The sequence below is a fragment of the Ammospiza caudacuta genome, chromosome 3 (assembly GCF_027887145.1).
Source record: "Ammospiza caudacuta isolate bAmmCau1 chromosome 3, bAmmCau1.pri, whole genome shotgun sequence".
NCBI classification, from domain to species: Eukaryota; Metazoa; Chordata; class Aves; order Passeriformes; family Passerellidae; genus Ammospiza; species Ammospiza caudacuta.
The window spans coordinates 854,701-1,098,493 of NC_080595.1; the positions used below are offsets into that span (position 1 = coordinate 854,701).

Consider the following 243,793-nt stretch of genomic DNA (forward strand, 5'->3'; position numbering starts at 1 on the left):
ATTTCCCTGTCAGCCAGTGACTCTGCAGGCCCTTTTCCCCAAGTCCCGACTCTGGCCCTGTCACTTGACATGTTCCCTTAATGCATTTTTTGCAGTCACTTTCCTGGCTCATCTTTTGATTTCCCAGTTGTATCAGCAGCTTTGTTGGAGTCATTCCCTAACGAAGTGGGGAATGAATGAATTAATGACTCTCCCTGCCTCTGGAAACAGCAGTGAATGCAGCCAGAGTCAGCATGCAGAGATGTCCTTCTCTGGTAATTATTATCTTCTAATTGGTGGTGAGTTTTTGATGCTGAGCCCTGAAGAAGGACCTGCAATCTCAGATGTAAATATGCTAAATTTAAACACAGACACATGTATTTAACTATAAACAGAGGGTTGGGGTCTGATGGGTCCCTGGCACCATTTCAGCAGGCAGGAGGGGAGCCTGGGGGCTCTGTGAGCCACTGATTGCTGAGATGGTGGCCAAGTTCTCCACTCTGCATGGCCTCAGCATCTCCCCTCAGTGGTGAATGAGATGTATCAGGCAGTGCTTGGGGAGGGTGGAGGATGGAGGACGCTGCCTGCTTCTGTCCCAGGCTCCTTGTCAGGATGGTGCTTTCCCAGCCAGAGCCTGGAGAGCTCTGTGAGATCACTCAGTGCAGGCTGGGAGGGGTGATGCCCTGCTGTTCCACAGAAGTGTTTCTTCTGGGAGACAAGTGGCTTTGTAACCTAATTGTCTGCAACTGTGGGAGCTGCATCAGCTCATCCACACAGTCACATGGCAGCTTCTCCTGGTGCTTCCAGAGCAAAATTCCTGGGAGTCATCCTAGCTGCTCACTTAGCTGGCAAAACATTTCCCTTGTTGGTTTTCTGCTGAGAGGCTGGAAGGGTCCTTTTGGACCATTTCAGAGGGAACCTCTCATCCTGGAGAGGGCCTGGAGAGGATGGCTGGGCCCAGAAAAATGCAGTGATTCACGTGTGTGCATCCTGGCTCAGAAGGAAGGGGTAGGAGCCGCCTCCTGCAGCAGCACCACTCTTGGAAGGTGGCACTGGTGGCATCTGAGATGCTGTAACTCAAAACCTTCTGCAGTCAAAAACCATTGCTGTTGTTGGTATTGAAAAGGTGGGAAACAATAAAAACCTACAGTAGCGTTCTTCTTGCTGGATTTGCACTGAAATAAAAACATGTGGGCTCTTTCATTCAGTTCACTGTAGCTCTTGTTTGCTTCTCTGTGTCTGGTGTGAAAACTTTGCTATCAGCTTCAGAGAGAAGGCATGAAGGGAAGGGCAGACCCAGCATCTCCAAACTGCTGTCTGAGGTGGCGGAACACAAACTCTGCATGGCTCGGCTGCTTGGCTCTGAAGTAAAATCAGTGTTGAGGAATTCCTCAGATGCAATTATTGATCACTGGGGATTATCCAGGGGGAGGAGGACAGAGCTTTATAAACATTCCATGTTCTGTGTAAAGAGCTTATGGTAACCTTTCTGAAGAAGGCGACAAACAGTGAGCTCTGGAAACCCTTCAAGGGATCAGTTCTCATTTTTAATGTGGAAACAGAGTATGGCCTGACAGCAGCTCAGTAGGTAATAGGATAAGAATTGACTTTCAGACCAGCTTTCCAGCACAATGCATAGTGGAACAAAAAAAAAAAAAAAAGACAAGGAAATATGTAAGGAATAAAAATTTAAGGTAGACTCTCCACATCTGTGATGTATTGTAGACTGTGGAAATATTTTCCCTTCAGTTACAGCAATGCAGAGTAAAGCCAGATAGAAGGGTCGGGAGCCTGCAGTGATAACAACAGGCATGATTTCCATCCTGCAGGCACTCACTGTGGATACATTTATCTATAGATCTGTTTGTTTGCATTTTAAAGGGCTTTTGACATACCAAATAAAACTGACTTTGCACCATTTCTTGGCAACACAGGTCAGATCCTGTGTTTCATCCTAAAGATATTCTTATGAGAGGCTTGCCATTAATGATGAATGAATAACGAAGCATCTGTTGCTGTTGATCATTCATTGGAAAGCAACCTTTTCTACAAATGTTTTGGTAATAGAGCAGTTCCTCAGAGCCAGCACAGCCTGTACTGTTTGAGAAGTAAAATAGGAAATGCAGTGAATGATTTTGTAGGAAGATGAAGTGAATGCAAACATAGCAGTGAGGAGCTGTGGCAGGAGGTGAAATCCAGAGCCCCAGTGTCATTGCCTTGCTCCAGTGGTGTATGGTGCTGTCACAGGCATTGTCCTCTCCTGTCCCATCTCACCTGTCCCTGTGACACCTCTGAGGGCTGTAAAATCATCTCTGTTCATGGATGCATCCAGCTCTGGATCCAGCCAGCTCAAGGTCAGCTGGTTTCTAAACCTAGGAACCATTTAGCCTCCTTTTTTTCCAAGCAAAAGCTGTCTTCTTCTATTGATAGATACAGAATTTCATATCCTTGCTGTCCTTCTCCTACAGTTACCCCAGCCTAGGAATGTCCATTTTTACTGATGCTTAGGATTACAGTTTCACTGTCCTTGTTCTGATATTTCCTGCAGGTTTGTGTCAGCCCTCTGCTCACTCTTCTCTGCTCATATATCATCCCTTTCATTCTTGACAGTATTTCCTTCCCTGAGTATTTTTTTCTAATTGAAAACATACAAATAGAGTACCTGCATCCTTTAATATAGAACAGTGTAGAACTGTCTTAAAATAGTGCTAATATCAGCTCAGAAAAAAATAATTTACAGCTGAAGTTCCAGCAGTAACTTGAGACTCAGGGTGCCTTGTTTAATGGGTGCCTTATTTAATCCCCTCTCCCTGTGGATGTCCAGCATTTCTACAAAGTTAATACCATTAATTATCTCAAGCTGAGCACCCAGAGGACTGTTTGCTTCTGCAAATCTGAATATTTTCACTTGCTAGGGATAGAAGTCGTTTGAGTTACCTCCAGGGGTTTGGGGGCTGAGGGGGGGTTTCCTCTTTAATCTGCCCGGAGCTGTTGCAGACTAATTCCCTGCACAAACCCTGTCTCCACGTTGCTATTTATGTGTGCATGTGTATGAGATAATAGAGAGTGACTGACTACAATATATGCATTTAAGCTACTCAGCTGAAAATTACTGAGCATTAAAATCCCCTGGGAATCACAGGACTGCTAAATTAGGAGAGCACATGTCAGTCAGTGTGTGGAAATGAGTCTCCTACAAGAGTAGCTTTCAGTAAGAAGAATGAGCATTGTTCCTTGGAGTGCATCAATCCCAGTTTGGCCACTCTGTACCAGCTTTTACTATTTCTCTGCAAGCATACATGGGCTTTTGTTATTATTTTTCCCTGGCTTTTGTTCCACTGTGCGTTTCTATTAGCTGTGTCTCATGGGCCCGCTATCAAGGGACACACTGCTGTGCTGTGCCAAATGAAGGCATTTCCAGCCATAAACAAGGTATTGTGGATTGAAAAGAGCCATGGGCAGTGACAGGTCCTGGACTCTTTGTAATTGTTTAAATGTGCTTTGTTGTACTGAGCAGTGACATAGAAACTCTGAGAAACTGGCTGGTTTGACCTGAGGCAGAAATGAGCAGAATGCTGCAGGGTAAATGAGGGGCTTGGGCAAAGAGGCATTTCTGTTGGTCTGGCCCATCAGTACATCTCTTTCCATGTTTGAGGCATGTATTTTAATAGTGCTTAAACAACTTAGAGGTCTGTCCCATCTCCAAAAAATACCAGACACCCTGAAAATCCATGATAGAAAGTTGAATCCTATTGATCACCAAGCTTTTAATTCTGAAACTCACAGGGCATGCACTGAAAATGATACTTCTGTACTTTCATTGGACTGAAAGAATAGTCTGGAAAAACGAAGTGGTCACGGTGGTTAATTTCTGTCAGTACATTATTTGTGTGCAGAACAGCTTAGCAGAATGGTAAAAGACTCCAAATGGGAGCTGACTTGGTTTGTTCAGGATTTGTAGGTCCTTTTTGTTGCTGCCAGAGGGGCAGTGTGTAAAATCATCATTAGCAGAATGTGTGGGAACACTTTCCAAGGTGTTACTGTATTGTTCCCGAACTGAGATGCTCAGATCATAATGAGGAGCAGAGGGATGAGCAGGGATCACGGGAGATGGGGTCCCTCATTAGGCAGGTGAACCAACCCAGCATTCACCTGCACCTTGTCCATTCCTGTGGCAAAACAGAAAAACCTTGTGTCTGAGGCAGTAATGAGCTCTGCCTCTCGCAGCAACTTCATAAATAAACACCAGACATGACCACAGGCCCACCTGCCTCTGCCTTGAGGCGCTCCCTGCTCCTGGGGTCAATCCCATTTGTTTCCATCCTGTCCATCCAATGACACTCTGGGAGATAGGAAAGTATTTAGGAATATTAAATGTGGAAAGTCAAACAGGATTTCTCCTTTTGTCACAGTAGTGAGTCAAACCTGACCTGAAACCAGTGTGGTTTTTAAGAGTCTTTCCATGAACTTTATTGTCTTCTTATTCAGTTCACTCTGCTTTTCCAGGTGTAGCTTCTGGTTTTATCTCCTGAAAAATAGGGTAGTGCTCTCTGTATTTTCAGTTAAAAACAGAGATAAATTCTTCTTAAAAACCTAAGCCTCCAGTCAGGGGCATGCTTCTTTTCTTTTTGCAAAAGAAGTGTGTGCTCTGATTGCAGCCAGCAGCAGAGGGTCCATACCAAGAAGCTCAGAACCATCCTTAGACAGAAAGGAAACACAAAGCTATTGTTCCTTATTAAAGAAAAAAAAAACCAAACAAATTTCCTCATTTTTAACAGTTTTGTTAAATATAGTAAATATATGAAGTGTACATTAGGTGTGTAGATGCACAGATATGTGCTGGTCTCCTTGCACTTGCCTGAGGAGCAGGAGCTCACAGCAGCGTGAGCAAAGGAGAGGCAGCATCGTTTCCACCTCTCCCTCCGTCCCAGACGTCTCTCAGGGGCTGTGCTGCCTTCAGCCCATCCCACACCCACACATCTCTCTCCTGGAGATGGAGTCTCAGCCCAGCTCACACTGTCTGCAGCCCTGGCTCTGCAGGCTGCCTGGGCGCGGTAATTGAATTTGTGCCTCGCAATTCATGCTCCCTCATTTAGGATCAAGTATGGGGAAAGGTTACAATTAATCTGAGTGGGGAACAGAGCCACCAGAGCTAATGATGTGTTACTGCTCTGGAGGGGAATAATTGGGGTCCTTGTGGCACAGAAAACTATTATTAGTAAGTAAAAAGTATCAAAAGAAAGCAACCTGCACCCATCTCCCCATGCACAATTTTGCAATCTGTGTCTCTGTCAGGTTTCCTAAAAATGAAGCGTTTTATTAATGCTCCTGCCTGTGAGCAGGTTTTTTGGCTGTGCCTTTGCACAGGACCTTTTCACAGCCCTGGCTGCTCCCCCCTTGGGGCTCACAGAGGATGCTCAGCATGCACAAAGGCAATATTTGTATGTTAATAGCATGGCCATCCACGAGGGAAAAGGGCTCTGCTGCTGCTTGCTCAGCTGAGGAACCGCAGGGAATCCCTGCAGAAAATGCAGGCTCCCAGGCTTAATGCAGTGTGCACTGGCTAATTGAAAATGAGCTAATTGCTGCTTGTGAAGGCAAACATGAGGCTGGGCTGGGCAGGCAGGAGCACAGAGCCCCTCCTGAGGGGGACTGTGCTGCAGAGCAGTGAGGTGTGTGTAGGAAACCCCTGCAGGCTGCCAGGGTGCCCCAGGGTCACAGGGAGCACTCAGGGCTCCTGGGGTCCGTGGGACACGGAGCTTACACAGCTACAGTGCAGAGTCATTGAAACTTCCATTGCAAAGTGAAAATTCCCATCTCACTTCATTATTCCGGGTACTGACTTGTGTTTTTATGTGTGGCAGAACATCACAGACCTTTGCTCAGGGTTAGCTGGGGACATGGGGGATGGCAAGGGCCGTTGTCGCTGCTTAAGGGATACCCTTGGAACACTGGCAGTTTTCAAGATTACAAGACATGAAAGGTATTTCCAACTTCTGTAGTTTTTTTTAAAAGAGCAGCTACTTGGAGGGGGAGCAAAATTTGGCTCTGACTTTTTTATTGGGAACAGAAAATGGGGCAGAGCTAAACAGAGTTCTCTCTTACTTTGTAGCTGACTGAGTTACTCTTAGGATATGATAAAAGATACAGAATACCATTAACATTAGGATGAAGTAATTCTTTTTTTAATTTTATTCCTGCTGCCTTGGATCTAACTTGCTGCAAATGCAAACATTTGTTCTTTGAGGGCAGTAACATAGATCTGGACTTTCGGCTTTTCAGCTCATCAGTCTTGGAGTGTGCTGTGGTCTCACATACAGGAGAGGGACAGCTCCTGGAAACCCCAGGATGGGGCAAAATTCTGAATGTGAGCAAACCTGTGAGCTCTGTGTGAGCTGGCAGGGTTCAGCCTTTTGTGGGAAATCCTGTGCTGAGCCCAGCCCACCCTGGCAGAGCCTGGATGGGCACCCAGGGCAGCACTGCCCCCCTCCTGCTCCACTGTGGGCTCCTGGCTGGGAACAGCCTTCAGCTGGGCCTGGGGGGCAGCACAGTGAGTGCAGGAGCTGACACGGGATTTATTTATCATTTGGGGGTCCACATCTCACACCTTGCACGGGCATCATCTCGGGAAATGCCCTCAGTGGGGCTCTGGTCTGTAGCTGAGGTGTGGAGCAGCCTGGGAGCCCCTGGCTCTGTGGTGTCAGTGAATTACGGCTGTGCACAGAGAGCAGGGCAGTGAGAGGAGCCAGTCTGGCTGTGCTGATGGCCATGGAGTTGGGTTTGTTGGGCACCACAGAAACAGCACTAAGGGCAGTGGCAGCGATGGCTCCTGAGCCCCCTCTGAGCCCCCGGTGCCCGCAGCAGCCCCTGGAGCTGTGGCACAGCTGCTCAGCAGGGCTGGCACTGCTCCTTCCTGGGCACAGACACAGTAATGCAAGTGCTGCAGTTATGGAAGGCTTTGGGTAACAATGCCCAGAGCACAGCTCACACGTGTCTCCTGCTGTCCCTGCCCTTCCCCATCCCCTGGTGGTGTACCTGGGACCAGCCCTGCTGTGGGTGACCCAGGAGAGGTTCTGAGTGCTCATCAGGTGCTTCAGTAGTCATATTTTGGGCAGTCACAAAGAAGCCTCATTGTGACCACCCAGTACTGCGTTTTCCTCTGGTGAGTGTTCTGTCCCTGTTTTCCCATCATGGCTGTTGTTCAGGAGCTCTGCCATCCCTAACTCTTGTCCCACGGCTGGTCTGTGGGCTGAGGAGCCCTGGGCATGGCAGCCTGGAGCAGAACAGGCTCAGCAGACTGGTTAGGTGTCCTGCTGTCCTGCTCCTGAGCTCACTGTCTGCTGCACTGAAGGGCTGCCTCCTGCAGGCCCCACAGGTACAAACACAGAGTCCATGTGCTGCACCAGTTCAGCACTGGGGTGAGAGGGGACAGACACAGACTCCATGTGCTGCATCACTTCAGCACCAGGGTGAGTGAGAGGGGACAGACACAGACTCCATGTGCTGCATCACTTCAGCACTGGGGTGAGTGAGAGGGACAAACACAGAGTCCATGTGCTGCATCACTTCAGCACTGGGGTGAGTGAGAGGGACAAACACAGAATCCATGTGCTGCAGCAGTTCAGCACTGGGGTGAGTGAGAGGGGGCAAACACAGAATCCATGTGCTGCAGCAGTTCAGCACCAGGGTGAGTGAGAGGGGACAGACACAGACTCCATGTGCTGCACCAGTTCAGCACCAGGGTGAGTGAGAGGGACAGACACAGAATCCATATGCTGCAGCAGTTCAGCACTGGGGTGAGTGAGAGGGGGCAAACACAGAATCCATGTGCTGCATCACTTCAGCACCGGGGTGAGTGAGAGGGGGCAAACACAGAATCCATGTGCTGCATCACTTCAGCACCACAGTGAGTGCAGGATTCCTGCAGAGCTGTCCCAGGGAAGCACTGCAGGGGTGGCTCCTGCTTCCCCCAAAGCCAAGCCCAGTGCCACCAGCAGTGCCCCCCCAGTGTCACCTCGTGCCAGGTGCCACTGGAGCAGCCAGGCTGTCCCTTGGCAAGGAGAGCACAGACATGCTGCCTGTGCTCATGCCACCAAAATAGCACACATGGCAGGTACGGTGCCTCTCATTTCCTCTCCTCTGTGGGGTGGGCACGGGAGGAGCTGCACAGAGAGCTGGCACTTGCTGAGGGCCCTGGCACAGGCAGGGCCCCGTTGGAAGCTGTCAGGAGGAATTAAGTGCAGGGTGAGTGCTCTGCGTGGGGGTGGCTCAGGGGCAGCTCTCAGAGCTGTCCTGCTCCCTCCCTCCTCCCTGGGCCTCTCAGCAAGGCTGCCCTCCTCTCTGGGGGTGTTTTCCCAAGTAATCCCATTAGGAAATTAGGGGTTCTTAGTAACTGTGAGAGGATTGCTGGTTTGTGTGAATGGGAGGGTGCCTGAATGAATGTCATACATTTTGTGCTCTTGATATGAATTTCAGAAGTTTTCTGCCACACACACATTATCCAGCATCCTGGAAAGCTCTGTCATTCCTCTTCAAAGCACTTGGGTTATTCCTAAAATGGCTTTAGATGTCTTGGAGAGCATGGAGTCACTTACCAGGGATGTTTAGAACAGGCAGCACCATTTCCATTCCTTAGGAGCAATGAGGGGAAATGAGGCTCCCTCGTGACTGCTGTGTGTGTTATATTCTTTGAGGGGACTGTGCTGAGGGAGGCTGGCTGGGCTTTGCAGTGAAGTGGAGGTGACTGCTGGCTGATGTCCTGGTGAGTGAAAGTGCTGTTCATTTTCAAAAGCAGTGTGCACTGTGCCACTGATGGGCTTTTGGTTACCCAGTGGTGTTTGGAGCTCAGGAGGACTTGAAGCAGCTGCCTTGGGATGCAAGTCCTGTGGGAAACGCTGGCATTGATCAGAGGAAAGAACACATGTCGAGAGCTGATGGTGTAAAATGTTCCTCCAATAGTGTCATGGATCCCTGTCCCTGGGGCACGTGGGATCGATGCAGGGCCATGGACCTGCACTGCTGGGGCACTGCCTGGCTGGGGCTGCTGCTGGCTGAGCTGGAAAGGGCTCACATGGGCAGTCTCTGGGCAGAGAGCACCACCCTGGCTTTGGAAGTGTGGCTGTGAGTGCCACACGGTACCCACGTGCACCAAAGGGAAGCAAAACAATTGCGATGCTGGGAAAGCAAAAAAGGCACATCTCAAAGTGATTGTATTACAATGTCATCACTTTGATATGTGTCTTTTTGGAGGTTCTGGGAGAGGAAGGTGAGGAAGATACCCAAGTGGACAGAGCTGGAGAGAGACTGTCACAAGAGAGGAGACTTTGGGGAGTTCAGAGTAGGGCAGAAAGCCAGAGAGAAGTGTGTGGGAGATCAGACCTGTGAAGAGAGGCCAAGTCTGCTCTGTCTAAAAGAAATATGCTCAAAGGAGACAATCACCTACAAATACACAGGGAGACTCAGAATGCAGCCAGCAATCAATTTTCGAATAATGGACTTGATCTTTAGATAAACTAGTAAAAGGCAGTGGAATAAATGTCTGATTTATCACTGCATCCTTCCTTAGCTGCAGCAGCAACACGACCGTATTTTCTTCTCCTTGCTTCCCCTCTCCACGTCCTGAACAAAGTCAGGGAAGCACCTTTAGAGCTGTGATAGAAGGGCAGCCTCCTCACCCTGCTGCTGCTTCACACAGATGCTGCTCGAGTGCTGGGCCAGCCCTGCTGGAAATGCCCAGAGAGCAGGGTGGAGGAGAAAGCAGGCAGAGAGCTTTTCCAGCACAGGACACGTGTCACTGACAGGCCACAGGGCCCCTGTGTGTTCCCTGGGAGCAGGAATTTATCCCTGCCTTGCACTCAGATTTCTGGAGCCCTCCAGACAGTCAGCCCTGGACTTGCCTCAGTAGCACTGTGAGGCTGCTCTGCATTTCAGGGTGGGACCCACCAGCCCAAGGGTTGCTGCAGCTGGGCAGGGTATGGGCTATCTCCTGTGCCAGGGGGGTGGGCAAGTGCCTTATCCCTGTCAGGGCTGCAGAGCTGTGCCTGCATTTGCTCCCCCTCGTGTCAGGGCACAGCTCACCCCTTACCCAGGGCTGTCCCTGGAGCAGGGCCGTCCCTGCTGCTGGCGCTGCTCCCAGCCTGGAGCTCCCATGGGCTGCAACCTGCAGCACCACAGAGAGAGGAGCACAAAGGGGCACCTGGGGCTTGCTTTCCTGGGAATTCCCTTGTTTCATGAGGCATTCTGAACAGGTTCATTTGTTAAAATCTTCTCCCAGAAAGAGGTCAGGGGAGCGCTTGCCTCACACAGATCTGAGCGTGTGCAGGGAAGTTCATGGGGTAGCTGGCTAATGGCGTCTACTGAAATTCCCTGTGAAGCGGAGACAGTGGCTGAGGGATACAGCAGAGTGTAAACATGTGGCCTTTTCCTTTCTGCAGATCTTTCCACCATGTTTGGGAAAAAGAAGAAGAGGCTGGAAATCTCCGGCCCCTCCAACTTCGAGCACCGGGTGCACACCGGCTTCGACCACCGCGAGCAGAAGTTCACGGGGCTGCCCCAGCAGTGGCACAGCCTGCTGGCAGACACAGCCAACAGGCCCAAGCCCATGGTGGATCCCTCATGCATCACCCCCATCCAGCTGGCTCCTATGAAGGTACTGCAGCCCTCAGCCTGTCTGTCACTGCCCTGGAGTGACTTCCCCAAGGAAGCAGGGCCAGCACGAGTGGGCTCAGCATGGCACTGTCCAGGGGGCCGGCATGGCTGGGAGCGAGCTGCACATGCAAACATCTAGCAGCAAAAAGCAATTGTGTGTGTATAAAATTGGTGGGAGTGTCTCTGAAGAGCCTGAGTCACAGGCCTGGCAGGGCTGAGCCTTGGCACTGCCGGGCTGCAGAGGAAACTGCCCCAGGTCCCAGGGGAGGCCCCAATGCTGCTCCTCTGCAGCACACAGCTCCTTGGTAATTAATTCAGCAACAGGGCTTCAGGCAAAGGCAGGCTGGAGCCAGGGAGAGAGGGAAATGTACACCAGAGGAGGGAAATTAAATGGCCTGTTCAGCTGGGCAAGGAGCTCGGGGAGGGACTGACTGCACCCACCAGTGGGGTGGGACATGCTGGGGATGGGACAGTGACACAGCCTGGGTCATGGCCTGCGGCTCAGGCTGCACACCTGGGAGGAACACTTGGCTTAGAGGGTACAGCAGCACTGGGCAGGGAGCCAGCAGGATTCCAGGCTCAGGATTCTGACTAATTGGCCCTGATTGTGCAGTGTCTCTGGGACTGCTCATCCTGACATGCAGGTGAATCACACCTGTGAGATGCTGATCCCAGACCCTGCCAGCCATGCACCTTTCCCTGCCATGCAGCTGCAGAATCAATTTAGGATTTCATTTTCATGAGGATTTTCCTGCAGCAAGGGAAAATCAGATAATCCTGAGAGCATGGACCCTGTAGTTACATTTCCTAAGTGCTCTTTGCTAAATTTGCATTCACTGCCTGCTCAGGAAGGGCACTCATCACCTGCTGATCAGGGCTGCTGGCTGCTGCTGCAGGACAATGGGGAAAAAAATCAAGCTCTTCTCTCTTTTTCTTTGCTGTAATAAAATATCTTGCTGATAATGGTGGCCCAGAATAATGAGGAAAAAGGTAGGTAATCTTCTTCCTGCTGCTGTAGGAGAGCAACTTTGTTCCACAGCTCTTCTTAACACCAGAAATATCTCTGGATGTTTGGAATGAATACATGAAGATGTTTTAAAATGGGGGGGAGAAAAAAGAAGTTTATTATCTTCCAGAAATACCCTCTCTTTCCTACAGTTCTGGAGCTATAAATCCCTAAGCTTAAAAAGTATAAAATTGCATTACTTTTCTCAGCACTATAAAGATCATATGACTCTGGGCCTTGGCCTGCAAAGGTGGTTCATGTCCCACTGAAATAACATATGTGAGGGACCAAGCCCCAGATGGGAAATTGCCACGTTTGGAAGTACAGAAAATCACTGTTGGTTCTTTCCAAGAAACTGTAAATTCTTGCTCTTCTGCCTGTGTGTCGGGGCTCTGCATATGAGTAATTGAAATGGGCCTCCATAACAGAGCTACAAAGTTTTAATAGCAGCTAAGAGGCATTGAATATCACCTGAACATTGGCTTTTAACTCTATTGCAAGATACCAGCTTAATGTATATTTGTTAAGAGTTAGCATGCTTTGTTTTGATACAGCTTAACTTAGAAGCTGAGTTGCAATCACTTTAAGAGTATTTAATGTTGCTAAACTGGTTCAGCATAAGCATTTAATTTAGAGAAATTTTTAATGTGTGCACTTGCACCAGTACATATAGTGTTTTAAGGGTATTTGGCACTCCTAACTTCACTGAGAGCTGTAGGTTTAAAATGCACTTGCAGTTCATGAAGATAGGAAGCAAAGGTTCTGAGATGTCAGTGCTGTTTAGAGCTGCTCTCTGTTCCACACAGCAGCTGACAGCTCAGTTGGTGCAGTGACGTGGGGCAGAGAAGATGCACAGCTGTGCCCTGAGCCACAGAGCTGAGTCAGGCTGGGCCATTTGACCAGAGTTAGCTCATGCTGTGGTTTCAGTCCTGCAGCAGCTCTGGAACCCTGCTGCCAGTGCTCCTGAGTTCCTTTGCCGTGCAATTCCTTCGGTACTGACAGTGTGTGTGCTGTGAGGCAGGAGTGTTCCTCGCAGTGGTGCTGCTGGGTGGCTGAGGAGTGGCACAGATCAGAGCCAGACTTGCACAGCCCAGTCCTGCTTCTGGGACAGAGCTGGTGCTGGCTTCCTTGGGGCTTCACCAGAGCTGAGGCGCAGCAAGGGAAAGGCTTTCCCTGCAGCTCTCTCAGTTAGGGCTGTTTGCTTGTCTGCCAGCCTGCAGAGCAGATCTGAGCGTGCACAGAGTCTGCCTTGCGGTGAAACCAGCACATGATAAATACTGTCCCTGCTGCATCTCTCCCAGACATCCTGGGGCATGTCAGCCCTGGGGGATGTCACCCCTGCCTCTGTCTGAAAGGCTCCTGGAGCTCTGGCACACGTGTGGCAGCTGCTTCTCGTGGAATGTCAGCCTTTGAATGCCATCCTGAGCTGCCTGTACAGAGTCATTCATTTCAAAACCAACCAGAGACAATAATGGGATTCCCCTTCTCAGTGTGGCTGACCCAGATACCAGCAGAGCATTGTGTATTTCAGGTGCAAGCACAAGTATAGCACAGCAGAAAACTTCATGACAAGTGGAACAGCAGTGATCTTGATAGGTTTGTGGGGTAGAGACAAGGAGGGGGTGAAAAAAGGCTCATTTTCCACTGAAAACATCCCTGCATGAAAAATGTGAGCGGTCTGTGTCTGCCTGTACTTCAGACAGGCTTCTCAAAGGCTGCCATGCTGTTGCCAGGGCTCTTGGTCCCCTTGCCTCAGTGCTCTGTAGTTACTCCATGTGTACTGGAGCTCCTGCTTTGCTGTTTGTTCTCAGCACACAACATGCTTGCCTTATCTTTGCCTTTGTGCTGCACAGAAGCTCCAGTCTGGTACCACCCTTTGATTTTTGGGAACTTCAGAATCAATAACCAAGCAAATGCATCTTCACTCCATCCAAAATACCAGGAAAACAGACATCAGAACCTTTATTCTAGGGATTTCTGCCAGGAGAGCTCCTCGTTGCCGGTGTAAAGATGCTCCATTAACACTCTTCAATGCCTGCTGCTGTCAGTGGGAGCAGGGAGGCACTGAAGACTTGTTAAAATCCCTTCCCATGTTTGCTGGTGCAGGGAACAGCTGAGCATCCTCACTTCTGTCAAGTTACTACAGGGAAAAATGCCATTTGTTCCTGAAGAAGTACCATACTGGGGTTATCCTTTAGTTCTCTGTGCTGCTCCCTGTGTCAGGCCTCCAGTGCTGTTTTTGTGGGTGCCTTGGGTAGTTTCATCCATGCTCACCTTCAGCAAGACCAGGGTTCCCAACCTGAGAGTGACAGTGCTGAGTTTGTCCTTGAGAAAGGAGGGAGGCAGCTGTCAGTGTTTGGCTGGCTAAACATGTAAGGACTTCCAGAAAACTGGATTCTGCCTGCTGGGGCCTCCTCATGACCTTCTCCTTCCTCTGCAGTGAATCTGCAGTGGGGGACTGACCTCAGGGCTGCCAGCTTCTCTCCCAGCCTTCCATCCTCATATCTCACAGCTCTGCTCTGTAGGATTTGTCTTGAAACTTTAGCTTTTCTCACTTTTGCCTCAATCCTTGACCCCAATCCTGGTGAGTCAGCTTTAATTTTTTAAACTTTTCAAAGTTTCTACTGGTGCATTTCAACCTGTCTCCAGCAAAGAGAAAGAAAAATAAGAAAATGAGTAATTGGTTGTGGCCCTTCCAATAGCTTTGACATGAAAATCAAAGCTTTTGTTCACTCTGCATGAAGACAGAAGGAAAAAAGGCAATTACTTCTCTTCCCCGTCCTGTTTGGCCTCTCACATTTTCCCAACACTGACATTCAAGCCTCGTTTAAGGTGCCATTTTTGTCCTACATTTACATGTCCTTGCTTAGATGGAGGATACTGTGCACAGTGGTGCTGAGTGGCCAAGGACCTCAGAGAGGAGATGAGTGAGGGTCCTTGTGTGGGCTTGAGCAGCCAGAAACGTCCAGATTTCATTGGAAACCCCCGTGTGGAACTGCACAGGGGAAATGCCTGGCCAGGAGCAGGGGGATTTAGGAATACAGAGCTGTTCAGGGGCATAGGAGCAGATGGGCAAAGCAGCGTTGTCTGACCTCTCTTCTCAGCCTCCCAAATTCTGATTTCTCCCTGACAGCTCGTGCCAGGACAGGACCTGGAGGGCTGCTGACATCTCGTGGGCCTTCCCTGTAAGCACAGCCTGCAAGTCCCTGGGCTCTTAATGCAGGTTCTGCATGGCAGCTCAGTGCTGCCTCAGCTGTGGACGGCTGAGGGGCTGTTCCCAGCAGGGCAAGGAACATGTGCTGCGTGCAGGGAACGTGTTCTTAGAGCAAGGAACATCTTCTGCCATGGAGCAGGGCACACAGCACCTCTGCTGCAGGAGCATGCTGTGCCATGGAGCAGGGCTGAGCAGGGCACACAGCACCTCTGGGTGCAGGAGCATGCTGTGCCATGGAGCAGGGCTGAGCAGGGCACACAGCACCTCTGCTGCAGGAGCATGCTGTGCCATGGAGCAGGGCACACAGCACCTCTGGGTGCAGGAGCATGCTGTGCCATGGAGCAGGGCACACAGCACCTCTGCTGCAGGAGCATGCTGTGCCATGGAGCAGGGCACACAGCACCTCTGCTGCAGGAGCATGCTGTGCCATGGAGCAGGGCTGAGCAGGGCACACAGCACCTCTGCTGCAGGAGCATGCTGTGCCATGGAGCAGGGCACACAGCACCTCTGCTGCAGGAGCATGCTGTGCCATGGAGCAGGGCTGAGCAGGGCACACAGCACCTCTGCTGCAGGAGCATGCTGTGCCATGGAGCAGGGCACACAGCACCTCTGCTGCAGGAGCATGCTGTGCCATGGAGCAGGGCACACAGCACCTCTGCTGCAGGAGCATGCTGTGCCATGGAGCAGGGCTGAGCAGGGCACACAGCACCTCTGCTGCAGGAGCATGCTGTGCCATGGAGCAGGGCGCACAGCACCTCTGGGTGCAGGAGCATGCTGTGCCATGGAGCAGGGCACACAGCATCTCTGGGTGCAGGAGCATGCTGTGCCATGGAGCAGGGCACACAGCACCTCTGCTGCAGGAGCATGCTGTGCCATGGAGCAGGGCTGAGCAGCTGGGCAGGGGCAGCAGCCAGGGGGGACTGTGGGATCTCAGCCTTTGGAAAGGAGAGGGCAACATTTAGTGGTCAAAGCCCTTCAGCCTGGTCAGATTTTAATGCCAGCCCTGCTCTGGAGACAGGAGGCCCTTCCAGCCACAGCTCTTCTCTGTTATCTCTATCTGCAAGTGGTTGTTGTCAGATTTGCAATTGGCCTGTAAGACAGCCCCAGTTCCCATTCATTTTGGTCACTGACCGGGAGTGCATTTGCTGCTGTGTGCTCCTGGAAGGAAATGCTGCCACACGTTTAAATGGAAGCTTTTCTGCCAAAGGGATCATGCCTCACCTGTGAGAGCCATTTGTTTTACTGCGTCTGTGAGTGACAGTGCTGCTGCAGTTATCCCTGTTCCCCCCAGATACAATGCACATGTGCCATCTAGTGTCCGTGGCTGACTCACTGTGACAAGAGCCCAGCTGACAGCTTTGTGTAATCTTGCAGGAATTTAATCACTGCACAAATAGAAATGAGCCACAGGTATGAATCAGTGCAAGCACACAGCTCAGAAGTTCTTAAGAATTTTATCACTGGATTAATATGTTCTGTGTGTTCTACATTGTACAGAGGAAACTTTTGGGTTTATTGCTGATTGTCTGATTTCAGAAAATTATATGTTTTATGTAGGTCCTTTAGAATAACACTTCTGCTGCCTGTGGAGTTGATTTCAACAATAGAGTCAGTATTTAAAAGTCATCTGGAAAATGCCCTCAATAGCAGGCTTTAAATTGGGCAGGAGGCTGGACTGAGTGATTGTTGTAGCTCCCTTCCAGCTGAAACAGTCTATCCCATCCCATCCCAAAGGGAACACCTCTCCCTGGGATGCTTTAACTGATCCATTCTCAGTTCTTCCTTACAGTTTTGAGTTTCTGGTACTCTGAACAGCAGAGTTCCTGATCAGCAGCTCTTTCATTTTCTCACAGTTGTCTTCCTTGCTGTTGAAACATTTCATCCAGCCTGGTTTGGACATTGTTTTTCCAGAGCCTCATTTGGAGAATCAAAACCAGCATCATTATCATTTCAGACTGACCCAAAACACAGGATATTCCTCAGTGTTTCAGTTCAGCTGATGTGCCAGAAAGTGAATTATTCACATCCCTTTTTTGGCCAAGATGTCCTTGATGGCAGCCCCCACGTTCAGGCAGGTACATTTGTCTGGACTGTGCACACCAGCACCAGGGTGTACAAGCAGGACCTGGCCATCCTAGAGAATCACTGAGGCTGCCAGTAAAAATCCTCTCCTGGAGCACAGAGTAAATGCTGTAAGTGTGATACTAGTGTTGGAGGAATCTTGCAAGGGGAGCTTTAGTCCTGTTAGTGAAGCCCACGTGGGTGAGCAGAACTTTGCAGTTCACAGAGACTGAAAGTGAACTTGGAGCTCACAGTCTGCAGCTGCTGAAGCACAGCGGCCTCCAGAGCTCAAACCCATGGTAACCTACAGGTCTGCACAGGAAGGGCCAGACCCTGGTGCCAGCATTTCAGAAACTGAGTCTGGTCTCCTCTGGGAGTACCAGGCTGGGAATACTCTCCAGGTAGCACTTTGTAACCTGAAACAAGCCAGGAATGAGATCCTGACCAAGGACACTCATAATCAGGTTCTGTTTTTAACCTGGAAGCTGGTCCCTGAAGACAAATCTATGGCACACTGTTCCAGTAACTGCTGGCTGGCTTGGCTGTCCTGGAAAATGAGCCACACTGCCAGCCTGGTGTGAGCCCTTGGAGTCCAGAACAGAAACCAGACAGGTCACAGTCCCACTGAACCATGCTCCATGGAATAGAAATCTTCATTGTCCCTCCAATCCAAACCTTTCTGTGATTCCATAATTATAACCAAACAGCCACATTTATTCAATCCCAGCAGAGTTTGGTTCAACAGAGTCACAGGGTCAGAGGGGAAGAAATGTTGCCAAACAGCTGACACCTGTGGAGCCAGAGCTGCAGGTATAAATGTGCTCCTTTCTGTCTCCTGCTCTGACATGATTAGATCTGGGTTTTGGTGGCTCTCTAGGAATTTGAAAGTGCTTTGCTGAGCGTTCTTTCTTGTCTTCCCCTTCATGCAGGATCCAATTACACCAGACAAGTGCTGTGTATTACCAGGGAACAACACTGACTTACCTGCAGAGACTTTTAAATGCTTTTTCTGTTGTCTGTGGGATGAGCCATGTGTGTGTGCACCAGGAAAGAAAGGGCATTTCAGATACAGATCTTTGGAGAGAGAAAAATGAATGAAAGGGAAGTATTTAGGGTGAGCATTTCTGCTTTGTAATTGCTGAGATCCCGCAGGCATTAGTAGTTAGCTATCAGGATCACACAGTTAAAAGGACAGCATAAGATTGTGAATTTTACTGAATTTCACAGTTTTGTAGTCTGAGCAGAGCAGTAATTGGTATCTGTGTCCTACTTTGTAGTTAATGATTCTCACAGAGCATAGTGCATGTGAAGATCCTTATTGCTAAGGCTTACCCTTCCCTGAGAACAGCCTTTTCCAGGAGCATGGGATGGACAGGTGTAGAAATGTGCTTGAAACACAGGGGTTTGCATGAACCAGCCTGGGAAAGGCTCTGGAGCACGAGGGCAGGTCTGGCTGCCATGGCACAGCCCATGGGGGAAGCAGCCCCATTTCACCCTTCTGCTTCTCCCTGCCTTGGGGAGCTGCAGGGCAGGGCAGGGGCAGCTCTGTGCCAGGGGCAGGGGGATCAGCTCTGTGCCAGGCAGATCTGTCACTGAGCCTGGCAGGGCAGGGCAGGGCAGCTCTGTGCCAGGGGCAGGGGGATCAGCTCCGTGCCAGGCAGATCTGTCACTGAGCCTGGCAGGGCAGGGCAGGGGCAGCTCCATGCCAGGGGCAGGAGCAGCTCTGTGCCAGGCAGATCTGTCACTGAGCCTGGCAGGGCAGGGCAGGGCAGGGGCAGCTCCGTGCCAGGGGCAGGGGGATCAGCTCTGTGCCAGGCAGATCTGTCACTGAGCCGGGCAGGGCAGGGGCAGTTCTGTGCCAGGGGCAGGGGGATCAGCTCTGTGCCAGGCAGATCTGTCACTGAGCCTGGCAGGGCAGGGCAGGGCAGGGGCAGCTCTGTGCCAGGGGCAGGGGGATCAGCTCTGTGCCAGGCAGATCTGTCACTGAGCCTGGCAGGGCAGGGCAGGGCAGGGGCAGCTCTGTGCCAGGGGCAGGAGCAGCTCTGTGCCAGGCAGATCTGTCACTGAGCCTGGCAGGGCAGGGCAGGGGCAGCTCCGTGCCAGGGGCAGGGGGATCAGCTCTGTGCCAGGCAGATCTGTCACTGAGCCTGGCAGGGCAGGGCAGGGGCAGCTCTGTGCCAGGGGCAGGGGGATCAGCTCTGTGCCAGGCAGATCTGTCACTGAGCCTGGCAGGGCAGGGCAGGGCAGGGCAGGGGCAGCTCTGTGCCAGGGGCAGGGGGATCAGCTCTGTGCCAGGCAGATCTGTCACTGATCTGGCAGCTCCGATCCGTGCCCAGCCCTGCGTGCACTTGGGGGCGACACAGCCCAGCAAATGCAACACATCGGGATCAGCCTGAAGGGCTGGAGCAGTTCCTTGTGCACCTGAGATCCTGGTGCTGGGCTGGTCCCACCTCTGCTGCTCTGAATCTCCTGCCTCACCTCGTTCTCACCAAGGTGTTTGATTTGCACTTCTCCTTTAAACAGGGAATCGTTCAAATGTCAGCTGAGGAAGCTCCTCATGTCTTCTGTCTCACCTGCCTTGTAAATTTGACCTAAGCATCAGATTTCTGCACAGGAGCACTTTTTGCTTCATGACCATGTTTGCAGATGAAAACCACTCCTTGGGAGTCAGTCCTGCTTCCCTAGGACATTCCTGTGGCTGCATTTCCCATTTGATAGTGTCCTTGAAAAGGAAAAGTAATATATTTCTTTGGAAGAATGAATGCTGCAATTTTCAATGCAGATGAAATTGGTTTGTGTCTTTATTTTGCCAATACAAATTCCTGGATTCCCTGAAATCAAGGAATGAGCTTTCAGCAGAGGATGAAGGAGTCCAAAGTAGTCAGAGACATCAGTCACATTAAAAGGTGTTCCTAGCATGTGTGTGGGCAGGAATGCACAATTTTAGTGTGCTAGGAAGAACCTGGAAACTTTCTGGCTGTTTAAGGCCGTGGGACTGAGGCATGTTTTGGCACATGGCTGGTACAGGATGGTTTCACCTTGGCAGTGCCCTCCCTGCCCCCTGGGCAGAGCTCTGCACACACCAGCCTGCCCTTCCTCAGGTGCTGACCCCAAATTCACAGGGCTGGCATTGCAGGGACTGATGGAGCCCTGAGCAGGGCCCGTGGGCAGTGAGCCCCATCCAGCTGCAGGGCTGGGGCACCTTGCACTCACCAGCCTCTGCCTGATGGTTTATGGGGTGGGACAGTCACTGACAGCCTCTGCTATGACTGGCAGGAGCGTTTCTTGTGGCCCTGCATGCCCAGAAACAGAACTGTGGACTTTGTCTTCAAGCACCTGCTGTATGTGAAACCTCCTTTGCTGTGGCAATACAGTTCTAATTGTTTGTTCTAAATTAACAGACTGTCAGAACCCTCATTTTAATTAAAAGTAGGAGATGACCCTGACCGCAGTGGAGTGACCCAAGAGCCTCTGCCCTCCTGAGCAAGTGCCCCTCTGTCAGAGCTACCAGATGAAGGCAATTACTTCCTGAGTGTAAAATGTTATCACACTGGAATTGACTTAAATATTTCAGAGAGCTCAATCAGACTGCAGCCAGAAAAATCTTTCACTGAGGGAGAAAAGCGGGGGGATCATTAATTGGGTTAATGCTCCATCAACCTTGCGTTTGTTAATGGGCATGTTGAGGGCAGAGGGGAGCCTCACCCAGGGAAACTCCATCCTGGCTGCACGGAGGGTTTGTGAATCCAGGCTGTGCCTCTGCTCAGCTCCTCTCTGGGGCTGCTGGGGCAGAGCAGGCTGCAGTGCCCTGTGCAGTGCCCTGTGCAGTGCCCTGTGCAGTGCCCTGTGCCATGGGGCACATGTGGGGTTTCACACCACCCACCCTCCAGCAGGGCTGCTCTCCCCATGGGAACCCCATCACCCCCGCTAGGGTTGGTGATGCTGGTGATGTGGCTGCAGAGAGCTCCATCCTCTGGGATAGCCCCAGGCCCCTGCAGGCTCCCCTTGCTGTCCCAGCTCCCCGCAGTGTCCCTGGGGATGCTTGCACCCAGCTCAGATGGGCAGCAGAGTCAGTTCATTCCTGCTTTGGGATGCATTTTGGCATGTGTCCTGTGACAGGGATGATGCCAGGGCTGAAGGAGGCACCAGGACTGCCAGCAGCCCTTGCTTCATCTCCTGTGTCCTGTGCCCTCTGTGCACTGCTGTGCTGGAACCATTGCCACCAGCCTCATGGAAATGCAGCAGTGCACAGAGGGCAGTTACAATTCCTGTGACTAGTGTGTTTGAGTTATTTAATTTTGTGGGACAGTCTTCTTTTCCTTTCCATCTCTGGATCAAAGAAAGCTTTGAAGGGTCCTAAGTGCTATGAAACAGAAATTGTTTGGTTTGAGATTTCTCCACTCCTCTCCCTGAAGTTGTTGAACCCATCAGTAACACTGATCAGTATTACAGACACCTTCTGTATCACTGAATCAGTAATACAGACACTTTCTCTTTCAAATTAAAACTTTTAAGTCACATTTCACTCATTTGCTGTGTGTCTGAGAGATTTGTGTGTGTATATGACATATAAAATTGCACAGATCAGATACATTTCACGTAAACCCAGAATAATTACTTTAAACATTTAAAATTCTCTAATAGCATTTCAAATTGCATATAACAAGCATTTTTGTGTATTTAATAAAAAAATAAGGAAAAATTACTAGAATGTAGATACTTCAGTGGTATTTTAAACTAAACCTTGTGTTAAAGTTGCTGTATTTTAAGATGTCAAAGGAATTACCAGGGAATGTGATTCTAATGAAACGTTGCTCTTGTTGTTATGGAAACCAACTTTTAAACTGCTGTGCAGGGTGGAAATTACACAGTGCTGTTTTGGTGAGCCCTTTTTTATAGCTTTCCATTATTTTGCTTTTGAAGAATTTAACCAGCTGGCAGTGGTGTTGTTCAGCATGTCAGGCTGCTCTCAGGCTGTGCCTTGGTTTGCAGGCTGGGATTCGGAGCCAGCTCAGGTGATGGCCCATCCCAGACCTGGCACATCCTGCACACCCATGGCTCTGTGTGGGGCATTCTGCCCTCCTAAGGCTGGCTTGGCTGGGTTTTACCTGGGTTTGCATTTCTCTGGCTCCTGTTTGAGAGCCGTCCCAAGCAGGGATTTATGGATCTCCTGGAAAGGGATCAGAGCAGTTCAGGAGGAGGGATCATGGCTCACCTGCTGGCACACTCCATGGCAGGGGCAGGTGACACCATCTCATGCTCCTGGTTTGGGCAGGTGACCTGTGGGGTGAACTGCATGGTTGGTCCAGGGAGCAGAGACCCAAAATCCTGGCCCAATCCCACTGCAGTCTGCAGAGAGCCTTCCCCAAGGAGGGAGCTGAGGGATACCAAAATGATTCATGTTTTTTAATACTGTGTTTGTGGGGAAATGAGAATTTATAGCATTGAGAAGGAATTCATAACAGAAATGATATAAACTCCAAGGCCTCCAGGTGTACAGCAGGCTCCAAATGACAGCTTCAGGAAGGGATGCTCTGACATAGCTTCCTGTGTGGTGTGTATTCCTTGAGACTAACCAAGAGCTGCTTCTGTAGGCAGCTGTAGGTCAGAACTGGGGCAGCTCCCACGGGACAGGACGCTGCTGGAGGGTGCAGTGATGAACTGCCTCCTTTCCCACCCTGTATCTGATGGGTTCCTGCCCAGAAGGCTTCTTAGCAGGCTAATCCGTGTGCCACAAGTGCCCTGAACTCCCCACTGAGGGGAAGGAGGGAATGGAGGTGTACAACTCTGTTTCAGTCCTTCTGATGCAGCTTGCCCATTTGGGTGTAATTAAGGATTCACTGGGATGTGGAAAGGTTGGGAGGATAATTCTGACACTGTCCCTTGGGAAAGCAGCTCAGAGGTTGGAATTTGTCCCCCAGTGAATATTGCATGGAGGAAAGCCTGAAGTGCCTCTGACACCTTGGCTGCAGCTGTGAAACTGTGTTACTCACAGGGAAAGCTGGAGTTTGCCTTCTTACTGATGACAGGGATCAGTTTTTCTCTCCACATGCTGCTCATATTTGTTTACACTGGGAATAAATGTGGTGTCATGAACAGCTTCAAATACTTTGAGATGTCTTGCAACACAAGAAAATAAATTGCCAATACTTCCATCACTTAGAATTATTCTGACCATCTGTGCTTTATGCACCTTTTCTTAAGAACCAAAAAAAAAATTTTCAGCATGGGCTGTGCTTTTAGTTTATGTGTAAAGCAGATAAAGAGAGAAGATAGCTAGAGGCAAAATCAGAGTTTAGATTGGCTGTTCATAAGGGCGACCTTCCCTTAAAATTCCCTTTTTTTCACCCTGCACATCACAGAGATTTAGAGCCCTCATTGACTGCAGAAAACACAGCTCCAGGAGGACAAAGGATGATATATTCTCAACGAGTGTGTAAAGTATAGTAGTTCTAAAGACAATAAATGCAAGGTCGCATTAGGGCACAACAGTTAATTACCCACTTCATTACTGTCAAGGTTAATACAGTATTTGAGCACAGGAGCTGTTTCTCATCTGCTGCTGGAAGCAAGGCAGGACAGCCTCAGCGGCAGGCAGATCCATTACAGCTTATCAGGGCAGCACAGGCGCTGCAGAGCCCCATGAAGGATGGCTGCTGTCACCAGGGAGCCGTGGGACACACGGGGAGCTGGGCCCAGCCCCACACACGGGCACTGCACCCACAGGGACACAGGAGGAGCTGGGCCCGGCCCCACACACGGGCACTGCACCCACAGGGACACAGGAGGAGCTGGGCCCGGCCCCACACACGGGCACTGCACCCACAGAGACACACGGGGAGCTGGGCCCGGCCCCACACATGGGCACTGCACCCACAGGGACACACGGGGAGCTGGGCCCGGCCCCACACACGGGCACTGCACCCACAGGGGAGCTGGGCCCGGCCCCACACACGGGCACTGCACCCACAGGGACACACGGGGAGCTGGGCCCGGCCCCACACATGGGCACTGCACCCACAGGGACACACGGGGAGCTGGGCCTGGCCCCACACACGGGCACTGCACCCACAGGGACACAGGAGGAGCTGGGCCCGGCCCCACACACGGGCACTGCACCCACAGGGACACACGGGGAGCTGGGCCCGGCCCCACACACGGGCACTGCACCCACAGGGGAGCTGGGCCCAGCCCCAAACATGGGCACTGCACCCACAGGGGAGCTGGGCCTGGCCCCACACACGGGCACTGCACCCACAGGGACACACGGGGAGCTGGGCCTGGCCCCACACACGGGCACTGCACCCACAGGGGAGCTGGGCCTGGCCCCACACACGGGCACTGCACCCACAGGGACACAGGAGGAGCTGGGCCCGGCCCCACACACGGGCACTGCACCCACAGGGACACAGGAGGAGCTGGGCCTGGCCCCACACATGGGCACTGCACCCACAGGGGAGCTGGGCCCGGCCCCACACACGGGCACTGCACCCACAGGGGAGCTGGGCCTGGCCCCACACACGGGCACTGCACCCACAGGGACACAGGAGGAGCTGGGCCCGGCCCCACACACGGGCACTGCACCCACAGGGACACAGGAGGAGCTGGGCCCGGCCCCACACACGGGCACTGCACCCACAGAGACACACGGGGAGCTGGGCCCGGCCCCACACATGGGCACTGCACCCACAGGGACACACGGGGAGCTGGGCCCGGCCCCACACACGGGCACTGCACCCACAGGGGAGCTGGGCCCGGCCCCACACACGGGCACTGCACCCACAGGGACACACGGGGAGCTGGGCCCGGCCCCACACATGGGCACTGCACCCACAGGGACACACGGGGAGCTGGGCCTGGCCCCACACACGGGCACTGCACCCACAGGGACACAGGAGGAGCTGGGCCCGGCCCCACACACGGGCACTGCACCCACAGGGACACACGGGGAGCTGGGCCCGGCCCCACACACGGGCACTGCACCCACAGGGGAGCTGGGCCCAGCCCCAAACATGGGCACTGCACCCACAGGGGAGCTGGGCCTGGCCCCACACACGGGCACTGCACCCACAGGGACACACGGGGAGCTGGGCCTGGCCCCACACACGGGCACTGCACCCACAGGGGAGCTGGGCCTGGCCCCACACACGGGCACTGCACCCACAGGGACACAGGAGGAGCTGGGCCCGGCCCCACACACGGGCACTGCACCCACAGGGACACAGGAGGAGCTGGGCCTGGCCCCACACATGGGCACTGCACCCACAGGGGAGCTGGGCCCGGCCCCACACACGGGCACTGCACCCACAGGGGAGCTGGGCCTGGCCCCACACACGGGCACTGCACCCACAGGGACACAGGAGGAGCTGGGCCCGGCCCCACACACGGGCACTGCACCCACAGGGACACAGGAGGAGCTGGGCCTGGCCCCACACATGGGCACTGCACCCACAGGGGAGCTGGGCCCGGCCCCACACACGGGCACTGCACCCACAGGGGAGCTGGGCCTGGCCCCACACACGGGCACTGCACCCACAGGGGAGCTGGGCCTGGCCCCACACACGGGCACTGCACCCACAGGGACACAGGAGGAGCTGGGCCTGGCCCCACACATGGGCACTGCACCCACAGGGGAGCTGGGCCCGGCCCCACACACGGGCACTGCACCCACAGGGACACACGGGGAGCTGGGCCCGGCCCCACACACGGGCACTGCACCCACAGGGGAGCTGGGCCCGGCCCCACACACGGGCACTGCACCCACAGGGGAGCTGGGCCCGGCCCCACACACGGGCACTGCACCCACAGGGACACACGGGGAGCTGGGCCCAGGCCAGGGCACTGCACCCCATAGGGGATCAGACCTGCAGCACTTCAGAATTGTGTATAAACATTTAAGTTCTATTCAGATAGAATACCTCTATCACAATCAGATAGAATGTCAAGCAAACCTCTTGACAATACAGAGCATTTCACACAGTTTTGATGAAACACTTCCCAAATTTCCTTCTCCATGAACACTACAGTACAGTTCTTTTGATAAGAATGGTGCTGGATATTTCCTTGGAGATCAAGCTGGTGTAGGCTGTCTGATTGAGCCTGGGAGCATTTCACCAAGTCTGGCCTTCCATATAAGGGAAATGCAAAATTTAAAAACGAGCCAAAGCAAGTAGAAATATTATTGTTGTTGCTGTTAGAAATAATTAGGTATCATAATTGATAATAATTGTTATTCATAGTAACAAAGCACTGACTATTCAGAAAGTGTGCCTCTGGAACGGGTAAGTTTTATCCTCCCTTTGTGCTGGCCATTATTTTCTCATGCAAAATAATCTGAAGCCAATAGGAATTGCAGCCATCACATTTGCAAGTCACTGTTAGCCAGTGATCATCCTTAAAATGCTGGGACAAAAGAGATGGGGTTTAGTTCTTAATCCCCTTCACTTCACCAGTCAGGAGGAGACAGCACTGAGCTCCCAGAGCTGTCCAGGACAGCTTCACCAGGCTGAGGCTTCAGTGGCAAATGCTTTTTTTTTTCTTTTGAAACCAGAATTTCCTGTAAGATCATTTTACTATTAGTGCTATTTTTAAATCCCCACAGTGGAAAAGGTTCCTCCCACGCGTGCACCTGTCTGCAGAAAATCCCCAAACTGCAGGGATTTGTCAACAGTGAATTCCCTAACAAACACTCAGCTGCGTTTTCTGAACCTTCCTTGTGAGGGTGTCTGACAATGCAGACAGAGCAGAGCGTGCCTGGAGGGGCAGGGGCCAGCTCCCCTTCCCTTGGCACACCCAGGGGAGCTCTGCTTTGTGCAGGTTCCCTGGAGGTGGGAAATGGGCACTTCCCTCCTCGGCAGGCCTTGCACAGCCGGGTGTTTCAATCTTGTTTTCAATTATAAGCATTTCATTGTCGAATGTTGCTGCTTTATTATGTGATAATTAAATAGGAATGATCGTGCAGCCATCCTGCCTAAGAGGCTGGAGCAGAATTAAAGCAATCCCTCTCATCCTGCTGAATGGCTTTGGAGGTGAAAGGAGTGATCTATTTGCTGTCTCTTATTTTTGCTGTCCTATTGTTTCAGTACCACTGGCTTCAAAATAGCAAACTAGGCAAGTAATTATGGACATAAATCAGAGCAGGAGGCTGCGTGAGGTCAGCACTGCTTTGCTTTTCACCTGCCTTTTCTCAGCTGCCTCTTGCTGGGAGACAAAGCAGTACATTCCTGTTAATTTTGTGCTCTTACTAGTGATTGAATGCTTTTTTAGACAAAGTTTGAATCCTTGAGTGCTGTCAGGCAGGAGTTGAGCAGTCTCACCATGCTTGGAACAAGTGCAGAGTGACCAGGCTGGCTCTGGAATGCTGTGGTTGGTGTCCAGTGTCCCACATTCAGCATGTGCCCTGCCTGCTTGGTTCCTGATACACCACAGTCCATGTGCAGCACTTCCAGAGAGGGGAATCTCCTTGGGGTGACCACGGTGACTCTGTTGAAAAGCTCAGTGAGTTAAGTAAGATGCAGCCAGAGATACTTAGCCAAAGTAAATCAACAAAGCAAACGTGTTTTCAGTGGAGCCTGGCTGATTTATGGCCCTGGGCACCAATCTGTACATCTTATTCCTGTTGGGTGTTTGTAAACGTGCAGTGGTGCTCAATGGCAGTGCCAGGTGAGAAATGGATGCAGGCACATGTCACAGCCCTCAGGTGGAACTGGCTAAAAAATGAAATATTTCCTGAAGGACAGCTGTAACCACACACTGCTCACCTCCCATCCTAGCAGGAGCAGCAGTGCTTTGGGCATAAAGGAGTGGGATGGGATCTGTGGGAGGCAAACTGTGACAGCACTTGGCACCCCTGACATGGGTGTCCCAGAGCCATGGTTGTGCACCGTGGCCTGCTGGATGCTATGTGTTACAAGGAGATGGAGTTAAGTGGTTTTCCCTCTTTCCCAAGTGTATTTTACACTAAGTTAACTAAGAGGCAGTCCTCAGTAGGATTCTGCTACTCAGGAACATACTGTTTTGTAAAAAAAGAAAAAACCAGGAAAATTCAGTGCCTGATTAACTATATGCTACTTTTCATTCCAGCAGTTTGCTAAAATAGCACATGGAAGTGACCACTGAATGATTCTCATTTAGCTTATTCATGCCCTGAAAATCCGACTCAGCCCACCAGTGTGGCTTGATGCAGACAACTGAATAAGAACAAATGGGAAATAAGTAGTGAGTTTGGATGTCTCTATTGTTGGCTGCTGAACACCCACCTCTGAAATTGGGCTTTTTGAGAGTGTCTTGGGGTTGCATGCCAAATCCCAGCTTGTGATCTGCACTGTATTTAAACATTTCTTCATGTCCTACTGTAATTATTTATTGAGGGTTTTTTTTAAGCAATGAGATATGTGACGAAGAACATAAGACCTTGCTGTGGGTAGTCCTGGGTGAATACAGACTTCTTTCCTTTTTGGTGGGTTTTTTTTTGGTGAAATACTGAACAAAACCCAGTGTTTAACCGAAGCCATTTTGTATTGGCAGACCATTGTTCGGGGGAACAAGCCTCGAAAGGACACTTCCATCAACGGGCTGCTGGAGGAGTTTGACAACATCTCGGTGACCCGCTCCAACTCGCTGCGGAAGGAGAGCCCTCCCCGGCACCACCAGGGCAGTGCCAACCACGCGCCCCGGCCCCGGGAGGAGAATGGCTTCATCATGTGCTCGCAGTACTCGAGCGAGTCGGACAGCACGGCCGAGGGCGCCGGGGAGCGGCTGCGGGACCGGGCCCTGTGCGGGGACGAGTGGGACCGCTACTGCCAGGGCAGCCTGGCCGCCAGGCACAACGGGCACCTGCTCAAGGTCACGGCCCGCGACTTCTACTACTCAGAGGTGGCCCCCCTGCAGCCAGAGCTGTCCCGGTTCCTCCCGGATTACCAGGCTCACCTGGAGAGCAAGCCCAAGGCGCTGGAATACGGCGGCCTGAGGCTGGAGTACCAGCGCGTGCCCAGCGGCTCCTCCCTGGACTACCGAGATTCCTTCCCCTACGCCCCGTCCCGAGCCTCGCTGCAGAGCGAGGGCCCCCGGGACAGGCTGGACTACGGGGACCCTGACTGGGGACACGGCCTCGCCAAGGAGGACATGGACAAGAGGCCCAAGTCCTCGTACGTGGACCCCGCGAGCCCCCAGCCGGCCATGAGGCAGAGGTCCAGGTCGGGCTCGGGCCTGCAGGAGCCGGCAATGCCCTACGCGGGCAGCGCCTTCAAAGCTCACCAGCAGGGACATCCCTACAGCTCGTACACCTACCCCCGGCTGTCCGAGAGCGCAGCAGGAGTGCCCAAGGTAACCCAGGGGCTGCACAGGGCCAGGGCAGCAGTGAGGGCGAGGAGCCGTGCGTGGGCACACCGTGCCAGTCGGGGCTGGGAACGGCCCCCAGCGCTCTGGGGCTGCTCCTTGGCAGCCGTGCAAACCTACCCACTGCACTTGGGTGTATGGAAATGGATGGCAGGGACAGTGGGTTTGAGGTACTTATTGAAAGGCAGCTTTGGAGTGCCCGTCTTCTGGGGATTTTATTTGAAATTCCCAGTAAGTGCAAGCTCTTCAGCGGTTTTTTGTAGCTTCAGGAGTTCCTGCACCTGAGCAGATCTATAGCAGGAGGTAAGATGCTGGTCTGGTTTGTGTATCAGATACTTCTGTGTTTGAATTGTTACTGTGCAAGGCTGAAACCTCCATGTTTCAGTATTTGTACTGTATTTATGCCATCTTTGTATTACAAGGTTTATGAGCTCTTCACTGCTCATGAGAGTAGGGGCTTACTCCCTTCTGCATTGTTTTTAAGCATTGAAATGAAATCAAAGCAGCTGATCTCACCCAAGACATTTTAGGTGCAGTTTAAAAAAGGGTTGATGTGCAAGAAAGCGTTTCAGCCATGTTATCTAGAGGCAGCTTCCCTCCACAGATCTGTCCCTGCTCTGCCACATGAGGAGTGTTACCTGCACAGGCCCTCCAGCCCTGCTTGCAGCAGGGTGCTGTGACCACTTGTTCAGTTCAGAGTGCTTTTCTCACACCACTAGTCACATAACCATGGTGACCTTCTTAGCATCTAATGCTGTGCAAGAGGTGCCTTTTCAGTGTAGTTTGCTCTGAACGTCTCTGAGTTCCCCTAGCAACGGGCACTGTGGTGATCATTTTGCCAAGCCTGGGGTTGCTGTGACTTTTCCCGTGCTGAGGAGGGTGACTGTCAGTGGTGAGGTGTGTTCTTCTCTCTGATGATAGCTCTCCAGTGCATTTGCTTGTGGCTGTGCCCTGCTGCAGTGCCAGGTCTGCAGATCCCTGATGTCTCTGGCTTGGAGCTGTGCCAGCCTTGTGCCTGCTCAGGTCTGGCTGCTTTGCCATTACCGTGGTGCAGTGCCCGTGGGAAGGGGTGAGCAATGCACTTTCTGTCCCTCTTTGCACTGGAGCACAGAGCCAGGCTTTGGAGCTTGGATAAACCCTGGGGGGAGCAGAAAAGTCACCAGGTCTCTTTAGGTGCCTTTCCAAAGCTCAGGGTGTGGTGGGAGGAGTGTGTGTGGTAGTCACACCAGTGAGACATTCAGTGTGGATTCTGGAAGCTGGGAGGAAAATCTGGGCTGGGTTAGCTGCCATTTCCTTTATTGAGAGCAGTCATTTTGTCCGAGTTTAGAAAAGAGGAGGGCAAATCCAGTAATGCAGAGACCCTGTAGCAGCTGCTTCTGCCAGTTTTACACCAATCAATAGGGCAGAAGACACAGGTGTTTATTATAGGATTCCAGCACTTGGAACAATATCCCATTAAAATGCAGTAACAACTTTTATTTAAAAAAATATATGCCTCTGTGCAAGATTCATTGTGAGCTGTTCCTCTCCTCAGAGCATCAAAAGCACCCCTACAACCATGGTGTATTGAAACTTGATGATTCACTGGTAAATGCAGCAGTTCAATTCCCAAACCTGTCCACAGCTCCTGCAGGTGAATAGGAGTTTCTTGTCTTGGATGATTGCTGAAGAATCTTCTTTTCAAGGAGGCATTAGTAAATAATGGTTCATCAAATGGGCTTACTAAATGACAGTCAGATTTCAAATCAGATATTTTGCAAATGAGATTGGGTTTAAAGTATAATTAAAAGGGATGATAAAGTAAGTGAAAAAGTCTGCAGGCACAAATGTGGCATCAAAGTGCCTTTAACAAAGTTGTTCATTTTGGCTGTAAATGTGAAGAGCAGATTTACTTCAGCATTATTTGCAGGTCAGAGATGTCAGACCAGTCAATGTGTGCCTGTTTCATCATCAGGGATTTCAGAGTTGTTACATCAGAGGATTTGCCCTGCCCTGGGCTTGGCCACTGCTGTGCAGGGCAGCCATGGAAGTGTAGGAAGCCAGAGGCTCAGATTTGCCTCTCTGAGCCACCCCTGTGTCACCACGAGCTCTCCTGTCCTGCAGGCTGACTCCAGGACACCTGCATGGAGCTGCAGAGTCTGCTGTGCCACCCTCCCCACACAGAGCTGCTGTCCCACCTCAGTATTGGCTCACGATATCGAGTTCATAGTTGGCTGCTGTTTGGCCACTCTGTGCTGCATGGGGATTTTTACCCTCCTCTTCATCACAGGCACCTCTCAACTTCTGCCACCAAGCCCCATTACTTCCAAGCTCCTTTCCCTGTCATTTTGCAGGGGCAGCTCTCTGGGAGCCTCTCCTGTCCCTCTTTCCAGGGCCCATGGTGTGTGCTACCCCTTTGCTGCTGTAGTGCAGCAGAGGTGTCTCACCACGGTCCCCCTCTGTAGCACGGGCACATTTCCAGCCTGGCAAAGGCAGGGCCAAGCCTTCACTGCCAGAAATCCTCTCCTTTCTCCCGTGTTCCCATCCCAGCCAGCAGCTGTGTGTGAGTGCTGCCTGCCGCCTCTGTGTGTGGAACAGAGTCCTGGGGCTCTCCCCAGTGAAGCAGCAGAGCCAGACCTTTGCCTTTGTGGTCTCAGTGTGGGTTACAGACCATCGCTTCTGCACCTTCCACCTGGCAGACTGTGCCATGATGAATGTCGTGCCAGAGCTTTGGCTGCTTCTTTGACCTCATCTGGAAGGAGTGCAGGACTGCTTTCTTCTTTCCTTTGTAGCATTTAAAGGATCTCCATTCAGTAGGGGCTGCATTCAGCTGCAGAAATGGAGTTATTGGTGGAGTAAAAGTGCGTTCATTTTGCTGTGGCGTGGGGCACTGCATCAGGACAGCCTTGGAGGAGAGCTTCAGTGATATACTCATTGTAGCTCCTGACTTCTTGTAGCATTTCTTGGGATTCAAGAAGTGGGTTTACATTGTGCAGCAATGCTAACCTCAGAAAGGCTCTGAGAGCTCTCAGCAAGCACACTGAACCCCTGAATGTTCATTCTAAAATTTTACTGCAGAACATTCTTTGACTAGTGTGTTAAGCCTGGGGCATACTCAGAAATACCAGACATGGGTGAAGCCTCAAATAATTCATTAGTGTGGATTTATCCAGCTTGAATTTCTAGACCAGGTTTTCCCCATCTCAGTGGTTATAAAGAAAATGGTGTATTTACAGCCAAAGCAATAAATTATTTGTCTCTGCATACACAGATATATAGGACAGGGTTAGATTGAGTTCCCCTCCCTCCACCAAACCATCTGAGCACTTCTCCACGTTAATTAGTTTGGCAGATGTAATGTCCTTCATGAAATTCATGTGTCTGACTCCCTTCTGTTTGATGGCTGTCCCTGCCTGCTGGAGTAAGGGAAATGATGGCTGTAAATGATGGCTGTAATGGTGTGGGTTTCTGCCTCAGCACCCCAGCACGCTGGGAGGGGACTGCACAGCCCTGCTGCTGCTGCTGCTGCTGCTGCTGCTGGGTGCTCCTGATGGAGGGTGGGGGGGCTCAGCCCTGCAGGAGGGACACTCCAGCTCTTCCCAGGGAAGCCTCTGACAGCCCCTCTGGAGAGGCATTCCTCCTCTCCCTGCTAAAGCTGTGCTGGCCAGCCTCTGACAGCCCCTCTGCAGGGACATTCCCCCCCTTTCCCCACTGAAGCTGTGCTGGGCAGCCCCTGAGCAGCCTCTGACAGCCCCTCTGCAGGGACATTCCCCGTTTCCCCAGAGCCCTGGTGGAGTGAAGGAAGGCCCAGCAGCCCTAGTGGCTCACAGGGAGGTGGGAAAGGCCAGCAGAGAATTGCTCTGGAGGCACCTCCAGCCCCAGGCTCCTCCTCACGGTGCAGAGCCCACGCTGATAAATTGATGCTGCGGCAGATTTCTTTTCTTCTTTTTTTTTTTGCCTTTTTTTTTTTTTTTTGCAGTCTTAGCATAAAATGGTCAAATGATGTTCCACCGCAGAATTCAATTTCACAGTTCAGTTGGGTCCTTGATTACACTGCCAAATTCAGATTAATGTGCATTTAACTAACATGGATCAGGGACTCCTGGCCGGCAGCCAGCAGTAATAGTAGCAACCGTGAGCTGTGTAGAGTTTGCTGCTCTGTCCATCCCTGTTCACTGCCACTGAAATTGATTGATTAAATGAACTCATTGCCATAATTATTTGTAATTGTGCTACATGATGAGCCTGTGTCAAACCGCCCCCCTGCCCTGAGATGCTCCACACATCGGCAGGAGTCACACATTGTAAATGTGAAGATGTTCTTTTACAGAGGAAAAAAATATCATTTTTGGGTGGGTCTTTTTTGTTCTACATCTTTTGGGGGTGTTTTAGTTTGGATGGAAGCAAGCAAACCATTATGTTTGTAAATGTGGAGTATTCGTTAGCCTTCAATGTAAGAAGCTTAGAGAAGCTTGAAAAATACAAAAAATAGAAAGGAACCTACAAATGAACCAGGCTTCCCATTGGGATAATTTCCTTTGCGATTTTCTCTGATTTCAGATGAAAATTAGCAGTTTTGTGACACTGCAGTTTAGTAGTGTGTCGCTGTGGAAAATTATTTAAGAAATGGTGAATTGAATTAGGCTCCTCATCAAACTCACATAAGCAGTCCCTCAGACAACAGCTGGCAGCATGGCAAGACAGGAGATGACAGGGATTTTAGGGTGCCACCACCTCCACAGGAAGGGGTTGGGTTATCCCTGAATTGCTGCAGAAAAACATAAGGCTAAGAGCTGAGAATCAAAATGCAGGTTCTGGTAAGACACAGATTGGAATTTGCTGGAGGGCGAGTTTTATGGATGTGACAGGGATGGAATCTTGGAGGAAATGGCCCAGAGAGCCTGCAGGGCACTGCAGATGCAGAGCAGACACACTTTTTTTAGCATAGATCCCTTCCAATGCAGGCCATTCTGTGATTCAGCAAAGGCTCTGGAGTGCCCAAACAGGTACCTGGACAGAGGAACGGACCTGGGATGCAGAGGAGATGTCCTGAGTGTGCTGAGGGCACTGCAGCCCCGTGGTGTGGAAACCCCTGCCTGGCCTGGGGCAGCAGTGCTGTGCTGAGCAGAGGGGGTGCAATGAGGGAGCTCTGCTGGGCCCTCCAGGGGGCTGAGATGGATGGAGAGGCAGGGCAGGGCAGGGCAGGGCAGGCAGGGAGGAAGGAGGGAGCTGTTCCCAGCCTCACTGTGTGCGTGTGTGTGCCTTGCAGGTGGACTATGAGCGGGCGCAGCTGGTGGTCAGCCCCCCGCTCTGTGGCTCGGACACGTACCCCCGGGGCCCAGCCAAGCTACCTCAGAGCCAGGGCAAGGGCAGCTACCCCGGCGGCAGCAGCTACCAGTACCCCGTGCCGTACCACAAGGCTCCCCGCGTGCCGCAGCCCGGCTCCCCGTTCGTGTCCCCGGGCTCGTACCCCAGCTCGCCCGGCGCGTACCCCCCGCCCAGCTGGGGCTCGTGCTCGGAGCAGGCGCCCTCCAGGGTGTCCCACGAGCAGTTCCGCGCCGCCCTGCAGCTGGTGGTGAGCCCCGGGGACCCCCGCGAGTACCTGGACAGCTTCCTCAAGATCGGCGAGGGCTCCACGGGCATCGTGTGCATCGCCACCGAGCGCCACTCGGGCAAGCAGGTGGCCGTCAAGAAGATGGACCTCAGGAAGCAGCAGAGGAGGGAGCTGCTCTTCAATGAGGTATGGGGGCTCGGGGGGTGCCTCGGGGTCTTTGGGTTCAACAGGAGATGTGGGCCACGTGCCACCATCAGGAGCCACATTCATACCTTTGCAGAGGAGGGGAGGAGTGCTTGTATAAATATTGTGTAGCCATTCCAGTTTCAGCTCAGCCACTTCTCCTCCAGGCTTGAAACCTCTGGTGCTGTCCCAGGAAACAGCTGAGAGATGTATCAGCTGGTGCATGCGGTGTGTCAGCTGCTCAGACGTGGCCCTGCTGCCTTTTCTGTCTGTCTCCTGGCACAGCTGATTATTCCAGGAGGGAGGATCCAAGCTAACCAGGCTATTCCAGAGTGTGTGCGCTGTATTTCTGGCATACACGTGCTTTTTGTTTCCTCCCTCCTTCCTCTCCTCACCATCAGCACTCCCTGTGCTCAGTTGATGGTACTAAGCTAAGAGCTGTGAGTCCTTTTCCATGGAATTATCTGAGTTAATTCCCACATCTCCTCTCCTGAGTGCTTGCAGCCAGCTCAGAGCCCACAGGTCTTTTACCTGTGTATGTTATTTTAAATTTCAGAGCACTGGTTTTCATTTGCCATTTTTTCACCCAGTTTGTTTGGGGCTTGACAGTACCTTCTGCAACCGACAGAGTTTCTCCTTTTTTTAACTTCTTACTCCCTTAAAGCATCTGGTGGGGTGTGTTCACTGCTCCCTTTTTGAGATCACTTGTAAATATCTGATCAATACCAAAACCACTCCCAAGGAAGCCTCCTGTGAGAATGAACCTTTTAATTCTATGTTTTGTTTCCTATACACTGTGTATCTTCCCTCAGCACAACAGATTGGATTCTTTAAAACCTTTGAAAACATCACATTTTTTAATTACAATATTAAACAGCAAACTTCAACCAGTTCTTTACACAGTGCAGGACTGTGCTGGTTATTTGGGCTTGGCTTTGCCTCTCTGGAGGCTGGGCTGGCTCTAACTGAGCATCTCTAGAGCAGTGACAGCTTGAAGCAGGTCCTGCATGCTGTGCAGCACCAAGCTGCTTCCCTGCCACGCTCCAGTCACTCGTGTCATCTGGAAATCTCCTGCAGCAGGGATGGAGTCCCTCTGTCTGTCTGTGATGGAGTCCCTGTGTCTGTCTGTGATGGAGTGCCTGTGTCTGTCTGTGATGGAGTCCCTCTGTCTGTCTGTGATGGAGTGCCTGTGTCTGTCTGTGATGGAGTCCCTCTGTCTGTCTGTGATGGAGTCCCTCTGTCTGTCTGTGATGGAGTCCCTCTGTTTGTCTGTGATGGAGTCCCTGTGTCTGTCTGTGATGGAGTCCCTGTGTCTGTCTGTGATGGAGTCCCTCTGTCTGTCTGTTTTAGAGTCCCTGTGTCTGTGATGGAGTCCCTCTGTCTGTTTTAGAGTCCTTGTGTCTGTGATGGAGTCCCTCTGTCTGTGATGGAGTCCCTGTGTCTGTCTGTGATGGAGTCCATCTGTCTGTCTGTTTTGGAGTCCCTGTGTCTGTCTGTGATGGAGCCTTGCCTGACTGTGCTCTCTCTCTCATGCTTACCACTCTGACCCCCTCAGTCCCCTGAGGTCATGGGCACTGTCCTGGCTGGGCTGCCCTCACTGTGTGTTGAACAAAGCCTTTTACCAAAGTTCTCTGATTTTTCTTAAGCTGCCAGTGAAGTTTTTTGTTGTTTGATCTCTTGAGAATTTCTTGTTGGTATTTCTCCCATGTCTCTAACTCAGAGTACACAAAAAGCAGTAGTAAGCCTTTTAAAAGTCTCTTTGAGTGAGTTTTCTGGGCCCTTACTCCAGCAATCTGTTGAAAATCTGTGCAAAGTACCATTTACTACGTGATAAAAAGGACTTTGATGTGTTGAGGGATTGATCAGGTCAAAAAAAGAATCTGTTGTACTGAAAGCAATTGGCAATAAAAAACCAATTAAATAAACAGGTCTGTTCCTGCAGGCTGAAATAAAACAATTACCTACTGTTTATACTCTAACAGCCAGAGATTCTTTTTCCCCCTGATGCACTTACAAGGACTGATATTTTTATGTAAATATTCTGATGTTGTTTATGTGCTGGCGTGAGGATGAGGAGGATGTGATTCATCGCAGATCCTTCCCTCAGCACCGGTGACAAAGAAGGTCACACCAAGTGCCACTGGAGGCCGTGGCACTGGCAGCTGTCCCTTTGTGCCCCTGCAGGTGGTGATCATGAGGGATTACCACCACGAGAACGTGGTGGACATGTACAACAGTTACCTGGTGGGGGACGAGCTCTGGGTGGTGATGGAGTTCCTGGAGGGCGGCGCCCTGACCGACATCGTCACTCACACCAGGTGGGCTGGGCACACAGAGCAGCCTGCACAGAACACACGCAGACACTTAGAGAGCACACATCCATGTATTTATGTGTACCTGAACTGAGCCCATTGGTACACGCTCGCTGTGCCACCATCAGTGAGCAGACGTGCAGCTGAACTCCTGCGAGCAGCAGCATTTGCTGAACCAAAGGGAAGGAAACGCCTGGCAGGGCCTGGTGGGGATGGGGATCTGCTAACACTTTGGGAAGAGGTTTAGCACCAACACAGCTCTTATCCATTACTTCCTAGAATGGAAAAAAAAAAAGTTATTTTCCCTTCTCCCTGTTTGGTGATCTGTATTTTTGGGTTTGCTGTCATAACCACCTCTGCTCTAAGGGTGATTTCTCCTCACAAAGGTTATCTGCAAACCAAGCCCAAAACATAAGGGGAAAAGTATTTTTATGTCAGAATATTTTGTGCTTATGGTGGAGCACATTCCCATATTTCAGTTAATATCCCACCTTTAAAGTAGGAAATTGGCCAGCACAAGAGCTGCAGTGTATGGAACTGCTCTGCCTCTGCTGAAGGCAGACATTAGATTTTACAGCCCTCTTTACATCTGCTCTTTGCTCATCTGCTTCTGATGAGATGGATAAAATGAGACAGGGAAGAGGGATTCTTTATTTAATTTCTTCTTGAATGAAAGAAAATTAGAATTTCCACACCAAACCGGTGGGAGAATATTTAGGGGAGCAAGAACAAAAGCAAGGAATTATAAATGAGAAAATTTGTGTTCTCTCCCAGTTAAATGGTGCTCTTAGGTCTTACCAAGAGTTATAACACAGGTGTTTTGAGTGTTACCTTAGCTTATGTGCTGAAATAAATCACAGTATAGCAAGTATTTGCCAAACTGTTAAAAGCTCTATCTTAAATGTTTCTGACAGAAGTTTGACAGCAAACAGATGCTCCCAGGACACCACTTCTTAAGACCTGTCATCTATTTTTAACTCAAAACAGTCTTTTCTTAATGTGACGGGTGTTTTTTTTTTTTTTACATTGCATGACCTTCCCTCAAAGATCCTGCTAAAATACTTCAAATGGCACAAATTAAAGCAGAAATCTCCACAGGTGTTCTTCTGCTCGTGTAAAAGAGATGCTGGGGACATCGGGGATGGGGCAGTGGCACAGGGTGCCCAGCCCATCCCAGGCATTGCACTGTAGCTGAGAGAATGACCCCACAATGGGTTTTTCAGCTGTGCACAGAAATGAGGACTCTTGTTTGTTTTTCTGCTGAAATATCCAGAATATTTTTATAGGAAGGCATGAAAGTGCTCTCAAAGAGGTACAACCCAGGGTCTGATGTTTTGCCTACACAATTAAGGGTGGTTTTCCTCATATTTATTTATTCCACACCTGTTCCCATCCCAGTAGCGAAGGCTGCTTGGCAAGCAGCGAGCTTACTGTAAATAAAGCATTTCTGTGATTTCCCAGAGGGAAATTTCTGTGCTTTCCCAGAGGCCCCAGCACGCGCACACTCGGCTTTTGGCACCAACGCAGAGCTCGCTGCAGGGCCGCTCCCCCGCCTCAGCTCCCAGAATGAGGAGCAGGAGCGGCCCCAGAGGCGCTGCAGGCAGATCTGTGGTGGAGCCGGTGCCTCCCCTCCCCAGGCTGAGCTCTGCGTGTGTGCCACCCTTGCAGGATGAACGAGGAGCAGATCGCCACGGTGTGCGTGTCCGTGCTGCGCGCCCTGTCCTACCTGCACCACCAGGGCGTCATCCACCGCGACATCAAGAGCGACTCCATCCTGCTCACCAGCGACGGCAGGGTGAGCCCGGCCTGAGGGACAGCTTGGGGCACACGGGGTGGGAGTGACACAGGGAACCTGGGCACGGCGGGGGACACACAGGGAACCTGCTAGAGCCTGTGAATAGCTCGTGGGAGAAGCTGCATCCAAGGAACACGGACCTGGCCTCACTGGTGATTGGCATCTGTGCTGCAGGCAGAGCCCTTGGGGAGGAACTGGAGCCTCAGAGGCAGTGGCAGAGGAAGCTGGGCAGTAAGGGTGATGGTCAGTGATGGGAGACCTCTGTTTGGACTGCACCACTCCTACCCTGATGCCTTCCAAAAACACTTCCTTTGTACCACACTTAGTTATCATTTACTCAGCAGTTTCTGTACCTGTGCTCTGCTTCCCCAGGCTGGCTGGGAGGCTAGCATCAGTCTATGCAAATAGTAAATAATCTGCATTACTGCTGAAACCCTCCCCAGATGGTAAGAGTAGCTTTCACACTTCCAAGATGCCTGATAAAAGCTGTCCCACACTTCCATGTGTGTTACTTGCTGTGCCTTTGTGTTGTTAATGAGCGGGGGGGGAAGGGCACAGAATGCTGCACAAGGCTTGCTCACTAAACAAAATGTGGTTTACACACAGAAAAAATTAGGGTTGCTCCCCTGGCCTTACACACCTGTCTAAGCAAGACCTGAGGGTTGGACTGAGCCCAAGAGCTTTGGTTTGGCCGCAGATCCAGATTTCCCCTTCCCCAGGTAAAGCTCTTGGCTTCCAGGCCTGCTCTGAGTCCGTAGCCAAAGGCTGGCCTGTCCAATTTGATGCCCACTCACCAAGGGAGAGGGATTTTCTTCCTGCAGCAGCCACAGGCTGCTCCTCTTAATCCTGTCAAGGAAAGCCAATCCCACGTGTGTAGGAGCTGTTCAGTTGTGATTTCAGTTCATGTTGCTGGAATAACATCTGATCTGTGCTCAGGATCTGCATACAGTGCCTCATTATACTCATTACTCCAGTCCTCATTATCTGCATTGCAGATTTCTTCATGGCTGTGTTGTGCAATTATCTTTTTTTAGAAAATCCTCGTCTTTTATGTACTCCAATGAGCAATAGATATGCAAAACCTCTTGTGCTCCTACAAAAGAAGATTGGGCTCTGCTTCCAAAATATGCATTATTTCTTCCAATCTTCATCCTGTAAACTGAGAAATACATTTAGCGTGGAGCACTTGGCTATTATTGGCTTTGTTTTAGAAATACCAACAATCATTTTGTAATTCCGTTAAAAATAATATCCGTAACTTTAAAAAAAGTAATGTCTGTGCTGAATCCAAAAGCGAGTGCTGACAATAAGCCTACACAGTGCAGGGATTTATGCAGCTTCCCACTCCAGCTGTCCTGGGGCTGTTTGGGCTCCCTCTGTATCCCCAGACACGGAGTACTTGGTGGGATACACAGCCTGGGGACCTGGGGCGTGGGTCACCATTGGACTGGGCAGGGATGGAGAGTAGGAAAATGTCCAGGAATATCCCTTGGAAAGCTTCCAGGCCTCCAAGTAAGTCCTTGGAGAGGTAAAAAAAAAGATTTTAGCCTTAAGGATCAAGCTGTTTCTGGAAGGGGTGATGCCACCAACCCTCAGAGCAGCTTGTTGTGGAACTTTCACCTTGGCATTGTACAGCGACAGAGAGGGGGAGGTGATAATTTTCCATAATTTTTGTTGTTAAAAAAAAACAGTCATAAAAGTGTGAGCCAGGCACATGATGCAGCAGGAGCTGCTCTCGGGAGTGCTCGTGTATCCCATAATTTCTATTTCAGGTCACTGCCACAGCTGCTCAAGGACAGCAGTGATTCCTGAGCTGCCAGCAAAGGGACCAGGTTCACTCTAGGGCCAGGAGTGCTGTAGCCTCCCTGCCTCCTCCAGCTCTGCTCCCCTGCTGCCCAGAGAGGGAGCTCCCTCAGTGACAGCCCAGTGGGAGGTCCTGGGCCTGGCAGACCCTTGGAAGGGTTTTATTTTCTATGGGTGATTAAAAGGAGTGGGGGGAGTGGCACTTGTTCCCCACATTTTCTGGCAAACCCAGAGATTGTACAAACTGGTGTGAGCCACAGGAGGGGTGGGTGTCACTTGGAATATGTGTTTTACTGGATATCACATATATATAACTACAAGCATGGGGGTCCTGTTTGGAATATTGTGTTTTCCTTTTATTTTTAAGTGTTATAAGCCATGTATCACCTCCCCATCCTTTGCTGGTGGAGAGGCAATGGGCTGTGACAGATGACATCAGGAATGAGCACCGGTGGCACCCTCCTCCATCTCCCCTTCGCTTTAATGTGCCGTGTGTTCCCGAGGCTGGGCTCCCGTGCCAGCCCCTCCTCCAGAGCCGGGCTGCTGCCCTGCCCAGGAAAGCACTGCAGCTCCACCCCTGTCCCTGTGCTGCAGCTGTGCCTCGGAGGCCTTTGTCCTCTTACTCAGGAGGGGCTTTTTCTTCTTCTTTCCACAGATAAAATTGTCTGACTTCGGCTTCTGTGCCCAAGTGTCAAAGGAGGTCCCCAGGAGGAAGTCCCTGGTTGGGACACCCTATTGGATGGCACCAGAGGTGATATCCCGCCTGCCCTACGGCACTGAGGTGAGCACAGGACACTGCAGAGGGGCTGTGCCAGCTCCCTGTGGCACTGAGGTGGGCACAGGACACTGCAGAGGGGCTGTGCCAGCTCCCTGTGGCACTGAGGTGGGCACAGGACACTGCAGAGGGCATTCCCAGCTCCCTGTGGCACTGAGGTGGGCACAGGACACTGCAGAGGGGCTGTGCCAGCTCCCTGTGGCACTGAGGTGGGCACAGGACACTGCAGAGGGCATTCCCAGCTCCCTGTGGCACTGAGGTGGGCACAGGACACTGCAGAGGGGCTGTGCCAGCTCCCTGTGGCACTGAGGTGGGCACAGGACACTGCAGAGGGCATTCCCAGCTCCCTGTGGCACTGAGGTGGGCACAGGACACTGCAGAGGGGGTGCCCAGGAGGGGCTGTCCCAGGTGAGCACAGCAGGCACTGCAGGAGGGATAGCCCAGCGCCTGGAGCTGTGTCAGAGCTGTGCAGGTCAGGAACATCTGCACAGCTGTGCTAAATAGCAGTGATTCAGTTTGGCCCAGAGCGCAGCACCGTGCCTGGTTTGGAAGTGTTTCCCCAGGATGCAGTTATTTAATAACAGCTCCATTTAGCACTCCCAGCAGTGCAATGCTTTACACATTTTGCCCTGGGGTGCTGCAGGGAAGGGAGCTGCCCTCACTTGCACACTGTGGAAGGCCCTGTGCTGCTGTTAGACAGCGAGCCTGCAGGCTGGAGCTGCACTCACGGGCGTGCACTGCTGCCTGTGCCAAAGCAGCGGGCTCCTCACACACCCCCTGCCCGGCCCGGTGCCACCAGTGTGTGCCAGGGCCCCTCTGCTCTCATCCTGCCCTTGCCCCCTCCGGAGGAGAGCCCGGGAAGCGCCCGGGGCCAGCTGGGAGGGCTGCACTGCCACCCTCTGTGGTAGGACTGCTCTCCATCCATGGGCTCCTTCCCTGCCGTCACTGCTGCCATCGGCTGGGGCAGGAGGGTGGGAAAAGCCCCTCTGTGGGCGCTGTGTCAGGCACTGCCTGATGTTCTGGGAGAGGCAAGGCACACGTTTCACTGGGAGCCTTCAGAGGAGCCCAGCAAGGAGGGAGCTCTGCAGTGCCACAGCCCGTGCATGGGCAGCTGTGAGTCACAGAGGGGACCGGTGACAGTGACACAGCCACCCTGCGGGGACAGGGCTGCCTCTGTGCCTCTGCCTGGGGACACAGCTGCTGCAGAGCTAGGCCATGGGATGGTCACACACAGCCTCGCTGCACGTACCTGCACTGAACACATCTACAAATACTGCTGTACCCAGGGAAGGGAGTGAGCTGAGCAGGAGCTGCTCCATCCTCACGCTGCTTTGGCACGGCACAGCAAGAGCACCCTGCAGGCACTGCTCTCCACCCAGGATCTGTGCTGCTGGAGAAGACATTCCAGAGATAACAGCATCAACTATTATTAGCCCATTAATAGCTTAGGGGGATTACAAAGTGGCTGAACTTAGGGCTACATTAAGTTTCCCCACCAGAAGGGAAAGGGGAAAAAAAAGGATTTAAGCTAGAGGATAGTGTTGGCAAAAGAGCAAAAGCAGAATGAACTGGCCCTGGCAATATTTGGGTTGGCAAATGACAGGAATTACAGTCATCAGAGGATTCTGGAGCAGCTCTGCAGCAGGCCAGGACTAAGAATAAAAAAACAGGTGTTTTTGAGCTAGAGCTGAATCACTTTCCAAAGGTGTTACATAATGTGCTACCTGTGCTGGCTGTAAACAAGGCTGGCTGTAGTGAGTGCTTGCATTTGCCTCGGGCTCTGGAATGGAGTTCCCATAGTCCTTAAGCTCCAGGGGAACAGAGTAAGTGATTCCAGAGCAGTGAAGTGTACCCTGCTCTCCAGCAGCTGCAGGGCAGCCTGGGGGGTGCAGGTCAGTGCAGCTGGAATGCAGGGCAGCAGGACACAGCCTCTCCAAGGGTGCAGCTTCCAGTGGGCAGCACCCGAGGCAGCTGCAGAGCCCGGTTTGTGAGCCCCTGCCGGTCTGGGCTGTCAGGCCCTCACTGCTAGAAGGAAAGCCGTGGCTGGCTGGTAAAAACGAAACATGGATGGTGCTGGTGCTGGCTGGGCAGGCAGCAGGAGCCAGTGCAGTGCCAGCAGTGCCCCTGAGCCCCGGGCTGTTGCAGGTGGACATCTGGTCCCTGGGCATCATGGTGATGGAGATGATCGACGGGGAGCCGCCGTACTTCAACGAGCCGCCGCTGCAGGCCATGCGCCGCATCCGGGACAACCTCCCGCCCCGCGTCAAGGACACGCACAAGGTCAGCCTTCCCCGGCCCTGGCAGGGCCCTGCGGGCACACCCTGCCCGCCCAAACCCTCACTGTCACCTCCAAGGGCCACTGGAGCAGTGGTGCCACACAGGGCTCCTGGGGGCGGGGGGGGCAAGAGAGGCCGAAGCCGTCGGTCACGGCCTTGTTTGTGCCTGGCCCTGGCGCTGCTTTTGCAGCCAGAGATGGCAAAGGGAGCTGGGCACAGCCCCAACTCCCTGTGCTTCCCAGCCTGCCCGAGGACCAGAGCAGCCCAGCTCACTGCCCTGCTGCAGATGGGTTGGTACACCCATGTGAGGCACCAAAGCCTTTGGGCCCCTCCCAGTTAGGGGGTATCTCCATCAGCCCTCAGCCTAGCTTAATGCTGTTCTGTACCCCAGGGACACCCAAACACTCCAAACACCGGCACTGACCCACAGCCCTTCTGCTGAGCACAGCGTCCCGTTTGTCCCCAGGAAAGCAGCGTGCCCAGAGCAGCACAGCTGCAGGGGGCGTTTGGCACCCCAATGCCCGTGTGTGTTTCAGGTCTCGGCGGTGCTGCGGGGCTTCCTGGACTCCATGCTGGTGCGGGAGCCCTCGCAGCGAGCCACGGCGCAGGAGCTGCTCCGACACCCCTTCCTGAAGCTGGCCGGGCCCCCCTCGTGCATCGTGCCCCTCATGAGGCAGCACAGGCACCGCTGAAGGGCTGCTGGGGAGGGGCAGCGCGGAGCCCGGCTCGTGGCCTGCGGGATCGCAGGCAGGGAGGAGGAGGAGCAGCAGAGCCTTGAGGAGGAAGGCAGCCCTGAGAAACGCTGCCGTGTGTACAGAGAGCCCCGGGGCAGGCAGCGCTCCCTGCTCCGCCGTGCCAGGGACAGGAGCAGGCCGGGCACCACGGCTGCCAGGCCGGGCGCACCCAATGCCAGCCTGGGCGAGGCGGCACGGAGCCAAACAGCTGAGCTTCACCGCGGGCTGAGGCACTTCTGGCTCAGAAGAACACTTTTCTGACAAACAAAGCACTTTTTATCTCGGCCAGAGCAGCGCAATGTATTTTGCAAGAAGTTTGTAATTTTCTGTACAGTACGTTTTGATAACTTGCAGTACTTTGTCATGTACCTGTTGTGTTAGTTAAGTAATAAGTGTAACTTAGAGAATTTGAGAAGATGAAGTTTCCTACTTTTTTAAACCCTTTTGAAAACAGGAGAAAAAAAAAAAAAAAAAGAAACCACAGCCACCTTTATGAAGTTGTAAGGTTTTGCAGAGTTCCCACGGGGTGAGCAGGGGCTGATCCTGCCCTGACGGCCGGTGGGAGCGCCTGGCTTGGGGCACCGGGTGACAGAGGCAGCCCAGGCCAGCCCTGCCCCTGGCTGGGGAGCAATGCCCCTGCCCAGCCTTGGCCCAGGGGCCTCCCGGGCTGGCCTGAGCCCTCTCTTGCCGTGCCACCACACCTGCTCTGCCACCACGGCGGCCTCCGTGACTGCTGGCACGCGCTGGCAGGGGACAGGGAGAGCAGCGGCTCCTCCTGCCAGCCCAGAGGGAGCCCCAGAGCTCAGGCAGAGCCCTGGGATCGGTTGGGATGGGATGAGCTGCCAGCGTTTGCCAGAGAGGAGGAGTCGTGCTGCTGTCTTGACCTTTCTGAATGTTGATGCAACAGTTGACTACTGCGGTACAATTTTGTGTTATTTGTTGGATGACTTTGCATGTTAACTGTAGGCCTAAATAGATTTGCCTTTAAAATTTTTAGAAGTGCTTCATAATTATTTCGATGAGAAACTAATTTTATTTATTAACGATGAGTTGTTTTTAATTCTGTATAATACAAAAGCCATGTTTTTCAAGTTTGTTTTTTTCTTACTGACCTCATTTTATGGTATCTTTAAGAACCACAAAGCCAACTTTGTGAAAACACAGTTTCTTTCTTTTGATGAAATTTCATAGTTAATAAATTAATTGTTATTTATTGTAGTAAATTATAACCAAACATCTAAACCTGGCAGGAGCTGTTGCTTAAAGATCTTCCTCTGGGAGAAAAGAGTTGCCAATAGTAAAGAAGCTCCTTAAGTTCTGCCCTTAAAGAATATTTGGAGGGAGAGAAGCAATTTAAAAATAAAAAAGGAAGAAGGAGATAAGGATGACCTGGAACATGGAAGAGCTGTTCTTACATCAGTGTCTTACCCCAGTGCTCTCTCCCTAGCCCTGTTTGCACATTTGAAGAAGACGCTGAAGAAAACGTTTGGCTCCCAGAGCCCAGCCAGCAGGGAGCACCCCCAGCCTCCCAGGGCTCTCTTTTGTAGTCTTGACAACTCAGGAAACCAGGCTGCACCAGTCCAGGCAACGGCACAACTTAGTACTAGCTACAGAATTACCTTTTGTAACCATCTTTGGATAAAAAGGGGGTTGGTGGGAGTTTTTTCTTCAATATTCAGCACATTTTAGGCTGTACAAGTGAAGAGTTTTCTGCAACTTTCTTATCATTAGATACTTTAAGCAGTGTTCATCGAGTTTACTGAGAGTTTTGTCAATTTCAAAGGGGTTTTTTGTGAACACCAGCTACTGGTGAAACAAATGCACATGCAAGTTCAATAAATTCATTAATAAACACTTCAAGTTTCAGTGTGGTTTGTTTTTTCCCCCATGCGTTTTTTCCACTTTATAGATTTGATTCAGTCTCACAGTACTGGACCAAGCAGATAACAAAGGAAAAAAGTCTTCTTATAATATCTACTATTCTTTTATATATATATATATATAATTCTTATTATAATATATATATAACAAAGAAAAAAGTGTTCTTATATATAAAGACACAAGATACACATACATACATATAAATAGTGATTTATAGAGCTGCCCTAAGTGATTTCTAAGTGTCAGTGCATTCCCACCTCCCTTTCTCTATCCCCTAAATAATCCCTGATTATGCAGCCCCAGTTTTAGCTCCCAGCTGTTGGTCTCTCACACCTACAGTTGTTCCCAGTTTCCCCAGCAGCACCAGTCAGCTGATGAATCCACAATGTTATTTGCTACCTCCCAGTCTTACAGGTGAGGATTTCTATTATTTTTGGTTTCTGACATCAGTAAATACTTCCAAATACATTTAAAAATGTAATGCCATCGCCTAAAAACAAACAAATAAGGATGTGAAGAGCATCCATTCCCTCAGAAGCTGAGGCTGATACTCCAGTGAAATGATTGCCACCTGTCACTAGGGAATGGTGGCTGTTTCTGAGCTCACACTTCTAAAACTACTCCCAAATACTCCTCACCGTGGGAGCAGAGGCCAGGACGTTTCCTGGCTATGTCAGCCCCCTCCTCAGCAATAGAGCAATAATTTATAATTAAAGTTATAATCACAAGTACTCTGTAAGTCATTAGCAGCTGCTTTAGTAAGTGCCTAATTATTACAGGTCCTTGCAGAGCTCAGGAGGGTGATAAGGTGTATTTATCCACCTTCTGCTGCTGTGTTCATAAACATCTAGAAAGCAAAGCTTTCCATTTGCAGCTCACCCATAAAAAGCCATCAATAAATGAAAGCTAAATACTAAATTATTATCACAACAAAGCGCTGCCGTCCTGAAGATGCTGCTGCAGTTTGACAGGCAGGAGGGAAGTTGGACATAATCTCTCTCATAAATAATTTTTTATAAATAGGCTTGAAAAGCTTAAAGCAATGGAGAATTCAGATCAATTTTAGTAAATGTGAACAAAAGGATGGGGAGAATGAAAAGATTTTAAAAGGTTTTCATCCAAGAGCTTAAATAACATTTTTTTTCAACCAAGATGCATCAGTCTGGGACACAAACTGTCCCTGACATTAAATTATTGTTTCTTTTTCCTTTCTTCCCCAAAAAGCAAAACCATTTCAGTTCAACCAAAAAATATTTTCTGTCAGTTCAGAAAATCAAGAAATTAATTATTGCATTCCTGTGTTCCCAATAGCTTACAGACACACTCACCCCCTGAAGGTGAAGGCAGGTGCTTCCTAAGGGAAGCCCTCGTGTGCCAGGAGAAGCAGCAGAAGCCCGTCAGGCAGGCACAGGAGCAGCTTCAGCTTCTGGGGCAGTGTCCCCATCCAGCGGCCACTGCCACCACCGCAGGGCTCTGGGGCGAGTCCCTGCCAGGGTCAGTGCGGGACGCATTAAGGGCAGGTCACAGAGGCCAGCACAAGCAGCCCTTGTCCATCTCACAGTCACACAGATGTTTGGGAGCAGCTCCCTGTCAGCAGGCAGCGCTCACAGGAGGAGGCACAGCAAGGGACTGCCACCACCTGGCCAGGGCACAGCTGCCCAGAGCAGCCTGGGCACGGTGTCCCAGCCACTGCCTCTGCCGCAGGCACACCGAGCAGCCCAGGCAGCTCCACCAACTGCCCCTTCCCGGGGAGGAAGGCAGCCAGCTGGGGCTGCCCTCTCAGTGACTGGCAGGGCTCCAGGGGGGCATTCTCCCATCTCTCCCACAGCCCCTGGCCAGAACGGCCTCTCCAGGAGACACGTGGCAGTGGAGGGGCTGCTCTGGCATCTGCAGCTCAGCTGTTGGCTTCCTTTTTGTGTTTGATTGTTCTTTGGGAGGTCACAGTGGCAGATGTGCCGGGCTGATGGGAGCCGGCTGGGAGAGCCTGTCTGGCCCCAGGGCAGACAAGGGTGAGGCAGGACAAAGCTCCTCTCTATTAAGGATGAACCTTTAATCCTTTTATTCATCCTCCTGCTACCTCTGGCTTTTTCTAACTGCCTCTAAATGAACCTTTTCTTTTCTTTTTTAATTACCAGCTTCTTGTAGGCAGTGGCACTTGGTCAGTCTAAAGCTCACCCAGGACCCTTTCAGTGCAGTTCTAAAGGAAAAGGGCAAAGCCGCTATCATTGTTAGTGCCATAATTTTGCTTTTTGCATCCAAATGAGAAAACAGCTGAGCATAACACAGAAATGAGACCAGGAATGAGGCAGGACTAAAGGAAGGCTTATGCTGCCTTATGCTGCATCCACCTTCATCAAAAAAACCCATACATTTTGGAGGAGACTACAGCGTTAAAGAACAGTTAAGTTTCTTCTCTTACCTTTTTCCAACATTGAAATTACTATTTCTGATTGAGTTTTAAGCTGAAAGAAAACAATCAGGCGTCTGAATTAAATCCGTTTAAGAACAAGGTAGTGTTTTCCACACCCTAAATTGACACAAGGCCTGGCCTAACTGCTGCTGAGGTAACACTGGAGCCAAGGGGAGTCAGAGGGCTCAGTGGGAATTGGACTATACCAGAATAAAACACATCATTGCCCACACAACATAATGGAAAAACAACCAAAAGATAGAAGAAAATTAGGGACAACCAACAAATCAGAGAACAGTGAACCACCATGGTGTCTTCACCAAGCCATTTGCAGCCCAACCACTGCTGGAAAAAAATCCTACACGTGCCATCCACTCAGATTTGTGTTCTGGTTTCATTGGTACCGTGGAGTGAGCACACAGCATTATATCATTTCAAATTAAGAAGGCAAATCAAGCATTATGTATGTACATGTTTTAATTCATTTTAAAAATCGTCTACATTTAAGGATAGATTTCAAGGGTTCCCTTATACTTTTTCTGTTACATTAGATTATACCTGAATAATCTGCATAGTGACTTGAACATTACTGTTTTCTTTTTCTCTTTTTTTTTTGTTTTGTTGTGAAAGTTATCAGTTGCAGGTAGCAATGTAACATCTCAACCACAATCACAATACGTGCAGGATGCCCAGCCAGAAGCATTTCTCAGTTGACTTGCAGTAGCACGGCACTTTATAATTTGTGTATCAATACTGTTTTTCTTTTTTTTTTTTTTTCTAAGTTTACTTCAGATGTGGCTCAAGAAGCAAAAACAAACCTTCTTCACCCAGTCTCAGGTGTGGGGTCAGCTCCACAGCTGTGATCTGCTCCGCTGGAGTTACTGACCTTGAATTTATTACTTTTTTTTCCCAAAGCACACCTCCATTTGCCTCCATGCTTTCCTTAACATGAGTGCAAACTTAGGGATGTGGTTTGAGTCCCATCACCAGAGGGCCCAAATGAGCCCCGTGCAATGGCTCTGTCTCCCAGCCCTGCTTCCTGCATGGACAGGAACGGGGAGGGCTGAATGCTCCAAAGGTGACGCAGGGGGAGGTAACAATCTCTGGGGATGGGGAAAAGGGAAAAAACAAATAAAACAAGAAAGCTAGTTGTGCTCCCAGTGTGAAACTCTGACATGTGAAGCATTTCTGTTCCAGATGATCAGCCCAGCTGCTTGAAGAAGGTATTCAAACCACCTACAGACACTGACTGTCCTTCCAGAGGCTGTGCTAAAGCCAAGCCTTAGCCTGGGTGTCTCCATGAAATGCCCAGGATGAGGTGCTGTGAATACCATCCCTTGCCCCCCAGAAAAAAAGTGCTTTTGCTTTTTCTACCTGATCAGTGCCCGTGTGTCTCGGTGCTGCTCCTAGCCCATGTGTTTGTACTGAGATCTGTCCCGAGGGATCTGCACCTGGCTGGCTGTCAGCTTGTGGTGGATGTGGTAGATGCCCAGGGTGACCACGATCACCAGCCCCAGGATCAGCCCCAGGATCAGGGGCAGCGTTTCCTCCAGCTGCTCCTGCTGGTCCACCGGGCACTTGTGCTCTGCAGGGAAGGAACAGGGAAAGGGGCATGGCTGAGACTGCAGGGCAAGGAACAGGGGAAAGAGGGACAGGGACATGGCTGAGACTGCAGGGCAAGGAACAGGGAAAGAGGGACAGGGACATGGCTGAGACTGCAGGGCAAGGAACAGGGGGAAGAGGGAAAGGGACATGGCTGAGACTGCAGGGCAAGGAACAGGGAAAGAGGGAAAGGGACATGGCTGAGACTGCAGGGCAAGGAACAGGGGAAAGAGGGACAGGGACATGGCTGAGACTGCAGGGCAAGGAACAGGGAAAGAGGGACAGGGACATGGCTGAGACTGCAGGGCAAGGAACAGGGGGAAGAGGGAAAGGGACATGGCTGAGACCGCAGGGCAAGGAACAGGGGAAAGAGGGACAGGGACATGGCTGAGACTGCAGGGCAAGGAACAGGGGAAAGAGGGAAAGGGACATGGCTGAGACTGCAGGGCAAGGAACAGGGAAAGAGGGACAGGGACACGGCTGAGACTGCAGGGCAAGGAGCAGGGGAAAGAGGGACAGGGACATGGCTGAGACCGCAGGGCAAGGAACAGGGGACAGGGGGAAGAGGGATGTGGCTGAGACGCTGCGAACTGTGGCTCCCCAGTCACGGCTCCATGCAGGACAGAGTGGCTGCAGCTGCCTGCAGAGCCCTGGGGAGAAAATCAATTGCCTTGGAGCAAAGTGGAATCACTCACAATGCAGGGAGAGGTACATCTATCAAAGCAGCCCACGCACTGGAAAAACACTGCCATGCCCATTAGCCCAGCCCTCTCTGCCACACATGGATGGCCTTGTTGGGAACAGGGCAGCCAAGGCCTGAGGTTCTCGAGTGCCCCAAGAGCTGCTTTGTTTATCCAGGCAGAGAGTCTGGAGAGGCCTCAGCATCAGGAAGGCTTTAATTGTGCACCAGACTCACCCTGCACATCACCCAGAGATTGCCCCTCTACCTGCAGGCTGGCAGAGTGGAACAGCACCTCTGCCCCTCTCTGTGAGCTCCCCAGGGACACAGAACCAGTCCTGGCGGAGCACGGACATGTGCCTGTGTCAAGCAGCACCCCACCACCCCACACTGCCCACCAAATACAGCAAAGGAGCAGCAGAAGCAACATGAGCCCTGCCAGTGCTTGTCTGTGGCTGATGAGTCTCTGCCACAGCCTAACAAACCACTAGAAAATAGTGATACAATTGGAAAATACTTTTCTGTTGAGCTTGGAAAGGCCACTAGGGTCAGGAACACTGGTAACCCTGGCTTAGCTCCCTTACACTTCCAGAGTCTACTGCAGGCCAGGGGGACAGGACCAGGATGCACATCTTTCCCCACAGGATTGTTGCTTCTCCGTGCTGATGGACAGGCAGGGCCCATGCTGCTGAGATGGGGCTGCCAGGCTAAAAAGGAGAAAAATGCCAGTTCTGGGGAGGGAAAAGGGTACGTGATACAGGAAGGACAATTCTCTGTCTTCATTGTATTAGAAATGTGCTGGAAACAATGACAACTTTAAAGGGGAAAAAAAAGGGAAAATAGAAAAGCTGTGTGTTAGATGAACAAACACAAAGGGCACCACAATTTCCCCCCTTGCTAAAGACTGTCCAGATGGGTTCCCCGGGCAGCTGATCGCAGAGCTCTGCAATAACCACGAAGAGCAAATGCTCCACAAATCTAACAGCATGTGGCAAAGAGCAGGAGAAACCCAGGGCCCGGGCAGGAGGTGACAGCAGGGACCCATCTCCAGCGGTGCTGGCACCTCCAGGAGCTCCACCCCGTCCTGGAGTGCAGCCTCCTGCCAGCAATGGCATCGGGAAACATTTCAAGCTGCAAATGAGGTAAAACAAAAAAAAGCAAAAGTGGAATGTTGTCTAACACACAAGAATGTCCTTTTCAGTTCCAGTTGCTCACTGTTTCACCAGAGGAGTGATTAATCACCAGGACTGTGGCACAGGCGACTCAGCAATTGCTGCAATGCAGGGGTTTTGTTTGTTTGTAGTGAGGAGAACGGGGGGAGAAACCCTGATGGTTACTTAGCTCCCAGAATTGGGTTTCTAGTGCTCTGTGGAATCGTTCCCAGTTTAGGAGGCCAAGGCCTGGGCAGCTCACAGGGACACAAGGCCAGGCTGAGCTGACTGCAGGAAAAGGCCCTCAGGGGCAGTGCTGTGGGGCCCCACTCCCCACAGGTACAGAGCAGCAGCATTCCCATGGAAGGACCCCAGCTCCAGGAGCTCCCGTGCACCCCCCATGGCTGCAGACAGGCTGTGCTGAGCTGCCCATCAGCACCAGAGCACTCTGGCTGGACGCTGGCTCCTGCTGGGGAAGGGGCTTGGCTGGAACCAAGAGACGACGGAAAGGAGCTGCTGGAAGCCCAGCTGAGAGGATTCCCCGAGCTCAAACACACACCAGCTTCTCCTTGCACCTTTCCCCAAACAGCAACGCTCCAGGACAACAGGCTGGATGTGGGGGCTGCAGCCAGTGGAGAAGGCAAAGCTAAAAGCACCAGTGCAGAAAACAGACCCAGCTCTAAAGCCCCCACTTGTAACATTTGAATTCCACCAAATTTTGCCAGGGCACAAAACACGCCAGAGGATGTGGCCAGAGATCCATGGGCCACAGAAAGCCAGGCTGTGTTTAGGGGTCTGTGTCACGACTCAAAAAGGTGTCAGCTCCTGCAAGCAACCAAGGAAGAGAGTTCTTTATCCTGACACTATTTTTAAGAGGATTAAAATAAAATAAAAAAGAAAGCCAACAGGAAGGAGAAGGGAAAAAAAAAAAAAAGCAGCAAGCAAAGCTGTCAGTGTCCAGCAGCACATCCCCAAACCCAGCTGCACGCACTGCACCTCCCTATGCCCCACCCACACCTGCTCCTCACCAGAAACATCCATTTTCTCCTTTTGGAGCAGACCGCCAAAGCCTGGGCTCTTTGGAGACTGCAGGGGGAATGGGGGGATGCAGTATGGAGGCACTGGGAAGTGCAAAGCACAAACACATCTGCAGCAGAAGTGAGGCTCTCTGGGTGCTGACTGCTAGGAGGGTGAATTCTCTATTTTAACATTAATATCATATTAATCCACATAATTTTATGACAAATAAAAATACTTACACACTTATAAAAGGGTACTTTAACATTTATACAGCATTTTTCACCCCAAGAATTCAAAGCAAAGGCACTGAGGTCCACAACACAGCAGGGAGGCAAGGCAGGCAGCAGGTATCATTCCTGCTCCATCAGCACAGGAACAGGCAAAGGGGAACACGAGGATAGAAGGGTTTGGACAAATTTGGATGTTCAACCCCCTCGAGTATGGGTAGGTTGGTGCTTGACAAACAGAGAACCACTGCACTGGGAACAGCAACGATTTCAGATTAATGACCCTGCAGGAAAACAGCCCTTTCTGTCAAATTTCCCCAGTATTTCACTCCAGGTCCCAGGATCTCAGCATTTCCCAGTTCCTGGGGTTACCCTCGGTCCAGGGAAGCAATAAGGAGGGAGCCGGGGCTGTGCTGGGAGCTGTGCTGCACCCCAAACACGGCCGGGTCACCCCCGTGGCAGGGCGGCGCCACCCCCGCTCCCTGCACACAGCACCCACCGCAGAGGGACACAAAGGAGGTGCTGAGGTGCATTCCTCCTCTCCTTTGCGCTGCGCCTCCTCCCAGGCTCACGTACTGCCGCGGTTTCTATGGTGAGCGCTCGCCCGGTTCCAGCAGGGGCTGTGAAACCCCCTAAGAGCCCATTCCCCCTCAGAATGCTCCCGCAGAGCGCGCAGGGCCAGCAGCCCGCAGGAGGCACAGCGCCCTCCGCCCGCACCGGCACCGGCCCAGCAGCGGCACAGGGACCGGCCCCGCTGTGTCCGGCAGGACAAGGGGCTGGCATTTTGAGATGGGAGCTTGTAAGTAAACACTTAAAAAATTAAACAAAGAAGGACCAGGTGCTTTTAAAATAGGGGCTGCATACCTTGGAGCAAAGGACCCTTGAGAAAATGTGGCCCTCAAGTGGGAGGCTGCAGCTCCCTCTGAGCCACACCAGGATCCCAGTCCCTGATTATCAGCTGTTGTATTACTATTTTTCATCATATTGCTTTATATTCGAATTTTTAGATATAAAATCAAAAGAGCTGACACTTTCTCTGGGGTTCTTCCATCAGTTTAAATCTTTTCCCACCCTCTTGATCCAGCTCTCATTTTACTCATCTTCTAAGCTGAAAAATGTACACACATTTTCCCCTATTATAAAAAAATAAATTAGCAAAGTCTGATTGAAAAAGAATTCTGCTGCTTCTCTATTGAAAAATAAAAACTTAAATAAATAAATAAATGTGGACTTGTGAAGGTTGGAAGCAGTATCTCAAAAAAAAAAAAAAAAATACTCTAGCACATGAATTTAAGCATTCAAAAAAACCAAAGACAATGCAATCATTCCCTACAAGCTGTTTAACCTATCCCTGCCAGGACAGTGTCAGGACTAATGAAGAAACCTTTCCCCCATTTCTTTGTGGAAAACGGGGCCCGACCCTCCTGTGTCTTGGTGATTCTTCTGCTCTAGCAGGTCTCTTTCTCTCCTCCAAAATATTTTAAAATGTTCTGTAGCTTGTTCATAATTAATAGGAATTTCACCTAATGGGAAATTAATGAAGCAAAAAGGAGAAGGCTAATTACTGTAATTTGAGATTGGCAGTGGTTTCCAGACCCCACAAAGGATGCTGCTGTGCCATGCGTGTGCCGAGGCTGGAGGGAACGCAGCACTGGGAGAGCAGCAGTGCCCTGGATGGAGCTCCATTGATAAATCACCTCCCAGCCCCTCTGACCACCCCTCCAGGTGCCCTCTGCTGCTCAGCTTCCAGTGGAATTCCACAAAAAGGAGTGTAATTCAATAATGAGAGCAACAACTACAGAAAACCCCATTGAGCCTGACAAAGAGAGAAGCCATGCTGTCCTCCAGAGGAGGAATTCCCTCCATGTGTTTAAAGATTGCTAAAGAAACATCATGTCTTTGTGTGCTGGAAAAAAGAAAAGCCCACCAAGCTACAGCAACAAAAGATAAAACAAAATAGAAACAAATTTGCTGCCTGACAGGAATGAGCATATAATGAAAACAGTAGGTAGGTTCCTCTGGCAGTGAGCCCCAGGTTTGGTTGTTTTAACTGGGAGCTCTAGGACTTCACAGGTTTGGTATCACAGAGACACAGCCTTGCATATTTGAAACATGCTGTTCTCAGCCCCCAAGGTCTGCCCAGCCCAACCCTGAGTGCAGGAACCCTGGATACACAGGGGGAAAAAAGAGGGTAAAGCTACTCCAACAAAAAAAATTACAGCAAACAATCAAGTTCTACTTTTTCCTCCCTGTAAGTCTATGAAAAATGTGGTACTACTTTGATACAAAAACACCCTGCCCACGGATAAAGCCTACTCAGTATTACACTGGCCTTGCTGTGAGTAATTCAGGCAGGCAGAGCTCTGCCAGCACATGCAGCAGCACCAATTTACAACATCGGTGAGAGGATGCGAGTCGTGAGTGCAACGGCTCAGCTCTGCAGTCACTGCTGGGCTTCCATTGTGCTCCAAAACATTTCCCACATGCAAAATAATAAAGCTCCACGGTTTTAATGCTAGGCTTGAATACCACCATTTGCTAACTCATTATTAAAAGAGCTGGCCATTACACGTTTTGTTTGCACCTGGTTACAATAACGGGCTTAACTGATTTTAGCTAAGGCAGCACTGTGAAATGGGGCTGGTCTGCCCTAATCCAGGAATGGCTACACTGCCTCATGCAGCCTGATGGGAAAGCCAAGGGGGAGCACCATGGGTTCCTTGGGATAAAGGGACCTGAGACTGCAGGAACCCTGTCCCATAGCAGCACTGCTGGAGGCTCCAGTGCAAGCCTTCGATACAAAGAGCATGTTGTAACTCAGGTTTTCTTTTCTCCACCATGGATGTTAAGGAACCCCAGAAGCAGAATGGCATCCCGTGTGTTGGGGCTCCAGGAGCCTCACTGAGGTCCCTGTTTCGCTTCCTTCCCCCTCACAATGGGCATTAATCAAACTGGAGCCAGGAACGTGCACCCCCAGCAAACCCTGCCACTGCAGCCCCCAGCTTCCCCAGCGTGCAGCAGCCCTAAGGAGCCCCTGGGGCTGTGCTGAAGCATTTTTGTGCTGCAGAGGAGACACCTCAGCCTTGCAGGGCTCCCCAGGGATGCTGCACTGGGGCTTGCTGGCAATCTGACTCCATGAGTACTTACAGAAGACAACGTACATACAACGATGGCCCATGTTTTGGCAGCGGGGCTGAATTTGTAAGGCCTTTTGGGGGACCACAGAGGCAAGGAATGGGTTGGAGGGAGTGCAGGGAGCACTGGGAACAGGCTGCAGTGAGGGGAAGGTGGCCCTGCAAAAGGTGGGACCCAAATTCCTTCAGTGGATTGCAACATCCCCAAAGGCCGTGGCACCATCAGCACCTCGGGGATGCGGGACGTGCCTCTGCCTGCTCCTTACCTTCACTGAAGACAAAATCCGCGGGGATGTCGAAGGGCTGGAGCCGCACTTCCGACAGCAGGAGCTGCACGGACTTCTGGTGGTCGCTGGAGACGAGGGCGATGGTCTGCTGCGCCTGGCACTCGTAGGAGCGGCCGGCAGGGGTCACCAGGGCCGAGAGCCGGTGCGAGCTGGCCGTGTGCTTCCCGGCTGCCCAGGGACACACACGGGTCAGGCCCGGCCCCGAGGGGGGGAACAGAGGCAACGAACCGAACGGGCGGGACACGGGCGGGGCGCAATGCGGCAGCAGCGCCTGCTGCTCCCGAGGGTCCTCCCGGGGAGCGACCCGGCTTTTGGGGGCCACCCCGCACAGCCAGGGCCGCTCACACACCGGGATGGGCTCCCGCAAGCGGAACGCGGCCCCAGCACACGGAGCTACCCCACAAAGCGCAGAGCTGGCCCTGCTGCCGCCAGCTCCGCTCCGCTCCTGCCACAGCGCCCGGAGTCCCTGCCGCGACATGGTGCCCGCTCACAGACACTCGGGGTGCAGCCCGGGACTGGGGCTGTGCTCCCCACGTTTGGGGAACACCCATTTCTGAGGCTGCACTCGGGCTCTGAATCCAGGTAGGAAGGGGCAGTGCCATTGGGGACCAACAGGCCACAGAGCCCTTCCTGAACACACAACGGGGCCGTTTCACCCAAGTACAAACCAGAGAAAATATGTTCCCATCACACCGAGCTTGTTTTGCAAGCGAAGGCCGGCTGCGGCTGAGCCAGGTGGAATGAGGGGTATCTTCCACCTCCCGCTTTCTGCAGCGCTTTGTTCCCCTCGGCAGCACAAAAAGGCAATCAGGGCTTCACACGGGCAGGGGCTGATGCGGCACGGCCGGCTCCGTGCTCTGGGGACTCAAACAGTGGGAACACAGCCCCAAAACCAGCACGTCTTATGGCAACAACTCTAAACGCCTTATTCGCTGGAGTTGGAAAATTGCGGAGAGAACTATTTGCAAGTGACAATATTTCATTTTCCAATTCAATAGAACACATTTCTGAGCCGAAATGAAATAAAAACAAAAAAACCAAAAGAATGGAAATCCAGTGAGAAAAAAGGAGGCTGCTGGGTGCGGAGGTGTGTGGGGGTATGATACTAATGTCAATCTCAGGTATCTCGGGGAACTGCTCCTTTCCCACGTATTCAACCATCATCAGGATTAACCTCAAAAACAATCTCCCCACGGGAAAGAAGACAAGCTTTTCCAGCCCAGGTGTCTCCCTGACCCACCCCTCGGGCCCTGGGTCCCACAGGACAGCGCAGCAAACGGGCAGAGCTGGGCTCTCCCTCCTCCGCCAACCGCGGTGATTAAAAACAAGGGGAAAAAAAAAACAGCGGAAAAAGAAAATATTAAACATGCGGTTTAAAGCCGGCAGCAGATCCCGGCTTTGTCGGGAGGCTTTGGGGTTTCCTTTTTCCCTAAGCTCCATTGAGGAGCAGCCCGCTGAGCGCTCCCCGCGCCCGCCGGGATCTCCCTGAATCCCCGAGCCCGGGCGCTTACGGCTGACGGCATCCTTGAAGTAGGTGCGCTCGGAGGTGTCGTACGTGAACTGGATCCGGCTGAGCTTCCAGGACGCCTCGGGGCCCCGGGACGTGTTGTGCCCCTCCTGCCGAGACAGACAGGGCGGTGAGGAGCCCGCGGAGCCGCCGCGCCCCCGGCCCGCTCCCGGCGTGCCCGTACCTTCAGGAAGGAGAGTTTGAGGGTGTACGCTTGGTCCAGCCACGAGAGCTCCAGCTCCGACTCGTTCGTGCCGCACTTGCCCTTCATCTCGGCGCCCCGCGACAGCGGGATATCGGCTTGCTCCGTGATCAGCTGCAAAAGGGAGCGGGGCTCAGCGGGGGCGACCCCCGAGTCTCCCCACCCCTGCCCCGGCTGAAAATCCTCGAAGGGAATAAAGGACTTTCCGAAAGTAGCGGCAGCTGTGCGCGTGTGTGTGTGCCCCCTGCCATCCCCGGTCCTGCTGGAGCCCCGAACCCCCGGGCCCCACTCACATCCACATAATTGCTGGCCCACACGTCGTAGGGGACGATGAACTTGGCGGCGAATTCGGCCATGAGACACGTCGTCCGGTTTTCCCGCACCACGAAGATGTCCTTCTCGGGGTTAGGGGAGAGCCCGGAGAGGTTTTCAACTTCTTGCTCGGCGGCCAGGCGAGCCGCGGCGTCTGCGGGCACAGCGGGGCTGAGCGCCGGCAGCCCCGAGTCTCTGCCGCTCACCCCAACACCCCCCGCCGCCCCGAGCCCCCTGGAGCGAGCTGCTCTATCGCGACGCGGCGTTCCTGTCGCGACTGAGCAGGTGGAGGCGATGTGGCAGCCGGCGGCGGTAATGCGAGACCGGTGCCGTGTCAGCGCCAGCGGCTGCCTGGTCGCGACAGGGCTCCGTGTCGCGACTCGCCACCCAGGTACTCACGCAAGATGAAAAGCAGCCCCGGGAGAAGCCCCCCGGCCATTCTCCCTGCTCGGTCCCGGCGTGGCCGCGGCTGCTGCAGCTGCTCCTCCGAAAGGTCCGCTCCGGAGAAAAGAAAAAAAAAAAATTAAAAAGGAGAGGGGAAAAAAGCCGCACACCTCCTTCCTCAGGAGCCGCACCGGCTGCAAAAGCACTCTGCTGCGGAGTGGCGAGGAGGAGGGACGGGGAAAGTGTGTGGGTGTGCGGGAAGGAGGAGGGGAGATGCCGGCGGAGCTGATGGAGCGCCCACGCCGAGGGACGGGGCGTACGCAGCCGGGCGGGGAGGAGGGAGGAAGGGATTCCCCCCCTCCGGCGCCGGGCCCCGCGGAGGGGCTGCCGGGGATCCCCGCGGAGCTCGGGCCGAACGAGGCTGGAGCCGAGCGGGCTCACCCCGAGCGCTGTCCCGGCAGGGCCGGCGCTGGCAGCGAGCCCGGGACCCCTCGCCCCGCGGTCCCTGCCGGAGAGGCCGGCGGGATGGAGGAGGGGACACCTATTCCTGTGCCGGCTGCTCACACAGCGTCACTAATTTCGGTGAAGGCGAGCAGCTGCTCCGCGTGTTCATTTAGGAAGAAACGTGCGGTTATTTTTGTGCGCCAAGGTCGGAAGCAAACGCGCATCCTTCTGTGAGCGGCCATGGGCACACCTGAGCTCTAAGATGTCCCAAACCACAAGGCGCACCGTAACATAAAACCCAACAGCCCGAGAAGGTGCTTTAAAACAGGAACAACACGGCCCGTGCGGGTGTTTTGTGGGCACAGGCAGGAGGCGCGCCTCGGACGTGGGATGGGGGGAACCGAGCCGGGGCACTCAGGGTTTGTCCCTGGCCGGCCCCAAGGCGCGGCACAGCGAGGGAGAGGGGCTGCGGGGCGGGGAGAGAGCTCGGGGGGCTGCCCGCCCCCTGCCCTGCCTGCCGGCTCCGGGCCCTCAGCCCCGAACCAAGGAGCGCCTTCCCTCCCTCGCTGCCAGCCGGGCCAGAGCAGCACCGGCCCCGGCAGTGCGGGCGATCCCAGCCCGGCCGCGCCGCCGCTCTGTACGGGGAACTGCGGCCGGCCCCCGCGCTGCTCCCTTGCCCCGCTGATGCCACGTTGAAATATTTCTGCCCCCTCGCACCGGGACCTTTTTTTTTGAGCTTTAACGCGCTGCCACTCTCGCCCCGGCACCAGGAGCACATCCAAATATTTACGATTTACAGCGACACCAGTCCCAGGAGCAGCGGGGATGAATGGCCCTACACTGACAATGGTTTTTCGGTAAAAAGCCAAAGGGACAGCAGCCATCCGGAGTGATAGCGTTACTGGATTCACTACCAATTCCCATTTCTAGTTCAGGAAAAGGCATCTGGAGGAAACCGTTCAAGACATTGCCATCCAAGGTGAGTTTTGATTGTGGGCAGCTGCCCTTTGCCAGGGCACACACTTGCAGAGAGGAGCTTTCTTGCTGGGAAATGGCTTTTTTAAAAAATAAAAACTGATACTAAAGGAACTATTTTTTTTTTAAACTACAATGTTGAAATTTCCTTTCTGCTTTCTGTACATATTAAATATATTCTGACCATTTCCTTCTCTCTCTCTCCTGCTTCATGATGAAAAGCCATTCCCACACACCCCCAAATACAGTCAGACCTGTGTCAGTTGTGGCACAGGATTAACCTATGGATAATTATTTCAGGGGACTATATAAAGGGAAAAAATTTAATCTTGTAGAAAATAGAACCTTTGACTGTAACAGGCTGTACTTCTGTGATGATTTTAGTGCCTGGCTTCCTCAGGTCCTATACTGATGAGCTGAAGGTAGTGTTTGACTGCCCTTTATTTCCTTCTCTGTTCCACAATTTAATTTCCAGCCTTTTTGAAGATCCTAGGTAGATTTTAAGGCCCAAAAGACATGATTCTGAGCAGCTGCCCCTGCATCCAGCCTGTGCAGGAGGGTCCAGGGAGCAGCTGGGAGAGAGCAGCTGTGCTGGATGCAGGGGCAAGGCTGCCCCCCAGCCCAGAACTGTGCTCCCCCAGCTGCACAGCACAACAAAGCCTTCAGCTCCAGGGACAATTGCCACTTCCAGCCTGCAGAGCTACCTTCACCCTGCTCTCTGTGGCAAATAAAAGGGAAAGGCCTAAGCACTGAGAAACCCCCAAAACACAGAGCAGGAAGGTCTCATCCGAGTGAGCCAGTGCAGCACCAGCCACCCTGAAATGCTGTGACCAGGGACAGTTCATGGTCCCAGACCAGGCCCCCTGAAACCACCCTGCCACCTGCCCTTACCCCCGGCTCTGGAGGCCACTGGGGTGTCTCTGAAGGCTGAATCCCCCTTGCTGCCCCCAAATACCAGACATAACAGCTCTTACCAGCCTGCTGGAAGGGAGCACACAGCACGGGGACAGCCAGGCTGCAGCGCTGGGACCACTACTGCCACAGCCAGCACCTGAGGGTGATTTGGGGTGATTTCTTAACTGCATGCAGGTGGTACAGGGGTTAAATAGGCCCCCACCTGAAAGCAATCAGGTTAACAACAACCCCCAAACTCCTGCAGGTGAAAGAATAGCAGGCTGCCTAGGTGTCATGACCCTACCCAGCACAGCTGAGCTGAATTTATCTGAAGCGATTCAGAGAGGGAAAATCTGCCACTACCCTCCATGAAATTTCACTGAAGTGGAATCTATCACCCCGGCAGGGAATGACATTTTAAACTGCTTTAACTCAGTATCAATGTTCAAATTGATTAGCCTATTTCATCTCAATGGAAATATTCACCTCATTACATTAGCGGCCAAACTTCAAATAATTTTTGAATCAAATACTGCTTAAACAGTATTTCAAAACACTTAGCTGACAAAATTCATCACTTAATTTCAAATTACTGCTTGCATTTTATGCTAAATTGTCAGTGGATGAAATAGGTATCAGTGTGGGGAGCTGAGGCTGCAGCTGAGGTCTCCTGCTCGGCAGTTCCACAGAAGCCCATTTTCCTGTCTGAATTGATGGATGGCTCGCTGCTGGCTGAGCAGGGAGCACAGGCTCAGACAGGGGCTCTGGACAGTATTTTCTGTCCTTCCAAAACCTGTGTTTTCCCTTTAGGGAATGGGATGCTCACCAAGGAATTAAATAGGCAGGTTTGATCTTCTCAGGGACATACCCTTCATTCCCAGTGGTTTCTTTAGCAGGGCTTTCCAGCCAGGCTCTACATGAGCTTAAGATGCTTCACCATCCAGTTCTCTCCATACCCGGTCTGTCATTTGCTCCTCCTTACAGGCTAAAACCACTGCAGTAGGCAACAGTGTACAATTCCAGCTCACGGCACTGTCTCCACCAGCTGTGTTTTAGAGGACATTTTTAATTAAAGGAAAATCATCATAAAAATCCTGTCCAGCACGCTCTGAAAACACTTCTGCTTCGAGCTCCAGCCAGCACTTAAGCCAGGCTTAGAGAGGGGCTCTCAGTACTCAACTTGTCTTTTAAAACATTATAAAGGACCAGGAGCTACCTTCCCAGGCTGTGGCACCAGAATGGGAATTCTGAATACTCATCCCAAGTCTGCTCAAACCCTGCTTTAAACACCTAAAGATTCACTGACCTCTGTCTCAGTTGCTGCTACACTGCACTTGGGTTGCTGCATTTCCAGGTTATGCTGCTGCACTCCACTGGGGCAGTTCTCTAGTGCTGCACAATGCTTCTATCACTTATATAAAATTTAAAAAAAAAAAAGACTCCTTTGACTAAATAAACTGTGATAGAAATATATTTACACTATGCACATTTTTACAGGAAATACAACTTGCTAAAAATCTGCAATTAATAACACCACCACCCTGCAATTCACTGCAGTCAAAGCTAAAGGATTTGCATTTTTAAGGTTTTTATTAGAGAAGTTGAAAGTTTCATCTCAGGACTGACAATAACATAATTATCTCTCTTCATTTATTTTGTTTATAGGAATATGTAGAATTTGTTTGTACAAGCATATACAACAAAGTAATTGGTGCTTAGTACATTGAAATCAGAAATCTGATTTGTTCTAAACTACCAGTCTTCCATGCAGTCATCTTTGAATTGGCAGCATGGACAATTTCCAAGCAGAATGCTTACATGCATTGTTTTGCAATATAACTACAGCAAGCTCTGGAAACATGCAAATTAACACATTAGCAAATCATTTTTATATCTAATGGACGTAAAAAGGTTATTCCTGATATGAAATTCTGAAAATCTGCATAAATACTTCTGTGTAAAATTAAATTAGTTATGTACTTCTCTTTTACTACAAGTATCAAGAATGCCCACGTAATTAATATACACACATATATATAGAGACCTTGTAATGCTAAAAGTCTTTGTAATTAATCAAACAATATTCTGTGCCATACATTTACTCAGTATTTACCAGCTAGTAGCATGACTGTGGTCATATAGTAGGCATGACAGCCTTAGTAGCATTTGTATCACATGCAAACATACTCTTAGCATTTCTGTTGACTAATTTTATCACGTAGCAACATGTATGTGATTTTCTACAATGTTGTGTTTCCCAAGTGTATAAATACTTTTTACATTTTCACAGTTACAAACTTTTTTGCCAAAAGCCATTTAAACAATCTCTTAAGTTACAATGAACTGTAGTATCTGGGATCTGCAACAACAGGATCAAAATGCAATTTCTATACAAGCAATGTAGGATGTAAACTTTTCTTAAAGTGCCTGATACGTAATTCCTTAGAGCACTGATCAGTTTTGGCACAAATACACTGTATTTCCCTCATGTTAACCACTGCAGTGACTTCTACAGGATACTGGCTCCCCTCAGAATTGCTAGAGTTGATATGGCACTTGTGAATGACATCATTAGGCTGCAGAAATACGCTGTCAAGTTACTGCTGCAGCCCATGAATTTGGCTGATGACTTTGTGCATGCTGTACTTTTGAATATACGCAGTTACCTTTCCACTGCCTGCTGCCTGAAAAAAATCCATTTAAATATCATTTAAAATCAAACTCAACTCCTTACTGTCCTAATTATTACTTGGCATAAGGTCCCGTTCAGTGGGCTCAGGGAACATCAGTATGGAGCATCTGACAAGGTGTGGCCTGGCGGGGTCTGGCAGCGCGGGGCTTCTGCACAGCACAGCACACATGAGAACACAAATGGGAAATTACACCACTCGAGCTACAGCTTTGCTGCCATCTGAGATGATGTTAAAGGTATCTCCCGTGTTTTGAGGCTCTGATCCTGGGATTCTGATGCAGGCAAGGTGCCTGGTGAGATACAGAAAGGAAAACAGGATGGGGTTTAAAAAGCTCTCTTCATCTTCAGGTCGGGGTTTTTCTGAACAAAGGAAATTCTCATGGAAATCCAACAAAGGAAATTCAGTGCCCAGTGTTAAAAAAGAAACAATGCAAACCTTAAGACTTGGTGGTCCGTAGCTACCCTTGACATATTAAGAACAAAAATCCAAAACAAACCCCTGCCAAAACCATAACAAACCAAAAGCCCACTCTTCAACCTCAGCAATGTTATTCTGAATTTTGCTCTCATTTTAAGGATGCTGTGCTCTCCAACTTCAATTTGCTTGTTGAGGCTTTAAACCACTGTTGCTGGCCTGCGATCCATCTCTGCTTCCAGCTTCACCATCTGCTGCATCTCCTTTGCCTGCAATCCAAAATAACCCATGAAGTGTTGCATTAGACCTTTTGCTCCCAATGAAGCATGTTTCACATGAGTGTCTGAGTGAAACACAGGCAAAGCACACTGAAGAGATATATAACAACACTATTTTTACACCCCTCGTCCCCCCACCCCATGTCACTGTTTTCAAAATTGGATGTAATACTTATATCTACAAATTCTTAGGAAATATTTTTTTATTCTATTCTGGGAGTTATGGGTTGACTTTCAAAATTAGTGTGTGATAAAATGCAGAACCCCAGTTTTGGGAAAGAAGTCAGGCAGATGACAATTTACTGTTTCTCCAGATAAGAAATGTCCAAGAATGCATTCTTACTGCTGTTGTGAGAGTACTGCAATGTGTTAACGCCTGAAATTCATCCATGATCTGGACTTGTTTCTTTCATAAAGACAAGGAAAGACAAAAACCCATCAGTGTAACATCTCTCTTGCTGTAGGCAAGATTTTTAAGTAGTATTTTTTTTAAATAGTGTATTTAAAAAAATAGTATATTTTTTAAAAATAATTTTTTTCTCTGACCTGGAGATCCTTATGATTAGAGAGGATGTTTTTCACCTCAGGATTAGAGCACTGCTATGTGCTCCATGGGATTACACACCCTGAATCCACCTGAAACTGTATCCAAATGCATCATGCAAAATCCAGCAATGAACACATGCCAGACCTCAGGATAAACTCTGCCTGCCTCGGGCTCTGCAGGCAGCATTAAAGCTCTGTGTGTAAATGGTGACTGGCCTGGGAATCCCCTCTCAGAGGGCACTTTGTAAACTCCCTTCCTCTCTCTCTCAGATGCACACAGAGCCACATTCTCTCCTCCTGTTATCGTGTTTTGGTTTGAAACTCTGCAGTTTCAAGGAACTGAGAGTCAGCTTCTCCATTTTCCCTGGGGCTTCTCAATCTGGGAAGTTATTTAAATCCATACCCCAAGGACCCTGAATAAACTGACCCTGAGGGCAATCTAACCCATCTACACAATTAAACTCATGAGCATTAGGACAAGTTTTAGGAAGAGACAAGCCAAGCACTATTTTCTTTGGTGTAATTGCTGTATTATCCATCCTACAGGGAAAAATGCTTAGAGGACTTGATTTATTTAAACTATATTGCCCCAGAAGTTGTAAAAGTTGCTTAGACAGGGAACTTTGCTCTACAGGCTGCTACTTAAGGAGTCACCTATTCTGGATGTGCAAACACACATTTGCATAGGTGAAAATGGGCAGATGTAGGTCTAGAGTAATGAGGGTGCACCTCTATTCCTTTCCAAGGTAAATGTGGATTTATGCAGATGTGACATACCTGCCTTCTTGAAAAATCTAGCCCTGCACTTGCTTAATCATCTTCTTGGGGAAAAAAGTAATTATGATAACAGCAAAGCAACCATCATAAATATGATTAAAAATTAATTGACATTCTCCATTTAAATGACTTAAAAAGCTCGAAAGTAATGAAGAAATAATTTTAACATGAAAATATGGAAACATAACAAATAAATCAATATGGACAACCTCTTCTGAAATGTTGGCTGGATTTTGCCTGTGTGTGAGATGAAACATCCAAACAGAACAAAACCCAGTGGTTTTACTCAGTGACTCACACATTTCACGTTTCAGGCTTGTGACCTGACTACAGGCACACAGTGTCCTATAAATATTCTGTGTCCCAGTGTACTGTCTATGGAATTCTTTTAGAGAACCTGGCTTCAAAGACCACATTAGCATCTAGCAGAGGAGCAGGATCTCATTTGTGCTGCTCAGAGGCTGGGTCAGAGAGTGCATTCCAGTGGGAACCCAGCCCAACAGGACAAGGCTCCAGAACCTACACTAGCTCAATGAAGTCGGGGCAGCCAAGGGACTCTGCTTTCAGGGTGCTCTCTACTGAGATCTCACATCAGCTAGGAAACACATACAGTAAAAAAAAAATTTTTTTTTCCCCCTAGCCTAATGAGAGTTTTTTCATTATTATGTGTCCATAAATGAATGTTGTTACAGTGGGTGCTGTCAGTAGTGCAAGATGTTATCAGTTCAAGGGAGTGACTCAGATCAGACAGTGCTGCACAAGGGGATGTTCCAGCCCAGTGCAGCTCCTTCCCTTGGAAACACAGGGGTTAACAGGGATTTCTTGGAGTAACGATTATTTAGGAAGCCACAGCAGCACAGCCACATCGTAAAGTGTAATTGCCAGAGCTTGCAACATGTTGGAATTTGAAGTGAATTTTAAAGTGCTCTTCCACAGACACTAGGAAGCTATTTCCAGCCATCTATTCTATATTTGGCTATTCCTAGAGTGGAATTACTTATTTTATTACCATACTGAGATATGTGGATACCCTTTGTCTGACTATCAGCATTAGCAGTTAATCATATGTGTGCTAACACTAAAATACTTTCCTTAGATCAACAGACACTCTCACAGACACAATTTAGAACTCTAAGCAGATCTTCCAGTAACAGCAGCTAATGTACAAGTTAATCTCTAAATATTTCCTCTGTGCATCACTGTTCATATTCATCTGCATTTCAGATGCTAAAGCACAAATACTGCTAATGTTGTGTCAGGCTCAAATATCTGTGTGCAAACAAGATTAGCACTGTGCTCACTGTGTCAATGGCACTTCCCAACGGTTGCATTTACAAGGAGGGCTCCAATGATAATGATTTAATTTAGAAGGAAAGCACACTGAAATAATAGTTTGCTTATTATACGTCCATCCTACCTTGTGTTTGAGACACTGCATGACAGGATTTCAAAAGCTGTTTGTACAAAAATAAAAATGTCAAAATCGAGTAATACAACAAGAAGCAAATTAAATGAATGAAAACTGAAGTGAGATTGAAAAATTAATGCAAGAAAAACATACATAAAACAAAACAAATTTAAATTTACAACATTTTGTACTGAAGGCTGTTTCCACCCATAATTCCACTTTTCTCCATTGTATATTTGTATGAAAATTTTCTTGCCTTGCTCGATCAAGAAAAAAAAGTGTTTCAAAATCCACATTAAACAAACACCCCCAGGATCCAACTAACTTCCATACATCAGTGTCTATAACAGTGATACCAGAGCCAGCTGGGGGGGGCACTGGTGCACTTTTGGGGCTACAAGGAAATGGTCCAAACAGCACATATGGAAAGATATGCCCTGATGGATCAAATTAGAGTGAGTTAAAAAGCTGTTAAGGACAACCCCTGTGGTGGAGGCCCCCACAAGCCCACACAGGAATGATAACCAGCACATGGAGGAGCTTATTCCATTTAATAACTGATGATTTATCTGACTTAAATGGCAAATGAGCAAGCTCACGAAGGCTGCTGCCACCCCTCAGCTGCAGAGCTGTAAGCCCAGGTGAGGATGTCTCTAACTGCTCCAAGAGGTGACCCTTCAGTGACTCACACTGATCCTAGCTCCCTCACACAGAACATGGTTATCACATTATGGTCAAAAGTACAATCAGAATCATTCTCTCCTCTCCTTAGGTATCTTTAAAAATTGATCCAAAGCTCTCTGAAGCCAATGGAAAAAAAGAACTGATAACACCATAGCTCTGGACCAAGCCCATCATTTTTTGGGCAGCTATCACAGTGACTACAGATCTGCCGTGACCCAAACTCCTCCCCCAGGTGCTGCCTCCCTGCCTTTAGATGCTGCTCAGGAGCAGACTGACAGCCAGATCCATTCGTGCTGGATGTTGGAGATGGCACCTACAGCAGCCCTGTGAGGGACCGGGGTGGGATGGTGGCTGTCACCCAGGAGGAGGTGCGGTGACCAGCAGAGCCCTGCGGGCTGGGGCTCGGTGCTGGCAGCCACCTGAGATCTCAGAGTGCTGTCCCCCCTGCAAGTTACCCAGGCTGCAGCTCTGGGGCTCTCTCCTGACACTGGAAATACCTGATTTGCCTGTTCTATTCCCTTCCCTATCTCTCTGCAAGATGGCTTTAATTTGTACTATGGTGTCTTCCAGAGAGTTCAAGTTCTGAACATTTACCAAATAAGAAGTAAGTACATAGTACCCTTAACAGTAGTGAGTATTAAATGCTTCCCTTCTCACCCACCTCACTGAACTGCTGGGTATATTCCCCTTGAAGTTTACATTTTTAAGTGCAGTACTGCAAGTCCATGCAATTATTCCAGCTCCTCTGGCTCAACCTTTCAGCAGGGGAACTTCTCAGAACGTAGCATTGCTTCCACTAGAAATAAGATTAGAATTTCCCTTTCCTTGCCAAGTAGTTTTTCAATTAAAAAAAAAAAGGAGCTTATAAACTGGCAGAAAATAATAAGGTATTTTAATTAGGAAAGGGTGTACTAGTACAGATAAAACTCCCCATGCTACTGTACATCTCTAGAATTCAGTCCAAACTCACTGTCTCTCGCAGTTCAGAGACTCTCTGGGCACGTTCCTCCTCTGATTTTTCAATCAGTACTAGAAATGTAAGTTCCAAAATGAAGTAAACCGACTTGCTTGAGTTACTTCTGGGGAGTAATTAAAATGGATATGCTGGGTCCTTAATGACTGTCATATCTGGCTAAGGAGTATCAGTGTGGCTCAACAGCTGAAAGGGCACTCTGGCTGAGCAGCTTAGCTCCCACAGGCTCAGCTGAAACAAACCCGCTGCTGCATCATCATTTAAGTCACCTCTTCATTCTGACTCCCAAAGTAGGCAGTGACCAGGAAAAAGTGCCCAGTTTAGTAAGGACTTGCATTCAGAGGGATTCTACTCAGCCTGACTCTGGTTACTGTTTTCTCTAGCTTGCTTTTCTCCTAAGCCTTTAAAACAAGGTACCTGCTCATTCTGCTTCTCCAAGATTTCTAAGTGCTCAAGTTGAACTTTTTTCAGCTGATCCATTTCCTTTGACTGCTTCATGGCCAGCTGTGATTGAGAGAAAATAATGGGAGGGAGAACACAACACATTATTAACAAGTAAAATAAAAACCTGCTTGAAAGATACACACATGCATGCTGTCTTGTCCCATTTAGGTGGCATAAAACATCGCAGAAGGCCTACTATATCACCCAAACTTAATAAAAGCTTAATATTATTATATTATTAATTAATAGATAGAATTAATAGATACATATTATACATATTGCACATAATACATAGACTTGGCAAACACACAGGAATGACCAGTAATTCTGTTAATTCAAAATAGCTTTGTCTTGTATAGATGTCAGATCTTTTATTCTACTAGTATGTGCAACAAAGCAAAGACAAAAATCTACCAGAGCTGGATTCTCAACACAGAATGAGAATCTTTTTCATTCTCTCAACAGAGGAATGAAAAAGAACATCCAGAAGCAGTGCCCAGTGACTTTCAAGGTTATAGTTACCCTTTTTCTCTCTTCCAGGAACTTTTTTGTGTTGCTGCTGTTCAGTTCTCTGACTCGCCTGAAAAAAATGAAAATGTTCTCCATGAAGAACATTGGAAAAAAATAAACCCAAAAGCTGCAACTGAGAGAATCACAAACTCTTCAGGTGTATTTTATTTTCTGATTATCTGTACCAGGTGGGACTAATGGCCAATTGTACACTCCTCTGGTTCAGAACTTTACACTTAAGAGATTTCCAAGTATATTGGCAGTATGATTGAAGGCTTGACTGCTGTGAATGAAGTTTGCTTCCTCCTTACTCAAGAGTGGTAGTCAAAACTTAAAAAAAAAATTGTTTAATTAATTAATTAATTAGTGCATCCCTTGCTGCAGTCTGTTGTCAGTTTTGGTAAAAAAAAAGTGCTATGTGTCTTAAGAGTGGAAATGGAAAAAATCATTCAGTGATCATAAGTGAAGTTACACTTATCAATACAGCAAGCTTCTTAAAGCTGCTATTTATGCAAAAATATAAATATGTTATTAATAGTTACATAAAATAACTCAAGCATCTCTGCCTAGGATTTCTGCCACGACAGAGAACAGAAATAGTTCAAACAGTTGATTCAGCCCACAAACCAGAACTGCTTTCAGATCTGGGAGCAGATTTCCCTGGGAGTCATTAGTGAGGTCTGACACAACAAAGCAAACAGTTACCAAGGGCTCTGACAGCTCCTCCTGCTCATGAGCTGGGGTGTGCAGCACTCGGGGGACTTGGCTCAGGCTGTGGGACCAAAATAGCCCAGTGCCAGGGAGGGATGTAAAAAAGGAAAGAACGAGCCAGATGGCAAGGCCAAAGTGAAGGGGAAACCCCAGAGGCTTGTAAGACATCATTGTGTAGGTTCTGCTCTTACTCCCTTCTCAGTCAGGCCCTCATCTCACTGAAAAAGCAAAAAAAATACAATGTTCTTGAAGTATTGAGTATTAGAATTATTAAAAGGATAAATATGAGAAAATCACCATTTTTTCCTAAAAGGGTCATCTAAAACTTTATCTAGCACAATCTTTTGACCTTCATTTCCATCCATAAAAGCATGGTTTTAATGGAATTAATCCACGGCTTCCCCTGTCAGCCTCTAGCAGCATTCTTCCCTTGTCAGGAAGGAATACTTACCTCTCCCTCTCAGCTTTGTTTTTGATGGATTTGTCTTGGCTGATGGCTTTGCTGTTCTCCATGGATATTTTAGCCTGGTTGGCACGCATCTCCTTGCTTTCCCTGGGCAAAGCAAACACACTCATTAATGCCTGAGGCGCAATCTTGTGAGCTTGGGTTCCTCTACACTGGGGTTACTTTTCCCTTGAAGTATTAAGGAAGAGGAAGGAACAAACAAGACTAAAATTCCCTTCCTTTGGGTAGAACTTACACAGTTTGAGCAGGAAACCAGAAATCTCCATTTATTCCAGAGAATATAGTTTGAAAGATGAGTTCAAAGCATTTTCACGCTTTGAATATTGTAAAAGGGTACAAAATACTCTCTTTTCTCCCTATTATATGAGTTGTCCTAGTACAAGCTACTATAAAAAATGCAATTTGTCTTTTACAACTGCCTAAAAATGTACTAATCCTGGACTCAGAAGGTAACAGCAGTATCAACAGTAATAATGTTTGCTAGTTGTGGTATGAGCTGACACTCTTCCTTTTAAACCTTCTACTTTGGGCCTGTGGGCCTGAAAAGAGGCGTTTAGGCCATGGGCAGGCTTGTGTTTGGTTTCTCCTACTGGCTCAGTGAACCTTTCAGCCTTTCCTATGAAAAAAAAAATTAAAAATTTTTATTAAAGAACTGGTGCCTTTTTTTTTCTTTTCCCTCCAAGAGTTCATAAAGTTGAACATTTCCTGGATACAGAATTACAAGCAGTGGTATCACAGAAAAAATTAGTCTGGGTTCTAAAAAAATGATGTGTTGAAAACATATTTGACTCCAACAATCCTGTCTTCAAATGAAAGCTTTTACTTTCCTCACTGAAATGGAAGTGATTTTCAAACACACTGTCTTAAGAGGAGTGCTGAAATAATTTATTTTGATTACTGTGCTGAAGGATATGGAAAAAGTCAGTGTAGGTGTTCAAAGTGACTTAGCCTGTTTGCATCAGATACAAGTTGAGAGTGGAATAAGTTAAGAGGATTAGAGGACTACTGTGCATCACTGATGATTTAGAAATGAGGCATTGGCCATGGAGGTGGCTGACAGGGCCAACACATCACGCTGTCTCCAGCAAAAACACTCTCCTCCCACAGGCAGTGGTGATTCCTGCAACTGGAAGAAGTGGATAAGCCAGGATGGTAAAGAAAAGAAAAAGAAAAAATGATTCTGAAAAATGTGGCACTGCAAGATTTAGCTGCTGATTCCCTACTGAGTCATAATGACTGCACCTCTGAAATTTATACAAACATGTCTTTTGAAGGGATACTTAACTTTCAGCATGACAGTCTATCCTTGGAATTTATATATATATTTAGATGACATCAAAGTGCATTAACATGTCATTTTCTGACACCAGTATTGTTTGAATAAATAGAAATCTCTTCTTCTAATAAAAAAACCACCGCACAATTTCTCTCTCTCTCTCAGGTTATTTTATCTGGAGTACATAATGCTTGTGAGTACCAGCCTCATGTCCCCAGCTGCAGACCTGCTGCAGGATCCCCACCTCCAGATCAGCCAAAGGAGCTCAGTCTGGGGAGGCAGGGGCTCAGCACCCCTGCAGCTCAGTGAGCTTCAGGTTTTGAGCAGTATCTGCTGCCTTCTGCTTTGTTTTTAAATGAGCCCAAAGCACAGACAGAAATTGCTTTTTGTGCTGCCATGGAGGGAAAGCACCTTTCCTACAGCAGGCATCATTTGAGATTATTATCTCTGCCACAGCCCTGTGGCCTCTGCTGTGCTCTCCAGCTGATTAGGCAGCTCAGAGAGAGGGAAGTGGTGAGCACAGCCTGCTGAGAGCCTGCTCTGCCCCCATACTGCCCTCACAGATCCCCCTGCTCCTGGGGACACACCTGGACTGTCTCCTGGCCTCTACAGATAAGGACATGTCCTCCCACACACAATATATTACATGAAAAAGTTCACAAATTGTCAAGTGTGATGCCTCTTTGGGGCATTATTATTCACATTTCAATATTTCACAGTCCAAATTCTTCTGAAATATTCATAGCTTCAGACACAGTCTTAAATTTATTTTTAACAGAAAGTCCCCTGTCTGCACATAATTCCCAAATAAGCAGAAACACACTAAATTGCAATGAATAAAGCAGAAAGAATATTGAAGGTTGTTGCTCCTGGGACAGCTGAACAAAGAGGCTTCTTGATATTTATATAGATGCAAATTATCAGATCTGGTTCTTAGTGCCTTTAATACGAGGACTGAACACAAATGATTTCTAATAAGAAAGCAAAATCCAGGCTAAGACTAAAAGAAACATATACAAGAAATAATAGAGGGATGCTTAAACAACATACAGATACAGAAATTCTAAGCCCAAAGATTAAACAATGAGAAAAAAGCTTTTTTAAAAATCTAAGTTTTGCCTTAGTGTATATATACTGGTAGGCTGAAATAATAGTTTCTACCAAAGTTAAGAGAACATGGAATTATGTATGGAAAAGAAAACAAAAAAATTACTTTTACAGGCCATATATTAGTCAATAATCTTCCAAGCATTCTGATGGCTTTCAAACAGGATGGGAAAAAAGACTCAAGAAAAAAAGAAAGTGATGTGATTTCCTGGGCTGATGCCACCAAACATGACTTAGAGGTACCAAGAACCAAGGGCTGCACCTTCCTCTGGCTAATAGTTTTTGAATGATGAATTTGTATAATAATTTAACAGTTTGTGGACTTGCTATTTGACTGGGTATGTTTTGCAGGACAGCTTGAAAAGATGGGTTAGCACAGAGATTAACATAAAGATGAGCTCAGTACAAGCCTTTTGCTGGGACAATTCTCTGCTGGATGAGAAGCTTGCAGCTCCCAGCATGTGTTCTCTCTGATGCAGAGACATGCTGCTTTTTGCTCAGGAATTTAAAGAATCATTCCAATTCCTTCTTCAAATCTGATTTGTTTCATTTCTTTTCCCTCCATGATTTTTATGTGAAAGGTGCTGAAGACAATTACATACAAATCTACATATGAATATATATATTTTGTGTATACACATATTTCATGTCCATACACTTTTAGGCTTCTTTGGATAAGAGAACACAGAATAAAAAATGATTCCTCTACTTACCATGATTTTTACCACTGTGACTATAATGTGCATTTATTTGATTTCAAATAGGCAGGATGGTTAATTACAAAAGCATTAGCGTCATGTAGTGTCCTCTGTGTGATTATAGCAAGATATTGTATGAAGATAACACATCAGTCTAATGTAGCTTATCCTGCAGCCCTTTTTTACCTCACTTCTCATGGATCTTTCTTACAGCCAGCAGCGCTACAAACGAGTCCCCAGCTGACAGCAACTCCAAAGGATATTTCTGTATTTTCTACTTCTCGGTTTCCAGCCTCCAAACTGAAGTTCCTGAGTAAAGTCAATGCAAACTACAAATGCTTCATCATCCCTGCTGCCTTTAAGGAGGTTCAGATGATCTAAATCAGCCAAGAAGCCCATTCCTACATCTACCTGTTGGAGGTTAGAATTTTCCTTTTGTTTTCTTTCTCTCAGGGAATTTTGTCCCATTTGTTGCTAAGAGACGATAATGACCGGGTACCTCAGAGAAATAAAATAAATGGCCAAGGTGGGGGAAGGATGCAGATGTACTCTCCTAGCTGAGGGGCTTTCTTCTGGAGGGCAGAGGTAGTGGGAAATTTTGGCTGGGGGTGAGGCTGGGCTCAGCTCCTCTGGCTGGTGGGATCGAAGGGGAGATGCTGCGGTTGCTGTGGGGAGAAATCTGCCACCACTGTGGGGTTCTGCCTGCTATGATATTCTCCTACCATGAGCAAGGCTCTGCTCCTAAGAGCAGCTCTTGCACTGGGACCTTATTAACGCCCAACCTCACTGGAAGGGACCCTCACCATCTCAGGGGAACACCCGGGGCCCCGCGTCCCCTGCCTGTCTGAGGGAGCCTCTCTGAGGGAGCCTCTCTGAGGGAGCCGTGTTTGGAAGCCAGGCCGCGTCGTTCCTCTGCCCCTGCTCCGGGGGTTTTCTCTGCCCTGTAACCCCACACCCCGGCTCCTGCCGGAGCTGCAGAGTTTCTGCTGCATCTCCCGTGTCCCTCTGGGCCTGCTGGCCCTGCCCTCCCAGCCCCGCTCCGAGGTTCCCCTCGGCGCCGTCGCTGCCCGGCCCGGCCGCCATCGCCGCGTGAGGGAGACGCGGCCGAGCCACGGCGCCCCCTGCTGGAGCGGAGTCAGCGCCCCCGCCCGGCCGGCAGCCAGCAGCGCCCCTGGTGGCCGCGCCCGGAACTGCAGCGCAGGGAAAGAGACCGCGGCTGGAGCGGGGCTCTGCTCTGCGGCTGCTGCTCTGTCTGTCTGTCTGTCTGTTTGCCCTATTACACACAGTAAAAAACTGCTGCTCCTTCTCCCACACCTTTGCCTGACAGCCCTGTAATTTCAGAGTTATAATAGTTCTGAGGGAAGGGGGTCACATTTTCCATTCCGAGAGGTTCCCGCCTTCCCTGGCAGACACGTCTTTCACCAGGACACTACCTAAACCTTGCATGGCTGCTTCTTCCACTTCTACCCTGTGTTCAACCAGTGCCTTTGGAGCTGTCAATGCAAAAACTAAAGCATTACACTGAGCAGACCCGAACCAAGCGCTCGTTATCAGGCAGCGCTGCCCTGCTCACCTGTCATGGGAGAATTTCAGCTGCTGGGTTTGCTGTTCGTGAGCATTAATGAGCAGTTTCTTCAGCAGTTCGCACTGCTGGTTCAAGTGCAAGTCGCGGATTTCCTGCTCCTCGGCGCTGTGCGTGTTGATCATCTCGGACCACTCCTTGGTGTGCTGAGCCACGATCTCTTTGACCTGCAGGGAGGTAACACCAGCCCTGTTAGAGGCTCCAGGCAGAGCAACTCCTCCTGCTGCTGAAGGTGATGCAAAGGCAAGCATAAAACGGGTTCTAAAGAACACAGCTATTGTGAAAAATGAAGTTGCACAAATGAAGCTGCTTCACAGATAGCAAAGCCACTGAGGGCACTGCTGGGTGGGTATAAAAACGATGTAAACCAAACCCTGCTATTAAGACACTATTACCTAAAATGCCCTGAATAAAGTGGCTGAATAAATAGGCTCTTCACTGTATTACCATTGTTTTAATACCTTCTCTAACATCAAGCGAATAATAAAACAGCTTCACGCTTTTGTTGCCAAGAAAAATATATGTATTGAAAGTACTGAACTTAACAATGGAAAAACGTAGCGAGCAGGATTTCTCTGAGGGCCTAAAGATAGCCTTTGATTTTGTGGAGACAGTTTCACAAACAGAGCATTTACAGAAAAATCCTGTATTTAGTATAACCTGAATCTGAAGATGGGCTACCTATCTTTGTTTTACAGTCATTAAGTGAGCAGGGAATCTGACAAGTATTCTTCTCTTGCTTATCTCCCAAGCCTCACAAGAATAATGAGATTAAAGTTTTGGAATGTTCCCAAGAGACAGTATTAAGAAGCCTAAATCAACAGACTTGTTATTATAACATCTCGCGCTTATTGATTTCAAAAAGAAGCTAATAGAAAGACATGTTTTAATCACCTTTAATGATTATCTTTAGGTATTTTGGCATGCTATCCTACTTCTCCATAAATGGTATACAAAATGTGCCTCCCAATAAATCCACCTTCAGGTAATCATTTCAACTACAACCAATAACATCTGGGTCATCTTCCATGAAAGCAAACTCGATCCCTTTTAATAAAAATTGCCACTATTTTGCTTAGAAAGTGAGAGAATGGTGAGAAAATGAAAGTGAGAGAATTATGCAAACCCCAGCTAAATATCTTAGCTGAGGTTTGCATAATGAAGAACAGATTGTCTTGCACACGGTGGTGAAGGTGAAAAAAGTGGAGATTTTATCAGCCCCAGTCTCCATTCGGCCGTGGAGAGGCTCCTCTGAAGGGCCTCTCACCTAAAGCTCGTGTTGCCCAGTAAAGAAGGGATCTAATGAAATAAAGAAGTGAGTAATTCTGGAAAGAGCAGGATGACTACTAATACCTGAAAGCCAGATTTACACTTAACTATTAAAGCTAAATGGTGGTCTCATACCAAAACAGGTACAAGCAGCTGATGGAGAGCAACCTGGAGTTTTCTGCAGAAAACAATAAAACCTTTAGAGGCAGAAGTTGGTATGACTAACACAAGCCCAATTGATCAGGGTGCTTAAGAGTCAGTGTGCCTCCAGCAAAATGAGCCATGCTTCTTTTTGTGCCTGTGGGGAAGTGCACAACTAAGCCCAGAGCCTGTCAGCCTTGAAATGATAGGAAGGATGTGGTGCAGTTTGAGGGAGTAGTGTTTTTAATAAGGTGCTCATCAGCACTGCCTTCAGAGCCTGAAAAACATGAGGATTCAGTTTTTAAATGAGTACAAATAAATGCTTGGATGTTGCGCAGGAAGAAAAATGAACTTTTCAGAGGGGTTTTTCAGAGGTTGAGGGGCAGACACCCCAGCCCACCCACAGCACCACCTAAGGCACTTCAGTTTGGGCCAAGCTCAGCCCACGCTCCTGGTACTGCTGATGGGAAAATGTGGGCAGGTATAAAGCAGGATTTATCACTCTCACACTCTCTGGAAATGCCCCTCTCACATCCCCAGGGCCTCGAGCACCAAGACACTCGAGTTAGGCTGTATGAATCTCCTCTCAACAGTGACCTCATCTGGCTCACCAAACCCCAGGGCGACTAGGATGGACTCAGGAGGGCTAAAAGTCATGGCTGAAGGGTTCAGGAAAACACATTCCTGATTTATTTTCAATATAGAGTTTCCAGATGGAATCAGCTCCATCCACAATTTGAATTCAAAATGGTGCAGGTAGATCAGTCCAAAATGCTGGGTGTAATTTGGAGCACAGCAGCAAAGGGACTGTGCCCTCAGAAAACTCCCACAGTCACAGAAATTGTCAGTATTTCCAAAAGAAAAGTGCTGCTATGTGGCCCAGGCAGCAGGAGGCTGAGTGTTCACCACCACCACACGCATTCAGTAAACAAACAAGAGCTTGCTTTTATGAAGGCCTCCTTACACTGCAGAGAAAATGCAAAATGAACTTTGCACAAAAAGAGAAGCATGACAATAAACTAAAATAAATAAATTGTGAAATAAATAGTGAAAGGCATGGTGGAAGTGAGTATTTAGTGACTTAATTGTAGAGAGTTTCCAAAGCCAGAACAAACACAGAGGAACAAAGACTCAAGGGCTCATTGCAAATGAATAATGAGATAATTGCTTTTAAATGGTGAATGTTGTAAACCACAGAGGAGCCTGAAGGCAGGAATTCTGAATCTCAGGTACACTGATACCACAGGATCACATAATATCTCATAAAACTATTGAGTCCAACTCCCAAAGACAAACCCTGCAAAGTGACAGTGTGGTAATACTTAGATAAAGTATTTAATCTAAGAAGGAGGAAATAATCAGAAGAACACTCTGCCTGTGTTTGTGGACAGATGTGTTATGATGTGCTGCTAATTCCAGAAGCAGCAGGCAGTCTAAGAAGCAGATACACCTCCTTGTAAAACAAACTTTCCTGTGAAGCTTGAAATGTGAAACTTTCTTTTATTCCATCTCCACCAAGGCAGAAGTCTCATTTCAGGTACAGCAAGATATAACCTGTGAGAAGGATGCAAGGGATGTGCCAAACACCAGTTATAAGACTTTAAACATCCAATTTGACTCAGATTCCAAATAACTTAAAACTCATGGCCATTAAATCATCTGAAATCCAGTTCTGCTGCAGATCTGTGATACACTTCAAAGTTCAGCTGTGGTAAATTCAGAGAGCATCCCTGCTTTTCTCCAATTTATTAGCAGCATAGCTGAAATGACTATTTAATTTTTACTGGGCTGTGCTGTTGTCCTACTTTCTGCTATTAAGGGAGTGTTGCTTGTCCTAAAGGATAGGAAAAACAACCATTAGCTTCCTTCTCCCCTTCCTGTTCTGCAGCCTGGGTTTGTGAGCCTGTCCTTTCATCTGCTCCTACACCGGGCCTAAGAGACTAATTAAAGTCCTGATAAGGAACCTTCCTCTGCACAGCATATATGCAAGAAGTTTGTTTAGTCACCAAGTTCAAGCAGGAATGATCCTTGAAGTAATCTTTCCATTTTTCCTTTTCATCCTCTGCCCTCTTGATATCGGGACCTACTTTGCTAACGCAGGTGGGTGATTTGCATTTGCTAGGTTAATTGTGTGGGAAGTACACACTGGGACATTCAGATTTCATTTCAATATTTTATGTCAAACTCGGGCTGGATGTTTGCTCATGACAGGAGGAGCTTTGGAGATGAAAAGGTCTCTTTGGTGCTCAAGGTGTCTGCAGGCACAGAGCTGTACTGGAGGACATGAGCTGTAATTAAAGATGAATTATGTTCGAATCTGATATATCAAAATTAGTGGGCCAAATGCTGAGAAATGCTGAACAACTGTTAATTAATCAAACTCCCAGTATATCAGTGTAATGCATTCAGCATCTCAGAATTTAATCTAATTTAATTGCACCTACCTTCATCTAAGATAAGAGTTAATTTCCCTGTGGTCTTGAGCACTGTTTGCCAACCTGTTGCTTGCAAACTTTGAATGATCTCCAGGAATAATTCAAGGGGCCACATATAGCAGGTGAAACAAAAGAGGTTGGTGAATGATCTGGAGAATTTTGATGGAACTACAGTGAGCAGGACATTGAAAATCATTAGAGGAATCCTCAGAGGGGGATGACTTGCAGAGGAGTTCTTTGGGAATTATCCAATAATCAGAAGCTTGAAATTTCAAGTCTTATACTGAAGTCTTACATTTCAAATCTTACATTTAAGTCTCCTTTCAAAATGTCATCCTAAAACCTGACAAGGGAGTGGACAAAAAAAATCAATCTTTTTTTTTCCAGGTATGGATTAAATTAAAGGGAACCATTTTGAAAGCAGCATTTTGAAAGGAACAGGGCTCAGAAACTGAATATATTCGTGGAAAGGGAGAACATGAGTCACATTTATTGGATTTGGAAGATTAATGAACATTTGGATGTTCCTTGTGTACAAATGACACCTAACTCCAGACTATGAGTGATTCAGGTGAGAGAGAGATTAGAGCAAATAGATTTCTGTGTAATGTACTTTCAAATGAGTTTTGGAACTTATGTCCGGATGATTGGGAGCCAGTGCTCCTCAGAGCAGAGTTTGTTTCACTAAGAGAGGAATTAAATTTTTTGTTTTTCGACTTAAAATTTGCTTTTATTTAAGGAAAGCTTCTGGACTTTTCATAGAGGAAGAAGATAGAGAGATAAGAGAATACTTTAGGTTTTGTTCCTGGGGGGTTTGCCACATCTACACCTGAGAGGGCAGCAGGAAAGCAAACCTTGTTTAGAAAATGAGGATCTTCTCTCCATGAAATAATAAAACCAGAGAATAAAGTTCAAAAAAGGCCAGATAAAAATTAACTTGCTCTATCCCCAAAGATGTGACAGTGTTTGTGTGTATTTTCTGTTCTTGTCTGGTTCTTGTCACAGGTTTCAGCCTTTACTGGGGGCAGTCTCCAGTACTGCCCTCCCTCCAGCTGATGTGTCCATGGGTGAGCTCCTGGTGTCTCCCACCTCCAGCCTGGCCAGCTTGCAAAGCTGTCAGCAGGTCCTGGAGAAGCCTGCCCGAGGGACAGGCAGCCAGTGCACGCAGCAGGGGACAGAAGGACAGAGCAAACAGCTCTGAGCAGCTCCAGGGGAGCCAGGAGCTGAGAACAGCTTGTCCAAAGCAGCTGAGGCCGAGTCTCAGGGCACTGTTACTGCCCAGGACCTTGGGGAAAACAAAGCAACGAAGCCACGGGAAAGAAACAAAACAACACTAGAAACAGGAAGGCATTTGGTACAAGAGCAGCTTGGGCTCCTCATTCCCTAAGAAACAACTACCAAGGCAAGGCAACAATGATGGAAAATGAAACTTCTTTATGTATGTATTTTGGGAATGTGTTTAGCATCCAAATTTCATATAACACATATTCTCTTTACTTAACTAGAGCTGACACAAATGACCAGTTTCACTGCACAAGGCATGAATATGGTTCTTTCTTCAAAATTTCAAAACAGCAGGAAATTGATGTTGCTTTAAAAAAATTTTTAAGAAACACTTTTAGACACTCAATTACTCCCATTCTTTTCAACGTGTTATTATTGCTGAAAATTATTCATATGCTTCCAAGAAAATTAACTACCACTTGGGTCTCAAAATCTCTCTTCCAGAAGTTGCATGTGTTAAAATTGGCTGTTTGCTTACCTTAGATTTGTGATCTGATGTTAATGTCTGAATTTTAATTTCCGTTTCTTTCTTCAATTCAACGCAATTACTTCCTCTAAAAAAAAAAAAAAAAAAAAAAATTTTCAAATGTGTGCCACAAGTTAAACATCTCCCCATTCAGCCAGCACTTACTAATTAAAATGTTAATCAAAGTTGAAGTGCTGCACCGTATTGGAATGAAATTATTTCTTCTGGCAATCCATTCACAACTTACAAAATATTGTTGGATTAATGATCAGTCAATTCAAACACCACATGATTAATTCTAGATTGGCCCAGCAATTATTCTGTTGCTGAGGATGTGTCAGGCATCTCCATTTATGACACTTGGATCCTTGTCCAGGCTTATAATGCCTTGCCAAGAGAAACCAGTTTCTGCCTGCAAACTTACAGGCCTATCCTTGCCACGATTTTAGACTCTGTTTGAAAAGTAATTTGGTTACTTGTTTTTAGTTTGAGGCAGATAAAACCATGCAATCTCAATAATTACCTCCCAGGGTCATGGGGTGCACTAAATCTGGACACCTACAGAAAGTGTGGATGTCCCTCTGTGAGAGTAAGTGAATGCAAAGGAGGGACCTGAATTATTGCTGGAATAAAACAGAATTTTGAGAGAAGTCTGTCTGGACACCACTGCAACATTTCTGAGTTGGATCACCCTCTGCTGCAAAGTGATGCAGCTCTGTGTCTGGACAGGGACATGGTCATTTATCAGCTGCAGCTGGCCCTGGAATGATGGTCATTGCTGACTGCAGCCACATTAATCCATGTTTGCTCCAGAAAAGGAGATTTATTAAACTCTTAACAAGTTTAAATCCTATTTTCATATCAAAGTATGGCTAAACTTATGGAAGTTAACAGAAAATTTCATCATCACACAGTACCAGGAAAGCCCTGACTGAAAATAGTGTGTCTTGTTTTCTCAAGGGCCACCAGTCATTTATTTTCTACCCAGAGCAAGGGAAATTTTGTAGATTTACAAAATTTAACACTGATTCAACACTCTGGAAGCAATCTAAAGTCATAGAGAGATGTTCTGGCCACTGTTACCTGTGCCTGAAAAGCCCAGCAGCTGAAAGGGAAGTGTCTCTGATAACACTGGGATCAGGTGTGGCTGCCATGGAATATTTGGTTTGGTGATCAGTATGAAGACACTGATTCTGAGGTGTGAATCACACATACTCCATCCCAAAACAGCCTCTTTAGTTCCATCACTGGACTCTTCAGAGCCATCCAAGCCACCAGCTGATCCTGCCTCTGGAAACAGCTTTCATCCTGTGCCAAGGCAGCTCCCAGCCCGTTTGGGGCCTGGGATAATGGGAATGGGATTGATGGGATTGTCCCCAGCTGGGGTGGCACAGCCCATGGCTGCACCAGAGTCACAGCTGGGGACAAACAGCCAGGGCCAGCCCACTCCAGGGTCACCTCCCAACCTTACACACCCTCGGCTTTCTGGCAGTCCCATCAAGCAGAAGGATCTTGATGTGCCCTGACTCCAGTTCAGAGTGGGAACACAACCATACCTATTCCCATATGCCCCTCTGGGATTTGGAAGCATTTCAAGTGCATGACAGAAATAGCACAGGGAGCAAAATCCTGTCCATCTGTCAGTGAATGAGCATGTGATTAAAAAATCCTGCTTTGCTGAACAATATGCAGTTAGCATTTGTCACACCATGTGGCAGAAATGGACCACAAAAAAAGTGCACAACAAGATCAGAGGAGAAAGCTGTCTTTACACCTATCAAAGGCCTTTTTATCAGGAAATAATCTGAAAATTTCAATATGAATGCCTTGACAACATGTTCTACAAGTTCTCTTACAACTTTTATTCCTTGCAAGTGCTCCAGACTGATAGCCAAGGACATGGAGCATGTCCTGTACCCACTGAACCCAGGACTCTGGATTCATCAGATCATTTAGGTTCAATAAAATTCCTAAGTGTCAGCCAATGCATTCCCTTTTAAGCATGTCCTTTAGTACTCTGCACAGCTGGGCTGGGCATAAGTACCTTGCAGAACTGGCTTTCAGGGCTCACCCTGGAGGAAGCCCTTCATATTTTGTGGCATTAAAAAGTGTTTCAGAGCAAGTCTGTCTGTACTGGTTCTGATCTGGCTGCTAATCAGATGCACACAGCTAGTCTTGTAAAACTGAAAGAGCCATCAGGAGACTGGGAGCTCTGGAGCCCATGGAAGCATGGAACAGGGGTAAGAACAGTGTCTGGCTTTGCACTGAAGCTGCTTCTGGAGTGGTCATTTCCAGTTTTATTTTTCACTCATAATATGGAACTAGCATAAAGGCTTTTGTGTCCATGCATTATAAAATTAAGAAAAGATGCTGCAGGTAGCCAATGAAGTCACCTCAAACAGTGAATCAAACTGTGGACTGCTCTGATACTTGTCCTCTTTCGGGGTGATCTGGAGAGCACTGTTATCCAGGATTTCCCCATATTTATTGCACAGAGACAGCCTTTTCCACCTTGAACTTCCTGGCACACCTTCCCTGGCTGTTTTGTATGGACAGGCAGAGGCACTGGCTCCTCCCCATGCCAACAGGAACACTGAGATTCTTATATACCAGAGCTCAGGGAAACCTTTCTGCCCCACAATAATCCTGGTGCAATGCCCAGAGCTCACTTCTCTGCCACTGCAGGAACTAACCTGACTGTAACTAAAACTCCAGCTGTATCAGTAACCTTCTGCTGTGTTATAGTCAATGAAATTGAATCAAAGCCACATTAAATTCATCAATCCTGCAGCTGGCCCCTCTCTGCTTGGAGAAGTAGTGATTTTCTGGAAGAAACTCCATAGATTGTAAGTATTTGTGTGCTTACAGCTCTCCTGTCTCGAACAAAAAAAGTACAGCAGGAACTGTGAGCTTTCAGTAACTCAGTGAGGAGAATTCTCCTTACCTTGTTCACTTCTGACAGTCCTGCTTCTGTTCCTTTGGCAGTTTACAGCACGTGCACTCAGAACCCCTCCACCATTCCAAGTGATTTATAGGAAAAGCATCCTTGGAGGAATCCAGTGCCAAACAGAGATCTATGTTCAGTATTCAGTGAGTGAGCTGCTGCCAGCTGCTGTTGCCAGATGACAACAATATGAAATTAGGAGCAACTGTTGGCATAGCTGGGTTTGGAACTCCAGTAATTCCTGCTGTCTCAATGAAACTCCAGTGACACAGGGAAAGGTGGAGAGCAGAAACTGCTGCCAGGTGAGCAGCAAGGCAGCAGCAGGTCCTGCCCCTGAGCTCCAAATTAGAATTAGACATTCTATTGAAGTCATCAGCATCTTCCAGAACCTTTCTGGGACAAACAGGAGACTCACACAGATAATATCCCATCAGCTTGTGCAAGTCAAAACAACTCCACCCCAGTCAAAGGAGTAAGACTCATCTATCCCAGCTGAGGATCTGTAAGTTTTTTGTCAAAAACAAACTTCAACTCAACAGCACAGCAGGAGTCTATTATTCTCAAACAGTCAGGATTTAAAAGCCAGCTTTTCCCCTAAAATCCAAACATTGCCACTTTCTGGTCACTAGAGCTGTTGAGGACCTGAGTCTGCTCTCACTGAACACAACAGTGACATTGCCTGGGGAGTGCAGTGAGACCACACCAGAACACAGAAATAAAAATTAGAGGCAAATCCTTTGCTTTTACTTTTAAAATTCTGACAGCAGAAGACTGGAGAAAGGCAGAGTGAGCCCAGCACTTATGAACCATTCCTAGAGCTCATTCTCAGGCTGAAGTATGATGCTGCTTCAAGCTGCAATGCCCTTTTTTATGAACACTTCAGTCCAGACCACAATAGTATAAGATACCAAATGTATTTTACGTCTAAAGAAAAATAATTTAAAAAATATCTTACCCCTTCTTCTTGATTGCCTTCTCCAGCATTTTCTCATATGACACCTTTTCTTTGTCATACTGGGCCACTATTTTGTCAATCTGCGTGCAGTGCAGCTTCTGCATGGCACTGTGCTCCTGGAAAACAGCAGGGCCCTGCCATTAGGTCACTGGGTATCTGATGGGCAATTTCCTTAGAGCCTAGGGAACATGGGTGTACAAATGTTCCCTTCTGACAATGGAGGGGGAGCCCTGAGTGCTTGCACGGTCACACAAGGTGCACCCAGCCTCAGGCACACACACCAAGGGCTGCCCAAGGGAAGGTGTGCTCCCTGCAGCACATTTCAGTCCATTTAAGCACACCTGCCTTTCCTGGGAGTCCAGCTACCACCCTTTAGTCTTCCCCTATAATTTAACTAGGAACTGCCTGTGCTAGTGAGCAACTGTCTAAAATGAGGCTCAGAGAACTCTAACTGATCATACCTTGGCATGCTTCTTCTTTAAGGCATTCAGCTCCTTCTGCTGTTTCTTTAAATGCTTTATATAAGCCTGAAAAAAGAGAAGCTGGATCAATTCTTCTGTGGCCATATTGACTTTAGCCAGGTAAAATCCTGGCTACTTAAAACAAAAATTAGGAGCACCTCCTGAGAAGCTTGTGTCAAATCTTACCTTCATTTGCTTTAAATCTTCTATCTTCACTTGAGGAATAAGGTCTATACCTGGGAAGGTATTGATACAGTTTATCTATACATACTAGTATATCTCATATTCAAAATTTGAGTTTTACCCCAGCAACCTACATTTAACTTAACAATTAATTAATTAATGTTTTTCACCATATGAAAAAAATAATCACAGGTTAATGATAAAATTATTGATCAAGATCTAGCTAAAATGCAGTCATTTGCTTTTCCCATGCACTCTTCAATCAATTGCCTTGTGGAAAAAGAATTCAATCAATGAGTATATTTTAACCTCTTACAGTTCTGGACTGAAGTGCCAAAACACAGCAATCTAAGAATTGCAAAAAGGTCATTTTTGCAAACTAAGCATACCATTTATGAATATTAAAACACCTTCAGAATTTTGGTCCCTAGCTGGAGATTGTTCTGGCACCACTTCTTGTGTGGGGAGTTTCTTGGGTAGGGTTATACGTGGGGTGGGGCTATTTTCTTTTCTTAGGAGTGTAAGACTCTGCTCAAGTATATGGTACCAACATTAGTCTAGTAAATGGGACAGGAGCAGATGCAGGCACAGATAGAGGCTGAAGTTTTCAAAAACACAAGTGATTTGACTCTTACTGAAAATCTGGGACCAAAACACCCCCATATTCTTGTGCATTGAAAGCCTTCCCCATTTTGCTGCTCAAGTAATTTCTAACAGCAGTATGAGCTGTGTATTTTAACAGTGCTAGAATTATTCATATCCTAGTAAATCACAGAGATAAGAAACACAAAATAAGGATCATTACATGGGACATAGAAATGAGCAGCTCTATTTTAACATGCAAGAATAGGGATGAAAACTGCAGTCAGGAGAGTGTTAGGCACTGAGACCTCAGGCCTGCATCAGGCTGCTGGGGTTCTAAGCAGGCTTCCTCAGGGTTTTATTTTAAAGCATTTGCTGCATAGAACCACTACACAGAACATTTCCTCAGCTGTCCAGGCTCCGTGGCCAGCAGGAATCTGCTGTCACCCAGCAAATTGCAAGCTTGATTAATGCACACTAAAGCTAACACTTGTGCAAATGGTCATGGTACACGAAATGAAAACACCTCACTGCACGGAGGGACCCAGGGCTCACACCAGGGAACAACTTCTGAGGGAGTTCAGGTGCCAGAGACAACTGAGGCTTTGATTCACTGCCAGTGACTCCAGGGAAATGGCACTTGGGCTCTCAGCAGATCCCTTCCCCAGAGCGTGACCAGCCATGGGGGCTTGAATTTGAGCCCAAGAGCCCTCTGTGCTCCTCCCCCCTCCTGGCAATCCCTTGGGCCAAGCTGGATGAGGGACAGAGCCACATCCTAATTCCTGTGGCCCACTCACAGAAATATTTACTGTCTTTCATTCAGCTGTACAAATTTGTTTTCTCGCTTAGTCTTCATTACCTGTGATGATATGGGAGAAACAAATAATCCCATTTGAGTGTATAAAATGACTTTGTAGAGTGAATGGTGAAGAGCTAGGAAAAAATACTTACTCACTTATAAATGAGCACATCTAATTTTTTTTTTCAATAAACATGCCATTTCCATAATCACTATTCAGAATAAAACCACACTGTGAAAACATTTCTAATTGTTGGGAAATCTCTACAGATTCCAGTGAATTCTAAATACCTTTAATTACTTAACTCTGCAACCCTGCCAAGGGATTTGTGAGGGGAGAAAAAAAGCAGAAGAGTTTCTGTGGACTATGCCAGATAACAGTCACTCCTGTTGGCACTGCTCCAGGAATCCTTACTAGTAAACTGTTCCCAGAGCCATGCAGGTTATGTGTACAATACAGAGATAAAATAAACCCCTAGCTGCTTACCAGAGGCGTGCAGCTACACCGAGAGGGCACCGTGTGAAATAAAGCTGCCTTGCCTTTACACAGGCATTTCAGCAACACACTGAGTGCGTCTGCAGTGAGCCAGAGACACCTCCCAAGGGCAGGATGCTAGGAGTGAGCGCAAGCCCAGAACGAAAGCTGAGAAATGAGTGCTGCTGTGGGGCTCTGTGCCCCCCTCAGGGCACAGCACGACCTGGGTACCTTTCTTGGCGTCGGTGCCAGAGCCCAGGCCTGCAGTGGTGCTGGGCCGGAGCTCAGAGCTACTCTGAGGAGTCACAGTGGCTTTGGGATTGTTGGCCTTCCCCTTCCTGTCGTTCTTGGAAGTGTCATTTGGTACATCAGCTATGTCACTCTGAAAGAAACACCAGAACACAGGGATTGTTCTTTTGCCTGCAGTGCAAAAAGCTGGGAACATTTCTGAGCGGCTTACTTTAAACATAATGAAATTGCAACATATTTTCAAACAACACTGCAGAAAAGCATTTGTAATCCATTCCAAATAGCTACTTACTAAAATACAACTTGGTCCCCACTTATTAAAATCTGCCCCCCTAAAGGAGGTATTAATGTGCTCCATGAAAAGCCAGTCAGTATTTCAATAAATGACATAAGGCACGCAAAGAAGCTTATATTTGAAAATGAGAAGTGATCAGGTGAATTGATTGGAGAAGGACCAGCTCACTTTAAATAAAGAGCACAGCATGGACAGAAGTGGGTTGTGTTTGTCATTGATTCTACTTACAGTTTCAATGCCCATAGCTCTCATTTGGTCTGCTCTTTTTTCTGTGATTGACAAAAATTTCTTTGGATCTGATAAAGCATCCACAATATCTGTAAGAAAAAAAAAAATCAACTTTTTGTGAGCTTTGCAGGCATCTGGAAATGAGTATTTTACAAAAGCTTTATTCTATCCCTGGTATTATGAGACATGGCTTGCACCAGGAGCCCAGCTTTCTGCAGTGGATTTGGCAGGGCTGGAAGTGCTTATTCCCACAGCACCTGCAACATGGAACAGCTCTTAATGCACCAAGGTGTGGTTTTAGTCCAGATCCTTATTTAGAGGAACGCAGTGACTCTGTCAGACTGGTCTAGCCTCTTCCCAGTTACTGACTGTAGATTTTGGGACCAGGATGGGATCTCCTGGCCACAAAGCATTAACTTTGTCCCTTGGCTGAGGGTGCTGACTGACTGCAGGGAATTGCAGAAAATGCCTCTGTATTTCCTAGCTAAAGAGCAGTTTCAGGTGGATTGAAGCCATCAGGTAAATCTATTCTCAGCAGCCCTTGTGATATTCATGACAGGCTGTGAAATGGCTTTTCTGGGCAAGACCAGCATTGAATCCTGCACATGACATGGGACCACCAGTGGTACCACAGCCCTGGGTACCACACAGATCATTGAATTTGTTTTCCAGTGCAGGGACAAATATGCAAGCACAGCTTCATAGCATGACAAAGTCCCAGCAATTTTTTACATGCATATCAAATAATCTCTTCCTGTGCTTAACTCCAACAGTCAAAAAAAAGTGAAAATATCCAACCCATCAAGAGGCTTGGGAAGAAACTCATTGTTCAAAGTAGGGACTGGGCTGTATCATCTCCCTCCCAACCTGAGCTGTTCTGTGGAATGCTCCTCTGAAGCCACAGCTGACAGGCCTCCCACTCCCACAGAAACTGTATTAACACTCAGCACTACCCTTGAGATCTGTTTGTCTACACGAACAGGTCATCTCCAGTAACTGCTGTGACCCACTGATGTCTCCTGAAACTCATTTCTCACACACAGAAGCCATGTAGGATTTATTTTTAGCCATGGCAATGGCTCGTGGCTGAGCACTGAGTGTGTCTCCTCTCCCTAAGCCATTAGGGACGTCCTCCTGTCCTTGGCAGTGCAGAGGCAGGGCCGCCCTGGCAGCACCGTGCTGGAAACGTCCCAGTTTCACTGGAAGCTGAAGGCAGGAGCTGCCAGGTGAGGATGCCCACGGTGGGCTGTGCCAGGAACCACCCCAGCACATGCCCAGGCTCAGCCCTGCTGGGGGGCTGGGGAGCTGAGCCTCCCTGTGCCCTGCTCCTGTCCCCAGTCCCAGGGCGGTGAGCTGGGGTGGGAGCTGCAATCAAACCCACAGCTCTGACACTCACTGCACAGGGCACCCACCATGAACCTGACAGCCAGGCTTACTCACTGCACAGCTCCAGGATAGAAATGTGTACAACGCTGCTCCATTTGCATCAGTTTGTGCCATTATTGTGGTTTTATTGGGAACAGAGGGGCTGATGCAAATAAACCACAAGAAATTGCAAAGCTATAAAATAAAAAAGGAAAGCACATCTTTGAAAGCCTACAATGCATCACCTTTTCTAGTTATTATTCAGGGCACATTTTAAATCTTACTCATACAGGTTAAAAAGACAAAAAGGAAAGAAGAAAGAAAGTAGGCAGCTAGTGACTTGAGCTCTACCTTCCTACAGGTTTGCTGAAACAACCCCGGAGATCCTAGTGATGGCTCATAAAACAATGAGCAGCTCACTGAAGATAAGTAATTAAACCCCCATGGCAGCAGAACACTAATGACTGATTGCACCTGGGTGTCAGAAGTGACTGCCAGGTGTTCAGCATGCTGCTGCTCTGTACCAAGGAGGGAAACACAGGAGGCACATGCAGCCTGTCTGGGAGGGAGAGCAGAGCCAGAACTGAGCTCACTGAGCTCCTGCTCATGCACAGGCTGCTTCTGCCATGCTGACAGCAAACCACAGCCACCAGCCCTCCCTTCCAGCAGCATTGTACTGCACCAACACTCTTACTGAGGGTAGCAGTGCTTTCCCACCTTATCAAATAAACCACTCACAGCACTGCTGACACTGCAGCACACAATGTGCAAACTCTAAACTGGTGCTGAAATTCTCTTTGGAAAACAAGTCTTTCCCATCTGCAAGTGCAGAATGCAGTTTAAAAAAATAATTAAACAAATATTTTCTCCTAGTGGTTCCAGCACCCTCAGCAGCTCAAGCCACATGGAACTCAGTGCTAAGTTTAAATTCTGTCCTTAGGAAAAGTCTGGTGCCACAGAACATCAATCCCAAATCAGAAGCACATCCTTGGCTGAGAAAATATTTCAACTGAGTCATTTGCTGCCAACAGCCTCAGTTCAGGTAAGAATTAAAGGGCACACTTAAACATGTCTCTTAGACTGATGGGTCAATTACCCTTGAGAATCTCAAGTTTGGGCAGAAGCTCACATTTCTCTGGAGACAAAGTCCCTGCAGTTAAATACTGGGGATGAAACGTGCTGCACAATGGCATGGTGGTGCTCCAGGGCCCCTGGCACACCTCCAGCTGACTTGCAGAAACCAGGATTCCACATGTGAACAACACAGATGCTCCTGTAACACCTTTTTTCCATGAAATGTTGTTACTGAAGTCTCAGCCTGTTAATTTTTTAAAGCCTGGATAAGCACCAGCAAACACAGACTTGAAGACAAGTTAGGTCAACCTTCCCTTCCTCCAGTTTCTACAGTGGAAATCACTCAGAGAAGTGCAGCCATTCTTTACATGGCTGCAGGTTTGAAACAGGTTTTGTGAAGAGAAAAACACTAGTTTGATCAATATGTTTCATCAGTAACCCCTGAGGTAATTGCTGCAGAGTCAGAGCTCCAGCATTCTATGCAATTCCTGCTTTACAGTTTGAAATGGTTCATGCATTGTCCAGTGCACAAGCAAATTTCATCTGGGGTGCGGAAGCCCTTTCTGGCAGGGGGAACTCAGGCATTACACAGGTTTTAGTGGTGCAATGATTACTCTCAGCTCTGTGCTCCCACACACGCGTGGCAATTGGCCACTGCTCAGCGTAAGTGACCGCAGCTCTGCCAGCCTCATCATGGAAATGCTCACGTGAAATTAACTTCCTGAGAGCCCAAAAACAATTAAACCACACTAAAGACATGTAAAATCAGGATAGAAAAATGCAGAGAGGTTCTGGATGCTGAATTATTTCACTGGCCTTTTACAAAAATACGCCAATTTTCCCAAGAATACAGAATTGGCTTTGTTTGAAAGAAACTATGTTTCTGCATGTATTTTTTAATACTTATAGACCAATCAATATAGATAAAGTACATCCTAACCAGATGTATGTACAGATATTTATGTCAGACAATATGCAATAAAATAAAAGACTCTAAATTGTCAACAGAGAAAAATCAAATTGAGCTTAGTAGTAGTAGCTTTTTTTCCACATTATTTTCTTGTTTTAGTACACCAATGCTTTTATCATCAACAGACACAGGCACTTGGTCAGAAAGCAGATTTGTCCCCTCAACATGCAGAGATCCCAAGGAGTTACAGAAAGTTAGGGATCCTGAACCTCCCCATCCTGCAGCACTGCACGTGTGCTCTGGCTGGCACAGGGAGCACTTCAGGGCTTGCACAGCAACACTCCAGAGCCACAGCACAGCGAGCCCAAGGCTGCTCTCACCTCCAAACCCATCAGGCACGTAGGTTTTGAGCACAATGTTGCAGAACACGGTGGGAAGGGAGAGGGGCTTGTTGCCCTCGTTGCGCAGGGAAATGTGTCTGTAACCTGCCTGCAGCCCGTCCAGAGGCAGGATCCTCTGCCCAATCAGCTTGTTGTTGTCATCATACACGGCTATCCTCAGCACAGCAAGGTCAGGCAGGATAACCTGGAAAGCCACAGAGCACAGACATGTCATGGCACTGACAGAGCAGCTCCTCCCCGCCTCCCGTGCGCGAACTCGGTGCCAGAGACTGCCAGCATTGCAAGAGCCCAGGCATCCAAATGAAATCTTCCTAGAAAAGCTTTTTTCACCCTAAATAACGGGTACATTTCAGGCTATGTAAATCCTGCAGCTCACAGTTACACCAGCTAAATACTCTGCGTGTTTGTTTCTCATTACTGGAGACTGATAAGAAGGCAGGTAAATATTGCATAGGAGATGACAGATCCAGCAGCAACCAAAGGGCAGGCAGTGCTGGATCAGGAGGAATTATGACAGAGATGGGATTTGGGATGCATCCAAAAGGGCAAGGAGAGTGCAAGCACAGGCTGCTGGGGATGTGTGAGCTGCTGCAGGCTGTGCTGCACTCAGCACATGGCTCAAGGCATGCACGGGAGCAGGGATGCTCAGCCTCCTGCCCCTGCCCAGCTGGGCTAACAGGACAGGGACAGGGAACAGAGATCAGAGACCCCCTGCCCTCCCTGCAGCACAGGGGCTGCCTCTGGGCATGCAGCACTGAGGAGCAGGCAGACAGCAGAGTGCAGCTCCTCTGCCAGCCCAGCCCACCCCAACCACACACTGGGACAGATTTCCCCCCTTCCCTGCCTGGGGCTACTCCCCAGCACTGTGGGACACAGGGGAAGAGCTCAGGGAGCTGTGCCTGCCTGCTCCCTTACACCTTCTCAGCCTTCTCAGGGGGCACAAATAAAGGCTGCTCTTGGTCTCTGAGCCATGGCAGCAGCTCATGGATATCCTGCTCTGCTCAACTACAGCTCAGCCCTCCCAGCACAGGCCACGAGCAGCACTGCTCCCTCCTCCCCTCACACAACAGAGGGACAACACAGAACCCAGGTCAGAGAGACTGAAACCTTATCTTAATTAAAATAAATATGAGAAAACGTGACAGGAGAACAATCAAACGCAGTACCTGAGAACGACTGTGTGGGGTTAAGCATCAGCCTGAGCATAACCCTGCAACCCAAGCAGGGCAGGTGAGATCTCCCCCCTACAGGGCACAGATCAGCACATCTTTCATTACATGATGCTCTTTGACACAGATTTGCCACGATGGGGACTGAGTTTATTGTTCCCTCTGCATTAATTTGTTCTGTGGTATCCTGCTAGGACTTGCACCCTCTCATGATGTTTTAGCACAGTGCACCCCATGCCATCAGCATCTCCAGCTGGAGGAATCACTCACCTGCTGGATCTCCAGTGGGTGCTGATTACACTGCTAGCTATGATAAGGGCCTGAGGTGGAGAAAAATAATCTCTTGGCTGACCTACAAGTTCAAGAGAGCCTGTGACCATGGGATTGCTCACTGGAGAGCAGTAATGAGAAATACTGGCCTCAAGTCTCTGTGCCCATGTCCCAGCACACGGGCTGCACTGGAATTTCTGGCCCTTTTGATGTAAGAAATCAGACAGCAGCAGCTGCTGGTCACACGGCCAGCAAGCCATGGGCAGCACATGGCCTGTACATCAGCATCTTCCCTGTGCTCCTCACACAGAGAAAAGCACCTGGAGTCACATTCCTTCCACAATATGAGCTCATAAAAAACTCTTGCATCAACTCAATTTCTCTCAAAAACTGGCTGCGCTGTTAGGAAAGCAGATTAAGTGTGTAATATATCCAAGTGTGAAGAGCTATCACCACTCAGCAAAAAGTCTGACATTTGGACTACAAGTCTGAACTTTGGAATAAAAGAGCAACAATTCTGCATGACAACAAAACAGGTGTAAGCAAAACAGATGTTATCCAAGACAGCACTGTAACACATGTAGTCTGGATGAAACTCCAGGCAACAGAAGAAAAAGAAAATAAATATATATATATATATGTATCATATATATATAAGGACTGAGAAATAAAAACTGAACACGGACAAATGGTCTCTCTCTTTAAATCCCCCATGCCAAGAAAAAAAGGGTTGTTTTTTCTTTCAGTATTGGAAAAAAATAAAAAAATAAAAAAGGCACATGATGCACATGGACCACTGAAGGAGGGAGCTGGCAACACGCCTGAGGAACACAGCACCCTTCCAACTTTTCCATGTAATGACATTGACCTTAGCTTTGGATGCAGCATCTCACCTGCCCTCTGGGCTGAAGGAACAGTGCAAGATAGCAGCCACTGCCAGGGCAGGGAAGAAGGAATCTCCAGGGAATGATGGTGTCCGCCAGCGGGGCTCACTCTGAGCAGACTGCATACCTTGAACACAGGCATGGTCACAGAGGAGGTGCCTACCTCCAAGTGGGAGGAGGAAGCAAAGGGGAGGAAAAAGCCAAATGGAAACAAAAACAACAAAAAAATCATGTGATAGCTACAGAGGTTATCCGTTAGAAAAATAAAACCAAAGCAGAACCAAAAAGAAAGCAGAACCAAAACAAGGCGAAACCAAGCAGGCTCCTGAAAGCTGCCCTCAGCTTTCCACGTTCACAGCAGCACCCGGGGCCCTAGAAGCCTGGCCGTGGAGCAGCACTCGTCTGGGTGAGCAGGGAGGGCTGGCTCAGGGGGCAGGGCACAGCAGGGCCCTGCACAGATGCCACCCTACCTTCCTGAAGACAAAGGACTCCTCGTTGTACACGGGGTTCAGGCCGTTGTTCATCACCATGCGCGTGCGGAACTCCTTGCGGATGGTGTCCGTGGGCAGCCCGTACATGTCCACCTCCACGTAGGTGCCAATCTTCTTGTCTGACAGGAACTGCCCAGAGATCACCTGCAACACAGCAGCGCAGAGAGAAAGGCACTGCAGGGCAGGCACGTGCGAAATGGGGGTAATTTCTCACTGACATTGCTCTGAGAGATGGTTTACAGCTGACACGTGTTTAGTTCCTCGTGTGCAAAGGGTGCATTTCAAACTGCACCTCCTTGGGAAAGCTCCTGTGGTCAGACATGGAAATACAACTTCACCTGAAATGGCACTGCCAGCAGTGCCTCACAGATGCATCCACCTGCAGGAAAACACTGAATGGAACAACCAGAGCTGGCACTGCTATTCCACAACTTCTAACACTCTGCTCAAAAGCACTTTTTGATATGATACATCTTGAGCACAAGAGGTAAAAGGAAACTCTTGCTCTGTTTTCACTCAGGTGAAGGTTTGAAGCTAATCACGTGTCAGTCTGACTCCATATTATGTGTTTGGAAAGTGCAGGATGCTTCAAAAGTGAAAAACCAAAACCCCACAGGATTCCTCAGTATTGTTAGAGATATGAAGGTCTGTTGCCATTTCACTCCAAGTAAAGATTAATCTAGCCACAGCAAGTGATTACTCCAGAGAAAATTTTTATTTCACCAAGATGATCTGTTATCTAAAAATACAGCTAATGTTTTCATTACTACAATCAAGGGGAGAAGACAAAGACTGAAACATGATTTCACAGAACTAAGCTAATTCCAGATCCTGTTCTTTGCGTGACATAACATCCTTCTGGGGAACACTCTGGATAACAGATCTGAAAAGTTTTGTGGTTGAGGGTATCATTGCTGGCTTTTGCTCCATTCAACTCCTTAATTACAAAATTTGCATGGAATTTTACACTAGTTTTAGTCACAAAAGAAAGGTAACTGTCAAAATGCATGACCTAGGAACCATCTGATCCCACTTCCTTCTTGGAGGGGCTGTGCTTTGATTACCATTTAAGGAACACAACATTAATTAAACGTGCTTATTCTACTAGAGGTGCAAATGGAGCTTAGTTCCACATCTGGAATGCATGAGGAATGCTTGGCCAGCGAGGGTGTGAAATTGAAATACAGCCCATGGAAAATGCTAACTGAAAGCTGAAGCCTTTTGCTCACCAAGCAGGTTTTACAATTGTCAGCCCCCTCCCAGAACTGGGCACTGACCGTGCTGTAGAACTGCAGCAGGAGCTTTATGGACTTGGTTACTCACAGATAGCTCCAGAGTAAGGGCCGGCCTCACACCAACCATTTCCTACATTCATTCTGAAGATATCCTGTCCCTGTGTGCCCAGACTCCTCCCTGCTCTGTGGGGACAAGTGAGGCTGTGCAATTTCACATTGTGCATGGGAAGGAACTTCATTCCTTTATGTGTTTGTGTGGGCTCATGGATTTCACAAAGACCATTGTGTCAGAACACCACCATGAGCAATAACACATCATTTCCAATTCTATCATACTCCACTCAGATCAAGGAAACAAAGGCATCTTAGCCAGCAATATTAAAAAAGAAAAGAAAAATAACCAATGTGCTGAAATCTGCCCAGTCCAAGCACATTGAGTGCATATATGCAATTTCTGGTGATTCTAAGTGTGCTTTGGGTGTGCTGGCAGCTGTCTGTGCTGCCTTACCTGCACAGAGCACGTTGCAGCAATAACACCATCCACAGGAGTTTCAGAGAACGGGTCGAATGTCCGGTCTGGTCGCCGCATGAAATCTGGCTTTAGTAGGTACCTTACGGCAAGGGCAAAAAGAGAAAATTATCCTTGTTTGGAAATTAAATTGGTATTAAATACCTATGAAATGGATGTTCTGCCCTTAAACAATGAGCTCTCCTAAGCAGTTGTAAAATACAAACTCATTCCAGCTGCAAGTGTGAGGAAGTAAAAGAAAGTATTACAGTTGTCTGGAACATAGGTAAACACTAGTTTTAACTTTGATTAACCAGCTACAGAGATATTAAATCAATCTGTGATTATAAGATACAAATAAATGTAATATAATCAAGGACATTTCAAAACAACTGAACAATACAGTTAAAAAATACAGGGAGTCACCATGTAATAAAACACAGATGCTCTCATTTGTTTTAATTCTTTAACACTTGGGAAAAGCACAGAGGGATTTTTCAATGTTATTTTTCCAGATAAAGCAGCTCCTTATGGTTCAAGACTTGTACACTAAATTTCAGCTTGAAGCTGATTTTTTCATTGTGGTTATGAAACCTTGGGGGAAACAACTGATAATGTCAGTGCTGACAGATTGTTAATTATAGCAGCACGAAAGGTACCACCACAATAACACTCACAATGCCTCCCTGAGGACCTCACACTGCATCATCATATCAATGAAGCCAATTTGTGCTCTGGTGCACCAAAACCCAAGGATCTGCCACCAAAATGAAACAGCAGTTGATCACTGCAGAAAGGCTGCACATTACAGACATTCTCTTCAACTCATGGAAGAAAATGTGCAACTGGAAAAATCTTGCTAATTCTGCAACCCTGACAGACAAAGCTGCTTGAAGATGAATTTTTACCCACCCTTAGCCTCTAGTGAATCACTGGTACACAATATGATAAAGGCCTAGACAGAATTCAGGGATTAAAAAATGCTAGAAAAATTCCAGTGGAAAGAATGTCAGTGCTTTCATCCATTTCTTAATAACACTGCTTCTGTTTGGAAGCAATATTACTCTTTTTTCTTCCATTAAAAATATTTTTCTTCCATTAGAAAAGTGATTTCTTAATATTCGGTTAATTTAAGGCAGGTTGGGGCAGAAGGGAACTAACTCTCCTTAGCCTCTGTTTTCAGCCTGCTGCAATAAGAAATGCTGAAATGACCTTGTTTGATCAGCATGAAAGGTGCAAATCAGAAAAGAGGAGTACAGGCAGAAGGAAATGCTCAGTTTTTCATTTCCCTTGTGACTGAAACACCACCACATTTACAATGCATATCAAAACATTACCATGCATTACCACTACATTATTATCAAAGCACTGATGGAAGAACCCAGGAATTTAGTTGGTAATTCTGCCTGTCCTTCAGAGAATTTGGCAAAAGTAAGCAGGTGCTATTTTACTAAGCTGGTGGGTCCAAGAAGAAAGGAACCAAACTCTGCCATAAGAAAGCTTTCGTTTTCTTCTGTTCTTGTGGTTTTGATTGAAATGACAGAGAGTGCACTTTGTGAAAGCCAAGAGCCTCTCCTGGAGTGCTCACAGCTGCAATGAAGGCATGGCATGGCCAAGCACTCTGTGCCATTCCCCAAATGAACAATTGTACCAAGCTCCATCCACCAGACTTTCTTTCTGAGTAAGATCTGCAGCAGTAAAAGAGCAGCTCCTTCCCAGGAAGAGTGTGCAGATTCTGATGTGTTTCTGGACTGTCATTTCCTGTGATTCATTAAGCTTCTCCTTTTCTCCTGATGCTAATGACCAGTCTATCCTATTAAGGTCTATCAACATTTGAGAAAAATCTATCAGCATCCCCTGAACATCCTTTGTCATACAAAAATCATGAGCAAGAACTTAAATGAAACACTTCAGGATTCTCTGTGAAATCTGTGCTCCAATTAAGAGTGCACAGATTAGAAATATGTTCCCTATGCATTCAGATTCCACTTGTCCAAGTAAATTTGGCAATTCTGTGAACTGTGCAATGAATCTCCACTCTGAGGCACATCTTCAAAGAAAGGCTGAGAACAGAAGGTGGAGATGGATTTGAATAACTGTGTACAGCATTCATGATCTTCATAATATGAACACAATGCCTCTTGGATCTCATTTGAAAACTGGGCATAATTAAAAGCATCTTCATTAGAATACCTCCTTGTGGGGGAGAATGCTCCCTGACCTCTGCTGATTTCTACTCCTCACCTAGCATCCCATTCTCCTTTTGTAACACATAATTAATAGTGACAAAATCTTATTAAAACCTTAGTAAAGGACGCTGATGCACAGTGCCAACAGTTTAAATCACATCACTCACCCGCACGATCCATTGTACTCAAACTTCCCTTGATTCAGCTGCATTGCTAGATCTGCCAAGAGAGAGAATCTACTCACTTTCCTGCTGAATAATGCACATCATGAACTAGATCAGAAAATAAGACTGGTTTTCCAGAATAATAAGTTTAAATAAAAATTTAATGCATATAAAACCCCACATTTAAGAAATAATAGGAAGCAACGGGAAAACTTCGTATTTTTTCACAGGAGTAACAGCTTTACCAAGCATGCTGAAGTCCATGCTGGGCTCAGGAAACAGTATTTTCCTGAATTCAAACACACTTGGGAGGCAGGGAAGTAACAACTGTGGACATGCCAAGTGCCTGGGATGGGATTTCCATCATCTACCCTTTGGTATCTACAGTGCAGATTGGCATCCACATTTCTGCAGATCACTGTGAATAACATAGGGAAGCAGGAGCTTTAACAGTGCAAATAACCTCAGAATAACAGATATACTAGAGGAGACATCCTTGAGGAATGCACTCCATCACAATGACAGCCAGCTCTGATGAAGCTGCCTGCAGCCTGATGTCTCAAAGAAGGTGAGGTGCACGTCCCACTGCTTTTCTGAGGACTTAGCTGAATAAAATACCACACCAATAAAGCACAAAGATCACAGCAGCACTGCTTAGTTCCAACATTTGCAAGCACGTGAGTTTTAGTGAGTGCACTGTTACAGCACTGGTAGGGGAAGATCATGAACATGGAACAATCTCCCGCTATCCAACCCTCTCCAGAACTTTGTAAAGAATGAAATGTTTTCCTGCAGCTTTCTACTGACACAAGAATACAACCTCCTGCTTTAGCAACAAAACAGTATTTCTCCTGCCAAACTGACTGTACCTTCAAAGGCAGCAAAACCTGCTCTGTTATACAAAATACAAGACTGTCTTATGCCCATACCAGTTATTACTGGAGTTACTGGGCAGCTGTAACTTTTATTTCCACAATCATCTTGACAGCACAGCTGCATCACAGGGGAGCAACACAGGAAAGCTGCTCACTTCCACTTAGACAGCTACTACTGTTAATGTGCAATTTAAAGGGGTTGGGAATGACATGCAGTGGGCAGAGGCAGTGCTGGGAGCAGAGTGAGGTTTGTGTTTCTGCTCCAGCCTCCCTGGCATGCCCACTGGAGTGCTCTACAAGCAGCAGATTCCAGCGTATCCTCTCTCCTGCCTCCTCGGCTGGTGAGCCTGGGGCACAGCTTTGCAGGACAGAACTCAGGGGATGACCAAGAGGAGTGTCTGCTGTACCAAAGACACTCTTCAGGGAGGGGCAAATGAGCACAAAAGCACTGCCACAGCCAGAGAAAGGCAATGGGAAATGGGCCTGTTATATATCTGACTGAAGACATTCCTAGATGAATTAACAAAGCCAATGGAAACAACAGACAGCCTGCCCTGCTGTACTCACACCTTCACTGAACAGGAACATACATCTCCTCTCAGATCACCCTGTGGAGAGGCATTTCCATTCCCTGGCATCATTCTCTCAGCTGGGATCTCAGACCTGAGCACATGACTGCTGACACTTCCCAACCACTGGTCTAGAAATGCATTTGTCACACAGTCATTACTTTTTACCATCTTAATCAGTGCACTCCATCCTTGCTTTGCAGACATGCACCCAGCTGTGCCAGAGCTGTGTTTTATGAAAACACTGATTTCCCTGTAATTAACACTTTTTATTAATAAAAGCCATTTCAGCGGGAAGATGCAGCACTCCATTTTTTTTCCATAAAAGGACTGAATTTTCCTTCTGTGCATGGTTGTTTTTATTGCTCTGTCTCATGCTCCCGTGCTCCCACCCTGCTGCATTATTCAGCCATATGTCTGCTTCCTGCAGAAATGCCAGCAGCAAATCCACAGCATCTGGCTGACAGCCACTGCCCAGGCCATTCTTTAGGAGGGAGGGTCACCCTGCCTACCTGGGGTCTGATAGTTCAGTGAGACCATCTGGCAGCCAGCGTTCCAGAAAATCTGCGGCATGTAATTACTGGAGTCCACACGGCCCCCCTTGGGGTAAATCCGACTCATCTGCCGCTTGTTGTAGCTGGGGAATCCATCAAGGAAATCAAACAAACACCACACAGGTGCAGAGGCATGGCCTGCAACCTCCAGCATTGCAACACCAAAACACTCCTCTTGTTACTCTCACTATTTCTACTTAGTGAGGCACTTCCCCTTTCCCTCTGTAGACATGTGGCACTAAATGTAGAAAGGTGCACTGCTTTGTTTTAGCACTGGCAGGAAAGTGGGATGAGGAGGTCAAAGGATACTTCACAAACTCAGTGGCATGAGTCTCCAAATCTCACTATCAAATCTCACCATCACTCCTTGCATGAGGTAGGAGAAATGCCCCCTTTCCCTTTGTAGACTAAACACTAACTGCAGAAAGGTGCACTGGTTTGTTTTACGATTGCTAGGAAGGTGGGGTGAGGAGGTGAAAGGATACTTCACAAACTCAATGGCATGAGTCTTCAAATAGCCCAGCCCGACAGACTCGTTGAAGGAGGACATGTTATGGTGAATATTACGTTCTAGAAAGAAAAGACAAGACATTTTAAAACACCTCTGTAATGATGAATCACATTCAAAATCATGCACCATAACAGCAGGACACAGCAGTTTTTGGTCTCTTTCCCCATTATCTATTACTCATAGAATCAAATTATAGTGATAAGAAATTTCATAGAATCAAATTACAGTGATGAGAAATTTCATAGTATTTCTGACTCGCTGCTCTGTTTCTCTCCTTGGGAAATCAACAACATTTTCCTTTTTTGTTTAGGACAACATTGTTATTCAGAGCCTGCACTGTGTGGTAGATAAGGCAAACCAACATGATAAATTGTCTGGTGTGCAGTATCAGCTCACTGCTGCCCACAGTGACAGCTGTGCTCACCTAACTGCAAAGAGAGATTAACTAAAAAAAGCATTTCAGTTGGGAAGGCCCACGGAATAGAACCAACCTCAACAGCTTCTATTCTCCCAGTAACTGAGTGACTCCGTGTGGATGACTAATGGAATTACATGCTAACTTCACATCCAAGGAAACAGGTCTACAAACATACTGATGATGGTCATTAAACTACTAAAGTCTTATGCCCTTATTTCTAAATTCAGGAAATGTAGAGATTAAAAAACTACCTAGGTTAAGCAAATACTTGTATTTCATTCAACCTTTTATGTTACCTTCTGCTACATCGAAACCTTGAAATTTTACAGGCTGAGCATAGTTGACCATTGTTGATAAATATGGATGTATATTGGTTGTGGCACCTACATATTTGTAAGATGCCATCCACGCTTGTTCATCTTCCACAGTTACTAAACCCTGGAAACACATTAAAAAGAACAATCACAATTCTGTCTGCAAACACCGCTGCTGGGTTTTTCAAAGGTGGGACAAAATCATAGCCAAATCTGCAGAAGGTTAAAGACAGTGCAAATTAATACAGGAAAAGTGGAAGTTTAGTGTCACAAATTAAAATTTGTTTCCTTGCTGATATAGGACTGTCAATGTTATAGGATGCATGCAAGAGGGCTGATGATAGAAAAGCTCCTAAGCAGTGGGTAAATATTACATGAAGTTAGTAGGGTAACACTGAGATATAAGATAAATATTCCAACAGCCTGAACAATGCTGGGAGGTAATGATCCATCTTTGTCAAATAAATTCCAAAACCTGTGATCTAATAAGCATTTTCTGATAGAAACTGTGTGTACTTGGCACTCAGTAGAACTTCCTCACCATGAAAACACAAATGGGTTCCACTATCAATCTTTCCTAACAGAAGCAAACAAAAATATGGAACCACGGCCTTCACTGGACAAACAGGTGTCACAAGACAAGAGACATGGTACCAAGTTCCTATTCCTACCCACTTCAACTGATAAAATCCTGAATCCATCACCTATATAAATATGCACTTTATTTGTAACTGAACTTAGAGTTTCCTACAAGTATCTCATCTGCTAGAAACCCACATCAGGAGGCATTTCTTAACTGGCTCTCTCTGTCCAGTATTTGCCTTTCCCTAAACCAGTTTGAAACACATTCTTTTCACTGAAGTTAAAAAAGAAAAAAAAATTCTATCAAGCTAAACAGTCTCTGCAAATTCATCATGTTTTTCCCACACATGCATCTTTGGTTGTTCTACAAAAACATGTGCCTGTAGGCTGGCAGTGACCTTCTGCTGGGAAGTACAGTGTATTCAGACACCCAGCCTGCAGCTCAGGGCTTGGCAGAAGCTCTCCCCATCACTGACTCAGGAAATACAGGAAGAGGAAGCTGTGCCAGGCCCTTTCTGGGCTTGGAGGAAATGCAGCTCACAGACCCTGCACTGCTGCAGCTCTTTCACTCCCTGAGGGGGCAGAGCAAAGGAAAAGTGAGCCCACTTACCAGAGTGATGGACCTCTGCCTGCCAGGCAGGGCAGGCACATCCCAAGAATGAAACCCATGTGAACTGGAACCACTTATGCCTTGCTGTGAGATGATTATAGTCAAGGGAACACAGTTTTGTGGCTGCACAGAGTGACTGAGCTAGCAGAATGAGCCCAGGTACGTATTGTTGTATGTGCATTTTGGACTGAATTACACTTCCAGCAGCCCATGAAATCAAACTGACACCACATTTTAATGCTGATCATCAGGGCTCAACCCAACTGCTTTTCAGAAATGTGTGCACACTGAGGTTTCACAGATGTGATCCCAAGATATGCCCACTGCACATCCCTGTGTTAGTAGAAAACAGGCTTTTTTCTTTGTTACTAGGTCAATAGCTGGTTATAGAGCTTAGGTCAAATTCAGGCCAGATTTACCCACTGAAACCAGTTCTTTTCAGTGTCTTAACTTGTGAAAGGCCATGAACTCAGGCAGAACTGAGCACCCACCTCCTAAAACCCAGGGCTCCTAAAGTGCCTGCTTTGACTGCTCAGAACAGCGAATCTCATTTTACTGCCTTGATCCATCCACACCTCCAGGCAAAGGAGCCCCAGGGCTGTGATGCCTCAGTGCCAGGCAATGGCACCCTGCAGGTGCAGCCCTGTGACTGCATCACTGACACTGCCTCAAAGGCAAGGTACCAGACATTGGTGCTATCTTACTCCCTTGCAGACCCCTAATTTTTACAGTAGGGCTATTCTCTGCACTGTTCACAACTTTAAAACTGTGAGTTAAGAAAGAGGCAAGGAGGGAATGTTTCCTAAAGTCTGCAGAAACAAAGGAATGCACAGGAGCCTTGTAGGGGATAGAGAAGACAAGGGGGAAAGTTGATCTCCATGTCATTTACACCTCCCCACCCCTCCAGAAAAGAAGCAGAACTGACTTAGAAAACAACACAGACTGAAACAAAGTGTGGTTATGAACAGGAGCAGCTTGGATGAGAGAAGAGGAGAAGAAGGAGAGTGGAAAGAGGGGGGAAGAGTCTTACAGAAGGGATTCCTGGGAGAAGATAAATGCAGAAGTCCCAAGGGAAAGCAAAAGGAAGAAAGAGAGAGGAAAACAAAGTGCAGTCAGGGTAAGGGCAGAGGGCAGAATCAAGCAGGGATGACACATCTCAGCACCACTCAGAGAACAGGTTTCCCAGTGCATGAGATCAGATACTCCTAGGCAGGCAAAGGTCATGCACTCCTGTCTGTCCCCAGGTTTCTGACAGCCCTGACCCCAGTGTAAAAGCACACCAGAAGAAGGCCTAGAGGACCAAAGGAGGTAGAGTCACTGTCAAAAACAGGTGTGATGAAAACTGAGCATAAAATTGTTAAACCACTCAAAATGCATGGTGAGTAATATGCAGGTTATATATAAAGCAATAAAATAAACTACATTACATCCTGTGTCACCTTTTTATTGTTTTCTTGTTCAGAATCTTCAACAGCCTGAGGGAAAGAAAATATATATACATTACCCAAAGAAAAAGCAATAGGAAACACTCACAGTAAGGAGGAAAAATCCTCAAAAAACGAATGCATTTAGCAAAATGTAAACCCTTTTCCACCTTCCTGCAAGGCTCATCTGTTCCATACACTTTCAAAAATTTGTATCTGTTCCAAATTTGGGTACACAAGATCTGAAACTCAGCCATGGGAACAGGATGAAGGATGCAGACAGTTAAACCAGAGCTATCACTAGATGCTGGGCACAGGAAGCTTCAGAGAAGAATGAAAGAATAACACACCCAGATAAAGATACCACAATAAAGATCATCTGATCTGCATGTGCAAACTGCCAGGCCCTGAAAACTGAGGGTAAAGAGTGCTGTAAACTGGGCTTGAAATGCCCACACTGGAGAAGGCCTGTCCCAGGATGTTATGTGCAATGCAGCAGTCTGGGGCCTGCCTTCAACTAAAAGCTACTGAGAATCTCAGGTAAATACTGTCTGGCACTGAGTGTGCATTCCTGCAGAGTAAAGATCAAGGCACTGATCAGCAGAGGAGCAGAGAAGTTACCCAAGGACACGTGCTGAGGATGAGTGACTAGTCTGGAAACAAACAAAAATCCTCAAAACAATAACAACAACAACGACAAAAAAACCCCAAACAACCAAAACAGCCCAAAACATTCAGGTAGTCAAGGAGCAGTGACTCAGGAAATGCAAAGAAGTGCAATGACACTGCAGTGGGAGGATCCATAACAGCTGAGGAAGCCAAGTTGATGACAGAAGATACCCAGAGGCAGGTCTGACGGCTCTGGTGCTGCTGCACACACACTGCTGTTTTCCACTCCTACACTTCTGTCTGCAGAAACATCCAAAGGAAGGCAAGGAGGAGGGAAGAAGCAGCCAGAACACTGGAGAGGCAGAGGAACATGATCTGCTGAGGTACCTCAGCCCTCACCTGTGGGCTGTGCTCTGCAGCCAGCAGCACTAATGCCTCCAGTGCCAGAGCAGCTTACTCTGAATTCCAGATCTGGATCTAGTTACCATCAATAACATCCAAGTGACTGATGGCTGCAATGGTCAGGTGTGAGTGGAATACAGAGAACCTTTTCCTGTCTGCCAGCCTGACAGAGCTCCTCTGCCACACCTCCCTGGGAATTACTGCCCTGTTCTGCCTCCATGCTGTAGGAGGAAGAGAGAACCCACCCTAAGGGTTAACCATGGAACATGATACAGGAAAACCCTGCAGTGAACACACAGAGTGCAGCCCTGCCAAAGTACTGCTGAGCAAGGAAGCTCATGTTCCACCTCTTACTGGGATTCTGCACCTGAGGTGCAAAGTGAAGCACAGAGGCTGGAGCAGGGAGCTGTTTGCTGCCTTTAACTGGGATTTCTGATGAAATCCTCCACTGTACATTGCTCCCTACCCCCTGATTCTGCTTCCTCAGTGAGTGCATATCCCACCTGAGCAAGGGGAGAGTGGTTCTGGCTACAAAGCTGAGTGTTCCCATGAACCTGAAGGTGAGGGGCACCTGGTGAAGATCTCAGGTTGGAGTCTTGTGACAAGTGCTCTGATGTCTCCACAAAGCAGAGTGCCTTTTGCAACAGCCCCCATAGAAAATTTTCATAACAATATATATGTATGAAAGAAGCAATCCCACCTTTTTGACACTGATGGCAACAGCTTCTTTTTGACTGTAATCATCTACAAGATCACTTCCAAACTTGTACTCAGGATGAGCTTCCTCCTCCTGGTCAGCTGCACAGAAAACAAAAAGGATCAGTGCAAAACCACAGCAGCTGCTGTTTTCTTTGCAAGGCATGAAACAAATGACAGCTGAATTCACAGGTCTGGGTGTGGCATTTCTTAAAAACAGGAGTAAAATCCAGAGTATTAGATTTCTAAGAGTTAGGTAACTGTTTCCAAGTGCAGTAAATTACAGTTAAGGCCTCAGATGGTTCATAAGAGAAATTTTATTTGCTGTATTTTTGAAGTAATCAGTATTTTGCTCAGGTGTAAAAACAAAAGCCATTAGCCTTGGGAAATAACAAGAACTGACGACAGAGTTCTTTAAATAAAGATCTAAGAAGATACCAGTGGCCAGGCTTGAGTGCATTGTCAGGCTCCTTGTGTGCCCCTCTACAGGGAATTGTTCTCATCTGCTTTTAGGGTGATTTCCATTAGAACCTGCAGTACTCAAAGCTAAAAACTAAAGGGGGAAAAAAGTCAAATAAATGAGGAGCAGGTGGAGGCTAAAGCTGGGACATTCCCTATGACACAGGGCACAGGCCATGCTTCAGACACTGGCAGGTGGAGTGTGATTTACACCTTCTGAAGGTGCACATTTAAATCACACCCTAAATACATGGATTCTTCTCTGCTGGCCACATCACTGGCTCAGAGCTGCACATTTACACTGAGGATAACTGAGGTCTGGCAAGAAAAATCCTTCCCCTCATTTCGTCCTTATACAGTATAATGCAGTAATCCCCTCTGATGCTGACCCAAGTGCTAAACACAGTGACAATATGTGTTCTCAAAGCAAAGAACACAACGTCTTAGCCTCTGCCTCTCAGAATGAAAGTCTGATTTGGTTGGTGCTCTAACACAACTTCTGAGCAGTGAATGGAATGTGAAATTGTCTGGGGTGGGGTGGCCAGGCTGGGGTCTGTGCAGATGGCCCTGCACTGAGCCCAGAGCTGCTGCTGCTGCTGCTGCCACAGAGCACAGGCATGAGGGAAGGGAGCACCCAGCCCGGGGATCTGCCACAGGCCCCTGAGAGCCTTCTCCAGGAAATCCTCACCACTTTCTATTTCCTCTTCGTTATCATCCTCCAGGATATTTACAGGAGCAGCAGTTTCCCCAGCCTCCATCATCTTCTTCAGAGCATCAAGCTGTTCTGTTAATATGAAAAATGAAATTAAATTAGTCGTGACATGAACAGTTTGTAGCACAAAGAAATACAAGAGAACCATCACAAATGATTCCCTGTTCCTCAGATCATTCTGTTTAATGACTCCTCTGGCTTTTCAGTTGGTAATAAAATTTTACAGAGTAAGTAGCACCAATAAACACAGATTGCTGTTAGATCTGAAAAGTGGTCAGCAGTAAGGGCTGTGCCCAAAGCTCACTGAAATGAAGGGAAATACTTCACAGGAGCACAGAATCAGGTTGGGAAGGGCCTCTGAGGCTGCATCCAAGCTCTGCCTGAAGCACCAGCTCTGTCGGGCAGAGAGCTGAGTGCCACAGCAGCCTTTCCTTAACCTCCTGCAGGCACAGGGACTCCCCACCTCTCTGGGCAGCCCACCCCAATGTCTAACCACCCTGCTGGGAAGAAACTCCCTGTCACTAAACACAATTTGCTTGACAATCCAGGAAATTCCCCTAAATTCCCATAGACTACAAAGGTCTCTGGAGCAAGCACATTGCTCCCTCACAGGATAAACAGGCAGCTGCCCCTTCAGTGTTTGATCCCTGCCAGTGGGGGCACAGTGCTTGGGTCTCCAGCTGTGCTCCCATGGGCATTCAGTCACACAGGAGGGGCACAGCCAGGTATGCCTGCAGCCAGTGCAAGGCCTGGGGGTTTCTCTTGGGATGGAGAAGGAGCAGGGTTTATCACTGCAGCCACACTGGGAACTCATACAGCAACATTATTCTTACTGGAAGGAGATAAACATCACAACTGGCAACAACAGCAAGAGGAGCAATTTGAAATTCCATTTCACTTCATGCTTATCCTGGAAGAACACAGCAATGCAAACAGACTGGTGTTGGCAGAGCTGACAGGAGATTCTATCTGCCTCATATTTCAGCTCAAGCAGCAGTGTAATAAAAGTCCCAGGATTACATTTCTGGGGCTGGCTGTGCTGTGCAGCATGCTGATATCAAGGCCTAGACTGGCACTCACACGAAACACAAGGGCAAACCAAATGTTATTTACATGTAACTCCTATTCTTCCAGCACTAAAGAACAAACAATCCGGAAACTTTGGTAACAAAGCCTGTTTGCAGCGATCTGGACTTTTGTTTATTTAGTATTTGACAAACGTTACTTACTCTTTTCTACTTCAGGTTTCAGCCTTTTATTCTTTATGAGAATCTTTCTTTTGAGGTCATTGGGAGATGGCAGGGCTTTACCTTGTTCAAGCTGTAAAACAATTCAAAGAAAATGCTCAGTAATACCGACACCCTTTGGCCTCCCTGTCCCTGTCTGGATCTGGATTTTAGGGCAGGAACACCGAGGGGCAGTGAAGGAGCAGTGGCACCTCAGGCACAGCCAGCAGGCTGTGTGACTGCAGCTCACAGCCTGCTCCCCTCCTCCCCTGTGCTGGGGGAAGCTGTGCTCAGCTGAAGGGGCTGGAGAAGCCAGCACTCAGCTCTCCAGCCTGGGCCAGCCCCAGCTGCACTGCTCTGAACGTTGTCCCACCTCTCCTGCCTGGCAGAGGGTGTGGATGTGACCTGCACTCCTCTCAGAGGAGGAATTCCTGCTTTCCCTCCCTCCCTGGCTCAGCCTGTTATCTGATCTCTAAATAAGTCACCTGCTCTGGTCCCCTGGAGCTGCAGAACCCACCTGGAGACTGGAAATGGACTGGCACTGGGGCATGGAAAACTACCAGTCCTCAGCTAGGAAATGGGGACTGGTTTTGCCAGCAGGGTCACAAATTCAGTACTTCTCAAAGGCAAAGGGGACACACACATACACACACAAGGAAGTAGTAATAAAAGTTCCAGTTTGGGGAAGGAGAAAAAATACTATTCAGAAAAGAGGAAAAGTATGAAATTTTCTGATTTAAGCCCCATCACATCACTGAGGCTAAGAAACAGAGAACTGGGTAAGATGATTAGCAGCCTCCCCACCTCAGGCTTGCTAGGAATGTTACCCTGGGAGTTGCTGGTATAATCACAGGATATTCTGAGTTGGAAGGGACCCACAAGGATCATTAAGCCCAACTCTCAAATGAATGGCCACACAGAGACTGAATCCACAACCTGGCATTCTCAGCACCATAACAGACTGGGGTTTCCAGTGAAGCCTAACTGATACAGGAGCAGAAGGTGTTTCCATTAATAATGACAATTCTTAACAGAACTATTCAGTTACTCTGATCCCTTAATCCAAATCTGAGCTAGAGAGAAGCAGCACGAATTGAAACCGAACAGAAAACCACCATATCAACCCAGCCCCAGGGGAATGGGTGGAAACCTCCTCGAGGGAGGGCAAGGGTCCTGCCCAGCACGCAGGCAGGCTGGATGAGCCGGCTGGGTGAGCACAGCTGCCCCTGACAGCGCTGGGGCTGGAACCGCACCGGGTGTGCAGTGTAACTCCGCTAGATGTCAGTGCTGCAGAGCCCATCTCTGCCGGGCTGCATTCCCACACAGGGCCACACCTGCATGCCCCTCGGGACGAACATCTGCTTCCACTCCAAACCAGATGTGCTCAGCCAAGTGCCCAGTCTCCCCTGGCCTGCCTCCCTCAGGCCCTGGCCAGGCTCTCAGCTCCAAGCTCTTGCCAAGAGCTGCTCCTGCCATCTCTGCAGCGTTTGTGAGCAGCTGGGACCGAACCCACCCACGGGAGGGGAGGACACAGAACACAGAGGGCTCAGCTTTGTTAAACACATCCAGGGATGGTGACCCCACCACCTCCCCGGGCAGCCATTCCAGTGAAAAATTTTTCCTAAAAATATTTTAGGATGAAAAGTCATCTCTTTTAAATAAAACTAATACAAAAAATAGAGAGACTGGCACAACATAACATACTGGATGTGTTTCTAGAGGCTGCTTCAACAGGAGATCTCCAAAAAGGTCTTCACAGTATTTTGACATCTTGTACTGTTGATATTTGCTGGAAAAGATTATGCCAGTTAATTTTTAAATGTAAAAAAGAACTCACTATCACTCAGCACAAAAGAATAACGCTAAGTAATGGAGACATCCCAAATTATATACTGCCCACTTTGTTTCAACTGAGAAGTATTACTTTACTGTAATTATACTGTCAATAAGAGTCTATTATTTGACATAGATGAATTTAACAAGACTAAAAAAGTAGAATAACTGAATATTACACAGCTAATGGAACATCCAACTACATTTCACAGCTTTATCACAGACAAAAATATTGCCACTATTAAGCTACATAAAGATTGATGAGTATATTAAGTGACATTCAGCATGCCTGCATACCCCCCCACAGTTTTCAAGTATCATATCATAGCATTTTAAACTATATCATCTCTCTCAGACAGTGCACAATTTAAAAATTAACAGTGGGCACTACACACCTGCAGTGATTTTCAAATGAAAGAATGACAGGGTACTCTGATGTTACAAATGCTGTTTCCTTAATGGCTTGAATTACATCCTGCAAAAAAGCAGCAACAGGATAAAAGTCAGAATGGATCAAATTGAAAAGCTAATCAAAGGGGTTTTTTTATTGTCCACCCCACCCTGAGAAACACAGGGATTAAATGTGCAAATGGAGAGAGAAACCCCTGTGTTGTGATGCCCCCACGGCCTCGCTGTCCCTGCAGCAGGATGGCCCCTCCACCCACAGCCATCAGTGGGGAACTCCCACAGGAACTCCTGCCCCTCCAGGCCCTCTCCGGAGTGAGGAACTCCTCAGGCAACAAAGGTGTTTACTCTGGGGTGCAAAGGGCCCCAGGGTGTGAGGGAGTGGGGCAAGAGCAGCCAGCCTGCTCCCTGCAGGCTCTGTGGGAAGACAGAGGGAGCACAGGGTGGGTGGTGCAGGTCAGGAAAGAGCCCCAGAGCCTGGGCCAGAATCCCTGCCCCTGTCAGTGCATCCCACAGGAGCAGCAGCCCAGGGAGGAGGGGAGGCTGTCCTGCCTGGCCTCCCCTGGGCTTTGCTGCCAGCTGCAGAGGTGTTACCTTGAAAAGGATGTCTGTGCACATTGCTTTCCCATGGGTTATTATGGGCTCCTGGTCTTCACCTTTGCCATCCCAACAGTCCAGCTCTACACACCTGAGGATCCAAGGAAAATAAACACAGTGTTTTATTCCAGGTGAGCTACCTGGGACATGTTTTAGCACTGATGGTCAGAACAATAAGCTGCAAATCAGTTCTGGGCATTGCACAAGTCTTTCTAAGCTGTACATGTGTTATTTCTGTAACTTTGGATATACCACCTTAAATATGGCATGTGTGAGTCAGTACATTCTCATCTGGACAATAATGTCTTTAGCACTGAGCCACTCTTCTTATTCTCATTCTATTAAGTCAATTAGCGGAAATTAAGCAGGAAATCATAAACTTCCTGATTCTCATTAACATATAGACTTTGTCACTATAAAGCAGAGAGCCCTCTGAAATTCTCCAGCTGTCATTCTCAGATCAAACTTCTGCTAACTTTCTCACAAACTCTCCTTATATCAATTTCTACATTCCCTGCCTGGAGGAATGCCTTTGTGAGAAAAATAAGATTCTTAAACAAACACAAGTTTTCATTTGCCACACCAACACATTTACACATTCAATTGTACAAGATAGCAACACCAAGGTACACTATGCAGTATTTTAAAGCATTAGATTCACAAAAATGGATTATGTCCTGCTTCCAACCTGCATCCAGCCAAAAGCACTTGTCTGTACATCTCCACTGAAGACTTGCCCCCAAACTGCCTGCCTGTTAGATAGGTATTGTGGGAGGAGCTGATGAAGTAGTGAGCCAGAGGATGGTCCATCTCCTGGTACAGCTCCAAGCGGTCCAGGAACACGGGGGCGTTCTCATCTGACATCAGGTACCTGCAGAAGCCATCACTGGAGATGACACCTGCAGGGACAGGGAGCCACGGTGAGTCACTGCCAGCAGCACAGGGTGCACAGGACCCAAACCACCTCCCAGAGCAGGAGCCCAGCCCAGAACCTGCTAGTGACACAGGTTCCTGCAAGCATTCAGCTCTCTCCCTCCTCTGCTCCAGGCTGCAAAATGCGCCATTATGTTCCAGATTTACACAGGTTCCTGCAAGCATTCAGCTCTCCCCTTCCCCTGCTCCAGGCTGCCCAGCAGCTGGTGCCAAATGTGCCATTATGTCCCAGATTAAAACCAGGTGCCCACCGGCTCCACTCCTGAGTCCAGCACTCATCAGCAGCAGAGCTAAGGCACAGAAGGAGGTGCAGAAGGCAAACAGGCAGTGACATCTCCTCAGAACAGTCCAACAGTTCTGATCTCTGGGCGTTCTGCAGTCAGGGGCTGTGAGCTGGCATGGAGCAGGTTCCTGTGCCCCCTGTCACAGCCAGCCCTGTGCCACATCACTGTCACCCAGCTCCCCACTGACACACACACAGGGACATGCACCTGAGAACCTCTGCCGTGCTTCATTCACAAAATATACCACACCTTCATTAGGGAAATCTACAATACCTTCCATTTACTGTTTGAAATACATGTTCATACCTTTGTAAATAAAAACAGAAACCTACAATGAACATGGCACATACAGGAATTCAGAACACAGAATTCATAACACCTCTCTTATCTGTCTGCTGGTCTATGCCTATAATAAACTATAAAAAAATACAAATTAAGGGGTAATTTTTCATGAAACCAAATTAGGAATAATTAGTATGGCAATATCAGTTTTAAAGAGGCCAAGAGTCTGAAAAATGAAAATTATCTGTGATAGGGAATAAGGGATTACTCACAAAGAGCTGCTGCAGGGAATGGTTACCTGGCACTAATTTTGGCATTGCTTTCTCTGAAGTAATTTATGAACATTCAGCTATTGTTAAGGTAAGGTTGCAGCAGTCCTATTTTTATTTTCTTTAAGTCTACTTTTCTCTTATACAGAGAAGTGGAGTGATCCCAGTTTCCATTCTACTTCTAGCTTTCTGAAAAAAAACAAGCCTAATGGAGCTTAAATGTTCTGTGCTTGGTGTCAGCCAGGGGTGAGCTGCTCCAGAATGTTTCCCAAGTGCTCTCAGCTGACCCTGAGTATGAAGAAAAGGGGGCAAAAACCAATCTGATTTTGAAGGGGAGGTGTTTTTCCAGCAGAGCAGTGTCCTGGCCCAGCACCCTCCACAAGTGCTTGTCCCCACACCACAGGCACTGCAAACTCCCTTTTAAAAGCCTGAATGCTTCAGAACAAACCCCCCAAATGCCCAAACCCAGTGACTCTGAACTCCCTCCCCCTTTACCTTTCCTCTTCAAGTCTTCATCTGGCTCATATGTCTCAATTATCTGCATTGCTCTTTTTGTGTCATAAAAGGGAAACAAAATTTCATTGAGCCGAGGATCTCGCTGATGCTGAGGTGAGAAAACAAGGGAATTCAGCAAAACAAGACAGTGCATGGCTACCACACAGAGCATTTCATTACTGCAGATGAGAAAGAAAGAAGTGGACATTTAAAAAAAAAAGAAAAAAAGCAGCCCTATAATTTACAGATTGTTCAACAGCAACTTCAGCATAGGCAGAAAATTAATTTATCTTTCATAAGAAATCTAGGCAGTTTGATCACAAAAATAGTTTTTAAAAAGAAAAATCGAATGCAATCATGTAACTGGTCTTACTCTTGCTTATTCATGAAAATAATGACTGCACATGGAATCTGTGCAAATGAGATGTTGAAAACCAATAGCTGAATGTCCCTTTGTAAATTCTCTCTCTTCCTTTTTTTTGCAAAGACTCGGCTGGTGGCACTGTAATCACCTCTGCAAAAATGCAAGTCTTACATAATATCTACAGCTAAAGCAAAAAGGTAAAATAAAGCTGTACTGTAAATAGAGAATTAGAAATTTGAGTTTAGAAATGTGCAAGTACTGGATGATTATTTGTGAATCGTGGAAACATCATGTTTTAACTATTCAAAAACCAGCACAGGTTCTTGGAGTAAATGTGCACACAGCATATTTACACAGAATTTCACAGCATCATCTCTTAATTCACAATACTTTACAATATTAGGATTTAATAATATATGTCATGTTTAGGTACAATTTAGCAGTGATTTCTAATAGACTAATAAAAATCAGAATTTGTATATTTTCACTTTGCAGTGTACTATGTAACTTTGGTTTTTGCTCCATGCTGGATTAGGGCTGCACACTGTGTGCCTGATTCTCCATTAAAAGAAAATTAAAACCAGAATTAACAGAATAGTAGCATGTAAGCAGATGCAACAAAACAAAGAAATAAATATGACTGTGAAAACACTCTAGTCCCCCAGAAGGTGCACAGTTTCCAAGCTTTAGTTTCAGCAGAATCCAGAGATGTAAGAGGCCACCCCATACTGGCAGTCAATCATTTGGAGTGACAGGATGGTGTTGACATGGCTTACACAGTACTATCAGCATTTGCTGTAATTCCTTATGTGGAAAGTTATTAATAATTTTTCTTTTCCCATAAGAAAAGTAATATCCAATCCAATCTCTTTTCTTACAACCAATCCATTGGTGCATGTGCTTAATTAACTCCAAGAAATTACAACCAATGCCAAGTCAATCATGCAGTTAGGGAGGGATGTTTCAGGGGATGCCACTGGCACTGTGCAGCACCTAAACACAGCAGGGTTATCCAGAGGGGCTGTGGGGATGCTCAGAACACTCAGACAAACACCACAGGCTGTGGGGATGCCCAGAACACTCACACCAGACACCACAGGCTGTGGGGATGCCCAGAACACTCAGACAAACACCACAGGCTGTGGGGATGCCCAGAACACTCAGACAAACACCACAGGCTGTGGGGATGCCCAGAACACTCACACCAGACACCACAGGCTGTGGGGATGCCCAGAACACTCACACCAGACACCACAGGCTGTGGGGATGCCCAGAACACTCAGACAAACACCACAGGCTGTGGGGATGCCCAGAACACTCAGACAAACACCACAGGCTGTGGGGATGCCCAGAACACTCACACCAGACACCACAGGCTGTGGGGATGCTCAGAACACTCACAGCAAACACCACAGGCTGTGGGGATGCCCAGAACACTCACAGCAAACACCACAGGCTGTGGGGATGCCCAGAACACTCAGACAAACACCACAGGCTGTGGGGATGCCCAGAACACTCAGACAAACACCACAGGCTGTGGGGATGCCCAGAACACTCAGACAAACACCACAGGCTGTGGGGATGCCCAGAACACTCAGACAAACACCACAGGCTGTGGGGATGCCCAGAACACTCAGACAAACACCACAGGCTGTGGGGATGCCCAGAACACTCAGACAAACACCACAGGCTGTGGGGATGCCCAGAACACTCAGATAAACACCACAGGCTGTGGGGATGCCCAGAACACTCAGACAAACACCACAGGCTGTGGGGATGCCCAGAACACTCAGATAAACACCACAGGCTGTGGGGATGCCCAGAACACTCACACCAGACACCACAGGCTGTGGGGATGCCCAGAACACTCACACCAGACACCACAGGCTGTGGGGATGCCCAGAACACTCAGACAAACACCACAGGCTGTGGGGATGCCCAGAACACTCACAGCAAACACCACAGGCTGTGGGGATGCCCAGAACACTCAGATAAACACCACAGGCTGTGGGGATGCCCAGAACACTCAGACAAACACCACAGGCTGTGGGGATGCCCAGAACACTCAGACAAACACCACAGGCTGTGGGGATGCCCAGAACACTCAGACAAACACCACAGGCTGTGGGGATGCCCAGAACACTCAGATAAACACCACAGGCTGTGGGGATGCCCAGAACACTCAGATAAACACCACAGGCTGTGGGGATGCCCAGAACACTCAGACAAACACCACAGAGAGCAGATGGAAGCAGGACACACCAATACCACCACCACATGGTGTGCAACAGCTCCAGGCTGACAAATGACAAGGCTTTACACCCCAGTGACAATACTGCACCTCAGAAAATGGCCAAAAACAGTGGGGAAGGCTCTGTGCTCAAGAAAAGGGCTCTTCCCCACTCACTTTCTCCTACAGTTAGTAATGAGCAAACAGAAGAAAATAAATGGGGTAAAGCAAAAAGTCTCCTCCTGAGAAAAAGTCCCAGAGTTATCAGAAGGAGCTGAGAGCAAAATATTCTTCCAGTAGCAGTGATCACTGCTCATTATTGATCCCCCAGTGGAACAGCAGGGTATCCTTACGTTCACTTTGTTTAAAAAATAAAGTTGGCAACTGATTAAGATCTACTTTAAAAAGTGATAATGTTCTCTAGTGCCTCATGGGGAAACATTCTGCACCTCAAACCTTGGTGGCACAGGGAACCTGTGTTTTGTTTTCACCCAAACCTAAAGTGTGAAATTTCATCTCAGAAGATAACCCACTCCAGGACTGATTGTGCACGTGCAGCAAGGCTGTGTTTGGTGGTTCTGGTTACCCCGGGCACCCCTACACAGGGCACTCCCAGGCAGGTGAGGTGACCTGACTGAAAACAGGGGAGAAAGGGGGTCCAGAGGGTTTGCAGAGAGAGCAAAGCTCACCCAGCCTCCCCAGCACCTGGGAGTGGGCACAGCCTGAGACACACAGCACTGCAAAGGTGCTCAAAGCAGTTCTGCCTAAAAGCAGCACTGCCCTGGGCTGGAGAGAAGGGCTTCTGGGGAGATGGACAGCTGGGGGATGCAAACAGGGACTGGGAAGGGGGGAGGAAGCCAGGAATTGGGAATAGAAAAAGATCTCTCCATACCTCCCTCCCAAAAGAATGGATGAGCACTGGTCAGACTACTGAAAATTCCATTTTAACTGTTACTTGCCTTGTTATTTTAAATGAACTGCAGGAGCAAATCTCAGTGGTAGTGATTTCAGTCCCTTTTCTACTATATTTCCTTTTATTTTCCTCCCAAAATTTGACTTTAAAAACAGGAAATCTAGACAAAATACTCAGTGCATGACAACAATTAATTTTCTAAACTTCCCAGAAGCTTTAATAGTGGAGCACAATTAAATCATCTGTCAGCCAGCAGCATTTAAAAGTCAAACAGAGGCAGGAGTTTGGAAAAACTCCAGGAAAGCTGCTCACTCTCCTCTCATCCCCAGTCACACACCCTCGTGCTCTCTTAAAAACCCATAACACTTACAGTTTCTGCAGCATGCCTTGGAGGTTACTGCAAAATAATTTAAGCTAAAGAGTCTCATGAAGAGCTGCTGTGCCAAGTGACTCCCCTCTCCTGTAATGGCAATAACCTTTTGATATTGCCAGCATTAGACACCACCGCTAATTGCAGGGCTGGCCAGCAGCCAAGGGACAGAAATGATCCCTGCAGGAGGCACATCCTGGGTCCTTTTGTGCCTTTCAAATTATGGCCAAAACTTTAAGCTCTGCTTGGAGGCCAAAAGACCTCCAACACAGACCAAAGGCATTGCTTTCAGTCACCAGAATAAATGTCCTCCCCTACAAAAAACACTGGAGTAATTCATCCCAGCTCTGGTCCTGATCCAAAGGGGCGCACCACAGGATTTCCAACTGCAAAATGAATTTTGTCAATATGGATGCAGTCAGCAAGATGCATTATTTCCAATATTACCTATACACTTCCCCAATACTACCTATATTTGCCTATATACACAAAATTGAGAGCACAGCAACTCAATCTTAATTTTTCAATCAGTTACTGGAGGTAGGGGGTTCTTACAAATGCTGGCGCTTTTCTTCAGAAGTTTGGGCTTCAATTAACTACACTTGAAATTAAAACAATTAGAGATCAATTTTAAAATGAAGATAAAACAGTAATTTACCTGACAATGAAGAGTGACACAAAAAAATCCAAAGCTGGATGTCTCACAGCAGTAAGATTAAGCCTTGCCAATAGAGGCCCCAAATATGTAACCCCAATTATGTAATCAAGCTACTAATCTTCTCTCTCTCTCTCTCTTTTCTTTTTGAATACCCTTTCTACAAGTAATTCAGATGAATTTGAATACCCTTTCTATAAGTAATTCAGGTTTAGTGAAGAGTAAGGTACATGTTCTATGCTGAAAAATAAAATTATATTCTAAATTTGATATATAGGCAACTTACAGCTTGGATCTTCAGACTGAAGTATCCAATAAACAAACATGTATATATACAAACATATATAAAATTGAACTGTAAGTAGTAAAACAATTCTAGATGGAGAGATTTTTTTTTTTGGTAACGCACCTAAAAATGTCACATAGTGAGGCTGGCAGCTCCCCATGTTCAGGATGACAATAATCTGCTGGTACAACACCTACTGGGATGTGTTTGCTTTCCATGGGTGTGCTCTTGTCAAATCCACATACTGCATTTATTGCTCAAATGAGGCAGTTTTCTATAACTTACTGTGCTTTAGGAACAGAAAAGAGCCAAGCCCACACTGTTTATTGAACTACTTCACACACTCATGATGCTTTTAAGAAATACTAAATACTTCTGCCAACAACTGCATTCTGGAAATACAGCAATAAAAATATTTCCTCCTATTCTGCACACATGGTATTTTAAAACTCATATACAAACTCTTAAAACATCTTCTTAGCTCTTAGTTGTGTAACAGATTGAAATACTGCTGCTGAGGAGGATGAAATCCCTGTTTATAAACACCTACTTCAGTTTTTCTACTGTTCTAGAAGGACTAGTAGATGGATTTAGCTGGGCCCACAGGTGAAATAACTGCAATGCAATACTGGGTGTGTTTCAGTGCAATGAACAGCACAAACAGCACAAACCACACAGGACTCACACCACAACACAGGCACAGGTAAGCAGGAGGGGCAGCTGCAGGGCCAAGGGGCAGAGAGCAGGGCAGCACAAGGGCTCAGCTGATTTAGCCCCTGGATGTGCCCCAGGGGAGATCAGCAGGTCAGAAGCACACAGGGGCACGGACATGCAATGGGAAGCTGGAGCAAGCCACTGCAGACACACTGGGGTGGGAGTTAATGTATGAAAAAGCTTACTTCATTTAGAAAGCTCACTAATTGGTCTACCGTTAAATAATCAGTTTTGTCTCCATTGCTGAAAAGGAATTTATTAGAGAATGTGAGTTGTTGTACACGATGCTACAGTAGGTATGATTTACATGTTGACATTGCTGACACTTAAAAACCACCTGCTATTTTCTACTTGAATGTAGTTGTATAATCTCAACGTGAACAGGCACAGAAAACATGCTAACTGTCTATCAGTACCTCCCACAACATATCTGCCTATCCCTGAACAGCATCACATCATAAAACAACATGTAAGTCCTCCAGCTGAGAATAAATTTAATGAAGAAATTTTTCAAACTTCAAATTTCTTACTTAATTTAATTTTTCACATACTGTGTTAATCACCTAAAGGAGCAAGTTAAAATTACAGTAGTTAGTAAAGCCAATGCAAAAAAAAAAAAAAGGGTTCCAGGTGTTTCCTTTAACTCATGTAAAGGTTGCTCTGAAATACAGAGTGAACTTTTACATTAACAGTTTGAGGAGGGAGGAAGGGGTAAAACACAGACTGGAGCTTGTTCTAAAGTACTGCTGATGCTACTAGGACTCAAGGGTAGATAAATTTTACAGTGTTCTGTCGCTATTAGTTATGGACTAAAAATACACAAAATGTCTCTAAAGCAAGATTATATGAAATTTGAACTTACATCTTCTTAAAGAGGTCCTCTATGTCAGTTCGGGGACATATCTTTTGGGTAAGCTCATAAAATTTCTCATAAGTAAAAGCTGCAGGCTCAATTTCATCATTCTGCAATGAAATACAAAGGTACATTTACCCAGACAAGTGAGCTTATGTGCTCTTTTCCCAAGAGAATACCTTATATCAGAAAAAAGCAACTGAGAAATGGTTTAGCTCCTTCCCAAGTTTAAATTTACACAGTTTCTTTTGTACTCTCTAAAAGTAATTCTGAGTTCATCTTTACTGTAGATTTGTTAGATGTGCTTGTATTCTACCCTCAGTAATTACTAACAGTAATTCCACATAAACACGGAGCTGGAAAACAATCTATTTGTCTTCTGAAGCTTAAAATAAACCAAAAACCAACCCAAACCCACAACGTTCAAGCCATCCCCTCTCTGGGGCTCCCACTGCAAGTGGGACAGAGCTGGAGAGCAGCTCTGCAGAGGAGGGGAGCAAAGGGCACGAGGAGTCCAGAAATTCAACAGAACAATCTATTACACGCATATTTTGTGCTCATATACTTAGCATAAATGAACAAAAGGTGGTTTGTGACAGCAAAGAAGGGAAGCCTCCTCTAGGAGGTTTAAGGACCTCTGTGTCATACAGATTTAATTACATTTTGGCTCTAGTAAACAACCTCCAGCGATTAGTAAGTCACACGCAATAGGCACGCTTTTTGTGATGCAAATGGCTTCGATTACAGCTACAAACGTGAATGAGTCATTCCCTTATTAGTACACAAAAGCACTTATTCACAGCCACAAAGTACCTTTCCGCTGGGAAGACCCAATTCCTTCAGTGCCTGGAAGATCACTTTTTCTGTTTTACCTGATGCAAACGTTCTGGTTATGCTAAAACAAGAAACAGTGGAGAGAAAAAAAAGAAACAACAGAGAAATGTCAGTCATTTTTAAACAATCATCTCTCACTGCCAGCACTTTCCTCTGGCTCCGGCTGATGAATGGAAGCAGCTCCAAGCAGGAGTGCAGTGGGAGGATGCTCTGAGCTGCAGGGAGCAGCCCTGCTCTGCCTGCGATTCAACGGGAAATACAGAATAATGAACTGCAAACAGAACAAAAGAGGGGTTTTCACCCAGGGCACTGGGGCACAGAGCCGTGCAAAGCACTCTTCTGTTTGCTCTTTTCAGCTGTGTGCTGGTACAAGTGACTGCTCACACAGCAGCAGATTCTGCAAGGGAGGAGATTCCTTGGGTCATTCCCGGCTGGGCGCCTTCCCTTCCACGCCAGGCACTGAACTGTGTTTGTGCTGCCTTCCCTTCCATCCCCTGCATTAAACTGCATTTGTGCTGCCTTCCCTTCCATCCCCTGCATTAAACTGCACTTGTGGTGCCTTCCCTTCCACGCCAGGCACTGAACTGTGTTTGTGCTGCCTTCCCTTCCATCCCCTGCATTAAACTGCATTTGTGGTGCCTTCCCTTCCATGCCAGGCACTGAACTGTGTTTGTGCTGCCTTCCCTTCCATCCCCTGCATTAAACTGCATTTGTGGTGCCTTCCCTTCCACGCCAGGCACTGAACTGTGTTTGTGCTGCCTTCCCTTCCATCCCCTGCATTAAACTGCATTTGTGGTGCCTTCCCTTCCATGCCAGGCACTGAACTGTGTTTGTGCTGCCTTCCCTTCCATCCCCTGCATTAAACTGCACTTGTGGTGCCTTCCCTTCCATGCCAGGCACTGAACTGTGTTTGTGCTGCCTTCCCTTCCATCCCCTGCATTAAACTGCATTTGTGGTGCCTTCCCTTCCATCCCCTGCATTAAACTGCATTTGTGGTGCCTTCCCTTCCACGCCAGGCACTGAACTGTGTTTGTGCTGCCTTCCCTTCCATCCCCTGCATTAAACTGCATTTGTGGTGCCTTCCCTTCCATGCCAGCCACTGAACTGTGCCACGCAAGGCAGAGGGGGCTGCTCCCAAAGGCAGCTTCCCTCTTCTCCCTTTCCAAGCAGCTGCTGCTACCAGATCCCAGCCACAGGCAAATCCCAATCCCTGCTGCAGGGCTCCCTGAGCTCCCAGCCAGGGAGAATAACCAAATTCCCTGTCCCAGCCATGCTGCACAGAGACCCTCCCAGCTGCCCCTGGAACATTCCCACCCAGCTGATGAGCACCCTGCTCCTCCCCAAAAGGGAGGCGGTTTCACTTGCAATGAGATCAGTCCCACAGAAATGCAGCTATTTGGTGTGGTGAACAGGAGAGTGCCTATTTCTGATTCCATTTGAGAAGAGGCAGAATCATCCCTGGATCGGAAGGGGGATCCAAACCTCACAGCTGCCCTGCCTTCTGTTTGGGGTTCGAGCTGCAATGCTGTGTGTGACCCACAACCCTCGGCTGTGGTGTCCTCACCTGCAGAGAGAACCCTTCGTTCTCCAAGGCATCCGAGATGTGTCCTAACAAAAGCTGAACACTGCAAACACTCAGGGGCTGCTGGTAAGAACGCGTTGCTCTTTATCACCAAGTGAGACAAACATTTGCTGAGACTTTTAGTCAATCTCATGCATAACAAATAATTTCACTTGGCAAGAGACGTGAAACAAATTGTGGCTGCTATTTGTTGCCATAGCAATTCATGGTTGTTTTATTCTCCAAAACACTTTAAACTGCCTATGTAAATATTTTCATACTAATAAAATTAAGATCAGGAAGTGAAAATATCTAAATGATAAAAAAATATTTTAACAAAACTTAGCCATGTTTTTCTTCTTACTGGGTCCTTACAACAGTTGATTTCTATGTCCCTATTTAGGCATCTAAGTTAGCTGTTTAATTTTCCAAAGCTGATAAGTACCAAGATATTTTCACTAAAATATAGACTGAGTTTAACTTTAGGCACTTGTTTCTTAAAAAAATCCTCAGGCAACTGTTTTTCCTGCTAATTCTAAACCACAGAGTAATGTTAGCTCTACAATTTATTTCCAGCCCTGTAAATTTCTATGTCTTTTATAATGAATTGGACTCCAATAATAAATGTCCTGTAAAACATGTAATATTGGTGTAAGTAATTAATCAGATGTGTGCCAAGATTCCATGGCTGCCGGGAACTTACTTTTGATGCCAAATGTATTTTTTTATTTCTCAAAAGCTGACAGCAAGCACAGCAGTAATTTGTAATGACAGCAGCAGTGCAGAGAAGATTGCATGAATCAGAAAAGATTGTAAAAATACAGCGTGACACGTTCATTTTGCCAAGGCTATTGCAAATAAAACTGCTTTTCCTTCTATCAGAAGAGAGTCCATCCTAGCAGATTTACATTCATCGGGACACCCACAGGTGTTTACTCCTCATGTTCCACCTGCAGTGCTTTGGGGCTCCTGCTAACATGCCAGTGCACTTCCTCATAAATACTGAAAATCCTTCCCACCTCTGGAACTGAGGGATTTGACTCTGCTGCGCTTGCTGATGGATTAAATGGCTTGTTACTTCTGACCTTCAGCACTTTCCAACCACCACCTCAAAAACCAAGCCAGCCCAACCTGTGGAAATCAATCTTCTACCATGGCTGCCCTGAACTGATCAGCTGGGCCTGACCTGCCTGCACTGTACAGGAAAGTATCTGACTCTGATTTCCAACCAGCACTGAACCATTGCAACAGACTTCTTCCAGACACTCTGGAGTAATTGATATGAAACACACATAAAAAACCTCTACTTTCTAATTAACTCAGTCAAACTACTGAAAAACAGATTTAAGGTTCATTTGTCATAGTTTAGCTCTTTCTTTTATTACTATGTATTTTCATAGTTAGAACCTAAACTTGCTTGAACCCTTCTCAATGTAGTGATACAAAGGGAGAAGCACAGTCTGAGCAAAGCTAATTTCTAACCAGGCTCTAGATGAGCAGGTGCAACTCACTCACACAGAAAATATATTTTCTGCCAGCAGAAAGTTGAAGCAAGTAGATTTTTTTCCTTACAAACGCTGACCTGTTTGCTCATCTGTTACAGCAGTGTTAAAATCGGAACATACAAAACATCTTACAAATGCCATGCCTTTGCAAGAGCTGTAAATGGAATTCTAGGCTCAGACTGCTAAAATTTACCAAAGCCCAAAAGGCAAAGCTGCTGCTCTCCCAAGGTTTTCACACTGCTCACTGCCAGGGTTCCTTCTCTCCCAAACACAGCACATCAACAGCAGCAGACCTACACCCAGAATACATTAAAACCCAAAAGTGCCTTGAGAAAATCTTTGTGCCTTTGGAACTCCCAGCTGCACAGCCAAGGAGTCAGGAATATTTATGGCATTACCACCAACAGCCTGAGGAGTGTCACCTCCTCAAGGCTCCTCAATCCCTCTGGGAAATGTGAGAGATGCAAAATTTGTTTCAAACTTGGGAGGAAATGCAAGGAGCTCGGGTTCTGCAGGTGAGGGGTTTTTCTCTTTGTGTTTTAGTGCACCTCTGTGTAAAAATGAAATACAGGTGTGAGACTCAAAAATGTGCCACATTTCACCCAGACCAAGACAGCCCATTCCTTGGAGCACCCAGATGCAAAGGAGATTCAGCTCCATGAACAGCAGATCCCTTACAAATTTATAAGCAACCTTCTTTCGCAATAAATTAACTGCTAGGGACTGATCTGTGTTAACCTGTAAATACTGCAAATTCAAATGTAAAGATTTAATACACTGGACCCAGTGAACTGGATTTTCAAGCAACAGACAGCCTGCATACACAAATCAGGATGCTGGAGCCCAACAGAGACAATTTATGCCTCACTAAATGTGATGTAAAATATTTAAAGGCAGAAACAGTTTCAGACAAGCTAGCACACTATAAATTCATGCTGTGGAATAGGATCTGTGTTCAAGCACAGGCATAAAGCTGCAAAGCCCTGGAAATGCTCCCTCCCGGCTCCCCTCCAGCTGATGATATTCCCCATGGGACTCCTGCACAGGAGGTGCCCCGTGGCAGCTGAGGTTGAGGAGCAAGCAGGGAGCTGGCCCTGAGAGCTGGGAGCTGAACACACCGAGGCAGCTGGGACACTGGCAAGGTGTCACTGAGCCACGAAGCTAAAGAAGCCTGCCAAGCAGCATGGCAGGCCCTCTGTCTTTCTGCAGACTCTACAGATGCAAAATCCTCTTTTTCTCTCTTGGGGAAAAAAAAATGTTGTGTGGGGCCTATCTTCCAAAGTCCTCCCTCTTGCTCCCTTTGGTGAGTTCCTCTCCATGAAAACCCAGCATGCCCCAAAACTCTGCTTGGCATGTCCTTTGTGAAGAGACCAGCAGCTCAGTGCATGGGCAAGGATGAGTCCTAGGGCAGGAGGGGAGCACTACTGCCCACCAGAGAGAACTGAAACAGCTAACAGCTGAGCAGCAGGAAAGATGCTGTTCTGGCCTTGCTGTTCCCAAAACTATCACCCAACAGCTCATTTACCATGTGCACAAACCCAAACATTATCCTGGGGGTTCCTGTAAAAGCAGGAGCATTTTTGGCAGATGCATGTATGTCTCTTTTACAAGGAACTGCAGTTTAAAAGTATCTTTTTGTCCTCCACTTAACTGGCCTGCAAGCTTTTATGGCTCTTTTTTTAAAGTACTTTATCAAATTTTACAACTGAAAAACCCATCCCAGGGTTTGAGGAATGTCAGGAGAAATCTGATGCTCTTAGCTCTAAGTGACTTTGAAAACTATTAGAATACCTTTCATTACAATGGACTGCAAAAAAATATAAATTCCTAGGCTGCTAAGAATTACTTGCCTAGCTTACCAAGGAGGGCAGATAAGAATATCTAGTTCTGTACTTACTATTGCATATATATTAGTAATAACATTAATATAATGTTCCAGTATTAAGCCACAGAATTTTATTAAAATTATAGAACTTGGAAGTGAAAAACCCTAGAGCTCCCCAGTGTGCTTACCTCCGAACTGGAATTTTCCCATTTGTGTTTGTTAGAAAGGCCAGCTTCATCCAGCTGAAATTAGGAATGAAATATTTTTAAAACACTGTTTATTAAAATTGGGGTCTAGATGTTACGTTTAACTTGTTGCCATGTCTGCTAAATAGTACAAACAAATAATTGTTCTGCAATAAAAACATTTTTCTGTAACCTTTTAATGCTTGAGGCAGGGCAGTTCTTTAACTGCAAAGGCAAAAAGCAGCCCAAAAAAATCACTACAGCACAAAATTAACACCAGTGTGAAGATGAGAAAGTCTCATGGGGCTTTGCTTGCATATGCATCAAAAAGAAAACAAGCCAGCCAATAATTAAAACATACCCTACCATAAATCAAATGGACAGTTATAAACTCTCCTGTAATTTCTCCTGGGCAGGTGCCAGATATAGCCTTGAGACATCTTTAGTCTCAATAAAAGACAAAACTCCTAACTCATTTAATACCATTTTCTTTCTGACACTGTTTTGTAAATGTCAAACTACAAAAAGTAATTTTTTTTCCCAATTCCAACAAGGAAAACACAAGGACAGAAAAATAAAGGAGAAGGGAGAGGAAAGAAAGCAACTTACTGTTTCTTGAGACACGTCATTGGACTGACATTGTTAGCTCTGAAGTTATGTATGATGGATCCAAGCCCTTCTACCCATTGCTGAAAAACACCAAAACACCAAATCAGGGAAACTGAAGAGGGGAGAAGTAGGAAAGCTTGGCTTGGGGGAAGGCTCCTCTCCTTGAAGCCATGGGTAATGTCAATAACCTGTGCCAGGTCACAGCCCATACCATGGAAAAGCCCAGCCTATTTTATCCATTTTACCCATCACTGCTCATCCCCCACTAGGCACAGGGATGTGCTTTCCATTCCTCCAAATGCTACATGTGGGACCAGCAGTGCCAGTAAATCAGTGTAGTGCCAGCCAAGGCAAGTGATCACTCACTGATTTATTGGGGCCTCTATTTATGCCCTGTATGAACCTGTACTGGCCTCCTTTTAGTGGTAGCAGCAATACCAGCCCTTGCTGAGCTGATATTTATTTGTGCTGAGGCCTCCATTTATACCCTGTATGAACACTTGCCTCCCTTTGGTGCCAGGGGCAACACCAGCCCTTGCTGAGCACCATCACGCAGTGTGTGAGGACATATTTCACTGGTCCAGCTTAGGAAAGGAGTGAAATAAAATATCAATAAGCTAGAGGAGGCACAACAACTGCTCTCACACCCTGTTACATATCCAAGCCCTGCTTGCTTTCATCCTCCAAATGCACAGCATTGCAAATAATCCCTGGGATGACTTGCAGCCAACAGCAGCATTACAGCCCTTACTGCTCTAATTCCTCTTTCAGGGATCTATTTTCCTGCTGTAGCCTGCACCCCAAGCTTGCAGAGCTGCAGCTTAAGGCTTAGGCCCTGACATGAACCCCCACTGATTTCAGCAAGAATCCTGGCAGGAAAAAGCCATGGCAAGATTCAAAAATGGCAGTGCTACAAGCCAAGTTCCATCTCAATTATGCCATTGTAACACTAGGATTACTCAACTGATAATTTACACTGGTGGAATGGAGATGGGATTTATCCACTGCTAAACATTAACCTTGGGAACAAAGGAGCTTTTTGCCTCTGGCCAAATGCTGTGCATGCAGCCTGAGCTGACTTGGGCAGCGTCCAGACATGACACTCATAAATTGATGCAGATGAGTGGATTTTTCTTTTCATGAATGAGTGCTGTACATCTGCAAGACAGATGAAAAAAATCCTGATTTATACTGGATGAGCACTAGCCTCTTTGGGAAAGGGTGTATTGTAAACTGCAGGCAGCAAATCCCTGGGTTAAAACAAGGTCTGGAGCGTCAATTCAACACACTTCAGGAGACCCCTGCACCCATGAAATATTAAATCTGTTTTCCTTTAGGAAAAGTAGTCACTTATTAAGATGCATGTTAACACTTAAGTGTTCTTTTTTAAGTTACCTTTTAAATAAGTACTGCATTAAATATTCATTTAAAGAGATCAAGTGTGTGTCTGAGAATTATTTGAATAACAGAACTATCACTTATGGGAAAAGGTAGCATTTGGGGTTTTCTTAGGTGTGTTTTTGGGAAACAACCCCCCAGTCAGAGTCTGCCCTCCCATCTCCCTTTTCCCAGCTGCATGAGTAGATGACTCTGTAGTCATAGGCTGCAGGGACTGCCTAGGAAGATAAAGAAAGCAAGGTTCATGGGGCAAGATAATACTATTTTATCTTTATATTAGAACTGATATAACTAGAAACCACTGACAGATTTAGGAAACACTGATGTTTTCCCACAAATGTTCCCTCACCTCAGATGATAAAGGAATGGGGCTTGTGATAATTGCAGGGTAATTGCCTGAACAAATCTTACACAGAATTCAATTTCCTAGAACTGCTGAAATTCAACTACTGTCAACTGCCTGTGTTTGGGGTTTGTGGTTTGTTTGGGTTCGGGTTTTCCTGGTTTGTTTTGGGTTTGGGGGATTTTTTGTTTGTTTGTTTGGGTGTTTGCTTTTGTTGTTGTTTAAACCAACTAAATGTAACATTCCTGCTGCATTAACACTGTTGCAGCTACACAACCATTGGTCCTTGTGCGATCTGCATTGGTCTGCAGCCCTTCAGAACTCCTCAGCCCTCCGACACTGACCCAACCACTCAGTGGCATACTCACTGCCAACAGAAAACCCCTGCGAAAATTCCATTACACCAAATGCACGTTGGGAATAAGCTGTAGGCTTTCTGCCATTTGTTTCTGCCAGAAAAGCACCCCTGGTGCAGTGCTGCCCATATCAGCGTTTCATTTGGAGCTAACACCACAGACCCATTCTGATTTGAAGGCAATGGATTGAGACTACACCAGATACAACAAAAACTAACATTTAAAAGCAAGGCTGGCCAGCACTCAGCTCTGCAGTCGCCTCTGCTCATCTAGAAGAGCTGCCAAGAAGGAACACTGCTAGAAAAAACACGAGTGAAGAGAGAAATCAATACACTAAGCACTTCCCAAGTGATTTTTCGTAGGAGTTGTCGTGATGGCTCCCACTTTAGAGGTCTCCCTAACCTTTTCTCAGTGTTAATGCCCTTCTCTGACAGAGATGCCAAGGCAGGAACTGCACTCCCTTGGAGCAAAACGGCACAAAGCTCCAGCCCAACCCTGCTGAGGCACAAAAGCATCACACTGCTGGGGCAGCAGGAAGGGAGGGAGCCCCGAGCATCTCCACGGTGTGTGAGGGGCCCTGGGCAGCAGCAGCAGCTCCAGAGCCCCTCCTGCCCATCTGCTGCAGCTGACAGCAGCTCGGGCTGCCTGCCCCTGGCTCTGGGCACAGCAGCTCCTGCAGAGTCACAGCCTCCCTGCCCACGGCCACCAGCTGCCCCTCAGTAACAGGAACACAAAGGAAAACCAAACTCAACGGCACATCTAGCACTGGCAGAGTTTTGTCCCTCTGAGGCAGAACAGTCTCAATTAATACTGCCTTCACACTTGCTCCTAGGGTACTGTGATCAGTGCACAGATACTCACAAAATTCAATATCCAGCTGGCACTATATTGCTTTCCTGAAAACAAACCATTCCCAGGTTTAATGCACACTGTCTGATGACCTTGCAGGAGGCATGAAAGAGGGGCTCAGGTTTATCCAGCTAACACACAGACAAATACAGCAGCAACCTTGCTTGTATTCTGAGACAGCACCCCTTAATTTACAGATGAAGTTGAAAGACCTGTACATCTACATAAGGAACAGGCATACAGATCCTCAGTTCTCTTCTTTCATCCTCAGCATTTTCAAGTCACTGCCTGTGCAAAGGATGAAAATTCTGTAAAAAGTGGAATTCTGAAATGAGGTACCATTTAGGAAGCAATTATCGGTGCCATTTAGGTACCAATAGGAAGCACCTTGTTCTTAGAAAAAAATATGTCTTTGATAGAAATCAGGGTACATTGGATTCTTACTGACGCTAGTGCTGAATATTTTCCAATTTTCAAAATATGGTTCAGTATCCTTAATCTGTCGAGATATACACAAATATTATTCCAGATTCATAGAGGGATCTGGACCCTGATATCTAATCCTGGAAAATGAAAAGAAAAAGCCATGAAAAGAAACAAAACCAAACAGCAGAACATCCCAAGCTCAGACCCCCTTAGGCTGACACAAGAGGCCAAAATCTACGCTGCAGGCTGGAACAAACACTGGGTTGTTTTTCTCTGACAAGATCAAACACTGTCAAACATCTCCCGAAGAAGAAGGGGCAAGAAAAATCAATCACAGAAGCACTCCCTTAGCTTTTGCTGTCAGCCTGAAATGCTTCTGAGGCTCTTAGTGACCCTGTGTTAGTGAGGTTCACTGATGGAACACGGGCACAACTGGCAGGGGGGCACAAATAAGTTTGGCCTTTCAGCTCTATTTTAGCCATCAACCTTTCACTTGGGCAGGGTTAAAAAGGACAGAATTATGAAAGGTTAAGAAGCACCATAGCCTGCAGCTCATGACATTGCAGACAAGGCCATGCATGGCTTGTTGACCCATGGGTACTGCCAGACCTCTCCAGATTTTGCCTTCCCCTTTGCAGGGTTGCACTCCACCTACTGCAGGCATCAGGAAAGCCAGGGAGGCACTGCCCTCTGATTTTGGGGTTCAGGTCTGGGACTGGCTGCCAAGGGCTCCACAGCCCAAAGGCTCAGGAAGCCACAGAGAATTGTTCCCACCTGTGCCCAGGACACTGGGCTGGCAGGAGTCCCTGGCATTGCCCTCAGCCACCAGATGTCCCCATTCCCTCAGTGCAAACACCTCACAACTGCTCTCTGCTCCAGGAAAATCACCCAGCAGCCACAGCAAGGAACTGAGAGGTGACAGTGCCAAAGCTCCCCCTGCCCTGCCCCACCGCAGCACTGACTGTAGCAGGACATGGCTGTGGAAACACTGCACACAGATAAAGGGAACCTTGTGACCTTCAGCTATTCCAGCAGCAAAGCTGGGGCTCACCTGAGGCTCACAGGCTCTGTACTGGAGCTGCCCAGTGTGCCCACACTGCTGCCACTCAGTGCATTGCCAGAGTGGGTGAGCAAAGACAACAAGAAGTCCAGATTTTGGGTGGCTGAAGTACAAGAGCTTTACTGGACTAATGGCAGCCCATGTGCCAAGGGCTGAGGCTCACCCCAGCACTGGATCACTTCTGCCCCAAGGAAATTCATCCCCAAATACTCACTGGCCTTTTCAACTGTCCTAGACTGAGGGAAACAGATTATCCAATTACTGGGGCACACAAAGTCCATCTGGGAAGTAAAAAAGAAAAATACACACATATGCTCTCATCTCTAATATATGTGTGTGCATGTGTGTGTGTTAATTTTAGCTCAGGATAATTTATACAACCTGATTAAATCAGGATTCCAAACATCAGGTTTTAAATTCCACCTTTTACAGTCACTCTCTACTACCACAGTGGAGCTGTTTTAGGAGTGGACCATGACAGCTGCTTGCAATCAGAGACACAGTACACCCAATTCTGTGGCTGTTTTAAGAGTAGAAATGAAAACCAATTTCTCAGCTGAAAACACCAATAAAATTTAAGTAGATAGAATGTAAATAGCAGAGCTGGAGCTTGGAGACAAGTGCAGAGATAATAAACACTCTCTTGTTGCTGGAGTAGCTGTACTTGGGGCACAGCAGTGCCTTGGGCAGCCCTGCTGAGCACCAGGGGCACAGGTGAGGACAGGTGACAAGAGCCAGCCTGGGATGGGCCCGGAGGGAGGGTCCAGCAGTGCCCACAGCAGTCCCCAGCCCACTGGCACAGCTGGGGCACCCCCAGGGACTGTCCCCCTGTGCCACCCTGTGCCAGGGACCTGCAGAACCTGCTTCCCAATGTGCCACCCCTTGCACAGACAGGATCTTCCACCAATTCCCTTTGTCACAGCTAGCCAGTCCCATTCCAACCCAGCCTTCAGTGGGCAACAATGCTTCTCTTCCCATTGCAAATTATCACCTACAGAAGCCTTTCTGGGCAGAGAGGTTCTGAGCTTTAGTGCTTGGATCTGCCACTCAGTTCCCTCATTTAAATTACCCCAACCAGGTACAGACCAAGGCTCTGTTCCTCACAGCAGTGGGGGACAGCAGAAAGCACAGGTTTCTTGCACACATTGACAACCCTCACACATATCTGGGCAGCTCAAGCTTCAGTCATTGCCCCTTCCCCTCCAGACTCTTGCCTCTGTCATTTCACAGGAGGGGCTTTGAGCTGGATTAATGTGAGCTCTATTTTAAGCTGCAGTTAGCAGCTGCACAGCTACTCAATGCCATGCAAAGGCTGGTTCTTCTGCAGGGCATTTACTGTGTCCCACAAGGAAGATGTTCTCTCCTGAACACAACAGGAAGAATGAAGCAGGAGCACTTCTAGTGCAGATAACTCCCAGAAAATACCATTTCAGCACAGAAGTGCAGTAGCAAGCTGTGGTATTTACCATATACCAAAGGTCAACACAGCACAGGCCAAATTCCCCAGCGAAGGCAACTTAGAGAGCTCTGCATTGATTTTTTGGCTTGATCTGCCTTCTGCTGTCCCTCATGCCTCACACATCTCATATCAGATGAGGTGGATCATCACTGCTGACAGCTCTGGGTGAGTGTTTTGGTGGGAAGGCTCCCAGATGCAGAGCTCTGGGTTCCATGGGGCTCAGAGCCTGCCCACCGCAGCATGACACACCAATTCTCTAAGGCTGGGCTGCTAATGAGCACCAGAGCTTCTCCACAGCATAATTAGCTCATCTCTTGTGACAGCCTCTGTAATGGGCCAGCATTCTCACAAACCAATTAGGCTAATACAGGTTATTGAGATCTAGGGTGGCTGAGAAACTTAACTCAGGGCACTCCCTGGGCTGCTCTCAGAATAAATCAGAGATGCTGCTGGGTGGAGTGTGAAAGTGAATGCTGCCAACATCTCCTATGCTTTGCTTCTTTTTTCAAATGCTTTCAAAACATAACTCTGACACGTTATTTCCCTTGAAGTCTGCTGAAAATACAGTAAAATCAATTTAGTGCACCCATGTAAGTTATACAAGTGTTTCTCCTATAAAGGAGTTTGCTCAGCATCGCCAGTGCTTCCAAAGGTATGGATCCAAAGCAATGAACAATAAAACAGGCTGGCACGGGATTTAGTGATGCTGCATTCAGCAAACAGTTTTAAAGGAGGGGATTTACCAGGTGTGTGATACTGATCACTATTTAATACTTATCTTACAGGCAGAACAGATTATAATCCTAAACACCCTAAATGCATGCAGACAGAAGAAAAGCCAAGAGTGTGTATTTTAAACCCCCATGGATGCCTGGATCTCAGCTAGCAGTGTCCTGTCAGCACTCTGAGCAGGTTTCTCAGAGCAGCTCACAGCTGAGGGCCAGGGCAGGTGGAGGCCAGGACTTGCATCCCTAGCTCTCAGGAAGGATGAGGTGTCAAACAGCACCATTGCTTCCTGAGGGCTCCTCCGTGTCAATGGGAAGCAGAAAAGAGCCTGGCTCCCCATAACTGCACAGAGTTTCCTTTCCTGCTTTTGTTTTTTAAAATAATACAAACCACACAATACAATTGGGTTATGAGAACAGAATGCAGAAGGGCTGAGCTCTACCCACCAGGAAAATGGCAGCAATTGCACTTCCCTTCAGCATCCCTGTCACAGACCCAGCAGCACCAGCTTGTCTGCTGGGGCAGCCCCACACAGAGGCACTGACCAGCCCAGGGAGTGCCCTGTGCCATACACAGAGGCACTGACCAGCCCAGGGAGTGCCCAGTGCCATACACAGAGGCACTGACCAGCCCAGGGAGTGCCCAGTGCCATACACAGTGGTCACACAGAGGCACTGACCAGCCCAGGGAGTGCCCTGTGCCATACACAGAGGCACTGACCAGCTCAGGGAGTGCCCAGTGCCATACACAGTGGTCACACAGAGGCACTGACCAGCCCAGGGAGTGCCCAGTGCCATACACAGAGGTCACACAGAGGCACTGACCAGCTCAGGGAGTGCCCAGTGCCATACACAGAGGCACTGACCAGCCCAGGGAGTGCCCTGTGCCATACACAGAGGCACTGACCAGCTCAGGGAGTGCCCAGTGCCATACACAGAGGCACTGACCAGCCCAGGGAGTGCCCAGTGCCATACACAGTGGTCACACAGAGGCACTGACCAGCCCAGGGAGTGCCCTGTGCCATACACAGAGGCACTGACCAGCCCAGGGAGTGCCCAGTGCCATACACAGAGGCACTGACCAGCCCAGGGAGTGCCCAGTGCCATACACAGTGGTCACACAGAGGCACTGACCAGCCCAGGGAGTGCCCTGTGCCATACACAGAGGCACTGACCAGCTCAGGGAGTGCCCTGTGCCATACACAGAGGCACTGACCAGCCCAGGGAGTGCCCAGTGCCATACACAGAGGTCACACAGGGGCACTGACCAGCTCAGGGAGTGCCCAGTGCTGTACACAATGCTCTCAGTGTCTCTGATAACCCTCTGTGCATTCTCAGGCTGACAATCACTGTTTCCCTCACACAGCACACACACAGGGATGCTCCACAGGGATGTTGGTGCCCTCTGGAAGGGCAGGGCAGCAGACTCTAACCCAGGTATTTCAGTCAGCCATGCAGGCGGGCTTAGGAAAAACAATTGAGCACTGCTGATGAGCTCTTCTTTCACCTCCCACACACAGTTTAATTGTGAAATACCTTGGCTATTTCTGTGGTTTCTGCTACCATGAAAGTGAAGCTGATGTTCACCAGGTCTGTGCCACTGCAAACACACACTATCCGTCCTTCCAGCTCATTTTCTGATTTTCCAACAGCCTCGAGTGCAGTCAGTATTTTGGGATCCTGTGAGACACAATAAAGAACTTGTTACATTTGCAACACTTCTGCTATGCGAGGCACGATGGTAAAAATGCATTTTCACCTCCTCATACATTTACAAACCTTTAAACCTTTGCCAGTCATCTGAAATGAGTGCTTCCACTCAGAAACATTGTGTGCAAACCTGAGAAAACAACACATTCTGACAGTCAGGAACATGACTGTGAGAACTCATCTTTTCATCACAAAGAACAATAATTAATCACTCCAAGGACTGGGGACAGAGGATCAGCACTAATCTGGAAGTTAATTATTCCCATCTAGTTGACCCCATAGTTCCTGCAGTCATGATCTGTGTGACTTGGAGGTTCTTTAGTGACGTGTCACACGAGCTGCTGTCCCTGCTGCTGCTGGAGGTTCCGTGGGCATGCTTTTGGAAGGGCAGAGCTGCAGGCTGCAGCTCACTGCTGTGTCTATGAGGATGGGGCTGTCTGCATCACCACAGCTCTTGCCTCTTCAGTGTGGCAGAGATCTGGGCCTGCAGACTACCAGGAGGATTTCTAATACCTACATGGAAACACTTCATATGTGAAAGTGGAAATGCAGGGCTCACAGCAGATCTCCTAAACTGAAGGGCTGCTGGAAGGAGAGGCACAACTCTGCAGAAAACCCTGCATATTCCTTCTGAATACTCCTGAGTGTATTTCCAAAGGCTTGGGGCTCCAGAACTCCTAGCTAGTACTTCTGCTGAAACCCTTTAAAAAGGCAGGCTGTGAGCAGCTGCCCTCCCTGACCACCTAAACGCAGAAAGAGGGATGCAAACAAATCTTTCTACACTTTATGCCAATGGAGAGAGAAGATAAAATAAATTCAAACAGATAGGAACAAAAGTAATGGAAAATGAACATTTTTTCTCAGATCCCTAAACAAGTATCCCAATAAACTGTTACAAGATAATTAAAATCTCCTGCTATGTGCTCTTAATGTCTGTTCAGCTCTCAGTGCATCCTGCACGCTGCAGTACATCAGAAAGGCCAGATGACTGACCCTGCCCACTGCAATCACAACAAATCCTGCAAAACTTCAAATGTGAGGCTATGATTGCAAAGTAAAAGCTGTGTTACTGATATTACTTAAAGAAATGAATGCAATCCTGCATTTCACCTTCAGCTGAAATATTGCTCGTTTAAATGAAGTATAAAGTAAGTACAGAGTACCTTTGGTACAGCTCCAAAGCGAACACTGTTGATCAGGGAGCACTCTAACACCTGACCCTCCTGAAAGGACAAAAAGGGTACAAGTTCAAAGGCTGCTGAGACACAATTCCACTGGGAGTTTCACCAAAAAATACCTGAGAATTTCATTGGCAAACTGGTAATAAACACTAAGCAGTATATTTCCCTTCAGTATTAGTTGATTCCCTCTTAAATTCTTCACTTCTATCAATTCTAAAAAGAGTAAGATGAGGACTAGTTTTGTAAATAAACTAACACAGTATTTTAAATTTTTTAAAAACAGAATATACATAAAGTGCAATAGCATATAATATACATTCCTGACATAATTGCAGTATACCTTTCCTTCACTTTTCCAGCTCAGAAAAAAGCCAAATTCATCCACTTGAAAGAGACAGTTGCTTTCAAAGACAAAAGATTCCTATAGAAAAGAAAATACAGACCATCATTTTAGTCAGTTTGCCAAATATCAATTATTTATCATTCACAAATTAAGGATTGTTCTGTTTCTTCCCAAAGACCCTCCTGCAGAATTTTTTCCCAAAAAAACAGAAACAAGGGAGGCAGGCCTTTAAAAAAGAGATCACTTTTAATGATTTGTCTTATTGTTCACACTTGAGACACTGAGATGCACTTAATTAATATTTTCCTACCTCATTGCAACTAGATGATGTTTTATTTAATAGAAGCAGTGATTCTTGCCTAATAAAAAATCTTAATGAAACAGAACTTCAAGAAATGTATTGAAAATTAAATGCTTGAAGGTAAAAAATATATAATTTGCCAATGCCACCCTCAGGATCCAATGGCCACATTTCCTTTCAAGGTGCAGAATTTGGGAAGCATTTTCTGTTGCACTGTGGCAGTGTACATGCTGTGAGTGCCTTGCAGGCAGAGTGAGTGACAAGCAGAGCTTGCAGGATATTGATTTGTACAAGAAATCAGGAAACAATGGCACTCCAGAGAGACTGGGCAAGGCAAAAAGTCAGATGAGCTGAATTTATAAAGAGATTTTCCCCACACACCTCCAGCCTCAATTGGAGCATCATAAATTAAGCAGAAATGCCGGAAAAGGGTGTGCAGAACCAACCACTTCAAGAAAAAGAGGATCCAGAACTTCCTGACTTCCTTAATTGAATAGTGAGGAGATTTTGTGGGAAGAGTCCTCTGTGAGGAAACAAAGCAGGCTCCCAGGTGTGCCCCAGAAACCTGGAGCAGGAGGGGCTCACAGGGTGGACAGACAAGGTTCTGCTCCATGGGGGGAAGGCAGGAGCTCCTTCCTGGGGTTTGGGGGCAGCAAACCCAGCTGAAGGAGCCTGAGCTGGGTGCCAGAGCTGGGGTGTCTCAGAGCAGCCAGCTGAGAGCAGAACAGCACAGCTGTGCCTGGCACTGCCCCTGCCAGTGGTGACACCCCAGCAGTGACACCCAGGTGCCAGCAGTGCCCCTGAACCCCACGTGTGCCCAGAGCAGAACAGCACAGCTGTGCCTGGCACTGCCCCTGCCAGTGGTGACACCCCAGCAGTGACACCCAGGTGCCAGCAGTGCCCCTGAACCCCACGTGTGCCCAGAGCAGAACAGCACAGCTGTGCCTGGCACTGCCCCTGCCAGTGGTGACACCCCAGCAGTGACACCCAGGTGCCAGCAGTGCCCCTGAACCCCACGTGTGCCCAGAGCAGAACAGCACAGCTGTGCCTGGCACTGCCCCTGCCAGTGGTGACACCCCAGCAGTGACACCCAGGTGCCAGCAGTGCCCCTGAACCCCACGTGTGCCCAGAGCAGAACAGCACAGCTGTGCCTGGCACTGCCCCTGCCAGTGGTGACACCCCAGCAGTGACACCCAGGTGCCAGCAGTGCCCCTGAACCCCACGTGTGCCCAGAGCAGAACAGCACAGCTGTGCCTGGCACTGCCCCCGCCAGTGGTGACACCCCAGCAGTGACACCCAGGTGCCAGCAGTGCCCCTGAACCCCACGTGTGCCCAGAGCAGAACAGCACAGCTGTGCCTGGCACTGCCCCTGCCAGTGGTGACACCCCAGCAGTGACACCCAGGTGCCAGCAGTGCCCCTGAACCCCACGTGTGCCCAGAGCAGAACAGCACAGCTGTGCCTGGCACTGCCCCCGCCAGTGGTGACACCACAGCAGTGACACCCAGGTGCCAGCAGTGCCCCTGAACCCCACCCAACCTGGAGCACCTGGAAGCCTCTGCTGCAGCTGCACACTCTGTTCTTGAAGGCTGAGAGAACAACCACTCACTCACAGACTGTGTTTGCAGCAGGGCTCGCTGAAGGAAAATAAAGCTTTTTTCTCCATCTCCACCACTATCTACTTCATTTATCTGGCCCCAAATCTGGAAACACAGGGTAAACCAACTATCCCTATCTTGGCAGGCCTGGTGATAAAAAATACCTTTTACTTACATTTCCAAAGATAAGAAAATACTAATATCCCTGAAGGCACTTACCTTCAACTTACAGAGATCTCCAGTTCAAACAAGACTAAAAATAGACCCTGATACAATTATTCTTACCAGCATATCAATGCTGAGTATAGGGTAAACTTCTCAGCACTTTATTTCAGCTGCCTGTGTAAAATGTCCTGTTTTGCATTCCTTTAATAAAGGTGGATTAAAGCACAGCTGAAAGCAGGATCATAGTAATCATATTTCAGATAGAGTGCAGATTGATTTTCCAAAGTAGATAAAACCACTCCAGTTCTCAAATGATGCATTTGAATCAGAAAATGAATGTTCTGTGCTCTCTGACTTTCCCTTGTAATAGGCAGGTGCTCAGTTTATATATCCAAGAAAAAGCAATATTCTCCCTCCCTCCATTTGATAGATAATACAAAAAAATGGAAGGATTCACTTTGTTTAATAATGTGCTTTATGAATCTGCAAAGATGAGAGTTTTATACATGTAACAGATATTTTGATCCAATTCTCCCTCTCTCTTCCTCAGGGCTTATGTCAAATCAGAGGGATTAAATATATTTTAAAGCTATTTCTTCTAAAAGCAAAAAAACCCCTCTATGTAGCAATGAAGTCTGTTGGTATTGCCTCCCCATAGACATTTCTGAGGGTATTACCAGAAAAAATTAAAGTTTCTTTGTGTACAATGAAAACAAAGCATGAAATATTCTGGCACTTCTGCATATTTAAAAGAGAATAGCAAATGAAAAGCAACTGGGTCTTACCTCTTCGTATCTATCAAACACAGCTCCATCTTGCAGAAAAGAGGGAACTGGCTTCTGCCAGTTAAATTCATAAGGTTTTGCCATGATTACAGAAGAAAAACCTGAAATGGAATGGAAAAGCACAGTTCAATTACTGTCCTTCAAAAGGAGCATTTCAAAGGCCAAGCAGGAAAAAAAAGTGACTTTTAGCTTTTCCGTTCATACAGAAGTACTAAAAAGTCACAGTGCATTTCCAAATTAGGATCTTTCCTCCTAAGAGTAATTTTGTTTCATATCTTTAAAATGGAAAATACTTGTAAAATGTGTGTATGAACTTAATTATTTGAAAAACTCTTTGCACTGTAACTGTAGAGTACAACGAGGCTGGGATTAACCTAGCTCTAGGTGACCAAATACTACAACCTGTAATGCAGACAAATGCTGCTTATTTTTCTGGTCATTGATACAGAAATCAAAAATACAGTTTGAAAGTTACGTACACATGCCACCGTTAAGTGTTCATTTTCATTCAAAACAGGATGATATGAAATAATAGATCTCTATTCCCAAATCTTACAAAAAAGGACTAAATTATACTTAAACTATTAGTCTGTCCCTTTTTTCTCCCAATGAAGAGAAGCTTTGAAGAAAACAGATCATCTATATCCAATATCTTATCAAAAGCCTCCTTTTCTTTTAGCCAGTCCTGTGCAGACACACCTGAAGTGATAACCACTGTTTTTATGGCATGGTAGCTGTTCCCCAATCTATTTAAATGTCTTCTATTATCAGAATGGTCTTCAAACACAACAGGTAGCTCCCGCAGCAATAACTGCTCCCATCCTTCTGGGAAAAGCTGACACATTCTGTGCTAAAACACCAGAAATGTAGTGGCACTTTTAAGGCTGTGAAGAGTATTCCTGCACAGTCCCAAGCCTGTAAAAATGGCTTTTCCCCTTTTTATACTGGTGCTGAACCCCACACAAACCCAATTTAGAAGTTCTGCAGGTGCTGTGCAAGGCAGATCCTAGTCCTCCCTCCAGAGTGGCACTGAGAAACCTGGCTGTGAGCAGTGCTTGAGCACACTCTGAGCTCTGAGAAACATTCCCCAGCTCAGCAGCACACACATCACCTGGCCAGCTCTGCATGCAGCCCCAGAGGCACAGCCCTGTGCCAGCCCCTGCCCAGGGCTGCTCTCCTCCCTCTGGGCACTCACACAGCCCCAGAGGCACAGCCCTGTGCCAGCTCCTGCCCAGGCTGCTCTCCTCCCTCCCTCTGGGCACTCACACAGCCCCAGAGGCACAGCCCTGTGCCAGCCCCTGCCCAGGGCTGCTCTCCTCCCTCCCTCTGGGCACTCACACAGTCAGATGAGCCTGTTGCTCCATCGGTGACATACTCAACAGGAGCTGCTCAGTTTGGGCTGCACCGTGCATTTCCCAGCCCAGAGCTCCTCTCCTCTCCTCTCCTCTCCTCTCCTCTCCTCTCCTCTCCTCTCCTCTCCTCTCCTCTCCTCTCCTCTCCTCTCCTCTCCTCTCCTCTCCTCTCCTCTCCTCTCCTCTCCTCTCCTCTCCTCTCCTCTCCTCTCCTCTCCTCTCCTCTCCTCTCCTCTCCTCTCCTCTCCTCTCCTCTCCTCTCCTCTCCTCTCCTCTCCTCTCCTCTCCTCTCCTCTCCTCTCCTCTCCTCTCCTCTCCTCTCCCTGGGTACTCACACATCAGATGAGCCTGTTACTCCATCGGTGACATACTCAACAGGAGCTCCCCAGCTGGGGCTGCACCGTGCATTTCCCAGCCCAGAGCTCCTCTTCCTCTCCTCTCCTCCCTCTGGGCACTCACACATCAGATGAGCCTGTTACTCCATCGCTGGCACACTCAACAGGAGCTCCCCAGCTGGGGCTGCACCGTGCATTTCTCCCGCCCTGCAGTCAGCCCGAGCCTCTCCTCTCTCCCTGGTGCCTCTCTGGATGAGGGTCTGGCCCAGGAGCAGTGAGGCAGCACCACCCCCTGTCCCAGAGCCAGCAGCACAGCCCTCCATGCCATTTGCATGGGCCGGGTTTAGGGCACAGAACAGCCTGGCTGCTCGCAGCTCATCCACAGCCTGGACACTCCAGCTCCTTGTTATTTCCCACCTTCCCGGTCCCTTTCCCAGCTCTGCTGTCACAGGGCACTGCAGTTTACAGATGCACGGAGACAGATGAAGTGTGAGGGAAAGGCAGCTCGAGTACACGCAGCAAGGAGCTGGACGAACCGTAACAAACAACATTTTTAAGCCTTATGCTTTGGCAGCTGTGCAGAAGGTGAAGAAAACTCTCTCTGCCTTTAGAAAAGCTCTTTTCAGCCTCTCACGGTTCTTACACTCCTCTCAAAAATCCATTTTTTTCTTAACCGTGTTAGCTTTTAAGATCACCAAACTAAAATACAAAATATTCCCGTGTCACTCTTTGGACCTCTGTTCATCTTCATCAATTTTTTAGCAGTTCAAAGAGAGTGAAAAACAACACCAATCCCAACCAGCAAACCCAAACAAACACGACATTGCAGCATTCATATGGCTGCAAATGCATGCATGCATTTATCCTCACTATGGTGAGAATCAAGAATTACCCTCTTTAGAGACATTAAATAACAACGAAATGTGTGAAGATTCAACTGGGAGACACAGAAAGTTAAGGAACTAAATTTAAAAGCAGCAAAATTTTAATTTGAAAACTTTTATACTGCCTTTAAAAACTGAAATCAAATTTTGTTACTGACTTAAGAGTTCTCAAAGTATAATATGAATACATACCATTCACAAAAGCAGAAAGAACACTCATATAAATCCACCTCAGGACTCAATTAATGACTACAAGGGAGAGGTGGGTGAAGTTGCAGCAGTTAACAGCCTCTTGCAGTATCTCCCTTTCTCCCAACTCTGATTTGTGCCTGAAGGCATGATTTGGATGACATGAAGCTCACCTGGAGCACCCAAAGATCGAGGACACAAAATGAACCATATTCAGAAGAGCATTAATTAACACAAAACTCTCTCTCTTCTGTAAGCTTGGCTGTACTAAGCTAAACCTGGGGCGTGTGGGATGTAAATGCCGGGTTTGTCATTCCCTGACCAAGAGAAGGACAAGGTGTGGCTGAACAGGAGGAGGAAAGGATTCTGTTAGTACAAAGGAGACAAATGTTTGTGGAAAGAGGTGATATTCTAAACTAACCCACAGGGCTGGCTAGCATGATGGATGGATACTCCTTGGGTCCCATAAACATCCTGTCAATGCTGAGACACTGCTGGCAAGGACAGCAGGGTTCCTCAGAGCTGCCCCCCCAGTTTCAAACACACAAACTCACCATTTCCGCACTTTGCTCAGCCCCAGGATCCTAACAGGACCTGGAGGGGTTTTTTTAGTCGTTATTATTTTTGCTCTGGAATGAAGCCCTGTTTGCTGAGTGAGAGGTGAGGAGGCTCCACACGCTGTGTTTGCCATTTCACCACTCACCTCTTGGCATTACAGCCCCGACACCTGCCCCAGTTACTGTCTGTTGGGTTTCAAGGGCAGCACCCACCCAGAACTGTGCTGAGTTTGGTAATCGTGCCCAGGAATAGACGTTTTTCTTACAGATACAAGGAAGCAATTAAAAAACCCCAAAAACTGAATCTATTTCCCATTCCCAGTCACCTCAGGACATTCCCCCCACCTCAAAATACATATAACCTTCAGCATCACTCCTGTTTGGTGAACAAGATTCTTTATTAGAAAGACAACCAGATCTAGATCAGCAGACTTCTCTAACTTTTGAGGTTTTTTATGGAGTTCATCCCAGTCCAGCAAGCCTCCCTGCAGAGCTACAGACTAGAGTAAACATCCAGCTGTCCATGACCAAACAGGCAGTGAAGCACTGAAATGCTTATAAAAATGCCCCTTTCATTTTTTAATGAGGCTTTGAAGTACTTTCATATTCAAATAGTGTAAATATTTCTAGAAACTTGAAGAAAAGTCAGATCTTCATGTATTTACTCCTCAATGTCAAATTCATTTGGTCATAAAGGTACTGACATTAATATAAGCAAAATGCAGAGACAGGGAAATGAAAAAAAGAAAATGCAGTTTCATGTCTTTTAAACATGAAACTTTGGTTTTAACTCCAGAACTTAAAATTCAGAGTAAGTTTTAAGAAAATAAAAGCCACTATAGTGTGAGTTCTATGTGAAAAGTAGCAGGGTCATGATGCTGAATTTCTGCAGTGTCCACTCTATAACGTAAGACAATTCCAAGATTTCTCAGCTCTCCAGGCTGTTCCACAGTCAAATTTTGCCGGATTTTCCCCCCTTTTTTTAAAGATTACTTTTTAGCAGGCTATTTTTAAACAGATTACTCCCACAGCTAACGCAGCACCTGAAAGCAGCCGTCCCCAGAGCAAGGGCCAGGACCAGCAGCAGGCCCCCAAGAAGCGGCTGCGGCGGCCAGCACCGCTCTCCACTGCCGCTGTCCCACTTGCATTGCACGGGAGGTGCAGGGATTCGGGGCCAGCCGGGGGCCCAGGGCACAGCAGGAGGGGTGCTCTGAGCTGGCCTCTGAGCACTGCCCCAGCTCGGGGAGGCTGCCCATGCAGAGCTCCGGGGGTACCTGCTGCTGCTCCTGCCCTCGGCCGCACCTCTGGAGACAGCCACCGCTTCTGACAAGGGCAATTCCTAGCACAAAACACAGCGCTCTAACATCACCCCTCAGCTTCCTCAAGATTTTTCTTCTTGTCCTAATGGCTTCCTAGTTTGTCCATACCTAGAGCTTTCCCCAGCATTCCTATTCATTTGAAAACTCTCATTTTTTGACTAAGTGCTGACCACCCATCCTTTTTGAGGGGGACAGCACTTGCCTTTATGAGAAATGAATGGTGCAGAAAGAGACATGTTGGTATTGTAAATAAACTTATTCTGGTCTATTTCCAACAGTGTAACAAAACTCTGTTCTGACTATTAGAAATACATTTAAATCAAGCCATTATGAAAAGCTTCTCAGATGATTCATTCAGGTCTAATTCCTCACAAACTTCTAAATTACAGACATTTGTAGGCCCAAGAAGGCAAATTATTTCTCTGCTCAGCAGCAATACAGAGCCACTGGAGCAGAGTTTTCCTTTTGAATTGATCACCAAAGTCATCAGGACTCATCACAGCCTGGGACCAGTCCTTGTGTGCCACCATTGTGAACCAGCTTTATTAGCTTCACCTGCTGACCAAAATGAGCCTTCAGATAGATGTCACTTGAAATGCCTGGAAAAACAAAAGTAACACTGCAATTGCAACACCAAAGTGTTCAAAGAAAAGGTAACGTGTTACTGATTTTCAAAACAACTCCTAAAGAAACAAGAGAACCTATACATACTCCTAGAAAAAGGTATGACTTCAATAGTGAGCTAAAATGCAGAACTATCAGAATTGGATGTTACTAAAAACTTAAGCGTTAAAAAATAATAAACCAGACATAGAAAACGACAAACTTCATGGAATAAGTAAAGTTGTGTTTCCTATTCTTTTCTTCTGGTGATAGGAAATTTGGTGTTCATATTCTCAGTTTTGTAACAGCAAAGGTGAGAGAAAAAGGGAAAGGCACAGATCTCCCCAAGGGATTATTTCAGGATGGAAATGCTCATAATCCTGTGAATAGTACAGAGGATTTAGCAATCTGATCCATCAAAAGACAGTAAATGATAATTGATGTTCATTTACACATATTATTCAGTATGCATCTAACAGTAACATTTTGCTTTAGATCTGTCAAGTGAACTTCTTTTCATGTGAGCATGTGATGAGGAACCACTCCCCAGAACCTACCCTGTTTTGTCTCATTCCAATAGCACCAACCATGCAAAATATTAATTTGTCTAAAAATGTGAAGATGCTACATTTTTACCTTTAGTCATGCAGAAGCCTTAGAGGTGCTCAGATTTATTTAGCATAATGTCAAGTGTCCCATTTCCTGGAAGCCATCTCATCCCCAGGTAGTAGTAGAGAGCAAATTGGGCTTTGATGGAAACAATGGTTTGTGTAATCGCTGCCAAGATCCTTTCTGAACTGCTATAGCATGTGATGGATGTATACAGTGCGGCTGGATTTAACCAGCAGTCACTTCTACTAAGTTTAATTACTTCACTCTGTGGCTTTCAGTGGAAGGCAGTGTTAAAACAAAGGCTACCTCATGGAATAATAAAACAATCAAACAAACAAACATGCAGCAGTTGCAAAACACCACAAGTATTTCCTGATTTACTGAGGCCCAGAGTCTCTCTTCACAGTTTTGTGAACTTTGACACCTTGTATCACTACAGCAGAAAATTACAGCCTAAAGGAATGGGATTTGGCAGATTTGCCAAAAATTTTGGCAAATCTATTGAAAAACCAAGTTTTCAGCATGGTGATTGGGCAATTAATACCATACTTAATTTCTACTGCTGTTTAATCTGCTGCTGACAGGTGACACATTTTAAACCAGTGAAGAGTGTTTCTCACTTTTAGGTACACCTGTGCAAAGTGTTTGTGCAAATTATTTGAATTCAAATCATGGGCAATTTTGACATTTAGAACTTCAGTTTCTTCTTTTTAGCTTCATTCTGGAGCTTTCTGCTCTACAAGATCTCAAGCAGAAGTGGTTCCTGTACTTTAATGTGACAGGAAGACAGGAACAAATGTTTGAAATTAAAATTCTAGAAAGAGTTCAGGTGGGAGTACAGATAAACACCAAAGAATGGTAAGTGAGCATCACTCCAATAACAAATGCAGGAGTTCAGGAAGGGATCCAAGGACATAAAACAACTGCAAGATCCTAAGAGTGAATTATTAACTACAAACACCATGAAAACAAACTTCCAAACTGCATTAATATCAGCAGTCTTTCCTTTCTAAGTGCAAGGAAAGGTTTTGGAAAGAACACAATGTAGCACCTCAAACACAACCAAAACAAGCTACAACTATCAGCTGCTCTGTGACCACATCCTGAGGACACAGTTGTCTGTTTCCAAACTCTGACACAGGCTCGGACTTTGGATTAATAAAATGCAATGAAAGGTCAGGATCATCTTTTTGTAATAACTTCTAAATCCCTGTGTGTTTGAAATAATCCCTGCTATGGTCAGGTACTTTAGTTCAAACCAAACTTTAATAAAGTCTGGGCATGATTTATTAGGATCTTTTTCAAAATACACAGATATATTAAAAACTAATAAGCTGTGAGGAACATAGATGTTACTTTAAAATCTAAAATTAGGAAAGTGACATTATAATTTGCTGGTTTTCTGGATGATTTCTGAGAAAACAAGAGTGACCCACATTGCTGGCTTAAGATCTCAGACAAAGCTAAGGTGATCTCTGGCAATTGTTCCAGCAGTCTAGAGTGCATTAACATCAAAAAGCTGGATGCACTGTTTGACAGTTGGCAGCGTGTTAGAAGTAGGTATTTGTTGGAAGTTTAAACTAATTACAAATTTCTTGGTACCCTGCATAGAGCCTAGGAGCCACAGTCACCATGGAAATGCACAGGGCATTTACACTTCTTAGATTGTCATTGTGCAGTTTAACCCGTGGCATCAGTAAGATGTTGGTATCTATCGCAGAAGATGCAATGCTGCTCAGATTCCATCCAAACACCCTTCCCTTCCCTCATCTCAAAGGCAGGGGAATGCAGGCAGGGCATTATCAGCTGGCTGGAATGGAAATTACCCTTTCTGCATTGCTATAGCATGTGATGATGTTTTCTGCCAAGATTTCAAGCTCACATCACAGAAAATCTCCCAGTCTGTATGAGGAAAAGAAACTCTGTGGGGCTCACAGTGTGTGCTTCAACACTCCTGTGCAAAGAGCAGCTCTGGGAATCACAATGACATTTAATGGATGGGGAAAATAATAACAACTGCCTGGCCTAAACCCTGTTGCAGAGGTTCAAGTTGTTTGTTTTTCTCACCCCTCAGCAGCCACTCTGGCTGTTGTATGCAAAGCCAGCACCCATCATCGATTGCTCAGGAGAAACACAGCCCCTTTGGGGCAGGAGGAATCAAAGGATGCAGGCTGAGCTGGGGGTGAGCCACACAGCTCTGAGTCCTGCACGGACACTTTGCTGTTTCCCACGTTCCTCTGCCTCCCTCTAAAGAACGAGGCTAGCAAGGCTTGTCTGAATTACAGATTTAGTGATGCTAAGTACTCCTTTCATCACCTGTAACACCCAGTGCTAACTCATTAACAAAGTGGGCATTTTACTGAAGATGAGGTTGCCCTGGTTCTAAACACAGGGTATCACAACTAGGCAGGGCTGGAAATAAACTGCTGCCCAACATTTGGAAACCCAGAAGCCCACTTTCCAGCAGGATAAATACAGACAGCCATGTTGGAGATACACCAGGTTATCATTAATTTTGTAGAGAAGCAAGAGCAAAAAGCAAGTGGTTGTGAAGTTTCAGTTATTATTCCTTCATTATGGTAGGTAGGTGGCAGAGTAAGCATTTCTTGTCAATTTGTTTCAGTCACATTTCTTTTTAAACGGCTGTTGTGCCGCTGCCCAGAAGCTCTGAAAACAATAGGAAAGATTGTGCAGCAAATGTGGCCAAGGATAAAGGAAAAATATCCCCAAATCCTTTGGCTGGCAAGCTGATGGTTAACCAGAAGCAGAAAATGGGAATGCATAAAACATGGCATCACAGTCTGTTCACTAATCCCTGCCTCAGAGAGCCCCTGCAATCTGCATATTCATTTCTGCTAATGAAATATTAAAGCAGCTCTCTTGACACGGCGCCCTGCTCCCTGTCACTGCTGAGGCCAGGAGGTGACAGCTGCTGTCTCTGTGGGCAGGGAGCCACCTGAGGCTGCTCAGGGCTCTATCTGATCAGCAGCCCACAGTGCCACACAGTCACTGCTGAGGCATTCAGCTGTTTATATGCTTCAGAATGCACCCCAAACGTACCCAGAACATGAATGCATGGCTTGTGCAGAAATGGGTAAAACCAGCCCTGTCAGCTGGTGAAGAGCAGGGTGGGGGATGCTCCAAGGCAGAACCTCTCCCAATTTCTGCTGGATGCACTGGGCTCCTTCAGCTATTCATAACAGAGACATGAAATTTCTGAAGGAAAGGCATCTCTGGTTTTGATTGCTCCAAGTGGATGATTTGACAGAGTATTCCTAAAGGGATAAAAATAAAAGTGTTGGTATGTAACCCATTAGTCCTGCATGGAGACAGAAAGGAGTGCTGGTTTGGCCTGCTGGCACACACAGCCCTTTGGAGCCTGCTCTGACAGCTCCTGAGAAACAGCAACATCCACAGCATGCTGAGAAACCCCATTTACCCAGACTTTTCTGGAGCAGCTGGTGACACCAGAGTCAGGGGACTCCATTTCTCTGAATCCCTAACTTCAGGATGTCATTTCAGTGTCAAGCAGCAGGAGAGTGGGAGCTGGTCCCTCTCCGAACTCCTCATCACCATCCTCATCACTGTTCTTTCTTGCCAGCTGCTGCTGTGACCCTGCTAGGAGGAAGGGGACACACACAGCACAAGCAGAGGATATAGCTCTGCCCCCACAGGTCCATGGGGAACACTCCCACATGGGCAGGGAGAGCAGCAGCCCTTTCTTCTCCTCCCTGCAAAGGTGAGAGCACACCCTCCATGAGCACTTTGCTGACCCCAGACGACCACCAGGGCAAAGAGAAGTGAAATGGGTGGGGAAGAGCACAACAATTGGAAAGAGGAGGAAGGAACTAACACAGAAAAAGCCACAGGAAGCAAGGATGGGGTGTCTGGCACTGATGTGGGCTGGGGCAGCATGACAAAGTGCCTGAGATAGCCACGCTTTCACCATGCTAGAACAGAACAGTAGATAATTTCCACTTCAGCTTTCCCAAACTATTTGGGATAGCGCAGGCAAGGCTATTTTTAGAGATTATTCCAAGTATGAAGCTGGGTTACTGCAACATGGCTGGAAAGGAAGGAACTGGGTGGAATATACACTAAGAAAGACCAAAAGAAAAACAAGGCTGGTGCCTGTGTGTGGGGTGAAAAAGAGAGAAGTGGTGGCAGGAACACTGCCAGCATTCCAGGCAAGGGCAGGGGGGTCACTCACTGACCAGGCAGCTCAGGAGGGGCATGGCAGGGTTCCTGCAGGGGAGGAGATCAGTATTGCCCCATGCTGCACACAGACCAACACAGCAATGGGGAACAGGCCTGGAAAGGTGTAAAAACTGATTCTAGATGTGAGGGTGGAGGCCAAAGAAGGAGCAGTCTGTTTGGCGGCCATCAAATGCAGTGAGAATCAACAGATATAACCAGTTACATCATAAACATTGATAAAGGGATCCTCGCAGACACAGAGAGAAAATGTTTTGCCATTTGCACTGGCTGGACGGACTGAAGTGCTCTCAAGGGGTGCTCAGCCACTCTGGCCTCCCACAGCTCAGGAACAAGTGGCACACAGGCTCAGCAAAGGCACAGCCCATCACAACACAGAGCAGCACCTCACCCAAAGCACAGAGACCCTGCAGAAAGTGAAGGCAACATTTTTATGCGTCTAAAACCAGCTTTGTCTGCATCACCATTAAGCATTTCCAGCATAATAATTACCATTGCAAAGAATAAAAACTTGAGCCCAGCAGGCTTTTCCCATAAGAAAACTGGTCAGCTAGTTCAGACTGCTTTTTTTTTCCTGTCACATACCTATTAAATGCCTCAGACTGTTTAATGTGATAAAAATGTCTAGACTGGTTTTTGACTGAAAGCTGAAGGAAGAGTGTTCTTTGCCCTTGGCTAGCAAACCCCTTGTAAGCACAATAATGTGAACGCTGTCATTCTGCAGCCCACACTTTCTGCATACATCCATAAATCCATTGCAGCAATCTTCAGAAATCTTGAGATCTAACAGACCAGCCCAGGGAAACGTGAAGCATATAGGTGCAATATAGTATATATGTAAATACAGTGTTACTTTGCAAGGAAACATCTGCAGTTTATAATCAGACCACAGGCATTGCTGAGGAGAAGAAGATGACAGCACCTGCCACAAGCCAGTTAACAAAATCTCCCCAAAAAACCCAAAAATATTCTGCTGAAACTGATGAAGAGCAAACCAGTTGCTGAAGTAGGCAGCAGAGTTAAAGCAAGGAATCCCAATGAGCGCATTAGGAAAAGCATTGCCACACGTGAGTCAGTGCATTCAGAGCTTTGTGGTCCCGAGCTGCCCTCAGTCTCCAGCAGCTGTTTATTTTTGTGTAACTAAACTTCTAACATAATTACAATCACTCTAAACTTAGATGCAAGCACAGAGTTTACACTAAAAATACCTGTGGCAGTGAAATTACCCAGCTCGAGTGGTGCACACCCCCAGCCCTTTCCGTGTAGGGGCTCTGAGTGTGCACCTGTGCAGTGGGTGTGCTCAAGGGACAGGTGCATCTGATTCCTGTCAGCAGGGGGGTTCATGCTGGAACATCAGCTGCACACCATGGAAAAGCCTGAGGGGAAACACCATCCCTGCACACCGCTCCTCATGGCCAACTCCTGCAGGAAACAAAAGTTGCCAAAGGAATTCATGGACGGCAGGATGTGACAGGAACATCACTCTGGCCCGGTCACAACTGGACTGTCAAACCACATATCAGACACTCCCACTTCCACCTTCCTGTACCCTGCTTGTTCCCAAAGCAGTCCTAGCATCCTGAGGACAATTTTTTGTTTAAAATGCTCTTAATCTCCCTTTCAAGGCCCTAATTAGCTCTTGTTTTTGTGATCAGACCATAAAGTGCACTGCCGGTCACAGGAGCTGAAAAAGAAACAACAGAACACACCCTGCAGGAAACCAACTCAGGGCTTGGGAATATCTATGGGAAGGTTGTTTCAAGGGAGGAAAATGGCAGTTTTTCCAAATCAAAAGACCAAGGGCACAAGAATTTGTACAGTAGAGGTATGGACCCACCTCTGAGGCAGAAACTGGTTCCCGTTCTCCCTGAGAAACCATTTCCCCAGAGCAAGTCAGAATATTCCCCTCTGTTAAAGGCAAGAATGTGTTTTTTCAGCATTATCAGGGAAAGTGATTTTACTGGTTGTGGAGCACTTGGATACTATACAACTCCACTATACAGTGGAGAACAGACCAAGCAAGATCGCTGGTCACTGTCTAAAATGAATCTTTTGTGAAATAACTACGTGTGCAAATTGAGAGCTTGCACCAGGGAGGTTGCACACTGTGGGTTTGCTGTTTGCTTGCTTGCTTAAATATTAATATAGAGTTTAGATCATCAATCTCTCCTTTTGTCAACACAACCCCTGCAGGGCTGGTTCCTGTGCAGTCCATGTCCATGTCAGAGGGTGCTTTGCACAGTCATGGCACGGCTGACTTGAATCCCTTCCTTGCTCCATTTGTTGTCGTCTTTGGCATCTGAGTGAAATGGCACATGGAGGGAAAAGGGAGCAGCCCAGGTGGTGTTTCTCTTGCCATCCCCAGGAACACTGAGAGGGGTCTGCGAGTGCTTTGAGCTGAGCAGCTGGCAGCAGCCTCCTGAAGGCAGGCAACCAGGCTGTGCTTACTGACTTACCAGCTTGTTGGCAAGGCTGCTTTGGAGGGCAGATAAAAGCAGCACAGGGAAGGGAGAGGCTGCTGCTTCTCCTGAAACAGAAGTGGCTGGCACAACACCAGAAATAACAGATTTCATAAATAAACTAAGCAAGCTTTCCCTTCCTGGGTTGTGTTTCTGCTGTTTTCTCAAAATCTCGATCGCACGGGCTCGTTAAGGGTTAATGAATAATGCTGCTCATCGCTGTACGCAAACCAAGATCTGTGTGTGAGCAAGGGCTGGGCTGTTAGCTCACACTGAGCGCTCCCGGTGAACCAGGTGAAGGGCACAGATGTGCCCTGCCAGCAGGCAGGCAGGGGACACCCGTGTCCTGCTGTGTCCCCAGGCTGGTGGCAGAGGGAGCTGGAGCCCACCCCGACGGGGGCAGCCAGAGGCTCCTCCCTGCAGAGACCCCACACAAACCCCCACAGCTCTGTGTCTGCCTGCTCACAGCGCCAGCAGGGCTGAGCCCCTCGGAGCCCCCAGGGCCAGGAGGGGACAACGCAGCTCCTGCGACTGAGGAGAGCAGTGCTAATCCTGCTCCTGCTCCCTCTGTGACGATGCCACTGCTGCCAGCCCCAGTGCCCCCATCCCAGCCAGGCCCAGCCCGACACGGGTGGAAAGCCCTTGTGCTTTTGTTCTTTTCTGCTGCTTCTGTGCAGTGACCAGGTGACACAGCAGCCACAGCACCAAGGACACACTGGAGCACTCACAGGGCCAAGAGCAGTGAATTCCAAATTGCATCTCGCACACACTGATGGGAAAGACCACCAGCATTTTGAAAACTGGCTGACTTTGAGAATCGTTTCTCTCACCTTTGATACTCTGCAGCCCATTTTGCCAGGACTCTTGGTCTGATCTCCCAGTCCTAAAGCAAGTTTGCCACTTCTTAAATTTTATAACGTACTGAAAACTTGGCTTTAAGACCTGGTTACAAAGCCATCCAGGAACTTGCTTAATGTAATTTTGAAAAGCAAACCCACATGCAACAGGTACCCTAGCTGGTAAGCTGAAATATTTTCAAGAGTCTATTTATTAATAAATCCCATGATTTATTAGGAAATTGAACACAAAGAAACAGCAGAACTTGTTTTTGAAGCTGTGGTTATACAACCACCTGATCTTGAAGTTCAGGATAGCAATACTTGAAAATCAGGTGGAACACAAAATCCTGCAGGTGCTGGATGTGATAAGAAGGGAAACCCTGCTTTTCCTTGGAAATCCAAATTCACACACAAGATAAGGAGAAATAAGTTACTCAGGCAAACCTCTCACTGCGGCAGAACTATCAGATCTAGGAAACAAAGGCTGCTCTTTTCAAGCTGTGTAAGGGACAGTACTCCATTACAATTAAAGAAATCAAACTTCCTTTTGCTTTCACACCCGGTCCTGACAGGCACAAGATAACATTATCTCTACCCAAACCTGCCTTTCTCAGCTGTGGCTGCGTTTTGGAGTACAAGTACAAAACCAGGAAAGAAACCAGGTTGATGCACTGAGATAAAAACCCCAAAGCTAACAGAAAGGCACAGCTGTAGGTACGAGCTCCAGCCACGCTCCCTGAACCCCTGTGACTGCCTGTGCCACAAACTGAACTTGAGCTCCATCAGCAATCCCCCCAGCAATAATACTCTGCAGAGTGGGTGGCTTTGCTCAGCAATCAAACCTGCAGCTGCACTCAAGGCATGCCCACACAGACCAGCCTTACCAGTGTACTCAATGCTGTTTACAAAAATATTCTTTAAAAAACCCATGCGCTACATCTTTAAAGTTTCAGTTAATGTTTTAAACAAGAAAAACCAAAATAAATGTATAAAAATTCAGGTGTTTTTTTTTTTTTTGGTCTGGTTTGTTTTTCATGCACGGGCATTAAGAGACTTCCCTCTTTTTTCCTGCATCAAGAGTACAGAGAGAATGTGACACCTCTATCCACCTTTCTGCTCACACACAGAAATCCCTGGCATGAATTAAGGGATGTTTCCAGCTGGAACAAGGAGGTCCCTTAGTGCCCAGATGGTCAAGGACCAGGTGTAGGTGAAACCCCATGGGCAGCAGCAGCTCAGGAATGCTCTACCCACACCTTCCGTGGCACATCCACAGTGTGCAGAGGTGTGAGCCAGCTCTGAGCTGCTCTCTGGGGTCCAGCTCCTCAGGCACACACAGCTCCCTGGTAGCACAGCCAGCTGCTCCCAGCTGGTTCCCAGTGCTGCAGGGATCCTGGGAATGATGGTGTGCAGGGCAGCCACAGGTTCTGCTGCACCTGTGAGTGCTGCTCTGCAGTGCATCCACAGCCACCCAAACCAGGCTGGCTGAAGGCCCTCTCGTATCACAAAGCAACCAGAGATGATTCTAGACTGCAGCGATACTATCCAAAACTCTGCAGTAACATTGGTATTTCTTCAGAACAGCCTGCAGATACTGAAACCTTCATAAATCACTCTGTACAAGCAGTGTTGCTCTAATACTGATTTTGTGTTGTGAAAATGAGTACCTGCTCCTCTGTAACATGGCAAGACACTGAAAACACAGCTCTCTAATAGATTTCTGTCTTCCAACTATGAGCCCCTCCAGGCAGCTGCACTGCAAGCTAAAATTACTACAGCCAAAGCATGGGTGAAATCCAAACCCTGGGTTTGTACTCCAGCCTTTAAAATTGGAAGTTTTCTTCAACAAATCCACTGTTTAAGGATTAAGTTGTGACTGAAACTCAGGAAACTGAAGCAAATTGAACCAGGAAAAATAGGCATTTTTCCCCACTGACTCCAACCTGTGCTCAGCTTACATACCACTGCTCAGGAAGGGCCCAAGAGAACCCCACAAGCATTTGGAGAATTTGCAAACAGTGCTTCAATGTAAACCCTCCACTGGCCACAGTCAAGTGACCCATGTCAAGAACACCTTGAATGGCACGTCAAACCTATTTTATTCTCATTCTGCAAAAGACATAAGCAAACAATGATAAATGGTGGCAGTGAACACACAGATGACACAGAAGTGCTCTGCTGCCTTCAGGGAGGAGCCCAGTGCCTCTGCTGTGAGCACTGGGAGAGGGAACTGGGATGGTGGCACACCTGGGAGATGCAGAGGATGCAAGTGCCAGGCGTTCTGCTGGCAGAGAATCAGCCAGTGCGACACACATGCTCATCACAATTTTCACAACTTGTTCTGTTGCTCCCAAAGCCCTTGACGGCACCTGGGTAAACAGGAATCTTTGCATTATCTTCCACACAGAATCACAGAACCAATTGCATTGGAAAAGATCTCTGGGATTGCTGAGCCCAGTGTTCGACTGAACACCAGTGTGTCAACCAGAGCAGGGCACTGAGTGCCACATCCAGTCCTTAATGGAACACCTCCAGGCACCTCAATTCAAAAAGATGACAGAAACTACAAACCCAGAGGACATACACCAAAACTAAACTGAAGGGAAAATATTAGACAGCATTAATGACTTTAAAGACATTTTGTCCACTGAAATCTTACAATAAATGATACAGGTTTACCTTTTCACAGAATGCTTATCTTATTGTTCATTAATATATGCTGACATGTAGTAATTAGCTTCTTGAAGTTAAAATTTTTGTAGACATCTGGAGGGACCAATGGTCTTGAATTAAAAGAGGACTGTTTGATATTTTCACCCTAATTTCCAGCCCATTGTATATATTCAACTGTTCTTAAAAACAAAAGGTACAAGGGGAAAATTCCTCTTTACATCTCTTTGGGATTAGAAAATCAAATTCTAGTACAGTCATCTGTACACTTGGCTGTGCACAGCACTGTCCATCAGATGGTTGGAAAGCTCCCCAGAAAAACAAACCCCTCTCACAGACAAGGAAAAAGCTATGAATGACAGAAAATAGAGATGACCTAAGGCAATAATTGCATTCGCACTCTGCAGATGAGCAGTGGCACTCATTTTATATATCAAAGGGCAGTTTTCACCAGAACTTCTAATCTGACATGGCACAATGAGTCCCCTTGTGCTTTAACATCCTCACTGGGTGGGATGGCAGAGTTTGCTCAGCTGGATGGACACAGCTCCTCCAAATCCAGGTCTGAGAGCCAGGGACATGCCACAGGAGCAGGGGGATATAATGATAATTATAATGCTAATATACATGCTCAGTGATGTGGCCAGAAACGCCAGATTCAGCTAACTCACACACTTCTGTGAACTCCAGAGAATCATTTACATGTTTTAATCTTTAAATCCAGTTGCAAATCCAATCCAAATACGGTGTGAAGTCAAAGCACAGCTTGGTCCCTCCAAGTCTGGGGTCACAACTCTACCTGCACCTCCCAGCCCACTCCTCTGAACATCTCAAATGCTCACTAATCATTTCCCTATGGATTTTGACTTGTTTGTAAAGTCAGCTTCCTGACAGTCACAGAGTCACAGCTGCCACAGTCCCTATCAAATGATTCCAGTGTGAGACTTTATTCTTGCTTCTTGTCATCACAGGATTCATCCCAACCCACTGTGAGAATTACCCCCACAGAAGCCTCTAACAGATTTCCATTACCACACAAGCTAATGATGAAATAAGCACCCTGCTTCTACTTCATTTTGGTGCTCCTCAATCAGAGCTGGCAACATTTCTAATAGTCATTGCTAACCAGTCGAGCCAAAGTAAAATTCAGCACCTCATCATGTAGGATCTGCCAGATTTTCAGCTCATTTGCAGGTTTTTTTTGTTCTTATTCCATGCTTTGAATATGCTTGGATCCAAAGCCATTTTCCCTGAGGTACATTCCAAAATTCACAAATGCTGCAAAGGAATCTGCAATTTATAATAAGATTTAAACTTTGCTTAGTTTTGTAATTCCCTCTATTAAATCACTTTTATTAGATGCTCTTAATGTAAGTGCTTTACCAGAATGGTCATTTCTTGGAAAATATTACTTCAGCCACATTAAAGCCACCAAGACTCCTATTTGCAGTGATCTCTCAAGAGAAGGGAAACAATACAAATAGACTGGGCAGACTAAAAAGGACAGACTAAAATCAATGTGAAGATGTCATCAGGTCTAGTGGCACATCCAAGCGGCACAAGATGTGACTGGGGCTGTGATGCCTGAGAGGCTGGCCTAGAACAAAGCTGGGATCCATTTAAAGGCCTCAAGGGATACACCTTGGGCTGTCACACATTTCCACACTTTTATAAGTTTTTAAAACCCATTTCCATGTTTGGTTTAATTGTCCAATTCCAGCTCCAGGTTATGCAGTCCCATCCTCCTCAATTCCCTGTTGTTTACACCTTTTTGGGCCTGAAGCTGCAAGTTCTTGGGCTAGAAAAGGATTGTGAAGAGAACTTGCTAACACTTTATATGAAAGTTCAGAGTTACACCCTAATGCAGTACAGAATCTGGAAAATATGAAAGCTAAAACTTAGGGCATCAGGTGAACTCCACTTAAGAATAAATACTGGCTTCATTTTAATCTGATTTTTTTCAGCTGTGCTCTACGTGCTTGGAAATACTAACAAGCACAGCTTTTGCTACTAGATAAGATCTTGCCTTTTGGGTAGCTCTACCTCAAATTATTTCTCTCCATAAAATGAGCAGGCTGTTCTAAATTCAACATTTAGTGACTAAAAGACCCAGAAGATTTAATCTTCTTATGTGCTGCCAATCTCATTCAAACTAACCTGTGCCTTAACAGCAGGTTTTGAGATTTTGAATATATGTGCATACACACACACACAAACAGTTTATATACATATGTAACATATATGTAACATGGATTTTTCAATGCACAGAGACTGCTTTGAGATAACTCATTGTTAGCTAAACATATTTAAATTTTTGGCATGTTTATGCAAAGTTTAATTGCTTCTAAAGGATTCAAGGTTACAAGTCTTGTGCAGAGGGACACAGATGTTAGATTTAATAAATGATTGAAAGACTAAATCCCAATAAATCACTAAGTACATGACTTCAGGAAGTTTTGATTGTTAATGTACAATAACATCAACACTTTTTAGTAAATTAAATAATGGCAGTAGCTTAATGAAAGATGTTTATAAAAGGTCTGTGCATCTTTACAGATAAATACCCCAAACAAACCAAAATCAAACCAAAATCAACCCAAAAACACACAAACAAATCCTAAATACAAGACAACCACCAAAAAACCCAAAGCAAACATTAGGTCCTTGAACTAGAGGAGTCTTCTAAAATAATGTACTCATAAAGTAATGTAATTATTCAGACCCAGGAAGGGCCAAATCCATTCCACTCAGAGATGTGACAAACTTTCACCTTTATTGCTCCAGAGGAAACCAGCTCTGTTCTTTGCCCTGGAGAAGATTTTCCAACTCTCAAAGGTTTCCAAATTTCAAATTTCTTACCCCAGACAGCACAGCACATGGATTTTCCCTTTTCTCTTTGCAGAAACCTATTGAATATTTCAAAGCCATGATCAGTTCTGGAGACTGCAATCTGCCCAGAAGCTCCTCAGCTGCTGTAGAAGATGATTACTGACAGACCAGGAGGTGCAGGGTGCTCCTCCTGAGGGTCTGTGCCCAGCACTGGGTGCCCCAAACCCTTCCCAGCACTTTGTTACCATGAACAATTAGCAAGCACACCAACTCCAGTAATGACCATTCCTTCAGAAGCCATGGAGAGCACTACAACAAAAAACCCCAGTCCAAAGCAGAAGCACACCAGGTATGAGTTAGCTCTAGTGCCAGACTTGCATCAAACCCTGCAGGAATTTCTTGAAGAGCCCTACAGAAGCTGCCTTTAGGCTCTTTGAAAAGTTAGCAGTAGATATTAAGATTTCTGGCAAGTTCAGTGGTTTAAATGATTTTTTTCTCCCCTGAAATACAAGCAGTAAAAATACTGATTTCCAGTATGACCCATAATCAGGAGTTCAGATGTGCAGACTGGCACATGTACAAAACGTGCATGATGTGAGAGATGAAACACCAGCCCATACTGAGCCAGTGGGCAGAAGTGATCCTGAAAGTGATCCTGGAAGCACCCCAACTTATGCAACTTGGCTGGGACTACTCTGCCTAAAAAACAAGCCATTGAAAGTTTGAAAGAAATGTGGTAAATATTTTTGCAACATAGTTTCCAGTTTACACAATTCTGAAACAGTTTTCCTCTTTAAATACAGGATATTTTAAAATCAATTATTACAAAAATAAGGATGCCCAGTAAATAGGAACACAAATCTTTAAGGGCTGCAAAACAAACTGGATTTTATCTCAGTGCCAGACCGATGCTTTTAGCTGCTTCAAATAGAAAACAAATGAGGCACCAAAGCACTTTTCTACACAATCCTTATTACCATGTTTAGGACACTGAAAAAAATTATAGTACTTGCATGAGATTTACTACCTAAAATTTTCAATCCAGCTTCTTTTAATCCTGGATTTAAAAGATGCAGGGACTGAAGGAAGAATGAGAAAACATGAGCTTTCTGAGCCAGCTTTCCATGCTGTCCCATCTGAGAAAAGAAGTGAGGAGCAGGGTCCAACAGTAACATCAATGCTGTGATCTGCCACCACCTACAAAGGGTTAATGACCCTAACTTCACTCAGCACCCACGCTGCGCCTTGCAAGAGGGCGTCCTCTGGTACCTGGGAGGTGATGCTGGAGAAATAAAGCAAAGCGGAGTCTCCATCCGTGACTCTGCAAGGACACAGCAGCAGGAATCTCTGCTGAGCAGGGACACATACAACACAGTGACCTTCAACCTTCCAGTGCACACCTCTGCTCTGTGACTGCCATCCCGCAGGGAGCAAGCACCGCTGTCTGACCACCAAGCACCAGGAGCATGAAATCCCTTTTCTCAGCTGGAAATTGGGATCTCTCTGGCCATTGGAACACTGCAGTAAGATGAGAGACGGGCAACCAACAGCACATAATTAGCAGACCTACGACTTCTCTTGATTGCCAAGGCTTGTATAAATAACGTATAGACACTACTCCTCCTGTCTGAGGGTTAAAACATGTTTTGTTTTTTAATGGTATCTACACAGCCAAGGAACGCAGCTACCATTAAAGGAACCTTCAGTGACATCAGCATGTTTCAATTAACAGAACTAGCTGGCTAATACCTGCCAGTACTGATGTCTATATTTAGATTTATTTGATAGTTGCAGTAAAATTAATGAGTGAACACATACTGAGAGTGTTTCCAGGATTTGGACCCAACCGCTGAGGAGAAACAGGACCTCGACTAAATTCCTTTTCCTGTTAGCTTCGATCTGGCCACATCCCAAAACTTTTTGGGATTTAAATAATTACACTCAGCCAGTCAAAATGTTCCTGTACCCTCCACACAGACTCTTTCACAAGAATTTCAATGGGGAATTAAAATACACCACTCCTGCCTCTGACAGCAGCAAACATTTCAGAGTAAGCACAAGGCAAAGATGAAAATTACAGTGGGAGGCAATCACACTCATTTGCCAATGTAACCGAGAACCCTACAGTCCTTTTCTAAGTGTAATGAATTTGCAAATATTAAGATTCATGTGATCACTTCACCTCAGCTTAATTACTCTCCCAAGAGAATACCATATGCATAAGCAGTGCCAGCTGTAATCCCTGATTCACAGTTTAAACACTTATGCAAGATCATCTTCTGCGAGAGAGGAGGAAAGCCCGCATTACAGACAGCAGAATTATAGGAAGCAGGGAAGGTGACAACTCGAGGTTTGCCAACCCTGGAATTACACTGCATGCTTTTAACTTGAACTCCTCCTGGAGCACAGCCAAGGATCTGGTATCAGGGGATGCTTTAGAGCAACATATTCCGCATGCAAAAGTGCCAAGAGAATATGTTAGGGAAATTAAATCGTTCTGTTCCACTCCTCAGCACTCATGGAAGCCCGCGCAGAGGCTGGTAATTAGCTCATTTACATGAACTCTGTGCTGAAGAGTATTAAAGGAATTCCAGCAGTACAGTGTTGCAGGGGCAGGGCAGCGTGGGCCGACTGCCACCCCTGTGGCTGGGGCAAGACAAGCCACTTTAGGCTGCACGAGGATGGGCAGTAGGATGGTTGGAAATAGCTCCACCTCTGCAATTTGAGAGTTCAATATGTAATTTCCTCACAAAGAGTCTCATCAGTGTCCCATTGAAGTGGACTGCAGAGCTGGATGAGGAGAGGCAAGGAATGCAGCCCTCAGTTCAATGGCCTGTAGGAAAGCAGGGATCACTCCTGGTTTATCCAGCTATCCTGGGGCTGGGACCAGCACAGGCACAGCTTTCAGTGCCACGGGGCTCGGGGGATGCTGTGAGGGCATCTCCTGCAACAGGCAGATGTTAGCTCTACAGGTTTTCAGACAGTGGAGTTCAGGGGTTTATTTTGAAATAACCCTTCCCTGTGTATGGTGTTTTATCCTCCCAAACTCCAATTCTCCAGTTTTAAGCCATCCCATTCCGAGGTTTGCCACTATAAAAACGTGGCAAGATTTGAGGCACAATGAAGCATATTTAACAGGGAGAACACGTTATACATGCACATTGCTCTGCTTTACACCACTAATCATCTGCTCATGGCTCTGCAGTCACTATGGTACATTATCTGTCTATAATCTCATCAATTTTGTATAGGAAACATGCATTGGAGAATTAATGCCCTTTATGATGATACAGCTTCATATCCTGCTAATGAAACACCAGCCCAAAAGCTGTTTTCAAAGCTCCACAAATATTACAGCTATTCTACTATGCAAACATCTATCTTGGAACCCTGACAACAAGGAACTAACTTTTAATGCTTTCATAACATTTGCAAGTTGGAAAAGAAAAAAAAAAAGAAATGTTATGAGTCAACAGGATCCTCCTCTTTATGGAAATTAAATGCCAAAAGCAAATATGGAATTCCCTCATGTGGCCCTGTTGTTTTCTTCAGTTTTCCCATAGAGTTAAAAAAAAAAAAAAGCCTACATAGGGACTTTAAATAAATAAAAAAAACATGCAACGCAGACAGAAAAAAAGCTATGTATTTCTACCAGCTTTTAAAGTTCCAGATTTTATGGATAAGGTTCACTGATAGTACAGCACCTTAGGTGAGACAAGCTTGCTTACAAGTTATTAATCACCCAGTAACTAAATGAGAAGAGCGGAAAAGAAAAGCAGATAAGCTTTGGACACAGAGCCATGGTCTTAGGACTGACACAGAAATAGCAAAGTTGAAGCTAGAGATTTTTTTCCCCTTAATCTTCTGATCTTTCTGACAACATTTGCAGCCACCCCCCACAGCCCCAGGGAAGAGAGAAGCAATCCTCCAGAGCATCAAAACCAGATGCACAGAAGAATGTTCTGGCTTAGCTGCTGGAACTCCTCTGTGATTAACCACCAATCCAACTCGTGGAAAACTACTTTCCAGTCATTATTATTAAGCACCACGAGGTAAGGCAGCTCTTCTCTCCTCTTCTGGAGCTTTGTGTGCATAAGCCCCTGGTGCTCTCCACCCAGACATCTCCCTCTCCAGAGACCTTTCTGTCTGCATAATATGGAGCACCTTCAAGGTCCTCAACATGGAGAGAACTATAGCAGTCACTTTTTTACTAACTCTGGGGTTTTTCCCCATGCAGAAGCAAATGTAAAGAAAAAAACCTGAAGTTTCCAGTTGGCTTACCACCTCTAAAATAGTTTTTCTTTAGTTTATTGGGGAGAGGAGTCCCTCTTGTTAATGTTATGGAGACTTATCTAACACTCTTCTTTTGTCTCTAACATGTGTTTCACAGAGGTGTGTCCAGATTCCCAGTGGCCCAACAGACTGTCAGCTACACAAAAAGCTTTTGGATCACTTCCCTAAATTCCTGCCATGTCAAAACGACAACAATGTCCTTGCAGTGAAAAACTGAAGTGATGACCCCATATGGTGACACATTCACCAGCAGAAATCTCAGCCCTCATTCTTAGACCAATTACACCTTCCAACCAAGATGTGACACGGCTATGGATTCATGGCAAGCGGTCTGATGCTCCTCTGTACTTTGTGCTTTATGTATCTGCCTTTCCATATTTTGGGGAGAGAGAAATCAGTTGTTAAAAACAAGAAGCAGCATTGGAGGATTTGCTCAGTGTGACCTGGGCACAGGGTTCCCTCTCTTTTCTTCTCTTTCTGCCCAAGATCAGCTGCTCCCAACAGTGGTTGGTGCCTCCCACTAGTGAAGAGCCCACAGGTGGGCCTGTACCTACAAAAGGCTCTTTCATTCCCAAAACCACTGGCACAACGGGCAAAGAGAAGGGGTGACAGGTCAGCAGAAGATAAGGAGGTAGAAGCAGACATCTGACTGTTCTTTTTTCTACAGCAAAGTATGAAACCCCCCAGCAATATTAAAAAAGATGTTATGCACTGCTGCAAGCTCATGATTCTTATCTCTGTGTTTGTCAGGCCGTTACTTTCTACTTGGTTAAGTAAACTTTGTATTTGGTCAAGTAAACTCAGCGCACCAAAACATTGCCAAACATGGTTAGAAAGTCACAGAACCCAGTCAAAAGGCATTGTTTGAAGGGAGAAATTTAGATGGATGGCAGGATACTTGCATACAACACATCAATCAATTATGCAACCATCTGCATGACTCAGTAGATGTGAAAGATTATTCTCCTGAAGGAATGTGCTTAAAAACATATGGAACAATAATATTTCTCAGTAACTTCCCTCTACTCTGAACTCTCTCTGTCCATTTAACAAACACAAAGGTGCCACAGCACTGCTATGGACTACAGAACACTTCATTAAACCCTAATCTCTCCCAGGAAACAGCAAGAGCAGGATCACAGCCTGCAGTTGTTACACCCAGGCCTCACTTCCCACACTGAGTGACTCCTGCTATCTGTGTATGAAACTTGCTAACCTGCTATGCCCAGACCTGCAGACTGACTCTGTTGCTTCATAGAACACAATCCCATAACAAATATTCCCCTTTTTTGAAACCAAGCAAAGCACAAGAGCTGCCACCCTCCAGGTGATCACCAAGCACTGAGAGCAGCATTACTGTAGGACAGTCACACAGGGGCAGGTCGCTGGCACAGGGCCAGATCTGCAAACTGGCCCAATATTAAGATTTCAAAAGAATTTCACTCCTTTTCAGGCTCATGATGAAGTGTGTGAACTCTCCAGTGCTCAGCACCCAGTAAGAACAAACAGTCCTGTTTGTATCACTTGTACAGCAATTGGCCATTTCTCTGAGGACATTATCAAAAGCTGTTCCAGCTTTGTTCTTTTCAACAGCCTTGCTGCCTAATGGCACCAAACATTTCCTGCAAAATAAAGATAGGCTTACTTAGCTTTTCAAAATAATCAATTTGCAGAACTGGGGCAGGGAACATGTGGGATGTATTAACTTGTCCTGATTTCCAGGAGGAGCTGTCAGTCCTGTATCACAGTAGGCCATTCTCTTGCTGCAAAAGCTTTGCATTTCAGGAATTCAGAAACTGGCCTGGGGGAAAAAAGAGCTCCTTTCCTGCTGAACTCAGACATGAAAGGATCCGAGCTCAGAGGTGCCTTGCTTTCTAAAAAACCCCAAAGTTCTCTGAAATGTAAGTACATTCTGATAACTTGTGCAAGTCAGAAAAGCGAGTTTCCGTAGTCTGGCATTCTCTCTATGCAAAAGCTGTTTCTGTTACAATTACAGTTAAGAAACAAGAGCCAAGTTTGCTGACTGAAGCACAGTAGATGCTCCAGAAAAGGCTGCTTTCTGCTTAATCTCCTGACAAAGCCAGGGGATGCAGAGACTTGACATTGTTTACCATCATTACTCTTCTTCTGACTGTTCTTCAATAAACAAGAGCTCCTTTCTACAGGCAGCTGCTTCTACAGAGGCACCAAGAGCTTTAGTCATAAAACTGAATTCAACTTATGCAGAAAAATCTTTAAACTTTTCCCCTCCATTTACCTTATTTTGCAAAAGTCTTTATTCCCCCACACTCTGCCAAATTCAAGTACTGCTTCTTGGCCTCTATTTTGGCAAACATCTTGTAAGGATCCCTTAAACAATGAATAGCAAAACCACAGTTGTGGAATTAAAACACATACCAGGTAGTAAGAGGGAAGCAGCAGTGCTTGCAGAGCCTGCTTCCCAGTCAGGAATTGCTGCAAAGCTGTGGAATTTCAGTGGCATCCTGTTGTCATCTTCTCGCAGGGGTTCCATGCTGTTATCTCCTTATCACAAGAGTTCCGTACCTGCTCGGTGTTCCTCATGGGCAGCTCCTCAGAGCACTGACCCTTTCTCCTTCACACAGCAGCCACCTGACTCCAGTTCCCTTCTCACCCCCCACCCCACTCTTTATAGCACTCCTCTTCTCATTGGTTACACCTGTGGCCTGTTAAAGTCAGGCCTGCTCCTAATCTTTGATAATTGGCCCAGCTGCAACTCATTAGGGGTGAGATTACTTTCTGCACTACCTTTGTTTTCTTGTATTCTATCCCCTACAGTATCCAGGTACCTTTGGGTCTCCTAACACTATTCCTAGCACTGCAGAAGCCCTGTGCAAATACATAATGCCTTCATTATTAACACATCCAGGTCCTCGGGCAGCAATCTCTCTGCAGTGCAGTGGAGTTTTAGTCTCTATAAAACTGCAAGTAATGGTAACAATTTTCAAACTCCTAAAGGCCAAATTTTAGCTTGAAATTATGCCTCTGTTAACCTTCTGTATTTTCCTGCTTTGCTGGTTCTCCACTGTATTCCCCCTGCTGTCCTTTGTGGCAGCTCCTACATTTCAGAAAACTCAGCAGAGCTGTAACTTATTCCAGTTTTCATACCCGTCCACTGCAAATACCCTCACAAGCAAGCCTGGGCACTACTCTTAAAGCCATTGAGAGCAGACAGAAAATGCCAGGGTTTAATAAAGCAGCACAAGAAAGCCTACAACATGCAGGTGAGGACAGCAGCAGGAGCTGTAGCAGGCTGTGCACAAGGCAGCCCTGAAACCATCCCTGACACCACACTGGAAGCACGGCTTCAGCTCACACTCAGCACAAATCACAAGCAAACTGCAACCCATTGAGAAAATGGGCTTTGCTGCTCTGTGAGTTTACAAAAATGCAAACTACAACATTACAGCCTTGTTTTCTAGCAATCTGCACTCAGATGTTGCTCCTGTGACATCATTAATCTCCATGGAAACCTCAGAATAACTGTTGGCCTGAAATAGGTTCTGTAATCCCAGATCAACTCAAAAGTAGTCCAGCAGAAGATCTTGTATCTCATTTCTTTGGCTGTACATTCTTACCAGCACAGCTGAAGAGTTACAATTCCTGCAGCCACTCTGAAATAGAACTTTCATTCCTAACAATCAGAACATACATAAAGTGAACTATTTTTCCAGCTGAGGCTGAGATACAGAGATTCAAAGATTACCTACTTCTAGAATAAGATATAGACTTGAAAAAAACCCCAAATGATGTGTCTATGTGGAATTTTACAAGATGATTAAAGCTAGGAGAGCAGGCTCCTAAAATTCCTCTAGATCTCTGCACAGCATTATTCCCTACAAGAAGGGAGCAGGGCAAAGCCAAGAGATTTTTCTGAAGGTATTGATTAAAATTTCCTTTTGAGAGAAAGTGTCTATTTTAAATGCCTGTTTCAAGTGGAGTGCAACCAGATGGGTCATGTTGGGTTTTTCTTTCTCCTTCTCCACACCAACCAAGGCACTTTGTGATTATTGTCCCCAGCATGGGGTCAGCAAAGTTCCTCAGAGATGTTCTAGCCAGCTAACAGGTCCTCTGCAAATGGGTTTTGTGCCGAGTTGAACTCAGAGAGTTCACTAAATGTCAGGAAAGCTGTTTGCTTGGCAAGAAGCCCTGTGCACAAATTGGTTCTACAAGGAAAACATGCTGCCTGGATGTCTACAAATGCAGAACATGTTATACAGACATAGAAATAATCTGGCTTCTCACAGACCAAAACTAAGGAAGTAATCTGGAAATAGGGAATTTGAGACTTGCACAGTTGTGTCACACTGCACTAAAACTGGCATTATTGAATAGAATTTGGTCATTGCTATCAATTTCTAGAGCTAATTAGCAAATTGCTGTATAAATTTTTCTGAGATGCAAGAAATAAAGAGGCAAAAGAAAACAATGGGGGGGAATTAAAATAGTACATGAAGATTTGTACCCATTCATTTTCAACAGTATTGAAAAGAGTAGCCTCCACCTAGAGCTGCAAGAACTTAAGATATCTCCAGAAAAATAACAGAAAAAAAAAAGGAAAAAAATCTTGAATTCCTCAGATCTGATCTTCCCAACTTTTAACTCTCGCATGTCATTCCATGATCACAATTTAACTCTATTGTGGCAGAAACCTTCTTTTATTGCATATTTGTCCACTTTCAAAGCTAATAAAGTCCTGGGGCTCTCTGTATGGCTGGGTTAATTTATCTACTGCTGTCCTATGGTAGAACAGAAATTTCTTAGCATGGGGTTGCTGACAGTCTCACCAGCTTCAGTAACACTGCTGATGGCAAATATCACCCAGGTACACTGTTGAGTCTGGGGTTTTTGTTTGGTTGCATGTTTTATCTCAGCAGCATACAGATGTGTGCTAGGCAGAACTGGCTGAGGAATTATTGATGCCATCTACACTGAATTTAAGAGTTCAATAGTTAATGAGTTAGCTGCTAAGTGAATCTCCAGAGGTCCACAGTGCAGAGAAGTCCCCATCAGTTCCTAAGGGGATACAAACACCTCCTGGACTGGCCCTTCAGGCAGTACCTTAGTGTTCAAAGCCAACACTGACTTGGACCCTTCTCCAAGCAGCAGGCAGAATTAGCAAGGCAGCTGTGTGAGGTTAAAATTTCACCAAGGTGGCATCCTGGTTACTGAGGTCCTGGGAAAGAGGATTGATGACTGAACTCCAACCCATCTGAACCCAAAGCCTGAGCGGTGCCAGCCTTCCAAGCACGTGGCACAGCAGGCTCTCACTGTGGGGCACAAAACACACTCCCTGGCCTGTGTCACTGTTCACTGCAGGGAGAGAGCCAGCAGGATGCCAGCAGGCAGAGCCTGTCTGATACAACAGGAGGGGAAGCAAATGTTTGACATCTTTGGCTCCCCCTGCGAGCCCCTTGTAGCCTGGTGTGTGCTGTGCCTGCTCTCACTGGCTGACAATGGAGCAGCACCTGCAGTCTGGATTACTGCCTCAAAAGGAGGGCCAGCACTTGGAGAAGCAGTCAAAGACTCTTCTAGCAATGGCAGCCACGAGGTGAGCCCAGGGGACCAGACCAAGCATGTAACTACACTGTTAGTTGTCAGAATATTCTTCTGCAGTTTGCTTCTCAGGAGCTTGGAGCCATAAGCAGCATTTTGGTGTTAAATGCTTTTCTTGGTGTGGTCTCACTGTATCATCAACTGTGTTAAATTCATAAGAGCAAGCTGTAAATAACAGGAAGCCAAGCTGACAGATAGCTAATCTAATGTGCTAACCCTGACTAAAATTCCAGCCCTGGAAGCCAGGCAGGGGTGTCCAAGGAGAGACAGCAGGATTGCTGCCCACGCCTGTCTCTGTGCATTTCCTTCCAGGTCTCCACTTTTATGATGGCCTCAGAACTTTGGAATCACTGTGCAACATGAGAACACAAAACCTTCCAACCACACAAGAATGACTCAGTAAATTAGCTTAGAGCTAAAGCAATAAATTGCTGCTTGTGGGGGATTTTTCTCCCTAATTCTGAAAGTCTGGCTCACCTTCCTTTTCTCTGGCTCCTGCCTCTAGGAGTAAGTTATGAAGCCCTAATAATCCTGCTGCTTGCATGAAGGGGAAATTGCTTGGTTCTTTCTCCCCAAAGAGGCTTTTATGAAACATTCAGACTTCACCAGCTCAGCAAACAGAATACAAAACACTGCCCGCAGCAGAGAACATCAAGGTATAAAATACTTGAAGAACAAAATGAAAAGGCAAGTAATTTCTTTTTTTTAAACTGATGTTAGGTTTCACAAAGGGGGTCCTCAAGTTTTTGTAGAAGACAGGATGTCCTGGTTGCTTCTGTTAATTATCTTCTCCACAATAAAGTGTCTCCTCTGATCTTAGAACAATTAACTCTAACAAACAGAAGCAGCAGGGACAAAAAGCAAAGAAAGAAAGAAATCCACAAAAGACAGCTGAACTTCCAAGCATTTATGGAACAGACTGAGGACCAAAAGAGGCAACATCTGACAAAGGTGACATATTATCCTTGAGAGGCAAAAGCTCAGGCTGTACCAGCAGCCTGATGTTGCAAAGCAGCTCCCACTGAAGCAGCAGCAAGTACCAAAACAAGGAGTTTATTAATTGCTGTGAAGTCACTGTGTCATTTTGTTATACAAAAAGCACCAGACACAGCAGCAGCTGAAATGTTTTAAATGAAGCCCAAATTTTTTAGAAATTGCTTATTGAATTTGAACTCTCAATCTCAGTATTTCCAGTAAGTTCCTATGCTAAACGGATCTCATCCACTGTGCAACCTTGTGCGCATTAATTAAAATAGCAAAGTTCTCTAATACCTGTTATTTCAAGGACCTCTGTTGTCATCTCATTGCAAAAGTTCCATACCTTCTCGGTGATGTCTCATGGGCATCTCCTTGCAGCACTGACTCCTTCTTCCGCACAGCACAGCCACCACACTGCAGCCCTCCCCTCAGCCAGCTCACCCACTCTTTTGTAGCACTCTTCCTCTTACTGGGCACAGCTGTGGCCTGCTAAGGGCAGGCCTGTTCCTGATTTTGGGGATTGGTACAGCTGCAACTCCTCAGGTGTGAGACTGCCTTCTGCACTGTCTGTATTCTCTTACATTCTATCCCCCCACAACCTCAAGTGCAGCTTTTACTTTCAGGACTGCTGTGAGAAAAGCTGGACTCTAAGAGAGGATCAAACAAGCTTCCAAGCTGTATACAAAATATGAAAAGTCAGCAAGGCCATCACAAGGTTTAATTCCAGAAAGCAAATGCAGCTGATGAAGATGAGCCTTGATGGGTCACAGAATCTTGTTACAGGTCAAACAGTGAGCTCCAGTGCTGAAGTTTGGATTGGTTTAAAATTCATGCTTATCTATACTTCTTAAAGAACACCTTAAAACTAAGTCCAAGCACAAGCTAATCATTTTTGGCATTTTGAAGCTTCAACAACTGGAGACTCATTTTCTTTTAGGATACACACACACACACAAGCATCCATGTGCACCAAACCACCACTGCAAATGCCTTCTGAACTCCAGGACAGCCTGGATGTTACTGCTCTGTCATAGCCAAATGCTTCATTATCCACTTGGTTTCTGAGCAGCATGTATTCTCCTTGGCCTCATATGAATGCCAGAAATTACTTGTGTTGCTGTTTGTCAGTTGCCATGCTTTGTCAACTATTTCACCCTTTGGGAATACAAAATCCACCCACAATTTCTCAGGTTTGCATTAGTTAAGTTCTGCCCAGCACTAGCTTTATTTTCAGGAAAACAGCAATATTTTTCAAGAATTCTAATCACTGGTTATAGCTAGTAACAAACAGATTCAGTTTAGGGATAATCAGTGTCACTTGAATGACAAGCCAGGACAGAGGGGAAAGCCAAGACACAGCAATATCTGTATATATATATCTGTATCTATATATATCTGGTATATCCATGGAGAATATGGAGCTGAGGATGTGAGATGAGACAGTGGGAGTTGTCTGGCCTGGAGCTAAACCCATTTGATGGGTGAGCAAGGCAGTTCCAGGTAATCCCTGTACAAGGCAGTACTCCCTCCTCCCTCACTGTCTATATGAGGAATTTTCTGGATAGCACAGACTGCAGAGAAAAAGACTGAAACATTCTCAGCTGCCCTCTTAGACTCCCTGGGGTCATCCAGAGCCCTGGTGACACTGGCCCAGGAGATGACAGCTTTTAGGCAGACTGGCCACTCAGCAGTGATTGCCACAGCTCATCTCTGAACCTCACCCTCATTTCCCAGAAGAATTCAGCACATTAGAGACCCACAAGGCACAGAGAGCCAGTAAGGAGCAAGACATCCAGAGCTGTACCTGGAGTTGTTTAGGGGAATATTTCCTTTCCACTGGGCTTGAAAAATTGGATTTTCTGGATGAAAAACAAGTACTTTTAAGTGTGGGCCACTGACTCCAGTATTTGTTATCAGCCTGAAGGCTTTGCAGCAGTTTCATCAGTTGCCAGTGTTGTGTGACACTCGTCCATGGCAACAGAGTTCAGAATTCAGTCATGAAGAAGTCTCCCATTTAGTGAGAACAAGGAATGCCCCATCTCCAAATTCCCCAAACACCAGTTTCCCAGCAGCAACAACCCGTGCTCCCCACTGTTCCCCAAGCTTTCTCCTCAGTTATAAAGGTGTTTCTTTTGAGTCCTGGCTGCCTTAAGCCATTGGATCAGGTAACAAAGACTTCAGTGGCACTCCCAGCTCGCTGACCTCCCCTCCAACACCAGCAAGTTGTTCCTGTCTACAACAGACAGGATACTCAGGCAGTGACTACACTACAGCACAAAAAATGTGTCTTTCCCTTTGTTCTGAAGGACAACACTGGCTCCTGATGAGGTTCACAGCCTCATTTCCACAGAAACGGTGCTAGGCTGACATTATAAAACACTGTAAGCCAATACTGCTGGGAAACACATGAGCCCTACAAACTACATACTGAAGTCTCTGATACGCCTAAAGGGTTTCAGCATACCAAGTACAGGACAATATATGAGTGATATCCCCATATATGTGTGTGTGCACAGCTGGTCACAATAGTGGACTGAGAGTTCAAACTGATGCATCAAGAGAGAGACAGGCTCCATTAGCAGCACATCTGCAAATGGCACTCAGCTGTGATTTCTAGTTTAGGAGTGAGCAACTTACATAGGAGTTCTGTGCTGGGTGGACAATCAGTGGTCTAACTGGACTGCTTTGCTGGGAAACTCTTCCTTCTGTGAAGCAACAAAACAAGATGGTCAGTCTGAGACCTGTGTTATCTGCTAGATCTCACTATTGCAAAAACACCCTTCCCATGGCCCACAAAGTGCAGTACCCAGACAAACACTGCAGAACAGGACTGGGTTCTGCCACTGCTAAATCCTTCCTGGGAAATGTTCTGCACGCAGAACGATGGACTGTGGCTGGGAGTGCTGGAAGCTCTGGATGAAGCATTTCATTCCCCACCGCAGCACACCAGGACAGCTTTTAACATTCATAAAGCATCCTGAATGATTAATAATCATCACAAAGGAGCAGCTGAACAGTGCTGCCACATTTATCTCTTCCCAGAATAAACGCTAGCTGATTTTAATTGTGTTTCGTGTCTTCCTTAGACGAGCAACATAAACTTGGGAAGATTTCACTCCAGAATGAGTAACAGACAAGCTCCAGTAGCAAGGGAGTGTTATCCCAGGAGTACAGCATGACAGCTACAAAGCACGAGGCTAACGATGCCCCATCCATTCCTAAGGTTTCTGAACATCCCACCTGCCCTGGGGCCAGGTGCACCCTGCTGCAGCTCAGATGTTTAGCAAGGACACGTGGGTACCAGTGCCAGGCCATCCTGGCTGGCATCGTACCAAAACACAGCCAAAGTCATTGCACACGCCAAAGGGCTCGTGGGAACGGCTGCCAGGGATGCACTGCTAAACCGGGGCTCCTTGGGAGCACTGAGAAAACACTTTCTGCACAAGAGCCTCAAAACTGGGCCTTGCTCACAGGAAAGAGACTTTATATGAGCCACTGAAGAAGGATAATGAGGCAGCTCATCGGGGGGCATCTTGTGCTGCAAGAGGCCACAAAAAGAGTATAAAGGTCTTGAGTGGAGAATGGGAAAAATGAACAACAAAGGGTTGGGGCCTGGGCTGGACAGGAGTGAGAGTGTGTTACTTATTAGCAAGAGAAACAGAGCAAGGGCATCAGGAATCACAGTGCAGGGCACTGAAGTACAAAAGGCAAGCTGATGTTTGATGTACAAGGAGCCAGGAGAGACAGAGGCTAAAACCCATGTAACTATTTCAGCTTGGTGAAGTAAGACTGCAATTAACAAGGCAAGTTTGCTACAGTCAGAACAACATAACAATGAGATGTGTGCACAGATAAGAAGACTTTTCCAGCAGATGTTCCCCATCTGCCATGCACTCCCCTCAAGCAGCAGTCTTCAGCCTGCGATCCAAAGAGAGCTGAGTAACAAATAAAATTGTCACTCAGTGTCCTGGGGCTGCTCACAGCACTCACAGTAAATCACAGGCAAGAGGAAAGCAGCAGAGAAGTTTGGGGATGAACAAGGAGGACAAAGAAGGTACTGAAGTCCAAGAGTGCACAAAAGGTGAAATCAGCTGTTTGCTGTGTGTGTGTTTAGGAGAAAACTGAAGATTAAATAACACCAAGTGCACCAACAGTAGATGGAGCTGTGAGATAAGAGGAAAAAAATAACCTTTAAAGGGCTAATTAAAATAACAATTGTGAAAATGAAGCCATAAAGCCTTTCTTCACCCCCCAGAGCTGAGTGTGGAGCAGTATGACAGCCATGCCATGGCAGCAGAAGGAGCTGCAGCACCTTGTCACTCTTCCCTGCCCTTAGCTAAGACAACACTGCCCACACTGGCACAGGTGGAATCCCTGCCAGCTTGCTGCCAGCCATCTGCCAAGCACCAGGCACAGGCAAACTCAAGCTGATCTAAATCTCATCAAGTGGTTGCTCCCACTCCCCACACTTTGCATTCTGCTTTACATTCTAACACCACCTGAATTTTTTCACAGAAGCACAGACAAAACTTGTAACCTGTTTTCTGGGTTATTTTTTTTTTGACAGAATTAGTTCTCAGAAGCCTGTTGACCTCTGGAAAGAACAAGCAATACTGTGAGATAAGGGCTAAGGAACACTAGTGATGTATAAAAAGATCTGCAGAGACAACTGGCATTACTCATTGCCATGAGGAACTGTGTAAATGGACTTCACCAACACAAGCCCCCCTCATTTCCAGAATCCAAACAAAGCTGGACAACTCTGGTAACTCCAGGTGGAACTATGAATTTGACTTAAAACTTTTCTGTAAACAGGAAAAAACCCAGCCCCGGTCCTGCATTAGGCAGCATGCAGTGAGCCTGTCAAGCATCAGAACAGCTTCATCTGTCAGGGATCTTAAGAACTGCTCTAGAACAGGCTTGGACACCTCGTTCTTCTGTGAACATCCTCTGAGGAAGTGAGTTCAGCCTTTTCTGAAATTGAGGCACAAAAATGGAATAGCTTCTAGCCCTGCTCACTGAAGAAAGATCCCAGCCACATTCCTGTGAGAACAAGCAACAAAAGGGACATTTGATATAAACTTTAATTCTTTCTTCCTCCCACAACTTCACAAGTCATCTCCAGTCACCTTTTTACAAGGAAAGATCTGGAACCTCCAATGCAATGCTGCAAATCTTTTTGGAGCAAGACCACACACATGATAAGTGACATTATCAGAGCTATTTTTCAGAGACCTGGAAAAGAGCCTATGTCCAAAAACTTAATGGCTGGTCTCAGCAGTCAGCCTGATAAAAGATACCATCTGCTTTTACCAGTCTTGCTTCTTAACTTGGGGGGGGGGGAAGGGAAAAAAAAAAAAGAATATTTTATATCTAAGCAGCTGATTGGCAACATTTACTAACAATTCACAAGAGGTGGCACTGAGGCCTAACTCCATCACATGGTGCTAACTGGAGTCCAGGGCCTCCTTAAGTTATCAAATGGATGGTCAGGTGGGAATTCTGTGCATACTTACAGGATAATACATGGAAGTATATTATTAATTTTATCAACAATAACAGGCTAGAAGCCCAGGGTGAGTTTCAGTTTGCAGCCACAGAAATGAGTGTACAGTCACACAGCTGGCCTGCTGCACATCAGGCAAGCCATTTCTCTCAGTTTTGTGAAGCTGAGCTTTGAACCATGTTCTGCAATTATAAATCACCACACTGAAACCTGCTGATTACACCACGCATGCAGGACTCAACTAATTTCCAGACACAGTGGAAAGCACAGAATGGTTCTGGGGCCCTTCAGACTATTAAGATGTATGCTAATTAGTTGCTACTTGATAGTAACATATAGCTAGATGTAAACTACATCATGGAAGAGCTGTTGTCTACATCTAGCTATGTGTTATTTGTTACTTAAAACAATTTTACATATTATTACTTTGCTATTTAATACTTTGTTATTTAAAACAATTTTACATATTATCTTTTTCAAATCAGCATCACAGCAAAGCCACAAATGACACCAACAATCATGTTGATGGCAGGGGAAAAACCAAACTAGGGAAGAAGCCCAGCTACCAGTGGCAGCCAGTGCTTGCAGCGTGGCAGCTGAGCAGCAGAGGGGCTGGGGCAGCACAGGACCCATCCCCAGTCCCAGCTGAGCCTGCCCTGCTGGGCACAGAGCAAACCCCTCTCACCACTGCGGCACCAGGGACAACACACACCCCTCTGCTCTGATTCCACCTCTGACACAAAGCTGAAGCCAAGTTAAAAACCCACCTGGAGCAGAGGCAGAGCTGCCCCTGAGACGTCCTGATCCCTGCACTGTGCACTCAGGGGCCTGGGCAGCACAGGGACACAGCCACAAAGGGGCTCTGCACACACAGCCGCCACCTGCACGGCACTGCCACCTGCACTGCCCTGCCCTGCCAGGAAAAGGAGCCCCCAGGGAGGGGACAGCAAACATTTTCTGTTTGTTCTAAAAAACTCAAACACTCAATTGCTGTAAGAGAACACAATAAAGATATAGTGGAGCAGGATTTAGATCTAGCAACTGCCCAAGCCAAGAATACAGAATCTCTCTGCTGTACAGCTGTACAGTATGCTAAAAATTGAAATATTTCATTCTTGCTGTAGTAAAATAATATTTGTGATTGGAAACTCTGCAGCAGCAATCCAGGCAGAGCAGTAATTTCTGCCTTAACACAAGGACTGCTGGACCATTTGGAAGATAAATAAGAAGGCCAGCATTCACCTGGGGATCCAGCAAACAGGGAGAGGGAAGAGCAGTACTGTGGTTCTTTTCTTGGAGAGTTGTCTGGTAGTGCCTCTGGCCAAATCACATGGATCAATCTGTCCTAATTCTGGCAGCAGGAAGAACACATGTTCTTAGAGACATTCCTAAAAATCCCACAGCAAAAAGAGTAGGGGAAATGGGGGTTTGTCCATCCAAGAGCAAACACCTGCACGAGGGCCTTCAAACCATACACATGGATCACACAAGGATTGCAGAAATTACACAGGGACTACAATTTAAGCTGACCATTGCAATTTCCCAGTGGCAAACACAGTTTACAATGTCTTTATTTTATTTTAACAGGGAAAAAAAAAACCCAACCAAAGCTTGCCTCTTTCCTTCTTTTTTCTTATGGGTTCAGTGATGAGGGTTAAGGTTTGGATTGACAAACAGAAACATGAGCACAGCTGAGGGAATAGCAAACTTAGAAAGCTACAAAAACTTCATACCCAGAGCAATACAGCAGGGATCTGCATCCTCACACTTCTATTTCATGCAATTTGTTTTTGTCTTCACTGCTGCTTTATGTGTGCTTTAATTGCACCATGCTAACAAGCAGCTGACATTTGATGTGTTGGAATAAGGGATTAACACTTTAAGGGATGTAAAGGCTGTGATTTCAAGCTGCTTTTGTAAGGAACATTACTGTCCACAGAGGGTTGTAAGGGAACCAGTAAAAGCCATGTCCAGATGATGTGGGGCAGCGGGTATTCCAAATTTTGAGATTCTGTATCTGATAAGATTTTGATTGTGTTGAAATGACAGTTACACATCACTTCTCTTTCCCACAGCACTCAATCTTTGATATTATTTCCTCTGTTCAAGCTGGAATATTAAATGAAGATTTCCAAACCTCCAAAGCCATTTCACGAAGGAAAAAAAAATAAATCAATACATACCCATACCCCAGCTGCAGAGACATGCGGAATGCTCTAACAGAAGCCTGTGGTTGCCACAGAAAACAAACAAAAACTTTCTGTAAAACAGGCTGTGGCAGGAACAGAGGGAAAATCCTTTGGTCACAGCAGTAACAGGCTCATTCACCCTGGGGGCAGCCTCTGCTTCGGAGGCACCCCCGGCTCCTTCCCCAGCACCCAGGAGGGATAAAACCCTTCCCCTGCAGAGCAGGAGCGCGGCAATGGCTGCAGCAAGACAAGCGGCCCCGAGAGGGGCTGAGCTGCCCTGTGCCTGCCTTCCCCACGCCAGGAGGTGCCAGCAGGGAGGTGCCAGCCTCTCCCCATGGCTGCCAAGCGGAGCGGGCTCAGGGATGTCCCTCCCCGGGTGCCACACCTGGGAAACTGCGAAAGAACAACACACAGGGACCCGGCCGGGAGCTCCCAGGGCGGGGAATAAACACAGGGAACAGGAACCAACTGCTACAGCCCAGCCAGGCTGCAGGCAGGGAAAACGGGACAGAAACAGCAAAGAAATTGAGTTATCCTTGGTGAGGGAGGGCTGCACGCTCTCAGCAGCGCAGTTCTGGGAACGATGGCAAAGAAAAAGTAACAAGGAGAAATACCAGGTGATGATTGCCAAAACTTCCGTCTTGTGTTCTTAAGCATTAAACCTGAAACCTGTCAATGGTGGCCCCAGCATGGCAATAGAATAATCAATGACAATTTTTTGCTGGGGACAGTTTGGCAGTATAAAAAGGTTGTGACAATATAGTCAAGGATGTCCTCACAATAATTAAATTTACATTTACTATCTGTTATTTCCTTTTTCTTCATAAAACTCTGATCAAAACAGATTTTCCCCTCCATATCTTTCCCACCACTGATATAAATGAAAAAAAGAATAGAGTGACTCATTACAACGGATTTGAAGCATAATAAAGGATTTTGGAGGGTTGCATGTGTCCATTTTTGCCCTTTAAAACCACTTAAGTGATGATTTACTTAAGTCAACTTGAAGTTTGTTGCTGGCCCAGTGCTGAAGGGTCAGCAGTGCCAGGAGAATCCACACTTGTGCATGTACAGGCACGTAGTGCTGTCCTATTTATACTTTTATTTTAATTCTGTTGGTCCAAAATGCATCTGCAGCAACACAGCACTCATGGAACTCGCTAAACTTTCTGCTGTTTCCCATTTTCAAAAGCATTCCTGTTGGAGCTCATACATGATAGATGAGCTTTGAATATTTTCGCATCATTTGAATGGTAATGGTTTCAGCACTGGAAACTTTTTATCCAGAGAAAAGTTCATGAACACACACAAATATTCATGATCTCACCATGGTCAAGTGATCCTGGTTAGAGCTGAATAAAAACATACAGATATTTAACACAGGACTGGAGTAAAGAAATTCCAATCTTAAAATATCAAGTTAAGCATTTCCAAAAATAATGCCAAAATATTCCAAAACTATGATGACATGTTCAATTTGATGCATTTAGAGATGTAGTAGATAATAACACTAAATAAACCAAGAGGAATAATGTATAAAGGAAATATTCAAACTTGCAGAGACAAGCACATACCTTCATCCAAGTGGTTGGACTATACGAGTAAACAGTTGAAATTTGGATTCCATTTAATAAGACAGTTTTGGCAAAGATTTTAATGCATCATCTAAATCTTCTAATCAATTTCAGTGTATAAATTATGTCTCAAATTTTATGCCAACCCATCAGGTTATTTGGTAATATGTCATATTTCGTAATATATAATTTTGTAATGATTTCTAATTAAACATCACATAAAACTTTATGGATAATTCTTTTTTACAGTGATTTTCTCTGAAGTTTAATATTAAGCATCACCCAACATCACGATAATTTTTAAAAAGGGTAGATTGTCAACTATTTCTTACTGACTTACACTGGAAAAGAAAAATAAAAACGGATCATTCCAGAGCATCCCGCATTGAAATTATGTTGTCAGTTCAGCGTGTTCTCAAAACAAAGCCTTACACAAGAATTTCAATGAGGACTTCTAGCAGGACCACTTGGAGGTTGTGTAAAGTTGCACCCCAATACAGGAATCTTGATCTTTTCATCTTGCACATATTGAATCCTGTGGTTGTGCTCACTTCAGTGTGCTTGCCATGGAAAAACTGTAAGGAAGTTGTAAGGACAAAGTGTATACTTTTCAAAGTAAATTTGCTATCATTCTGACAAAAAAAAAATCTCCACTTGAAACAGCTCGACAGCAACAATTTGGGTTTTTATTTTACTTATAAAAATACAGGCAATAGTCTGCATGGGCACTTTATAGCCTCCTTGAAACCTAAATCTCCTGAAGCTATGAATACATTCTTTCCACAGAAAGATGGGTCTCTTCAGACATTCCTAGAATTCCCCATGATCATTACTGACAGAGGGACTATTCACGGGGATCTTATCACTTACTCCCACATATCAGAGCAGTCCAAAGAGTGCTGCAGGGCAGGCAGGTGGAATGCCAGTGATTTCATCTGGCCTGCCCTGGGCCTGAGCACAGAGCTGCTGCAATGAGCTCAGGGAGAGCACATGAGAGAATCCCCAGCTCTGCTGTGCTCCCAGAGCACCACAAAGCCAGTTGCATCAGTTTGCTGGTTCCAAGCCATCCAAATCTCACTCTGATCTCCTATGTATGCCAAAAATGAGGAATACAGCACAAGAAAGCACTGAATTCATATTTGTCACTGTCTGCAACAGATGGATGGTGAGAGCTTAAAAACCTCAGCTGAGCTGCAGAATCACAAGCAGCTTTTTAGGGCTGAGCTCTGAGCTTCTTGTGGCCATGCTGAACTGCCCAGCAGGAAACAGTCAATACTTGTTCACTCCCTGCTGTCCCCAGACTGCACAAGACTCCAGTGACAACTTGCATTCCTGCTTTTTCCAGGCTGAGATTTCTCCCAAGGACACCATTTTTTTTGGAAGAATAGTCCTTATGCATCAGGCAACGAGTATGATTTTGAAATTGATGTGAATTCTATCACTAACTTAGGAAGAACTAGGATTTAATCCAAAGAATGCAACCATATGCTATTTAACATTATTGTAATGTAAACTGTGATGTGAAATACAGCCTGACTGCTAAAAGAACCAGAAAATTGTCTAGAAGCTTTCTGGTTCACCATATTTCCTAAATTTGTCTGCTATAAACTCCAGCTCAGTTTTTTTGTCAATTCCCTGCAAAAGACCATTTTTATTTAAAAAAAAACATAAAATTAAAAGGCTTGAAAGTCTAGTAAGTTGTTTCACCATACAAAACCAGGAACATTCCTATGTATAAATTTTCCCCAGTAGTGCATCTGGCTGATGTCAGGTTATCAAAATGATTGACTTGATGAAGTCTGGAAATAGGAGCGACAGGAAATTATAGGAAGAATGGATTTTTGACACCTTAAAGACAGAGCTTGTTGGCTGAAAGCATCTGATCATGACTATACTGACCCACCTGCAAAGAGGCAGCAAGCACAGCTCTCCTTCCTATGCTGGGGAGAGGAAAGATGCTTTGAAAGAGGAGAAAAGGGAATTGCCCCAGGACTAGACCTGAGAATCCCACAGCAGACATCCAGGGCCTCCTGGCCAGCACCAGGCCTCACCTAGGCAGCTGAGATTGCCAATGTGATTAGCTCAGAGCAGATTTAATCCAGAGCTTTCCCTGGCTGCACAGCGGAGCCTGTCTGGATTCACAGGCTCCATGGGATTGCCTTCCCTACAGCACACACACAAATGTCATTTACAGTGGAGATTCCTCACACAGGAACTCCCCACTCTTAGAGGGATACCTCTCCCCATTCACACAAATCTCTGGGGTTGGCTTCCAGGAAATTTTGAACAAGGAATTTTGAAGAGGGGATGCTTTACCAGATTCTGGCACAGCTACGTGCTTTGGATGCAAAATTTCTGTTCCTGGCATTTATTAAAAGGTTCTTCAACACCTCATAGCTTTTCTGTGGGTATTTGAACCACTCTGCTCATTTTAAGAGCACTGTGAGCCACTGGAACAAGCAGCCCAGGGAAGCTGTGGCTGCCCCATCCCTGGAAGGGCTTAAAACCAGGTTGGATTGAGCTCTGATCAAGCTGGTCTAGCGAAATTCCAACCCTCTCCATGGCAGAGGGTTGGAATCTTTAAGGTCCCTTCCCACCCAGGCCACTCTATGATACATTTAACTCTAGAGGTTAAATTAAAAAAAAAAAAGTATAATTTCATTACATTTCATCGCATTTCTGACAGTCTGTGCAGTTCTATGGCAATTTTTTTTTTCAGCAGTGAAGAGTAAGAATTTACAGAAAACAAGCCTCCTAAATCCTTTAGTATTCCAATTTTCTACACTGTAACAGGCTGTGGCATAAGTCTCTGGCAAAGAAAGCCAACAAATGCTCTGCCAAAAAGTCAGAACCTGTTACATGCATAATCAACTAAAAAGATTATGCAAGCTAGTATCTGACACATAAGACATCCTCCAAGTGTACTTCTGAATTAAAACAGTGCTTTATATGAATCCCTGTGTGTTAGGCTAGTTTTGCCTCTATTTGTGTATGTGTGCCCATCTTATCTGCAGTGCTACAAAACAGAAGTGGATAAACAAATGGTTCACAACTGATGAACACGACTCAACTGGTGAAGGGTTTATCTCATTTATGTTTCCAAAGGAAAGTGTCTCACTCGTGCCCCAGCTGCATTAACCATAATTTAACATAAATCATGCAGGCAGCCTCTAAGTCAATGAACCAAGCTCATGATTTAACCCTTCTCCCTTAATTAGAAAGGCTGTTAATTCAGGAGGATATCACTGACTTAGAATCTGATGCATTTCAAATAAAACAGTAACAGTCACATCATTATAGCTTCAATCTATCCAGCTGCTGGCTGATTTTTATGGGTTTTTTTCCAATGTCTTGTGCTGTGCCTGCATGCTACTGCACGAGTGGAAGAAAATTCCACTGTCACTCCCATAAATGTTCTCCAGTTAAAAATAAATCAGACAAATAAATAACAAAAGTGACCAAGAGTGCAGCTTCACACAGTGAAACTGCTCATAAAGGAGCTGATAGGTCCTAAGTGACTGAATGCAGATAAGAGACCTCAAAAATAATGTAAGCCACTGTGAAGGTAAAAATCTGTACTCACTGGGAGTTTTCTTTTCTGCTGTCTTTCAATTTCAGCACATTAATGCTAGTCCAGGAGTGCCGGAAACAACCTTAAAACCTTTGAGATATCTCAGATATTCTGAAGGATGCAAAAAGAGTCTGATAACAAGGAAAGTGTCATAGATGTTAAAATACTTCTTCAAAGAAGGTAAATATTCCTTTGCTGCTTTTATTTCTCAAATATTATAGTTTTTTCCACCTTGAAGCCTGACCTGGAGTGGAAGATTGATTTACCTTAGCCGTATCTGTTTTGCATCATTGAGATACAAAGAACATATCCTGTTGTAGAGCAGATAAATCAACGCTTACTAAGATGGCTGCTTTCACCCTTGGGCTTGTACTGCTTCAATTGCATTAGCCGGTAAAATAAATAAACATGTTCCAATATTAACTGGCAAAATCAGAATCAACACACTATGAATTCAGGTGAGAGTTCACTCCTAACTATCAAACCCTACAGAAACTAAATTTGAAAGAATATTTCTTACCCAAACAAGTCTGGAGTTGCACAAATCCCTCTATTGAGCCATTAATGATGTGAATTAGTGCCTGGCTAAGGTTTGCGGGTGTGCTCACTCAGTGTTGAGGTAATTCAAACCCAGCTCCTGTGGGATGGACACGATCACCCTGAGAAGGGCAGGCTCTGACGGTGCTGCTCTCTCTCCCTCCCTGGGAACCAGCTCCTCCTGCTGAGGACACAGCTGCCTCACCTGGGCTTCTGGGCACCACAGGGTCTTGGAGCCCAAAGGCGTGTCCTGAGCACAGAGGAAGGGAAGAAGAGGAATCCATTGCTCCTGGCCTCCCAGGCACTGCTCAGGCTGCAGCACCTCGGCCTGTCACCAAGAACTCCAGCTGTGCATCCAGAGCCGGCCCTGCTGTGCCCGGGACTGAGCCCTGGACACAGAGGGCATGGCTCATCCATGGCACCCACCCTGCGGGCGTGCTGCTGGCCCTGCCTGCACACCTGGGAAACGACTGCGAGCACTGCCATTCTACCGCACTAACCCCCTCTACATCTCTGCACTCATTTTAAGCAAGCCAGCAGTGCTTTAACCAGGCACAGTCTCTGCATTTAAGACAGGCTAAGCCATGCCTAAAATCTGCAAGCAAAGTGCTAAATTCAAGGCAGATAAAAAAGTGATAAATACTGCCATAAATCACAGCATAATGTGAATAAATACCTGTGACTGCATCCTCACAACATCATTGTGACACTGGATCATCACTGCCTGTTGCTCCTGAACGCCACCTAACCTAGAAACCAAATTATCCACTGCTGCCTCTGCAGTTGTTTCCATTTTGCTGATCCAAGGGGAAAAAACCCAGAAAACATCCAGCCAAAATATGACAAACATAAGTTACTTGCCTTCTAATTTTGCCAAAATCTTCTAGGAAATGAAATCAGAATTCCCCGGTGCTGCATTGCGAGCGGAAATGCCACGCTCCGAGAGCACGAAACGAATGTTGCACTGCAGCTGAGCAGCACAATAAAAGCATTGTGACAAACGGCCTCAGTGCCCCACCACACTGACTCTTCTCCAGTTAGCCTTAAAAGCAGAGACAAGCCACAAGGAATAATAATATTAATTCTGCTTGACATACATTTCCTACCAGACAACAGACTACTGTGGAAGAACGCCTGGTGACAGATTTTATAGACAAACACAAACCAGCGCTGCCCAGCAGACCACCCAGATCACTGAACAGGATTCTGTTGCTCCCTGGAAACACTTGCAGATCAGATCCATTCTGGAAGCAAAATTAATACGGTTTAAATTCTGGACAGTAAATAATCCTAATCCCAGTCGGCACATAATGAGCCTATAATCTATAAAATTCTGTTTGCCCGGGGCAGGAACTGGGCCTTGAGGTGCTGTTAAAGTAAGGACAAGCATGCACAAATACTCAGTGCTCATCCTTGTGCATTATGAGTGGGACTGCACCCAGCACTCCTGTTCCTTGCTCTGTTTTTTGCTGTGACCCCGCAGTACTGGCAGCAGACCCCACCACAGCTTCCTTCCAGCACCAGTCATGCTGCCATCTCAGTTCTGATGCAGGTCCAGTCATCCCTGCGTTTACCACAGAGATGGAGTAAGCAAAATGGCCTTAAATGTCACCAGCAGCTCCACCTCTCCCTCTGGCAGCAGCAGTACTCGAATATGCCAAATGTAGAAAAAGAAAATCCACAGGAAGCAGCAAAAAGTTGATTAATTTTTAACTTGTTGAGATTTCTTTTGTCTTTGAGAAACAGAAAATAATTTGAAAACAATGCTATGTTTACAGCAGAAGTGGGAAACTATCTGCAAACACAGTCTAATCAATTTTTTCTCCTTATGTGGATATATCCTGGAGCAATGCACACATTCCCAAATCTCAAAATCCCTAACACAATAAGGCATGAGAGCACTCAGAAGAATATCCCAGCACAAGAAAATAAACATTTCTTTTTACTGATCTTAAAATATCATATCCACAAATGATGCTTTTTAGGGATGGAAGGTAGAGAAAAGCTTCTTACAAAACATTCAGTTTTATATTTATGAGAATTAATTCTGTAAAGCTCAGCTGATAAGCTCCTGTTAATTATACTGCTTTCTGTGCACGCCTTTCATCTGAGGTTCTGGAAGCACATGGAAAATGTTAATTAGGCCTCAGAACACTACTGTGAGGAAGGCAAAGCCTCCTTGCACAGAAGACAAGGCACAGAGAGCTGATGTGATTTGCCAGGGGTCACCCAAGTGCCCCGGTGCAAAAGGGCAGTGGGCAGGCAGCAGCAGAGGGGTTCCCCCCAGGTCACAGCTCAGCACCACCCCATTGCTCACCCTGTCCCTGCACAGATGTGCACTCACACGGCACAGCAGCCACCCTGTCCCTGCACAGATGTGCACTCACACGGCACAGCAGCCACCCTGTCCCTGCACAGATGTGCACTGTCACACTGCACAGCAGCCACCCTGTCCCTGCACAGATGTGCACTCACACTGCACAGCAGCCACCCTGTCCCTGCACAGATGTGCACTCACACGGCACAGCAGCCACCCTGTCCCTGCACAGATGTGCACTCACACGGCACAGCAGCCACCCTGTCCCTGCACAGATGTGCACTCACACGGCACAGCAGCCACCCTGTCCCTGCACAGATGTGCACTCACACGGCACAGCAGCCACCCTGTCCCTGCACAGATGTGCACTCACACACAGCACAGCAGCCACCCTGTCCCTGCACAGATGTGCACTCACACGGCACAGCAGCCACCCTGTCCCTGCACAGATGTGCACTGTCACACTGCACAGCAGCCACCCTGTCCCTGCACAGATGTGCACTCACACACGGCACAGCAGCCACCCTGTCCCTGCACAGATGTGCACTCACACGGCACAGCAGCCACCCTGTCCCTGCACAGATGTGCACTCACTGCACAGCAGCCACCCTGTCCCTGCACAGATGTGCACTGTCACACTGCACAGCAGCCACCCTGTCCCTGCACAGATGTGCACTCACACTGCACAGCAGCCACCCTGTCCCTGCACAGATGTGCACTCACACGGCACAGCAGCCACCCTGTCCCTGCACAGATGTGCACTCACACGGCACAGCAGCCACCCTGTCCCTGCACAGATGTGCACTCACACACGGCACAGCAGCCACCCTGTCCCTGCACAGATGTGCACTGTCACACTGCACAGCAGCCACCCTGTCCCTGCACAGATGTGCACTCACACTGCACAGCAGCCACCCTGTCCCTGCACAGATGTGCACTCACACTGCACAGCAGCCACCCTGTCCCTGCACAGATGTGCACTGTCACACTGCACAGCAGCCACCCTGTCCCTGCACAGATGTGCACTGTCACACTGCACAGCAGCCACCCTGTCCCTGCACAGATGTGCACTGTCACACTGCACAGCAGCCACCCTGTCCCTGCACAGATGTGCACTCACACTGCACAGCAGCCACCCTGTCCCTGCACAGATGTGCACTCACACTGCACAGCAGCCACCCTGTCCCTGCACAGATGTGCACTGTCACACTGCACAGCAGCCACCCTGTCCCTGCACAGATGTGCACTCACACTGCACAGCAGCCACCCTGTCCCTGCACAGATGTGCACTCACACTGCACAGCAGCCACCCTGTCCCTGCACAGATGTGCACTGTCACACTGCACAGCAGCCACCCTGTCCCTGCACAGATGTGCACTGTCACACGGCACAGCAGCCACCCTGTCCCTGCACAGATGTGCACTCACACTGCACAGCAGCCACCCTGTCCCTGCACAGATGTGCACTCACACTGCACAGCAGCCACCCTGTCCCTGCACAGATGTGCACTCACACTGCACAGCAGCCACCCTGTCCCTGCACAGATGTGCACTCACACGGCACAGCAGCCACCCTGTCCCTGCACAGATGTGCACTCACACTGCACAGCAGCCACCCAGGCTCCAGAGCTGTCCCCATGGAAGGTGCTCTTCTAGCTGGGGGCAGTGCTGTGAACTGCTCTTCTTCAAACCCAACTGCTCCACACAGACACAGCTGCTCGTTAAAGCCAAAGCAAACTCTGGCTGCTATAATTAAATGTCGTGCCTGGAAGGCTGGAATATCGTATAGTATCAAAGGTTTAGAATCTCATTTTCTGCCCTGCCTGATGACTTAAACCACCACTATAAAACTATCATGGATAAAATCTCACCTGAAGCTGATTAGATCTCTACTGATGTAATGGAGGAGTACAAGAACAATTGATTTACATTTTTCTGTGAAATATTTATTTACCTCTACTGCAGCTTTGGGTTCTGCACTGGAGCATTTTGCTTGCCAACTTCCTGTAACTTACACCCAAAACTTCAATTTCCCTCTGCCAATTGCCTGCTTCAACAAATCATAAGCATTGAAATATGCTTTCATTCGCCTAAAATGAAGACGGCAATTCAATCTGAAAGGATTCACGATAGCTGCAGTACAAAAGTGAGGTGAGAAGATGACTAAGTTGCAAAAGAGAAGCTCTATCTCATAAAAAACCACCAGAAATAAGGCCAAACATGACTGACTTTTAAAATTGCCAGCTAAAACATATTCAGCTTTCTACACAGACTTGTATTCATGTGTCTAACAGGAGAGCAGGTGAACACACCCTGTGCAATCACTGTGTGCCTATAAGTAGAATCCGATCCACTCAGACACCCCAAAATCTCCCCTTTTTCGGGGTGATGAGCACACACAGCACAAACCCCTTGCACAGCTGGGATGGAGCCTCTCCTGAAATGCTGATACTCACCAGGGATCCTGGCTGACAGCTCAGCCCTGGGGCCGAGGGTGGGCTGAAAATCACCTTCCCACTGTCAGTTTGGACTCAGCCAGCTTTAACCTGCACCTAAACCAAAACAAATTGGGAGCAACCCCTATCAGTGAGGCACCGCTACCGAAACCAGGCTACCCACGATACCCCTCACTCCTTAGGTGAGAGAAGTTCAATTGCTGAGCAGGGAACAGACCACTAAGAAATGATTCCACCTCCTGTCACATTTGGTCATAATTTCAGCTACTTCTTTAATCCCTCCTTGACAATACAAGATACATTTTTATTCATTTTAGATATCATTCCGCTGCTCCACACTAGTTATTAATTTGAAGCTCTTACATTTGGAGCCATCATTTACTGCTCAAACAGTACTTGGTGACATGCAGAGACTAAAGGGTTGTCAAACAGAATGCCACACAGTTTTCAAAAGTTAGCAAAGCATAAAAGCTTTAAGATTTAGAAATCCCAAACAACCAGCCTTGCAAACAGCATTTGAAAGGTGTAAATGTGGGTGTAGTCAACACTACCAGAAAAAAAGAAAAGCAAACCTTGAATGAAAACAAACTTTTCATACAGGCCTTCAATAAATTAGATGTGCGGCGCTCCTATTGATAAAAGGCTGAAGCAGCCCCTTTGGTACACAATAAAAGCTCAGTTAAAATGTTTCTCACATGGGCCCCATTGAGATGAAAACCCTGAGCAGAAAGCAAATCCCTGGTTCCAAACTAAACTAAATAAAACCAAGGTCACCCCAGTACTTTCACAGACCAAGAAATCTGCAGTTGTGACACCACCATCCCTCTGCTACTACAGCGACAGGGCCACTGCCAGACCTCCAAAATAAGCTGAATTCCAGATTATACTTCCCTTGAAATCAGTTAGGGATGTCTCAATTTACTGTTGTGCTCAGAGATAAGCACCACTGAAAAACAATCACAATTGAGTATGTGAGTGTGTGCTGGCCCCAAAGGACACTGCAAATTGGAGGGAAAAAAGAATTCCAGCCTCAGCCCTCGGGCATGGGAACAGCTCTCATGAGACTATCTGGACACATAATTCAAAACTCCCTCAGTGCCTGGAAAACATACAGAACACCAACTCCCTGAGCCCACTGGCACAGCCAGTCAGAGCCCCTTGTTTACAGCTATTCAGATTGCAAGGAAGCTGAAGATGGGCTGCATTAATTTTATATCATGTCTTTTAATTAAATCTTTCTGGCTACCCAGAACCCAATTTTGCCTTCATAAGATGAGGCTTTAGTAGAGGGCTGTAAATAGAACGTGGATTCATTTCCATATAAAGAGGACCAAATATATTACCCTTCACTAATGGGAAAAACCAGAAAGCCCCATGTTAACTAACAACTCATCTTTCACAAACTTGACATACACATTTTAGCAGAACAGGGTGTCAGTAACAGCTGGAAAGCAACACCTTGAGAAGAACTTCTCCTCCTGCTCTGTAACCATGGAAGAGTCCAAGGGAAAACTGAACTGGCAAAACAGAACCTGAGATAAGGGAACAGTTTGTAGGCCTGGGAGCTTTGTTGTTGTTTTTACAGGGGATTTCAAGCTTCATGGTTTCTCTTCATCGCTGCAATAACAGGGTTTTGTCTCAGGTCTTCATTTCCAATTCAAGTTGTACATTGGACTTTTATCTCTCAAAGAGTTATGCACACCCTGGGTCATGTTAGACAGCAAATCCAGTGGCTTGTCTGTGCTCAGGTTACTCCTTGTCACATGCAAGTTATCACCATTCCTAATATACCGCTCATACTCATTTTCTTTAATTAGAATGAATCCTAGCAGTGAAGTGCAAAAGCACAAAGATGACATTGGCCTTAGAAGGCAAAATAGCAACAGATAATTCTCTTCACGTTTCATAACATATTCAAGTTAACATTTAAACTAAAAAGCAAAAAGCTTTAAATATACTCTTTTCTAAGAGCATTCTACACAACAAAAAAGGGAAGGCTGGTTTCATTTCCAGGCATTGCCTGTTAATGGTTTGAGAACTAATTACCTATTGTGAAATTCCAGAAACTACGTGACTCAATTGTTAAAATGATTGCAACACCATTCAATAATCTGATTGTCTGTAGTGAGAACTGTTAGATATGTAATGGTCCTGAAAATATGGGACTCGTTTGACCAGGGACCAGGAAGCTTCCCAAAATCTCACCAATTACTTATGAGGGAAGAGCCAAGAATTCAGAAATTCTGACAAATCTCACGTCTCAACTTCTAAAGCCCAAGACATAGAATTATAATTCTGGTGCCAAGCCATTTCAGCAGGAACACAAAAAACCAATGCTTGGGGTTTATTCTCATATAGTACCAGGGGAAAAAAAGGAGTAATAATTTTTTTTAAGTAACAAATTTGTTTAACAGGCAATCAAGCAAAAGCCAGTCTCAAGTAAATTGCAATGTCTTGTGTGAGGAAATCAGTGTAAGCAGTTAATTCCTACAGAGCATGAGCTGTGTGTGTAACACCACAAAGACTCCCAGTGTGCCTCTGAGTATTCAGCAGCAGCTCTGGAGGGCAAAGTGCTGCCCATCCCCTGTGTCTGGCCAACATGATAGTCCTTGCATCAATGACTGGGAACACTTCAAGAATTTTACCCTTTCATGAAAAGCAAACCCACTCACTCAAGAGGAGAAATAAACAGAAAAAAAGACAAAGAGAAAGGATTTAAACCAGTTTGCAATCTGATACTTGCAGTGCTCACTTAAGACAGGTTCAGAAAAGGTAATTTCCATCATTATCAAACAAAGCTTGGTAAAATCTGGTAGGTAAGCCTTCTTAGAGTGGTACAATGATAATCTTCAGCGAAGGCTGTTCCTGACTTTTCCATACACAAAACATAACAGGGAATCACAAAGACCATCCTGCCCTGTGACATGCTGCTACACATAAGCCAAGGTCTGGAGCTGCTGCTGCCGCCACAGCCTGATGTGCAAATGGAAGCTGGCAGCCCAGCCCTCTGCAGGCACCCGGGTTCCCTGCTGCGGGCACTGTGCCATGCCAGCCAGAGGCAGGGGCCAGGCTCTCTGCTAGGGCTGTGGCAGAGTGTGCCTGCGGAGCAGGAAATGCGGAGGGGAAGGGTAAAAGCCCTAGGGAAAGGTGCGTGCGGGGAGCTGAAGGAGGCAGGGAGCACAAAGAGGAGGGGACGCCTCAGAGTGGAGCTCACGGAGGGTGGGGAGGATAAAAACGTGTAGCTGTGGGAACATGGTGCCAAAATGAAAGTTAAACAAAGTAAGGGACACATGACCTGTTTCAGGAGCCAGGTGATGCATGTGCAGAGAGGGAAGGGTGGAACAGCCAGTTTCCAAAATCAGCATGGGTAAGCAACAGGCACAGCCAGGAGCATTGGGCTCCCAGCAGCAGAGCTGCTCACTCCCTCACCTCCGCTCATCTCTGCAATAGCAAAGCTGCCATCTCAGAGAGAGGGAATCATTCACTGGAGCACAGCAGTGTGTGTGCAGCTGAGCAGAGCCACTCCAGAGCTCAGGGGCCCGGACACAACCCTCCCACACCACTGCTCCCAGCTCTGCACCCTGGAGGTTTGGAGGGCTCACCTGGCAGGAGAGGCACCACACCAAGGACAAGGCATGGCTGAATGTGAGCCTGCCCTTGCACTTCCAACCACATGGGAAATGCCCTGCCAAACTCTTCCTGTCTTCACTTGCCATGGCAGAGCAAGCAATCCAGGGTACATCCCTGTTTCTACCAGGAACATCTCACAACTTCCAGCAAAGTCCTGGATCTCTTATTGTGTGTCCATGTTACCCCATTAGCATTTGTTATTACACACTCCAAAGCGCTTTCTTTCTTTCTCTGCCACTCATCTTTTTCACTCTTCACTCCTCAAAACAACAATATTGATCATACTACCCTCAAAAGTTAATAAATTGCTGAAAAACAGCAGCCAGCACTAACTGAGCTAAATTCACTTTCTCTTTGCATAGTTTCCTTACTCAATCTTTTCTAACTTTGACACAGATATTAATAAGGCCAGTTTAAAGTTTTCCACTCAAAACTGAGATTTTTAAGGAAAACATGCATTTGATTACATTAAATTTTGCCTGACCCCCAATCTCTTCAGCGACTCAGTTTTTGAGCTGTCACCATCAGACTGATATTATCACCCCACCTTTTGTTCTGAACAGAAAAGGAGTTGGGCTGAGCTGTAGTTTCACACATTCCTGGGTGAGGACTCTGCATCTTGTGTCTGTCTGCTTGGCACCTCAAACCCTGCATCCATCCATCTATGTGAAAGGTTTTCTCCAGTCTATCACCACAGCTGTTTTCCAGTCCACCCTACTGAGACACTCTGCAAAAATGGATGTGCATAAAAGTAATACAAAATGCAATAAATTACACTAAACCAGAAACTACCAGCTTCACTAGTCCACAGGTTGTTTCCCAACAACTAAAGACAAATGCTTAGGGAAATCTGTCAAATGTTGTACTTCCCAAAAAGAGCAAAACACAGAAGATCCTATTGGCTTATCTCACTCAGTGGAATTCTCAGGAGTGATGCTATTTTTGTTTCATGGATGCACTAGACCAAGAGCTGTCAGCAAACTCAGTTAAGTTAGAAGTTTTACACAAAAGTATACTTTAATATGCTTTAACCTACTGCTGACTACATCAGAGATCTGGTTTTTAGGAAGGCTTTTAAAACAAGCACAAAGCCAAACAAGGATTTTGTCAATGAGTTTACTATACAGCACTTTGTTACTCAAAAAAAAAAAAAATCTTTCTTCCTTCCCCTGAGATGCTTTGACAGAGAGCAGATGATTTCATTCAGCAGGACTTGCAGAGAAATTCAATGAGGGCAGCATTCCAGATTGCCTTCCGGACGCAACATGACATCCTCATCACCTCCAGAGGAAACACACGCCAGAGCCGAAATTCCTGCTGCAACATGTGCTCCCTCTGCACTTGGAACAGTCCCACAGCCCAAAGAGCCTCAGCTGCTGTGTGATACCACATGCCAAAACACAGATAAAGCCTTTGACATCAGTCAACCTCCACAGGAGGAACTCTTTATACAACCACGAGCACAAGTTTTAAGTAGCAACATTTCTTAAAATGACACTTGGGACAAGAAAGACCTTTGAGCATTCATCTTTCCCCACTGATGTCTCTGTGTGAGCAGCAGAACACCAACTCCCACCCCACCCCTAATGGCCAAGCTAAGAAGAAAAGGTGCCATTATAATCTTGTTCTAGTTCTTACAGGCAAAGCAGCAGCACAAAATACTGTGATCTGAGAGAAAAGGATGTGCTTACATTTTGAGTTAGTCTGGGCAGTACTAGAGGCAGAATTTGTAACCTAATCCCTTTTGGAGACTTACAACAAAAGCAGATTGATGGAATGCCGTGCTTTTTGTCAAGGATCATCTCATACAGCAAAGATAAAATGAGATGAAATAGTTGCTTTACAGAATAAGTATCAGCAAATTTCAAAGCACTGCAAACACAAAGTGGATTAGAACATGGCCCTGTAAAAAGGAGGTCTGGGGTTTAATCTCTGATCTGACAACGCCTGGCTACCCACCCTTGAACAATACACTTATCTTTGAGTTCCACCATCTGTAAAACAGGGGATGGTGCCATCTCACGGGACTGGTTTGAGCTTTAATTAATTACTGCTCACAAAGGACCTCAGCTCTAAGGCACTATTACAACTCTCATCCATAACTCCTGTAACTTACAGCCCTTAGCAGGCAATCCCATTAAATACCAGACTATGCCATGTATGTAAAACCCATGAGGGCACAAAACATACAAAAGGTTGTGCAAAATATCCAAATTATCTCAGGCTCTGTGACCAAGGAACCTCTGACTTGCCCACACAGGTAAAGTGTTCATATCTAAAGGCTCCAGTAAATCTAACAGGAATATTCTTGTGTTAACCACTGGACAAAATTTTAAGGAGCTTTCAATACTTCTGAAAAATCCCTTGCCTAAAAATAGATACAAGTGGAGGGCTCAAAATATTTTCACCTCTAGATAAGAGGGTAGCAGCAATAAAATAACAGAGAAGTTCGTTCTCTGCAGAAAGAGCAAGTGGTTGTATAAAAAGCGCTTTTTCTCTTTGGGGATTGCCATCCTTCCCCTACAAAAAAGGCTTCTGGTGACAGATGGGAAGGAGGTGGGGCTGCCCCATATTACATCTAATCTTGATTTTCACATGAAAGTCATACAGCCATTACCTTTTCTGATTTAACAAAATAATGGCTTTATTCTGAGCTACTGCAATTATTGCATTTTACAATCTCATCTATATATTCCCTCCTGGATGATACCAATGTGGTCATGCAGCAGTGCACTAAAATCCTTAGTTCAGAATGCTCTATTTAATAAATTCTCCCAGTTCTGACAGTCTCTGAAGTTTCAGAAAACCAAATGAGAAAGTTAGACAAAAAACCCCCGATATTATTATTCAGCATTGTATTTCAAGAGAAAGCAAAGTGCTTTGAGTTCAGCTTTTCTGTTATGAGCATAGTCTGCCTTCAACACAAAAATACAACTGAAAATGCTAGCAGTGATCATCAGCAATTCATTCCTTTCCATTTATAGTTAAATGCTGCACCCTCTCAATATGCAAATAACTGCTTTTCCACTTCAAATCCCAAAGACTAAAGACTGAAAAATCAGTTAGGCTTTAAATTGCCTGCAAGAAACCAGTGAGATTTACCAAAATTATTGAGGATTCTTATTGATTTCACTTTGCTCACAGGATTGCAATGATCGACAGACACTGAGACAAAGCTTCTTGCTGAGAAGCAAAGTTTTCATCCACTTTTGTCAGAGGAGCAAGAGAAAATGCTGTGTCCACAGCAGGCTGTGCATGCAGGCACGGAGACACCACAAACACCTGTACCATGTTCTCATGGGAGTCAGGAAAATGCTTGTCCACAGCAGGCTGTGGGTGTAGGCATGGAGAGACCACAAACACCTGTACCATGTTCTCACGGGAGTCAGGAAAATGCTTGTCCACAGCAGGCTGTGGGTGTAGGCATGGAGAGACCACAAACACCTGTACCATGTTCTCACGGGAGTCAGGAAAATGCTTGTCCACAGCAGGCTGTGGGTGTAGGCATGGAGAGACCACAAACACCTGTACCATGTTCTCACGGGAGTCAGGAAAATGCTTGTCCACAGCAGGCTGTGGGTGTAGGCATGGAGAGACCACAAACACCTGTACCATGTTCTCACGGGAGTCAGGAGGCTGTGGGAACATCAGCAAATCACCTGTACCTGGGGGTTACTGCAGCCATTCCCCATGGAGTGATGAACAAGCAGCACGGTCAGACAGCAGGGCTTGCACAGGTTCAATGCCAACGTGGGAAAACAAATCAGAGTTTATCAGCTAATGAACAGGCTGGCCCACTCCTCCTCTCCAGCTGGGTGTTACATCTGGAGAAGGGGCCAATTAGGTGGGTAAACAGTGAGGTGGTTGGGCTCAGCAGTTCCCAGAAAAGAGCAAGGGTCCTTCCTGGCAGCAAACAGAGCAGAGCACGAGCCAGCAGCGTGCTCTGGCAGGACACAGCACAGCAGCCTGGCTCAGCTGAAGGCAGGGCAGGGTTTCACCCCCTCTGCTCAGGGTTGCTGGGCCACACGTGGGCCAGCACTCAGGGAGGTGGGAGCAGTGCAGCAAGCGCAGCACAATCCGTGAGCCTGGCAGGGATGGCAGTGCTGTCCCTGTGGAGCAGGGCTCCTCTGCCTTCACAAAGGGGGGCTGCGGGGACACCCACAGCAGCTCCAGCAGCACCCACGGGGGTGTCAGGGGACATGGACCAGGCTCCTCACAGGGAGCGAGGGGCTAGGAGGAGCTGAAAACACACAGCCCTCAGTTCTCTGTTCCCATGGAGCGTGGCACTCCAAAAACAACGGATGAAGTTGAGCAAGCTGCAGGAGGGCAAGGAGGATGGGATGGAGATCATGGAAGATGGGCTGTGCATCTCAAAAACAGAGCTGCACTCAAGGAGTGAGCAGAGCAGACTGCTCCCACCCAGCTGAGGCTGAAAGGCTCCAGCAGAGCCACTACAATGAGCTGGCAGCTGCCTGCAGAGCAGCAGGATGGAGGGAAAAGAAAGCTTCCTTCAGTATCAGCACTGTGGGAGAGGCTCAACACTCGTGCCATCTTCTATTTATGACAGTTTTATATAATAAAAAGAAGGTATTCATTTTTGAGACTTAAAATAAAATTTAATCTGCAAAGGTCAATAAGCAGTGCCTGATTACAAACTCTATAAAGGCCAAAGAGACTATTGTGTCATTGCTGAGACTCGGTTCTCGTTCTGTAACCTTTAGAATGACTTTCTGTTCAATCTGAGTAATCACGACCTTTCTCATCAGAAAGCTGAGATCAAACTCTTAATCCATTAGGAACATGACAGAGACCTCCCTCCCCTGCATTGTTACAGTGTTTATGTAGGCCATAGACGAGTGAAGAGTCTCAGGTGATAGTCTGATGTTTGAAGATAAAGACCAAATGGATATTTTTTCAGACACTGTCATTGGGGAGCAAAGCTGTGTTAGTATGGTTTGCAGTTAAACTTTTATCTGCTTGTCCGGAAAAGACCAAATCAAATAGAGACTTGTCCAGCTATTCTAGAATGAAAATAAATATCTACTATTCCCATTTGTTAATTATATAAGCCACAAGATGTTAACTTTTATATAAGGTTGAACAAAATTCAGCAACAGATCATTCACTGCATCACCTCAATAGAAGTAATTTTTTTAGCACACTTGACAATTTCAAGAGCAACTACTTGAACTAGAACAACAACACAAGGGAAAACTGATTCTGTGTAAATGCTGGACAACAGCACGTGTGGTAACTGTAAAAATGCAGAACTACAAATCCCCTTAGCCTCACAGAGAAGCTGAGAGGTGGAAGAGGACTTGAATGCAGCTGGCAGGTCCCCCAGCTGAGTTTTCTGGCTGGCCACTAATCAATGCACAGTGTCACACCTCCCGGGGGATTTGTCTGAGCCAAGGCAGATGAATCATTCCCCCAAAATGCCGCCTTCTCTCCCGGGACTGCACCAGCAGAACAACAGCTTCAACAGATGACTTGTTTTAGGCAGCCAAAGCCAGGCAAGATAAACCCTACCTGTGGAGCTACACAGCAATATCTCCTAAAACTGCATCTCCACCTCTCTGGGCACATAAACATTGCCATTTGTGTGCCCTTTCTTATGGGTGGCAACTTCATTTCTGCTCAACTCATGCACCAACCAACTTCTGCTTTTATCACACCTTCTGCAAACATTTTCTCTTTCACAGCTCCTGATGTTTTTTAGGGTTCCTTTGGGTTTTAAAACTGTGGAAATCCTGTTCAGAATATACTCCTTCAACTGAAAGGATTCTTAAAAACATCTTGAAACATCCACTGCATTGTAAGCTTACTTAAAAAATGAAAAACTTCAGCATCCAAGAAAGAAATGTGAGCTTTTCTTTATGCATGTTAATTAACTTGTTCTAGCAAAGTTTCACCTCATTTCCCCAATGCAATAAATTATAAAAATCATTAGAAAGAATGCATTTTACTGGAAGGCAAATACAATACAAAATACAATCAGTGCAGCAGTGAGTACTTGAGAATGTCACTAATCATAAAAAGCTTAGTATCAGTCACAGCTCTTTTCTAAGTAGTGCAAAAATGTGGGGACAGAAACACAGAGTGCTCAGGAGAATGGAGGATTAGGGCTTTCCTTAACCTCTTAAGATTATGTTCCCCTAATGTGCTATTCTTCAATTCAACCAAGAGCAGAGATGACAAGACAACTTCTAAAGGCAAATGAAAATAAAACCAGCAAACAGTGTTAGGTCTTGAATTACTGCAGAATCACCATGTAAGTTAACTACAGAAATTAACTCATGTGGAACATTTTATGACTAGAAGTGATCAGAACATTGGCAGCTGTTTTTACCCAGTGAATACCAGGAAAACGTAATTATACGAGAGCACAGCTAGAATAAATATCTTCCCTCAGAAGTAGAAAAAGAGAGAAGAACAGATGCATGTTTGGTGAAAACTAGAAATTTTGCTGAAGTGTAGGGCATCTGATGATTTGGGCTAACATTTTTTTGCCTTAAGGGGAGGGAGAAAAGTACAGGCTTTACAGAATATATTCCTTAATAAGCAAATACTTAAACTATTATTATTGTTTTAAACCAAGAAGGCTGTAATTTTGCATTGCATTAACCAATGTGAATGTGACTTGGCGCTAGAAAGGCCGTTAAGCAGCTTGGGTATCGCAGCAGCCTGGTGTGAGCACCCAAGGGCTTGCAACAATGTTAGATGGAAATACGAGAACAATTCATTGCTCTCAAGCTACTACCTGCTGCTCACACAGCATCTCCTCAAGCATTCCTGCCATGAAGCGTGTACAGAACAGCTGAAGCAACCTTCCTTGTCCCTGGGCTCAGGCTCTCCAGGAAAGCATTTCAAAAATGCCTTTTGCTGTCCCACTGCACAGCTGCTGTCCTGACACCAAGGGCAGCTTGATGAACCAAAGGCACATTTGCCCGGGCTTTGCACAGAGCTTCCTCCTCATGCACAGGCACAAAAATACATCCCATGTGTCAGAGTGCATGGGCAGCACCTGCCAAAGGCTGGTCTTCATAGGTGTGTTAGTAATCATGCCAAATGAGCCCCTTTTCTTTAAACAAACAAATAAGCAAACAAACAAAGGGCTGAGTTCAGAACTGAGTGAGAAATTCAGTTTTTCACCTCTGTCTTGGGGGAGCTGTCAGGAACTACTGACTTTAGCAGTTATTCTAATTTTGCAGCAGACATTCTAATCTAGACTCGAGATGCAGCTGATTTCTCTAAAAGAAAGGCACTGATTGAAGGAACAGAACAAGATGGCTTTGTTCACTGTGCTCTGCACAACTTCAGCTGGGTAACTTCACCTCTCCTGGAGCCTCCCTCTCATCCAGGGGAATGCAAAGGTCAAACAAGGTACGTTCTGCAGCCCTCAGTCGCCTTCCTCAGCAGTGCCTGAGCCAAGTTAATCACTGAGAAGGGACAGCTGAGCGACCTGAGCCCCAGAACAAACACTCCCTGCCTCTGGAAAAGCCTTTTGCCAGGAGTTGGGGGAGCTTCTCACCAAAGGCTGTGCCAGCTCTTCCTCCTCTGCAATGGCAATGACCACTCGACGACTGCAATTGCAGTTCACATTTCTATTTGTTACTGATATAAACTATGGGATATCAGTTTATCACTGAATTTCCACCTTCACGCGTTGTCATCTTATTGCAGGGGTTCCATGCTGTTGTCTCCTTATCACAAGAGTTCCGTACCTGCTCGGTGTTCCTCATGGGCAGCTCCTCCAAGCACTGACCCTTTCTCCTTCACACAGCAGCCACCTGACTCCAGTTCCCTTCTCACCCCCCACCCCACTCTTTATAGCACTCCTCTTCTCATTGGTTACACCTGTGGCCTGTTAAAGTCAGGCCTGCTCCTAATCTTTGATAATTGGCCCAGCTGCAACTCATTAGGGGTGAGATTACTTTCTGCACTATCTTTGTTTTCTTATATTCTATCCCCCCACATTCAAGTAGCATTATTTTTAAAACATAAGACAGAATTTAAATTCTAAAGATCAGAGTTTAAAAAACAAAAGCAAAACCAAACCATCTCTTCACAGCAGGAAAGGGAGGGGTAAAAAAACCAATCCATCGTATTCTGCACTTTACATTAAACAGCAAAGTACACAGACTCACTGGAGTAAAGGTGAGAGAAGATGGAAGCTGCAGTAGTCCTTTTAAAAAGTGTAACTTAAAAGCTTTTTCAGAGCAATTCTACTTTATAATTTATCTCATAGTTAAAAAAAGAGATGAAAATTGCTGCATTCTCCTTCATTTGCCAAATGTTCCTCATTGACTAACAGAAGGTTTATCTCTATTTTCATAAGCACAGCCTCCTTAACAAAGCTCAAAAGTGAGACTGACAACAGTTTTCCACACAGTGAGCTTATTAAATTCTGATTCAGCAAAGGCAAACACAGGAATAAATTCAGGAAAGCTGTTATTCACACTGCCATTAATGAAAACAGTCCCACAAGTAACACTGCTTGACATTTAACAAATCAAATCCTTTCCCTGTAAAATCATCCACTGAACACAACACATTTAAAGGCCTATTTTAAAACCTCTGAGGGGAATGAAATACTTTAGGTTTTGATGTTAGCGAGATTAATTAGTATTTATTTATTTATTTAAAAAACAATGAACTACTGTGAACTCTAATCTGGGAAAAGCAACGCTTCTCCCAAAGAGCTGAAAACTAAACATTCATCAACTTGAGTTGAAGTAACTCCACTGTTGAAGAAATGTGTAGAGAAAGATCTTTTTGTCCTCTTTTCCTACAGCCTACAAATAAGGAAAGTGTAGGAATATGGCTGGGCAAGCTTGAACAATGCCCCAATAAATATTCATAGAGCATTTGTGCTGCAGTACAGAGTTCCCAAGGAGTGAAACTATACAGCTGCATATACCTGTCACAAACCTTGACATCTGTTCTCTTTTAAACCCTAAATTGACAGCACAGGTGTTTATAGTGCACATTGCTACATTTAACAGATCAAAGAGATAATCACTTATTAGCATGCTATCAGAAAGACTCTTTTTTATTCAGAAAGTATGAAAAGAGCTGATGTATCCAACAGAAACATCTTAGTACAAAGAAAACTGAAGAGAATTTTAGTAAAGAAAACAAATAAATATAATGTTAAACTTATGTGGTTGTCCAATAAATATTAAGTATGTATCAAAGATGTGTATTTTCATTTTAGTAAAAGTTTATATGTTTAAAATTAGCAATTTTTCTCCATAAATCTACTGCTAATTCTATTATTTGAGTCCTTCATTGAGTTGAGCAGCATAAGACAGCATCTAAAGCAGTCACTATTCATACTTACAAAAGACAATTTTTCCATGAATCGCATCTGCTGAGTTCCCAAACTAAAACAAAACTGTATCTCATTAATGCTGGCAAACTGCCATGCCCTCTCAACTTTCCAAAATTTAAACTACTAATATAGAAACAAACAAACAAAGTTACACACAAGAAACTAAAATTATCTTCAGTTTTACAGTAAAAAAATGCTACAGGTCACAACCAAAAAACTATCCTTTAAAGCCTGCACTATAATTTACTGGAAGAGTGAAAAATCGAAAATGTTCCTTGGATAAAGCTGTGTGGTAGCACCAGGAACAAGAGTTTTAATACTTGCTGACACCTCAAAACACCCTCCCGTGCTGGAATATGCTGCTCCCTCCCATATCCATTTTCTTCTCTTTCTCTAGGTTCCAACTATGCTCATTAAAAAGAAAAACCACTCACAGATCATTACAGATGTACGTGCAGAATGGACAGACTTACCAACTCCTTGCACTGAGCTACTTCCCACCGCCCCAAACAAGCTTCTGGCACTTGGGGAAACCCACCTTCAAAAATAAAGCCTCTCACATTTCCCTCAGGTAAAAATCTCTATTCCACCCTTTTGTTTTCCATTTGCTACCAGAAAGTTATCCCCAAACTTGATTCAGTTCATCTGCTTTCCCAATTCCACACCCCAACAGAACAGGAAGGGCAAGAACACAAAGAAATAGGACACAAAACTGCACCACACTAAGACAGCAGGAGACTGTATTTTTAGAAGCCAATTTAATTAACCTCACCCCCCTCAATAACTGGAGACAAACTGCTATTCTAGTAAGGAGGAATTTTCTTACATTTAGATAAAGTGTAAAAGCAATGTTATTTTCATTATGACTTTTCACTAAGCCGTACATGACACAGACGAAACATCAGAAACAAAAACATTACCAATCTGAAAACAAGTGACAAAACAGATCCAAGAAACTTCTTTTCACTGTGCTCTCCCTATTCCTCCCTCAGCAATTCACAGAACTTTACTATTTCAATTTTCTATGTTTTTAAAACATACTCCGCCCTGCGAGGACTGGGTAACCTTTAATCGGATCTCAGCGCAAGTGAAACGGGAGCACGCCTGGCTGACTGCTCAAGAGAAAAAGTGGAGCTGTAATTTACAGAGCACTGTCTAATGCACAAAGCAAACTGGGCAAAGACAGAAAAATACCACTGTTTATTTTGTGGTTGCCTTCTGATAAACATAAAGGGCAAGGCTGAAAGCTGCCACTTGGAAGGTGGCTTACAGTGTGTTAAATGTTGCTGAGGAGAAATAGAAGGTTTCACCAGTTTGCTCTGAAATACAACTGGCTCCCCAGGTTTTGCAGCAGCTGAGGAAAGCCATGGCCAGGTCATGTCTGTCTCAGCCCAGCCAACCACTGAGGCTGCACATGGAATCACACCGCTTGCTGTGACCAGGACACTTCTCCAAAGTGACGTGGCAGTTCCTGAAAAACCAAAGTGTTGTATAGAGAAAAGCCAACCCCAGCAAGTTTCCCTCCTGCCTAACAAGCAATCTCCCACGGAAACAAACCTGCCCAGTGTCCTCCTCCAGTGCTGCCTCAGCCTGGGACAGGCACATCCTCCCAGTCCCCACCTGGGCTCAGCAGCTCCTCAAGGGAGAGCCCCTCAGTCCCTGAGCATGGAGAACTCCAGATTGAAGCCATTCAAAATAAACACTGCAATTGTTGCATTACATTCTCCTCAGACTATTTTTGCTCTAAAATGGAACAGCTACTTATTTTCTGTTTGGATATTTTGGTGGGTTTTTCTTTTTTGTTCCCTCCTGCCTGAAGACTGGGTTTTCCTGTATTCCAGAAGGGTGCATGCACACAGCCATATGCAAGTCCCCATGTGCAATTTTTATTTTATGCAAGTTTTAATAATTTCATTTTATAAATATTTTTGCATCTGTTATTTACAGTTATATATTCTATATATCCACAGGGATGGCTGCTGTTTGCAGGTAAGACATATACAGAGATGATACAGGCAGATACAACAAAATGTTCTGTATATTTTTGCTTCTTACTCCTAGAATGCAGCATTTGTAAATTCATCTGGGCAGCATACTACTTATCCAACCCAAGACAGTGTAGCAGGAAATCAAACTGAGGTGGGAGTTATTTACTTTTTAGATCCTTTTTTTTCAATGTACAGCATGAGTTTCATAGTTGAGCTTTTTCTGAGAGAGTGACATTAGGGACAAAATAAAAATTGTAGCAACATATAGTCTGGAACATTTTGCTGGCTTTGGTATTTTATTGGTATAAGTATTACAGACACTTGTGTGTCATGCAAGAGTTGGCATTTTTGCTCGTATCCATAAGCATAAAGGTGAATGTCAGTCCAATAGATGCATTTACTTAAAAATAAGTAAATGCCAAGAACACAAGGCTTCTCTCTCACTGACTGCCTTTACTGTGCGCCACTGGGTTAATGTGAAGCACATTTGGGTGGTTAGAGATTTACCTTTCTTAAGCCATAAGCAAAGAAATAGCATGAGAAAGGATTTTTAGACAAAGCCCTGGTGACTGCAGCACAGCAGTCAGGTAGGAAGCAGCCAGGAGAGCTGAGCCAATGAGCCAAAGTTTTACCAGACCTCCACCTTTCCCTAGGCAGAGATGGGTGATACACACTGCAATTAACTGAAAGAATATTTGGATTTATATTCTGAAATTTAAAAAAAATTGAAAAGGAGAAAAGAGGAAAAAAAGATTGCGTTCTAAAATGGTTCAGCTTCATTTCCTCTACCAATTTTACGTTTCTTTTTGCCACCTCCTGGTTGCCTTTTAACCCCTTCACAAAATAAAACCAGATCCAGCTATTACAGCACAGCTGTGGAAAATATTCCACTGCCAGCGAGATAAAGAGCCTCCCTGAGTTCATTCTGCAGGTTTGCCTCTGGCACACTGCATGGTCTGGCTGCCTCAGAGGCTCAGGCTCTCCTGCTGAGACAATAACCTGACATTTCACTGCACTTTACTCCCCTTGATCCCAAGATACACCACTTGCCTGTATTCATCTTTGAAAATAAGGCCTGAATAATAAATTCCTGAAAATTATGTTCAAATTACAGCTGATGTGCAATCAGCTCCTTGGAGGTACGTTGGGGTAAATAACCCCTGGTCTCCTTCCTGCCCAAACACACAGGTGTTTGACAGAGCTACCTCCACCCTGGCAGTGCTTTCATCTCCTCCCTGCCTTCCCCTGGAGCACCCTCTCTTTGCCTGGGGGCAGTTCCTGACTCCTGGCTGCCGTTTCCCAGTGAGCCCAGCTCTGAGCTGCCTTTCCTCTGGAAGGGAGCCTGCCAGGGCCAGCTGCTGCAGGCTAACGGCACAGGGCTAGGGTCCTGCCCATTTCTGGTACTTGTGCTCGTGTCTCAGTGCAAGGCAGGCTCTCCTTTCTCTAAAAGAAACCATCAGCTGTGTCACAACCTCTGCAAAGCCAGATCCCTTCATCTTTGCTGGCAGGAATACAGCTGCAGCAGCATGAAAAAGGAAGAAAAATGTCTTTTCCCAAGGAAAGTGACTTTACTGTATCACACCACTGAGGCTGCTTTCCCCAGGATGAAGAGTGAAGCACAGACTTTGGACTGCAGTGTAAAATGGAACAGGGCTCTTTCCAGACACAGAAAGGTCCTTCCTGCCCGAGGTGACAGCAGCCTCTGCACCAGGAGCCAAGTGGGAACAGTGCCCTTCCAGCACTGTCACACTCTGAATCATGCCACTGATAACAACTGATAACACAACTCATATACAGTCTGAGCTCCCACCACTTTATTTATGTAATTTTGTAACAAAATGAATTACAAATGCTTTCGTGGACAGCTCAATACCTTGGGTGCTCATGCATGTACTCACAAATTCAGGCACGTAGAGTTTCACTCTCTCCTACATTGTACTACAATACCCATGGATAATGCAACACTACCAAGATAAGAAAAAACCCATCTTTTACTAAGCATCTAGACTAAGACTATCCTAAATTGTCTTGTATTAAAACAATTACTCAAGTCATTCAACCACCCTGCTCAGTGTTAGGTTTTGACATATCACAGCTCTCATTTGACAGCAAATCAAGTGCAAGCTACTACTTTTCCCTGAAGATGTGTTGCTCAAGAGGGGATTTTATTCTGTAGTCTGTAAGTGCCCTAGAATTGACACGTATATGTTAATGGAACAGTATATAAAGTCACCTCAAAGGCAATTGGTTTAAAATTGTAAACCCCTACAGATGGGATGTAGGGTGACAAGTTAATTTAAAATTAGATATACTGCACACCTGATAATTGAGAGAAGTGGGAGGAGGGAGAAGAAAGTTACTGCTCTATATTTGAAAGGTGAATCCCTCCTTCATGAGAGGATGAGGAAGGCAATCCAGAACCACACTGCAAGGACTTCCAGAGAGCTGCACAGGCTGGGAAGGGTTTTTTTAGTGCTTATTATTGCTGCAGACTGTTTCTACCTATGGCAATTATCATTTGTGGGATGAAATAAAATACCAAAGGGAAGCAAGAGAGATTCAGTTTTCAGACACAAAGCACTACTTTTAGGCACAAGAGCTAGAACAGAGACAATGAGCAGAAAACACAGTGACAGTAGCTTCCTGTTTTAATAACAGTTCTAATTGCTGCCATTCAGTTATTCAGAGCCAGCTCCACATTCCTGTTGTGCCAGGAACACTGGAGGGACTCTGAAGGTAAGAGCTGCCATCCTGCCCTTGGAAGTGCTCTGTCTTAAAAATTCCTTTCACTTGTGTGCGAAATCCCTCATAAACACAATGCGAGCACCAGGCAAGTGGGGCTATAAACCAAACAAACCAAACCTGGTAGGGTAAAGCAGCATGCACCAGTGGGCCCCATTCCCAGCTCCTGAGGCTCCAGCATTTTGCCTGCTCATTTACAGGACACCCAAGTCCACTTGGACACCTGACATGAGAAGTGCAACTGCAGGTGAGCACATACACACATTCTGGCAAAGCAATTATGCAAACTGGACAGAACATCTCTAGGGATGTTTCACAACTGAAAGCAAAGCAGAAACAGCAGTTCATCTCAATTCTAAAAAAGAGTCATCTAAAAAGACAAACTATATATGCAACTCACAGGAAACCACAAGTAACTCTGACTCAGCACGGCTGAAATAAAATCTAAATCAAATCTCTTTACTGCCCTTTCCCCCCTTTTACAGGAAAGTCAGCCTAAAAGCACAAGGATGTAAAAATGCTCTAGTTTGGCAAAATAAGTCACATTCCATAAAAGACCTATTATTAGCTTTGTCACTGTTCTATTTGTCTTCAATGTCTTTTCTAATAAAACCTAGAAGAATGAAGGGCAATATAACTATTTCTAAATCTCTATGTAAACAAAAAAGGAATGTGCCTGTTTATTTTCTAGCACAGAACTAAACACACCACATCAATGATAAATGATTTGGGGAGCAGGCTGTGCTCATGCTGACCTTACCTGCCACGGACTGAGAATTTTCCATCCACACCAAACAGGGAACAGCTTACATGACACAAAGTTGATTTTTATAGAATCAGACAAATTTACATTTCTTTCTAAATGAAAAGTGTACAACAAACCTTACGGCCAGTCTCCAAGAGGCTTTTGTTTTCTCCTGCATTATAAGGGAGATTTTTTAAGTGCTGCCAAATGAAGCTCTTAAGAAATCATACCTTGGAACTAGTGAAATACTGTGGAAAGCATCAGCCACTGAGTCACACTCCCTTTATGCAACAACTGACCAGCACAGCTCCTTCTGTTAGATAAGCCTGCACTACTCATTTTCTTCCAATATTAGCCAAAGACTATTTGAATTAAAACTTTCCAGCTTTTCCTCTTTGGTTACTAAATATCCTTCAGCTTCACATTACCCAAAGAGCCTCTGGAAACAGCACATCCTATTCTTTGATGCTGCTGTAGGAGAAAGGGGAAACTGAGGGAAGGGAGAGATGTTTGCATCTGTCAGCAAAGAGAGAAAGAGCAAAGGAAATGGTGGGAGCACCACAATAACCCCCAGGGCTCTTATCCACACACAAAACTCAGATGCACCTCTGAGATGCTGTGGACTTGAGGGAAAAACAGGTCATGGGTCACAAACACGTTTATATATATATATATATATATATATATACACACACTTAACACCACGTGACATTTTTCTGGCTCTGATCTACATAAAGAGTCTTTGCAGAGCAGCATTCACTCCTTTCATCAAGAAGGATGCAGCAGTTGCATTTTCAGCCCTTCCTTACTTGTCATACTCACACATACATGGGCCTACTGCGAGACAGGAGCTGGACTTGAGACAGCCCACACAGAGATTCCAAGCTCACCATTTTAGGCTTGATGTGTCCAGGTTTGAGTTATTTTTAAGAAACATTAATCATTAGCAGTAAAAAAAAAAAAATTAAAAAGATATTTCCTTCCTCTGCACAAAATGGTACATGCCATGGTTAGATTTTACATCGTAACCACTTGTATGTTGAGTATCAGCACAAAAAACAAAATAAGAGGTATAAGATACATGGGTTTCCCTTTCACACCCTTTAGCTGGCATGGCAAATGCTATTTTTTGCTACTTTTCTGGGTGTGAACATCTCATTTTATGTCTCCAGAAACAAAACACAGTGAGACACGATGCTTTGGAGTTTTGAAGGAGGTCTGTGTTTGCTGACCTTTAATTTAGTTCTGAACACTGACTGTTGTGGTCCAACACATCTACCCCAGTGACTCCAAAAGATGTTTATCTACACACTGCTCTACCCTGTTATTCAGCAATTCTGCAGGAATGCTTTAACTCACTGTCCCCTGGGAGCGGCCTGTAACATCTCCCATCATTCCAAAAGCAAATGGATACAGCTTGGAAAGCACCTCACTGCACAGGGCTGAGCAGCACAGCAAGAGAGAAGCAGCCACGTGCGATGGAAAGCACATTACCCATGACAAGGCCAGCAACTACTTCCAGCAGCATCAGTCCAGTGGTAACCTGGAATTAGCTCTTAATTAGTTTGAACTTCTGCAGCCAGTAGGCACAGCTGGTGAATTCCTGGCACCCCAAAGCAGGAGAGCAATGCTCCCATTCACGTTAAGGGAAGATCAGGAATTTCATCTCCTGTCACAGTAGCAAATAAATACATTGTTCACTTTTGTACCCCCTGCTAAAAGCAGAACAGGGTAAAAAAGAAGTGACCACATGATTTGCTTGGTTCAAGGGAGTGTAGAAATTCTAACCTGCTTAGCTTTGTGTTAGAGTTCATTAGAGAAGCCACAGGGAGGAATTTCTCTTTGTCCTTCTGCACATGCATGGAAAGGGACAAAATCTCCTCTGCCACCTAACAAGAGGACCTAAACCAGCTTCCTCAATTACTGGTGTTTTCTGTTACAGGGCAAATTAAGGGTTCTCTTAAACAAAAGCAGACTATAAATATTTCTTCTCATACAAGCCAAACAGAGAACAGCTCTGCAACCACGCTAATTCAAGGTAAGCTCCTGAGATACATTTCTTTAGATTTTTCAAGAAACGGAAATGTTAATTTGGCATGTTAGAGTCACACAAACCCCCAACCCATTACCACAGTCCTGTGCTCCATCACAGTTTTTCTTTTCATGCTTGTTTGCTGATTGACAAACAAAACCTTGCCACTTTTTGAAATTGCTGAGTACAACTGGAGTGGGAATGGCAACACTTGCCTGGTTAAAGAACTAAACGCTTGTTGAGAAGAAAACCACTGCTGTGATTGACCAGCATCACTCTTCTGATGCTCTGCTTTCCTACATCAGTGCAGGATATGAGCATGAGACGCCCGAGCACCAAAACAAAGCATTTCAACCACAACCTGCCACAGGAGCTGCAAGACTTTGTGAAAAGACCTGATCCTATCAACAGTTGCCAACTAAGTTAATAAATTGAAGCGACCCATGGGAAAGAAAGGTCAAAAGAAAAACAAGGGAAAAAAAACTCCACAAAAGCACCACAATACAAATTTATACAGCTTCTTTCTTAGAGCCTGTTCATGCAGCTAGAAAAACTGGTCCCAATGATGTGAGCAGGCTATACAGCAAACTCACCATCTTTATATTTTACATCAGGGGAAACTCAACTGATATAAAATGTTATTAGTGCCTGTGAAGTGTCCTGGCTGAAAAGCTGTCCAGGGATTAGAATAATTAAAAACTATTCAGGCTCTGCCCCTTAAATCTGATTCTACTCCAATAAAACCAATTCAATTTTTTTCTTTCAACTGTGAGAAGGATTTGGCCTTAAATTACAATACTGATAGCTAAATTTACAGAATTAGCAATACCCTGAAAATGTAAAACCGCAGAGAGAAAAGAGCTCATAAAAAATAAACCTTACGGGATTGTCAATTAAGATATTTTAGCTTCCCAACTTAAAATAAATGGAAAATATGCCATATGATCCTCTGTAGATGTTCAATCATTTTATTTTTATTATATTGAGGCCCATAATTGTACCTGGAAGGAAGGAAAAACTGGATCATTTTGTCCCCATTGGTCTAAAAGGCACAAGTACCATCAGGAGACATACCTGACTCTCTGACAGAGTGATGAGACCTCCATTAGCAAAGCTTCAGATGGAAGAAAAAAAATTAGGACAGTCAGAAAAATTTCAGAGGATTTAATTGTTCACATGGCTATGGAATAAAATCCACACCATTTTGAACATTTAATGAAACCATAGTCAAACAAGGAGTGCAGTGCACACCTAATCAAATATAAGTACTGCCATGTACTTCACTACATATGCTGAATAAAATTACTTTTGGACTCTAATTTCACCTTTTGTGTGCTCCACACTCAAAACTTAGGATTTGCTCTGGAAAACGTGTTTTGGTCTGTGCCATGCAGTCTGTAGTAGGCTATGAAAAACAGAGCCCTTCATGGAATCACATGTGTATGAGCTTCACTAGGTAGCTTTGACAAATCTGCCTTTATCCCTTCCTCGCAGCATTTGCATAGAAATAATCTTCTAGGTAAAACCAGCTTCACTGGAGTTAATGATGTCCCCTCACTGACCTGAGGTGTTTAAGCTGAAGAAGAGTAATTTGTCTGTGGAGAGAACTTGAGCATTAAAAACCAGCCAAGACCAAGAGTCTTTGCACTTAGCATCAGGCATTTATCACAAGTGACAATGGAAAAATAAAGAAATGCCAAAACAGAAAAAACTGTTCCCAGGAGGACAAAACCAAGGCTGAGGTTTAAAGTCTACCAGCAGCCTGCGCCCATCCTTCTCTTTATTTACACGTGTGGCCGGCCGCACCAGAACACGCTCAAAACAGAAATGTTTGTGCAAGAAAGGCCTTGCTGGCAGTGCTGCTTGAAGAATTGTCCTAAAGGAACATTTCTCTAAGTGACATTTTATGAAGGCAGTCTTGCTACAGCCCTGATCTCTGCAAGCAGCAAAACAACACCTCCAGTGAAGCAGAAGCAGCAGCTCTCCCAGCGCAGCCCATCAAATCAGGGTAAGCAAATTTCCAACAGCCTCCTGCTTCAGTGCCAGACTTGTCAATATTCCCCATTTACAGCTCCTCTAAAGGAGCAATAAACCATCTGCATCTCTGGTTAAGTAAAGCTTACAGAAACACAGGAAAAGGGACAGGAGTTTCAAGTAAAGAATGCAGGGAAAAATGTTTCTCCACTTAAAACCCCTGTGAGATGAATGAATCTGAGCTATTTATTTTTATATCTGAGCTTTTCTATTTCCCAAAGTATCTCACAAACCCCAAGTACCTGGCACAGCCAGACCTCGGAGCGGAGCTGACACAGTGCAGCTAACGTTTTGTTTACCAGAGACATTTATAATGCAATTTGCAGACATTTGCAAATGTTAGCTCTCAGACTGCTCTCCTGATGGGTTCTTTAACAGCTCAGGAGATGCCCAGGAACGGTGGCAGTATTAGGATAATCACCCTCAGGAGCAAATCTTTCCATCTAGCCTTTTAGTAATGTTTCAGCCTCAAAATGACAAACAGAAAAAGCCATTTCAAGCAACACGGACTCTGGCTCTAAAGAAATCTCTCTGGTGGGTATTTTCTTTTCACAAAAAAACCCAGTATCCAATAATTTCTAACTAATTCTATCCTGAAGATTTGTTGTGACATTTGGAAAACCTCTGGATGCTTTAGTTACTCCAGTCTTTGGTGTCGAGTACAGATATGCAATACCCCTCAAAGGAAACTACAGATTTTCTTTTTATTTTTGGCAGGTGAAAAGGAAAATTAAAATTTAGTTTGCAGTAAAATTTTCATTTTGAAGAGGTCTTTAAATAACTTTCAGTACTTCATACCAAGTTATTAATTTAAATTACTTCAGCAATCTAGCAAAAAAAATCAGTCGATTAGACTTTGTCAAATTCCAAATAAAACTTACAGATAACTCCAAATGTCAAAACATGCTACATACCATGCCACCATGGGATCATTAAAAAAAAAAATGTAATGACTTCAGTGTGAAGAGGAACAAAATGTTTTTCAAAAGAATTCTTAATAAAAACCCCAACAAATCCTAACTCAAATCCACAAGGATCTTCAAGCAACTAAGAGAGTTCAGGTACAAACTTCCAAAGGAAGATTACTTTTTTCACCTTTCTGTAAAGTGTCAAAATGTAATATTAATTCTTCCTGTTCTCAGAAAATCTAAAGAGGACTACCAAGCTATTAAACCTTCTAGTGGATCATTTGTGGTATGAGTTATTAGCATAATTGGGGGCACACTTTATTCTGACCTTTGCAAAACTTTCATTTCCCAAATGTGATAGATACAAAGTGCTTTTATAATACCAATAATGATTATTTCCTATGGGAAACTGCCAATTATAAGTCGGTGAAAAATGCTATATCAGATGTACATTGAGAAAATGAACACACCTACCAACAGTCAGACTAATTAAAGCCATTCTTGAAATATTAATAAAGCTTTCCCCTTCCATGAAATACAACCTGTACATTTTAGTCCAGCTCTATCCTTGTCAGATCATTCTTTCAACAATAACAGATGTTTGATTAGTGGTAAATACAGCATTTCTGCTGTATTTCTTTCCCTGGCAGTAAACCAACACATGTGGGAAGCTGTTTTAACATTTAACCACTTGACTCGAATTCACATTGTTTATATCAAGTCACATCAAGTGCTAACAAAAACACTCAAGATAAGGAAACAAACCTCATGTTCTGGACACAGTTCTTAAAGGAAAAACAAAAAAAGGGAGAGGAAAGATAAGCAGTAAACCGTCAGAGAGCTTGGGTTTGGGTTTAGGATATTGACTGTAGCACCTTCTGCTGCAGCCACAAGTACTACAGGCAGTGTCTTCAATGGCATCATCTCCTGCTCTAGTGTCACCTGCTGTCCTGTGCCACCTCTGCCAGCTCCTGCCTGTGAACTGCCAGGAAAAGAAGGGACAGGGAAAGAACAGCCAAGCCAACGCTGCTGAACACACTTACTGGGCAGAGGACAGGACAACTGCCCTCCCACCAATACACCATCACTTTCACAGCAAATTAACACAGAGGAGAGGAGTACTAATAATGAAAAAACTGACTCCACATTACATGTGACAATACAAGAGCCTCCATGCTGATACATCAGTGATGAGCAGAGGAAAGCCTCCGATTTCCTTCAAAATATGCACCTGGAAACTGCCTCAAACTGCTTAACATTTTAAAAGAGTAAGCTTCCCAGTTCACCAACTGTGTTTAAACACAACGAGAAAAAAAGATCCTGTAGAATCCAGGCAACAAATTGTTCCATTAAGACATGGGCCGAAAGTAAAATAATTTTAAACCACAGAAGTTTATTTTTTAGATTTTTCAGAATATCTAGCTAGCTGCTTACTACATCCTTGACACAAAAGCAGACCATAAAGCCCTGCAGAGAAAAAAGGAATCCTACTGCTTTTCAGGCAGACAGACCCAAAAGACTTGTAGACAGAGACTTATATGGCCAAATGTTCACAACCAGGAGCTGGATACCTCATTATATCAGAGGGTCACATGTGTGTAAGTGAGGTCATTTACAAAAACACCCAGCACAAACAGTCAAAGTCCTCCAAATGTACAAAAATGTACAAATGCCCGAGAAAGGAGCAGCTGCAGATCCTGAAAAGGCAGTTCATACATCAGCACAAGAAATACCTGCAGCATCTACAGCTGCCCCAGAGATGTCCTCCCATTTGCTAACTACAAATGACCACGTTTCTGATCCGAGTTCTCAGTCTGGTATCGATCACAGAGAAAAAGCGCAGCTATGAAATCCAAGTAGATTTGCTTGCTACTTTTCATTCCAATGTTGACCAAGTCTCGCTAGTTTTGAGGGGAAGAAACAACAGCTAAAATATAAATAACTGAAAAGTGTCATATGTGTTGTTAAGCAATAGACGGCATTCCCTGTTTGTCTGTCTCTACCCTTTGGGTACAGGGAATAACTAGACAGCAGTCTCATCACTCCACATACTGTACCTTTCAAAACTTGGCACAGCACCTCTTACATACTGTGTTTCAGCTCAAACAGCTCAATACGTGCCTCAGAGATCTGGCAGTAGTTCTTTGGGGAGTTATTTCCTACTTTTCTGGCTTAGGCAACCTGTCGAGCGTGGAAAATTTACACTTAGTAGATCCCAAATATGTACACAGAGAAAGAGGAAATCATAATAACCACAATTATAAATGAAGTTTTGAATGTCCATTCAATTTGCCACAGGTATTTCCATTGCCTCCAAGAAATGATTCTGATGTGGAACAGCACGTGCCACCTTCTCAGCCTGCAGTTGCTACAGGTACTGCGATCAAAAGGGATCAGTTTGGGTAAGCAGCTGCAGTGGGCAGACTCCATAACACACACACACACTCCCTGCTCTCCACTGCAATACTCCTTTTAAGAGCAAAATTACAACTGATAAGATACGAACAGCAGAACAAAAGCAAGCTCTGGGAAAGCCAGACAATACTGAGAAGTTTTGTCTTTGATTAGCATCTCTTTACAGTTTTTTTTTTTTTTACATTCAACCAAATACTGCTCCTCTATATTGTTGCCATACTCTTGTCTCCTTATCACAAGAGTTCCATACCTTCTTGGTGTTCCTCATGGGCAGCTCCTCAGAGCACTGACCCTTTCTCCTTCACACAGCAGCCACCTGACTCCAGTTCCCTTCTCACCCCCCACCCCACTCTTTATAGCACTCCTCTTCTCATTGGTTACACCTGTGGCCTGTTAAAGTCAGGCCTGCTCCTAATCTTTGATAATTGGCCCAGCTGCAACTCATTAGGGGTGAGATTACTTTCTGCACTATTTTCTTATATTCTATCCCTCTACAGAGATCACAAAAGCAGTCAGAGCAAACATCCCTCTGAAATTTTCCATAATTTTATGGTTTAAAGTAGTTTAAAGTACTCGAAGAAAAGAAAAATCCTTTAAAAATACAATGCAGTTTTTGGCAATAATTTAGTAATTTTCCTTTTTGGCTTTGCCAGAAAACAGTAAGGGTTAAAGATGAACGCACTATTCATGTGGCAGGAGGAGACATATCAGTTTAAAAGAGAGCATCCAACAGGCCAGTAATCTCGCTGTATCAATAGTAGGTCTTGGCAGATAGTTTCAACAGGACAAGAGAGTCAGAAATGAATAAAACATTTTGTCCAAACTCAGCTGTGCACGACCTCTTTCCTTCTTTCCCACCATGTAGGTATTTCCTGTATCTGACAGTTTTATGATGACATTTCCCACTTTTACTACCTTGCTGCCTTTATCTCACAGCTCTCCCCATACTTTCCAGATCATCCTGCTAATTCTTTCACTCTCCATTTCTCACATAATTGGCCTCAGGTGAAGCCAGTGGCAGAAATCCCAGGAATGTGTCTGCAGTGGTTTCCCTTGGGAACACGGGAATGTCACTCAGGTCTCTGCCCTCCAGCTCTGGCACAGAGTCATGCCAGCTTTGGGCAGGCTGAGAAAACACAAAAGGGAAGAGTTTCCTTCCTCCACTCCCTCCATTTCACACACTCCTCTGGATAACTGCAGCAGACTCTTGTGCTCTGGTTTGCCCCTGGATCCAATACAGTGCACTAAGGAAACACCCAGAAAACAGAAAAGAAGGGGGAGAAGGGAAGCCATAAAGAGCCCCAGTACGTGTTAGAGAGCTGAACCTGCATGGAACAAAATGGTTTGCAAGGACCTCACTTCCTCCAGGTTTTACTGAGGCCAAACAGTACACAGTGCCACTCTGTGCCTCTTGGTTTCTGACCTGCTCTTCCCATACTCTGCTCTTTTGGATTCAAAATCAGAACTTCACACATTTTAAAAGAAGAAGGTTTAACTTCAGGCATTGATGAAATAGAAACTTTCAATAAAACAATGCTATGACTTAGTTCTTTATATAATCTTTGCAAAAAAGAGCAAACAGTCTTTCCTTCCTGGGGAATGGCAGATAAATCTTCCCAGACAGTTTTACAAGGCAGTCACTTAGAGAAATATACAGACAAAGAAAACAACCTCTCTCAGCCTAAGACAACTCTTATCATAAACAACTAAAATTTACAGGAGCCAAGATTTGTTTTCTCCTTTTTCCTGCATTAGAACGTCTGATGATTCAGGTTTCAGACAGACCTACCACAGACCAGTCTGAAGCAGCAGTCTGGTAAACTTTGGAATCCTCTCCAGAAGTCCACCAGTCACTCATTCTTTCACCATTAACTTTTGCTCTGGCAGAAAAAATGAAAACTGACTCAGATTAAAAAAAAAAAATCCAAGACTTATGGAATAGCTTTGGTTGGAAAGAGCCTTTCAATGCCATCTAGTCCTGCAATGAGCAGAGACATCTTCAGCTAGACCAGGTTGCTCAGAGTCCAGCCCAGCCTAACCTTGAATGTTTCCAGGGATGGGGCACCCCCAATCTAAGTGAGAAACCTGTTCCAGTTTTTTCACCATCCTCATTGTAAAAAATTTCTTCCTTAAATATACCCAGTTTCAATTCAAAGCCATTTGTCCTGTCACAAGACCCTACTAAAAAGTTGGCCTTCATCTTTAAGACCTTCTTAAATATTGAAAGGTGGCAGTAGCCTGGAACCTTCTCTCCTCCAGCTCAGAAATGACCTTTTAGAATGTTATGTATCAGGTGTGCTTTTGGGCCAGCTCAGTCCCTAATTCACTCTCACACTGGCTTTTGGTGTGAACAAGCATTCAGGGACAAGAAATTAGTCTCCTTTCTCACTCCCAGCCTCTATTTTCTTTATCACAAGTGTCAGTTTAAATGCACAGGAAACTACAGAGACCCTGACAACCAAGACAGTCACACTGCCACAAATTATCAGTATGCTTTTGTTATCACTTGCTTTGAGCTCCCAGAGCTCTGCCTCCTCTCCAAACCACAATCTTGCTCAGGCTGAGACCTTTGCCACTACATAGGTTTTCCGGTCCTTGCACGCTCACCTCTCACACAAGTGTCTGCACAATGCTGGATTTTGCTGTAATTAAACAGAACAGTCTCCCAAAGGAAAGCACAAAGACAACAACATGATCACAAGCAGCAGGGAATATTTGGAAAACAATACTTCATCTGGATGCAGTAAGCTTCATTTATTTTTCTTTTGCCTCTCTATTTTGGTTTTATACTGTTGACTCCAAGTTTTAATGACCAAAGATATTTTAAGCATTCCTGACCTAGAAATGCGCTAAGAATAAGAGAACTTTATAATAAAGAAAACATTGGCCATCTGAAGGGAAACTCAGAGTATACCCCACCTTAGTGAGCTATGCATGTTGCTTATGAGCAGCAGATAAGTTTTCAGGCCTACAAGGACTCAATTTCCAGAAAACAGAGATAACAAGGGAAAAGAATCAGATAGGCTGTAGGATTCAATGGACCTGATTAAGAGAACAGTTGGGGGATTCATGGCATGGATTATTTTGACAATAGCAATCTGAGCAAATGGCTTTGGTCTCTAACAAGAAGGGCAGCTTTCCTTTATTCTCTCCCCTATAAAGTGTCACTTCCATTTGGGACCAGTTACCATGCCCCTTATAAGGAGCAGGCAGCAAATAGTTTGGGACTAAAACTCATCCTAAATTATGCTCAGTAGGTGTGAGAGTTCCACGCTGGCACAAGAAAAACAAGTGCAAGATGTTTCTGTGATTGGAGCAGGCAGATTACACAGAGGGAACTCCATCAATATGTGGCCAAGGAATGCTGCAGCTCCTCAACTCAGAGATACAGTGACACACAAGTACCCACAGGAGCACAGGTAATTTAATCAAAAGTGCACATGCCAAATATTCAGGCTCTGTCCTTCACATGAAAGGTCTAAAATTCTGTAAATAAACCACAGGGATCTTATTTCACCTCCATAAAAATCAACTGTGAAGTGTTGATGAATAAAATCAATGAGCTAACTGCAAGGAACTGTTTTAATTATTATTCCAATCAGGAATGCCTAATGAACATCATGGCCAGTTTCACACTACAAACTTGAACAGGAATTCAGCCCTCTCTCCTTTCCACAGTGTTGGAAAGCACCTTTCATTTAAAGGATTTTCTTTGGCTAGTTTTCTCTTCAGCTCAATCTCTTTCAGACTAGGAGAGGGGTCAAAGTTCCTGCAGCTCCTGATTATTCAATAACATGACTAATGCTCCCCTAAGGGGAACATGATTACAGGTAAATGACGTGTTATGATAAAGGCACCATCTCCCATTTGCACAGGCCTGTCCTCCCACCCACCACTATGTAAACACAATAAACCTTTAAGGATGCACTGCCTGACCTCATCTCCTGAAGAAATACTGCCTGGAATCACACTGTAATGAAACACAGGATAGCACAGAATGGCCCCATTTAATCTTTAACAATATGATATTTTAACAGGCTTCTACCCAGACAACCTCTCCCAGGCATCCTCAGTGCAACCAATATTAACTGCAGCATGCTGTTCACAGACCCTAAAACTGGCTGTACAAATTGTGACTGCCTGGGGCTACTTTTGTTTTGTTATAGAGCCAAGTTCTCCTCATATTCATTTGATGCAAAAAGTTGGGGGCTTTGAAATCTGCTGTTCCTTTTTTCTCAAAGTTTTAGAGGTCTTTGACTGTCAGGATGGTGTGTAAAGCCTATGGCATGTCCTTCTTCATGTTGTGTTGAAACGGTTAAAAAGAGGATCCAGTGGAAAACAAAAAGCATCACCTCTACCTTCCTTCACTAACTAAGCCCCCAAAGGGGCTTTTCCCTGTAATATTTACTCTTAGTTTGAAAGCATCAAATGCAACACTCCAGGTAAACTTATTCATCTACTATTCCTTTATCACTTTTAACAAATGAACCAACAGTTCTGCCATTAATGGGTATTCATTCCAAGTCTCTTACCAGGTTTCTACTGCTGCACCTGGATAAGAAGTCAGCCCTATCTGTATTTTCAGACCATTGCTCTACAAAGATATTTACAGAAGTTTCTACTTTCCAAGAAAGCTATTTCTGGCCAATGTAGGCTTTTTTTTTTTCTTTTTCAATTATTTTAAACTGTACTTGTGCCCACAGAAGAATTATTTTTATCAGTTACAAATAAACAAACCAACTGTGACAGAACACCAGGTCACAGTGCAGCAGATTCCCAACTGCTTGTGGCACAGACTACAAGGATAAACCAACAATCCAGGAGTGAAAAGCAAGGAAAACAAGTCTGTTTTAACCACTAATGCCAAGGTAGGATAAGTAGAGCACTGCCTACAACCTTTGTACCGTTACTTCTAATTCTACAATTCTAGATAAACACCACAACCACATCCTTTGGTGTCAATGACTTGTTCTGCAATGAAATTTTCCTGTTGTGGTCTTATTGCAGGGGTGCTATGCTGTTATCTCCTTATCACAAAAGTTCCATACCTGCTTGGTGTTCCTCATGGGCAGCTCCTCCAAGCACTGACCCTTTCTCCTTCACACAGCAGCCACCTGACTCCAGTTCCCTTCTCACCACCCACCCCACTCTTTATAGCACTCCTCTTCTCATTGGTTACACCTGTGGCCTGTTAAAGTCAGGCCTGCTCCTAATCTTTGATAATTGGCCCAGCTGCAACTCATTAGGGGTGAGATTACTTTCTGCACTATCTTTGTTTTCTTGTATTCTATCCTCCTACATTTTCTTACTAAAGATCCCTTTAGAGCAGATCCATCAGCAACTGGAATCCTCATCTGAGATTTCTCACGTGATTTAATTTCAGACAACATTGGAGAACTCTCACATGAATTTAGGTGTGGTTTTAGAAGAACAATAAAAAGCAAATGCACCACCTAATAATTATCACTTCAAAACTTTCATGCACAAAGCCTGTGCCCTGCTCTGCACCTGTGCAGTACAACAGGAATCAAAGAACTCATCTAAGCTGAGCTTGAGGTCTCAGTCAGGATTAGCCAGAAACTAACATTTATCACAAGTTTCTGAGCCTGCTCAAGGCCTGGATTGCTAAAGTAATTGGAATTCTGTGCCAGATTGGTGCTTCTGGAGGAAAAGTGGTTTTCAGGCAGCAGAAGCCAATAGGGTAAGAATCCTCTATGCCAATGGGATGGGTGAAACTACTCAGACTAGGAAGGGAACATAAATTGGCATGCAAGTGACCCATCCCCAAGTACCAAAAGAAAGTAAAAACCTTGCTCTCCACAAACACAAGGTGAGAAGGATCTGCTGGAACACAGACTCCAGAACCTAAATTGACTTTGCAGCTGTTTAGGAGCGGTTATCACTGGAGTTTATTGGGCCTGAGGGGGAGCACACCAAAGAGCAATTTCTACTCATCCAAACTTTCCAGGATGTTAGACTCCAAAAAGATAAGGCCTCTGAGAACTGTGAATACCCTCATCTGCCTGTGTCTGATCAACCTCACACATACACACTTCCTTAATGTCAGGATATCTGGTTTCAGGAGAGCACAGCACCCTCTGAATTTGCAGTTATGATCTAAATTTCTAATAACTTCTCTCCTCTCATGAACCCCAACCACTGCTTTTTCAGAACACATTTTTCATTCTACTGACGTGGACAGTGCAGCATTGCAATGGTAAACTGTATTTTAAACAGGAAGTAGATAATCTAGTACAAAACAGAATTAAAATACTAAAAGAACAGAAAATGCATACCTTTTGAAAATCAGAAATTGTTCTGTAGAAATTCACATTGTAGAAAATGTCTTCCTTTCCCTTAAAAGAAAAAAAAAAAAGAAAAAGCCTTAATTGTGCATATTCATATTTAATTACCTAATAAAATCTCAGTAAACTACTTCAAGACCTTCTTTTTCCCCCAGAAATAATTTCTCCTTATGGATCAGAATGTTTACACAGTAGCAAACAAATACTGAGTGCTCAGTGAGTTTTCGTTTGAAGTTCATTTTATTTTGAAATTCCTGTTATTGAAGCAGAAGCATCATAGCTGCAGGTGACAGGAACACATGGCACCCATTCTTCCAAGCATTTAAAACTAGAAAGCAACACAATGGAGACTAAGGATGGAGCAGTGTGTCAGGAGCAGGGGAAAGAAAGTATTTTATTTTGAGACATACAATCAGGTCTCTCTATCATCCCAGCTTTGGGTAAAAAGTAATTTATGCCATTGTTGTTAGTGCTAGAATGTATTTCCTGCATTGCTTTTGCCAACACTCTGGAAGGATGGAAGCATCCACTTCTGTTTTCCCCATCTTTGGAGGGGAAGGAGCAGCACAGGGACACCCAACACCAACTCCTGCACCTCTGAGCAGTACAAGTGGGCAGGGTGCTTTGGTGCTGCTCCTTTGCACCCCTCTTTTTTCCAAATGCACAAACCCAGTGATTTCCTTCTGTAAGACCTAGGTGTGAAACCTTAAATTGGACATGAGCACAACAGCCCTCCAGCAAGCAAAGCAGCAGGTTTACACAAATAGGAATGAAAATGACCAAAGAGTGCTCAAAAACAAAATCAAGTCCAAATTCACATTAGAAATCCATGTTTTATAGGAGACAGTATTTTATTAAAAGAAAGCAAGTGTCTTCAGCATTATTGAAAATAACATGAAATTGACTGCTGCTTTTTCAAATTAATTTCTATCAAGAGCTCCTACACATTAGATCAGAAGCTGTATTTTTCTGTCTTCCATCAAGCTAAATCTTTCTTCCTTTACAGAAAAAATAAATTGAAGCCTAAAGTTGAGAACATCTCAATATCCACTAGGTGCATACACAGAATTAAATTTGACCTGATACTCTTCAGTTTTATGAGGTTTAAGTTTTATGAGAAGAAGAAAAAAACCTCAATATTAGAAACAGATTGCAGAAAACAAGGGTCTCAGCCAAGGGAAGCCAGAGCATGTTGTGGCTCTAGCATCTGCTTTGAGAACTCATGGCACATAAAACACCCTGAGTATGGGACCAGAGGGACTGAGAACCACAGCAATCACAATTACAGCAATGAGGGCAGTTAAAGAGAATACTTTCCTCCTCTGTTGAATCCTCTCAAAGTTGCCAAAAACGTCCATTAAAAGAAATTGTTTCAAATCATAAATAGCAATGCTGAGAGGATGATGGCTACGTACTTTGTTCTCGTTAAATATTGACAGCATTCTCTTCTAGTAAGAGACTACACAGTGATTTCAAGTCTTTTTTAAATTATTTTTTTAAATGCCTCAAACTCTTTCATTTTGCTGGTGCACTTTCAGCCTGCCCTCAGCAGCTCCTAATTACATGACAAGATATCTCTGGGTCTCCAGGACTTTGCAGCTTCACACAAAAGCATCCTTACACTCACTCCTGGGTCAACTAGAGCCAGCTTCATGCTAAAATAAACTCCCTGTCCAAAGCAGGCCTGTGCTGGGAAACAAAGACATGACAAGATAATTTTCAAGCATACAAACTGCTCTGTCAGTGTGCAGCAGGAGATACAGCCCAGCCCTTTTTGTTCCCCTGCAGCCTGCAGTCAGATTTCAGCAGGGTTACATCAGTGTGGGATCCAGCCAGCTCCACTGGAACCAGGAGCATCCCAGCAGCCCTAATGCACATTCCAGAAACACAACCTGCTTCCCACTGGTGCTAATCAGCCACAGCTTTCTGGGCAGAACTGCCACTGGGCCCTGAAATTTCTCACGTTCCATGTAAACACACGAGTACAATCTCATAAATTTAATGAACAAAATCAGTTTCTTTTTAGCTATGCAAATACCAAAAATCTCTCTCTGTGTCTTTCCACCAGTTAAGTATTTCTTCAGAAGCTTGTTTGTGTCCAAAATCTCCAGTGGCCCTTTCAGCGAGACTGTAAATTCTTTGAGGGAAGCACTCGGAGCCAGAGTGCAGCCTCAGTCCCTGAAGCACTGTGCAGCTTGTAATTCACAGCAACAGGACAACTGATGGAGGAATGGACAGTGGCTGCAGCCTCAGCTCTGCCCTCCCTTCCACAGCTGGGTTAAAGGCTAAAATACAAAAACCCCACAACTTTCAGTTTCCTCGTGTTCCAAAGAAAAAGAAAAAAAAAACATTAAATGAATAAGCCTTAAGTACCTTGATGCCTGCTTTTTTTTTTTTTTTTTTTTTTTTTTTTGAAAAGGATCTTTAATTTGATGTTCCTCACAACACCAGGGCAGGTGTAGAGGAATCAAATTCTGATGTGGCCAGTGTTCATTCTGGCCACAACACACATTTCTTCACTGGTGTTCAGTAAAGCACAACGTGTTTCTTCACTTGTCACCTGGCCTTTCCTGTCACCTTAAATACACCCCATGGTTTCCTCTCTCTTCACAACCTAACCCCCTTATAAGCTCCAAGGAAAAGACTTATTTTTGCAAAAGACCCAGCTGAATCATAATGACCCTTCAAAAGGATGGGCAACCTTCATCAAGACTCTGGGCTTGTCAACAGAATTTTTTTCCTTTTCTTTTTCATTTCAAGCAGAAAACAAGTTTTCATCCAGAGGGATCCATCATTCAAGGTTCTTTTTCACCTGTCACTCTGAAATGCTCAGAGAAAATGACCTGACAAATACACACTTCTGCAAGACCTTCCCATTGATGGACACTTGGTTACAGATAATCACCTCCTTGAGTTACCCAGAGTATAACTTTAGAATTCCAATAAGGACCTTTTGCCTCCTTCTAATTAAAAGCAAAGTACAAGTACCCAATTTAGAAAAGACCATTAGAGACTTAATTTAAACATGACAATTTTAGTCTGTCAATATACTGAAATGATCATTACCGACCAAACCTTCTCTCATTCTGTACCGGAAAGGAGCTTCGACCATAGCTCATTAGTTAATTTTAGACACACAACTGTTACCATTTTTCAGACATGAATTGCCTGTATATCCCTAATCTGGATGCACAGCTCTGAAAAGGTCATTTCTTTCTTCGTATTTTTTTTCAGGATCTAGGAGTAAGGAAAAAAAAACAAAGCAAAAGAAGAGGCAAACACAGAAGGCAGGAGGAAAATGCGAAGAATTGCCTGTCATCCTCACACCTGGGGGCAGGGGATGTGGTGTGAGCTCCTGCCTCCCCGGGCCAGGCTGCTCCCAGGCCTCGCGCACATCCCTCCCTCTCCTGCGAGGCTGCTGAGAAAGCCCAGCTCCTTCCTGGCGTGGAGCCTTGCCAGGGACATCAGGCTGTTGCTGCTGACATGCTCCACACACCATTCGGTGGCTTCCTGCTCGAGGCATTACATAATCTGAGCCTCTGGCATATCTTTCTGGAACATTTCGTGTGCTCGCCCACAGGATCAGCAGCACCTTCAGCTCCCACAGCTCTGCACGTCCCTGCACTGATTCTGACCTGGAGGGCACTGACTGCAGGCACAGATGGCTGTTGATCCCAACTAAACACAAACTTGACAGTGTGACTCCAAAAAGGACAAAAGAAGCAGGTAACCACGCAATTAAACACAATTAATGGTCACAGGAATACCACGATGGGAATCGCTTTCAGAAACCACAGAATTCTATCAAGGGCTGCTGCATTCAGCTTCACTGAGGCAGAAACTTATTAACCAAAGGGAGCACAGAGCCTCCTACCAGTACCACACACACCCCACCCCATCAGCCCTAAATCTGCCTCCAGCCATGAAATCCTGACTCAGGAGAGCTCCTGACTCGCGCACATAGCTAACCTGAAAGGTACAATCACTCCTTGATGTTTGCTGAGCAAGACTCAGGGCACTGCCCTCCTGAAACAGGCAGACTCTTTTCACAGAGATGTCAAGCACTTGGAGCCCAGAGATTCCATTTCATGAGAAGCTGTCAATTGATAATAAAGTACACCCTCCAAAATGATGTGTAGATAATAGAATCTTTTAGACCTTTTTGTACAGAGCAGGAGTTATATGATAAATCCCACATAACTTAAGCCAAGCAATAAACAACAGCAGCATTTGTGCAATACAGAACAGTTATTACAAACTCTAATCAGTATGCAAATGTAATAGCACCAAAATACACAATCTGCAATTTGACTCCGAGAATTTCAGGGTGTCTAGGATGTGATTATATACTATCCTACAACTCCTGGAGGGAATTTTACCTATGGCTAAAGGAAGTTTTTTGTTTTGTTTGGTTGGGTTTTTTTTCCTGGTGGAATTCTCAATTTTTAGTCGCCTCTAGTAATTCTCTGGAACCAAAATAATCATGCTGCAGTTTAAAAGGTTTTCAATCTATGAAATTACTCACTGCTGATGAAAGCATTAACAATCCAAGACTTCATTTACAGCATTACAAAGAATCCAGGCCAATTATGGGTAAATGCTTTTACTCAGCTTGGGCCAACAAAATTAATTATTATCATAAAAACCTGCACTCCAACCAAGAGTAAAGTTTAAAGGTGTCCCACCACATTCAAAGAGAACTGAAAGGAAGGAACAGGCCTGGACTCCAACATGAAAGTGGGCAGCTAATGCAGGCCCTGGGGAACGTGCAGCAGGTGACAGGATGGGAAGAGGATGGATACTCCTTTCAGGCCAGCAAGCCAGCACTTTGTATCACCAAGATAAAATCTGATATCTCCAGGGAAAGCTCAGCACCATCACATAAATCCTTCTGCAGCCTAATAGTTCTGTTTGGGATGTACTCTGTGTTCCAGAAACTGGGAGCCTGCTCCTTGCCAGCCTGGCTCTGAAATGTAGGCCAGCACCTCGAACGTTGCGTGAGGTGATCTATGCTTTTCTATCCCAATCCTCCAGCACAGCAAGAGAAAGGGATTAAGCAGCATTATTTTTCTCCCTGAATATTTACTGAGATAATTACATCCCATACTATAATACAAGATTATTTTGCACAGTACAAAATAACATGGAACAGGCCCGTTGTTTTATGGAAACCTCTTGGTCCCATCACTCTTGATCACTTTGGGCTCGTTCCTCCAGGAAAGTTTAACAGCAAACTCTTCCAAATGTACCAAATAGATGCACTCAGCTTCTTCATACAGTCCCATTTTTAGCAATCATATTTTTAAAATTATTTCACAAAAGATTATTAATGACTTAAGCCATCTGTGTTTCTAGAGAACGCTCCCTTCCATCCTTTCTTTCCTTCCTACTGGGTTGCACAGTAAAGACTTTTTTATTTACAACCACTTTTATGCCAGCAGATGTTTTACCACACAAAACTGCTTTGCTGCAAAGTTCAAGAAGAAAGTGGTGGGAAGAAGTTTACATAAGCAGACATCATCAACAAAAGCAGGAGAGCCTGGCAAACCACAGGCCGCAGTCATTTAATTCACACAAATCTCTCTTCGCCTTTCTCACTCTGCTTTCCAATTTGACTTAATTCCATAGGAGGATCTGACTGGCAGTCACTCCATAATGCATTGCAAGGTTTAAATGCCAGCAGCTTTCCTTGTCTTGACAAAATGTACAGAGCAGAAATTTAATTACAACTGGTTCAAATGCACTTTTGTTTTGCTTCTACCCACCTGGAACACGGAGGCCGTTTAAAGTAAACATGTTTAGTCACTGGATAATATGAAGTGTAAAGGAAAAGTTACACTGTAATAAACAGAGATACATTTGAAAACAATTTTGATTTCTTATCGCTGAACCTGGCTGCAACCAGCTAGCTGCAAGTGGCATGACTGTGATGGAAATGGCATGGTATTGCAGTGCAAGAAAGTAAACATCTTCTCCCAGACAGCAGCACAGCAGTTGAAATCCACCCAAGAAAACCATTTGCATTATCGGTGTGCATTATTCTGCCCTAACGTTTTGACACTGAGTTTAAACATTAAGCTGGGAGTACAATGCCTCTTTTTGAAACTAATGCAATTTCTTGGGGCAAAATCTGATATGGCCAGCCAGATTTCCTGAGTGCTAGTTTCTCCTAAGGAAAAAAAAAAAAAAAAAAAAAGAAAAGGGAAAAAAAGAGACATCGGTTTAATTTTGATTTGTCCAGTAAACAGATCAAAGCATTGCAGCTCTGCAGAGGAGGTTTACAAAGCCTCCTTGTGCAAACATCCTGGGCCTGATGCTGCCAGCTGCACTGAAGCAAATCTCATCTGATGGCAGCCAGTGCTGGTTTGTGCTACATTGTCCAATGCAAAAATTTACACTTTAAAGGGAAGTCAAATTCTTTGAAGTTCCACTTGATCAAAAATTATTAAAACATGCAGCTTGAATTTTTAGGCTGATCTTAAACACATGTAGCTGGAAATGTTTCACACTTCTATTCTATTTCTTATATATCAAAAACTGTATTCAGCTCTAGGCTCCTCCTATTCCAGTGCAAGAAATTCTTTGGGTGAAGGAGCATTTTTAACAAATATGTACAACGCCTAAAAGAGAGATTCCAGAACCACTATTAGATCACTGAGAACTGCAAGACTGCGAAGTGTAAATAATTTTTAGCATAGCTGAAACATCTTTCTAGATCTGTGCTTTGTAAGACTGTAATTTCTGCCCAGCCCCTTCTATTTCTTTTCTCATCCAACTGAGCAGTTGAGCTTGTTCAGGGTGTGCTGCTTGCTGCCTTTCACAGAACAAAAGAAAGAGGGAGGAAACCGAAATGACACAACCCATGTAAATTAGTTTTAAAATGTTCAGTGGTGGGCCTGATGTCTGCAGCTACTTTGATTCTTTGCAGAAGAAATTTCCTTTCTATACATATATATGGTTGTCACTTGAGCGTCCCTTTAAGCCAGCTTTGCTGATTCAGACTATGCCCATACCATTTTTATTGCCAAAGCAATAAAAAAAAGGTGTTCCTGAGTTATGTTCTAACTTAAAAGATTTACACAGGGAATCCTCAACCTTAGAAACAACACCAAGAAGAACATTGTAATTTCTGCTGCAGGACTGCTGTCAACGTCCATATGCAAAAAGCCTGCTTGATAAATATCCTATAACAGACTGTGCTTCTAAACCTGAAACTCTGCTCTTTCTGGGCTACAAATCAAAACTGCATCTGTTGCATAACAAAGGCATTAAAGATAATAGCCTCTAAGACTGCGTGGCACATGAGTGTGAGCAGTGTAAGCAATGCCCTGCTCCATACATTACCCTGCACCCCGGGGAGCTGGGCTGGCAGAGCATGGCCATGTCCCTGATTGCTACATTTTGATTTCCAAGTCAAGGTCAAGAAGCAATTTACCAGGATCCCTGTTGCTAACACACATGGGCTGCAGGCTTTGGAGAAGTCATCTTGCCACGTTAAAAAAGGTCTCAACAACTGGAACATAAAGAGATGAAATAGTCTGTAAGCTGCTTTATACCCTCAGGTACTTCAGCACGTTGGACTGAACAGCATGGATGCCAATTCTTTTTAACCTGCATATATCAGCTCTGTATATATATTCTAATTAAAAACACTATATTGCAGTGTATTCCCTCATCTGAGGTATCAGCAAATGGGCACCAAGCAGGTTACATAAAAAATAACAAAGAATGCATTGGAATAAATGCCATAAAATAAATAATGCAAGGATCGTCCCTGCCCCAGAAACCTTGCAATTTAGGCCACGAACAAAGAATCCTTTAGGGATCATACCAAACCTACCTCACATTCCTCAGCTGACATTTACATTGTGCTGTACTTCTTCGGTTCATACTTTCAGGGCTGAACTATGCACTTGTTCTGATGTGCACTGCTGAAATCTGCTCTGGATCTCGTGGTTCACAAGACTGTGAGCCTTCTTGTCAGGCATTATCATGACATTTAGGATAGATATTGAAAAATACCTAATCAGAACACTGTGGGTGAGGGGTGTGTCGTACTGTATTTAACCCAAGTCTTCCTGTAGAACAAAGAATTTTAATTTTTAAAGTGTGACCAGCTATGCCCATACCCAAAAGACAGGGGGAGAGGGAAGGGGGACAGGGTGGTGGAATTACCAAAACAATACCAAGCAACAAGCAGCTTTCTGTCTGGGCCCCTCTCCTCCTGTGTCACAAGTTACCTGTCCTAAGCCAGGAGTATCACTGTTCCCCCTACAGGATCAGAAGTGTCCTCACTGCCACTCCTTGCTGGCTGAAATTGAGCTAAAAATCCGTTTGAAATTGTATCAGTCTCAACGTGGCCATCTAAAATTCCACCAGTACCTCTCAATCCTTAAAAAGGGAATGCTTTTGACATCTGCTACAAATGAGAAGGCTTGAGCCCGCTTTGTGGATGTAGGCTTTGCTTTGGAAGGATAAACGGAGCCCCATCAGATGTGCAGACCATGGGGAACAAATAAAGGTCTGAAATTAAGGTCTCCAATTAACTATTTCACTTGCAAAAATTACAGACTGATGTAATCAATCTCCAGCTCTGGAGGGCTGGGTTTGTGCACTTGCAGTGTGCTGTACTCAGGTCAGTTTTTTCCTCATACATGGCAAATCCCCCTGCCAAGTCCTGACACTATTTGGATTCTCGTTACCTTTCTTTTGTTAGGTCAAATTTCAAGATTAAGAAAAAGAAGAAAACAAAACCACACAGTGCCAAACAATAAAAGAGAAGCTATTATCTATCAGACAGAATAGCTTTTTTCCCATTATTTTCCCTTTGAAAGAGGAAAGGAATGAAGCACTGAGTGGACAAGCTCCATTTTGGCCTATGAATCATCCCTGATAAAACTGCAGATGCACAAACCCAGTCACAACAGTATCACAGTAAGAGAGATCAGATAAATTTCCATAACCATCCAAAAGGCCCCTGAGATGAGGCAGGATGATTTTGAATTGAATTTTGAGATGCAAGACTCAAATGGACTCAGGTTACTTGCTTGCAACACCCACACTCTGTCAATACACAGTGCTGAAAAGGAAGAGCCAAATCTTGTTAAAATTATGTCTCAGGCACTAAGAGAAGTGCTAATTACCAGCTGGACTGAAGACCACTGAGATAAGCAAAATATTCCCTGCCACAGCCTTTTAGACAACATTCGTTAATTTCTAAAACCCAAGATGTGATGATAGCAGGGAGAGATGGAAGGAAGGGAAGGATTAATCCACTTTCAGTCATATTTAAATAAGCCTTCCTTTAAATTATTTAAAATTAACTGAGAAGCATTATCTTTTCATCAACTTCTACAAAAAGAAAGGCAGCCAGAAATTTATCTGTGCAATTAATGTGATATTCATGTATACAGAAGCACTTTTAATTGAAACTATAAGTTGGCTTTTCAGTAACTGAAGGATTTCAGGTAATGGTTTATGAAATCAAGAAATAACACCAGAAAAGTGGTTATAATTTAAATTAGCAGTCACCTTTTAAGGAAGATGTGTAGCTCACCTGAAAAATACCATAAGTCTACAATTTTGAAGTGTTTACATATCTAGTTTTATAGCTCCTACAAAGAAAAGCAAAAAACAAACACAAACCCGACACCTTACTCTGATAATTACTTTTGAAGAAATGCTTGCACAGATGTTTCCAGTGAACCAGGTGAAGCAGCACAAGTTTTGGTGCCAATTTCAGATTATTCACGAAGGCGTTCGTGAGCATTGCAATGCTGCTGAAGGCTCAGGCTACTCCTTTAGGTGTGTCCCTTTGCTGAGGGAGTCCAGGTCCCTGGCAGGAGGCTGTGGGCAGGTGAGGGTCGGCCTGTTCTCCAGGAAACCAGGGGCAGGACCAGGTCTCAGGCTGCTCCAGGGGAGGCTCAGGGTGGTCAGACCCTGCACTGGCTCTCCAGGGAGGAGTGGGCTCACCATCCCTGCAGCTGCTCAGGGAAAGCCTGGACGTGGCACTCAGTGCCACGTGATGTTCGATCATACACTGGATTCAATGATTTCAGAGGCCTTTCCCAACCTAACTGATGCTGTGAAAATTAAATAATTCAAAACCTAAACCCCAAAAAAGACTAGGGAAAAAATACCCTGCAGTATTATTGTCTTCTGTAAAGAAAACAATTGCACTTAAAAGCAAGAATGAAAATACCCAGCAAACATCCTGACACTAAACTACAGTGGGATGGAGCCAATTCCTTAAAACCAAATAATGTAACTCTTAACACAGCAATGCAATTTCCTCTGCCATTTCCACCTGTGAGGATCAAAAACTGTTTTCCAGCTTTCAAAAGCCGCAAAGTATCGCCACATTGCTCAGCACCTGACTCATGGAAAACCACTCATGGAATCAGTCATTTGATGATTCAAAATTACCTGAAAAACTACCTGTATGTTTTTCCACATAATTTCAGATCAGTTCAATTGATGTTTTTAACGTGTCACATATCTGAGAGCTGCACTTAGATCTTTGTTTTCACAATATTATTATTCACTGGTTCTACTGTGGGGAGGGGAGGTGGTTATTCCAGATTAAAGTGAGCAGTGTCTTTCCAAGGGTAAATTAAAAACTAAAGCAGGATGAGATCAGGGAAGATTACCAGGCACTGTTTATAAACTGAGCATAACTAAATCAAAGGTATATAAATGAGAGCACGCATTTCTTGGCAGATTGAAGTGCCACAGACTTCATTTTAAAATCTCCAGCAATAAAGATCACTTTTTTTTTCAGAAGTAAGCGATTTCATGCCAATTCACAGCTACTCCTGTAAAGTATTGCTTTCACCTTGTGTGTTTTAAAATACAAGAAGCATTTACAAAATAAACACATGTGTTTGTATAGCAAAGAATTACTGCAAACATATACTTTTGATTTCCCCACATCTGGAAATGCAGTTAGGTAACAAGAGGCTTTAGCTCATCACAGGAAAGCTGTAAGAAACTAACATACAGGAATCCACACAAAACACACAAACAAAAAATCATTACAAATAAGAACAACAATGTTCTTTAAGTTTAAAAAAAAAAAAAAAAGGAAAAACAAACTCCAAAAAAAAATGTCCCCCAAAACCCCAAATCAATCAACTGGTAGACTGTCACCATAGCCGAAATCCAACATAACATCTTTTTTCTCAGACTTCAATCCAAAGATTTAGCACTGAAAATGAAGATGCAGCAGAGAATATGAAGTTTTTTTGCTTGATTCAGACTACCAGATAAAGGTCTAAGCAAGCTGTGATTCTTCTATCCACACAGGGACCACAACTCCACAGTACAAACTTCACTAGTAAGAAATCTTCCACAAGAACTCAACCAGACCAGCAGAGCTGGAGATTTACCCCTTCCACACCCAGCGAATGGGAACATGGCACAGGAGCAACACCCAGCATTTCTCCACAGCAATGCTCACCCAGCTCTCTAGAGAGGTAAAAGCAACATGCAGAGGACTGGTGCTGCTGTTGGCCTTTCCTGTCCTTCCAAGGCTCTGTGCACCTTCACTCCGGGCTGGATCCAGACAGCTCTGTGACCACCGCAGCAGCTGGGCTCACAGAGTGCCTCTGGGGGTGCTCTCTGAGCGCCTCTGGGGTTCTCTCCCCCAAGCACACAACCCCACAACCACCCACCAAAGCATCCCTGCAGCTTACAGAGCCCACCAGCCCCACACCAACTCATTAACTCTCCCAGTTAAGTACCACATGCTTACTCCAAGGCGTCATTCTTCACTCATTCCGCAGGGAGGAGATGGGATTACTCCCATGAAAGCAGTGCAAATAGTTCTGTTACCTGATGCAAAGACTAATTTAAGACATTTTCTTGTATCAAGTCACACAGATGAAATGGCACACCAACTATTTTTACATGGCTCTTCTAGTTAAGCTCATGCTCTCATTAGGATATCTCAAAGGAGACCATTTTATCAACATCTGTTTACCAGCCTTACCACACATGCCAATTCCAGCACTTTCTCAGTTTGTAAAGAAAAACAAACAAAAAATTAAAAGCATGCAGAGCCAAACATACACAATACTTTAGGATGCATCCAAGTAGACAGGAGCCGGCTTGAGAAAAGCAAAACTATACCAGTGATGTGTGAATGCAGGAAAGCAGCAACCTGTACAACTAAAAAAAAACTTGGCCCAGCTCGTCCTCACCTGGGCCAAGGTCTTCTCAGAAGTTATTTCTTTTCCCAGCCACCCGGTACAGTCTCAGGTCATCAAAAAGCTACTCTGTATTTCACAGCCAAAACCGAGGGCATCAGCAAAAAGACCAGCCAGCCCCTGCTACACGCTGCCAGATCTGAAGGGCTTGGGCAAAAAGGAAATGAGTCCCGTCTCGGTCCAGCCGCAGCAGGGATGGCAGGACCTTCCGCCGGCGCACGCAGAGGCACACGGGGGCTGCTGCTGCTGCTGCCAGAGCGAGCAGAGGGTCCCCGAGCCCCCCGAGCCGGGGGAAGGCACCCCGAGCCCAGCCGAGCCTCCCGCCAGGGCTGCCCTATTTGAGCCCTCCGTTGTTCTCCAGGGCACACCGCTCCCGCCCCAAGCCCCCACCTTCCCTCCCGCGCGGGGATTCTCCAATCAAAGCAGATAAGCGCATCATGTGAGGGATGGCAGGCACGCTGGGGGGAATTTCCGAGAGCTCCTGCAGCATCCACGGCCACAGGAGATCTCCCGGGTGAGAAGCACGGGCCAAGCAGGGGTGCCAAAGTGCCCGCGTTACCTGCAGCTCACGGCTCCCGGGGCAGACTGCAGCACCTCATTTGCAATCTGCTCCGATACACCTGCAACCACATTCCATCTTCCCCTGTCATTTACTGGGTGACCACTATTCCTAAGTGTATTCTGTAGGGAAGCAGTACCCAAATAACACAGGCTGAAAGACCAGAAAGCAATAATTACTCGGTCTCTTCTTTGCTGATGTCAGACGTGCAGTACAGCTCTCCAAATCCACCAGAGCACCCAATTAATCTGCACTAATCCTCAAGAACTATATCTGAAAAACAAGTAGTAAAATCAAATCATCCAACAGCCTCTGCCTTGCCTTGCCGTCACCACCACACCATGCTACCCAACCTCTCCTTTAACACATCTGAGCTTCCTCCTCATCTCTGCAAACAAACCTACAGAGAATTTATCAGCCTCTCTCCCTGCCTTCTCCAGAAACACTTTTCTTTCCATGATCACAGTCCTTCATAGAAAAAATTATACCAGTTTCTGTTGGGTTCAACAGATCACATTAGCCTTGCCAAAGAAACCACTCCATGGCTCAATTTCCTACTTCCCAATAAGGCATTCACATCCCATTTCAACACACACTTGACCAAGAAGAATTCTGTAGGAATTACCCTACTTTGTGTATTTCAAAACAAACAGGCTCTCAGTGCAGCTATCAAACCCTTTCTCCCCTGCGTGGCAGCAGCAGTGAGATGGCAGAGATGGAGTCAAGCCCCTGGATCCAGCACACAGCCTTGGCTCAGAGGAGAGCACAGAGCATCTATATGTGCAACAAGTACAGCACATGCAGCAACATCCACAGTGCACATCCCCAGAAAAGAAAACCAAAGGGCAAATGTGGGAGACATGGCAATTTTAGGCATGAGAATTAATATGTTCAAGGAGTATAAAAATGGGAGCAGAAAAACCCATAGAGTTTTGGAATGGTCTACAAGATCAAGGAGTTAAAAAATGCCACTTTGCTATGAGAAGTTATTTCATCCGACTTCATTCAAGACCACAGCTTACACCTCAGAGAACTCCCTTATTACTTGTTATTTTCCACATCATCAGTGTTCACAGGATCATGGACACTCGAGATCACTGGAATCCAAGAGATGCTCCTTATTAACCTTCCAAGTCCTTCTTCTCTTTTGCTCCCTTTATTAGTCACTGACCTCCTGGATGATTACTTCCAGTCTGCACAAACGTGCGTGCTCAGGCTGAATGGAGAAATTGTTAGAAAGGGAAATTTATCTGTAACTTCAAGAATAAAGAGCCTGCCCTTTAATATCTTTTTCATACCCATTTCCTACTTACTAAAGTGCACCCAAAATTCTGTAGCTGAATATATATCCCCTCTTGGCTGGCATATTGCTAGACCAACTGCAGACATAAATTACTTCTATGTAACTATTTGATAATTCAATAACATTTGTAAATTTTTTATCTTCATAATTTCAGATGGTGCTGCACATAAAAACAACAGAATACAAACACCAAGACTAGATTAAGACTTTTCAACTAAAGAGTCTATTGGTACAACATCTGAGAAGGAACAATGTAGAGGGTTTAATTTGAACAGTCTCTTACAAATCCAGCCTCTGCAACGTTACACACCTGCTCAAGGTCTTCTAGGCTGCAAGGTTGGCTCACAAAGGAAGTTTCAATTTGAGAGCCCCAAAGTCAACTGAACAGAACCGGTTTCTGCAGAAGGGAAAGGGCAAAGGCACTTTGTAACTTCAGCACCACCGATTTCACCAGTCTGCAAACAGCCCTTAAAATGGAGCACGTTCCAAACAGGCCGTCTCACCTCATCTGCCAAAGCTCCCAGTTACTGTTACTGGGGAAAGAACGGGCTCTTACTCTGAGGGAAGATCAAACCAGGGACTCTCAGCTCTCCTGGAGCAGGGCCTCATGGTGGTACAATTATACATCCCATATAAAATAGGAAGCAAGGCCCTAATTTTGGATGTACAACAGCTGCCAACCAACTTCTTAAGCTGCACTTTTGTCCCTGGCTATTGCATACAGAAAGGTGAGAGACCCACTGAGCAATTAGGAACACCTATGGGGTATAGAATAGATTTTTTACCAGGCAGCTTGGAGCAATTGCATAAATAGATTATGGATTCACCTGCAAGGTGGTCGTGAATAGAGGAGGACAAGGGATGCTCCACCCATGGTCTGTCTGTCCCATGACTAGCTATGAGCCACAGGTGGGACAGGATCACGATGGAGCTTAACAATGCTGACTGGCAATGGAAAAGAACAGGAAACCACAAAGGGATCCAAGTGGCAGCCCCATCTGCCACAGAAACCTACATGGTGCAAAAGGCAAGTGGCCTTAACAGCTGGATCCCTTGTACTTGTCCCTTTTCAGGAGCAGATACACCACATTAACCTAACCTTTCAGTGACACCACTCTCTCCCACAGGAAAACCGACTAGTGCCTCTAAGAACTCTAAAGGTGAAATGAAACATTTTAATTGCTCACAAATACCATTTATCCAAGAGTAGTAACAAGGGAAACAGCGTGCTATGACTTCATATTAGGCTAGGAGGCTCTTCAGAGGAGAGGAAGATGAAGGTTTTGTCTCATTCTTCTCCAAAACTCAAGATTGCTTTGCTGCTGCACAGGCACAACTTTAACAAGTACTTCTTTCAGTAGCTGACATGTAGAACGACTTGTAAGGCAAACTGACCACAGCACCTCACTACCTGGCACAAGCTGATGTTGGTCCTCACAAGGAGGGGATGCAAGTGTTGATTTCCCTCCAAGATCCCTGCAGGGAAGACATGTGCAGCCCATCACCCAGAAGTCTGCAGGAGAGGAGCCTCTAGAGCCACAGCTGAGCTGCACCATCTATTGCTGCGACTCGCAGAGGCCGCTTGGGAGCGTCTTGCCCTGGACACTGCAGATTCCCAGCATCAGCACCCCACAGGCAGGGACAGAAGGGCTGTTCTGATGCTGCTCCCCATCTCGTGGCACCCTATTCCAGGCGCTCTGATACTTCAGCATGTCCTTCTGGAACAAGGACCTCACTACTGGGCTAATGAATTCATTCCAGAATGGCTGGGAACCTGTCCTCCTCCACAGTTTCACAAGCCCCTTGAGCCATATTTACTAGACTTCCAGAAAACACTACCACCATAGGAGCGGTGAGGACCAGCAAGATAGATTTTAATAGTTTGGTGTTCACAGGGCAAGATACAAGCAAAGCAGGACGGCTAATGCCAAAGCACAGTACCTTTGGTATTTATACCACTGATATCCCATGTATTCTAACCCTCCACAGGTCAGCTCTTTGGAACACAAAGTCCAAAAATCACATTCTTTTTCTGCAGAGGCAAGAGGACCACAAAACCTGCTCCCAGAGAGTCCTGCTGAATAAAACTCATCTGAGCCTTTGATGCGTGCACACAGGTGATTCTGATGTGGTGCTACGCATGAATCTTTCATAAGAATAAGATGTCCTAAATAGTACAATCAAAAAACTTTTGAGGGCTGGATCATAAACACTCCACTGTGTGCAACTTCTCCAGACATCAAAGAGTCTTCCCCGAACCAGATGCATTACATATCTGGCAAAATTAGTAAATGTGCTCAAGCCATCAATTTTGCAATTTTTGAAGTAGCACAATGCATCTATTTATTAGAGAATGGAACTAAGCCCAGGCTGCTGATTAGCCATCCCACAAATAATGCTTATGCAACCCTTCGTAATGATTTCCACTAACAACCAACCGGAGATTTTATGACTTGGAAAATTTCACTTCTAAACCAATTTACAACACTTCCCAAAATCTAATGGGACAGATGATTGAAAGTGCAGAGGAAAGCAGCCTTCTCCGAAATCAATGAGGTACAATTTTCGTAAATAGTCTCTCTTAGGTAAGATGCCTGCATTAAGTTTTGGTTCTCATTTCTAAAATTCTCATAAGTACTCCTCTTTCCTTTCCTCCCTTTCCTCTAGAAAAGGGATTAATTCAATTTTAAGGAAAATAATAAACCAGCAGTTTCAGGCTTCAGTCTCTGGCATATTACAAAGAGGAAGGAATAGCAATTGAGCTTTTAAAACCACCAGGGAAAGCAAACCACCAAACAATTCGAAAAGCCCACAGAAATGACAAGATAAAAAATGAAACAGAAATACAAACCAAGCCATCTTGGTAAGCACAAAACTTATATCGCTACAAGCTTTCAACACAGTATACCTAAGCCTGGTGAAAATGAAGCCATCAGTTCCTACACAGCTGTAACAAATACTTGACAGACTTCCAGCACAGCCCCAAGTTCACCATCACAGCCAGCTATTACTGGAACAAATGCCCAAAGTCTGCAGCAGAAGTCAGCAGCGTATGTCAAGCCCAAACAACTCGCCATTGTTTTTGAAAAGGTGAAAACAACACAATATTTTGTGTGAAACACAACAGAGAAGTATTTCCTCTGTCAGTAAGGGAAATGCAAATGACTTCTCTTTCCTGCCCCTTTTGGTCTTCCCCTTCAAGAGGAAGAGAGTCTCTTCCCTGCATTCTAAGAAAAAGCAGAGAGTGTAGGTTATGCATAAATTCATGACAGAAAGCACTATTTTAGAACAAAGCTCCTGTGCGTGGGTGCACGTCTTTAAAATAAAAGGCATTGTTACTCTCCCAAGTGCATATCCACAGCCAGCAATCAAGTCAGATCCTCACATTTTATTTTGACAGCCACGCAGTCATATTTTCACCAGGGGTTTGACTTTCCCATCAATACCTGGTTTTTAGCAATATCATCAAGAGATGAATCAAAACTGACACGTGAAGGCACACGGGTATTAACGGCTGTGGAAAGGAATTCTCATCCTAGAGCTCTGTAATTTAACTGCTTCATCAAGGTACCAGTCGCAGGGAGGAATAAATCTGAACTCATATTTAGGAGCTGTCTCTGCACAATACAAAACTGCTTGGCTGCATATAACAGTAATTACTTTGTAGTTCATGACACTATTAGGTACCCTTGATCTGGTGAAAGCCTGCAAGTACTGTGGCCATGACACTTCCAGAAGCTGGAAGGAATTGACCTGAAGTGAGAAGCAGTATCAGCTTGCTAGCACTGCTCAGGTAATCTCCAGAACACAGCCCTGAACACAAACGTGCTATGGAAGAACCTGCTCCATCCCCTCGCAGGATCCAAAATCAGACCTTTTCCCCAGGACACTCCTCAACAGCAATTATTAAACTGAAAATTCCATGGTGCAACAGCAGGCAAAGTTTGAGAAACACAAACATTATTAATGTATTAACAGAGGATGATGCACACTATACTGAAGATTTATGCTGTGCAAGACTTTGTGTCAAATCCACCCTTCCCACAGATGCATCCCCATGGACACTTTAACATTATATAAACTCCCCCTGAGATAATGATTATTCTATAACTTTCTAAAATCATCCCCCTTTGGGAAAGTATTACCTAACAAACACACATTAAATACCTCACAAGCGCATTAGATCCTTGGGTTTCTACTACATGCTAGCATAAAAGAATATTTGTACTTTATTGTGAGATATTAAAAAAAAAAAAAAAAAAGAAGACCAGGCTGGATAACTGTAACTGCAAAGGATAAACAGGATTAAGTAACAGGTGTCTGACTGCACATAATTCAAAGTCGTGCATGGAATACAGTGCACAGCCTTGGAATGGCTATGGAATGGAAATGGAAACATTTTGCACCTTGCTTTGAAAATCACCAGTATGCAATTTACAAATGTCTTGTAAATTCCAACCACACAGACAGAGGCAACAAGGAGCACTTGTACCCCCAGAGACCTCTGGATATATACAAAAAAAACCAAACAATCTTCAAAGGTAAGCCTGCGAGGGGGGGGAAAAGGAAACAAAAAAAGGGAAAAATGGAAGGGAAAAAAACCAACCCACTGCAAGAAAGTTATACTTAACTACACAGAAACATTTGTCACACCGCCCAGCACTGACAAAATCCGGATACACTCAGAAACTACAGCAGCGAGGATGAGGGGAGGACTCCAGCGGCCGGGCACACACACAGAGGGACCCACGGAGGGACCCACAGAGGGCCCCACACGGATCCACGGAGGGACCCGCACACGGAGGGACCCGCGCACGGATCCACGGAGGGACCCACACACGGACACGGGTGAAACTGACACAGACGCGGGTGAAACTGACACACAGACACATGCGTGTGTGTGTACACAGCCCTGCATGCGTGTCGCACACAGGCACGCAGACACACCTATGTGACACACACCCACGTACCACAGCCCCACACGGGTATGAGGGACCCATACGGCGGCAGACCCCCGCAGGCGAGCCCCACAGGTTCGTGGCAGCCCCACACGGGGGTGAGGGACTCACACGGCGACAGTCCCTCGCAGGTGACGGCCCCACGGGTTCGTGGCAGCCCCACACGGGGGTGAGGGACTCACACGGCGACAGTCCCTCGCAGGTGACGGCCCCACGGGTTCGTGGCAGCCCCACACGCTGGCGCCGGCCCCACGCGGCCGGGGGAGCCCAAGGTTACGGCCCGGCGCGGGGGGGGGGGCCCGGGCAGCGCCGCTCCCCGCCAAGGGCGCGAAGCCGCGGACAGAGCCGCGGCCGCCCCCCGACCCCCCCGCCTCAATGGTGGCCGCTCCAGCCGCCCGTACCTCAAGCGCCGAGGCTGCTTCCTCCTCCTCTTCCTCCTCCTCCTCACGCCGTGCCAGTGTCTGTGTGTGTCTGTGTGTGTGTGTGCGACCCGCCCGCCCCACAGCGGCGGCGGCTCCTCCTTCCCCCCTCCCTTCCCTTCCCTTCCCCTCCCTCCTCCCCCGCCGCCGCGCCCGCCTCAACCCCCGCAGCGCCCAGAGACGCGGCAGGGACGGGGGAAACCCTAGGGCGGCCGCCGCCTGCGCTGGCCGGGCCGGGCCGGGCCGCCGCCGGCTCCCCCCGCCGCCGCCGCGCAGGCTGCGGGCAGCGCATGGCAAGTGGGCGGCGGGGCCGCGGGCGCGGAGCTCCGCCCGCACGGCTCTCCCGGGCGCGGAGGCTCCGCGGCCCCGGCCGGCAGCCGCAGGTACCGCACGGTGCCCCCGAGGATGCCGCGCCGGCGCGGATCGGAAAGGGCGAGGAGGAAATCCCCCTTCTCCCTGCGCTCCGCCAGGCCTGCTGCTCCCCACGCTGCCAAGGGGAGAAAGGCGATGGTGCGGAGGCCGCTGGAGGGTTCCCACAGTCCCGCAGTTTTCATCTCAGAATTACAGTTGGACTACTTGAGGTTTATTGGAGTGAGCCTTGGAGGAGCTCAGCTCTGGAGCGGGGGATTCCCTCTTCCCACATCCCCTGGCCAACCCTTTCCCAGCTGGTGATGTCCACAAACCACTGCCATGGGCTGCCCTGGTGCCCTCCCTGTGCTCCCCTCTTTCTGTCACCGTGTGCCCGGCTCACCTTTCCCCGTCTCCTCATGATTTCAGAGAAATGCTTTCCCCCGCGTCAAGGAAAAAAACCAAACGTGAAACGCCCACAAAACCAAACAAATTGGCGAGCCTGACAGGCAGGGCAGGTTCCCATCCCTGTTCACCTGCAGCCCGACTTTGGACTTTGTTAGTGAGCTGTGGAACGTGTGGGACCGCTCCGAGGGGACACCGGCACCGAGAGCGGGTGTGGGGAGAGACAGCGAGCTGCAGATGAGAAGTTATCCCGGGTGAGCTGAGGAAGCAGTGCAGGAAAACCTGAAATAGTTCTGCTAGTCACAGAAAGGGCGTTGCACTGCCACGAACTACTCGAGCCAGTAACGCGGTAGCCAAGATCTCAGGCTATATTATCCTGTAACATATACTGCACAAATCCAAGCTTGGAGTGAGAGCCCCCATCTCAACACCACTGCTAGGATGTGATTAAAAAAAAAAAAATATATATATATATATACATATTCTGCCTTCCAGAGCTGCCTATGAAAGAAGCAAGCAGAGGGGGGCTGAGAGCAGCAGCAGGGATGACAGGCCAGGCTCCAGGGCCAGCCTGTCAGCAGAGCAGAGCTGCGCTCTCAGGGGCTCCTGTGGCCCAGGCAGGTGCTGCCTCGAGCAGATGTTTGTGTTTGCTGAGTGGCCTCAGTTAGAAATCCCTCATGGGCTCGGGGGAGAGGCAGGGCTGCAGAAACCCCCCAAGGGCACCGGGCTGCAGGCAGGGCCGGGGTGGGCGTAGCACGCCGAAGGAGGTGCAGGAAGGAAATAACAAAGGAACCTGGATGAGAAGCACGTGAGCTGGACCAAGGCCAGTGCTGCTGGCAGGGCTAAGGGGATCTAGTTAACAGGATATGGGAGCAGCAATTACAGCCATTAAAGATGGATGGTATCTGCTTCAATGTCACATGGAAGGGCTTAGGGAAGAGGGGTTTTTGATTGTGATTCCAAAGTGTTTGTTTCTGAATGAATGGGAGATGGATGCATTTATGTGTATACAAATGAAGTGCTCCGTGTCCTTTTCATTGCTTTCTTTTCCTTTGGTTTGTTGTTTTTTTTTTTTTTTTTCTTTTTACCATTGGGCTGTATGTAAATTAAGTAAGTTATTATGTAAGTAGTAACAAAAAAGTGTTTTAATTCCAGTGAGACATAATCAGTCGCTCGCTAGAAAACAGCATTGGATTCTCCTTTGGAATCCCTGTGTGGATTGTCTTCAGCTCTCTAGAGCTCGCAGAGTCTGTAAGCACAGCCATTGTTATTCTGGTCCGTACCTCTATCTGGCTTTTCCCATGATTTCTTATCTCCTTTTCCCCAAAAATGGCTTCTACATGACTATAAGTCATGGCTGCCTGCCTGTGCAGGGAGATTTTATTCCAGGGTAAAACTAGGCCTATTATCTTCATTATTGCTGTTCTTAAAACAGCTTTAGCAAAATGTAAGGACCTGAAACGCTTGGGTAACTGCATGAGATGCAGGCAAGAAGTGGCATCTCAGAATTAGTGGAATTTCTTTAGAAAAAGCTGCTCTTTGTCCTTCCCCCTCCGCTGTCACTCCCTGACCTGGCTTGTTCCCTGAAAGAAGGGCAGTCAGCAAAGGAACCCGTGTCAGGACCCTGGGTCTGCAAGGAAACAGAGTTACTGACAATGTCAAGGGTTCTTCACAATAAAAGGTGTTAAAAGTCATAGAAAGTCAGGCCAAACAAAGGGTCTGAACTCCCCACACAGTTGCACATGGCTGGGCCAGGCCCTCATATCAAGATAAATTCCCACTTCTCTGAATTTTGTTGTGATACAGCTCTGTTTACACACTTGGACTTGTAAACACAACAGCTGATGACAACAGTTTCATCTTTGTTTGTGTCCTGATTCCCTCCTGGCTTCAGCAGTCTGTGTGACTTGGCTTCTTAGGCATAAGTAAGGAGTGAATCCCAGAACCTCTGAATTTCCAGCTAGTTCTTAGGCTGACTTGCTGTGGACAACATGGAGCTGTCCTGTTTAATTTGCTTCCAACAGGACAACATTGGGTATTATAGCTTTAGGAGCAGCAAATATAAAAATATGGAAATGCTAAAGATTTCACCCTCATGACTTACCAGAAAGATTTAGGGAAAGATGAACTGTGCGAGCAATTCCTATATCCCAGGAAACACAGCAGAACAGTCCTAACCACTGCAGCAATCACCTGAAACCCAGTGCATTTAAAATGGTTGCCCCATAAAGGTAGAGTGCCACCTCACCTGATTACAGTTAGCAAAAAGCTAGAGCTGCCTTCATAGGAACCCACTCGAGCTGCAGCATATTCAGAGTGAAAAAGAATTTTCCAAAGACATTGGTATTTTGGTGTTATTTCCAGTGTTATTCCTTCTCTGATACAAGGGTGCAGGATGTTTCATAATCACAGCCCCACTAGGTCTTAGAATATCCACCCAAAGGAATTTATTCTCAGTGGTTTATTTTTGGGCTGTGTAAAGCAAAATTTCCCTTGGCCTGCAGCATGTGCAGTGAACAAAAGCAGGCAACAGGCATAGAATCATGGTGGGTACTGGAGTCTGATCTGCAAAATTCAGAAAGAGTGGTTCTGTGCCATTAGCTCCCAGCCAATCTCTGACAGATGCATGTCGATCTAACCTGTGTGTGCTCCTCACTGATTGACGCCACCTCTTGGTGAGGCCATTGATTATTTTCCTTCTCAACACGGATGTTCTGCTGACTCCATTGACACTGCATGCTGGGGAAGGTTGACGCGCACAATTAATCGCCGTTAGCGGTGTGGTTTATTAACCTGGGCTGCACGCAGCCGCTCCGGTGCATGTCCTGCATGGGTTTCCATCCCCAGTGTCCCTGGAGACAGTCCCGCTGCTGTCCCGCTGCCACAGGGCTCTCTGGTGTGCGATCATCGGCCGCTAATGGTGCTGCGCTCGCTACTGATGGGGAAAACACATCGCCCTCAATCGATAGCGCAGCAGCAGCTTAGGGCACGCGTTTTCCAGCCCTGAGCATCTCAATGCACAAAGGCTGATCCGATGGTCACTCCAGGGCCACACTGCAGGCTGAAGTAGACAGACACTTAATTTAAGGTCTTCCAAAAAAAAAGAGCTGAGGTGAATAATTTTGATTAAAAGTACTTTTGATTTTTTTTTTTTCATGAGTGTTTTTGTGAACACTGCTGGGCCATTTT

The 243,793-nt window shown here is 46.1% G+C and overlaps 3 protein-coding genes across 8 annotated transcripts; 1 reads left to right on the plus strand and 2 right to left on the minus strand.

The window, feature by feature from the left end:
* The first annotated feature begins 10,412 nt into the window (after positions 1 to 10,412).
* Positions 10,413 to 45,745, plus strand: PAK5 (p21 (RAC1) activated kinase 5). Its single transcript, XM_058801746.1, has 8 exons — positions 10,413 to 10,627; positions 28,434 to 29,231; positions 34,492 to 34,962; positions 37,144 to 37,277; positions 38,940 to 39,066; positions 41,525 to 41,650; positions 43,790 to 43,924; positions 44,457 to 45,745. The coding sequence occupies exons 1-8, from the start codon at positions 10,424 to 10,426 to the stop codon at positions 44,610 to 44,612; spliced, it is 2,151 nt and encodes a 716-aa protein (XP_058657729.1). The 5' UTR covers positions 10,413 to 10,423; the 3' UTR covers positions 44,613 to 45,745.
* A 3,909-nt stretch (positions 45,746 to 49,654) lies between these two features.
* LAMP5 (lysosomal associated membrane protein family member 5) lies at positions 49,655 to 59,672 on the minus strand. Its single transcript, XM_058802439.1, has 6 exons — positions 59,466 to 59,672; positions 59,048 to 59,220; positions 58,737 to 58,868; positions 58,557 to 58,662; positions 57,025 to 57,213; positions 49,655 to 50,530 (listed from the first exon to the last, which is right to left on the minus strand). Exons 1-6 carry the CDS (start codon positions 59,503 to 59,505, stop codon positions 50,352 to 50,354), a joined length of 819 nt encoding a protein of 272 aa, XP_058658422.1. The 5' UTR covers positions 59,506 to 59,672; the 3' UTR covers positions 49,655 to 50,351.
* A 3,645-nt stretch (positions 59,673 to 63,317) lies between these two features.
* PLCB4 (phospholipase C beta 4) lies at positions 63,318 to 239,876 on the minus strand. 6 transcript variants are annotated; one of them, XM_058802867.1, is made up of 40 exons: positions 239,834 to 239,876; positions 220,398 to 220,457; positions 172,762 to 172,829; positions 140,417 to 140,517; positions 137,567 to 137,647; positions 137,209 to 137,268; positions 135,872 to 136,015; positions 127,720 to 127,799; positions 127,114 to 127,167; positions 122,014 to 122,095; positions 121,210 to 121,310; positions 120,533 to 120,590; positions 114,816 to 114,924; positions 113,241 to 113,451; positions 112,550 to 112,643; positions 111,946 to 112,025; positions 111,422 to 111,506; positions 109,721 to 109,811; positions 108,468 to 108,563; positions 107,325 to 107,422; positions 105,629 to 105,664; positions 102,980 to 103,121; positions 102,240 to 102,324; positions 101,713 to 101,837; positions 99,760 to 99,811; positions 97,404 to 97,506; positions 95,640 to 95,804; positions 92,826 to 93,030; positions 89,097 to 89,185; positions 88,556 to 88,706; positions 86,472 to 86,521; positions 86,286 to 86,351; positions 85,825 to 85,940; positions 81,938 to 82,013; positions 76,322 to 76,497; positions 71,653 to 71,754; positions 70,503 to 70,560; positions 69,954 to 70,040; positions 67,889 to 67,925; positions 63,318 to 65,139 (listed from the first exon to the last, which is right to left on the minus strand). In XM_058802867.1, the coding sequence occupies exons 4-40, from the start codon at positions 140,498 to 140,500 to the stop codon at positions 65,051 to 65,053; spliced, it is 3,618 nt and encodes a 1,205-aa protein (XP_058658850.1). In that variant the 5' UTR covers positions 140,501 to 140,517; positions 172,762 to 172,829; positions 220,398 to 220,457; positions 239,834 to 239,876; the 3' UTR covers positions 63,318 to 65,050. The 6 variants fall into 6 exon arrangements, with proteins under 6 accessions (XP_058658850.1, XP_058658851.1, XP_058658853.1 ...); XM_058802868.1 differs by lacking the exon at positions 239,834 to 239,876 and adding an exon at positions 239,544 to 239,625; XM_058802870.1 differs by lacking the exon at positions 105,629 to 105,664.
* Positions 239,877 to 243,793: the final 3,917 nt, after the last annotated feature.

Bases quoted from the DNA above. Each gene is read 5' to 3' on its own strand.
- LAMP5 (XM_058802439.1), bottom strand. From the start codon at position 59,505: ATGGCCGGGGGGCTTCTCCCGGGGCTGCTTTTCATCTTGC. The intron at 57,214-58,556 runs GTAAGCGCCCGG...GTCCCTGGGCAG, and splicing joins CTTCAAGGATGCCGTCAGCC to CCGGGAAGCACACGGCCAGC. The intron at 50,531-57,024 runs GTAAGGAGCAGG...CCTTCCCTGCAG, and splicing joins GGATTTTGTCTTCAGTGAAG to AGCACAAGTGCCCGGTGGAC.
- PAK5 (XM_058801746.1), top strand. From the start codon at position 10,424: ATGTTTGGGAAAAAGAAGAAGAGGCTGGAAATCTCCGGCCCCTCCAAC. The intron at 10,628-28,433 runs GTACTGCAGCCC...TTGTATTGGCAG, and splicing joins TCCAGCTGGCTCCTATGAAG to ACCATTGTTCGGGGGAACAA. The intron at 34,963-37,143 runs GTATGGGGGCTC...GTGCCCCTGCAG, and splicing joins GGGAGCTGCTCTTCAATGAG to GTGGTGATCATGAGGGATTA.
- PLCB4 (XM_058802867.1), bottom strand. From the start codon at position 140,500: ATGGCAAAACCTTATGAATTTAACTGGCAGAAGCCAGTTCCCTCTTTT. The intron at 112,644-113,240 runs GTTGGAAGCAGG...TTGGATCCTCAG, and splicing joins GTGCTTTTGGCTGGATGCAG to GTGTGTAGAGCTGGACTGTT. The intron at 67,926-69,953 runs GTACCTTGTTTT...TTGTACAAACAG, and splicing joins TGGAGAAGCAGAATGAGCAG to CTTTTGAAATCCTGTCATGC.